This window comes from Phyllobates terribilis, unplaced genomic scaffold (genome assembly GCF_046119375.1).
Source record: "Phyllobates terribilis strain yellow unplaced genomic scaffold, ASM4611937v1 Scaffold_5__5_contigs__length_657084704, whole genome shotgun sequence".
Taxonomy (NCBI): domain Eukaryota; kingdom Metazoa; phylum Chordata; class Amphibia; order Anura; family Dendrobatidae; genus Phyllobates; species Phyllobates terribilis.
In genome coordinates, this window is record NW_027362765.1 from 105,853,492 (window position 1) to 106,141,390 (window position 287,899).

At 45.5% G+C, this 287,899-nt stretch overlaps 4 protein-coding genes across 16 annotated transcripts; 2 read left to right on the forward strand and 2 right to left on the reverse strand.

Moving 5' to 3' along the window:
- Positions 1 to 13,905: 13,905 nt before the first annotated feature.
- On the forward strand, positions 13,906 to 37,372 carry PARD6B (par-6 family cell polarity regulator beta). The gene is made up of 3 exons (XM_073682711.1): positions 13,906 to 14,102; positions 21,858 to 22,080; positions 32,034 to 37,372. The coding sequence occupies exons 1-3, from the start codon at positions 14,034 to 14,036 to the stop codon at positions 32,867 to 32,869; spliced, it is 1,128 nt and encodes a 375-aa protein (XP_073538812.1). The 5' UTR covers positions 13,906 to 14,033; the 3' UTR covers positions 32,870 to 37,372.
- A 19,136-nt stretch (positions 37,373 to 56,508) lies between these two features.
- Positions 56,509 to 107,916, forward strand: BCAS4 (breast carcinoma amplified sequence 4). Of its 10 annotated transcripts, none has more exons than XM_073682719.1 (6): positions 56,509 to 56,663; positions 58,227 to 58,340; positions 61,029 to 61,100; positions 62,810 to 62,911; positions 63,819 to 63,953; positions 66,773 to 66,925. In XM_073682719.1, exons 1-6 carry the CDS (start codon positions 56,631 to 56,633, stop codon positions 66,908 to 66,910), a joined length of 594 nt encoding a protein of 197 aa, XP_073538820.1. In that variant the 5' UTR covers positions 56,509 to 56,630; the 3' UTR covers positions 66,911 to 66,925. The 10 variants fall into 10 exon arrangements, 9 of the variants coding, with proteins under 9 accessions (XP_073538820.1, XP_073538821.1, XP_073538813.1 ...); XM_073682713.1 differs by lacking the exons at positions 56,509 to 56,663; positions 66,773 to 66,925 and adding exons at positions 104,903 to 104,976; positions 105,149 to 105,194 and having other exon boundaries at positions 57,985 to 58,340; XM_073682715.1 differs by lacking the exons at positions 56,509 to 56,663; positions 66,773 to 66,925 and adding exons at positions 104,903 to 104,976; positions 107,264 to 107,916 and having other exon boundaries at positions 57,987 to 58,340.
- Positions 107,917 to 131,142: 23,226 nt separating this feature from the next.
- On the reverse strand, positions 131,143 to 165,922 carry ADNP (activity dependent neuroprotector homeobox). Of its 4 annotated transcripts, none has more exons than XM_073682724.1 (5): positions 165,668 to 165,922; positions 160,243 to 160,373; positions 140,244 to 140,360; positions 139,621 to 139,713; positions 131,143 to 135,605 (listed from the first exon to the last, which is right to left on the reverse strand). In XM_073682724.1, the coding sequence occupies exons 3-5, from the start codon at positions 140,349 to 140,351 to the stop codon at positions 132,546 to 132,548; spliced, it is 3,261 nt and encodes a 1,086-aa protein (XP_073538825.1). In that variant the 5' UTR covers positions 140,352 to 140,360; positions 160,243 to 160,373; positions 165,668 to 165,922; the 3' UTR covers positions 131,143 to 132,545. The 4 variants fall into 4 exon arrangements, with proteins under 4 accessions (XP_073538825.1, XP_073538824.1, XP_073538827.1 ...); XM_073682723.1 differs by lacking the exon at positions 165,668 to 165,922 and adding an exon at positions 165,413 to 165,601; XM_073682726.1 differs by lacking the exon at positions 165,668 to 165,922 and adding an exon at positions 160,619 to 160,865.
- Positions 165,923 to 186,844: 20,922 nt separating this feature from the next.
- On the reverse strand, positions 186,845 to 203,629 carry DPM1 (dolichyl-phosphate mannosyltransferase subunit 1, catalytic). The gene is made up of 9 exons (XM_073682727.1): positions 203,428 to 203,629; positions 198,863 to 198,962; positions 198,712 to 198,745; positions 191,297 to 191,373; positions 189,862 to 189,887; positions 189,478 to 189,573; positions 189,316 to 189,384; positions 187,424 to 187,538; positions 186,845 to 187,076 (listed from the first exon to the last, which is right to left on the reverse strand). Exons 1-9 carry the CDS (start codon positions 203,625 to 203,627, stop codon positions 186,972 to 186,974), a joined length of 822 nt encoding a protein of 273 aa, XP_073538828.1. The 5' UTR covers positions 203,628 to 203,629; the 3' UTR covers positions 186,845 to 186,971.
- Positions 203,630 to 287,899: the final 84,270 nt, after the last annotated feature.

Consider the following 287,899-nt stretch of genomic DNA (forward strand, 5'->3'; position numbering starts at 1 on the left):
AGGACATGGGCCGCCCCAGTAGCCCGGGGCTCTCCCCGCTCCCTCTCCTGTCTGCGCTTGTCTAGACGCCTCAGCTGGGCAGGTGTCTTTTTATTGCTTTTCTTCCCTGGCCCCTCAGCTCCCCCACCCCTTCTAGTCCCCTCCCCAGCAGAATCGGCCTCACGGCTTTCTCCCACCGGGGTCTCGACTGCATTAGCGAAGGAGCGAGGACAACGGCTGAATGGGTGACCTAACTCACCACACAGGTGGCACCTAATCTTCACACAAGAGGCAGCAAGATGGCCGACACCCGCACATAACGCACATTTCTGCACAGTGCAGTTTGCACTGAAGTGTGTGGGGTCACCGCACCTGTGACAGAGCTTCGGTTGCCCCTGGTAGAAGACCAGGATACGATCCCTACCCAGGAAGGCAGATGATGGAATGTGGGCAACCGTACCACCTGAATGCTTAAGTTTTACCATAAACGTCCAGGCCCCTGACCAGATACCAAACTCGTTGCGGTTTTTTTTTGGCATCTCCACCACCTCTCCATACCGACCAAGCCACGTCATGATGTCATAACAAGAAAGCGACTCGTTACGAGTCATCACGGTCACTTTCTTGATCTGGTTTTGGCAAGACACTGCCTGAACGGCAAAGTCTCGCCAGCCGGGCTCATTTTTTGCCAACTCATAATTCGTCCAGAAGAGCTCAAGCCCCTCCGGCCGAACAAAGCTGACATCAAACTCAGGCGTGGAATAGGGATGTATCAAGGCGTAGAAGTCAATCGCCTTGAAGCCCATCCTCAGCAGGAGCTCCACAACTTTAGACCTTGGAGGACATGCATCACTGCCCCTCCACCGAAGACGGACCACATTCCTACGCACACTGTCTGGCCTGGCTGTTGGGAAGGACCACACTGTATACCCCCCTTCTTGCTCTCGGAAGGCCCCGAGGCCATGCCTCTCTATCCAGAAGGATAGATCAACCTCTCGACCCTCTACCATTAGTGATCTCTCCCCCTTCTTTAGAGCCTCCAGAAGGCGCCGTTGCAACATGCCGTCCCCAAAGCCCGGAGACTAGGAGGATGCCCTATTTGCCCCAGAGGTGACACTGGCATAACTCTGGACAGGCGTTGCCACCCCCGGGGGGGGCAACCGGACCAGTGACTACATCAGCCCCAACAGCATCACTATTACCCACCTCCATCTCACCCTCCACCAAACCAGCAACCACACCACTAGACAATAAATTGGCCTCATTCACACCCACCACCACATTCATTCCTGCTGGACCAGTAACAATGGTGGATGACATTTTGACCTCAGCATCATCAGGCACAAGGGGCTCCGTCACCCCCATAGAACTGGAGGCGACCTCACCCCTGGTCTTATGTGTGCCCTCCACATCATCAGTCGGTAATTTCTGTTTGGCATTCGGTATAATGCGCCGCTGATATTTAGCCGCTGTGAGGCGCCGCTGATCTTTAGCATCAGGATCTTCCGGACCAGCGACGCCAACACAAAATAACACTTTCGTGGGAGGACTGGAACGCTCAGCCCCAGCAGCCCCCTCGCACTGCCGCCGCTTCTCAACTAAGTGATCAACGGCAACAGCATTCAGAGGCGCCGAGGCTACCGGAGCTGCCCCCAACACCGGGCCGCTCCCCCCTCCCACTGAGGAGCGCACCACAGCATCATGGCGTGACCGAACGCCCGCCGCCGGGCCGCCCTCACTGTCCAGCCTCTCGGCTGATGCACCTTCTGCTGCGTCCCCGTTACTACAAGCAGAGACGGAGCTCTGCGCCTCACTACCATGCTGTGTAATCTCCTCGCGCCTTTGCACCGGATCCACAGCAGAATCCGGGCTGGGCTGGGCAACGGGGCTTATATAGCGAGCTGAGCCTGCCGCCAACTCAGGAGGTACAGGGAGGTAGGCATATACATAGCTTACCGCTTCCTGCAGCTTTGGCTTGATCTTCTTAGCCTTTTTCTGCCCCCCAGGTGCCTTTTCTGGTAGATCGTCACCAAGATGGAAGTTTTGGAGGCACACTGGGGACTCCAGGAGCTTTATCTCGGCCATTAGCGCCCCTCCCTGGCCGCTGCTGTCACGGTCCTCCCCAGAGCCGGCAGAACTGCGACCGGATGTCATTGTCACCTGTCCTGCAGGGAGCTCGCTGCACGTGGCCTGTGGTTGACTTTGCAGGCTGCCAGGTGGGGCATCCTGCTGGTCATCGTCACTCTCATCATCCACCTGGCTCTCAGGCTGCAGCCCCATCTGCCTTTGCTCTCTGTTATCAGCCATTTCTCTGAAGCGGTCTTCATTAATTAGTTTTCCTTGAATGGACCATTCTGCACCCTGATGACAGCTTTCCTTAGTTCCAGCACATTAATCTCACTGGTGAGCCTCTTTACCTCCGCCTGGAGTTTAGCCTTCCTCGATTTGGAGGCCCCTGCAGCTTTAGCGCTTTTGCAGCGCAGCTCCTCCCGAAGTCTCCTGACGAGCTTACTCGCATCTTCATACTCACGGAGGTGGATCATGACCCGGGAGGCATAGGTGAACACAGACTCCCCGGTATTTTGCAGCCCCCAACCTTCCTCAGTGAGGTCGGCCTCACCTCCGTGAGCACTCAGCTTTCCTCCGGAAGGAGTGCCAACATGCACACTGCTGTCAGACTTTACCTCCATGCTGGAAGCCTTGCGGCTTCTCTGGGTCTCCATAAACCCAGGGGGAGTAGGAGCCACACTGCTGCGACTCCTGGTGGAGCGTCTCACCCCCGAGTCCTCCGATGTGCAGGCCGGTTGCTGGTTTCTTCTGCCCCCCCGGCGGCCTGGTTCAAGAAGCAGAAGCCTGGGACTTGGCTCCATCGCTCATCCCAGGAAACCCACTCCCTCTCTGGGTAGGAGAGAGAGGAGATCCCCTGGTGGAGAGGTGTTGGTTCTCAGGAGAGCTGCAGCACACAGCAGGATCTGCAGCCACAACACCCGCAATCACCACAGTGAGCAACAGCTGATCAGAGCTGCACTCACTATTCTGCTGGAGGAGTCACTGTGTACATACATTACATTACTTATCCTGTACTGATCCTGAGTTACATCCTGTATTATACTCCAGAGCTGCACTCACTATTCTGCTGGTGCAGTCATTGTATACATATATTACATTACTTATCCTGTACTGATCCTGAGTTACATCCTGTATTATACTCCAGAGCTGCACTCACTATTCTGCTGGTTCAGTCACCATGTACATACATTACATTACTTATCCTGTACTGATCCTGAGTTACATCCTGTATTATACTCCAGAGCTGCACTCACTATTCTGCTGGTGCAGTCACCATGTACATACATTACATTACTTATCCTGTACTGATCCTGAGTTACATCCTGTATTATACTCCAGAGCTGCATTCACTATTCTGCTGGTGCAGTCACTGTGCACATACATTACATTACTTATCTTGTACTGATCCTGAGTTACATCCTGTATTATTCTCCAGAGCTGCACTCACTATTCTGCTGGTGGAGTCACTGTGCACATACATTATATTACTTATCCTGTACTGATCCTGAGTTACATCCTGTATTATACTCCAGAGCTGCACTCACTATTCTTCTGGTGGAGTCACTGTGTACATACATTACATTACTGATCCTGTACTGATCCTGAGTTACATCCTGTATTATTCTCCAGAGCTGCACTCACTATTCTGCTGGTGGAGTCACTGTGTATATACATTACTTATCCTGTACTGATCCTGAGTTACATCCTGTATTATACTCCAGAGCTGCACTCACTATTCTGCTGGTGGAGTCACTGTGCACATACATTACATTACTTATCCTGTACTGATCCTGAGTGCATCCTGTATTATACTCCAGAGCTGCACTCATTATTCTGCTGGTGGAGTCACTGTGTACATACATTACCTTACTTATCCTGTACTGATCCTGAGTTACATCCTGTATTATACTCCAGAGCTGCACTCACTATTCTGCTGGTGGAGTCACTGTGTACATACATTACATTACTTATCCTGTACTGATCCTGAGTGCATCCTGTATTGTTCTCCAGAGCTGCACTCATTATTCTGCTGGTGGAGTCACTGTGTACATACATTACCTTACTTATCCTGTACTGATCCTGAGTGCATCCTGTATTATCCTCCAGAGCTGCACTCACTATTCTGCTGGTGCAGTCACTGTGTACATACATTACATTACTTATCCTGTACTGATCCTGAGTGCATCCTGTATTATACTCCAGAGCTGCACTCATTATTCTGCAGGCTCCAGAGTTCTTTTTTCAGCATTCCTTCTTTGCTCAGCGTCTACACAAAGTTTTCTATGTGTTTTGGAAAATGCTGTATCTGATCTGATGGAGAAATCTAATTGTCCCCCATGTTATCTATCCACGGTATTAGGCTATGTGCCCACAATGCAGAAATGCTCCGGATTTTTCCTGAGCGTTTCTGCATCTCCCTGGCAGAAAAAACGCATGCGGATTGTACATGTGGATTGTACATGCGTCTTTCCTGCCAGGGACATGCGGAAGTGAACTGTTCTTCACATGCATTTCCGCATGCGGGTTGACAAGCGCTTTCCAAGCGATTTTAGCATCAATTGGAAAGTGCTTGACAACTTGGTCACACTATATAAATCCATGCAACCGGCATGGATTTATATAGTGTGACCGTAAAGAATGGTTAGAAATAAAAAAATAAATCTATACTTACCTTCTGATGGCCCCCGCAGTCTTGCTTCGCTCCGTCCTGGCTGCTGGCAGATCACGGTACACTGCACTGAAGGACCTGCCGTCACATGACTAAATGACGTCAGCGCAGGTCCTTCAGTCCACCGCGATCTGCCGGCAAGTAAAGACGAGCGCACCGCGGGCCATAGAAGGTAAATATAATATTTATTTTTTATTTTATTCTTTTTTTTTTACAGGTTCTATGGTACCCGGGTCCGGAGGAGAATCTCCTGTCCTACACACCCGGGTACCATCCGCACATTGAAACACTTGGATTCCACATCTACAGATCCAGTGATGCGGATGACATGCGGTCCAATGCAAGGCAATGGCGGCAATTACGCTGTGTGTCCGCAAAATTAATGGACATGCTGCGTATTTTCCGCAATAATAATCCGCAGCGGAAATTTCCGCAGCATCTGCACAGCACATGCGGATTATCATTGGGGAACATGGCATGCGTTTTTTAAGCGTTTCTGCAGCGTTTTTGCCGCTGCGGAAATGCTTAAAAAACGCATCGTGGGCACACAGCCTTACCGCCTGTCTCCGAGAACAACCAGGAGAATTGTAAGTGATACAATGTATTTGATGTATTTGCAGTTACACTCCTTATGTAGCGATGCCAGTGTATAACCTGTGTCTGTACAAACACCCTATGAAATGTAAAGTTCTGTGGAATATGTTGGTGCTATAGAAATAAAAATTATTACTATTATCTGCGATGTGGTGGAAATGCATTTAACATACAAATATTATAAACAATGTATAAGAAACACTGTAAAAAGTAAAAAAAAAAATTGTGGCAGCCTCTCCAACTAGAGCTGCTTCTGGACTGCGGGATCTTCCAAGTCCAAATTTGTCACCCACGAATGTAGGTCTCCAGCATCCATGTAAATCCTGGGTGATGGAGACCTACATTGGTGGGTGACAATTTTGGACTTGGAAGATCCCAGTAACATTGTGTCTCTGCACCTTCATGCAAACTGCAGCCAAGGGACCTGGAGTCCCACTAGTGACATCACAAGGAGATAATGATGGTCCAGCTGTCAAGGGATCGATTGATCCTTTAACCCCCCACCTTATGAAGACCACTAATTACTGCCCGTGCCATATAAGACTTTCCACCAGTTTAGGATCTGTTCCTCTACATGAATCTTATCATGGGGGATAATGGTTAATATTGAGACTAGCAGAATAAGACCAGAGATACAACTATACAAAGGCTTTCCAATGTTCATGTGATAATGCACAGTGAGGAGTGCCAGGGGCCCATCCTCACCCCAATCCCATCAATGAGGGCCTGTCCCTGTGACCGCATTGTTCCTGAATGTTTGGATTAATTGGGATAAACAGGCGGTTTTCAGGGTTTCGGATGAGTAGTCACAGTAGGGAAAAGCTTTGAAGGGCTGAGTCTATAACGAATGTGATGGACATACAATAGGTAGTAAAGGCTGAAGACCATTGTTGGTTTATTGCTTTGTCTTGTGACTAAATTTAGAAGAAGTGTTTGTGGACATTCAGGTCAGACTATAAAGAGTGAAACTTGTAAAGAAAGAGCAGGAAATAATCATTTACACTCATTGTGCGCTTGGCTCTGGTTTTCATGATTGCATTGAAAATATTGGAATATTGAGGAAAAAGCAAGAATAGTGAAGACTTATTACAATGTTCCTATCTTCTTCTTGAAGGCTCAGAAAAGTGTTGAATTGATTTTTCAGATTTTCCAGATTATTGGACTATACGTTACCAATAGAAAGAAAAATCCTCCAACTTGAGTTTTACCCTGAAACTTCCCTCCAACTCTCCTGTTACTTTCCACCACAACTTCTATAATTCTAGATTTTTTTTGAAGGCCACCTGAATTTCTGGACTACAAAAAAATATTAGATATAGCACAGACATAAATACATCTGATCCTTGCTTGCTTATCTTTGAGATCACCCTAGACATGATCGGGATGCTCGTCCTGAACTTCACCCCATAAGCATTGGCCCCAATGCTACTTATCTCTGAGAAATCAATAGGATTGGACACATGGAATCTCAGCCCGTCTGGTCCTTCTATTTCTCTGTAAGCAGTCTATGGGTATTAGGGTATGAGGCAGTTAGTTCACCTGCTTGACGTTCTAGGGTATGTTACACAGAGGTTTTTTGAAGCTGTCAAAGACATAAAGTTTTTTAGTGGAAACCGCTTCAGGCAACACTCTTTCTTTGGGGAGTTCTTGGAGGAGTTTTCTTCATTTCAAGAAGTGGTTTTGAAGTATTTTTGTAAAGTTTTTTTTCCAGCTTTTTTATTGGACAGTGCCTAATTTGGAGCAATTTTAATCAGGAGACGCTTCAAAGAAGTGACATTCACTTTTCTTTTCTCCAATCAGGCTTTTTTTTCACAACCTGCAGTGGAAGAAAAATGCTCAAAAGACTGAACATATGAACAGCAAAGTGGTTTTACAGTGGAAATGAGTAGGAAGTGTCTTTCAAACATTTTTTGCGCTATTTTTTTTCAGGGGGATTTCGGAACGGACATGATCCAAAAGAGTCATAAAAAAACCTCATACCCTTTAAAGAGACAGAAACAGGACCACACATCCAAGTGGCTGATCAAGCACCAGTGATTTTCCAAACCCCACTCCCAATACAAGCAACTAGGACATACCAGGTATCAGTCAGTCAGCTATTTGTAGAAAGTAAAGGGTGTGTACCTACGGAGTACCATACAGAGTCCACCAGGCCAAGCCCATGCATCAGTCATGCCCCTTTTTAAAAGCCGTCAACAAGACCATGCCCAGATATGAAAGTACAGGACATACAGGTGCTCAGTACGGTACACAGTGCACCAGGCCATGACCAGGTATGAAGGTACAAGATATGTAGGTGCTCAGTACTGTACATGGTCCACATAGCCATGCCCAGTCCTGTGCAAAGTCGACCAGTCCATGCCCAGGTATTAAGGTACAGGTTGTGTAGGTGGTCAGTCAACCATCTCATGCTCAGGTATGAAAGTGCAGAACGTGTAGGTGATGTAAGTGCTCAGTCTTATACACAGTCCACCAGGCCATCTCCAGGTATGAAGGTACAGGGCGTGTAGATGCTCAGGGCTATATACAGTCTACCAGGCCATGCCCAGGTATGAAGGTACAGGATGGGTAGGTGACTCAATCCTGTACAAAGCCCATCAGAGCATTCTCATGTCTGAAGTACAGGATAGGTAGGTGGCTGAGTGTGGTACATAGTCCACCAGGCCATGCCCAGATATGAAGGTACAGGATATGTAGGTGGCTCAGTCCTGTACACGGTCCACCAGGCCATCCTCACATATGAAGGTACAAGATGTGTAGGTGCTCAGTCCACCAGGCCATGCCCTGGTATGAAGGTACAGGACGTGTAGGTGGTGCAGCCCTGTACATGGTCCATCAGGCCATGCCCAGGTACGATGGTACAAGATGTATTGGTGCCCAGTCCACCAGGCCATGCCCAGGTATGAAGGTACAGGATGTGTAGGTGGTTCAGCCCTGTACACTGCCCATGAGGCCATGCCCAGATATGAAGGTACAGGATGTGTAGGTGCTCAGTCCACTAGGCCATGCCCAGGTATGAAGGTACAGAACATGTAGGTGGCTCAGTGCTGTACAAGATCCACCAGGCCATGCCCAGGTATCAGTGTGAAGTATGCACCTAAAATAGTGCAGCGATGTTATTTATGGAATGTTCTCGTACATCGCAACAGGCCTTTCCAGTTTTTATCTGCTTACTCCTCTAGAGACACCTGGTTATGTAAGTGATACCTGATGAGTCCTAGATTCCTGGCATATCGACGGCCTATGAAAGGTATGTATGTACATTATTCTGTCCATCTGAACATGTTAGAAATCAAAAGTTTCCTGCACAGGCTCATCCTTTCCTGTGTGGTGCAACGTGGAAACCTGACTACACCCCGCTGAGGAACGACAGAAATTCTGACTATTCCACTGAAGAACTTTACAGCTTATCTTGTATCAATAAAGCCGATAAGATTCGACCTCTGTGGCCAAGAGCCTCTCTATACAGAACAGAGTGTCTATGATCCGTGATGACAACATCACTGCAATTATCACAGCCATAAATTCCATCTTTACGTATCATTGCCACCCCCGCCCCAGCTGGGCACAGCCACAAGTATGGCCGCCATGCTGCTCCGCCGCTGTCATCACTGGAGAGTGCCTGAGTACATTGCACTTATCAGCTCTTACTCCTGGCACATAAAGACTGGTACTTTCCATGTAACAACAATTCTGGAACATCTTTTCTTGTAATTCCGAGTTGTGGTGTCCCTCTGTTATTCCTCCTGAACATTTATGAATACATTGTCAACAGGGTGTTTTACCTTTTACCTTGTCAAAAGGGTGTGTCCCTACACAGTCAGTCTGACACTGGCAGCACTGATTGAACAGTGTCAGAAAACAGAAGGACACAACCCCAACTAGTAACACCCAGTTGTCACTTTATTCATAAATGTGTAGTAGGAATAACAGAGGAACGACACAACACAGAGTTCCAAAAATCGGATGCCCCAGAGCTGTTATTTTATCAATATTAATGGTAAGGAGAGGTGACGGGTCCTCTTTAAAGATGATCTGTCAACAAGTTTCACAATATAAACTGTTTGCATTATTAAATAGATCTCATAGACCTGAGGAGGCTTGTGTACTTACTTTAAAAATCCAAGTATGGTAAGAATGGCTGTAAAAATCTGTTTTGAAAGTTTACTTTTCTAATGTTAAAGGGCATCTGTCACCAGGTTTTCCCAAAATAAACTATGGCCACCACCTTTATTGCCTATTTTACAGCAGTCAAGAAATCTGTAACTAAGTCCCCACCCCCCTTCTGTGTAGCCCAAAAAATACCTTTTATAATCCCCCCATACTGAGCGGTCGAGTCAGTGGGCTGGTCTTGCTCTGGCGCCCCCTCTCTTATTACAATCGCCGTCCTCCTGCCCTCCTCTATGTGGATGACGTGTCCTATGTCATCCACACAGCGCCCCCGATCTTGCTCCTGCGCAGGCGCACTTCTTTTTGTCCTGCTGAGGTCAGAGCAAAGTATTGTAATGCTACAAGTGCTTCTCACTAAATTAGAATATCACCAAAAAGTGAATTTATTTCAGTTCTTAAATACAAAAAGTGAAACTCATATATTATATAGAGTCATTACAAACAGAGTGATCTATTTCAAGTGTTTATTTCTGTTAATGTTGATGATTATGGCTTACAGCGAGGGCCGGCGTCAGCACCCGGCGCACCCGGGCAAGTGCCGGGGCCCTGAGCAGGCGGAGGGGCCCACTCACTGTCGGGGACCCCTGCGCGCTATGAGACCCGTGAGCGGCGCAGTGCCAGCGCCCGCTCCCCCCCGCTTGCTCAGGGCCCCAGCACAATACTTACCTCTCCCCGTGCCTCCGCAGCAGGTTCGGTCTCTTCCGCAGCTGCTGCACTGTGACGTCTCAGGTCAGAGGGTGCGGTGACGTCTTTACACCGCGCTCTCTCCTGAGCTGTCACAGCACAGAGCGGGAAGACGCCGGCACGGCTGAGAAGTGAGGTATTTGTTTTTTTGTTTTTTAATATATGGAGGCGTGGGGCATTATAAGGGAGGAGGGGTGACATCCTGCATGGGACATTATAAGGGAGGGGGGGGGAGGGGTGTGACATCCTGCATGGGGCTTGAAATCACTCTGTTTGTAATGACTCTATATAATATATGAGTTTCACTTTTTGTATTGAAGAACTGAAATAAATTAACTTTTTGATGATATTCTAATTTAGTGAGAAGCACCTGTATATACAGGGACTGCTCCTTATATACAGGTAGATGTCACTATATAGGAGGACTGCTCCTTATAGACAGGTAGATGTCACTACATAGAGGGCCTGCTCCTTATAGACAGGCAGGTGTCACTATATAGGAGGACTGCTCCTTATATACAGGTAGATGTCACTATATAGAGGAACTGCTCCTTATAGACAGGCAGGTGTCACTATATAGGAGGACTGCTCCTTATAGACAGGTAGATGTCACTATATAGAGGAACTGCTCCTTATAGACAGGCAGGTGTCACTATATAGGAGGACTGCTCCTTATATACAGGTAGATGTCACTATATAGAGGAACTGCTCCTTATAGACAGGCAGGTGTCACTATATAGGAGGACTGCTCCTTATATACAGGTAGGTGTCACTATATAGGACTGCTCCTTATATACAGGTAGGTGTCACTATATAGGAGGACTGCTCCTTATAGACAGGTAGGTGTCACTATATAGGAGGACTGCTCCTTATAGACAGGTAGGTGTCACTATATAGGAGGACTGCTCCTTATAGACAGGTAGATGTCACTATATAGAGGGACTGCTCATTATATACAGGTAGGTGTTACTATATAGAAGGACTGCTCCTTATATACAGGTAGATGTCACTATATAGAGGGACTGCTCCTTATATACAGGTAGGTGTCACTATATAGAAGGACTGCTCCTTATATACAGGTAGATGTCACTATATAGGAGGACTGCTCCTTAAAGACAGGCAGGTGTCACTATATAGGAGGACTGCTCCTTATAGACAGGTAGGTGTCATTATATAGGACTGCTCCTTATAGACAGGTAGATGTCACTATTTAGAGGGACTGCTCCTTATAGACAGGTAGGTGTCACTATATAGGAGGACTGCTCCTTATAGACAGGCAGGTGTCACTATATAGGAGGACTGCTCCTTATAGACAGGTAGGTGTCACTATATAGGAGGACTGCTCCTTATAGACAGGTAGATGTCACTATATAGAGGGACTGCTCATTACATACAGGTAGGTGTCACTATATAGGAGGATTGCTCCTTATATACAGGTAGATGTCACTATATAGAGGGACAGCTCCTTATAGACAGGTAGATGTCACTATATAGGAGGACTGCTTCTTATATACAGGTAGGTGTCACTATATAGGACGACTGCTACTTATAGACAGGTACAGTACAGACCAAAAGTTTGGACACACCTTCTCATTTAAAGATTTTTCTGTATTTTCATGACTTTGAAAATTGTACATTCACACTGAAGGCATCAAAACTAAGAATTAACACATGTGGAATTATATACTTAACAAAAAAGTGTGAAACAACTGAAAATATGTCTTATATTCTAGGTTCTTCAAAGTAGCCACCTTTTGCTTTGATGACTGCTTTGCACACTCTTGGCATTCTCTTGATGAGCTTCAAGAGGTAGTCACCGGAAATGGTTTTCACTTCACAGGTGTGCCCTGTCAGGTTTAATAAGTGGGATTTCTTGCCTTATAAATGGGATTGGGACCATCAGTTATGTTGTGCAGAAGTCAGGTGGATACACAGCTGATAGTCCTACTGAATAGACTGTTAGCTGTTTTTTTCTTGCCATAATACAAATTCTAAGTAAAGAAAAACGAGTGGCCATCAATACTTTAAGAAATGAAGGTCAGTCAGTCTGAAAAATTGGGCAAACTTTGAAAGTGTCCCCAAGTGCAGTTGCAAAAACCATCAAGCGCTACAAAGAAACTGGCTCACATGAGGACCGTCCCAGGAAAGGAAGACCAAGAGTCACCTCTGCTTCTGAGGATAAGTGTATCCGAGTCACCAGACTCAGAAATCGCAGGTTAACAGCAGCTCAGATTAGAGACCAGGTCAATGCCACACAGAGTTCTAGCAGCAGACACATCTCTACAACAACTGTTAAGAGGAGACTTTGTGCAGCAGGCCTTCATGGTAAAATAGCTGCTAGGAAACCACTGCTAAGGACAGGCAACAAGCAGAAGAGACTTGCTTGGGCTAAAGAACACAAGGAATGGACATTAGACCAGTGGAAATCTGTGCTTTGGTCTGATGAGTCCAAATTTGAGATCTTTGGTTACAACCATCGTGTCATTGTGCGACGAAGAAAAGGTGAACGGATGGACTCTACATGCCTGGTTCCCACCGTGAAGCATGGAGGAGGAGGTGTGATGGTGTGGGGGTGCTTTGCTGGTGACACTGTTGGGGATTTATTCAAAATTGAAGGCATACTGAACCAGCATGGCTACCACAGCATCTTGCAGCGGCATGCTATTCCATCCGGTTTGCGTTTAGTTGGACCATCATTTATTTTTCAACAGGACAATGACCCCAAGCACACCTCCAGGCTGTGTAAGGGCTATTTGACCAAGAAGGAGAGTGATGGGTTGCTACGCCAGATGACCTAGCCTCCACAATCACCAGACCTGAACCCAATCGAGATGGTTTGGGGTGAGCTGGACCGCAGAGTGAAGGCAAAAGGGCCAACAAGTGCTAAGCATCTCTGGGAACTCCTTCAAGATTGTTGGAAGACCATTTCCGGTGACTACCTCTAGAAGCTCATCAAGAGAATGCCAAGAGTGTGCAAAGCAGTCATCAAAGCAAAAGGCTACTTTGAAGAACCTAGAATATAAGACATATTTTCAGTTGTTTCACACTTTTTTGTTAAGTATATAATTCCACATGTGTTAATTCATAGTTTTGATGTCTTCAGTGTGAATGTACAATTTTCATAGTCATGAAAATACAGAAAAAAATCTTTAAATGAGAAGGTGTGTCCAAACTTTTGGTCTGTACTGTAGATGTCACTATATAGGACTGCTCCTTATAGACAGGTAGATGTCACTATTTAGAGGGCCTGCTCCTTATAGACAGGTAGATGTCACTATATAGGAGGACTGCTCCTTATAGACAGGCAGGTGTCACTATATAGGAGGACTGCTCCTTATATACAGGTAGATGTCACTATATAGGAGGACTGCTCCTTATAGACAGGCAGGTGTCACTATATAGGAGGACTGCTCCTTATATACAGGTAGATGTCACTATATAGGAGGACTGCTCCTTATAGACAGGTAGATGTCACTATATAGGAGGACTGCTCCTTATAGACAGGTAGGTGTCACTATATAGGAGGACTGCTCCTTATAGACAGGTAGGTGTCGCCCGCACAGAGCGGAGTCTAGTCTATCGCACATTTTGTCTCTCCTCCTCTTACACTTTTGCTGTCACATTTGTTGTTGTTTCCATGGTAGCCAGCCACAGTGACGTCATCACGTAACGCCGCGCTCCTTTCCAGGTGTCCTGCTCGCCGTGTAGTGGGCGTGGTCTGCGGATGGGGCAGTGGGCGGGGTATTGACGCAGACGACCGAGAGGTTGGGCGGTGACGTAGCGGCCCCAGGCTCAGTGTCACACGGGAATACCTTCCAGGCGCAAGGTGGACGACGAGGCAAGAGGAGAGAGCGCTCAGAGCGGCAACATGAACCGGAGCCACCGGTCTACGGGCACCAGCAGCAGGTCCCTGGGTACCGTGGAGGTGAAGAGCAAGGTAGGTGCCGGGGAAGCAGGAGGGGGCATGGAGGGGGAGAGAAGGGTGCGTAGTACGGACACCTGCCGCAGGGGAGGAGGCGACACCGGACTGGGACTGAGAAGGGGACACTGGGGGCACCTGCCGGGGAGGAGAAGGGGGCACGGGGGCACCTGCCGGAGGAGAGGAGGGGACACTGGGGGCACCTGCCGGAGGGGACACTGGGGGCACCTGCCGGAGGGGACACTGGGGGCACCTGCCGGAGGGGACACTGGGGGCACCTGCCGGAGGGGACACTGGGGGCACCTGCCGGAGGGGACACTGGGGGCACCTGCCGGAGCGGACACTGGGGGCACCTGCCGGAGCGGACACTGGGGGCACCTGCCGGAGGAGAGGAGGGGACACTGGGGGCACCTGCTGGAGGAGAGGAGGGGACACGGGGGGGCACCTGCTGGATAGTAGAAGTTTATAAGACAGGACACCTGACATGCGGAGGAGGGGACATGGAGGATGTGCTTCCTGGAAGAGAAGAGTGGGTATATTAGGGGGCACAAGTTGGGGAAAGAGAAGAATGCATATAGGGGACATGTGATGGGGGGTGAAGGAGGGTACGTGTAGGTGGCACTTGCTGAAATAGAGAAGGGTACATATAGGTGTCTTTAGAAGGGAAGAGGCAAAACTCAAATGGGGGCTATTTGTTGAAGATGCGCTCCCAGGTGGGCTGCAGTTGTAGTATAAGATAGGAAATTTGACTTGAGACGTCTGGAAGGTGGGGAGGGTTTATCAGTTGGGCACTGACCAGAAGGTGCATGACTGAAGCTTCTTACCAGGGATGGGGAGCTGTGAACTGTGTTTCTTATGGCGCCCTCTGGGAGTGGCAGGTAAAAGATCTTTCTAGATAGTGTGTACCTGGAGAATGAGGGATCTTGGGTGCTAGGCACCTGCCTGCAGGGGAGGAATGTTTTCTTGTGGGTGGTCATAAGTGACCCTGAGGTGCTGGTGTGGTTCCCAATGCTGGTGGTGTGCCCGTTGCCTCTCTGTGTGCCCCTGCCCATCCTCCGTGTTACATAGTGTCACTTGTTATTATTTGCTCTCTTTACATAACACTAGCTCTAGGTGTGTGATTTGTAAGAGCTAAATATAGAGTTGTCAGTAGCGGTGCTGGGTATGTGCTGTTAGAAAGTTGCCCATTGCTTACGTAATAGGGGCGAGAACTGCCATATATACATTGTCCAGATCAGCCAGGGCTCGGCCTCAGGCGTCACAGCGCTCTTCCTACTGTACACAGGTGCAGGCGTATCAGCTGATCTGTGAATACACCCCTTACTGGGCCTCTTGTGCAGTTGGAGCAGCCTCTGTTGTCCACTCTCTTCTCTGGGGGGACGAAATTAAAGGAGTTTTGCAGGATTAGAAAAACTTGACTGCTTTCTTCCTAAAACCGCACAAGCACAACTGGGAAATATATCACTATATAGTTAAAGGGTACCACTCAGGAGCCTGAGAAAGCTTCCCATCCCGAAACACGTCGGCATCCTAATAGTAGAGTTCTACAGGGTGGGCCATTTATATGGATACACCTTAATTAAATGGGAATGGTTGGTGATATCAACTTCCTGTTTGTGGCACATTAGCATATGGGAGGGGGGAAACTTTTACAGATGGATCATCTGAAGGCTACTGTCTATGCTGTGAAGATACGAGATGTGCAGCACCTGAAACAACGGATACTGGAAGCCTATGCTAGCATTTCTTCTGCGGTGTTGCTATCAGTGTGTCAAGAGTGAGAGAAGAGGGTTGCATTGACAATCCAACACAATGGGCAGCACTTTGGACACATTTTATAAGTGGTTATAAACTTGTAAAAAACTCATGAAAGAATAAAGTTACGTTAAAACCAAGCACACCATTGTTTTTCTTATGAAATTCTCAATAAGTTTGATGTGTCACATGACCCTCTTCCCATTGAAAAAAATAAAGTTGGATCCAAAATGGCCAACTTCAAGATGGCCGCCATGGTCACCACCCATCTGGAAAAGTTTTCCCCCTCCCATATACTAATGTGCTACAAACAGGAAGTTGATATCACCAACCATTCCCATTAAATTTAGGTGTATCCATATAAATGGCCCACCCTGTACTTTTGAGAGGCCATCTTTTTATACTGGAGCAACGCGGCCCACCGAACCCTGTACCTTCTACTTCTCGAATACTGAGAGAGCTTCCTGACAACTTCTGTGGAATGTGTTTTTCCTGTTCTAGAAGTAGTCCTAGGAGTCACCAGGAATCCTAGGGACTGAAACTGCAAATCTCCCTACTTATGTCAATGTGCAGCAGTGGAGGTGGCCATAAATCTGCAGGTTTGCTTTTCAGACCACTGCTGCGGAGGCTACATTTGTCGCTGGATGACAATCTGCACAGTTCTGGATTTGCCTTTCAGCAGCCTGGGAAAGCTGAGTGTTTACATTTGTAGAAGCTGTATGAAAGCCATGTTGGTTGTTACTCAGCTTTTCCGAAACCAGCTCACTGAACAATAGACAGAAGGCAGAAACATCAGAGGAGTGCAGAACGTCTTTATTTCAGCATTTGAGGGAAATAATTTCTGTTCACTGTTGCATGTAAGGGATACTTGTTGCCAGTAGTGCTGATTATCTCCGAGGTGTCCTGCAGAACCCATGCCATTTAGGCCTGATAGATTCCGACTGCAGAGGCATCCTCCAGGTAACACTCGCTGGCAGGGCAGGGGTTAGAATTGGCGTCGTGCTATGTCCCGTCCTTGTGACGTCACCAGGTCTTAATCCGGCATGGCCAAGACTTAACCGGCCCCGCCGTGATCACACTGAGGTCAGCAGGCAGTCACCTGCCCTAGATCTGCTGGCGGTCCTGCACTCTGCACCTGCTCAGGGGCCTTTAGTGCAGCAGTCGTGCATGCTGTTATTTGGTGCTTTTGCATTTTTCTATGAGACAGCTATTTATTGTTAAGCGCATCGGTTCTGCTTTATAATAGTCACGGTGAATTGCCTCTGATATTTATAGTATCTGTCCTTTAATCGTCTGCGCCTCAGACTTTTTTGATTTCTTTGTGTGTGGTCATAAGTGGGTATGTTTGGGGTTCTGGCTCATGTTGGCACTATCTTTGTTGAAGAGGGCATTCCACAGACCTCCGCTGTATGACTATACTGCTTACGTCTTTACCCAAAGGGGCAGAGATGTATCTTTCCTGCCACAGAGACCACCCAGCCTGTGGGCTTGGTGATCTCCACCACCACCATGTCCTGATGACTATACATAGGAGCAGCATGAAGACTGTCGCTGGTTGAAAGTCTCCCATGTGACCGCTTTCTACAAACCTCTTTATCTCGTGTATTTACTCGCGTCTACTAGTGATTTCTATTCATTTGTAACCTTTGATATTTCACGTTATTCTTCAGCTTGCAGATAGCGGATAACTGAGTTCCTGGAAAAATGCAGCAGATGTGTGTTTACCTCGTAAAGAGGTCAGTCCGGCTCGATAAGGTCAAACTTCCATGTCCAGAGCTGGAAACCAGTCTAGACCTCATGTTTTGCACAGCTAAGAGTTTGCTACAATGTATCAAAAAAGTTTGGAGTCCAGGCATTTTAATGCAAAGTGTATTTTCTACTGTGTAACAAACCCTGAACTTTCAGGCTATGCGCACACCTTGAGTATTTACAGCAGATTTTTCTGCAGGATATACATTACTTACAATACGTGCGTTTTTTACTTTTTTTTTTTCCCATTCATTTCCATGGGTGAAAAACACTGCAAAACGCAAAAAAAGTGACACGATGCAGATTTGAAAAACTGCTTTGATGGTTTACAGGTGGAAGGAAAAAATAAGCAGAAATCTCATGCACTTTTTTTTCCCTCGAAGCAAAAATGCAACGTGTGAACAAGCCCAGCAGTATTCAGTCAGAAGGCTTTTGGTTTCTTCTGAGTGTTTCCATTCACTGACAGGAAGCTGAGATGTCACAGTTGGGGAATAATTGAAACAAAATCTATTAGGAAGTTGCAGTAGAAGATGCCAGGTGGAATTAGCATGTAGATGCAGTGCAGCAATGTAACACTGGGCACAACGTAATGATCTGCAGCAGCCAGACCCATGGACAAGCGTTCTGGGCACTTTAGTGGCAGACTGGGCCTTGTATAGCAGGTTGTGCTGCTGCTCCTGTCTGGCAGGTGACCATGAAGAGAGCCTGTCTGGCTGCAAGCGCTATCAGATTGTCTTCTGACCCCCAAGGGCACGGAAGAGTTTGCTTTACCTTAATTAAATGAGTGTCTCTAAAGATAAACAGATTACGCTCCTTGCCTCAGCTTGTCTTCTCCTACCAGTGACAGTAAATTGTGTTAGGGCACATTTACACTGGACGAGTATCGGAAACTAGCGTTTTAGGGAACACCCGCTTCCCAATTATCAGCCTGATTTAAAAAAAAGACTGGCAATCACCTGACAACACGCTTTTTAATCGGCTAAAATTATTTTTAAGCAGGCTTAAAAATTATCGTAAATATAGTGTAAGGAGGACCTGTGCTTCTGAGAAGAATGATATTCTATGTGCACAGAACGATCTATTACAGATCGTACTGCATGCATAGGAAGTGTGGTGTGCGCGTAGCCTCGCCGGCATTCTCGTGCGCACTTGTACAGTGGGGAAAATTAATTATTTGATACACTGCTGATTTTGCAAGTTTTCCCACCTACAAAGAACGGAGAGGTCTGTAATTTTTATCGTAGGTGCACTTCACCTGTGAGAGACAATCTAAAAATAGAAAATCACATTATATGATTTTTAAATAATTAAATTGCATTTTGTTGCATGAAATAAGTATTTGATCACCTACCAACCAGCAAACATTTTGGCTCTCACAGACTTGTTATTTTTTCTTTAAAAAGCCCTCCTGCTCTGCACTCATTACCTGTATTAATTGCACCTGTTTGAACTCTTTACCCGTATAAAAGACACCTGTCCACACACTCCAACCACATCTCCACCATGGCCAAGACCAAAGAGCTGTCTAAGGTCACCAGAGACAAAATTGTAGACCTGCACAAGGCTGGAATGGGCTACAGGACAATAGGCAAGCAGCTTGGTGAGACGGCAACAACTGTTGGCACAATTATTAGAAAATGGAAGAAACACAAGATGATTGTCCATCTTCCTTGGTCTAGGACTCCATGCAAGATCTCGCATCGTGGGGTAATGATAATTCTGAGAAAGGTCAGGAATCGGCCCACAATTAAACAGGAGGACCTGGTCAATGACCTGAAGAGAGCTGGGATCACAGTCTCAAACACTACCATTAGTAATACAGTACGCCGTCATGGATTAAAATCATGCATGACAGGCAAGGTCCCCCTGCTCGCGCCAGCACATGTCCAGGTCTGTTTGAAGTTCGCAACTGACCATCTGGATGATGCAGAGGAGGCATGGAAGAAGGTCATGTGGTCAGATGAAACCAAAATAGAACTTTTTGGTATCATCTCCACTCACCGTGTTAGGAGGAAGAAGGATGAGTACAACCCCAAGAACACCGTCCCAACCGTGAAGCATGCTGGGGGAAACCTCATACTTTGGGGGTGCTTTTCTGCAAAGCAGACAGGATGACTGCACCATATTGAAGGGAGGATGGATGGCCAACAACGTCCTTCCCTCAGGAAGAGTATTGAAGATGGGTCGTGGATGGATCTTTCAGCCTGACAGTGACCCGAACACACAGCCGTAGCACCTAAGGAGTGACTCTGTAAGAAGCATTTCAAGGTCCTGGAGTGGTCTAGCCAGTCTCCAGACCTGAACCCATTAGAAAATCTTTGGACGGAGCTGAAACTCAATGTTGGCCAGCGTCAGCGTTGAAACCTGAAAGATCTGGAGAAGATCTGTATGGAGGAGTGGGCCAAAATGTGCAAACTTGGTGAACAACTACAGGAAACGTCTGACCTCGGTAATTGCAAACAAAGGTTTCTGTACCAAATATTACATTCTGTTTTTCTATTGTATCAAATACTTATTTCATGCGGTAAAATGCAAATTATTTAAAAATCATACAATGTAATTTTCTGTTTTTTATTTTTAGATTCTCACAGTTGAAGTGTACCTACGATAAAAATTATAGACCTCTCCATTCTTTGTAGGTGGGAAAACTTGCAAAATTGGCAGTGTATCAAATACTTATTTTCCCACTGTATGTGCACATCCTCGCCAGCACACAGATACACATGGGTGCTTCCTCGCCAGCTTGCACATATGCACATCTATGAGCTCACCCCTGCCAGCACACACATGATGCTTGTACCCCTGCCGGTTCGCACGTACGCCCATGTATGCACGCACATGTAAGAGCTCATCCTCGCTGACATGCATATACGTATATATATTTGTACACCCTCGTCCGCACACACATGTACGCGCAGACTCCTGAGACGTTCTCCGTTACAAGCTGCTATTTTTGCAGCTCATTATCCATTCTTAGAAATCTCTATTACATGTTTTTTCTGCTTCTTCAGGAACTTGTGAGCTCGGGTCGCTTGCTTATTAACCTCCATGTTTCGTGTTGCAGCAAATCTCTGTGCCCAAAGCTTTGCAGCCACGGCTCAGAGCCTTCTGCAAAGGGAAGATTTAGCATGACGCTGACAAATATCTTCTATCTTTTTCCCTTCTATGCTTTTCTCAAATGCCTGTGGCCCAAATATCAAAAGCCCCATTCACTTTGACCCAATTCCATGTGACCTTGCAATACTGTCGTTAATAGAAAATTACAGGGTTCACCCTTTACATAACTTGGGGCGCAGTAAATTCCTGCACCGAATTAATTCAATGTTCTCTGCCATGTTCTTTAAATAGGTCGTACATGATTCTTCTTACTAGAGCTGAAGGGGTTAATTAGAGTATGCGAGCCGCATACCTGGAGTAGTGAGTATGAGCAGATGAGGTATTTGAGTGTAATGTGCTTTTTGGTGTTTATGTGCCTGACTCAGGCGCTCGGCATTGTCCTTCCTCCAACAGGCAGAATATGTGCGCTGACCTCTTAGTCACACATAGGTGTGTCTGATCCGAGGGGAACGAGGTATCGGGACGTATGCCGCTGACGACAGACCTAGGGGCGTCTCGTACAAAACCATTCCCATAAAAATAGAAAATCTGAGTTACATACTACCAGATTGTATGCTTATCAGGAACTCTGCCGCCATAGATCCTGAAACCTCTCCGCACGTTGGCCTATAAGCCCCTCTTTTCTCACGATGAGCTCTGATTTTGCTAAATCTCCCCCATTTTTCAAATGATTTTGCGTTCAAGTCACTAGTCTGCAAAAATCTGTAGCAATTGGCAGTATAATACATGTAAACGGGATTTTCAATGGTTGCGGAAAGGAATCCGCACAAATCTGCAGCCAGCTCATTCGCGGATTTTCGTCACGGATTTCACCCCGGTCAATGCTTTTTTTTTTTTTTTTTGTAATAAAGTACTGTGATATCCGCAGTGTAATGCACAAGTAACACATGCAAGTTTAGTGTCTTCGTTTTGGACTTGTGACCATATCTGCAGTAGAAATTTTCCCCAACGTGTGAACATGGCCTTAGGTAGTAATATTTTGGTTTTAGGAAAAAATGCTTGTCTTTACTGACCCCCTAAACCTATGACAGCCCCCCATTTGCATAGCCCAATGGCGATATTGTTCTGAGTTTCCATTATTTATGCTGCGCTTATCGTCTATTAGTTGACTCACATTTGTGTTAAACATTTTATTTATTTTTCTCTCCGCAGTTTGGCGCAGAATTCAGACGTTTCGCCTTGGAAAGGTCTAAGCCTGGAAAGTTTGAAGAGTTCTATGGATTACTACAACATGTACATAAGATTCCCAATGTGGATGTGTTGGTGGGGTACGCAGACATCCACGGGGACCTGCTGCCCATTAACAACGACGACAATTACCACAAAGCAATAACTACGGCCAACCCCTTACTCCGGTTATTTCTACAGCGGAAAGGTAATGTCTTGTGCATCCGTCAGCCATGGCTTCTCTTTTTACTTTTTGGTGCCGCTTCAGCTCCCCCCCCCCCCCCCCTATATATAACTCTGAATTTAACTGGATGCTAAGTACAAAGTGCAGCTACTTGTGTGTTTTTTTTTGTTTTTTTTAACATTCAGCAACCTGTGGATCAGACACCTCAGCTAACTATGTAGCTAAGCTCCAACAATGCTGGGGGAAGACTAGTTTCTCCCGGATCAGATCACTGTGCAGTGCCCAAGAATGCAAATAACCAGAGCATAGCCCATGTATACTTTCAACAAGCCGGCAATGCTGTAAGATTTCAGCTCTGAAGCCAAAAGAATTGTAATTGCACCTCTGGAGTCAAATGTGCACCAAAATATTGAATGTGTGTGTATATGGGAATGTCCTTATCCATTTCCTATTTATGGAGTGAAGGATCGGATTCCTTGTTGTCACAGCTTCCAGGCGGATCTAATGTTGATTCCAGTGATAAGATAGTAGTATTATAAGGAAATTTTGGTTTATGACTAATTGTACCCATAGACATTAGATAAAAGCCAATCCCAGTTATTTTTGGCGGCAACATCAGCCAACCATCTAATGTGTATGGGGTCTCCTGACTGTTCCCCGACAGATAAGGATCCAGCCTGTTGGATTTCAATCACTGATCCTTTTGTTCGGTGGTGAGATAAGTCTCTGCCCGTGGTCACCTCGTAGAGGACACTGTAGCGCGCGCGGTCCCCTCGTAGAGAACTGCGGCTCGGTCAAGCTTTTCTGTATATGGGAGAGATGACTGTCAGCCATGTGATCCATCAGCATACCGCTATCTAATATGTATGGCCAGCTTCAGTGTCTCGGTGTCCTGTAGGTTGCCTCTAAGACTCGCTGTAGTTTACCTTCAGAGTCCCAGTGATCCGGGTCACATCCCATGTGATGGCGCTGCGGGCAGAACAGCAATCTGGCTTTGTGATATTTTGTGCACTGGACTGTACTGCTTTTAGTTTCTTCTCCACAGAAAATAATAACTTTGTTTTTTTAATTTCCTTGGTTTGGTAGAAAAACACCTCCCACACGTCCGTCCGTGGTGCAGAGCTCAGCTTTTCCTTGTGCTCCTTTGACGTGGAGACATTTCTTTGCTGTCTCACTCTTCTTCTGCGTCGGGGGGTTTTTGGTCCATTATCGGAGACTGAGCATATCTCCTGGATTGTTAATGATTCATTCCAGCTGTGCCAATCCACGGGAGTTACCATCCAACTTTCCTGGAGTGTTGAATTCATCGACCTAGGCATCCACCAATACTGGACCAAGAACAGGGGTCAAAATAAGAATAAAAATTGCAGCCTATCCGTTACCAGCCATCTTTCCTATTATTTGACCTAAGTAGGAAACCTTCAGGGACAATCGCTGATGACCAATATGTCCACCATGAAATCTCCCCCAGGGATCACAATGGACTCTAATAGATCTGCGATCACACCGTGGTCAGGGCATTTACAGATATTGCCATCATGTGTCTTGCATTGTTTTCTAGGTTTTTGTCCCTTTAACTGCGCACAGTTGTTTCTGGGAGCCGCTGCCGTATAATGGGCTGATTATATTAGTGTTGTAATCGGTTGCATAGCTGAGTCTCTCTCACACGACAAGTTCCAGATCCAATATGGATTCTGCCTGGGGCAATTTCTACAGATTGGCATGGCCAGGAAGAGGCTTCTTGGCTGCCTAGATTCAACCGTTAGAAGACTTAACCCTTTAATGACCTGAATGGGCCTGCTTTTTTTTTATTTTATTTTTTATACCCCACAGGGGTCTTAACAGATCTTTGGGTGTCATCATTTTCTTTTAATATACTAGTGCCCTAGTCGCAGAGGAAAACAGCCCCTGCTGTGACACTTGTCGCTGGCAGAGCTGACCTGGGCCTGCTAGGAGTTCATGTGATCGCCAGGCCCAGTAGGTGCATTAGCATTGCCATCCTTGCTGTGCGTGTAATGGTTGGCACTGTATCACTGTGCAGTCGTTGCTTCCTCTTATGTTCTACCCGTGTGAAAGTCTGCACTGTCGTTATGTTTATAAACCCTATAAGATCCTGTCCGGCTGAAGTGTAGCAGATCAATATTGTAAAAGAAATCTTGTATATAATGGTGCTCCAGGAAAAGAGAGGAATAACCCACAGCGAGGTCCCGCGGGTGCCTGGGGGAGAGCAGCGTTTGCCTTGCGTTGCCCGGTGACTCTTCTTTATGTATGGAGATGCCATAACACGGCCTTTGTGATCACCTAGCCAGCGATAGCAACAGAGTGGCCTGGAGGAGAACGTGCAGCTGTGTACTGAAGATGATCAAGACTGTTATACTCTCCTATATGATGAAGGGCCATCGCCCTGTCTGATGTCCTGACTCCTTATTACGGGAGACTGAAACGTCCTGCACAGACGTTGCGCTTCCATTCCTTATAATTTTCGAGATCTCTGCTCACTCCCAGTTTACATCCAGTGCGCTACAACTTGTCTTGACCTAGTCCTGCTCACACAGCTGATGAGCTTGGAACTTATAGAGTAGCAAAACTTTACAGTACAATCTTAAAATCTACACCCCTTCTCAAGTTATAGATGCAATTATTTTGAAGAGAACCTGTCAGTGGGTCTAAAGTGGACAGAGTTTGCTCTTATCTTATTCCCGATGCTCCTCTGAATATTCTTTGTTTTTTTTTAAAACCCGCCACACAGTTCCAGATATATGGGCTTTTTATAGTCATCGCTAGCATTTATGGCCTTTGCCCCCCAAGGGGGCGTGGCTCACTGGTTCCTCTGGGGCGTGTCTTTAGGCTCCTCTGCATTATATCCCTATGAGCCATGCCCTCTCATAAAGACCTTCAAAATTAGCGCTTAATTAAAAGGCCCACATCTCTAGGACTGTGTGGCAGATTTTAAAAAAGCAAAAAATTGAATAGTCAGGGGAACATTGGTAATAAAATAAGAGCAAAACTGGCCACTTTTGACCTGCTGACAGTTCCCCTTTAAATCACCAGTTCTCACGACATTTACACCCCGAGGTTGTAGATTTGCCGTTGGCGGCTGATGTGGATCATGGAATTTACCCTTGGTTTATTTTTGCCATCTCTAGTTGCAGATCTTGGGAGGACAGGTTTTGTACTTGGCTGCCGGGAAAATTCTCTTCATATGTCCCTGACCAAGAAATTCAAGATTATTTTTTTTTTTGTTTCTTGTTCAAAAACAAAAGGGTTTAGGAGAGTCAGTCACCTCTTAATGTCACATGATGATCGAGCTTCAGAATTGTGGCAGATATAATTAGACATGGTGACATGACGTGAAGTCTCACAGCTGTGTCCTGATGTGGGAACGTGTCACTGAAGGGAGAGCCTTTAGAATGGGCATATGAAGAGAGCTTCTCCTTGTTTTGTATAAGCCCCTGCCTGTTGCGCTGCTGTCTGATGGGTCAAGGCCCGAGTGTGGATTTCAGAGTTGTAGGATCAGCCTTTGAATAAAGGATGAGCGGCGCTCTGCAGGTGTTCCTGTCCTCCCATTCATTGCAGTAATATTATCCACGGCCACACGGTCCATGCAGGGATCAGCACAGCCACATACATAATTGTACGATGGATGTGAAAACCAAAAAGGATGCAGACATATAGGCAATATGTTTCCATCTGTCCCCGTAGACTGCACTACTGTTATGAAAAACTGATCAATTTTTTTCAGTGCTGCAGACTGCAGTTTTTTTAATCAATTAAGACGCATATGTGCACAAACAGATAATCATTGGACATGTTTCCCACTGTATTCTATGTCAATACAAACATATCCACTGAAAAAAGTTTTTTCACAGTACAAATAGATGCTTCGCGTATACCACAAAAAAAACGTGGTGTCAAACAGTCAGCGCTAATCAGTCTGACGTTGCGACACCACTCATTACTGACATCAGGTATACTCTTGATATAAAGAACAATTTAGCCAAACGTGGATCATGTGCAAAGTTGTAGTTGTGTATGTTATGTATGTGTGTATTAATATTGTGTGTGTACATATATAATGTGTATGGATATTGTTTCTGATGTATCGTGGGTAATATATTTGTATGTATGGTATTATGTACCTGTGCATAAATTTTATGTGTGTATTATGCATGGATGGATATTATATGCGAGTGTATAAAGTGCATGGAGATCGCCATAAAAGGGGTTTCCATAAAGGGGTTGTCCGGTGAAAACAAGCCCACAGGAAAACTGATAACTTGTTGATTGGTGGGGGTCTGACCGCTGGGAACCGCACTGGTCGGCACTTTTATCCCTATTAGTATGGAGCGACAGTGGACATGCTCGACCCCCGCTTCATTCATTCTCTATGGGGCTGGTGAGCTCTGTGCTCAGCCTATTCCGGCAGCCCTATAGTGAGTGTATGGAGTGGAGGTTGGGCATCTGCCATGCCACTCCATTTTGAAACTGGGATAAAAATTCCCTGTTCTGCTGATCTGTGCGGGTCCCAGCGGTCTGCCCCCCACTGGTAAACAAGTTGTTTCACCGGACAACCTCTTGAAGGTAGCGCATCCCTCTTGTTGGTTCTTCCCTTGTGTTTTTTTCACTAATGTTTCAGTTCCATTGGAGAAGGGAAAGCATTATCCTATATGTATGACCGGCTCAGGAAAAGCTGGCAGTGTAAGGTTTATGGGGAAACCCAGTCTGTTTCCCAGCGTCTGCCTTAAAGGTTTTGTATCTGTGTGTATACTGCGGCTGTAGCCACCATTAATTACATAGTCATTACTGTTGAGAAAAGACACGTGTCCATGAAGTTCACCCGAGGGATCGGAAAGGATAAGGATAAGGGGAAGGGGTGTACAACCCTAATGTACAATCCAGTCTGTCCTAAAGAGCAAGTTTTTCCCTCCAGATCCCGAGTGGTGTTCCACTGGGTGTCTATAATGTATGCTTATTCCATGTGTGTACTGTGTGTGTATTACCTATATAGTGTATGTGGGTTTGTATATATTATAGAAAGGTGTGTGTGTGTGTATACATTGTGTATATATAGTGTATGTGTATACCAGATGTATATCTCATATGGGTAAGAAACGTTCCATCAGATTAGCTTTTTTTTTTACTCTCCCTGTTATGTTAATCTTTGACATTCTTCCAACTTCTATACAAATTCTTTGTTGCCCCTGAGTCTATAATACTTTACTTGGAAATTGCTGTGAGGTATGCGGCATGGCCGGGCTCTGCTCCTCATGTACTTTCCCTCTTAATCCCAGACCCCTTGAACAGTCTGTAGAAGTGGAGGAAACAGTCTATCCTGTGTCGGGGGAAAGCTGGGTGACCACCAGCATGGCCGCCATCACTGTTCCACTACAGCTATGGCTTCCCTTTCTTGCAGGCCTGGGTGTATATATATTTAATAAGGGAGCAGACCGGCATGGCGGCTCAGTATAATAACACCCATTGTTCCTGTAGCAGATAATGGAGCGTACTAGAACTCCCAGTCTGGGACATACAGTGAAATTGATTTAATGGGGTGTAGTTGGCAGGTGCCCAGCAGGTATTAATGTTTCCTTTCATGGTAAAGGGCACATAAGGACAGGTTCAGCGCTGGCAGAGGGTGCCCCATCCCCTCTGCGGATTTCTTCTGTGCTGTGATATTGATTTTATATTTCTGTATAGAAGCTGCGGTCGTTGTTATCCCATCACCGGTGGACATTTGTCCTTGCTTTGTAACTTGACGCAGGGACACCACTTATCTAGGTCGCCTTCATTTTCCTGGCAAGCTAATGATCATGTTTGTGGGTAAATTTTCTCCTTTCTGGGATTGTTATTGAATTATCATTCACAGAACAAGATCAGTCATTGTAAGCTATATACACTTATGTAATGCTGTGCATTAGGTGGCTTTATGCTGACCCTGAACCAGCAGGGAGTGTGAACTAGTGCAGCTCCGGAGGTGACTGGGGCATCATGTAAAGCAAAATATTTCCAAGGTGAATCCATGTTATTGGGTCCAAAATTAGATTTTGAGGTGCCAGTGGTGACCCCCATGCTATCACTGTCCCATGTAGGGGATGGAGTCAGAGTAGAAGTTGATGGCTTTCTTCCCTGCCAGACATATAAGAAGGCTCCTGGTAAAGGTCTGGGGGTAGGGAGGCTGCGGAGGGTGGTCTGGGGGCTGTCAGGTTGCATCCACTGCACAGAATGTAAAACTTTAAGGAATGTCTGGTTCCTGGCACGGCCTAGCACGATGGATCACGTCACCCCTGTAGAGAAACCCTCCCTGCGCTGTGCAATGAATTCTACTCTGAGCTCGGACACATATTACCTGCCCATTTCCAGTATTCCTCCCTGTGTGATTCACATGTGCGGACCGATGGGGGTTGCTGTAGCAAATAGTCAAGAATGTGAGTAACCAACCTGAAATGAAGCATTGTGTGTATGTAATGCGTGTCCGTGCCTGATGACTCCCAGCATGCAACACCTAAGAGGTATGCACCGAATGCGGCCACAAAAAGCGGCGGTGACACATATGCAACAATTTCTATTAATAAGTTATAGGAGACCCACAAAGAAGGATGTGAAACTGGAAACGTAGAAGTCATGTATTCAGTATTGGCACCTTGTGTGACGGGCTGCAGACGGTCACCTGGTAATCTGCGTCTTATCCATCACCACAATTATTTTATACAGCTGCCGCCCCGCTCTACAGGCCAGGATCAGAGATCAGGCTGATCTGGGCTGTTAATCCTACCATAATTAACCAAAGTGTCCTATTACCCACTGCCTCCCCACAAACAGTAGGATCATGAGGTGCCAATGGTTTGCCATGGCAGCAATAAAAGTGATCATGCAATAATAGTGATCAAAATTTGGCACCCCATGATCGCACCAACGTAAATTACGTTATCACCCTGCAAAAAAAAAGCCCATTATAAAGTTGTGTTCTTTTTTATCGTGAAGTTGTACAAAAAATATTTTTATTAACTCGATATAATTGTAATGACTTGCTGATTAAAATTATCATGTTATTTTATGCCATGTGGTGAATACTGTAAAGACAGAAACCCCAAAAAACTATAGCATCATTATTTATTTTTTTCTATTGTTTTTTTTACCGTTTCTCCTTTAAAGTTAAATCACATTGTATATACCCCATTTAAAAAAAAAATTCCTACAAAAAACAAGCCCATATACAACTATGGGAGGTAAAATAAAATAACTTCTTCATTATCTCAAAATATTGTTTAAATCTGCACATTTGGTATCAATCTACACCTCGTCATCAAGGGGTGTCGCACATACTACAAGACCCATGAGCTATACTTGCAATGTTCAGGCTTCTGTAAAAAAAATCATTTCAGTTTTTGCAGATAAACTACGAGTATCCGATAGCGGAAAGTATCGGAGCGCTGCCTGGCTCAGACGGCAGGACGGGTAACTGGCAGTGAAGGTTTACAATCTTAAGGGGTAACGTCTTTACTTGTGGAGAGTGACATATCAGTGTAAGGAGACTTATAGGCCATGCAATGCTCTAGGAAATTAAATATGCAAATTGCCTCTTCAGTGAGGAAGACGATTTAGCTCTAGTGCCACCTACTGGAAGTAGCAATCTTAAAAGTCAATATCGACCCTTTAACTAGCCTTGCCACATAACTTAGGATAAAAGCCAAACCAGAATCTCAATTTGCAGACAGTGTTTCGTCACTGACGAGGGGCAACACACTGAAACGCCATGTCTGCAAATTGAGATTTTGGTTTGGCTTTTATCCCAAGTCATGTGTTAAGACTTGTTACAGGGTCGATATTGACTTTTAGGATTGCTACTTCCAACAGGAGGCACTAGAGTTCCCTTCCTTTCTGAAGAGGCAATTTGCAGGTTTACAATCACCATGTTTGGGAAGATTGGAGTGTATCCTGCCCGGGTGGGGAAGTCAGGTGACTGTATAGGGAATGCAGCTGTGCCCGTCGGTGAGGTTTGTTACTCCTGCAGAAACTTGCGACAGGGGGGGCACACAATGCCAGTGTCAGGATCGTTATTTCACTTCCTCGTGGTGATGTCACCACCCGGTCATGTAGGGTAAAGGTGAGTGGTGATTAAACCTGCACTCACCGGCTAATTATATAACTGCACGGCATGTAAATGATTTAAATGGAATTCTGACCTGGATGTGCTGCCCCACAAATACATCCCTCGGGTGTCAAAGGCGCGGCCCCGGCATACCGGTCAAGTGTGTACATAACAACCCGTTCATCCGGATTCTGTTTACCCCCGTCGCTGGTCACCATACACCGCGACTTCATCACCTGCAAAGGACTCTGGGAGCAGCTGTGTGTGTTATTCCGCTCATCACTGTAAAGCTCTTATTCTGCCTATGTATATAAATGCATTATTGTCCCCATCACCATTGTGCAAGGGTTGGCTACAAGAGCAGGGGCCGGAGGAGGCCAAACACCTGTCTGCAACTTTGTCATACTTTGCCTTTTGATTCTTCGTCATTTTCAAGTTCTCTGCTTGCTGTTGAATGGAAACTTTCTTATTTAAAGGGGTTGTCCAGAATTAGAAAAACATGCGGTAACTGCTTTCTTTCCAATACAGCGCCACACCTGGCAACAGTTTTATTTGGTATTGCATCTCAGCAACAATCACTTTTGAAGGGAATTTGTCACCACGTTTTTGTAATTTCAGAGCAGCATGATGTAGGGGCTGAGACCGTGATTCTAGAAATGTATCTAGGCTGCACACTATTTTCCATGCTGAGCCTTGTATAACTCCGCCTACACCACTTATTGGCTGCTTTCTGTGTACACTGTACATTGACAGCCAATCAGTGGTGAGGGTGGAGTTACACAGCAGGAGAGCTAGGAGGCAAGAGGCACCTAATCCTGTAGTGATAATCTCCTGCTGATAAAACACTGAACAGCAGCACACACATTGTAAGTGACACATTGCTCGAATCTGGATCTCGGCCCCTTCATGATGCTCCTCTCAGATTACATAGTAAAAACCTGCTGACAGATTCCCTTTAATTATTTGTGGTCCACTTAAAGGGATATTCCCATCCCCAAGATCCTATCCCAATATATAGTAAGTGTAACAATAATAATATTAGCAAATACCTCCAATCAGAAATGTATAGTTTTTCCGAATCTCTACCTCTCTTTCCTCATGTGCAAGCACTGCAGGACCTTAGCTATCCATGGTTGCGACCGCTAGCAACTAGCTAACTGTCACTATATCAGTGGACGTAACCATGGATACCAAAGGTCCTGCAATGCCTGCACATGAAGAAAGAGACAGTGAATCAGAAAAAAACTATACCACATTTCTAATTGGAGGCATCTGCTATTATTATACCTACTACATATTGGGATAGGAGATGGGAATACCCCTTTAAGGAAAAAGAAATGTGTGCCGAAAGGTGGACTACTCCTTTAGATCCAGCGTAAGAGCTGGAGTCCGGGACTGTTGTTGCTGTGTATAGCTGTTAGTTTCTTACACTGAGACATTGTAACATGCCTTCAGCTCTGTGCATGCCACGTTTTCAGCCTCTAAAGCAAATAATCTGTGTATAGCTCTATCCTGGAGGTTTTTCTACATATTTGGCCTCTAATTTCACCTCTGTTTGCTGAGCTGTAATGATCTCCCCAGACATCTATAATTCATAATATAGATCCTGCGGCTTTAAAGTAAAACATAAACTGTAAGAGATAACAGTCCCGATCTTCGGCTGCCTAACCAGGCCCTGTATAAAGATGGTTCCGCATATGTATAGACAGCAGGGTGTCCTGGTCCAACGCCTGATGCTCCAGAAATCCCTATAATCAGAAATGGGATATATTTAGTGCTGGATGAACAGGAATTTCCACTTCTGATTTGTGTCCTCTGTACACACGCCGCTCACAGGATATGTTCCTCTTTGGAGAGTTCTGACTTGTTCTTTTTCTTCTTCCTACAGAAGAAGCGGACTACAGCGCCTTTGGCACCGATACCTTGACCAAAAAGAAGAATGTTCTTACAACTGTTCTTCGCCCCGACATGACTAAAAAGAAGCCTCATCTGGTCATCGGGATGCCCAGCGACTTCAGGCCAGTTTCCTCCATTATCGACGTGGACATTCTCCCCGAAACCCACCGCAGAGTACGACTCTACAAACACGGAATGGAGAGACCTTTGGGCTTCTATATACGGGACGGATCCAGCGTCCGCGTGACGCCGCACGGCCTGGAGAAAGTGCCAGGTATTTTCATATCCAGGCTCGTTCCCGGAGGACTTGCCCAAAGCACTGGATTATTAGCCGTCAATGACGAGGTTCTCGAAGTTAACGGCATAGAAGTTTCTGGGAAGAGCCTGGACCAGGTCACCGATATGATGATTGCGAACAGCCACAATCTCATCATAACGGTTAGACCGGCCAACCAGCGGAATAACGTGGTACGGAACAGCAGGAACTCTGGCAGCTCTGGGCAGTCCACGGACAGCAGCACGAGCATGTACAGCAACGCCCCGCCACAGCAGATCATCCAGAACTACCATCCGGAGGAGGCGCAGAGCGATGATGAGGACATTATCATAGAGGAGGGCGGCACTTCAGTTATCCCCAGGGCAGCACCGTCCTCAGAGAGTCTGGAGTCATTAACTCAGCACAGCTCGTACCACGATTCCCCACAGAACGGATTTGTATCATCCACATATCGCACACACTTATCTGCCAGCTCCGGCAGCCTGGACCACATTGGCCATAACCACCACACGAAGATCTTGGAAGAAGATGGCACCATTATTACACTGTGAAGGCCAGCTCGGATGTAACGACTGGCACTGCCTCGTTGCACATATTATTATTATTATTATTATTATTATTTTATTTTTATTTAGTTTTTAGCCTATTGATTCGTGTGACATTCTACTTGCAAAATCATTTTTTTTATATTAAGAAAATATATTGTATAGTTTATCTCATCCGCGGTTCTCGTATCTCCATAGAACTTGCGATTCTATTTTTGTGAAATGAAGGAAAAAGAAAAACTTTTTATGTTTTTGGTTTTACATTCCCTAGGCGAACAAAAGGCTCCCCTCTCCCTATAGCGCTATGATCAAGAAGACGAGGCGTGCCTGGATCCGTGTACACGATATTCTGCATTTTTGTATTTTCATATCTTTTCCTTTCCAATTCGACCGAAAACTATTACCATTCCGTTGTATCCCAGTATCTTGACCGGCAAGGGTTGATGAGCCGAGTCTATGTACAATGATCGGACTGGTTGTTTTTCTACACTGGAATTATTAGAACTTACCAGTAATGGATAGTTATAATTAAAGATCTGGACACCTAAGGATATCGATGAGCAGACGTTGCTGCATAAAGTGCCGGAAGCGACCAGCTGGTTTTCACGCTCTCCTTATCCCTGTTGGTGTCACTCGCTCCTTATCCCAGCTGGTGTCACTTGCTCATTGTCCTCTGCCTGTCTAGCTTGTTCTTTCTGGTTTTGCATTTATCGTTACCTGTAGCTGGATTTGTTTGCACATATTCCTGGTTGGAAGGAGATCTATCATCTACACATAGAGGATGCAGCATAGGTGAGGGCAGGGTAGTGGTGGGTGAGCGAGGTGCATTCAGTGCCACCCTGATATTGAGGGAAAATCACTGATTGGTGGAGCACCTGTAAATTAATGGGTACTCTTATCAATCAGAGCTGACCATCAGCTCCTAATGTGGCCTGCAAATCAATGACCCACTGGCTCCTTATTATTGTGCCCCCCCCAGCACATCCCCTGTGTGTTAGGTGACAGGTCAGTTTTGCACAGTCTTGACTAATAATCTGGAGTAACCTGATACAATTTTACATGACATGAATGTGTTATTCCTGCTCTGACCCCACTTTCTTGCTGTAGACGCTCACCCCGGCTTCCTGTGTTGTAATATGGCCGCTGAGTGGACACTGACGCCCAGTGAAGGCTGGCACTGGATAATATGCCTCATAAAAGGACTCTGTGACTTTGGGTTACAGACCGGACTCTTCCGCTCTATTCTTATCCGCATGGCTCCTGTGCATAGTCTACAAATACTACAAATGTGTATATATTTTATAAATCTGATGCTGCTATTATAAGATGGGTTATGATTTTAAATGAGGTGTCTATGATGGGGTTAAATGTCAGCGTTATCGCCTTCGCTTACCAACCCACATCATTAAGGAAGGCTCCCAAAACTCCCCGCGGTTTAAGAGGCTACTGTTTTACTTGCTGTCACCCTCTCATATCGTGTTGTCCTGGGCTGAGAGCTGCGCGGGACGCAGCCCTCGCTTCTAACTTAAATGGGGGGGGGGGGAGGCAACGGCTCGAATAGCTGGCCTTTACGTTACAGTGGGGGGTCACCAGCAAGCAGACCATCTTGTATGAGAGACCACTGCAGAGAAGACCTGTCCGGTGGTCTGTATGTTGGGTGACTGACCCGTATATGGGGCCAAGGTCTCTGTATATGTAATTTATCAGACCCTCTACCTCTTTTTCATCCCTCCTAAACACTGGACTTCAATCCCTCTGACTTCTTGTCACTCTTATCTCAGTTCTTGGCTTTTTGAGTAGATGTTCCTGCTTGAACACCATTTTATAGTGTCTATATAGTATGAATCTTCATAGACGGTCACAAATGTTGCATTTCTGATTTAGATTAAAGCTGACCTTTCGCCTGAATGTTACTCCAGAGCTGAACTCACAATTCTGTTGATCCCATCTTCTCCCTCGCCGCCCTTTTAAACAGCTTAGCTGAGCCCCTATAATAATGCAAACAACTAGAACAATCTGTGTGTTGACACCTAATAAGCAGGAGTTGTAGGAAGTTTTTGCAGCTTCCTGAGTTCAGCTCTGGAGCACACTACAGGATATAAATCAGTCTTGTAATTATGTATTATGTAAATTAAGTCTAAATATAAAATGGTGATCAGAGTTGGAGTGGAGCTTTAGTTCTTTCCCCATGATGGAAGGAGTTAACCCTCACCCTGTCTCTATAGTTCACGACTGACACGGCCCCCGACATTCTTCTTGTTTCGGAGGCAGAGCTCATGGTGACGATCTCTCTCTTTTTTTTTTTTTTTTTAATATAAATCACAGAACATTTGCTTTGACTTTGATAAGCATATAATTTATTACTATGTATATACTCTCTGTATCTGACTGTTCATATGTACGAGAATCCTGTGTAATTATCTGATGACCGACATGAAGGAAAAGCCTGAAGCACAAGATTAGCCAGAATCCCTAGGCTATTTTATTTTACCCCTCCCTTCCCCCTCGTTTGTAGGGTAATGGACCCCAAACAGTGCACAAATGCAAGGGATGGTCAGACTGGTAGGGTGGCTATAGGTACTAGGAAAGGGAATCCCATAGCGCCATATTACTGAGGGTACAGAAGATTTCGTTTTCCATTATTTAGTCTAAAAAGGGTTTCCAGTTTTCGGAAAACCCCTATTCCCTAGATGCAGTAAAAAAACAAAGAAAAACTGTGCTTTACTCACCCTTGCCTGGTCCGACACTGCAGCTCCTGGTGTCTATTTTCTGACATCATGTCTACAGCACTGCAGCTAATCCGTCTCGTGACTTCAGCGCTGCAGACAATAAGACACCAGGAGCAGTGACGGAGACTCAGCACCAGACCTGGGGAGGGTGAGTAAACAAACTGCGCCAAGGACGGGTTTTCCAAAACCCAGAACACCCCTTTAATGGCTTTAACCCCAGAGAGCACACATCTATGCAGTGGAAGTTACCAGATGGTACTGTGGGCTTCACTTCATCCTGTCTCAGCTACAACTGTAAATGGCTAAGCAACAGGTTCCTATGAAGTTATGGGGGGGGGGGTGCTCTAACTCAGAAGACCCTCTACTGTGTAGATAAGGTCTTCAAGAGACTTTACTTTGTAGCAAGAACTGTCTAGTAAGTGCCCATCCCCCTCTCCCCGAGACCACCAAGTGTAATCTGTAATGATCCACCCCATCCTTTTGTGGGTGTAACAATGCGACACTAAGGTCCATTAAAGGGGCTCCAATTCTTACACCGGATGACACAGATGACAAGAACAATTGGGCCATTACTGAATAATTCATGGTGGAGTTCCCTTTTAAAAAGTGTTTTTTTTTTTTTTAATAAGTAGAGTAAACCCCATAGAAGCACAAATTGGGGACTATCATGAGTCTGGTGTTTCTGGGCCATGGGTCTTATGTCTTTATGGTTGATGATGTGATACTGTTATAATTCTTGTTGTTCTATAACTGGTGCAAGTGAAGTGTTTGAATGCACAGCCGATGACCCAGAGAAGTCACGGGATGTGGGGACCTTGCCGAGTATTGGGGGGTCTCACTTACTTTGTGATATTTTTGTCCACATGTAGTGCCCAGTAACTGCAGATGATTTGGTTCCTTGTACTAATTTCAGGTTATATCATCTTATACTCCAGTCACATCCAAAGCTGCATTCAAAACCTTGTTGACTTCCTGGTCAGCCGCACAAACACTGTCTCCACTGGTTCTGCGTCTGAGCTGAACATCCTCCGCTCTGCTGCATTGTGGGTGATGTAGTGGTTAGTCCAGTAGAAAAAAATCTAAATCTCCAACCGCCACACATATCTGTGCAATGCAACCAGCAGAACTACGAATTCAGCTCTGGATGTGGTTTACTTCATATGTTTATTGTCCAATTTCAGAGCTGTAAATGGGGAAGTTTCATCTGCTCTCCACAGCCGCAATCTAACAGCTCAGATTTGGGCAGTGGGCATCTGATCGCCTGTCTGTTACAAGTAATTTAGCGGGTTTGTGGCTGCAGCTCTGGTTGGGGCTAGTGTAGAGGACCACTGTGAGCTCAGGCCCAGCTGTATTTCCCGCAGTGCTTTCTAGCAACCGAATTATGATTGCAGCTCTGGAGGTGACTGGAGGCACAATGTAATTCTGGATCAGCAATACAAGTAAAGGACAAAGTGACTGAATATTGTATGTAGATTAAATGGTAAATTGCTGATTGCAGAGGGGCACGGCCACCCCTGGGGTGCGATACTCTCTGTACTGGTTATGCCCCTGCCTCGCTGAGTGTCCCATGTTAAGTTGCTCTTTGGAAAAATGTGATTTTTACACGAATTCTGAATGTTTTAACCGTCAGATGTCAGTATTTTTACTACTCTGTAAAATATGCATTTTTATCACTAAATGAAGTTTTAATTTTTCAACAATCAGATTATCAGATCATTGCTTTCGCAGTACATCATGTCTTATATTTTTACAAATGGAAAAATAAAACAATAGATTCTGACTCCTCTCGCTTTATTACTGGAAGGTCTCAGTGGACTGGATGGGGGCTGCGCTGCGCTGTTCACCCCAAACAGGAGAACACGGTGGTGGTGCAGACTGTCCTAGATCAGACTGGCTGGGTAGCGCCTGGAGTGAGTGCTTCGGGCCAGATTCATTCTTACATCTACACCTTTTTTTTCAGTGTTTTTTCATTTGTGCCTTATTTTTGTGTTAATTTGCTCCTTCTATAAGGCTGCGCTCCCACTGTGAGCTTTTGGTGAGTGTTTGATGCTACAGATTTTCTACAGCATTTCTGAACATATTAGGTTACTTGCATTTTTTTCATTGCATACGTGTACTTTTTTATTTTTTTTTTTAACATGCCTTTTATTGTGTTCTTGACACTACTTTTTTCTTTTTGGTATGTCATGTCTTTACATAAAACCACTTTGATTTTGATACTTCCTGGTATTTAGCTTTGACAAAACTGTTGATATAAATGCTTTTTTTGATATAAAGGGAATGATAAACATGCGTTTTTTTTTAACCTGTGGAATCTCTGCACCTAATGCAAGTCTATCTGCACCCGTAAGAGAAATAGAAATGTTGCAGATATGAAACACGCATCGCAGGTCAGTTTACACCGAGTAAAGGGGCAGGAGATTTCATTAAATCCCATTCACTTTGCTGGAACTGTAAGATGCTGCATTTTTTTGTGAAGCGAAACTACGCAGCTTTAAAAACTCATCATGGGAACTTAACCTTAAAGAGGTTGTCCACTATTTTAGCACTGATGACCTATTCTTAGGATAGGTCATTGATGTCTGATCGGTTGGGGTCCGGCACTCCCACCTATCAGCTGTTATCGGGGTCAGCGGCGACCGCCAGCCAGCCGTAAAAACTTGCGGAGCTGGCAGTCTTCTGTAGGGTACTACATATCCCCCTCCTATTGATTGGAATAGGATGCGGATGTGTAGTACCAAGCCTCGGCCACTACCAGAAGATGGCCAGCTCCGCAAGTGAGTACTGTTGGCATGCTGACACAGATAACAGCTGATCGGCGGAGGTGTCGGGTGTTGGACCCGACCAATCAGTCATTGATGCCCTATCTTAAGGATAGGGCATCAATGAAAAAGTAGTAAACAACCTTTTTAAAGTGTGTTTTATGTATTTGCTTTGTCACAAAGTTTTTGCTCAAGTCCTTCCCTGCAGTATCTTTATGTACGCTTACATTTTTTTTTTTTTTTTTGCATATAGTTTGCAACAGTTAGTGACATGCAACTTTTTGCATTAGTAAGTTGCAAAAAGGGTTAAAGACAAAAATAAACAGCATTTAAAAAATAAAAAAATTGTGCAAAAATCATGTACTGCGCTAACCATTTTGAAGAATTTGGAGCAGAAAGAAAAAAAAATCAATGAATACCGCAAGACAAAAAAAAAGAAGTCTGGGTGAGTGATGCAAATGATAAATTGGGTTTTTGTATTCCTCCTGATTCACCCAGAAGGATTTGCTCAGACACTGAACCAGCAGGAGTGAAATGTGACGTCCTGCAGGCTGAGACAGAAGAGCTGAGAACCTGGGGGGGGCTCTTGTCATGTCAGATTCCCCGCCGCCATCTTGAATGCCACCCACGTATGAGTATCCTGCACTGATTTTGAACTTGGCCTGTATAATAATGTTCAGTACAGTGATGAGACATACTGCCAGAGGGAATGGGCATGAGCTGGGTGTTGCTGGTGATCATGGTGGGGGGGGTCTTTGCCCCTGGGGCCTTGTCCCTGCTGCTGCTCACCATCCTCCCAAGCTCATGTCTGACCTTGAATGTAGCAGCTTAGAAATCACATGCTGGAAGTTTTGTCCTGTCTGGAGCTGCGCATTAACCGTGCAGCAGCCTGGCACCGTCCACAGGGTCTGTCCCAGGCCTTTCCTCCAGCCACTGCCTTTCTATAAGGGGTGTCTGCGCCAGGCCGTGCATGAGGCCAAGAAAGGGATTACATCGGATTATTCCTGCTTCTCACACTCAGTCTGTGTGGTTAACCCTTTAAATTGGTAACTAGCAGAAGAAGGGTTAAAGGATCGTTCAGTCCTCTATTTAGGATAGGTTTTTAGCCTCAAGTTTCCCAAAGGAGCATGCATGGATTATAAATCTCACGCTGACATGCCAGGCTTGGCCTGGCACTCTCCACAAGTAGAAACCTTACCTTTAAACCACAGTCCAGAACCTTTCATCTAACCAAACCAGATCTGCTATTTTGCACTGAGGGGCAACACCCCCCTATACATTGTCTTCAAATTTGTTTTCTGGTTTGGCTTTTATCCCATGTCATATTGCAAGGCTTGTCAAAGGGTCGATATTGACTTTTAGGATCGCTGCTTCCAATACGTGGCGCTACAGTTCTAGTCCTCTTCCTCTCCGAAGAGACAATTTGCATATTTAATTTCCCAGAGGAGCATGCATGGCGTATAAGTCTCCTCACTCTGACATACCAGGCTTGGCTTGTCACTCTCCACAAGGAGAAACGTTACCCCTTAGATCCTAGCGCTAACAGCAGGTAGAGGTCTTGAAAATGGGGAGAAATTGAAACATTGGTCTAATTAGAAATGTGCGGAACATTTCATTGTACGACAATTAAAGGATAAATCTAAAGTTTTATAAAACTTTTGAAGTGTTCTAGCCACTCGTAGTTTTCAACGGTCGGGGTCTGGGCCCGGACCACCACTAATCGCTTTAAAAGAAGGGGCAGAATTAATTTTCTGATCTTTAGAATACAGAGTCCGTACACCGCTCTTGTGCTCCAAGATCAGCTTCTACCCCTTTAAGACCACGTCCGTGAGTCATGTACATGTTCTAATGATGTTTTTCCCAGATAGACAAGTATCCATGTCCTCCATGTTTTTTTTTTTTTGTGGACTGTGTGTGTCACAGAGACAAGTCTAATAGCAAAATTATTACCCATACGAGCCTATGGAAAAATTCTCAGATGGCACACATGATCCATCACCTGTGTCCTGTCCGTTACTAACATTGTAGTAGATAGGAGAAACATTGCAAATAATTTTTTCTTTCAAAAGAAAAAATCACAGATGAAATCCCGATTCAAAACACTGATGAAAAATCAGCCCATATGAGAAAATTCACTGGCGTCTGAATAAGACCTGAGTGATCAGTGGGTGTTTCAGAATCCAGACACCCATAGAGAAAACCTACCGAAGGGTGGCCAGAACTAATCTAAAGTTTAATAAAAGTTTCCTTACCCTTTAAACTTTATATATAGAACTGTGCCCTCTGCTGTAGGAAAGTGGAAACTGCCCTGCCCTGCCTGTAACCATGTAGTCCTGACCTCTTCTATAGGGGTGCCCATTCTGTTACATAGCTGACCCTTCCCCCTTTAAAACTCGCCACGTCGGAACAGATTAATGGGTCGTTACAGTTGGAGGTAAGGGCAAAGTCTTAGCTTTAACATCTAGGATGCCAATCAGGAGGTGACAGGATCATAACCTCGTGCGAGGTGCATGGGGTCAGTCCATGGTGGCAGGCGGTCAGTAGAGGAGACACTGGGCCTCTGGCAGGTCAGCCCAAAGTGGGTTAAGCTGCTTTGCCTGGAATGTAGGGCACAGATTACTGCAGGCGAGGATTAGGACCCCCACAGTGCAGTCAGGTGGTGATTTCCTGCTTCTTGCAAAGCGGGAATAGTTCTATAGTTTGGGGGAACATGGCACATACACAGTATATACATGTCTCATCCAATATACTCAACAACGGCCCATATGTAGCAATAGCCAAAGTCCCGCCATCAGGATCACACACAGGCCAGGCCGCATACTGGGGTCCATATGTTCCGTCCAGTAGACCTATACAGGTGGTGCCGCTATACGGCTTCCATAGTTAATATTCTCACGTTCCTGTTTTTTTTCAATTCAAACTCCAATCCTACTCCTTGACCCTGAACATTCCCCAGAATACTGATAAATAGGGTCAGGCACAAAAATCCAAAGGTGTAATAGGAATGTAAATGTATACAAGATTTACAAAAGTGTGGGGGTGTGGGGGGGGGGGATGTATGACACGAGGATTTGTTTGTTTCTAGGGCCATCTTGTGGAAACATTATGTAACTGCAAGGAAAGTAGCTTATGTAAATAAGGCTCAATCCTTCTACAGTGCCCCCACCCCCAGCCCACCTCATTAATAAGTTATTTCTGAGATGAGCACTCTATGCAGAAAACTTTGTAACGTCACTTTATGGAAAATTACAAATTGGTACCAAACATTCAAAATATCATCCAAAATAGTGAAAATGAAAAAAAGTAATCAGATATCTTATACATGAAAAGCAAGTCCTGACATACATGCTCATTTAGATGTCTGATTTTCACGTATCTGTGTTTTTTCTGGATAGCACCCGCACCTGTGATAGTCTATGGGACCATTCACATATCCGATTTTTCCCTCGGACCGAGTGGTCCGTGGAAAATATCGGAGACTTGTCCAAGGGTCAATCAAAATCAGCAATGCAAGTCTGTGGGTCCGTGAAAAAATCTATCTGCATTCGGATGACATCTGAGTGCGGTCTGATTTTCACTGACTGTCAGAATGGAGAAGGTGGAAAAATTTTTTATTTCTAAATGCAGAGAACCTTCTTCGTGGTCCTGTACAATGCACAGAGTGTATGAGAGAAAACACGGAGCCGTCCTCACCAGGTATGCGCAGGAGCAGCATGTCCGGGGGCAGGTAAGGAGCAGTACAGGACATGTAATACCACCCTGTACTGTAGAGGCGCTGCTAGACAGCCAGAGATATAAGTGTTTTACCACTACTGACCTTTCATAAATCCCACGTGCCATGCATTAGCAATGTCTGACATGTTGAAAGTGGATTCATTGGACTATTATGCTCCTCAACATTGAAATTGTGACACCAAGTTGGAAAAGTCATGGAATTATGGAGATCACAGGATGGAGACATGTTACTTGTAAACAACATTTTCAGAACATCTCGATTTATTCAGTATGGAGCATGAGCGCAGAAATATATTCATTTGAAAAGGAAATGTGATATGGTGGCAGGTATAAGTATAATAATGACATAAGGGCAACAATGGCCGACAGCTTCCACTTCACATAAAACGTAATTCTTCATTAGACCGTATTAAAACGAAATCCGATTTGTCCAAGGTGCAGGTTAAAAGAAACATAGAGAGAAGCCTTCCTAGTAACTTTCATATGAGAACTCTACTACTATAGATGGATAAACTGTCACACGTAGAAGCCATGCTAGATGTAGTATCCACCAACTACATTGTAATTTGTAGGAGAAATCCTTCAATGAAATGTTAGGAGAAATTTCCCTCCCTACATGTTTCACTGTCTACACAGCTTCATCAGGGGAAGAAAAGGTGCAGAAATCCCAGCACTTATAGCCTCGGCTGCTATCATTAATTAAGGTTATTAATGGTTGTCTGAGGAATGTTCTGCCGCACTGAATGTACTTGGACAAATCATGAAGATCCGCTGCTGGCAGCTCCTGTGCAATTGCCGATCAATGACGTCCAGATGCGCTCGATGGGAGACAAGTCCGGAGACGCTGCAGACCATGGTAGCATGATTAGGACACACAGTAGCACGAGCAACACAAGGCCTGGCATTCTCATGTTCACAAACAGCTCCTGGGACACTTTAGAGAAATGGCCATAGGACTGGTTCCACAACCAAATCAATGTAATGCCGAGCTGTTAGTGTACCTGGAATGAAGACTAGAGGGTCCGGCTACCAGGGCCATATTTGGCGTTCATGCTGGCCTAGGCACTTTAAGTGGTCATGCCCAATACTGGTAAGTTACACTAAGGGGCTCTGCATACAACATCTTTTTCTGGTGGGTACGCTCTGTAAACCATCTGAGAAATCATTAAAGAAATGTTAAAAAGAATGAACACACACTGAAGTGTAAAAACAAGTTGCTGTTCATTTATATGCTCAGGTTTTTTAACTTATTTTAACCACTTCAGGTTTCCAAAGATGCCAAGTGGTTAAAGGGAATCTGGGGCTGAAATCCTGATTCCAGTGATGTATCACTTATGGGGCAGATTTCTTCAGTTTTTTCTCTGCTGCAGATCTAGCAGTTCTCTGAATGCTAAGCTCACACCACTGATTGGCAGCTTTCTGTGTACACTGTACATTGAACGAAAGTTACTAATCAGTAGTGGGGCAGGAGGACTACATGGCATGATACATCTAGTCCTGTACTGATAATCTCCTGCTGATAAAACACTAATTGTATTGAAACAACAGCATACAGTTCAGTAAGAGACACATTGCTGGAATCAGGGTCTCCGTACCTATATTATTCTGCTCTCAGATTACATGGCAGCACGGTGGCTCAGTGGTTAGCACTGCAACCTTGCAGCGCTGGGGTCCTAAGTTCAAATCCCACCAAGGACAACATCTGCAAGGAGTTTGTATGTTCTCCCCGTGTTTGCGTGGGTTTCCTCCGGGTTCTCCGGTTTCCTCCCACACTCCAAAGACATACCGGTAGGGAATCTAGATTGTGAGCCCCGATGGGGACAGCGACCATAATGTATGTAAAGTGCTGCGGAACATGTTAGCGCTATATAAAAAATAAAGATTATTATTATTATAGCAAAACAGAATCCCTCTAAAAGAAGTGACCTGACCTTTCTTCTTAGAAATCACTTAGTAGTTTATTCAATACAATTTAAATAAAAAGCCAGTGGCCAAAAGAGGTTGGAAAAAATGTTAGAAAAGAAGAAAAAAAAAAAAGCTAAAGGCCAATCGGCCCTGATGCGTCTTCCATCTGATAAATGTCTAATGTCCTCCAACCATCAGGTATTAAACTGTCGTCCGAACCCATTGATATCGGCAGGTTGGGCTGACATCAGTCTAATGTGTATGGGGACCTTTAGAGTTATAATTTTAGCTTTGAGTAGTGAATATTCTAAAATCTTGTAACCTGAGGCCACTGTAACGGCATGGACCATTGTATAAGGAATCAATCTGCAGCTTTATGATACAATTTGTGTTTCAATTTCTCAACATTTTCTGATTTATACTTTTTGTTAGTGTAAAAAAGTAATCTTGCATATACCCAAAGGTAGAAAACATATCCAGGCCTCATATTCTCAAAGGTGAGGGCTTAAATTTTGTGGCTGATTCATCAGTACTGGTGTAGAGCACGCTCGCACTACGTTAGTCGTGACGGAGTACAAGAGGCACCAAATTCAATAATGCACCACTCCAGTGTTTTTTTATTGCACCGTTGGAGTGGTGCTTTAAATGTAAGTCCCCTGGCCCCTGTCGGATACTCACCTGCCGCCTTCATCCGTTTCCAGCATAGCTCCCGTCGGTCTCCCACGAAAAGTGACTTGCTCCAGTGTTTCATGGAGCACGCCCAAGGTCACTTTTCAGGAGGCCTTGTTCTGGCTCTCATAGACTTGCATTGAGCTCTTGTGACGTAGCTTCTAATTCTAGCTATAGTCCCATCCCCTGATGATGCCACATCTGCGGTGAAACATGTTTGGGGGGACGTGCTCCAGTAAAAACTGTCCTATCTGCATTATAATGTTGACACTCCGAGGTGTCACTAAGTGATATTTTGCCGGTCGCCTCTACACTATATTAGAATCATTTAGGCAATATAGGGACAGAATGTTTCATGTTTAGTATTACCCCAGTATTTTAATTTTTAATAAAAGTTACGTTTTAGGACTTGTTAGTGAGGGTTGTTGTCGGGTTATCCTCTCCCAACTACACCAAATTTGGCAGAGCTGATTCAAACTAGCATGAAAACAGCAAAAATCACTATTTTTCAAAGCTTTTACGCCACTTTTGTGTCCAGTCTACACAATCTGGGAGCTATACAGTATGAGTTCTCTCTTAGGGCTCTTTCACACGTCCGAATATTTACGGTACTGGAAAAACCAATGCTCAGTGAGTGGTGTCCTGTCACTCGGTGAGCTCAGCGCAGCTCCAGGACCCGCACACTGGAGCGCGTCATTCTCCTCAGCATGAGCGGGCAGATGGATTACATCGTGGGTCACATAGGACAGGTGAGTATAAGGATTTTTTTATTTTATTCTTATTTTTACAGATTTTGGACACAGCGGGGGCACAATACAACTGTCAGCATTGTCCCCTGCTCATGCTGATCTCAGCGCCGGCAGGGGACAATGCTGACAGATGCCTGCAGCATCCCGCACTTGGTAACAGCTCGAACTGTACCGCTGATTCCCAGGCGCCGGTACATGTTACACGGATGACACATGGATATCATCCTTGTAAAAAACGGACACACGGTCCGTGAAAACACACTGGCTGACATGTGCACAGACCCATTCATTTGAATGGGTCTATGTGTGCCAGTATCTCCAGTACATGTGGAAACTGACATGTGAAAGAGCCCTTAGGCCTCATCAAGACGTCAGTTTTTCTCATATAACTACCTATAATAGTGAATGGGGTGTCCAATTTTTCGCGGAACGGAGATATCTCCTAAGTTAATCCGAGTTTGAAATCAAAATCTCCAATGCAAGACTATGGTCCATGAAACAATTGGACGGAACTCAGGTGCCATCTGAATGTGGTCCAGTTTTCTAAGACTATTGGATAGGAGAAGGTGAAGAAACTTATTTTTTTCACAGGCGAGAAAAGCTGATAAAAATCGAGCCAAACATTGATGAAACTCTGATGAAAATCACTGATTAAACCTGGTCTGTTTTTCTAATACATTAAAAAAGTGGGGTGTGAATGAGACTTATGTGACACCCCAGGGGTCTGGTTGCCACAGTAATAGAGATATTATGTCTGAGAGCAAGTGGGAGGTTTCTCTGGTCAGGAGCCCTAAGCATGCAACACTGCCCGCCCAGACCTGGGAGGGGAGGAATCTGCCCTTATAAACTGGGTCTGGGGCGGGATTAGGTTAGTCAGAGCCTGGAAAGGGAAAGTGACAACAGGAGCTCTGTAGGAGCAGGAGCGAGTGCCAGAGGCTGGAAGCTAGAGAGCTCGCCTTGGCTGAAGACACTAACCCGGACACGGAGTCCGAGGCTGTGGGGACATCCAGGTCCAGCAGCAGAATCCAACCGGCAGGGGATTCCATGTCCTCTGGCCTTAGAAACCCGAAGGCACGGTCACAAGCAAGGGACCAGCACCGCCATCGTGAAGCGAAGGCTAACGGAAGGCCCCAAGTCACCGGCCATACGGGTGAGCACCACATGGTATACTCAGGGACGTGGGCTACTTCTACCCGCATAGAGCAAGGTAGCCAGGAAAGAGTGCAGATAGTCGGGGAGGCCTACAACTCCACCTGGCCAGGGGAGATCCAGCTTGCTCACAGACTGACCAGGCCCCTACTGCTAACCAGTACTCCCGGAAGGGTCTGCTTTATACCATCAGTAAAGACCCTGAACTGCACCTCACGTCTCTGTGATTCCTTGCCGCACCAGCACCATTACTACTGGGACGCTCACACCATCACTCCCATCATCCACATTAGCTGCCCTGAGGCAATACTTCTCCCGTGGGGAGTTATCCCATACTCGGCTGCGCAAACAACATCAGCCTCAGCGGTCTGCAGCGCAGCGGCGGTCCCCACTGACCGCAATCCACGGGTGGCGTAGTTGGACATTTGCTATTACATTAAGACTGCCACTGGTTTGACCGCCCTGGGCACGGACCGGGTCACCGCCACGGACAACTACAACCCCCAGCGATCCGGCTCCGGGTATCCCCCTGCACAGCACAGGCCCAGGGGGCGCGTCAACTTTGGCGTAGTCAGCAGGATTTCGTGCCCGCAACCACCGGGTACTGCGTGCCTGAAAAAGAGACTTTTATACTTACCTGTGGTGAAGTTTCCCGCCGTCCGGAGCCGTTTCCCGCCATCGGACACCATCTTGGACCGTTTCCCGCCGTCTTCTGCCTTCTTCCCGCCATCCGCAGCTGCTTCCCGCCTTCGGACGCCATCTTCGGGACGCCGCGCGGGAAGAAGAGGGGCGTGGACGCCGAAAGAGCGCGAGATCCGAAGCTCCGCCCCACGCTCCGCCCCACGCTCCGACGCTGCGTAAGGTCCTGGAAGGAAGGAAGAGCGACGCTGACGTCATCGGAGCGCGACGCCAGGTCCTCAACCCCGACGATCGACTGCGGAGCCGCGGCCTATGGAAGAAGAGCATCGCAAGGTAGGTCACGGTCCACTGGGGGGAAGGAGGATGACGGACACCGAGGGGAGCTCCACCGCCACACCGGCCGCCAGCGCAACCGCTGCAGCAGTCATGCCATTCACCATGCCCTATATCCCGGGGGCAACCTGGCTACCCCAGTACTCAGGGGAGTCACATACCCTGAGTGACTTTGGGGAAAGACTTGATAGCCTCTTCCAGGTATACCCCCTCACAGAAGAGCAAAAAGTGAGCATCCTGGTGGCCCAGTTAATCGGGGCAGCCCAAAGGGAGGTAAAGTCCTGGTCACCTGGGAAGAAGAGGACTGTCAGAGAGATACTAGCCCGGCTGAAAGACACATTTGACACCCGAACCTCAGCCGAAATAAAGCTCAGATTTTACGGGTGCAAACAACGGGCACATGAAAGTATAAGAGACTATGCCCTAAACCTACAAGAGGCCCTGAGAGCCATTAAGCAGGCAGACCCTGACAGCGTGGGAAATGAAGACAAGCTGTTGACTGAACAATTTATTGAGGGTCTACTGTGCAATGCCCACCGAACCCAGTTGAGGGCAATGGCCTTACAGGACCCTGACCTGGACTTTGCACAGTTCAAGGACAGAGCCATCTGGGTGCTCCGAGAACCGGCACCAGGTGGCGCTGTGACCCACAGGTGCCCTGCTATCACTTACCACGAGGAGACGGCGCCCTTGTCTGCAGGTCCTGTGGGAGCTGATGCGCCGGCTTTGAACAATGACCCGGCAACAGACCTGCACCACCAGGTCCAAGAGCTGACTAAGAGTGTTGCCGCGCTAACCAGAACTGTGCAGTCTTTACAGGTCTCTTCTCCAGAAAAGATCCAGCTGGCATCCGGACCGGAGGACGTCCCGTGGCGCCGACTGAGGAGGACCCCACCGGCCAGAGGAAGACCCAGCGACAGATACAACGAGGACGGACGACCCATCTGCCGCCGCTGCAACCAACCCGGACATATGGCAAGGTACTGTCATTTAAACGGGCACAACCTGGGGTAGAGGGCCAACCCCCAGGCATAAGATCATCAGGCCCATCGAACTGGCGTGACAAATACGTAGGGGGACGTCCGGTCTTGCCTGTGGTACTGGATGGCATTCCTATGAGTGCCCTACTAGACACCGGGTCACAGGTCACCACCATCCCGTACGTGCTCTTCAAGCGGTACTGGAATGACTCGGACATAACCCGCTACCCAGATGACGACCTGAGCATTATCGCCAGCAATGGTCAGCCCGTGCCACAGATAGGATTTAAAGAGGTGACCATCAAGGTCGGTAAAGTTGAACTGCCGGCACAAGGACTTATCATTGTGGACATTGACCGTCGCGAGAGTCACCCAAAAATAACCCTAGGTACTAACGTAATTGAAAACTGTCTTGCAGAGGTGATTCTTATTTTGCAACAGGTTGCCAAGAACGCCAGTTCCAGCCAGCAGCGTGTCCTCCAAAAAGAGATCCGGGCACTGATGAAACGGCAACAGGTGGAACTATCTGGTGGTGAGATAGGTAGCGTGAGAATGTGTGACCCGTTCCCTATTGCCATGCCCTCGAAAAGTGAGATGATGATTTGGTGCCGGGCAGCTATTGGTCTAAGAGGTAGAGACTACCAAGCAATGGTAGAACCCGTCTACTCAGACAGTAGGCCCACCATTTTGACAGCACGGGGGGTGGTCGATGTACGCCATGGGAGGGTACCCGTCCGCATCATCAATATCGGGGACAGAGAAGTATACCTGCCCCGGTATGCCACGCTAGCCAAATTGTTCACCATCAACCAGAACTCTGTACAGGCCGTGGAACCCTTGCCTCCATCTCAACCAGAGGAAGGTAACGGCTCTAAGAAACCAATGGAGGACTGGTGTCAGCAACTGCATTTGGGTACTGACTCCACTCCCTCACACCAAAAACAGGGAGTCTATCGGGTGGTTCAAGAGTACGAGAGAGTGTTTAGTAAACACCCGCTGGACTTCGGGCGAGTAAAGGGGGTAGAACATCACATCCCCACGGGAGACCATCCTCCCATAAAGGAGAGATACCGACCCGTACCCCCTGCACACTATCAACACGCCAAGGGGATGCTAAAAGACATGAAGGAGGCTGGGGTAATTAGGGATAGCTGTAGCCCCTGGGCAGCTCCACTAGTCTTAGTGAAAAAGAAAGACAACACCATGAGAATGTGTGTAGACTACAGGAAGGTCAACCGTATCACACACAAAGATGCGTACCCGTTACCAAGGATAGAAGAGTCCTTAGCTGCATTAAAATCTGCTAACTTCTTCTCTACTTTGGATCTCACTAGCGGGTACTGGCAGGTTCCTGTAGCAGAGGCGGACCGGGAGAAGACCGCATTCACCACCCCGATGGGACTCAGCGAATTTAACTGTATGCCGTTCGGGCTCTGCAACGCACCAGGAACCTTCCAACGGTTGATGGAATGCTGTCTGGGACACCGGAACTTCGAGACGGTCCTACTATACCTGGACGACGTCATCGTCTATTCCAAGACCTGTGAGGACCATCTGGAACACCTGGCAGAAGTGTTTGAAGCCCTGGCGAACTATGGCCTAAAGGTAAAACCCTCAAAGTGTCATCTACTGAAGCCAAAGGTACAGTACCTGGGACACGTGGTGAGTGCTGACGGAGTGGCTCCCGACCCTGACAAGATCACCGTGATCAAGGACTGGCCAAGACCATCCAGCATAAAGGAAGTGCGGCAGTTCCTCGGGTTGGTAGGCTACTACCGAAGATTCATTCTCGGTTTTACCAAGAAGGCAGCTCCTATGCAGGACCTCCTGATAGACCAGTCCAGGAAGGCCAAAAACCAGAAGCCACCCTTCAAATGGGAAAAGCTGGAAGAGGAGTCCTTCCGCCGGCTGAAGATGGCCCTCACGGGGGATGAAATCCTGGCGTACCCTGATTACAGCCAGCCCTTTATCCTCTACACGGACGCAAGCAACATCGGGCTAGGAGCCGTACCGTCCCAGATCCAGCAGGGGAGAGAACGGGTAATTGCTTACACCAGCCGAAAACTGCGACCCACGGAAAGAAACCCTGAGAATTACAGCTCGTTCAAGCTCGAGTTCCTGGCAGTGGTGTGGGCAGTAACCGAACGTTTCAAGCATTACCTTGCCTCTTCCAGGTTCACCGTGTACACGGACAACAACCCGTTGACACACCTGGACACTGCAAGACTGGGTGCCCTGGAGCAGAGATGGATGGCCCGCCTGTCCAATTTTGAGTTCACGATCAAATACCGGGCAGGACGCTCCAATACCAACGCGGACGCCCTGTCCAGGATGCCAAACCTACCGGACGAAGGGGAGGATCCAGAAGAATTGGAAGAGATCGAACTCCCTGCGTTTCACCGTCATGGGATTACCCAGTATTCCCACCGTGTGAGGGGCCAGCGATCCGCTAGGTTCAACCCCTTACCCCACTACAACTGGGCGGAGACGCAAGACAGTGACCCCGCAGTCCGTCTGGTGAAGGAGATGCTGACCCAGGCTGACGCCCGCCTGGACCCAGACGCTCCGGAAGAGACCAAGCAACTGTGGACGGAAAAGAACAGACTGTTCCTCTACAAGGAGAAGTTGTGCCGCAGAATGGTCAATTCCCGGACACATGAACTGATCTGGCAGGTGGTGGTACCGAGACGGGACGCAGCTATGGTGCTGGAGGCCTACCACAATGGGGCAGGGCACTTCGGATGGAAGAAGCTGGAGTTCCTGCTGCGTGAACGGTTCTACTGGATAGGCATGAGAGGAGCCATTGAGAGGTGGTGTAGAGACTGTGGCCCGTGCAACCTAAGAAGAAGGGACCGTGCCAGCCAGAGGACTCCCCTGCAGCCCATCATCACCAGGCAGCCGCTGGAACTGGTCGCTCTGGACCATGTTAAACTGGCTCCAAGCAGAAGCGGGTATGTCTACGCCCTAACCATCGTGGATCACTACTCCCGATTCCTAGTGGTGGTCCCCGTCAAAGACTTAACAGCACAAACAGCAGCTAGAGCCTTCCAGCTGCACTTCTGCCGCCCACACGGGTACCCGGACCAAGTGCTGACGGACCAAGGACCAGCCTTCGAAGCAGAGGTCTTCCAGGAGTTCTGCAACCTGTATGGCTGCAAGAAGATAAGAACAACGCCCTATCACCCCCAAACCAATGGACTCTGCGAGAAGATGAACCAGGTGGTGATAGATCTGCTAAAAACATTGCCCCTGGAAGAAAGCAGTCTGTGGCCTGAGAAACTGCCCGATCTGGTGGACCTGTATAACCACATCCCGGTAGGTTCCACCAACTGTACCCCGGCTTACCTAATGCGAGCAAGACCTGGTAAGCTGCCTGTTGACCTGGATATGGGAGTCCTGATACCCGAGGACACCTCGCCAGAAGCAGACTGGGATACAGAACGGCAGCAGCAGTACCGGAAAGTACAGGAGAGCGTCGAGCGAAGTCTCTGCCAATCAAGAGAAAGGCAGGAGAGGACTTATAACCAACATGATCCCGCTGTTCCCCTGGTACCTGGAGAGCAGGTCTTGAAAAGAAAAAGGCGGCTCCATAAGTTGGACGACCAGTGGGAAAAGGACCCGTACACCGTACTGCCCTCAAGCCACAATAATCCAAAGGTGTACGTCATCAGCAAGGATGGAGGAGAGACCACAGCCACTGTCTCCAGAGACCATCTGAAAAAGTGCCCCGAGAAGTTGCAAAGCACGGATGAAGATCAGGAAGACCCTCAACCCGTAGAGGAAAAGGAGGAAATGATCACCACCGTACTCGGAGACTTTCCCCGGTCCTGGACACAAGCAAACAACGCTATCGTGGTGCCCGTCCTCACCTTTCTCCAGCCAGCCCCTCAAGTGCCTACAGGAGACCAGGTAGAGCTGGAAGAGCAGCCGGCCCAGGAGGCAGAAGAGTCCACACCAGCAGCCCAGGAGAATCAACCCTCTGCTAGTAGTGAGCCTGCCGTGCCCCTAGTGAGCCAAAGAGTGCGCAGACAGCTGCCCAGCTTACCCATAACACCTCCTACACCCTGTAGTGCAGGACCAGTTAGTGAGCTCCGTAGGTCCACTAGAGTCACTAGAGTTCAGATGCCCGCTCGCTGGAGAATCTAAACTAATGCACTGTGAATTTATCTGTTTAACTGTTTATGGTTTATGTTTGTTGCCTGTTATTAATTATGTTTCTCAGTTACCCTGCAGATTTTTATGGACTAACAGGTTATGGACACTGGATAACCGGAACATTCTTGTAGATAGTTGCACCTTGGTGCCTCTTGCGAAGACGGCCGCGGAAGAGAAAACCTGTCTGGTGTGGCCTACTTGCGGCCCAAAGTAGCTAGCTCCAGCCTTACAGCCACGCCCAAGGACAACGCAAGGGGTTTGCTTTGGACAGGTCCCCTACTTCGTTTAAAGCTACACCTTGGGTGATATGGACACCCGGTTGCGGACACGCCGTGACCTTTAAAGAACTAAAGCTTCTTGTAAATATGTTATTGTATTTTTGTTATACCCTGTATTTATGTTTCTTTAAAAAAATGTGTTTAGTCCCGGAGTACTAAAATTTACTAGGGGGGAATGTGACACCCCAGGGGTCTGGTTGCCATAGTAATAGAGATGTTATGTCTGAGAGCAAGTGGGAGGTTTCTCTGGTCAGGAGCCCTAAGCATGCAACACGGCCCACCCAGACCTGGGAGGGGAGGAATCTGCCCTTATAAACTGTGTCTGGGGCGGGATTAGGTTAGTCAGAGCCTGGAAAGGGAAAGTGACAACAGGAGCTCTGTAGGAGCTGGAGCGAGTGCCAGAGGCTGGAAGCTAGAGAGCTCGCCTTGGCTGAAGACACTAACCCGGACACGGAGTCCGAGGCTGTGGGGACATCCAGGTCCAGCAGCAGAATCCAACCGGCAGGGGATTCCATGTCTGGCCTTAGAAACCCGAAGGCACGGTCACAAGCAAGGGACCAGCACCGCCATCGTGAAGCGAAGGCTAGCGGAAGGCCCCAAGTCACCGGCCATACGGGTGAGCACCACACGGTATACTCAGGGACGTGGGCTACTTCTACCCGCATAGAGCAAGGTAGCCAGGAAAGAGTGCAGATAGTCGGGGAGGCCTACAACTCCACCTGGCCAGGGGAGATCCTGCTTGCTCACAGACTGACCAGGCCCCTACTGCTAACCAGTACTCCCGGGAGGGTCTGCTTTATACCATCAGTAAAGACCCTGAACGGCACCACACGTCTCTGTGATTCCTTGCCGCACCAGCACCATTACTACTGGGACGCTCACACCATCACTCCCATCATCCACATTAGCTGCCCTGAGGCAATACTTCTCCCGTGGGGAGTTATCCCATACTCGGCTGCGCAATCAACATCAGCCTCAGCGGTCTGCAGCGCAGCGGCGGTCCCCACTGACCGCAATCCACGGGTGGCGTAGTCGGACATTTGCTATTACATTAAGACTGCCACTGGTTTGACCGCCCTGGGCACGGACCGGGTCACCGCCACGGACAACTACAACCCCCAGTGATCCGGCTCCGGGTATCCCCCTGCACAGCACAGGCCCAGGGGGCGCATCACTTACTCTGGTACATCAGGGCAGAAGAGACATCAGCAATGTCTGATCTTCATTAGTTGATATTTAGTAAATTTAAATTCAAAAATTACTTTTGTCAGTTTCAATTTATTTCAGTGACCTTTGTGGGTTTTTCTTACTCTAAGGCCACGGCCCCACTATCAGTATTTGGTCAGTATTCGGTCAGTATTATTTCTCAGGAGTGGGAGCCAAAACCAGGTGAGGAACAATCAGATAAAAGATATAATAGAAACAAGTCACCAATTCTGCATTTATCACCCACTCCTGGTTTTGGCTCCCACTCCTGAGAAAAAATACTGACCGAATACTGATAGTGGGGCCGTGGCCTAATAGAAGGGAACCTACAATTTTGTCCATTTGTGTAACTGAGATCACCAACTTCTTCTCCATGCTGGTTTCATACATGAGGTCCAGTATAATGTATGGTATGGGGCAAAGACGTAGAAGAACTGTAAAACCCAATAATGGGAGTAATATGAATAAATCAAAGAAGCAAGAACTAGAGAAGTGAGTTGTGTGCCATATGCATTTTTATGCCATTGGGTTTTGTTTTTTTTTCAAAATATTTGTCCTGTGCTGCAGTGAATATTCTGAAATGTATTCATACTGAACAAATGCAATATCTGGGTGAGGGCTATATAGTTTCCTCTGTAGTCTACACTGTACCAGTCATAGCCTTGGGCCCACTGCCGGACACAGACAGTAGAGGGCCCCTGTGCAGGAACAGTATATTGGCCCTTTGCAGTCCAAGGGCCCATCATAATGCACAATTCCACCTGCTATGGTGCTGGATGTGGCCCCCTTACCTCTTGGGCCCCTGTGTGACCACACAGGTTGCACCAATGATATGGCCGCTCCTGCTTGGGCCCAATTATAATCGGCAACGAGCATTCCTAGGAACACTCATTTCTCGATTGTCACCCAGTCTGAACAATCTGCCAATCACCTGTCGAATGAGCAAAATGTTCGTTCATCAGGACTCGGGTGAAATGATTTTGAAGCTTTCTAAACATCAGCAGCGCATCGTCCTTTGCGAAGAGAACAGGTTTTGCTGAAAACAATCATATTCTATGTGCAGAGAAACAAACGTACTCACGCAGGCGCGGACTGCCTGTCTATACAGACTATCAAACGGCCATTGATTGGTTGATTGGTGATGGTTTAATGGCTGTGATTGGGCAGTCTATTTATACAGCTTTAGGTCAGGATTCAGATGGCCATATTGAAAATTGGGCCCATCACAACCACAAATTGCAGAGGTGACTGGCTCTAAGTAGAGCTCCATCTTCCGGAGCTGCCCTTCATTGCACGCATTATTCCGGTCCATAATACGGACCAAAGCTGTGCCTGCTTCAAGTTTTTCCATGTCGTAGATCATCGGTCCGTGTGGAAGACCGGCCATGTGCACTGACTATAATAGATGCGTGTGCTGTGTGTTCTCCGTGGCGCACATGGACCGATTATACGCTTATCTGATCGAGACCTCAGGCCACGTTCAGACGAGCATATGCAAAATCGTCCGTTTTTCATCCATGTAGCCTCCATTTATTTTTGAACAATTTAATAAATAATAAAGGACAAGTACAGTTTCTCATCTGAATAATTGTAATGGATCCATGATAAGCGCGTGACAAAAGGATGTGAGCTGGATTTCGCGCTCCCATTGACTTATAATGGACGAGTCTGATCGGAAATACTGATTAAAGTAGTGCATGCTGCAATTTATTACACACGGACCAATGGTAAAACCTTCCTGTGAACCAGCACATTGACTTGCATTGGTCCTCGTGTTGTCCATAGGTGACATACACCGGCACTCAATTATACGCTCGTCTGAACGATCCCTTCATGGTATATGGACAGGTAGCTTTTTTGTATTACTTATCCGTTTTGGGTGTCAGGTATATTTTGTGGGCTGACATGTGGACAGATGAGATCTTATGTTATGATGATTTATCAGTAGTGCGGACAGACCGGCTCTGCCATAAGAGACTGAGGGTCTGAAATTCATGAGACCCGGGCATCCTCACAGCCCACAGGATACTTACCATGTATCAAGGGCATGTAGTACACATGGCGGTGCCAACCATGAGGATCCCACAGGCGTGGCTGCTGATTTTGGGAAAAGTATGGCACTGCTATTATGGGGCACTGATATAAAGGCATTATTAGGGCAGTGTTGTCATAGCCCCAGACCTATGGCGGATATTTTTGCATTCTGTATAATATTACAGGGTAGTATTCTACCCAGATGATATCAGCATGTGATGTATGCTAGATAGATATTATTGATGGGAAAATTAGGTCAAGTGACCCTGAGAGACCCTGAACCCGACACAACCTCATCATGGGCACTGCAGTTCCTGGGTATGACCACAAGGTGGCGGCAGCGCTCGGCTGAGTGCAGGATGTGATGGGAGGAAGCGCTGGATGAGCAGCCGGGAATGACCGACCAGAGTCGGTGTGCGGGAGCCGGACGCCGCGGGGAGCAGCATGGAGGCCAGCGAGAGAGCCGGAGAGCTGGGGGTGAGGGAGCAGGAGAGGAGCCCTGAACTGGAACAAGAGGGACTGCACATAGGCGGCACGGTGCAGGGGGGCGCACGTCAGAAGCAGCCGGCGGGGGCATTGGTGCAGCTGTCAGGGGAGCAGCAGGCAGGGGTGAATGGGCGGCAGGATTTGGGGGTAATAACCCAGCTGGCAGGGTTGCAAATGCAGCTTGATGTGAGGCCTTTAAGGCAGGGTCATCAAAATATGGGGGTACTGAGGCAACTATCAGGGATGCAAGGGCAGCACCATGTGAGGGTATTGGGGCAACTACCAGGGAGGCAGGATGTGAGGGGATTAGTGCAGCACTCAGGGGGGCAGGATGTGGGGGGATTAATGCAGCACTCAGGGGTGCAGGATGTGGGGGGATTAATGCAGCACTCAGGGGTGCAGGATGTGGGGGTATTGGAGCTGCAGCCAGTGGTGCAGGATGTGGGGGGATTAGTGCAGCACTCAGGGGGGCAGGATGTGAGGGGATTAGTGCAGCACTCAGGGGGGCAGAATGTGAGGGGATTAGTGCAGCACTCAGGGGGGCAGGATGTGGGGGGATTAGTGCAGCACTCAGGGGGGCAGGATGTGAGGGGATTAGTGCAGCACTCAGGGGGGCAGGATGTGAGGGGATTAGTGCAGCACTCAGGGGGGCAGAATGTGGGGGGATTAGTGCAGCACTCAGGGGGGCAGAATGTGGGGGGATTAGTGCAGCACTCAGGGGGGCAGGATGTGAGGGGATTAGTGCAGCACTCAGGGGGGCAGGATGTGGGGGGATTAGTGCAGCACTCAGGGGGGCAGGATGTGGGGGGATTAGTGCTGCAGTCAGGGGGGCAGGATGTGGGGGGATTAGAGCTGCAGTTAGGGGTGCAGGATGTGGGGGGATTAGTGCAGCACTCAGAGGTGCAGGATGTGGGGGGATTAGTGCAGCAGTCAGGGGGGCAGGATGTGGGGGGATTACTGCTGCAGTTAGGGGTGCAGGATGTGGGGGGATTAGTGCAGCACTCAGGGGTGCAGGATGTGGGGGGATTAGTGCAGCACTTGGGGGTGCAGGATGTGGGGGGATTAGTGCAGCACTCAGGGGTGCAGGATATGGGGGGATTAGGGGTGCAGAATGTGGGGGTATTGGAGCTGCAGTCATGGGTGCAGGATGTGGGGGTATTGGAGCTGCAGTCAGTGGTGCAGGATGTGGGGGTATTAGTGCAGCAGTCAGGGGGGCAGGATGTGGGGGGATTAGTGCAGCAGTCAGGGTTGCAGGATGTGGGGGGATTAGTGCAGTACTCAGGGGTGCAGGATGTGGGGGGATTAGTGCAGCACTCAGGGGTGCAGGATGTGGGGGGATTAGAGCTGCAGTTAGGGGTACAGAATGTGGGGGTATTGAAGCTGCAGTCAGGGGTGCAGAATGTGGGGGGATTTGAGATGCAGTCAGGGGTGCAGGTTGTGGGGGTATTAGAGGTGCAGGATGTGGGGGTATTAGAGCTGCAGTCAGCAGGGCAGGATGTGGGGGGATTAGAGCAGCAAGAAGAACCTTCTGTGATGAGGGTCCTGAACCCACAGAATGTGGTAGAATTGGCACCTGAGCTGCTGGGAGCACCCCTCTGTCCAGACAGCAGACCTGTGACTGACAGCCACCAGTATGCCTTCCTGGTCAATGCTGACACCAGTGCAGAGGTTTGTATCTCTGTACTAATAGTAGGGTCCCCACTTGCTGCTGCTGCAGACATTCTTGTAATCGCTTCTCGGCAGCACTGAGGGTTGGGTCCTTCTCTCTTGACATAAAAATTAGCAGTTAAATATGGGAATTATAGTTATACTGTCCTAATCCTCATCCAGTTCTGTCTTTGCACATTACTATGCCACCGTGCATCTACGGTCGGTATACGTGGGCTTCCATATGGACTGTTGACCATGTGACCATAATGTGGCTACTCACTCCCATGGTGGCTCATGAATATTCATAGCTGCACACACGGTGGAGTCATCCGACTAATACCGCTGTGTTGCTGGATTTGCGGCCTGTAATCTTCTATAAATCCAGAGCTCGGACGTGTTCATTACTTGTTTTAATTCCTCACCATTTTCACAACCTGTGCTTGCTCTAAGTGAATGGACGCACTCTTATGTACAACCTTTCTACACTAGGCTGAAAACCTGTTTTTTTCACCGTTGTATCCAGTGTAGACAATCCTGGACTCCAGGCTGGTACATGTTACCTGCACTGATACATTGTAACAAACTATCAGGACAGGAGAGAGAGTTGTGCTGGTGGGAATTTGGGATTTTCCCTCTAATAAAACATTAACTTTCTCGGGTCTAATAATCTGGAGTCCTGAACCTTGTGGAGCCGCTATTATGTCACGGATAAAAAAAAAAATCCTTGATAACCTCAAGCCGAGAAAGATCAGCTCTACATAGTGAAAGATATGCAAACACCTCCTCAAATCTCAGCTTCCTGCCCCACTGAGAGTATGACATGGAGGATGTTAAAGGGGTTGTCCAGTGAAAACGAGTTAGCACCTATCCGCTGGGACCCGCACCAATCTGTAGATTGGGGAACATTTATCCCTGTAACAAAGTGGTGCAGCAGGTTGGACGTCCGACCGTTCCTTATGTACGGGCACTGCCGAAAAACCCGAGGGCAACACTCTGCAGCCCCATCGGGATAGGATGGAGCCGTGGTCGAACATGTACACTGCCGCTCTATTCTAAGGCCATGTTCACACGTTCAATATTTCGTCAGTATTTTACATCAGTATTTGTAAGCCAGAACCAGGAGTAGGTGATAAATACAGAAGTGGTGACGTGTTTCTATTATACTTTTCCTCTGATTGTTCCACTCCTGGTTTTGGCTTATAAATACTAATGTGAAATACTGACCAAATACTGAACGTGTGAACATGGCCTTATGGCGATAAAAGTTCCCTGGTCTCATGATCGGTGCGGGTCCCAGCAGTCGGACCCCCACCGATCAATATGTTATCACTTATCCTGTGAATAGTTGATAACTTGTTTTCACCAGAGGACTCCTTTAACTGGAATGATATCTAACATCCAGGGCTGTGGTGTCGGAGTTGGAGTCGGTATAAAATGGACCGTCTCCTAAAATATATAATAAATTGGGCACAGTAGTTCAATGCAGTTTGTGAGGAATATTTTTTCATAAGAATTTGGGAAAGTTATGAAATGTCCTATAAATGTCTGTCTTATTCTGATCTAAGGGTCTAGACTTTTAGCTGAGATGAATCTGTGCTACAGTAAATTTATCACTTAAACATGAGCCATGTATGACGGAGTTGGAGTCGTGGAGTTGGTGTCATGGAAATTGAGGAGTCGGAGTCGAAGGTTTGGCTTACCGACTGCACAACCCTGCTAACATCTTCGGTGTTTTTTTTCCCTGAAGCCGTGTTTTGGTCATTTCCTAAGCGCTTTTCTCTTTAGTTTTTTTGGCGTCTCGTTTTTTATTACCCTTTTTCCAGTCCTTTTTTTTTTAAACTACATTTAAAAATAAAAACATCGCTAGCATTTTTCAAGCAAAAACTCTAGAAAACGCTCAAAAAGACATCAGGGCCGTCTTCGAAATGTCTTTCAAGCCTTTCTATTGACTTATGTTGTAAATTATGGAGCATCGTCAGAGCAGATAACGCCTGAAGAACGGTTAGGTCACGTCTTTTAACCACTTGGCATCTTTGGAGACTTGAAGTGGTTAAAGTACGCTCAGAAGACTGGACATATGACAAAGCAAATCGTTTTTACATTGCAATGCTTATGTTCAGTGCTTTAGTTAACGCTTTTTCAGGTGTTTTTTGTAGTGAAATACACCTGAAAAAGTTGTGTGCACAAACCTGTAGGTTTTAAGAAGAGTTTTGCTTTAAATGGTTATTCCCCAAATAGTTGGATAGGATTATGGATAGGGGATTAGTTACTGATCATTAGGGCTCCAATCGCTAGGACCTCCTACAATCCCAAGATTGGGGCTTTGGAACACCGGGAACCAGGATCTGCACTTCCCCCATCACCTTCACTCCAGTCATTGTCTATAACACTGATGGAGAAAGTCAAGCATGGTACCTCATGGTTTATTGATAGGGGATTACTTACTGATTGTTAGGGGTCTGGTTGCTAGGACCTCCTACAAGCCCAAGATTGGGGCCTTGGAACCCCGGGAACCAGGATCTGCACTTCCCCATCACCTTCGCTCCACCTTTTCTCCACATCTATAAGACCGGTGGATAAAGTCAAGTACAGTCACAACTATGAGGCACCACATACCTCATGGTTTAAATTTTAATTTTAACCCCAAAGTAATATAACACCCCTAATATTTTGTGTGATTGTTTGATTTCCTTTCAATGGTTTCAGGCCCAGGATTTGGAACTTTCCATAGAAGAGATGCTGATTCGACTGGACGAGTTTTGCGCCATGATGGACATGGTAAGCGAGAAGATTCTTGTTTTTTCCTGTTCATCAGTCATGGAGACCCACCTTGAGGCTGGCCCCATGGAGAAGGCTTAGCGTCTCGTGTCATACACTCCCCGACCAGTAGGTGCTCTGCACACACACATACACACGGACCAAGCGGCCATCTTAAAGCTGTTCTCTCTCTCTCTGACTTGGCTCAGCTGCACCACTAGGTGGCAGAAGTGAGCAGGACTGGATTAATGCAGAGCATTTCTCATTGCGCTCCACTTAACCTGTTCATGGCTGGAGGTGCAGTGCAGATACTTAACCCATTCACGTGCAGCACTGAATGTCATGTAAGGTTTACATGTTTATATATATATATATATATATATATATATATATATATATGTATTGTATTTATTTGTCTGTTCTGCAGACATCATTTATTCTTTCATTTATATTTGCTATATGGTAAGGTAGTTATTACATGTTGTGACTTTTAGTCTTGGTTCACGTGTTGCATCTTTTTACCTTATTAAATGGTAGTTGGTGGCATGGACGCCATCCATTAGACTCTAATAACATGTCCTGATGAGAGCACATCCCAGCCTGACTTGCTCTGCTCCATCTACAATCTTTGTCCCTCTATTCTGAATATTCAATTATACTTTAGAAAAAAAAAAAAAGCAAAATCGGACCATTGATCACCCAGTTGTGTGAAACCGTCAACATGGAGGCGCAGGAAATGAAAGAAGACACCGTGGAGCCTGTTGCCCGTAGCAACTGATCAGAGATCGGCCTTAATTCTATAAACTTACATGGAGAAATGAAATCTGGATTCTGATTAGTTGCTATGGCAACGAGGTCACATTTTTCCCCCTGACACGTTAAAAGACAGAGCCATTATTTTTTTAAATTAGATAAACCACAAATTGGATTCGTGGGACCATAAAAAGTAAATGTAATTATGAACGGATGTCCATTGACTATCACATTTCCCCCACAAACTGCACGATCCCTAGACCCCAATTCTCTTCTTCCCCTTTAAGCGATGAATGAGGTTCTTGGGGATGCACACGTTCGCAGCGGCGTCCTTCATGATGGAAATGGCGGCTTCGGGAGACAGGAATGTGAGACATCAGTTCAGAGTAGCTGCCATTTTGTAGAGCCTCTCTCCAGTGTTCACTCACTCAGGAAATGGAGGACGCTCTACTGGGTGTAATTTCTTGAGTGGCCACAAGGGGAGCTCTTCCTCCACTAGTGCCGGTGACCACACCGCTCGCAGGGATAAGTGGCTTCTGACCTGATTTGAGGTTTCTGCTTGTAAAATAAAACATACAGGTCCTCTTTTTGCTATAGATCCGTCTCCATGGCGACCGCTCGCTTCCATCTTGTCCTTGCAGCCATTCGCATTACTTTGAGAGCAGCATGCAAGGCCTGTGCGATCCGATGCAGAGAAATCGCTTGTCCCTGCGACCAAGTGCAATAAATCAGAGCGCAGTTTGATCAGGCACTACAAGTCACAGCATGACTTGTTAGAACATGTTGATATTTTCCTTTTTTTTTTTTGTACAAATTTGCAGACGTCTCCATGTAATGGTGGGGAGTGGCAGGCGTTCTCATACGAGTCGTGTCACCTTAGAGGCACGGATGGGAGGGGGTGTACTTGATATTTAATATTGAGGAAGCTGTGGAGTTCCCCTTAAAGTCGTCATGGTGTTTTTATTTTCTCCTGATAGATAAGAAGTGAAACGTCCCTCATCATAGACGACCGGATTCCAGCGATTGAATGCCGTGTGGAGGAAATGAGCAAGATCTACTGTCAGGTGGAGAAGCTGGAGGTGTGGAGCATCTTATTCTCAGGGTCTTTTCTAATTAATGAGCCATTAATGATTATATCGCATGTGTTTTTGCCTAAACGACATTTTTATAGTCGGTGATGGGAGGATCAGGGCTCTAACAACCTTCCAGATATGATGTAGAGACAGGTGGTCAGCAATAATAGATGGCGTAGCTCTTGCTCTACATGGATTGCGATATTCGGACCAGCCGCGCATGGATCTCCTGACCCAGACGACACAGCCTTATAGGCATATGTGAGACTTCAGGTCAGGAGACCCACGGCCGGTCCGGAAATCGTGGTCCATACATGGACCATGGAAATTGACGTATGTAGCCCATCTAGGGTCTGTGGATCTTGTGTCTGATTGCATTTATATTAAGTAATGGTGGGACGAGAGCTGTGACAACCTGTCAGACATGATATAGAGTCTGGTTGTCAGCAGTATTAGATGAATAGTAGTGATGAGCGCAAGTGCTTGCTACTCGAGTGTCCTTAGGGTGCTCGGGTATTCACCGACTAACACGGGTGACATGTTCGAGTCCCCGCACCCGCATGTTTCACGGCTGTTAGACAGTCACAAAACATGCGGGGATTGCCTGACAAACACGGACAACCCCCACATGTTTTGTGAGTGTCTAGCAGCCTCAAAACATGGGGAAGCGAACATGTCACCCGAGCACCCACAATACTCTGTACATACCCGAGCACCCTCGGCTAACTCGAGTAACGAGCACTTGCGCTCATCACTAATGATTAGCTGTTCCTTTAGTATAAGGTGTGTAGATTCATGTCTGATCACCGTGGAATTATATCACTATTATATTATACCAGTGATGGCAATAGTAGCGTGTGAGGGCTGTGGGAAGCCCTACTTATGACCATGATTGTAACTGACCCCTTTTTAGGCATTTGTGAAGATGGTCGGACATCACGTATCTTACCTGGAGGAGGAGCTGATCCGTGCGGAGAGGGATCACTTATCCTTTCCTCACACTGTAAAGAAGATGCTGGCGGGAGATTATCTACCAACTTTCTTGCAGGTAAGTTTCCCTCATAGATATTTTAGAGGGGTCTTTCTAAATAAGTGCATGTGCGCTATGACTTTACAGAATGGTTATGGATAGTCACGGTGCATTTACAATGATAAATTATTATGACCGAGTGTTCTTAATAATGCTTGTTTCTCTATAATCTTTCAGTGTAAACAGGCTGACGATCACCCTATAAACAGAATGCGTTCATTCATCAGGTGAAATGATCTTTTGTGCAGCATAACAGATCATCGTTCTCAGCAGCACATTGTCTTGTGTAAACAGGACTCGCGCTGCCGAGAACAATGGAAGCTTTTGCGCACTGAGTGATCTATTGCAGAGGGTCTGCCTGTGTAAGGAGGATAGTAAACGCCCATCAATCTGTATAAATTTACGGATCGGAGGTCATTTAGTGCTGTCCATGTAAATAAGATTTTATTATACCTATATAAGTAAAAAAACAGCTCACCAAGGCTCTAGGCGTGTTGAAGCTCGGATTCATAGGACCAAATGTAGAGATAAACAAAGAAAAGTATATCCAGCTCTGAGAGAACGCAGCTAGCGTTCAAAACGCGTTGCTCTCTATACCACAACATGGAATTTGTATGTCATTTTTTTCTAATAAAATTTGAAACTTTTATGAAGCTGGATATACTTTTCTTTGTTTATTATACCTGTTCCATTAACAAGGACTGATGGACTATACTCAAGTCCTTCAGCGCCCATTTGTTTGCTAGTTTATAATGGCCGACAACCAGTGATGGGGACAGAACGATCATCTATATGATTGTCCTGTCCTCATACAGTATCAATTTATCGGCCGAACATCTGTTGACTATATGGGGCTGCCAATAATAATGCTTTTTATGTTGGCATAAACAATACGATCGCTTGTCAGGTCATTTTTGACATGTTTAAACCGGAGGATACAATCGTTAAAAAAGAATGCACATTTGCAGATAATCTACTGGTGTAAATGCACAATAACACTGAGAGATCCTTAGCTCAATTTATAAGATTACGAAATTAAAAGGTGACAAGGAATCAAGTGGAGCAGAACTGTGACATCAATCGGACAGGAAGTAGCTAACTTCTCCTTCTTCTTGGGTCTTAATAGCAGTGAATATTGGGGTAGCGTGGGACATAAATGCAGAAGCAGAGAAGTGAGACCTTGGGTAAATAGTATAGAGAGGGACAAATGTTTCAAGTGCTGTATTTCCCAATGTACAAGCACAGTTCTTCTGTTGTAGATGCACAGTGGTACAGTCCAATAAATGGATAACAACACCCAGCATTAGCAGCTTCTCTAGACCGCAGGGAATATATATACATGTCCCTTAGATTCATGGCGTCAGTGAGGTGGATGAATCAAAATGCATTATACAATCTGCATCTGCAATATCTCAGGATGTCAAGACTTAGTGCGCTCTAGAAATGCAGATAGATTGGTGGTGTTACAATTTTCCTGCACTGATACATTGTATCATTGTAGAGTCTAGGCTGGAAACAATTTAACAAACACACAGCTGTGAAAAGTATTAGAGTGGCACAGATTTTCTAAATATAAATAATGCACTATTTAAAGAAGTTGCGGGACCCGTCCGATCATACATTGATGCCCTATCTATCCTTAGGATAGGGCATCATTGTCAAAGTAGTAAACAACCCCTTTAATGACAGCAAGCAAAGATCTTAAAAATGGGAAGAAAATCATACAATAAAGAACAGATCCATCAAGCAGTTGTCGACAGAATTTTGCTGTAAAACCAATTGAAAACCAATTGAAATGTCGCAAAGTTTTGCAACTTTTGCCATTTTATGCCAGTGCTGGCAGCTTCGGCAACTTTTTGAAAAGTGGTCGGCGCTTTGGCATGAAAAAGCGCTCGCACCAAATTCATCATGATTTATGCCTCAAATGTGACGTAAATTAGAAAGTAGATATGTACACCAGCCCATACATTTCTGGCAGCTGAAAGATGAGCACACCTATTAATGAAATTGGCGCATCTTACTCCAGTGCTCTTTTCATTAAGACTGGCGTGCAAAACACCAGTGCGCAGTCTGTAACGCTGCAGAACTTCTCAGAATACAGTGACTGAACATAGGATTTACAAAGGACTGGCAGAACATTGTCAACCTTTCTGGCATATGCAGTATAATGACCTTTGTCTGGGAAATAACTGGTTAACAAGAATCTGGATATTTTTGGCCATGTACTAAGCTTTCAATGTCTTGAGATTAGTCCCAGACACTCCCAGGGGCCTAAAACATGCCACCGAGTATAAAAGGTGCGACACTGCTCCTGTAATAAAACCCATCATCATTATTATTTTTTTACACTCTTGTGTCAGATAAAAATAATGAAGAATAGGAATAAAAATACTCCTTGTCTGTGGGCCTTTTGCCCTGTTACTATGTGATTAGAACCACATGGCGGCCTCTTGACCACTGCAGGAAAAGGTTCACCATTACATTATACTGATATGCACTTTGATTGACAGCTCCCTTCCCCCATACAGAGCCTGGAGCATTTGACCAGATCCTGGCAAAGAGACAAAAGTCTATTGGTTTCCCCTCCCCAACCACCTCTAAAATATACTATTCTTGCTGCCATATTCCCTTCTCTGCTAACTCCACCCTGTGGAGATCCAGGGTTGTTGTCAACTCAGTCTCCTAAACCTACTAAAGACACAAATCACCCATCATGATGCTGCAGTAACGATGGCATGATGTAGGGTATCACACCACCGCCTGCGCCGATTCTCAGTTTACCTAAAATTAGGATTCTGTATTTGTATTTAATCTCATTTGGTATTTTGCCATTTCAGATCTGTAACCGCACACAGACGACACGTGACGCCTCCAGTGTTGTGTCTTCAGTGCCATCTGTACCCTCCTGTAGGGCCTGTTGTTTCCCTGAGGCACGTTTATGTGATTTGGGGATTTTTTTTTTTATTATTCTGTAGGATTTTTATGTGAATTTTTTTTTAGATGTAACTTTTTTTTTGTGCAAAATGTTCCACCACTTGTATATGACAGCGGAGAGCGTGCACCTTCTCTGGGATATGCAAGACACAAGTCCATCTAGTGCAGGAGCAGGACCCCATAGCCTTGGTGGTAGAATACAGGCTGACCCACTGCTTGGCCCGTAGCCAAGAGGTCTCTGTAAGACAGTGGCATCGCCCTGGCTTGCTTATTCCAGGGTCTGCTCTCACCTGGGGCAGATAACGTGGGGTCTACCTGAGGAATAGGGTAACCTCAGTCCTAGTGCAGCCCTAATGGTAACGGGCAGTGCAAAAGGTTCACCGACACTAATATGGCCATTGGCTTCCTCCTTATGGTGGCCCTATAAGGCATATGGTACATTGTTGCCTTTGTTGGTGATGTAACCAGCAGACAATAGAGCGGGCGTGCATGCCGGTGACGCCTCACATGGTGTCTTCATGTTTTGTGTTCCCTCCCACAGAGCAGGGTGATGTGCAGTCAGACAGCTGTTTGCTCTGTGAGGAGTGTCAGGCTAATACTCGTCATAATGTTTATTTTACTATAGAAAAATATGTGCTGTCAGAGCTGTAAACTAATCAGCTTAAAAAGTAACCGTCAATTGAATTTTTTTTATTTTGTTCGGAATCAATAGTACGCGTGAAAATAAGAAACTTTGTAATATATCTTATTAAAGAAATCCTCTTCTTTCTCCTCCTTGACTGTTCATTCATACTCAAAATTATTCTCAATTCACAGGTAAAATCTGTCTTCAGTGAATACTAGTGTTGAGCGAGCATGCTCGACACTGCTCGTTACTCGCCCGAGCATCACGCTATTCGGGATGTTCGGCGAGCACTGAGCATTTCCGGGTTACTCGGGCGGGAGCTCGGCTCTCCGTCCTGTAATGCCGCAGCCATGTTGTTTGTGGGCATTACAGTGATTGGCTGGCCGCACAGCGTCACCTCGAGTATTTAAAACCGGGCGCCGCCATCTTGGACACAGTCGCCCGGGATCAGACAGTGTAGGGTCAGTGCTGCTGAGTTAGGGAGAGATATATAGTGCGAAATAGGTAGTGTAGGGTCTCTAAAGGCTGCCAAATCAAACAAACAGTCCTTCTCAGGACTAATATCCATCCCAGATATCAGGCAGGCAGGCTGTATAGGAGACACAGTGGTTATACCAGCAAACGCTGCATTACAGTCCTGTGTGCTCCTGCTGGTCAAATTGCTAGACTTATCACCCTGGTGTCAGGGGCCAGGAAAATTTTTATTTTTTTTCATCTAAATCCTGTATTTTTTTTCCCTCAGTCAGACTGTCCAAATATGCGTCTTATTAACCTTTTGGTATCCCCCCCCCAAAAAAAAATTGAGTGTGTCTGTGACTGTTCAGACACCAATATATCTGTTTAAAAGAGTCTGGTGTAGGCCAGAAAAATAGAACTGTGGTTTTGCAGTTCCACGGGTCAAATCTCTGTATTATCCTGCTTTTGTCATTTTTTGCCGTTAAAAAAACTGTAATAGTGTCTCCCTGACTGGTCAGACCCCAATATATCTGTTTAAAAGAGTCTGGTGTAGGCCACATAACTATAACTGCGGTTTTGCAGTTCCACGGGTTAAATCTTTGTATTATCCTGCTTTTTGCATTTTTTGCTGTGAAAAAAACTGTAATAGTGTCTCCCTGACTGTTCAGACACCAAAATATCTGTTTAAAAGAGTCTGGTGTACGCCACATAACTATAACTGTGGTTTTGCAGTTCCACGGGTCAAATCTCTGTATTATCCTGCTTTTGGCATTTTTTGCCGTAAAAAAAAACTGTAATAGTGTCTCCCTGACTGTTCAGCCCCAAATATATCTATTTAAAAAAGTCTGGTATACGCCAGTAAATTAGAACTGTGGTTTTTGCAGTTCCACGGTTCAAATCTTTGTATTATCCAGCTTTTGGCCTGTTTTACGTAAAAAAAAAACAGTAATAGTGTCTCCCTGACTGTTCAGTCACAAATATATCTGTTTAAAAGATTCTGGTGTAGGCCAGACAAATAGAACTGTGGTTTTCCTCTTCCACGGTTCTAATCTCCTTTTTGTTACCCTTTTTCCATTGATAGTGCGAGTGTAAGCTATTTTACTTCATTTACAATGGGCAAGGCGCGTGGAACTGGACTTTCTGGTGATGGTGCGTGTAGAGGACGGGGCCGTGGCCAAGGTGAAAATGTGCCACAACCAACAGCCACATCTTCTCGCTCCCACTTCTTGACCGAATTACTAGGGAACCACACTACAACACCAGTATTGCGAACTGATCAGTGTGAACAGGTTATTAATTGGATAGCAGATAATACTTCTAGCTACCTGGGCACCACCCCCTCCGGTCTGTCTTCCACACAGTCAAGTTTTAGTAGCCGTGAGTCTCGACCGCATACTCCTCCTCACTCTGATGCTCCTTCCTCCCACCATGCCAAGTGTCGTCAGTGTTAGAACCCTCCTGTTTGTTTTTCTATCTTGTGGTTTGCGGTCATGTGACCATCTGCCTTTATATTCCAGCTCCGCCCTCCTGGCTGTGCTGGACTTCAGTGTTCTACTGTCTCTCTAGCCTGGTGCTTCTGTGCCTTTCTCTGTCAAGTTCGCTTGGTCCTCTGGGACATCTAGTACTTTTTGTCAGTTTGTCTTTTTTTGCTCTGCAACAACTTCTGATTAGGAGGTGGCCCATTTTTGTCCCAGTCCTTAGTTCATTTAGGGACCCCTCCCTTAAATCTATAGGTCTTCGTTCAGACTAGCCGAGGACTAAGGCGGGTCTGTTCACTAGGAACAGGCAGCCCTCTACATCGTAGGGATTCAGCTTAGTCTTACTGTAGGGACAGCTTTCCCCTATCTTTCCTTAGTACATGTTGCAGATCATAACAGTCAGACAGCAACTGATCCCACACTTGGACACTCTGAAGAGCTGTTCACTGGTCCATTTCCATATTTATGCCCCTCGCCTGTTCCGCTTGAAGTGGTGGAAGAGGAGATCCCATGTAGCGATGCCCAAATATTTGAACAGCCACATCCACAGGAAGTCGACGCTGGCAATTTGTCACAAGAGGTGGACGATGACGAGACACAATTGCCACGAAGTGAGGAGGAGGATAGTGGTGCGCAAGTGGAAGAGGAGGAGGTGGTGGATGATCTAGTAACTGACCCAACGTGGCAGGAGGACACGCAGAGCGAGGCCAGCAGCACACAGGGGGAGGAAGGCAGAGTACCCCAACAGGCAGGAAGAAGCAGTGTGGTGGCCGCACACAGAAGGCGGAAAACAGTTCCCCGTAACACCAACACGAGGTACGTTGCCAGTACAACCGGTAGGTCTTCCAGAGTCTGGAATTTTTTTAAAGACTCTGCTGATAACCCCAAAAAGGCCATTTGTACCACCTGCCATGCCAGCATCAGCAGGAGTGACAAAACTACGAGCCTGACCACCACCAGCATGATCAGGCACATGGCAGCAAAGCAGCCGACTTTGTGGGGCGAACCCCAGGGTCCACGACAAGTGTCAGCGGGTGTCACCACTGCTTCTTCCGCTGTTGTGCGTGTGATAGAACCCCCTGTTGTGCGTGCAAGGCAATCCCCTGTCCATATTGCATGCAAAGATGCCCCCTCTTCTCAGTCTTCACTTGTTATAGCAGTTTCTCAAGAAACAGCATCAACGTCCACGTCCCACCGCAGCGTTCAATTGTCCATATCCCAGAGCTTTGAATGAAAACACATATTCGCAGCCAACGCCTCACAGGCCACAGTCCTAAATTCGCACATTTCACGACTGCTTGCGTTGGAAATGCTGCCTTTTAGGCTGGTGGAGACGGAATCCTTCCGCAACCTTATGGCGGTGGCCGTCCCTCGGTACTTGGTCCCCAGCCGACACTATTTTGCCCGGTGTGCCATTCCCGCACTACACAAGCACGTGTCTCAAAACATCTGCCGTGCCCTCAACAACGCAATTACTGGGAGAGTCCACCTGACAACGGACACGTGGACAAGTGCTTGTGGTCAGGGACAGTACATCTCCCTGACGGCACACTGGGTAAACATAGTGGAAGCCGGGACCCAGTCGGACCTTGGGACAGAACACATCCTCCCCACACCGCGGATTGCGGGCCCTATGTCAGTCAGAGTTGCCTCCACAGTGTACAGCTCCTGCGCATCATCCTCCTCATGTTCAGCCTCCATCTCAGATATCACCACATCGGTTACAAGCTGGAAGCACTGAAGTACTGCCTCAGCCAAGCGGCAACAGGCTGTGCTGAAACTCATAAGCTTAGGTGATAAACCTCACACTGCTTGTGAGTTGTGGACAGCTGTGAAAGAGCAGGCAGATCTGTGGCTGAGACCGCTGAACCTACATCCAGGCATGGTCATGTGTGACAATGGCCGTAACCTGGTGGCGGCTCTGAGGCGAGGTGAGATCACACACGTACCATGCCTGGCTCATGTGCTTAACCTCGTGGTTCAGCGGTTTCTTAAATCGTATCCCGAGTTGCCAGATCTGCTCGTAAAAGTACGCCGCCTGTCAGCTCATTTTCGCAAGTCGGCTACGGCTTCCGCCGCCCTTGCTGTGTTGCAGCAGCGTTTGCAGCTTCCGGCACACCGACTGGTGTGTGATGTCCCCACACGTTGGAACTCTACCCCCTACATGTTGCAAAGGATTTGTGAGCAGAAGAGAGCAGTTGTGGAGTACTAGCTGCAACAAGGCCGTCGATATTCAGGTCAGACTCCACACATAAGACCTCAGGAGTGGACCTGGATGTCTGACATGTGTACCATCCTGACAAACTTTGAGGAGTCCACCAAGATGGTGAGTGGCGATGACGCCATCATTAGCGTCAGCATCCCACTTGTCTGTCTTTTGCAACGCTCTCAGCAGAGAATTAAAGAGGAGGCATTGCAGCCAGAGTATGATGAGATGGATCAAGAAGCCGTAGCGGGCGATTACACACAGCCCAGCTTCATCTCATCCCAACGTGCATTGGGGGACAATGAGGGAGAGGAGGAGGAAGAAGAACAGGAGCTGGTATCATGCGCTGTAGACGGTAGTGCCTGTACAACTGTCATACCGTCGGTTCAGCGTGGGTGGCCTGAGGACAGGGGGGAGGAGGATGAGGAGGAGGAGAGCATGGTCAGTCGTCATCTTGGTGAGGACACGGAAGTCTTGCCCGTTACCAGTCTGGCACGCATGGCTGACTTTGTTACACTGCCTTAACCGTGACCCTCGTGTTGTCAAAATGTTGGTGACACTTTTAGACCCCCGCTACAAGGAGAACTTGCACTCTCTTATTCCTGAGGTGGAGAGGTCTACAAAAATGGGGCAGTACCAGAAGGCCCTTGCTGCAGAACTGTTAAAAAAATTCCCATCTGAACACGCTAGCGGCAGAGGTCACAGTTCGTTGCCCAACCAAGGCGTACAGGCGAGAGAGACGCAACTCCAATCCAGCAGAGGCAGGGGAACACTGTCAACGTTCTGGGACAGTTTTCCGGGACCCGCCCAGCTTACAGTCCCTGAGGCGCGGGGTACTCTCACAAGGAGTGGAAAGTTTCAAAAGATGGTGAGGGAGTACCTTGCCGACCGTACCAGCGTCCTCTGTGATTCCTCTGTGCCTTTCAATTTTTGGGTATCCAAGCTGGACACTTGGAATGAACTCGCTCTGTACGCCTTGGAGGTCCTGGCTTGCCCTGCCGCTATCGTGTTATCGGAGCGTGTTTTTAGTGCCGCTAGCGGAATTATAACAGATAAGCGCACTCACCTGTCAACTGACAATGCTGACAAGCTGACCTTTATCAAAATGAACAAGGGCTGGATTGGGCCAGACTTCTCATCACCACCCAATGACAGCAGAGTAGCATAAAGTCAAATCCACTGTGTTATTTCGGGAGGTGTATTCCCATGCACCGCTTCACACCCACACATGGGTATACGCTTCCTCATTTTGGCTGTATTTTGCTCTTCTCCTTATCCTCAGCCTCCACCACCACTATACCACCAGGGTGACATTGGTCCGTGTTGCCAGCATTGCAAGTTCCTCCGTCCTAATTTTTGGCAGCTTTTGCTTGGAAGGCATAGGCAAAGACTATGGGAGACTCACTCCCCAATAATGGGAATAATGTTTTTAAGATGCTGTACTGCATGGCTCTTCCAAGGGGCATTTAAACTGTCTTGTTAAGCTGCTGTGACCTCCACCACTTTTCCCAGGTGCATTGATATTGTCTTTTTATTCCACTGCGACCTCCACGTCTCTTCCAAGGGGCATTACAACCGTCTTGTTAAGCTACTGCGACCTCCACCACTTTTCCCAGGGGCATTGATATTGTCTTTTTATTCCACTGCGACCTCCACGTCTCTTCCAAGGGGCATTAAAACCATCTTGTTAAGCTACTGAGACCTCCACCACTTTTCCCAGGGGCATTAAAACCGTCTTGTTAAGCTACTGCGACCTCCACCACTTTTCCCAGGGGCATTGATATTGTCTTTTTATTCCACTGCGACTTCCACGTCTCTTCCAAGGGGCATTAAAACCGTCTTGTTAAGCTACTGCAACCTCCACTTCTCTTCCAAGGGGCATTAAAACCGTCTTGTTAAGCTACTGCGACCTCCACCACTTTTCCCAGGTGCATTGATATTGTCTTTTTATTCCACTGCGACCTCCACGTCTCTTCCAAGGGGCATTAAAACCGTCTTGTTAAGCTACTGCAACCTCCACCTCTCTTCCAAGGGGCATTAAAACCGTCTTGTTAAGCTACTGCGACCTCCACCACTTTTCCTAGGGGCATTGATATTGTCTTTTTATTCCACTGCGACCTCCACGTCTCTTCCAAGGGGCATTAAAACCGTCTTGTTAAGCTACTGCGACCTCCACCACTTTTCCAAGGGGCATTGATATTGTCTTTTATTCCACTGCGACCTCCACCATTCTTCCAACGGGGATTGCATTTCCTCCTAATTTTAGTCAGCTTTTGCTTTTCAATGCATAGGCGAACACTAAGGGAGACCCACTCTCCAATAATGGGTAGAAGGTTTTTAGTATGCTGTAATCCACATCTGTTTCAAGGGGCATTGCAGTTCCTCATAATTTTTGGAAAGCCTTCCATTCACTGCTTAGGCCAACAGTGCACAGGAGACCCAGTTGCTATAAATGGAAAAAACGGTTTAGTTAAGGCCCTCTGAGCTCCATGTCACTTCAAAGGGGCATTGGAGTGCCTCGAAATTTTTGTTAGGCATTGCACTCACTTCATGCCCTATAACTGTGTAGCCGAACTGCTCCTTTTGGTACAGTAACATATCCTACAAGACATGTGTGGTTGACTGGCCTGATATTGATGTGAATGGTCCCTGTTCCTCCTGCTCTTTCTCCTTTGCCACCACCTCATCCATCATTCATCACTTGAAGCTTTGTTTTAATGGGAGTCATAGAACTGGGATAGTAGCATGAAAACATCCAGCCATCCTCGGAGGAGTTAGGATATGCGCCAAAACGCTGACTACCTCAGGCCTAGCCGCTACTACATACATGCGCTTGCATTCCAAGAAAATAAAGCAGATGCTAACTTCTATCATCATCATCATGCTCCTCACCTTGGCACTCTCAACTCCCCTGATGGAGAAGCCAGGGCCCACCGGAGGAGTCTGGTTCTTGGGTGAGCTCGTCCAATGCTGCCCTAAAGCAGGCCAGGCTAAGAAAAGTGTGGGGGAAGTTCAGCGGAGAAATAGGGGAGGCTGGGGACCGTTTATGGACACCCAGCCGCCCCCAGGCGGCTGGAGACCGAGCATGGACACCCGGCCGCCGGGCGGCTGGGGACTGAGTATGGATACCTCGCTGCTGAAGCAGCCATGAAGTAGTGGCCAGCTTCGGCCTCCTCCAAACTAAAAGGCCCCATTTCAAGTGCAAGCTAGCAGTATGGTATTGCAGCCTGGGAGTGGATGGGTGGCAGGTTGCACACTTATGCTTGCATTCCAAAAAACAAAACAGATGCTAACTTCTATCATCATCATGCTCCTCACCTTGGCACTCTCAACTCCCCTGATGGAGTGACCTGGGTGTCAGAGATGCTTCCAGGGGTCTTCCCCATGCTGTTCCCATGTCTTTTCAGCACTGTATGCATATGTCACACAGTACATGGCCAGATAAGTTTGTAAAATGTTAAAATGACATTTCCCGGTGAATGCATTTGTCATGGTTGAATGCAATACAAAAGTGCAAAAACGCATAAAAAATGCTACTTGTGAACATAGCCCAAGGTGTGGAGGAGTATTTTTGTTTTTAGTTATTTATTTTACCTTATACACAAGTCTTTACCCTGGAAAGGAAGTTCCTTAACATATTTCACAGGAAAGCACTTTCAGTTTAGTTTTTGAACATTTTATTGTGAGCCCTTAAAAGTGGCTTAATACCTCTGACCACGTTGTTGTCAGCAGTGACCTGGGGGTCAGAAATGCTTCCTGGGGCGATGCCCATGCTGTCCCCATTTCTTTTGAACACTGTCACTATCATTTTGGGCACTTTTTAGGCTTTCTACAGACTGCCAGGGGTGCCGCCGCAAAAATGCTTGGGTCTCCCATAGACTAACATTGGGCTCGTTGCTCGGGTCGAGCACCCGAGTATCACGGTGAGCTCGGCCCGAGCTTTGAGCACCCGAGCATTTTAGTGCTTGCTCAACACTAGTGAAAACTGATTTTCCCATTACTGAGATAGAAGATGACAGTTGGTGCTCATAAAGTTCTATGGAGAACTGTCCTTTCAAGGAAAACTTGCATCAGAATGTCTGTCTTTGCCTCTGGCTCCTCTCTCCATAGAATTTTAAAAGCAGCAACTGCCATCTCCCATCTCAGTAATGGGAAAGTCTGAAGACAGATTCTACCCATGAATTGAGAATGAATGATCGGTCCAGGAGGCGAAAAGAAAAAGATTTTTCTTATAAGATATATTACAAAGTTGCTTATTTTCACGTGTACTATTGATTTATGAATTCACAGCGGTTACTCCTTAATATTGAGTAGAATCAGATCCCTCTTGTGCCGCTGTAAAAGCTTTGACCCATCAAAACGTAGACTCCACGAGATTTCTGAAGGTATCCTCTATCTTGGATCAAGATGCTGGCAGCAGACAACCTTATGTTGTGAGGTGCAGCCTCTACAAATCAGACTTGTTTCTCCAGCACATCCCACAAATTATAATGTTTAGGTAGGGGGTAGATGTCAATGCCAGGAGCCAAAGTTTCCCAGCAGAATTTTACCCAAAAGCATCACACTGCCTCTATTGACTTGACAAAGCCAACTTTTATTGCTTCCCGGTCCATTTCCGATGTTCAGATGCCTGTTGTAGGTGCTTTCAGTGGTGAATATGGGTCAGCATGGGCACCTTGACTAGTTTGTGGCTACATCTCCTCATCCTCATCAACTGCATCAATGAGCCTTGGGTGCCCATGACTATATGACAGATTTAGTGGTTGCCCTTTCTTGGACTACTATTTTTAAGTACTCACCAACTGTGTTGGATTTGCCCACCGGAGGACTGGAGATTCATCTAGTGGGCCCTGGCCTCTCCTTCTGGGTCATCCATAACGGCAGACCACACAGCCGCTATGGGACTCCTGAGTCGGGCTTCCCCTGCTTCTGTCTGAATTTCATCTCCTATGGAGGCAGATACTATTGAATCGAACGGTGGAGGAGAGAACCGATGACTCCCTCCTCTGCCATTCAGCCTGTGCGTCTGACACTTGGCGCAGCAGGCGCGATGACAACACTAGATTATGCCTGCCTCGTCGAGCCTCAGACCGCATGCTGCAGATAAATAAATATATATATATATATATATATATATATATATATATATATATATATGTATATGTATGTTCATTCACTGCCTGATGTATCCCACCGTGCCATTTGTAACTAGATAATCAACGGTATTCACTTCACCCATCAGTGGTTGTAATGTTTATGGCTGATCAGTGTATATGATCTATGTAGTCAGCAGTAATGTGGCAGCTGTAATATATACTATAGTAAGAATAAATTATTAGAGCAGTGATGTCAAAACTGTAGTATACACTATACTGTGAGTGGTGATGTCATGTCATAGTGATATCATATATAACTTTTAGTAGGAAAGCAGTGATGTCATAGCTGTAGTACAGTACAGACCAAAAGTTTGGACACACCTTCTCATTTAAAGATTTTTCTGTATTTTCAGGACTATGAAAATTGTACATTCACACTGAAGGCATCAAAACTATGAATTAACACATGTGGAATTATATACTTAACAAAAAAGTGTGAAACAACTGAAAATATGTCTCATATTCTAGATTCTTCAAAGTAGCCACCTTTTGCTTTGATGACTGCTTTGCACATTCTTGGCATTCTCTTGATGAGCTTCAAGAGGTAGTCACCGGAAATGGTTTTCACTTCACAGGTGTGCCCTGTCAGGTTTAATAAGTGGAATTTCTTGCCTTATAAATGGGGTTGGGACCATCAGTTGTGTTGTGCAGAAGTCAGGTGGATACACAGCTGATAGTCCTACTGAATAGACTGTTAGAATTTGTATTATGGCAAGAAAAAAGCAGCTAAGTAAAGAAAAACGAGTGGCCATCATTACTTACAGAAATGAAGGTCAGTCAGTCTGAAAAATTGGGCAAACTTTGAAAGTGTCCCCGAGTGCAGTTGCAAAAACCGTCAAGCGCTACAAAGAAACTGGCTCACATGAGGACCGCCCCAGGAAAGGAAGACCAAGAGCCACCTCTGCTTCTGAGGATAAGTTTATCCGAGTCACCAGCCTCAGAAATCGCAGGTTAACAGCAGCTCAGATTAGAGACCAGGTCAATGCCACACAGAGTTCTAGCAGCAGACACATCTCTTCAACAACTGTTAAGAGGAGACTTTGTGCAGCAGGCCTTCATGGTAAAATAGCTGCTAGGAAACCACTGCTAAGGACAGGCAACAAGCAGAAGAGACTTGTTTGGGCTAAAGAACACAGGGAATGAACATTAGACCAGTGGAAATCTGAGCTTTGGTCTGATGAGTCCAAATTTGAGATCTTTGGTTACAACCACCGTGTCTTTGTGCGACGCAGAAAAGGTGAACGGATGGACTCTACTTGCCTGGTTCCCACCGTGAAGCATGGAGGAGGAGGTGTGATGGTGTGGGGGTGCTTTGCTGGTGACACTGTTGGGGATTTATTCAAAATTGAAGGCATACTGAACCAGCATGGCTACCACAGCATCTCGTAGCGGCATGCTATTCCATCCGGTTTGCGTTTAGTTGGACCATCATTTATTTTTCAACAGGACAATGACCCCAAACACACCTCCAGGCTGTGTAAGGGCTATTTGACCAAGAAGGAGAGTGATGGGGTGCTACGCCAGATGACCTGGCCTCCACAGTCACCAGACCTGAACTCAATCGAGATGGTTTGGGGTGAGCTGGACCGCAGAGTGAAGGCAAAAGGGCCAACAAGTGCTAAGCATCTCTGGGAACTCCTTCAAGATTGTTGGAAGACCATTTCCGGTGACTACCTCTTGAAGCTCATCAAGAGAATGCCAAGAGTGTGCAAAGCAGTCATCTAATCAAAAGGTGGCTACTTTGAAGAACCTAGAATATAAGACATATTTTCAGTTGTTTCACACTTTTTTGTTAAGTATATAATTCCACATGTGTTAATTCATAGTTTTGATGCCTTCAGTGTGAATGTACAATATTCATAGTTATGAAAATACAGAAAAATCTTTAAATGAGAAGGTGTGTCCAAACTTTTGGTCTGTACTGTATATGATATGTGAGAGCAGTGATGTCATAGCTGTAGAATATGATATAACGTGAGAGCAGTGATGTCATAGCTATAGTATATGATATAATGTGAGCGAGCAGTGATGTCATAGTTGTAGTATATGATATAATATGAGAGAGCAGTGATGTCATAGCTGTAGTATATGATATAATATGTGAGAGCAGTGATGTCATAGCTCTAGTATATGATATAATATGTGAGAGCAGTGATGTCATAGCTCTAGTATATCACATATGAGAGCAGGAATGTCATAGCTGTAGTATATGACATGAGAAAGCAGTGATGTCATAGCTGTAGTATATGATATAATATGTGATAGCAGTGATGTCATAGCTGTAGTATATGATATAATATGTGAGAGCAGTGATGTCATAGCTCTAGTATATGATATAATATGTGAGAGCAGTGATGTCATAGCTCTAGTATATCACATATGAGAGCAGGAATGTCATAGCTGTAGTATATGATATGACAGAGCAGTGATGTCATAGCTGAAGTATATGATATAATATGAGAGAGCAGTGATGTCATAGCTGTACTATATGATATATGAGAAAGCAGTGATGTCATAGCTGAAGTATATGATATATGTGAGAGCAATGATGTCATAGCTCTAGTATATCACACATGACAGAGCAGTGATGTCATAGCTGTAGTATATGATATATGAGAAAGCAGTGATGTCATAGTTGAAGTATATGATATAATATGAGAGAGCAGTGATGTCATAGCTGTAGTATATGATATATGAGAAAGCAGTGATGTCATAGCTGAAGTATATGATATAATATGAGAGAGCAGTGATGTCATAGCTGTAGTATATGATATAATATGTGAGAGCAGTGATGTCATAGCTCTAGTATATCACACATGAGAGAGCAGGGATGTCATAGCTGTAGTATATGATATGACAGCAGTGATGTCATAGTTGTATATGATATATGAGAGAGCAGTGATGTCATAGCTCTAGTATATCACATAGGAGAGAGCAGTGATGTCATAGCTGTAGTATATGACATATTATGAGAGAGCAGTGATGTCACATATCTTAGACCAGTTTTATTACAGTCGGAGTATATAACTTATAGTAGTAACGCAGTGATGTCACCATCATAGTATATAACATATTTTGGAGAAGCAGTGATGTCACAGCCAGGAGTCACTCTGGAAATGTCCACTGACAAAATGTATCTAGATTTTAAGAACTTCATGTGAAACTATTTGAGGCACAAACGGCGGCACGGAGGAAGGAATTTTATTATGCGCCTCACACTTCCTGTTCTGCAGTCGCATTGAGCAGTACAGCTACATCTTACAATGTTTCCTGTATCTATACAGAGCTGTGTGGTTCTGAGATACAATATGGATTAGATATTGTGGCTCAGCTGACAGTCACACGCCAAGCTTTGATACAGGCCTCAGCAGGCAGTATGACACGTGACAGGCTTAGCAGGCAGTACCACGCATGATAAGCTTAGATACAGCGGCTCAACAGCATTGTCCCTGGAGGAGATTGTTGTTCGTTGCTCTTGTGATACGTGTCCATCTCCACTGTGCTGCCATCCTGCCCCTCCATCCCCCCTTCATCTTGGTGCCTCTCAGGTGGTCTCTCTTCCACAGCTCTGAGTAGTGTCTTGTTTCAGTGCAGCCCCCTCCCCCTCCGTTTTCTGATGTGAACAGGGCACGTTTTACCCTCCAGGCTCCTGAGCCGCAGTCTGGCGTTGGTTGTGTGATTTCACATCATCCCCGAGCAGTAGATGTATGAATACATTGGACGAGACGTTCGCCATGTTGTAGACAGGACATTGATATCTGTTGCAGAATGAGATCATGGTTAACCCCTCAGTGGTTGCGCTGGGCTTCTAGTGGGTTCCATCATTTTCAGGACACTGGTGGTGTTATATCTGGGAACCAGCCACATTTCCTGACAATGTGAAGGGGACACATGGGCCATCTCCGTACACTCACGAGAGCTGTATCCTGGAACAAGCCCTGCACCTGAGTGCCCATTACATGACCAGGGATAGAATTGTGTCCACTGGAAAGATGCACTGGAGCCTACCATGGAATGACAGCAAGCAGAGATCTTAAAAAGTGCGGGGAATAATATTTCAATCCTTCTATTAACAAAACCTTTGATACATTGAGGTGTACAGAGTTTATCATTTGATACAAGCGTTATCTATGGTGTTACATACGACTGCTACATTACACTACTACATTACCTGTACTCTAAGTTAAAACTATATTATCTTTAGTGTTACATATGACTGAAGGTAACATCTACTACATTATCCCTACTCAGTTATCACTATGTTATCTGTAATATTACATAGGACTGCAGGTAACATCTACTACATTACACTGTTCTACATATTTTCAAAAGTTGTCAGGTTCAGTTATGAAATCAGCCATTTCTTAATGATTTTGACCTCCTGAATTGAAATCTAAGGATGAAAATGTCTAGTTGGCTCTTGTTTCTATGATATCAGAGTTTTCCTTTTGCTGCTACATATAATTAATGCAGAAAAGTTTCAGTACTTTGAAACATTATTATTTTTGCAAATATAAAGATGCAGAATATTTTGTTTTGCCAATTTTCTGCTATTTATTTAGAGGAAACTTGGCAACAATTCAAATAACTAAAACCTGTCTAAACACTGTTGCGAATTATAAAGTTACAGAAATTGCACTATAAAATTTGGTCCTCCTTCTTTGAAAACTCTTTTTTGCTTGTCTCTTGTACTCCTGCATCTGATCATCTCTTACCATTGTCCAACAGTTATCTGCAAGCATTGATGGATTCCATTTTCTTTGATATATTTTTTCCATAGCTGCAATATCTTGGTGAAATCTCTCACAGTGCTCGTTGCTCACTGCTCTACAGTTTGGTGGAACAAAAAAGTCTAGATGCGAATGTAAGAAATGAGTCTTTAAGGACATGTTACAGTCAAGATCCTTACATGTTTTGAAGAGATTTTCCACCAACTCTTGATAGTTACCTGCTCTTGAGTTTTCCAAAAATTTGTTACCACTAATGCGAATGCTACCCATGCAGCCTTTTCTTTGCCCTACAACAAACGGAGAAACTCTTCATCTTGAAGAAGCTTAAGAATCTGAGGTCCAGTAAAGACTCCTTCCTTTATCTTTGTCTCACTCAACCTTGGAAATGTATCAATGAGATACTTGAATGTTTAGCATTTTTATCTATTGCCTTTACAAAGTTCTTCATTAGGCCCAACTTGATATGCTATGGTGGTAACAAAATCTTATGTGGGTCAACAAGTGCTGAATGCAGGACATTTTTACTCTTTCCTGGCTGAAGTGAATGTTGGAGAGGTCAGTCTCTTTTATTGTAGTGATATTCTCTTGCACGACTATCCCACTCACACAGAAAGCAGCACTACTTTGTGTATCCACCTGGAGACCAAGTAAGAGGACAACCACCTTTAAGTCACCAAGAGAGGCCACAAGTGGGTCATAGTTAAGGCACCTCAACAGCTGTTTCATGTTGTCATAGGTTTCTTCCATGTAGACTGTATATGCAATACGCTGAAAAAAAGAGAATGGACAGCACCTCCAAAAATCATACATTGATCTAATGCTTCTCGGCAAAAATATATATAACTGAACATGAGGTTCTTAGTTTAACATTCTGATCAGACTGTATGAAGCCCACTGCTTCGTCACAGTGAACCTCTTAGTGGGTCCTACGTTTTATTGCCTTAATGGAGCGCCGTCGTGCGCTAACCACCGCCACAGCGACAGTACACCAGCAGGGCGGGCGGCCTGATGGCTCTCAGCACCCTTTCTGCAAGACTGAGTCCCTATGACTCCAGACCGCACCGCCTCACCAGCACAAAGCCACAGCAACAATGGACGCCCTGCTGGTGCATTGTCGCTGCAGCAGTGGTTAGCGCAAAGCCTGCTCCTTTAAGGCAATAAAAATTAGGACCCACTGAGAGGTTCGCCGTGACGTGGCAGTGGGCTTCATACAGTCTGATCAGAATGTTAAACTAAGAACCTCGTGTTCAGTTATATATATTTTTGCTGAGAGGCATTAGATCAATGTATGATTTTTTGGAGATGCGGTCCATGTTCTTTTTATGTAGACTGTATAACCAACTGGAATTGAAGGTAGCATGTTGCCATTATACAGCAAGACAGCTTTTAGGCTTGTTTGGGACGAATCGATGAAGAGCCTCCATTGCTCTGGATTATGACTAATCTTCAGAGCTTACATTAAACTGTCGCTGTTGTTGCATGCCACAAGATCCCCCTCCATGAAGAAGTATTGAACAAGATCTTTATTACGGTTACGGAACAAAGAAATCCAAATATCGCCCACTAGGAGATTCCGCTGCTGTAGCCTGGAACCTAAGAGCTCAGCCTTACTCTTGGGCAGATCCAAATCTCGAACAAGATCGTTCAGTTCACTTTGTGTTATAAGGTGTGGTTCAGTTCAGGTTGTTGATAGAAAGTCTGGGTTGTGAGAGGAAGATGCTTCATGACACCAAGCGCCCTCATCTTCCTCACTTGACTCTACTGAAAATGTTTCTGGTGTTTTTGGAACCAGCAGTTCTTCTGTATATGATACTGGGCGTATTGCAGATGGAATGTTTGGATACTGTAAAGTCCATTTCTCCCTTGAAACTCCTTTCCTAATGAAGGGCACCATACAGAAATAGCAATTGTTAGTCTTATCGGTTGGCTCTCTCTAGATCATTGGGACTGCAAAAGGCATAGATTGCCTCTTCCCATGTAACCACTGGGTAAGATGTGATGCACATCTATTGCAGCAAATCAGAGAAGTATATTGGCATCAAACAACCGACTTTATTATGTCCGTTAATGTCCAGCCATGCAAGTTATGCGGTACATCCAATGTGCTTGGGTGCTCTGCCAAAAGACATTTAGTATCAAGCATAAAAGAATAAGAAGACGGCACTCACCAATCCATTAAAAAATATTTCAGTCCTTTATTCCATAGTTCGGGACATGGACAGGGTGTTCAGGACAACCGAGGAATGCAGGAGAGAAGACAAACAGCCCAACTCTTGTCCTGATTTCTTATTCTGTAGCCAAAATACTGGTTGTAGGCTTTCCTTATCAAGTTTCACCTTTGCGAGACAAAAGTGACTTCTTTGCACATGTAGCAAAAACTATCCTCTTTGTTAATGCAACAACGAGGCATATCTGAAGAAAACATATAGAAACACTTTACTATGCTAAGAAACTAAGCTAAATCCTAAAACTGTATACCTTACACAGAGAACATTTATACAAGTAGGTGATGTAACTGTAATTAGGATGACGTCATCGGAGAGGAGTTGGCATTTTTTGATTGGTCACCCTAAGATTATAGAATACTGAAGGCCCAATAGACTAAATAGATGATGTAATAGACTAGCTACTAACTATGCAATAATGATGAAATAATAAAGACACAATGTTTTTATAAGCCGGCATAACAGGTGTCAGAAGGAATTACAACCTCCACTGGATCTTGAAAATTAGAGCCAATCAGCAAATTTAAGCATCATATTCATTTTCAGCTCCACAAAATTAATTAAGCTCAACTGTTTTAGTCTTTGAACCAATTTAGCTGTAGAACAGTTTCTGTAGTCAATTATCATTGTTTTCTGTAGTGTTACATAGGACTGCAGGTGTCTACTATATTATCTGGAAGTGGCTTTTTTCTGCACTGCTGTTACTTGGGAATGAAAATCCAAAGTCAGAAACTGTATTCAAGCAGTTATTTAATTGACACGTTTCGAAGTAGACACATTTCTTCCTCAGGGTATAACCACATAAACGTTATATCATGAGGAAGAAGTGTATGTACCTCGAAACGCATCAATTAAATAACCACTGGAATACAGTTTCTGACTTTGGATATTCATTCCCAAGTAACAGCAGCGCAGAAAAATCCACTTATTTTTTTCTACATTCTTTGTACCGGTTGGATGACCTGTGGATCTGCAGCAGCTGGTTATACATACTCCTTCATTGTTGTGTGATCACAACTCTACCAGGTTAGCATAACCTATTAATTAATTAAAATGCATTCCTGGTAAAATTCTATTGCACTTTTTTTGCTCCCCAGCTCCTGTGTGTGTGTGTGATTTTATATATATATATACATACACAGTACAGACCAAAAGTTTGGACACACCTCATTTAAAGATTTTTCATTACTATGAAAATTGTACATTCACACTGAAGGCATCAAAACTATGAATTAACACATGTGGAATTATATACTTAACAAAAAAGTGTGAAACAGCTGAAAATATGTCTTATATTCTAGGTTCTTCAAAGTAGCCACCTTTTGCTTTGATGACTGCTTTGCACACTCTTGGCATTCTCTTGATGAGCTTCAAGAGGTAGTCACCGGAAATGGTTTTCACTTCACAGGTGTGCCCTGTCAGGTTTAATAAGTGGGATTTCTTGCCTTATAAATGGGGTTGGAACCATCAGTTGTGTTGTGCAGAAGTCTGGTGGATACACAGCTGATAGTCCTACTCAATAGACTGTTCGAATTTGTATTATGGCAAGAAAAAAGCAGCTAAGTAAAGAAAAACGAGTGGCCATCATTACTTTAAGAAATGAAGGTCAGTCAGTGCAAAAAATTGGGCAAAGTTTGAAAGTGTCCCCAAGTGCAGTTGCAAAAACCATCAAGCGCTACAAAGAAACTGGCTCACATGAGGACCGCCCCAGGAAAGGAAGACCAAGAGTCACCTCTGCTTCTGAGGATAAGTTTATCCGACCAGCCTCAGAAATCGCAGGTTAACAGCAGCTCAGATTAGAGACCAGGTCAATGCCACACAGAGTTCTAGCAGCAGACACATCTCTACAACAACTGTTAAGAGGAGACTTTGTGCAGCAGGCCTTCATGGTAAAATAGCTGCTAGGAAACCACTGCTAAGGACAGACAACAAGCAGAAGAGACTTGTTTGGGCTAAAGAACACAAGGAATGGACATTAGACCAGTGGAAATCTGTTCTTTGGTCTGATGAGTCCAAATTTGAGATCTTTGGTTACAACCACCGTGTCTTTGTGCAACTCAGAAAAGTTGAACAGATGGACTCTACATGCCTGGTTCCCACTGTGAAGCATGGAGGAGGAGGTGTGATGGTGCTTTGCTGGTGACACTGTTGGGGATTTATTCAAAATTGAAGGCATACTGAACCAGAATGGCTACCACAGCATCTTGCAGCAGCATGCTATTCCATCCGGTTTGCGTTTAGTTGGACCATCATTTATTTTTCAACAGGACAATGACCCCAAACACACCTCCAGGCTGTGTAAGGGCTATTTGACCAAGAAGGAGAGTGATGGGGTGCTACTCCAGATGACCTGGCCTCCACAGTCACCAGACCGCAACCCAATCAAGATGGTTTGGGGTGAACTGGACCGCAGAGTATAAGGCAAAAGGGCCAACAAGTGCTAAGCATCTCTGGGAACTCCTTCAAGATTGTTGGAAGACCATTTCCGGTGACTACCTCTTGAAGCTCATCAAGATAATGCCAAGAGTGTGCAAAGCAGTCATCAAAGCAAAAGATGGCTACTTTGAAGAACCTAGAATATAAGACATATTTTCAGTTGTTTCACACTTTTTTGTTAAGTATATAATTCCACATGTGTTAATTCATAGTTTTGATGCCTTCACTGTGAATGTACAATTTTCATAGTCATGAAAATACAGAAAAATCTTTAAATGAGAAGGTGTGTCCAAACTTTTGGTCTGTACTGTATATCTATATATTGTTATTGTGATTTATATGGTGTAACATGGGACTGTTACATTACACTACTACACTACCTGTACTATGTTATCACAATGTTATGTGTAGTGTTACATAGGACTGTAGGTAACTATCTGAGTACAGATCATGTGGATGTTATCACTATGTAATCTATGATGTTACATAGGACTGCAGATAACATCTGCAGTATCTGCCCTCGGAAAGTTATCACTGTGTTTTCTGTGGAATTACATAGGACTGCAGGTAACATCTCTGATATCATCTATACTCACACTTTTGACTTCAACACTGGAGTTACAGAGGACTGCAGGTAACAATTACTACATTATCTGTACTCCGAGTTAGCACTGTGTTATTTATAGTGTTACATAGGACCCGGGCTGTGGAGTCTGAGTTGTGGAGTCGGAGTCGGTGTCCATTTTGGTGGAGTTGGTATAAAATAGACAGACTCCGACTCCTTAAAATATATAATAAGTTGGGTACAGCAGTTCAATGCAGTTTGTGAGGAATATTTTTTCATAAGAATTTGGGAAAGTTATGAAATGTCCTATAAATGTCTGTCCTATTCCTGATCTAAGGGTCTAGACTTTTAGCTGAGATGAATCTGTGCTACAGTAAATTTATCACTTAAACATGAGCCATGTATGAGGGAGTCAGTGTCATGGAAATTGTGGAGTCGGAAGCTTGGCTTACCGACTCCACAGCCCTGCATAGTACTGCAGGTAACATCTACTACATTATCTGTACTCCGAGTTAGCATTGTGTTATTTGTAGAGTTACATAGGACTGCAGGTAACATCTACTACATTATCTGTACTCCGAGTTAGCATTGTGTTATTTGTAGAGTTACATAGGACTGCAGGTAACATCTACTACATTATCTGTACTCCGAGTTAGCATTGTGTTATTTGTAGAGTTACATAGGACTGCAGGTAACATCTACTACATTATCTGTACTCCGAGTTAGCATTGTGTTATTTGTAGAGTTACATAGGACTGCAGGTAACATCTACTACATTATCTGTCCTCTACACTGTTATCTGTGGTGTTGCATAGGACTGCGGGTATCATTTACTATATTATCTGTACACCTAGTCTTGGCTTTGCTATCACTGGTGTCACATAGGACTGTAGGTAACATTTACATTATCCGAACTCCCAGTTAGCACTGTGTTATCGGTTATTTCTTCTAATGAGCGTAAGATGGAGTGAAAAGATTGTGAGCTCCTAAGACCGGAGATGATTGGAGTGATACATAGGCCTCATTTAACAAAACTGTCTAAAAGAAAAATCTCTCTGTTGCCCATAACAACCAATCAGAGTTCAGCTTTAATATTTTAAACCGCTTATGTAAAATGAAAGCTGCGCTGTGATTGGTTGCTATGACAGACGTTTTTTCTTTTAGCCAGTTATGGTAAATCTGCTCCATTGTTCCTTTATCGGTGCAGGAATATGACAGCGCTCTGTTAGCCATGGTGCATGGGCGATAGTAGGCCGTGGGTGATACTCGGACATTGTATATTGAGTGTACTCTGCATGGTTGGCAGCTCTCGCCATCGACACTGCCATGTCCCTTCTCGTCACCTATGCACGCTGTGTCATGTCAGTCTGTTGCTATGGAAACACATGTAGCCCCCTTCCTGCTGACTTCAGACCTGCGTCCCAGATTTGTGTTCACAGACCGGAGCTGGGGCTGCCACAGAGCGGGGGACACTGAGCCCGCCATTTATATAAATAAATAAAAACCCCAAAGGATGGGAGAATGGGGAACGTTTACACATGTGGGTTGTGTCAGCTCCAACCAATTATAGATACACAGTAGAATCCAATAAGAGGCGATTTCTTATGGCCCTGAAGGTTTGCACTTAAAAGTCTTAAATTTTACAAAAATATAAGGCTGCCCACCTAACCCTTCACTGCAGATTAAGGCCTTGCACTGTAAAGTTGCTTGAGGTTGGATTGGCACAGGCTTTGTGTTACACGGCAGATGATGGGAATGTTCCCAGCTGTCAGATTGTCGTCCTTTTACATTGTAGAGGGCAAGCTGTGCCACCTGCAAACCCCGGAGCAGGAAGGGGAGACCGGATAATGCAGAGCTCTTCAGCAGCTGACATGACCTTGGTTAACAAACTGGAGCGCACTAAGCTGTCTGCAAACCGTAGAGCGGGCAATGCCAAGGAACGGGGATACTTCTTTTATACCAAACATAATGGGTGCCCACTCCACCCAAAGACATGGATGACTGCACGAGCGTGGCATCGTTATGTCATAGCGATGACATCACATCTGTTTAATTGAGACAACGGCCGAGCCTGGATATACTGTAATTGTAACACCATTATCTGCGAGTAGTATTTCATCTTCAGCCTCTGTACATATAGAATAATGTTTTCGTTCGCTGAGAACAAGCAAAGATCTTAAAAGCGCTAATTGAAGCTTAAAAGTATGTCAAATAGAAATCTTAATCAAAATAGATATTTAGTGTGACCGCAGTTTGCCTTCAGAGCAGCATCAGTTCTTTTCAGTACACTTGTACACAGTTTTTGAAGGAACTCGGCAGGGAGGTTGTTCCAAACATCTTGAAGAGCTAACCACCGATCTTCTTGTGCAAATCCTTCTGTCTCTTCGTATAATCCCAGTCAGACTCGCTGATGTTGAGATCAGGGATCTGTGAGGACCGTATCATCAATTCCAGTACTCATTGTTCTTCTTTACCCTGTAGTTAGTTCTTAATGACATTGGCTCTATATTTGGGGTCATTGTCCCGCTGCAGGGTAAATTTTGAGCCAATTACTGTAGACTTCTCCCTGATCATACTGTATGATGGATAAGCATCTTCCTGTATTTCTCAGCACAAAATTAATCTTGACCAAATTTCCAACTCCATTTGCTGAAATGCAGCCCAAAACTTATAAGGACCCTTCACCATGCTTCACTGCTGCCTGCAGTGCCGGTCTACAGGCCTTCAGCTAGCAAACTGCCTTCTCTTACAGCCAAATATTTCACATTTTGACTCATCACTCCAAGGCACCTGCTGCCATTTTTCTGCAACCCAGTTAGTGTGTTTTCGTCCATAGTTCAGTCACTAGGCCTTGTTTCCATCTAGAAGATGTGGTTTTGTCGCTTCAGTTCTTCCATGAAAAATTCTGGTCGGACTTCTCCAAACAAAAGATGTGTGTAGCTGAGTTCCACTGGTTGATGCCAGTTCTGAGCTGATAGCTTTGCTGGACATCTTCCGATTCTGAAGAGAAGTCAACATGAAGTGTCTTTCATCTGCTGCACTAAGTTTCCTTGACCAACCACTGCACCAGCAGCCCTTAATTTCTTGGTGTTCTCAAAGGGGATAAATACAGGCAGATACTTAACCCTTTTGCAATCCCATTAGTGAGACATCTGGCTCCAGATTTATTCAACAGCAGGACAATGACCCCAAGCATGTGGCCTTATTCAGACATCCGTAGATATTCTATCCTAGGTTTTGACAGGTACCCACTAAAGTCAATGGTGCTTTTCATATATCCCATGTTTTTGTTGACCCTGTGGCTACAAAAATAATCACGGAGACATGTCCTTGTCAAGGATCAAAATCAGAATTACAAGTCTATGGGTGCATGAAAATCATGGACAGCACACGGAGGTCATCTGTGTGCAATTTTGTGTGATGTCTGTGAATAACATTGCAAAAGATAGTAGAAGCTTTGTAACGTATTTATTTTTTCAGATATGAAAATTACTGATAAACCGCTGATGGTACAAATTGAAACACTGACCAAACTCGGACTGTTTTCTTTTGCGTACGTGAAAAATGAAGGATGTCTAAATGAAAGCTAAGAACTATCTTAAATGTAAAGAAGAATAAAAAGTGTCTTGGAAGTGATGATATGGTCCCCATCAAGCCTTGATCTCAACATCATTGAAGAGTCAGAAGGATTTGCACAAGGCTACATCCACAGATCAGGGGTTAGCTCTCTAAGATGTTTGGAACAACAGAGTTTTTTACAAAGCCGTTTGCAAGCGTATCTAAAAGAATTGATGCTTTTGGAAGGCAAAAGATGGTCACACCATATATTGATTTGATTTAGATTTCTCTTTTGATTATTCACTTTGATAAAAAATAAACCATTAACGCTTCTATTTCTGAAAGCATTCTTACATTGCAGCATTTTTTCCACACCTGCCTTAAACTTTTGCTTAGTACTGTGTGTGAGTGTATATATACCTATATATTCAATGTGTGTGTTTTGCAGTGTTTGTAGGCCATCAGATGGCTAAACTAGTGTGTGCCAGGCTCCTCTGCCCTGCAGCTCTACAGCGAGAGCCTGGACTGCAGGGAATTGATGGCACGTGAGCCGCCTCTGCACCGCTGAATAACAGAGAGCTCACTGAGCGTAGGGGCCACCACATCTGCTTCCTGTTTTATGCCCTTTGAGGAATTAACAATTTTATATGAGACAGGTGCACTAACAGAACTGCAGACTTCTGGCGGCCCTGCCACCGTCATCTACAATTGGGTGACCCTCATCTCCACATTGGGTACACCAGTCTTAACTAAAAAAAAACAAAAAAAACAGCTTGGACAGGATTCCAATCCTATATACGTAATTGGGTGGGTGGGGGTGACTATGGTTCAGGTGCGATGACAGGTGGCCACCAGGCAGACTTGGCGACACTGATTCCAGAATATGACCGAATGTAAAATTCTTTTAAAATATTATTTTATCCAGCCAAAAAAATCTAAGTAGATTCTTCACTGCGCAGTCATCTGGAAAATGTGAGTTCAGTCAGCAATTAGTCCTTGCACTCAGCCGACTGCACTCTGTTTCTCTGCTTGCAGCAGCTCAGTGTGTGCGTTTCCCATCTGCACAGTACAGACACCCCACATGTTCTCCGCAGCCTGCAAGAGTCACTGTTAATGCAGTAGCTCAATATCTGCCTCCCCTCCCCCACCATTCCCTGCACTGCAAGCACCATGGGTTTTTTTTCTCCTTTTTACTCACAGCCATCTTGGCTGGAGGTTCTGTTCTGGGGCTGGCTCATGCTCCGGCAGCTATGCTGTCTATGGGTTTAGTGCAAACTCCATATATTATTTATAGGATTTGAAGGAAGGTCCATTGATAGAGAGACATGTTTTTGTTGCCTTTTTTCCTTTTGTTCTTGGTTATCCATTTTGAACTCATGCCACTTTGCCAATGTTCTTGTCTATTGAGAAATTGTAGTATAATGTTGTTGTTCCCATCCAGTACTCCCCCCTCCTTTACAAAAATTGCAACGGTTGTCTATGGAAGTGTAGTTGATTCAAATCAGGGGTAAGGTTAGGCACTGGTGGGCACATACACTCGGAAGGAATATGCATGCCAGTGTCAAGTTGGGATGGATGTCTAGGCATCTGTCCACTATGGAGACCCTTTTGAGAAAAAAACAAAAAAACATACGGAGTGGTATATGTTGTTGTTTTTTTTTTTTTTTTGCAGTGGCCCTTTGTAATAGTAAAGCACATTCTGCTTCTCTTTCCTATACCGTTAAGTTATCGGTATGCATGCACAGAGGATGTCAAAACAACACACATTTGTTGAATGAGTGCATATGGAAATGGAAACGTTACAATGCATTTAAGAACCACAGCAACTCATCCAAAAAGTGGTGTGGTTGTCGAGTGCTTAGGTGCATCGTTCATAAAAGTCGCCAAAGCTCTGCTGACTTGATAACTGCAGCACCCTAAATCTCTTCTGGCATTAACAGCATAAAAACTGCTGCTTGGCATGGGTTTACATGCCCGAGCAGTTCAATCAAGCCTTATATCACTAAGCACAACGTTTAGTGTCAGATGGAGTGGAGTAATGCACGCCGACTCTAGAGAAGTAAAAACCTGTTCTGTGGATTGACGGATCACACTTCTCTATCTGGCGTCAGTTGGATGAGTCTGTGTTTTATGAATGACAGAAGAACGTTGCCTGCCTGACTGCATTGTCTCAGCTGTAAAGTTTGGTGGTGGAGGATTAACACTATGGGGTTGTTTTTCAGGGGTTGGCCTAGACTCCTTGGATCCAGAGTAAGGAAAACATAATGCTTCATCAGACTAAGAAAGTTTGGACAACTGTATGTTTCCAATTTTTTGGGCTCTGTTTGGGGAAGACCCTTTTCTGTTCCCCGTGCCACAATGCAAGGTCCATAAAGGTATGGTTGATTGAGTTTTGTCTGTAAGAACGAAAACTGAAGCCCTGACCTCTCAACCCCATTGAATGGCTTTGGGATGACAGAGATTTTGAGTGAGGCCCTCTACTCCAACATCAATGTCTGACGTCACACATGTTCTTCTGGATGAATGGGCAAAAATTCCCACAGACCCTTCCAAAATCAACTAAAATGTATTGTGGAGCAGAGAGCCACAATAACTATGTATGTCACTGGCCTTATAAACGGCCAGCAGCAGCATTATTTGGGGGGCTATGTATCTGCCATACCCAAATTCTTGGAATACATTAACAGTAATGCTTTTAATCTTAGGTTTACGTTTACCTATCATGCTACACAAATTTCATTTTTAGATTTCCAATTATTTGGAGAACTGGGTAAAATCATTACAACTTCAACATATATCAAACCCATCACTGGTAACGCCATTTTGCATGCCCGCAGCAGCCATCCTCAACATACAATTCGTTCCATTCCGGTAGGAGAATTTAGCAGGATCAAAAGAAACTGCAGTAATCTTGAAAAATTGAATCAGGAATTAAGGGATTCTGGTAATAGGTTAACCAAAAGAGGTTATCCCCCATGGACCCTAAATAGGGGGGTCAAATATTGTTCGGGCCAAAAATAGACAAGACCTCATTTCTAAAAACACTCTTAAACCAAAAAGTTCATGTACAAAACCAGTCTTTTCAATTAGATATAGCTCCTCAATTTAATCGCATTAAATCTATAGTTTAAAAATTTCTACCAATCTTGCAGCTTGACCCGATATTGTCTTCCATCTTGGAATCAAGATGTGAGATTGTAGCAAAGAGGGGGACAACTATCGGGAATATTGTTTCACTTAGTTATTTTTCCTCTATAACTAAATCTGAAACCTGGTTACCATGTAGGGGTTTCTATAAATGTGGGGGTAACAGGTGTGGAACTTGTTTACATGCCTTAGTGACAAAGGATTTCTCTAATTATGATGATTGATGCAGATATGCCATCAAGAATTATATTAACTGTAATAGAAATTTGGTTTATGTTATCAGATGTTCCAGTTGTGATTTAATGCATGTTGGTTGTAAAACACGTAATCTTAAAGTCCGTATTTCGGAACATATCACTGACATCATCAGTAGTAATACATCTAATCGCACTATTTCATATGCATCACATTTTATCACTTACCATAATAAGCAAACTAATTTTTTCCAAGTCTTTGGTATAGAGAGAGTCAGGAAACCGGAGAGGGGAGGAGACCATAGGAGACGCCTGCGTACCAGAGAAGCGTTCTGGATGTTTCATCTCGGCACTTGTGCTCCCAATGACCTCAACATTCAGAAAGAGGTTTTATTCCATCATCATTAACGCATGTTCTGTTGGTCTGTTATGTTTTTCCATTGTTACATTTTTGTCATTCTGTTTTTGTTATTTTTAGGTTATTTGTAAAGATTGATTGTTTTTATACATGTGTTCATGGATATGTATTTCTACATCGGTGAGTTCAATCACAAAAGCCATTGTATACATACTGAACCGTCACAGATTTTCTTTCTAGCTGTGGCAATCACATGTAACTAATCATGAATGCATATAACCTTTACCCATTCACAACAGGGTAGCTTTGACAAAGGACGCAGGAATCGCGTCCGAAACGCGTCAAACTATTGTATCCTCTCTCCTATTGTGGATATATGTCATTTTTAAGATTATCTGAATAAATTCCAAGTTTTTATCAGGAGCTGGAAAATCAACCCTTTTTTCTCTGCAATTTCCACGTCCCGGTTAGGACGTTTCCATGCTCCTTCTTACAAATGTGCTGCAAAGAACAGATGAGCTGGCGTCTCCTACCCAAGTTTTGAGCAGCAGATGATGTCACAGATGACGTAATGACATAGTTGAATTGCACAACCTGCTACCTAGATAAGGAGACGCTTGTCGTGGGAGTGGTGGCAGATGAGTAGAATCCTGTTTGTTTGTTTTTTTCATTTACCAAGTTACCATGTCCCCCTCTTGCTAGAGAAGGGGGGACATAATATATGGTAGACAGAATAGGAGACATTATAATGTATGGGGGCCATGGAGGGCTCATTGTACAGTATATGGGCCACAATGGGGGACAGTATATTTTTTGGGGGCCACAGAGGAGTATATTATAGATCAGTGTATGAGTTTTTGGATGCGTGGACACCATGTCTTTTTTTCTACGGTTTCAATATTTACAGTGTTGTCCCTTATTTTTCAATACCTCTGCCCTTCGCCCTGGCAGCTAATTATCAGCTTCTGGACCAAATCCTTACTAATGACCACCCATTCTTGTCTAATCAGTGCTTAGAGTTTATAATAAATTTCTGTGTCTTCTTTGTCCACTCGCTTTTTGAGGATTATCCACAGTTCTCAATGGGATTGAGATCTGGGGAGTTTCCTGGTCATGGGCCTAAAATTTTAATGTTTTGTTCTCCGAGCCACTTATTATTTTTGCCTTATGACATGGTCTCCATCATGCTGGAAAAAGTATTATTCATCACCAAATTGCTCGTGGATGGCTGGGAGAAGTTGCTCTTGGACCAAGGCAGTGTTCTTAGGCAAAATTGTGAGTGACCCCCCTCCATGGATGAAAGGCCCCCACACATGAATGGTCTCAGGATTCTTTTTTGTTGGCATGACACAGGACTAATGGTAGCGCTCACCTTTTCTTCTCTAGACAACCATTTTCCCAGATGTCCCAAATAGTCTGAAGGAGGCTTCATCAGAGAAGATAACTTTGCAAGAAGTACTGTGATTGGATGGAAGAGGACTGTGGTAAAGTTATTTTCTTTGATGCCTCCTTCTCCCCCATCCCCAGCAACGCAAATTGTTTGGGCCATCTAGAAAAATGATTGTCTGGAGAAGAAAAGGTGTGCGGTGTGTGGGGGCTTTTCATTAATGGAGGGGGCCCACTCACAATTTTTCCTAAGAACACAGCCAGGAATGAACACAGCCAGGGACAATGAATGGGATCTATACATCCTCCAAGAGCAACTTCTCCCAACCATGCACGAAGAGTAATTTAGTGATGAACAATAATGTTTCCAGCATGAGGGTGACCGTATCTCAGGGCTAAAGTGGTAAGTGGCTTGGCCAACAAATCTTTTAAATTTTGGGTCTATAGCCCCCCGTCACACTAAGCGAGATCGCTGCTGAGTCACAAGTTTTGTGACTCAACAGCGACCTCAGCAGCGATCTCGCTACGTTTGACACTTAGCAGCGACCAGACCCCTGCTGTGAGATCGCTGGTAGTGTTGAAATGGCCTGGACCATTTTTTGATCGTTGAGGCCCCACTGGGTAGCATGCATCGGTGTGTTTGACACCTTACCAACGACCTCGTTGGCGACTCAGAACTGAGAAGTCGTCCCTCATCGATGTCTCAATTGTCAGAGTAGCTGCTATGTGACAGGGTCCCAACGACCGCCGAAATCGTTATATAGGTCGCTACGGGTCGCCGTATCGTTGCTGCGTCGTTGGGAAGATCTGACTGTTTGACATCTCACCAGCGACCACATAGCGACGCAGCAGCGATCCGTGACAGGTCGTATCATTGTCGGGATCGCTGTAGCGTCGCTAAGTGTGATGGTACCTTAAGGCAAGAAAATTCCACAGATCTCAATCTCATTGAAAATCTGAGGTCAACCTTCAAAAAGCAAGAGGACAAACAAAAACACAAATTGTTATAAACACAGAGATATAAACTGCTCTTTTCGATTTTGTAAGCGGGCGTAAAATGTTTGTGCAAATAAGGTTAAAGTAGATGCAATTCATAAATCTGTCTGAGAGTTGCACACAAATTTGCAAACTCAATCCACTACATGGAAAGTCATCACTGGAGAGGTGTAAATATAAAGATGCTCCAAATTTACGCTAGCTCTTCCCCAGCTAGGCAGCATAAAGATGCCTTGTCATGGCATTTATTACTAAGGGGTCAGGAAATTCACCCAAACACCATAGAAAAATTATTCAGATCTTGTCTGCTTCCTGAAGGACAAGCAATCATCTGATCATGGTCAGATCTCAGTGTTTGCGATGACTCTCGTTTTTTTGTGCAGCAGGAGTGAAAGAAGTGGAGAATTTGGCAGAATTATTATGTGACAGATGGAGCACGAAAGCAACTGGAGTGATGGGCAGCAGTGCCTGCAGCATATGCCTTTGTATATATTTCAGTGTAGCGGTTGCTCAGATGATCAGAGTGATCGGGGAGGAGCAGGTCACCATGTGACTAATAGATATCCAATATTTTCGGCTCTGCAGACGTGCATCAATAACAGCGTACAACAGCGTACAGTAGAGCAGCTGCACAGACGCTGTTGTTATGCACCAATTTATATTATCAATAGAGATGATATAGATGTACACTTACTGGACGAGGGTCCTACAAAATCATGTACAGAGTGGTTATTTACTAGGCTAAATCAGTGAGTAGTGAGCAGCCTTTTCTTTCCGCCTTAGTCAAAAATTGAGTCGGAATGCAAAGGTTGCACTAATTACGTGACACTCCTTGACAGATGTTGATGCCTGCTGTCTAGCGGGGGGACACAGTTGCAAAAGTGGAGAAATTACGCTTCTTAGGGAGTAGAGTATTTTTTTTTATAATTGCATCCCTTGGGCCAAACGAGTTTTTCTTAAAATCCAGTGGAAAACCCCTTTAATGAATAAGAGAGCAGAATTTCTCTGTAGGCAGATGACTGGTATTCGTGTTCAAAAAACTATCATGCCGTTCTTGATGAGGGGGCGTGCTGGTGTCAGACTCTCCTGATTCATGAAGAGCAGCATGCCTCTTTATGAATCAGAAGCATCTGACGAGTGGAGTGCACCAGTGTACCTGCGTGTGCTACGCCAGAAATCTCACTCCAGTCCGGTACTGGAGTGAGATTTCTGGCAAAGAGAACATCACAGTTCGTCATAAAATAGATGGGCTGTGGTATCATGGCGCGGTCCAGCCTCAGCCTTACCCATTTTGGTGAAAGCCGGGAAAAACTGTCGTGAATGCCTCAAAATTCATAAAATTTAGGCGCAACTTCGAATTGCACCGAAATTTTGCGACTTTTCAAAGCTTTTATGCTAGAATCCTGGTGTGAAGATTTGGGCCCTTTGTCTCCATAGCAAAATCAAACAAAAGAGCCGGAACATAAGTTGGTATATGAACAATGTGTAGGAGCACGTTCACACTGTGACTGTTTCACAGACAAAACTCAAGAAAAAACTAAGTATATACCAAGTAGTAAGTAAATGGTAATAGTATATGTAAATGAGATAGGGTACTTAGTTAACAACATTTTGATCAAAATAGTGTAAATCCATCCCATCGCGACAAGGTGTACCCAATCGGGACGGTCCTATCTCTAGTAATGGTCCCAGTTGGGTACACCTTGTAGCGGCATTCCCTATGTTATTTACATGTACTATTACTATTTACTTACTACTATATGCTCATTTTGTTTTTTCCTGTTCGTTTTGTCTGTGAAATGTCCACAGTATGAACATGCTCCTACACATTGCACGTATATCAACTTACAGTGGGTACAGAAAGTATTCAGACCCCTTTAAATTTTTCACTCTGTTTCATTGCAGCCATTTGGTAAATTCTAAAAAGTTCATTTTTTTTCTCATTAAAGTACACTCTGCACCCCATCTTGACTGAAAAAAAACAGAAATGTAGAATTTTTTTCAGATTTATTAAAAAAGAAAAACTGAAATATCACATGGTCATAAGTATTCAGAACCTTTGCTCAGACACATATTTAAGTCACATGCTGTCCATTTCCTTGTGATCTTCCTTGAGATGGTTCTACTCCTTCATTGGAGTCCAGCTGTGTTTAATTAAACTGATAGGACTTGATTTGGAAAGGCACACACCTGTCTATATAAGACCTCACAGCTCACAGTGCATGTCAGACCAAATGAGAATCATGAGCTCAAAGGAACTGCCCAAGGAGCTCAGAGACAGAATTGTGGCAATGCACAGATCTGGCCAAGGTCATAAAATAATTTCTGCATTACTCAAGGTTCCTAAGAGTACAGTGGCCTCCATAATCCTTAAATGGAAGAAGTTTGGGACCAACAGAAGTCTTCCTAGATCTGGCCGTCCAGCCAAACTGAGCAATCGTGGGAGAAGAGCCTTGGTGAGAGAGGTAAAGAAGAACCCCAAGATCACTGTGGCTGAGCTCCAGAGATGCAGTAGGGAGGTGGGAGAAAGTTCCATAAAGTCAACTATCACTGCAGCCCTCCACCAGTCGGGCCTTTATGGCAGAGTGGCCTGACAGAAGACTCTCCTCAGTGCAAGACATATGAAAGTCTGCATACAGTTTGCTCAAAAACACATGAAGGACTCCCAGACTATGAGAAATAAAATTCTCTGGTCTGATGAGACGAAGATAGAACTTTTTGGTGATAATTCTAAGTGGTATGTGTGGTTTTTACTTTTTTTTAAATCAAAATAGTGTTAAAAAAGTTAGTGGGAGTGCTTCTTAATGCATTAAATATGTGTGTACATGCATGTAATGTAGTGTGAGTGTATTAATATACTCGCCTACCGCTGCTTTCACTGGTATCCAGCAACAAGCTTCTCTGTGATGTCACCACCCTGCAGACTGGCCAAATCACGCTGTGCTCTGCGTGACCCGGAAGTCTATTTTACAATGAAAGCCTATGGAGTGTCAGAACGAGGCTGCATAGGCTTTCACTGTAAAATAGACTTCCGGCCCATGCATAGAGTGTAGAACGAGCCGGCTAGTCAAAACTGCAGTAACGTCACAGGCCGAGAAGAAATGCGCTGGACACTGGAGAAAGTGGCAGCAGGTGAGTATATTAATACACTCACACTACATTACATGCATGTACACACATTTAATGCATATAGTGGGAGTGCTTCTTTAACTAAGTACCCTGTTATTGACATGTACTACTACTATTTACTTATTACACGGCATATGATCATGTTGTTGTTTTTTTTTTGTCGGTCTCCACAGGCAAAATTCTCTGTAAAAAAAAATGTAATGTACACAGGTACTATGGATTCAATGAAAGATCTGATATACAGAGCCAACGCAGGAGATTTGCTTGAATTAAAGGCGCTCAGTGCATCATGGTGCAGCAAAACATTTAACAACACCTTCACACCTGCTTGTTTTCCCTCTATCTCCACCCCGCTTTTCTTTGATTGACAGCTCTGGCTTGATAGAGCCAGAGATTAGGGATGAGCAGACCCGTGAATCTTCAGGTTCGTCCGAACTTTAGTCCCAAGTTCAGGTACCAAAACTCTTCCCGAACCCCATAGAAATCAATGGGGACCCAAACTTTGGAGCTGGAAAATTTCTCTCTCCCCTACCCGAACTGTAAAACAGACTTCCAGTAAAAGTCCATGTTCAGAGTTCAGCACCGGACAATTGGTGTCAGGTACGAACCCCTAAATTAACAGTTTGGGTTCGCTCATCTCTACCGGAGATAGATGGAAACCAAGCAGGTGGGATGGTGTATATAAATGATTGACCCCGCCGTGAAGTACTGAGCGCCTGTACTTGGATTGAACAATAATTCTGTGCTGACAGTTCCTTTAACATCCGGCTGCTTGATCTTTGAAAATCCATATAGGAGTTTTTGTTTTTTTGTAGCTATTTCTTAGCATAATTAGAAAGTTGCAGAACTTTTTAATGTAATGGTAGTATTTTAATTCCTCACTATGTTCAAGATCTCAGTTGCTACAATTGTTTCCAGTTCTATCAATTATTTGAGCTAAAATAAATTTAGCAGCTCAATTCTCTCCTGTTCTAGTTTTGTTAAAATGTATCAGTCTGGGGACCTGACATATTCATCACCACTGCAATTACAGAGGTTTTATACATACTGTGGAGGTGATTTAATAAGACTGGCATTTTTCTTACTATAGTTGTGAAGAAAAGTCTACTGCAGTAACAGTCACCAAAATGATTAAGGCGGAGTTCACACAATGCGATTTTAATGCGTTTCCGCTGCGTTTTTGCCGCTGCAGAAACTCATTAAAACCGCTTGGTAAATAGGTCTGCCATGTAGAGCAATGATAATCCGCATGTACTGTCCACATGATGTGGAAATTTCCGCTGCGGATTATCTTTGCAGCACAAACCGCAGCACAACCAATTTAGGCGTGCTTTCGCGGCGCAATCGTACCCATTGACTTGCATTGAATCGCAGCAAACCCGCATGTATAATATTTATATCTATACATTCGGATTTGCTGCTTTTCAATGTAAATCAATAGGCACAAAATCTCTCCGGAATCGCGCCGCGGCTGGTACCCGGGTCTCGAGAGGAGGCTGCTACTCCTCTCATCCGACCGCTGCTCTGGCTGATAACAGCGAGAGCAGCGTGGATGGGAGAAGCAGCAGCCTGCTTCTCCCAGCGCCAGTAAAAAAAAAAGGATAAAAAAATGAAAATAAAAGAAAAAATTCTTATACTCACCTGTCCGGCAGCCCCCGTTGTCCTCCTCTGCGATGTTGTCCCGTCGGGAACTCGCTGTACACTACTGGGCGCGGGCTCGTGCCCCGCAGTGTACTTACAGGACCTGTGATGATGTCACTGATCACCTGATGGTCATGCGACCATCAGGTGATCGCTGACTTCACCGATCGGCTGATGGTCGCGTGACCATCAGGTGATCAGTGCCGGCAGCAATCAGCTGATGGTCACGTGACCATCAGCTGATTGCTGAAGCCGGTAATCAGCTGATCCGTCTCATGACTGATCAGCTGATGCTTAGCGTGGGGATATTCACAAGAATGTTCCCACGCTCTCTAGCTCACTGGGGCTCATCAGCTGATCTTCAGCTGATGAACCCGTGACCCCCTGCAGCACTGTATACTGACATGGGGTGATTTTACTCCCCTGTCAGTATACACTGCTGTATTCTACAGCAGTGACATGAGTGATGGCTGATGTCACTGCTGTAGAAGTGACACAGATCATCATGGGACACTCGCCGCTGATCGTGGACTGCGTCGTTGGCGGCGGACAGGTGAGGAATATTGTTTGTTTTTTTCAGTATATCGAGGGCTTCATGGAGGCGTGTAATAAAAAAAATTGTAGAACAGTGTTTGTTTTATTTAATTAAAATATTTTATTCTGACCGTGACTTTTATTGAAAAAGCAGCAACCATTTAACCATGCGGTTAGTAATGGGGGCGTCTTATAGACGTCCTCCATTACTAACCTGGGCTTCACGTCAGCCGCCAATACAAGGCTGACGTGAACGCCAACCCCATTACCCCCTGCCACCGCTACAGGGCAGTATGGGAGAGCGAGGCCAAACGGCAGATTTGGCTCATCTTATGGATGCACCTTTTCTGGGACTGCTGAGGCATGATATTAATAGGCACGGAGGGGGCTAGTATTTATGGCCCCTTCCATGGCTATTAATATCAGCCCGCAGCTGTCTAGTTTAGCCTTTGCTGGCTAGATTTTATAGAGGGACCCAACGTCAATTTTTTTCTGGGGTCCCCCTGTAATCTAGCCAGTAAAGGCTAAACAAACAGCTGTGGGCTGATATTAATATATATGGAACATTGTTGGTTAATGGCCCCTTCCGTGGCTACTAATATCAGCCCCCAGCGGTCAACTTTCCCTCTGCTGGTTATAAAAATGACGCAGGAGCCGATGCCATTTTTTTTTCTAATTTTAGGCTCTGTGCCCATAATTCAGACGTTGCAACGCTTTGGGCCCAAATTTTTTCTGCATCCAATACGCTGCATTCTATTGAACGCAGGTAAATCCACATGTGTTCACTGAACCATGCGTATTTACTGCATTCAATACTTACTTTCTAGTGGTTACATTTCTGTTGTGGAGACTAGCGACTGCAACAGAAATTGACATGCCGCGGTCCTGAAAGACGCGCTGCATGTCAGTGTCCACGGGTGATTCGCAGCCTCTCATGCACATATAGCGGACATGGGATTTCTAGAGATCCCATCCACTATGCTGTAACATCTGGATGCTGCGGGTTTGACGCTGTATATACACGCAGCGTCAAACCTACAGTGGCTCCTGATCCAAACTCACCCGCAGCGTATCACTTTCTGTAGTGGACACACCTGTCTCCTCTGCAGATTTTGACCGATTGCAGTGTCATATGCGGTGGATTCACATATACAAAAGTGCGGTATTAGAACACCGCATATTGGATGCAACATAAATATGTTGTGTCCAAAGCACTGCTGAGTGCTGATCGGGGGATGCAGTGGCTAACGAACCAGCTGTGAGATGTTATTTAATGGCCAGGAAAAGGCTTGCCTAGTGGCACCTTCCCAGGCTAAAAAAAAACAGCTCACAGCAGTCGCATAAATTGCATGAATAGAATTGCTAATGAAGACTGAGGGAATGGGACTAACTGACACCTAGCTCTTTTGTTTGGTGATGTCAAAGTATCAATCAGACCTTTTCATGACCAAACAAAGTAAAGAAACACACAGACACAGTGTTAACACTTTATTTGAAATACAACAGACCCATTCTTTAATAATTTAAATGAGCCAATATACTCATCCCACTTCTTATGGTAATTCAAGGGCTTTAGCAATGTCCCATCAACTTTATTTAGCTCCAAAAATCATTCATTGATGCCCAAAAAACACTTAAAAAAACGCATATAAAAATGCGTCAAAAACGCATGTAAATCGGCATGCGTTTTTTTCTGCCAGGGAGATGCAAAAACGCTCAGGAAATTTATGCTTCAATTCCTGAATATGTGCACATACCCTAATGCTACATTCCCACGATGAGTTCCTATGAGCACCTATTATGTCAATTAGGTTACATGCATTTTTTGACATTGCGGTTTTTGTCTCTTTGGTATTTGATTTTTTTTTTAAATAAAGCTCTCTGTTTTTGATACTTCCTGGTATTTAGCTTTGATAAAACTTTATTGCTACAGTAACACGTGGATTACATGTGTTTTTTACCTGCGGATTTTCCACATCTAATGCAATTCCATGGGGAAAATCTGCACAAAACTCAGCATACCCACAAGAGAAATTGACATGTTGATGTCAAACGCACTGCAGGTCTGTTTACACCACGTGTAAAAAAAAAAAAAAAAAAAAAAAAAAAAAAAGAGATTTCTATAAATCCCCTCCACTCTGCTGGAACTGTAAGATGCTGCGTTTTTTACGCAGCGCCAAAAACTCATTGTGGGAACTTAACCTAAGAATGACTTTATATAACCTTTTGGGTTGCCTGTGTACCACAATCTGAAATCTGCGCCAGCTATGAGTTTAGAGTAGACTTCATCTATAATTTCCGCCACTTTCTGAATAAAATTATCATAAGTTTGTAGAGCTGTCGCCGCTCCTTCTAACACAGCCCACTTATTAGAGACGAGTATAGTAAATTGTCTCCACGTATATCCATTGCATTCTGTTACATAATAAGCAATGTTCCTTTTCTGCTTCCCGTCCGTTTAATACAATCTTATTTATATTCGAAGGCTGGAAATCTGTGCCCACCTATTGCTTCTAACAGCTGTGTGTTTGCTACATTTGTATCCAGCATAGTTAACACTGATACATTGTAACAAACTATTTGTCCCTCTGCTTACATACAGTGCTGCTCACCATTATTGGCACCCTTTAATTTTTTTAATAGACTGTATAATATCTTCAGAAATAAATGGAAATGTACCATAGGTATATCCTAGGATTTTTTAATTAGTGGTCCAAAGTAATACAACAATAAAACATTGTATTTCAGCTTCCATGTTGCAATTTCAAAGAAGAAACAGAATAAACAGCATGTGCAGTAATAAAGGCACACCTAATTAATACTTGGTTGCACACCCTTTGGCATTGCTAACAGCCTCCAAACGTTTCTTGCAGCCATCTATAAGCTTCTTGCACTTCTCAGCTGGAATTTTCTTCCACTTCCTTTGCAGTTTGTACAAGCTCTTGAATGTTTGCAGGGTTCTTTTTCCCAAAGGCAGATTTCAGCTCACCTCAAAGATTTTCAGTGGTATTGAGCTCAGGACTCATTGCTGCCCATTTTAAAACAGTCTATTTTTTTCTTTTTCAACCATTCCTGTGTACTTTTGAATGTGTGCTGTGGGTCTTGCTGGAAGACCAATGATCTTCTACTCAAACCAATATTTCTTACACTGGGTAGGACATTTCGCTCAAAAATTTCTTGATAATTCTCTGATTTCATGATTCCTGTGATAAGCTCAAGGCCTCCAGTACCAGACACAGCAAAGCAACCCAACAGCATTATGGATCCTCCACCATGCTTAACTGTTGGTAAGGTGTTCTTTTCCTTATAAGCTTCATTGCGCTGTCTGTAAACAAATTTGCTTTGCATTACCAAAAAGCTCTTTTTGTTTCATCTCACAACATTTTCCCATAAGGATTGTGGTTTGTCAATGTACTCTTTGGCACAGATCAGTCTATCCTTTTTATGCCTTTTCTTCAGCAATGGTTTCTTCCTTGGCCTTCGCCCATAAAGCTCTGCTTGGTTTAGTGTGCGGCGTATAATACTTGTTGAAACCACAACCCCAGACTGTTCTAGGTTGGCCTTCAGGTCTTTGGATGTTTGACGTGGTGTTTTTTCCAACATTCGTACCAACCTTTGAAGACATCTCTTGTCAATTTACCGCTTTCCCCCGCGTCCAGGTAGGTTCTTGACGGTTCCATGCTTGGCTAACTTCTTAATAACATTGCACACTGTTGAAACTGGGATACCAAGGTCTTTGGAGATGGCCTTATAACCTTTGGAAGTCTTGTGTTTGCTAATAATAGCAGTTCTGATGTCCTCAGACAGCTCCTTTGTCTTCACCATTGTGACAAATGAACAGGGCCTACTATGTGGCTTTTTAAAATACTGAAGTGCTCATTCATGTCACATGGGCACCGACAATCACAAGTGAATCTCTTTTGTGATTTACCACAGGCGAGTCAAAATGTGTTTCCATACTAAATTAATGTAAAGGGTGCCAATACCAGTGTCACAGCAAGCTTTAGGTTTTTCTATTTTTTCCTCCCATTGTTTTTGGTTTTAAATTATTGTTTATCATTTGTTCTTTTGTATTTAACACGAGTGCTCTATACAAAAGAACTTTCACTTGATTTTTTTCAGGAGATATTCCACATTATGTACTTAAACTTAATGAGTGCCAATAATGATGAGCAGGACTGTATAAGAAACATTGGAATTGGAATACCAAGAAGGAAAAATCATAGAATTATGAAAATCACAGGATGGATAGACATGTTACTGATCTGCAAATGGTGAAAATTGATAACATCTTCAAAACATCTTGATTTATTCAGTATTGAGTATGAGCACCACGTGCCGAAATACACTCCTTGGACAAAGCCATAAAGAGGCCTTAAAAAAAGGTTGGGAAACAAGCTCACCTCTTCGGTCCTAGGCGTGCAGGAGCAGGGAAACTGTGTGATCACACGTGTTACCAGAAAATTAGAAAAAATTCCAGCTCCTAAAATTGTATTTAAAAATATTAAAAACATGAACACACAGTGCAGAGCAACGCGTTTTGAACGCACGCAGGCGTTCTTTATCAGAGCTCACAAAGAACTGTAAAAGTATCTCTGGAACTATTTTTCAACTTAACACCAGATCGCATGTTGCCCGTGCTACTGTGAGCAGCCTAACCGTGGAATGATGGCTTGCAGCACCTCTGGACTTGTTTCTCATAGAGCGCATCTGGGACGTCATTGATCGGCAATTGCACAAGAGCTACGAGCAGCGGATCTTGATTATTTGCCCGAGTGCATTCAATGTAGCAGAACATTCCTCAGACAACCATTAATAACCTCACTGATAGCAGACAAGGCTGTAAGTGCCGGGATCTCTGCATGTGGCGCTCATACTCCAGACATTTTTTCACCATTTGCATATCAGCATCACGTCTCTCCATCCTTTGATTTCCATTGCTCAATGAGTTTTCCTCTTGGTGTTACAATTTCAATGTTGAGGAGCGTATTTAGCATACAGAGAATTGTCTAGACTTGATGCAATTGTGACAATTTCTAGTCTTAAGTTTCAGATCAAGACCAATTGTGAGTCTTTGAATATAAACACAATAAAGTCAGTCATTGACCGCAAGCAGAGATTTTGAAAATTGTTAGGAACTGAAACACTAGGGCCCATCATCGTGACCAGCGATCTTTATGCCGGTCTTGATGGAGGGGAAGGGTGTAGCAAGGTGCAAAGTGGCTTGCGCCTCTGTGTGCACCTTATTACCAATCTTTCTCCAGTCCCTGTTAGAGTAAGATTTGTGGTGTACGTCTTGCCCCCTTCCCGCCCCAATGGCCACCTACTTTGTCAGAGCTAAACTAAAATGGCATGAGAACACCAAAAGTCGCAAAATTTTAGCGCAGCCTTGAGTTTTGAAAGCATTTTCTGTTGTAGAAGCTTTGATGAGTCAAATTTATGTTGGAAAACTTTCACTTTTCGGTTTTCCCACATAAGTGTTGAAATTTGCAGAGTGAGGATATTGGGACAAATGTAAAAATGACAGATATAATAATTGAAAATGTTGCATTGATTTTTTTTTCTCTTCTGCAGAAAAATTCCAAACCACAAAGTACCTATGAGTTACCAGCACTATACAGGACCGAGGATTACTTTTCTGCAAGTTGCAAATATAAGAGAACCCTGGACTGACTCCTAGAAGATGCAATCAGTCCCTGGTGGAGTGCACCACGGACTATAGGTATTAGGCTGGTGCTCCGCCGTGGTCAGACATGGAGCTGCACACTTGGATGCAGTTGTGCACTTAGTGCTCAGACATTTATTTTGCCTGCAAAATGTTGATTAAAGTGATTTACAGAAATAAAATCTCAAGTTTTATTTTTTTGTAAAATAATCTGCCTAATTCACATTTGGTTCAGGAATTGCTGTGTGGTGCAATCCTCATTGTTCAGCAGCATTTAGGATGTTGCAAGTTTCTAGTTCCCAGAAAGGACATTTTGGGAGCGCATAAAGCATTAACTCAAAACGAAGCAATAACAGCAAGTGACATCTCCGATACCAGGGTGAAGCTAAACCCATCAGGCTACGTTCCCATGCTGAGCTTTTGATGTTGCAGATTTTCTGCACCTATCAGGTAAATTAGGTTACTTGGATTTTTACATGTGTTTTAATCGCTTTTTTGACGCTATGGTTTTTGTTTCGTGTTGGTATGTCATGTTTTAAATAAAGCTGATTTTTTCTTCATACTTCCTGGTATTTGGCTTCGACAAAGCTTTATTGAATGTGGTTTTAATGCATTTCCGCTGTGGCAATGAACACGCATGTGCATCACATCTAATATAAGATTATGGGAAAAATCTGCACAGAAAACTTAGCGTACTCTCAAGATAAATTGATATGTTGAGGATTTGAGACACGCATTGCAGGTCAGATTACGCAGTGTGCAGGAGATCTCTATAAATCCCATCCACTTTGCTGGAACTGTAAGAGGCGGCGTGTTTGATGCAGCAAAAATATTCAGCGTCAAAAACTCATCGTGGGCACACAGGGTTAAATGGAGCGAGATGGTGGAAAAGGATTGTTTTTGCTTTTACGGTGTTCAGTATGTGGTAAGAATGATCTCACTATAGGATTCTCTAGATTACTGTGATAGCAAAATTCTTATTTTTTTTAACCACTAAGATATATGTAAAAAAAAAAAGCATAAATTTTACCATTTTCTCAGACCTGTAACTATATTGGGGTATATATGGTGTGTTTAGCGCATTAAATTGCATTTTTGGGGGAGATTTTTTAGTCCCCTAAGGGATTGATACTGAGATTGTTTGATTGCTCATACTGTAGACTTCTATATTGGCTGGACTTCATAGGTTTACTAAGATGGTAGCCATGTGGGCCTTCAACTGGACCACTTCTGCTTTGGTAACCCGTAGACTCCCTACAATCTCCATTTCATTGCTGCTGACAGTGATTGACAGCAACATTTAAATGGTTAAACTGCAGTGACCGAAGCTTCCTCCAATGCTAGCTGTGTAACAAAATCAGTGTCTGCTCCGTATGGAGCTGGCCCAGCTAGTGATCCCATGCCAAATACCCCACACTTGACCCATCGTAATATATATCACAGAATGAGACTAGTTACCAGTGTAAGACATGTAATGACTGACATGTAGGTAATAATAATCTTTTTATTTATATAGCGCCAACATATTCCGCAGCGCTTTACAATTCAGACAATTTACATACATTATCGGCACTGTCCCCATTGGGGCTCACAATCTACATTCCCCATCAGTATGTCTTTGGAGTGTGGGAGGAAACCGGAGAACCCGGAGAAAACCCACGCAAACATGGGGAGAACATACAAACTCCTTGATGATGTTGTCTTTGGAGGAATTTGAACCCAGGACCCCAGCGCTGCAAGGCTGCAGTGCTAACCACTGAGCCACCGTGCTGCCCTGATGTAGATCAGGGGAACACACTGGTAACGTCCCTTTTCATTTAAAATTAGCTCTCAGAGAGATCTATGTCCAGCCCATAGATCTTAATAGCTCATTTACATAATAATATGATACCTTAGTATCCTAAATCCAGCTTCCTATGATCTACATGCGTATATAAACAGACTTACACTCACTCTCTGAATTCCTTCTCCCTCTTACAGACATAAGCTCCTTACATGATACAGATGTTGCTGCCGCTTAATATAACACCACAACAGCTGCAGCCCTCAATTCGGTCGCCCCCCTCACACACTCCAAAGCTCGCACAATCAACAGGCAACCCTGGCACACCAGCCTGACTGAAGAACTGAGTCGGACCTCCAGGGTTGCTGAGCGGAGATGGAAAAAGTCCCACTCCAATGAGCTCTTCTTCGCATTCAAACAGTCCCTCACTACTTTCAAGTCCACACTCACAGCAGCAAAACAAACCTACTTCTCATCTCTCATATCCTCCCTGTCACACAACCCTAAACAGCTATCCAACAATTTCAATTCTCTCCTCCGTCCCCCAGCGCCTCCTCCCTCTTCTCTCATATAAGCCGAGGACTTTGCCTCATTCTTCAAGCAGAAAATTGACACCATCAGATAAAGCTTTTGCCTAAAGTCCCCACAGCCCCTTCTCATATTTACTCAATCCTCCTCCAAAACCAGCTTCTCCGCCATTACGGAAGATCAACTTTCCTCCTTACTCTCCAAGTCACACCTCACCACCTGTGAACTTGACTATCCTATCCCATCCCACCTCATCCCTAACCTTACTACAGTCTTCATCCCAACCCTAACCCACCTCTTCAACCTGTCAATAACAACTGGTGTCTTCCCCGCATGCTTCAAACATGCCTCGATCACACCCATCCTCAAAAAACCCTCCCTTGACCCATCCTCTCTGACTAGCTATCACCCCATATCACTTCTCTCCTATGCCTCAAGACTACTCAAACAACACGTCCATTTTGAACTGTCCTCCCACCTCTCCTCCTGCTCTCTCTTTGACCACTTACAATCTGGCTTCCGACCGCACCATTCTACTGAAACAGCCCTGACTAAAGTCACCAACGACCTACTAACCGCCAAATCCAAGCGACACTATTCTGTCCTTCTCCTCCTGGATCTGTCATCTGCCTTCAACACAGAGGACCATTCCCTCTTACTACAGATTCTCTCATCTCTTGGCATCAAAGAATTGGCCCTATCTTGGATCTCCTCATACTTAACAGACAGGACCTTCAGTGTTTCTCACTCTCACACACACAACATCCCCTCATCTCGCCCCCTATCTGTCGGTGTCCCCCAAGGTTCAGTCCTAGGACCTCCTGTGCTTCTCAATCTACACCCCCGGCCTGGGACAGCTCATAGATTCCCATGGCTTTCAGTATCATCACTATGCTGACGACACACAGATTTATCTCTCTGGACCTGATATCACCTCCTTACTAACTAGAATCCCACAATGCCTGTCCGCTATCTCATCCTTCTTCTCGGCTAGATTTATAAAACATGAAGAAAACTGAATTCATCATCTTTCCCCCATCTCACTCAGTCCCCGCATCTGACCTATCCATCAAAATCAATGGCTGTCCACTTTCCCCAGTCCCACAAGCTCGCTGCCTTGGGGTAACCCTGGACTCTAATCTCTCCTTCAAACCACATATCCAAACCCTTTCCACTTCCTGCTGACTGCAACTCAAAAACATCTCCCGGATCTGCACATTCCTTAACCATGAATCTGCAAAAATACTAGTGCACGCCCTCATCATCTCCCGCCTCGACTACTGCAACCTCCTGCTCTGTGGCCTCCCCTCTAACACTCTTGCACCCCTCCAATCTATCCTAAACTCTGCTGCCCGACTAATCCACCTGTCCCCTCGCTATTCCCCGGCCTCTCCTCTCTGTCAAACGCTTCACTGGCTCCCCATTGCCCAGACTCCAGTTCAAAACCCTAACCTTGGCATACAAAGCCATCCACAACTTGTCTCCTCCATACATCTGTGACCTAGTCTCCCAGTACATATCTACACGCAACCTACGATTCTCATAAGATCTCCTCTACTCCCCTCTTATCTCCTCTTCCCACAATCGCATACAAGATTTCTCCCGTGCATCCCCTCTACTCTGGAACTCTGTACCCCAAAGCATCAGACTCTCGCCTACCGTGGAAACTTTCAAAAGGAACCTGAAGACTCACCTCTTCCGACAAGCCTACAACCTGCAGTAACCCTCGCTCCACCATACCACTGCACGACCAGCTCTACCCTCACCTACTGTATCCTCACCCATCCCTTGTAGACTGAGCCTTCGCATGCAGGGTCCTCTCTCCTCCTGTACCAGTTTGCCGTTGCGTTTTTGTTCAAGATTTTTGTAATTGTTTCTGCTATGTATACCCCCCTTTTCACATGTAAAGCGCCATGGAATAAATGGTGCTATAATAATAAATAATAATAATTAGGCGGGTTGGTCCTACTGACAGATTTCCTTTAATTAGATGTAGATCCACATTAAAATTTCCATATCTTAGCATCTGAATTGATGCCACAAGTCTGAATGCAGGTTTAACGACCCAAATCAATATCATTATAGATTCCTATTTGGTTGCACGTGAAGAGAGGTGCTAAATATACAGTATAATTGCTGCAACCCTTAGACTGCGTATCTAAAAGTCCCATGTGAGAAAGGAGTGGTAGCGTGCATGCTCGACCTCTGTAATCACTCATATGGGACTGAGCGAGTTCTGTCAGTCCCATGGGAAGTAAATTAAGTTGTAGTGCACAGGCTCTACCCCTGCTTCATTCATTCTTATCCGGATCACGTAGAAGTGAATGGAGCAGGGGTTACTTATTTGCTTTAGGGCTCTAGAGCCTATTTCCATTCTGAGGATCAGTGGGTTTCCCAGTTTTGTGAATAGGTGATAAAAAGGTGGTGTTCCACCAAATATATTTCTCAATAAATAATGGAGCCAATTCATCAAAGGTTTTACGCAAGAAAACTTTTGTAAAGGCCTTGAAAAGTTGCCAAAAGGTTGAATCAGCTTTGCCGAAAGGGGTGGAGCTGGGGAGGAGCCAGGGCGCGACTGGGCTGTGCCACGACCATGCACTGCGCTAGTCTCGACGAATCGGTTCCAATGTGTTTAGTATATACAGTAGTGATCAAAATAATAGCAGGGTGTTCAAAAACATGAGTTAAGCACAAAATCTTTATACTAGTTTTTATTTCCATGCATTGGGAACATTGTACATTGTTTTCTAATTCAAAATATGAAGAGAAATGTATATCATTTTTATCTACCGTATTTTTCAGACTATAAGATTGGGTTCCATCATATAGTCTGAATAAGTACGGCATCTTACCTGGGGGGCGGTGAAGCGGGGGTCACAAGAGGCAGGGTCCTTCAGGAAGCTGGTGCTCTAGCAGCAGGGAGTTGCGGTGTGGTGGAGCAGGATCGCAGAGCCCTCCGTTCCCTCCCTCCGGAACCCGGTGGCTGCAGCAGAAGAGGTGAGATGGCTGGGGCCGCTGTCTGGCTGGGGGCTTGGCAGAGCGGCGTGCGAGGCTTTCCGGTGCTGCGGCCATCTTCCTGAAGCTGTTATCTACAAGAAAATGGCCACCTGAACTCTGCCCATGCTCCGGCTCGGGCGGCCATTTTCCTGTAGATCACAGCTTCAGGAAGATGGCCTCGGCCACCGGAAAGCCGCTCTACCTCACCGCCGACAGCCAGACACTGGTCCACAGCACCTCACCTCTTCTGCTGCTGCTGCTGGGTTCCTGAAGGAGGGAACGGGGGGCCCTGTGATCCCTCTCCACCACCACCGCAACTATCCGGTAAGCTCTACGTTCAGACCATAAGATGCACCCCCCCATTTTACTGTCAAATTTGAGGGGCAAAAAGTGAGTCTTATGGTCCGAAAAATACTGTACTTCACAGAAAATAACAAAAAATTAACATTGGGCTGTTCTAAAAATTAGCGGTGCCTGCATTTGTCTTTACAAACTCACAATATATACTCTTTTTTTTTGAGGATTTAGCATTCTTGTGAATCACTAACCTAATATTTAGCTGTATACCCACATTTTTTTTTGAACTTCTTCACATCTATGCTGCATAGAGTCAACCAACTTCTGGCACCTGTCAACTGTTATTCCAGCCCAGGATGCTTTGACTATATCCCACAATTTTTTGCCATTTGTTGGCTTTGCCTCAGAAACGGCATTTTTGATGTCACCCCACAAGTGTTCTATCTGATTAAGGTCCGGGGATTGGGCTGGCCACTCCATAACCACAATTTTGTTGGACTGGAATGAAGATTTTGCTCGTTTACTGGTGTGTTTACGGTGGTTGTCTTGTTGAAACATCCATTTCAAGGGCATCTCCTCTTCAGCGTAAGGCAACATGACCTCTTCAAGTATTTTAATATATGCAAACTGGGCAATGATCCCTGGTATGCGGTAAATAAGTTTGGCACCATAGTAAGAGAAACATGCCCATATCATGATGCTTGCACCACCATGCTTCACTGTCTTCAGAGTGTAATGTGGCTTGAATGCAGAGTTTGGGGGTTATCTGACAAACTGTCTGCGGCCCTTGGACCCAAAAAGAACAATTTTACTTTCATCAGTCCACAAAATGTTTCTCCTTTTCTCTTAGGCCAGTTCATGTGTTCTTTGGCAAATTGTATCCGCTTCAGTATATGTCTTTTTTTTTTTTTTTTTTTTTTTTTTTAAACAGTGGGACTTTGCGGGGACTTCTTGCTAAGAGATTAGCTTCACACAGGCATGTTCTAACTGTCACAGTACTCACAGGTAAGTTGAGACTGTCTTTGATCATCCTGGAGCTGATCATTGGCTGAGCCTTTGCCATTCTGGCTATTCTTCGATCCATTCGAATGGTAGTCTTCAGTTTTCTTCCACGTCTCTCTGGTTTAGCTTTCCATTTTAAAGCATTGGAGATCATTTTAGCTGAACGGCCTATCATTGTCTGTACTTCTTTAAGTTTTACCCTCTCCAATCAACTTTTTAATCAAAGTACGCTGTTGTTCTGAACAATGTATCGAACGACCCATATTTCTCAGGCTTTCAAGGAGAAATGCATGTACAACATGTGCTGGCTTCACCCTTAAATAAGGGCCACCGGATTCACAACGGTTTCTTCACAGAATGATTGACCTCACTAATTGAACTCCACACTGCTATGATTTTAAAGACACCCCCTTTCAATTATTCAAATACACAGACTCAAAAACATGCAGATCATGAATGCTGAGTCTGTTAGTTTTCTTAGAATCTACTGCACCAACTGGTAAATTGTTTGACATGTGGTAATAAAATTTATACCAAAAACAGTGATTAATCTGCTCATATTGGACTGCTATTATTTTGAACACTACAGTATATGCTGTAGCTATTTTTTTTTCCCCCAAGGGCACCCATATTGGAAACAGACATCTTTCCCGTAAAGAAGGCGCAGCCGATTGTGTGCACTTTACAGCAGGTGCATCAAGGGAAATGTCAATAGACTGAGAACTCGTTCTCATTAGGCAATATACTGTGTTAAACCACTACAAAGGCCTATATGTTTGACAGTCATTTAAATAGCCTGTTTAGACAGGCCAACCGTGCTCACAATGCACAGTGACCGTTCTGTAATAAGATCATGCAGTGCACATAGGCCGTCATTGCCGTCAACGGTGTACAACGGTGTGTACACAAGACGATGCCAACAGCGATGAACGAGCGTGATCTGCAGCCTGGTTATACTGCACGATTGTCAGTACGTGAGCCTTCGTTGGTTCCCCATAATTGTGCAGTGTAAATGCACCCTAAGGCCATGTTCATATTCTGCCTTTTCATGCAAATTAAAAGCTGCTTTTTACAGTACCAGCAAAAGCTGTAAGATTTCAGAAATCTCATGGCCACGCTTATTTTTTTCTTTTGTGACTTATTTTAAGAACTGCAGTGATTTTAAAATCTGCAGCGTGTCAATTCTTTCAGCGTTTTTGGACCTATAGAAAGCAATGAGAAAAAATGCAAACTTTGGCTGCAAACGTAGGCATTAGACCTACCGGTAATAGGTTTTCCAGGAGTCCCTCATGACAGCACCCTCAGGAGGACGTCCTTCATATCTGGTCCGATCTTCCTGTATCTTCCTTAACACTAGTGGAATTAAGGGTAGAGGAGGAAATGCGCAATCCAGGTCCATGTCCCATTTCTGGGACAGAGCATCTACTCCGGTTGGGTTGAGGGAGAAATTTTTTTTGTTTTTGCGTTTTTCCGAGTGGCGAATAGATCGACTTGAGGGGAACCCCATCTGAGTTCTATGAGACAGAACTCCTCCCAATTCAGCTCCCATTCTCTGTTTGTTGTATGATTTTCTGACTAAGGAAGTTGGCCACCGAGTTCTGAGACCCTTTCAGATGTATCGCTGTTATTGAGAGTACTGTTTTTTCGGCCCACTGAAAGATTTTGTTTGATAACGCTTGCAGTTGGTGATGTCTTGGCCCCCCTGATGTTTGAGGAAAGCCACGGTTGTCATATTGTCTGACAGGATTCTGACATGTTGATGTTTCAGATCCGTCTGACATGTTTTCAAGGTTTTCCAGACCGCTAGGAGTTCTTTTAGGTTCGATGATCCAGGAAGGTATTGTGCGTGCCAGGTACCTTGTAGGTACTGATCTTCCACATGTGCTCCCCAGCCTCTTCTGCTTGCGTAGGTGGTAAGGGTGATGAAGGGGGTCAACTTCCACATAACTCCCTTTTCCAGGTTGGTTCTTGAAGTCCACCACTTCAGAGATTTCTTTGCTGTTCCTGACAAGGTTATCTTCTTGTCCAGACCCTCCATCTTCTTGTTCCAGGATCCTAGGATCTCTGATGTTGAAGAGGCCTTGAATGAAATTGGCTCCACCGAACCGCAATTATGACCCAGAATCTTCATGCATTCTCTGATTGCCACCTTTGATTTCTTTCCAAAAGCGATGATTCTGTCTCTGAGATCTGTTTGTTTTTGTTCCGGAAGTAAAGACATCTGTCGTTCTGAGTCCAGAAGAATCCCTAGAAAGATCTTTCTTCTTTCCGGTAACAAATCTGATTTTTCCCAGTTTATAATCCATCCTAGATTCTTTAGAACTAAAGTGGTTGAGGATAAACTGGCTCTTAATTGCTGAGGAGAGTCTGCGATTAGTAGGAAATCATCCAGGTACTGGACAATTAGAATTCCTTGTTCTCTCAAAAATGCCATAACCTCGGCTACTAGTTTGGTGAAAATGCGTGGGGCCGAGGAGAGACCAAACGGGAGGCATCTGAACTGATAATGCTGTATGTTCTGCCCGTCTTTCAATGCGAATCTTAGATATTTCTGGCTGTGAGGGTGAATGGGTACATGATAGAATGCCTCTTTGAGGTCTAATGTGCACATCACCATGTTCTCTCTGATCAGGAGAATTGTGGATCTTATGGATTCCATTTTGAATTTTTTGTACACCACCAACCTGTTTAATGACTTTAGGTTTATAATCGTGCGGTAGTCGCCTCCTGGCTTTTTTTTTTTAATCGAGAACAGGTTTGAATAGTATCCCGAAAACTATTCGGCCACTGGCACCGGTATTACCACGCCTGCAAGTAACAGCTTTCCGAAATCTGTCTGTAATCTTTGCTGGACTAGTGGAGACTGAGTAGTAGTTAGATGGAATCTATCTTGTACCCATCTGCAATTAACTGGAGTATCCATGGATTGCTGGATACCCCCGACCATGCTCCCAGAAAATGTTGGGTGTCTCCCTCCTACTCTCATGGCGTCATTGTCTACGCGAGCTATTTCCCGTACTAGAAACGGTATTTCTGTTCTTACCCCCTTTTTGGTAGCTCCATCTACCCGATATTCCCTTTCCAGTGTATTCTGGTCTCTGTTGGGGAAGTGGTCTCCGAAGAGGATGTTATTTTCCTGGGTTTTTCCTCTGGAAATCCTTTTTCGTCCGAGGACTTTTCTAGCATATCATCTAGAACTGGGCCGAACACTCGGAGGCCAGAAAAGGTGATGGAGCACAACTTGTTTTTGGAGTGGTTATCTCCAGACCAGGTTTTTAGCCATACTGCTCGTCTGGCTGCAGTAGATAATGCGTCATTTCTTGCAGGAAACCTAATTGATTCGGCTGAGGCGTCGGCCATAAACTCTGTTGCTATTCTTAGCAGAGGGATGGAGTCTCTGATCTCCTCTCTGGAAGTTTTGTTCCTCAGATGGTCTTCCAACTGTTCCAACCAAATGATCATGGATCTTGCTACCGAGGTTGCTGCGATGTTTGTTTTGATTACAGCAGTTGCCAAAGTTTTTTAAGGAGGTTGTCTGCCTTCCTGTCCATAGGGTTTTTTAAGCATGATGAATCCTCAAAGGGAATCAAGGTCTTCTTTGCTACCCTAGCTATTGGAATATCAATTTTTGGAGTTTCCTCCAACAGCTTGATTTCCTCTGGCTCAAAAGGCAAATGGGACCTGAAACTTCTGGGAATTACAAATTTTTTCTCTACCTCCTTCCATTCCTCTGAAATCATGGCTTTAATGTGAATATTGACAGGGAATACTCTGTTCATACGGGTTCTCAATCCTCCGAACATTTCATCTTGTACTGAGGAGGGCTGGAGGGTGTCTTCCACTTTCATAGTGACTGCCAATAAAAGTGATTCAGTGTTTTCCCAAGAAAAGAGATTTTTTCCTTTCTTCTGGGGGAACTGAAATAGATCCCTCCCTTTCATCCAGTTCAGGATCGGAGTAAACTGATCGTTCTTCCTCCTCCTCTGAGCTAGATTCTATCTCCCACCGGGGTATTTTGCCTAGGGCCAGGTTGGGAAGTTTGTGTGGGGATTATATCTGCAACTGAACTTTGGACCTCCTCTCTTATTATGGATCTTATGTCCGACATAAAGGAGGAATGTTCATCCCTGACCACTTGGGAAATACAGTCGGTGCATAATTGCTTTCCATATTTGTCAGGTAGCTTCAGGTTACAGATGGCGCATCTTTTCCCTTTTTTCTTCGGGGCTGATGACGTCGTGAATTTTTTAGAACCCTCCTTGTCCTACAACAAGGGATCATATAGTAATATCTTACCGAGGACAGATGGTAGCAGGTAAACTTAGACCAGGAAACTCCCGTTAAAACTCACATGCACCGGTGGGTTCTGCTGGCATATCAGGGCGACCAGTGGTTAATCCTTCCATGGCTAGTGACCAAGACACAATGATACCTTAGATCCAGCCCCACAGTTAAATAGCCTTTGTCTCTCCTGTCTTCCATCTGCTTCGTCAAAATTAGGCGTTTCCCCTTTAATTGCAGGTCTGGCGCCTTTTTTTTTTCAAATGAAGACCTGAACCACAAGTGCGTTCCAGCGTGGAACGCATGCCGGTTACTAGAGGCATGCATTTCATTGCCCCTGTAACCGGAAAAGCCGCTCACTCTTCTCCCCTGCACACATAGGATCGCGTGCAGGGCTGCAGCGACATGGACCCAGAGCCCCCTGTGCAGGGGGGAGCCACCTGCTCAACCGGCTAGACTGAGGGACCCCTTGTCTGGCGGGTTGTCGGCCTCCAGACCACAGCAGAAGGAAGGGGAGGAGTGCGAGGACCCCATACCGATCCTCCTGCGTCCGGCCTCAGGAGCTCCTGCTTACTGGAGGTGAGTTCTTCTTCGTCCTGTCTCCGATCGGGACAGGAAAAACACTGTAGGTATGGGTGGAGGGGGGGGCGGGCTTTTAAACTCTTCTGTGTTTCCTGTCCCTATCAGAGATATGAAGGACGTCCTCCTGAGGGTGCTGTCAGGAGTGATGTCCTGGAAACAGTTGTTTTGAATGCAGCATTTTTGCTGCCAACAGAGGAGGTTTAGACTGCAAAAAAAAAAAAAAAATGCAGCAAAAAATTGGGTGTTTGAACATAGCCTAATACATTACTAGGAAAGATATGGCATAGAGCCCCCTCCCCCTGATCAGGCAAAGGCTGGGGAATGGCATAGAGATACTTATGCTACAGGAATAAAAATAAGAGCTGTCATTAAATTAAACACATCCTCTAATAAATGATATGACTGATGTGTCACAAAAAAATTTAGGGAGAGGGTCCACTCCTAGCACAGTTATGCCACAATTTTGGGGGGAAAAAAAGTGGAAAAAAAATTTTTGTTAATCTGTTAAACCTTTTTTAAAAACCTGTATATTGAAGCAGATCCACTAAAAAATACAAATCAAATCCTGCTTCAGCTCCTCCTATTGATTTATCAGGACATTCACATTGCTCTTTCCCCATAAAAACCTCGCGGAGGAAAATACAGTTTTTTGTGAAATCTGCTCCAAACTTTACCCTGTCGTATAGAAAAAAAGCTGCAAAAAAAAAAAAAAGGGAAATTAAAACTTCTAAAATAAACATCAGGTCTGAAAACCTAAATTACAAAACCAAATTTCTGATATTTCTTACAATATTTTTTCCCCTAAAAAAAAAAAAGCTGTGAACCCCACATCTACTAGATCTGCGGTGGATTTACCCAGGTGACACCTGGCTGGATTGGTTAATAAGTACCGGTGTGTCTGCTGATGTAAGTTGCTGGATGTAGCGTGCACATTGCTCCGTGTCATCACTTTTACAGTCATTACATCAACTACTTTCTATTAAAAACGTGTCCAGACCTGCTCACTGCTTCACATGCAGCGAGAACCGTGGCCCTGTGATTGGTCGCATCACATCGTGTGACCAGTCTGCTTCCCATTACCCCACTCTAAAGGTTGCCACATGAAAATTCTGTTGCCATGGAAACCTGCCATTTACTTGTGCGGACAGTGCAAGTCATAAAGAACTACTTATAGAGCCATAATAATAAAAAAAAGTATACAAACTACAGTATATGGAAAATGCATTGGTACACTCCTGTTATTGAATTCAGGTTTACCATTCAGTTTCGTTGCCCCGGTGTATAACATCTTGCCCCCCACCATGGCACTTGCCTTTACTAACATGGGACAGAAAGGCTGGTGGTGCAGAGCTCCCTGATACCAGCGCGGTCCTGTAATAGGAGTCACCGGTGTAACAAGTCCGTTCATGACATTTCATAGTCCTAAATCTACCATCACCTGTGTGTGATATTGAGAAGTGGAAGGAACTGCAGCAACTCATCCACAAAGTGGAGACCCCGTAACGTTACACAGTGGGATCATAGAGTTGCCGAGGAGCAGAAAAGTCACCAAAGTTCTGCTAACTCCATAACTGCAGAGTCCAAATGTAGTAACATCAGCCCAAACTGCGCCCCTGGTGGGAGCTTCATGGCCGAGCAGCTGAATGCGGCCTTACATCACCAAGCACAATGACGAGTGTCGGATGGAGTGGTGTAATGCAGCCACCACTGGACTTTGGAGCAGCGGAGACTGAGTTCTGTGCAGTGACAGATCTCACTTCTCTATCTGATGGATGAGGCTGGGTTTGGTGAATAACAGGAGATTGTTACCTGCCTGACTGCACTGTGCCCACTGTATAGTTTGGTAGAGGGGGTGTTTTTTTTTTGTTTGTTTTTTTTTTAACTTTGAGGGAGCAGTTTGGGGTAGGATCTTTCCTGTTCCCCAGATCATAAAGCAAGGTCCATAAAGGTAGGGTTGGGGAGAATTGGTGAGAAATAACATGATCGGTCACTGCACAGAGCTCAGACCTCAACCCCATCCAACAAATTTGATAATTACTACAATAGAGATTGTGAGTCTGGCCTTTCTTCCAATATCCGTGTCTGACCTTACAAGTACTCTTCTGGATGAATGGCCAAAAATCCAACAGACCTCTCCAAAATCTTTACACCAACTCAATGAACTAGATAGGTCACTGAAGAAAACGAGCAAAAATATATTGTTCTCCTTTATTGAAATTAAGCAATAAGACATAAAATAGGTGTAAAAGGAGCTTCACCGAGGGAACATGTACACTGCTCAAAATAATAAAGGGAACACTTAAAGAACACAATGTAACTCCAAGTCAATAACACTCCTGTGAAATCTACCTGTCCAGTTATGAAGCAACACTGATTGTGAATCAATTTCTCCTGCTGTTGTGCAAATGGAAAAGACAACTGGTAGAACTTATTGGCAATTAGCAAGACACCCCCTATAAAGGAGTGGCTCTGCAGGTGGTGACCACAGACCATTTCTCTGTTCTCATCCTTTTTGGCTGTTGTTTTGGTCACTTTTTCATTTTGCCATTGCTCTCACCCCTAGAGGTACAGTAGCATGAGGCGGTGTCTACAGTACAACCCACAGAAGTTGCTCAGGTAGTGCAGTTCATCCAGGATGGCACATCAGGGTGAGCTGTGGCAAGAAGCAGGGCCGGCTCCAGGTTTTTCTGGGCCCCGGGCGAAAGAGTCTCAGTGGGCCCCTTTAACACATACCACGATTCATGATGCAGAGATACGGCGGAGAAATATAGATATAGTACAATGCAAAGATTTCACTTCTTACATTACATGAGTGATATCTATTGTAAATTCCACAATAGCTCAGAAACCGGTGAATCGCTCCGCACAGAATACTGGCCCCCATATAAGGCTACATACGGAATACTGGCCCCCATATAACGCTTAATACGGAATACTGGCCCCCATATAAGGCCCCATACGGAATACTGGCCCCCATAAGGAATACAGGCCCCCATATAAGGCCCCATAAGGAATACTGGCCCCCATATAAGGCTCAATGCGGAATACTGACCCCCATATAAGGCTCCATGCGGAATACTGGCCCCCATATAAGGCTCCATGCGGAATACTGGCCCCCATATAAGGCTCCATACGGAATACTGGCCCCCATATAAGGCTCCATACGGAATACTGGCCCCCATATAAGGCCCCATACGGAATACTGGCCCCCATATAAGGCCCCATACGGAATACTGGCCTCCATATAAGGCTCCATACGGAATACTGGCCCCCATATAAGGCTCCATACAGGATACTGGCCCCCATATAACGCTCCATACAGGATACTGGTCCCCTTATAAAACTCCATACAGGATACTGGCCCCCATATAACGCTCCATACAGGATACCGGTGCCCTTATAACGCTCCATACAGGATACTGGCCCCCATATAATGCTGCATGCAGGCTGTTACCCCCCACATAATGCCCCACACAGGCTGTCCCCCCCTTATAATGCTCCATGCAGGCTGTTACCCCCCACATAATGCCCCATACAGCCCCCCCCCCCTTTTAATGCTCCATGCAGGCTGTTACCCCCCACATAATGCCCCATACAGGCTGCCCCCCCCCTTATAATGCTCCATACAGACTGTTCCCCCCCACATAATGCACTATGCAGGCTGCCCCCACCCCCTTTATAATGCCCCATGCAGGCTGTTCCCCACCTTATAATGCCCCATGCAGGATGTCCCCCCCCCCCATATTATGCCCCATGAAGGATGCCACCCCCCCCTCTTTATAATGCCCCATGCAGGATGCCACCCCCCCCTCTCTTTATAATGCCCCATGCAGGATGTCACCCCTCCCCCTCTCTTTATAATGCTCCATGGAGGATGCCACCCCCCCTTCTCTTTATACTGCCCCATGCCTCCATACATTAAAAAAAAAGAAAAATCAAATACTCACCTCCCTTCTCCTCACCTGCTACCTGCTGCCTGCTGCTCGGGTCTGGACTCCAGCGTTGTCGGCGTCTTCCCGCTCAGCGCTCCCTGTGACGGCTCAGGGGAGGGCGCGGTGTAAAGACGTCACCGCGCCCTCTGACCTGAGACGTCACAGGGAGCGCAGAGCAGGAAGTCAGCTGATCTGCGGAGGCACGGGGAGAGGTAAGTATCCGCCTGCCGGGGCCCTGAGCAAGCGGCGGAGAAGGGCGGGCGCTGACACCGCTCTCCTCCGCCCATAGCCCAGCGGGGTGCGCGACCGCCAGTGGGCCCCTCTACCTGCTCAGGGCCCCGGCATTTGCCCGGGTGCGCCGGGTGCTGACGCCGGGCCTAGCAAGAAGGGTAGCTGTGTCTGTCAGCACAGTGTCCAGAGCATGGAGCAGATACCAGGAGACGTGGAGGGGGCCATAGGAGGGCAAGAACCCAGCAGCAGGACCATTACCTCCTCCTTTGTGCCAGGAGGAACAGGAGGAGCACTACCAGAGCCCAGCAAAATGACCTCCAGCAGGCCACAAATGTGCATGTGTCTGCACAAACAGTTAGAAACCGACTCCATGAGGGTGGTATGAGGCCCGACGTCCACAGATGGGGGTTGTGCTCACAGCCCAACACCGTGCAGGACGCTTGGCATTTGCAACAGAACACCAGGATTGGCAAAGTCGCCACTGGCGCCCTGTGCTTTTCACAGATGAAAGCAGGTTCACACTGAGCACATGTGACAGACGTGAAAGAGTCTGGAGACGCCGTGGAGAGCGATCTGCTGCCTGCAACATCCTTCAGCATGACCGGTTTGGCAGTGGGCCAGTAATGGTGTGGGGTGGCATTTCTTTGGAGGGCCGCACAGCCCTCCTTGTGTTCGCCAGAGGTAGCCTGACTGCCATTAGGTACCGAGATGAGAACCTCAGACCCCTTGTGAGACCATATGCTGGTGCGGTTGGCCCTGGGTTCCTCCTAATGCAGGACAATGCCAGACCTCATGTGGCTGGAGTGTGTCAGCAGTTCCTGCAAGATGAAGGCATTGAAGCTATGGACTGGCCCGCCCGTTCCCCAGACCTGAATCCGATTGAGCACATCTGGGACATCATGTCTCACTCCATCCACCAATGTCACGTTGCACCACAGACTATCCAGGAGTTGGTGGATGCTTTAGTCCAGGTCTGGGAGGAGATCCCACAGGAGACCATCCGCAACCTCATCAGGAGCATGCCCAGGCGTTGTAGGGAGGTTATACAGGCACGTGGAGGCCACACACAATACTGAGACTCATTTTGACTTGTTTTAAAGACATTACATCAAAGTTGGATCAGCCTGTAGTGTGTTTTTCCACTTTACTTTTGGGGGGGGGGGGTGACTCCAAATCCAGGCCTCCATTGGTTAATAAATTTGATTTCCATTGATGATTTTTGTGTGATTTTGTTGTCAGCACATTCAACTTTGTACAGAACAAAGGATTCAATGAGAATATTTCATTCATTCAGATCTAGGATGTGTTATTTGAGTGTTCCCTTTATTTTTTTGAGCAGTGTATGATGGTCCAAGGGCAGAGACAGACTGCCATAAAACTTGTGCGAAGATCGCATTGCAGTGAACGGACTGGCAGCCACCTCTCCTGACTTGAGAGTGACAGCATGATGGATTTCTGTGCAACTGTCAAGCTCAGGCCAGGAGAGGTTCAGGCTAGTACGAGGTTTATGATGCCATCCTTGCATGAAAAATACGGCCGTCCACTATAAGAATCCACATGAAAGGAATTTTCCAGGTCTGATTTTAAGGCCCCCCCCCCCCCCCCCCCAATACATTTCAATGGAGTTCGGGTTCATGTTCAAGTTAGGGTAAAGTTCTGGTACCCGAATAGAACTTTGTACAACTTCCATGGGTCTGCTCATCCATAACTATAATACCTTAACTACTGTAGTGAATACGTCTCTTCCCATTAGGCCATCATACATGTACCCTCTGAGGCTCCTTTTACACCTATTTTATGTCTTATTGTTTAATCTAAATAAAGGAGAACTATTTTTGGACATTTGTGCTCGCTTTCTTCATTGAGTTAGAGTAATGAATTGTCAAGCACTGTCCATAACTGCTTTTCTTTATGATAGGACGGATATATGTTGATTAACCTCCAAAATCTTATAGAAATTCTTGCCAGTAGAGCGCGAGCTGTTCTAGCCGTAAAAAGACCGACTCCATGTTAATTCCTATGGATTTAGAATGAGACATCTTAACATCTGTTGTTGGATTAATGTATATGCTTCTCAATGCTTTTGTTCATATAGCATAAATCTATTAAATAGCCCATTCCATGGCACTTGGTGCTTTATTCTGTGGCGCAGATCGTAAGCGTCGTGGGCAGCATATTGTATAGATGTATTACAATGTGAGAATTCTGAAAGCACAGAAACTCCCAAGGGGAAGTTATAGGGGAAGGTAAGTTTCAACATCTGATTTTGTTCCTGCGCAAGGTGTCAATGCATATACGTGCAGCAGAACTGAGCGTGCATGTATAGTGGGTGTTGGAGCTGATAGTTATTAAACGTGTGTAGGCACCTTTAGTGTAATAGGAATACATCAGGAAATTACACAATGTAATTAACCAAAAAGCATTGCCAGGCTGAGAAAGTAAAACATAATCCGAAATGTTACCAAGAAAACCAAACAAAACGCATACAAAGTATACATAAAACACAGACTTGTGGTAATTTATAGACAAAGCCCACATGAGCAATAGCAAACTCTTACATAGGGCTGCTTGGAGCTGTAGATGGCTGGTGACCTGTATAGGAGATAAATTATTATTCTAAAACCAGATTGTCAGCAGCTCTGATAAGTCAGTTTCTCTCATCAGTGTGCACTGTTCTCTACTGAAATTTATGAGTGGCTTCACATACACACCTTACCCCCATCCTGCAGAAGAGATGGTTACTGGTTAGTATAGAAGAATTGGCCAAAAATCATCACATCTGAATCTTTTTTGCAGGAGCAGAACCTCATAATATAGCTCAGATCCTACAAGCAATTAATTGAATAGAAATCTCAGCCTCTTGGCCAGTTTCACACGTCAGACATTCATGATGCAAGTACCGACTTAAATGTCCAGATTGGCTCCAGATCCAAACTTTGCCCTATGGGTAGATATGATGATGAGTTTGGGACAGGAGACCAGCAGCCAATGTTCTGGGACCATGAATTCAAGTCTTCTTACGCCATGAACCACTTCTGCAGCACCCGTGTCATGTATAAGAAAATATCCCCTTCACAGAGGGATCCTGTAGTGTCATATACTGCATGTACCTTTAATCAGCGCAGCGCCTCATGCTCCTAGATGACTTATAATATTCTCCTGTATAGAAGGATGCAGCAGATAACACTGACCTCTGCTGAGCATCCTCACTAATACAGGCTGATAACTGTTCTTTCTACAGTTTTTCTGTAAGGCATAGGCACATTAAAGCTGCAGGCCACGGGACACCACCATACTGCAAATGCTAACGAGACAAGACAGATAAAGAGAAGAAAAAAAAAGTAACTGTCCCAAAAAGTACATACAGGAAGAATATTTTTGCTGCAAAAAATGCAGCATTTTTTGATCCCAAAATAAATTAGATTTCTGAAATCTTATTTTTTCCTTGTAGATTTGAAGCAGTTTCATGTCTGCGGCATGTCAATTTGTTCAGTGTTTTTTCACTCACGCAGGGCTCGTTCACACAAGCAAATTGTCAGTCCAAGTATCGTCCGTGAATAAAATGGACATCATTCGGACCAATGTTATTCAATGAGCATTTTTTTCACTGACCGAATCTGCGCATGAAAAAAAAAAAAAATTGCATCGTGCACAAATTTCTTCAGTAAGGCTGAGTTCACACGATGCGTATTTCATGCGTTTCCGCGGCGTTTTTGCAGTTGCGGAAACGCATGAAAAACGCATGGTAGAAGGGAAGCAATGTTCCCCAATGGAAATCCGCATGTGCTGTGCCCATGATGCGGATTTTTCCGCAGCGTTAACGCTGCGGTCAAAAATCCGCAGCATGTCAATTAATTTTGTCGGAAACGCGGCGATTTCGCCACCATTGACTTGCATTAGAACGCGCCAATTCCGCAAGACAGCATTTGTACTTGCGTTATTGGCGCGTTCTAATATGCGGATGGTACCCGGGTGTGGAGGAGAGGAGAGTCTCATCCACACCCAGGTACCATTAAAAAAGCTGTAAAAAAAGAATAAAATAAAAAATAAATGTATTCTTACCTTCTGTCGGCCCACGCTGCGCTCCCGCTTGGTTCCCGGCACTTGCAGTGAGTTGTAGGACCTGCGGTGACGTCAGAGTCATGTGACGGGTCACGTGACGCTGACGTCGGCAGGTCTTTCAATTCAAAGTTGCCGGCAGCCGGGAACTTTGTAAAGCAGGACAGCGAGGGCCATCGGAGGTAAGTATATACACTCTCTCGGGTCACACTATATAAATCCATGCTGTTTGCATGGATTTATATAGTGTGACCTAGTTGTCAAGCACTTTCCAGGTGATGTTAAAATCGCCTGGAAAGCGCTTGTCAATCTGCATGCGGAAACGCATGTCAATCTGCATCCGGATCCGCATGTATTCTGCAGGAAAAACGCATGCACAATCTGCATGCGTTTTTTCTGCCAGGGAGATGCAGAAATGATGCAGAAATTTTCTGCTTCATTTCTGCATCGTGTGCACATACCCTTAAGCAGGCGAGACTCTTCCATTAAAGTTTATAGGTGTTAGAAAAAAACAAAACAGGCGCTGTAAGGAACAGTAGGACATCTGATTATTAGATACATTGCAATTCTGTAACATCGGAAACTGTAAATGGTCCTGTGAATAATAGCTGCTGCTGTAAAAATAAAACAAAAACACTGTACACGGATAAGTGAGGAAAAAAAAAAGTCACTTTCCTGGACGAAACGCTGAACGTTTTTTTAATATCCTCATGAATGGGGGGAACACATCAAAAACATGTTTTTAAAGCAGTATTTTTCCTGCCAAGAGACAAATTTTTGATTCAGAAATGTCTGCAGCAAATTCTAAACATGTGCACATACCCCAATAGTAGATTCATTCAGAGCAGAATAAATCTTTGGTCTTCGAACAGCACTGCTGAGGAGTTTTACCAGAAACCTCATACCAAAATTGCTATAGAGTGGGCCATTTGAGGGCCTTAAGGAACATTAATGGCAGCAACGACACATAGTAAATATGAAATTGGTTCATTACTTCTTGTCACCAACTAGCACTATGTGGGTCTAACTCCTACTACCTTCAGAGCTTGTATTTCTATACTTTGGAGGCTGGTTTTAGGTTCATCACTAGAAGATGTAATCAGTTCCAGTAAGGTGGACGCCTGCCCTTATTACATGACAGTATCATACTTATGTATTGAACCAGCAGGACTTGCCCTAGGACTTCCATCTAAATCAGAGGGATCAAATAGCTGCAATATCTTCAATGATAAATGGCTGCAAATGGAAGGGGGGGACAAATGTGTTGAGTGGAAGTATCAGAAGTTAAGATACCACACAACAAATCTGAAAAGAAAGTTTCACTGTCTTCAACATGAGTAACTATAGAAACAGGAAGGACTAGTTTCCATGGTTACAGATGTTGTCGATGCAAGTCTTGGGGTATGTTCCCACAGTCTATTCCAAAATTTGCACCGTAAAGCCAAGCACACGCGTTTTGTGCACCATCCATCTCTACTTGTTTTCCCATCGATCTTTGTACTTCTCTTGCTCTGGTAAAGCCATAGCTGTTAGGAGGAGGCAGCGAGATAAGATGCCAAAACTAGTAGGTGGGAAGGCGGACTGAACTGTTTGGCCGAGCCAAGGGTGCACGGAGCGGCTGTGCTTCATTTCAACAGTCATTTTGTGCTGACAGACAGAAATCCAAAGTACATAGTTCATTGATAGGGGAAAGATTTTTCTGCTGTGGGTTTGAAATCCACATTGTGGGAAAGGAAGGACGAAGAGCAACATGTTATTTATTGAATCTGCAGCACATCAAAAAGCAAACGCAATGTAGCCTCAGATGTAAGATATCTTATATACAGCGGGTGAATTAAGTATTGAACACATCACCAATTTTCTAAGTAAATATATTTCTAAAAGGCACTATGGACATGAAATTCTCATCAGATGTCGTTAAACCATCCACACAGGCAAAGAAATCAAAACATAAAATTAAAGTTGTGTTATAATGAAAAAAAAAACACTGAACACATGAAGAGTTTGATGGAAAGTCTTAACACCAGCTGAAATCCGTAATTAGAAAGAAATCCTGCCACTTATTTTTCACCATCAGCTGGTTCAAATGATGGCCTCATTACCAAGGTGCCACACAAGAAACATCTCATGATGGTTGTGAATATTGTAGATATAATCCCATGTCAATCAGTGTATCCTGTTTGGCAGGGGATTATGATGGTCTACTGTGTACAGCTGTAACCAGACACTGCTTCAGCTAAGAAGAAGGGAAGGGGCAGAGAGACAGTGAGTGACAAATGACTCACAGCAGCTCTCAGCTGTGGAGCTGCTACAGGAAGACCCCCTGTGGACCCAAGCCATGCGGCATTCCCCTTGTGTCAGACAATAATTCCACGCACACAAATTAGCCACTGCAGCCACCAGGGCTGTGGAGTCGGAATCGGTATAAAAATGGACCGACTTCAACTCCTAAAATATATAATAAGTTGGGTACAGTAGTTCAAGGCTGTTTGTGGGGAATATTTTTTCATAAGAATTTGGGAAAGTTATGAAATGTCCTATAAATGTCTGTCCTATTCCTGATCTAAGGGTCTAGACTTTTAGCTGAGATGAATCTGTGCTACAGTAAATTTGTCACTTAAACATGAGCCATGTATGAGGGAGTCGGTGTCATGGAAATTGAGGAGTCGGAGGTTTGGCTTATCGACTCCACAGCCCTGGCAGCCAGTGTTATACCAGAAAAGTCTAAACCCAAGGGTCATTTTAAGGGAGAAGCTTGTAGATTGCAAGATTATTGTGAAACCAGCGCTCCCGCCACTAATCATCCGATGAAAGATCAAAAATGCTCCTTCCTGATGTGAAATTCTCTTTTTTTTTTCCCAGCACAAAAGATAATTGTTCTCCACAGCACATTGCCATTGTTCTCATTGGTTACCCGATCAGCTTATGCAGACTCAGCATTTTCAGACCGTTCAGTGCACATCAGAGTGCAGTCTACCTGTTTAAGTAGGTAATTAAAACGACCAATCAAACAAGTTGCTTATCGAAGGTCATTAGGTGTACACACCTTTAGGGTATGTTCACCTATATTTTTTTTTGTGGTGCGTATCACATGTTACTTGTCTACAGTACATGTTTAATACAGATGCGTTTTTTGGTGAATAAAACCAGCAAAACCTGTTTGTGGGTTTTTTTTTGCAATCTTCTTGCTTTCTATGGGTGAAAATCTGCTGAAAGAATTGACAGGCTGCAGATTTTAAAACGTTGCAGTTCTCAAATTCAGTCAGGGAAGAAAGAAAAAAAAAAAAAAAGCCAGGCGCGTGCATGGGAGATTTCCAAAATCTCATTGCTTTAGCAGGAACGTAAAAAAAAAAAAAAAAAAAAAAAAAGCTTCCTTTTCCGCCTGAAAAAAATTTCACAAAAAAAAAAATAAATAAAAAATACGTGAGAACATAGCCTTGGTAATTTGCAAGCCTGCAATTGTTTATTGGCACTGTGAAACACTTGCCACGTATAAAAGGCTCATAATCACCACCAATGCAACCTATGGATCAGCAGCCATAAATGCAATATTGTTACATTAAAGGCAACCTGTCGTGACAACAAAAAAAAAATTGCAGTTAACCTGCAGATATGGGGTTAATCTGATGGGAGGAAATGAACTGTATTCCTCCCGGTAGCCTCCGGCTTTCAGTCAGAGAGGCGTGACTGCAGTCAACTGCTCAGTACACAGTGAGCTGTGGCTGTAAGTACTCCCTGGCACTGACTGACAGCCAGCTTAGCACTGATGCACTGCACAGACCGCAGTCAGTCTGTGCCAGGGCATGGTTATAGCCCCACTCACTATATACTGAGTGGTGACTGAAGCCACGTCTCCGGCACCTTTATAACTGGAAGCTGCCAGGAGGAATAAAGTTAATTTCCTCCCGGTAGCAGTGCCTTCAGTGAGGCAGCCGCACGGCTTTCGAATGCCATTAACCCCATATCTGCAGATAAATAGTATTTTTGGACAACACACACCCCTTGAACGTAATATATAAATATACATTTACAGAAATGAACGTAAAAATGGTACTCACTTTAGTACATATTGACAGAACCGAGCCGAAGATTGACATTAAGCACAATACAGCTTTTTATTTAGATGCTTAAATGAATACAAAGGGAAAGAAAGATCACAAAATACTACTACAACAGTGTGCCAAATAGTAGATGGAATAAATGAACATCACTAGGTGGGCAACTAAATATACTAATAACGAAAATACGGCATTGTGTTTTCTGGTTTGATACTTTAAAAACACAATACATATTATACAGACCTCTACCTTTAGAAAGGTATCGGAATATGTTGACTAGCAAACATTGTGTTTTTGTTTTTTTATTCTTTCTTTGCAATGGAGCTCCCTAGTTTAAAGCGTGCCTACCACTTAAAAGACAGGGCAAGTGGCCATTCTGAGAAAAGATCCATCACCCAGCCTATACCATCATTGGGGCCCATTTATCATCACTGTGACATTGCCTGCCAAGAAAAAAGGCTAGGCTTCAATCCTTTCCCAAATGTTCACTGTGCCGAATGGTCGCCACAGCAGGACGCTAGCACCGTGGACGCTTTATTACAAAGTTACCTCTCTTCCAGGATATTAGGTTTTCCATCAGCTCAATTTTTCAGGGTTTGGGGGGCAGCAAACAAAGTATTGATTACAATAGTCCAGATATATTTTATATGACCGTCTCATCTTCAGATTGTACAGATTATGTGCAAAAACCCAAGTTCTTCAAAAATTCTTAAGTGTTTTTTTTCATATTTTTCCTTTTTTTTGTTTAACTATAGCAGTTTCAAGCCTTTTGCTAAGTAAACTAAATACAGCATTAATTACACAGCAGGCCATCACTAAATTAAGAAAAAAAAAATCTATATAGTGGGTACACAAGAACAATTTGATAAGTCACTTTGAAGAAGTCTAAAATACTGTACAAATATACATTTTGCCTATTCAGAATGAATACATGACGAGGGTAGTGAGGGGGGGGGGGGAGAAAAAAAAAAATTAGTATCCCAAAAATCTATACACAGTGAGCCAGAAAATTCTGAATAACCTGCAGAGGGAGTCCTGTAGTTCAGAGGATGGAAACCTAGCGCTCTGTGAGGTTTGCTGGGTTCCTCTGCATCAAGTCCTTTTTTTTTTTTTTTTTTAAAGTTTTATCTTTTTTTGTAAGAGAAAAAAAAAAATAGAAAAATAACACGAACTAATAATGATGAACATCATGAGAAACTCAAAGGAAAAAAATGCGGATAAAACACATCTGTGCATTTTGTATCATCCAATGTTGCGCGTCACATCGGTATGTGCCAAATGCAGGACAGAAAGAGCCATCGAAACCTAAGGGTGGATTACCCAGCGTCCGACGTCGTCACCGTGCAGTAACAGTTTGCTGGCGTAGCTTATCAGTCCTGCTGTAATGAAAATATCAGCTACGAGGCTGTACACACAAGTGGTATCTAAAAAAAAGTTTCACCTATACTTGTGGGCTACTGAGTCCTACTCCTTGTAGACTGTTGTGCATTTTATCTGTAACAGTCACATTAAAGTGATCATCTTTTCGGTCGTTTGTGCTAGTCTGCCATTCCATTGGTTTCTCCGACAGGTTTTCCTCTTTCACGGGCATATTAGGTAACAGAGACTTCTCTTTAGACCAGAATTCATCAGCTTTGTCATGAGAGTTTGTTTTGCACTTGACTTCCTCCTCATCACTCTCGACTAAGTGATCTTTTTCAATCTCTTGGCCGTTTTCAGCGTCTTTACTATGGTTGGAATCGTTGTTCGGAATTCCCTGCTTCACTTCCGGATTGCTGTCCTCAAAGTCCAACTCTAGCTTTGACTTTAGAGGCTCCGTCTCTGGGATTGTGATCTCTTTCTTCGGCACAGGGGAATCTTCTGCCTCTCCGTCATTGTCAGAGCTGTCCAAAACAATTGCATTAGAGTGGTCGTTCGCCTTTGATGGAGTGTCAACATTTTGGTTTTCTAGCGCTTTGACAGGTTGCTCTGAAAGACTTGTGCCGAGTTCCGAATTTGTGGACTTGACATCCTTCTCGGGAGTTTGCTCAATGACACTTTCGCTCGATTCCTCTGCTGCATTTTCAGAGGCATCGGACGAGCTGGACTCGTTCAGTTTCTTCTTCTCCATTGTTTTACTCGCATTAGGAATAGACTGACTTTCATCGATGTTCTCAAACTTCCATTCATCACCAAAGTCCATCTCGTGTTTTACTTTATTCAGCTCCCTCATGTTGAAGCCCAGTAAAACGTTGAGCGTGTATCTTTCACAATCTCTGGTGCACTTTTTTCTTTTGTTACTGAAATGGGAAGCTATATCATTCTTCCATAACCACAAACTGGCTGCCAACTTTTCAATTTCTCGTCTGCCCGCATAAGGCTGCATGTTGAAGTATTTTGTAAGGAATGTCTTTCTGGCTTCATAGGAGTCATCTTCATGGCCCCTGGGGTCCAGAGCCAAGACCACTGGCTCTTCAGGCTTATCATCTAAAATAATAGGGGCGTCAGGGTCGTCGTCAGGTCTTCTCCTTTTGGCAAGAGATAAATCGATAAAGTCATTGGAACGTTTCATTGGCATTGGTTGAGATGGGTTGATTTTAATGATACCACCAGTCTTCTCTTGCCCGTTCTGGGTTTTGCCTACCCCTCTACAATGTACGAGGTGCAGAGTAATAGTTGAAGCCGTCATGTTACTAGTGTACACGCCTAGACAATGGATACATTTGTATGTGAGCTTTTTCTCAACAGGATGGACGGTCTGGATGACTTGATGTCTTTCCCTTAAATGATGGGCAAGGGCATCAGAAATGGGACCTTTCAAGATGGAAAAGCAGAGTGGACAAAGCGTTTTGCCTACATCTTTCTTGTACGGCACAGCAGTCTGTGGTACGTTTTTGACGGGTGGTTCCACCTTCTCTACCGTCTTTGCTTGCGTTTTTGGAGTAGGAGGGGGGACAGCTGGTTGGTTCTGCGCGTGGTAAGCTACAGATTCGGCCGGGGCATCCCGCAGGTTGTACGTCGTGACCAGTAAGTGGATATTGGTGTGGCTTCCTTGCTGTAATGTCAGGTCGAATGTCAAAGTGGAATCAGTTTTTGGTGCCATTTCTTCGTCTGCATGAACCATTCTCATGTGGGCTGCCATTTTCTCAACATCGTTGAAAGTTGATCGACAGTAAGGACAGGAGAGGCCATGGATTAACATGTGGTTTAGCAACGTGTCAGTTGGCAAGTATCTGTTACAGTATAGACATTTGCTCGTGAAGTTATGTATTTTCATTATGTAGTTTGCCACTGCTGGGACCTTTTCAGCTTTGTGCTCCTTTTCAAAGTGAATGCTGTACACATTTTCTGGAAATAACTCGTTGCAAATTGTACATATCTTCCATTTTTGGGTAGAGGAAGAGGAGTTGGCAGCTGCTGCTGCAGCGGCCGCCGCGGCAGCAGCGGAAGGTTTTGCACCAGGCTGAATCAGGCCACGAGATGGAATATGGGTTGGAGTCATGGAAGCTGGTTTCAGATGGCTGCCTGAAAGGCTGGAGTTTCCAGACTGAAGAGAGTATCTTAAAGGAGCCTGCGATCTTTGCTCATTACTAAGAGAGTAAGATCTCACGTTACCACCTGGAAGCATCTGCTTCATTGACTGGGATTGCTGAGGGATAGAAACGGGGGCATTACCACCCATTCCTAATCTCATCTGTGGCCCAACAGGGTAACCTGAAGACAATCCTTTCACCCCATAGTTATTCTGCTGCATGTGGACGTTGGACATCATGTTAGAATTCATTGAAGGCTTTGGTATAGCAAGTCTGTTCACCATTTGTTGAGAAGGAAGAGTTCGGACATTTCCTGGGGACATTGGACCCATTCTAGGTGGAATGCCCATGGGTTTTTTATCTTGTGGCTTTGGAGCTATCAGCATCAATGGCTTGGATCTAGGAACGACCACATTTGTATGTCCTATCATTGCTGTCACTTGGTACCCAATTCGCTCATGGTCTTCAATTACATGCTGAACTAAGGTTTCATATGTCTTCGGCATAAACAGGCATCGCTTGCAATGAATGCTGCTGTCATTGCTTGGGCTTGCCCCTATAGGCACGGCGCCATTCAACGATTTGTCACCACCTTTTGCAACGTATGGTGCTGCGACGTGCTGGAAGTGTTCCCTGTAGATGTGTTTTCTCACCACTTCATAGAGAGGATCTCTGTAAGTGCACTTTTTACAATAATAAACAGCTTGCTCCACGCTGTCAGCCTGCTTAGGTTTAAGGCTGTCGAACTTGCCTTTATCTTTAAAAGCACTGAGGACTGGGCTGGGCTGGGGGTTGTTTGGTGCGTGGAACACCTTAATGTGCATTTCCAAAGTCTTTCTGTCTCCATTGTAGGTACAGTATGGACAGTTCAGAAGGATCCGGTTCTCAAAGTCTTCGTTGTGGACGTTTCGAAAGTGGCTTTTGTAAGCAGAAAAGAACTTTGATGAGAATGGACACTGGCTGCAGCAGAACTGTTTAGTTCTGTAGTCCTGTAAGAAAGAGAAAAGTATTCAGCAATAGCTCACAATTACATCTATCTCTCTCTCTCTATACACAGGTAAATGTAACTGTTGGTTTTAATAAAAACAGCTTGTAGTATAGAAAGAAAAAAAAAAGCTATATACTTTATTATACATCTTAAGTTTATAAGGCTGACAAAACAAAAAAATTGAGACAGCAGCTCACTTGGTAAGGAGTCATTTCTGGAAAAACAGACACCGCTCACGGCTTCTGATAAGGTAATTGTCAATTAAAGTAGAGCACTCTTCCAATTCCTGACCACTCCTTTATAGGAATATGCAGCCTTACAATATTTATGACCTATCCGTTGGATAGGATAGCTCATCAATATCAGATTGGCGAGGGTCTGGCGCGCTCACCGATCAGCTGTTTTTAGCCCTGACTGAACAGAGGAGGAACAGTACAGAGCCATACACTGTGTATAGTGTGTCTAATGCTGAGAACTTCAGCTCGATTCCTATTCAATATCATAAATCTGGATAAACCCTTTGAAGGGACTTATCAGGACAGAGTAACCGTTCAAACCAAGTACAGGAGCTCAGAGCACCATGGCGGGGTCAATCATCTATATACACCTTCCCACCTATCTCCATCCCCAATCCCCTATTCTTTGATTGACAGCTCTGGCTTCATAGAGCCAGAGAAGGGTGAGGATAGATGGAAACCAAGCAGGTGGGAAGGTATACTTTACCCCTTTGGGACAAATGACATCCATTTACATCATATGTTGTGTCCTTGCCTTTCCTAGCAGATGATGGCTGATTTAATCAGCCATCATGTGTCTTTAAAAGCCACTGGTGGAGCAGAGCTCCGCCTGCGGATGTTAACCAGTTAATCTCAGCGGCATTTAACACGCGCCAGCAGGGGGTGGGGTGGGTTGTGGCGTGGAAGAGACATCATTCTATGCACTCATCTGCGCACCTGTGAAGTGATTGCAATTGAGACCACCGTGCTAGTCATGACGATTTTCCTGTAAAATGCCAGCCCATGGCCAGAGTTCATAAGAGGTAGTGATTTTCACTATACATTGCAGTGTGCACTCCTATGTATAGTACAAGCGATCAAACTGTCGCAGCTTCAAGTCCCCTAAGGGGACTATTAAATACAATAAAATAAAAAAAATAAAATTAAATCTGAAAATATAAAAACACAAGTTCAAAACACCCTTTTTGCTCCATTAAAAATACACATTTTTAGTATCGCTGCATTTGTAAAAGTCTGATCTATCAAAATATAAAGTAAATGAATTTGACTCGTGAACAGTGTAATGAGAAAAAAAAGCAAATTGCCAGAATTACATTAGCTTTTTTTTGCTGCAGCAACAAGAAGTGATCAAAACATCGTATCTATCCCAAAATGGTATCTATAAACACATCACTTCAGGGCGCAAAAAATAATCCCTCACAGCTCCATATCGCAAAAATTAAAAGCGTTACGGGTATCGTAAAATGGCGACAAAAAAAAAAAAAAATGTTATACAAATTAGATTTTTTTTCTCTTACTACTTCTAAAAAAACCAAAAACAACAGCTGTTTGGTATCTGTGCAACTGTACTGATCTGAAGAATCATATTGCTGGGTCAGCTATACCGCATAGTAAATTAAAAGTTTCTTTTTTGCAATTTCAACTCACTTGGAATTTTTTTCCTCGCTTTCCAGTGCATCACATGATAAAATAAATGGTGTCATTCAAAAGAACAACTTGTCTCACAAAAAACAAGCCCTCATATGGTTATGTGGACAGAAAAACAAACAAACAAAAAAGTTATGGCTCTTGGAAGAGGAGAAAAAAACGAAAAAATGAAAAATGATGGCAGTGGGTGTTAAACAATGGGCCACACCATGATGCACTGAGTGCCTGTACTTGGATTTAAACAATCATTCTGTGCTGACAGTTCCTTTAAAGGGAACCTGTCATCTCTAGATATAATGGTAATCTGCAAACAACATCTGGCTGCCTTACTGGAGCAGTAGCTACAGGAGAAAAGTGAAGTTATATTCTCCCTGCTGCCGCTCGCTTCCAGTCATCCGTGTGGGAACAGTCACCACTCAATACACAAACACGATGTAAATTGCTTCCCTGCCCGCTGATTGAAAAGCCAGCTCTGCAGCGTGTGCGCAGCGCAGGCTGTCAGTCAATGTGCAGGGGAGTGGTTAGTTCTTATAACTGCTCTCTGTACCTCCTTGATGACTGAAGTGAGTGGATGCTAGGAGAATATAAAGACTGATCCAGCTGTAAGGCATTTTAAATGCAGATAGTGTTTCTGAAGGTGACAGGTTCCCTTTAAGCAAGAGGTCATAGAACAGATTGTAAAGGATATAATGGGGAAAAGCAGATTAAAACAAATTACACTTGTTTCAACGCAGTGCAACCATTATGGATTGGAGCAGACAGACGGTTGCATTTCTATAGAAGAGATGTAAAATACGGAGCTCTTTCTACAGATACTGATCTTAGGTATGCATCATAGGGGTTTTCAGAAGTTAGTTGTTGGCGATGCAATTTTCATAGAAGTGCAGCTCTTTGTGCACTATTGTTCTACAGGAGTACAGGAGGTTAGTTCCAGAGTAACTAGCACCCATCTCAAGCCAACTATTTTGCTGGGTGTTCCACATACCCCCGTTTGATTACATCATGTGCTTAAGTGTCCTTTTCATGACCATCTCAATACTTAATTTAGCAACATAAGTGACTTATTGTACTTATTTTATTATTTTAGGATTAGGAGAAAAAAAAAAAAACAACCCACAAGCCCAGATTCATCAAGACAAGCATTGTGCACGCCACCCAATTCATTAAGAGGCACGCGCTCCACCGCCTGAAATGTTAAATGAGTAATTTACAAATTTTGGCGGCACAATTTGATGAATTCACTATGGCCTAAAACTGCAAAAAGCTGGAAAATTTTGCCCAGCCACGAGTTGTGCAAAAATTGTGTGATACCTGACGGAGTTTTAAACCAGAAAACTGGCAAAAAATCCTTGCTGAATCTGTGGCTTAAGAGTTAGGCTATGTGCCCACGATGCAGAAATGCTCCGGATTTTTCCTGAGCGTTTCTGCATTTCCCTGGCAGAAAAAAATGGATGTGGATTGTACATGCGGATTGTACATGTGGATTTTACATGCGTTTTTCCTGCCAGGGACATGCGGAAGTGAAGCGTTCTTCACATGCATTTCCACATGCGGGTTGACAAGCGCTTTCCAAGCGATTTTAGCAACACTTGGAAAGTGCTTGACAACTTGGTCACAGTATATAAGTCCATGTGACCAAGTTAATAGTTGAAAAAAAGATTAAAAATAGTAAAAAATAAAAACATTACACTTACCTTCTGATGGCCCCCGGTCTTTTCTCCGCTGCGTCCGGTCTCTTTTTTACAGGTACTATGGTACCCGGGTCTGGATGAGAGTCTCCTCTTCTCCAGACCCGGGTACCATCCGCACATTGAATCGCTTAATATTTGCATGTGCACATGTAGTCATGCGGATATTAAGCGATTCAATTTAAGTCAATGGTGGTGAAAACGCCGCGCTTATGCAAAATAATTGATAGTGCTGCGGATTTTACCTCAATAATAATCCGAAGCGGAAATTTCCGTAGCATGCGGATCATCATTGGGGAACATGGCAGACCTTCTACCAAGCGTTTCTGCAGTGGAATTGCCACTGTGGAAACGCTTAAAAAACGCATAGTGGGCACACAGCCTAATATTTTTCATTTTAGTATGGACTTTCACCACAAATGGTGAGGTCCAGGTGCACAGCACATTACACAGGAGCCAAGGTGCACTACACAAGCCATATGCCTGCATCAGCTGTGCTTTACAAGGACAGGTTTTAGATTATGGATATAAAAGAATACTAGCTTCTCACTGACCACAAGCTGAATGATAAATGGACACTGTTTTCAAAAAACGTTATCATACAATATAGATAAAGATTCTATTAATGCACTGGGGTGCCATTATTTTATTTTTCTACAAGTACCTGATTTTTAGTGAATGAAGGGTCCCACAATCCTACATCATCCCATGACGTGTTCTTCACGTAGAAGTCATTGGGTTCAAATTGCTTAAACTCCTGCAAGACAAAAATGGTGCATAAGATATATATTTAAAGTGGAAAAAACACATACAAATCCAGATTCAGTAACTGCAGTTACAATAAAGCCCTTGATAGAATAATTGTATATTTTGGTGCAACTTGCACTTACAACTATTTAATGGGCCGACACATTGTGGCAAGCTAAATTTCTTTTTTGACAAGTCATACACTACAATGTGATTTTTTTTTTTAGCATTAAAAGTATCAATTATTTCTACAATACTAGTTGACAGAGTGAGTGCAATGCAGAAGATTTACTGTAGCACTTATAGGGCAGATTCTGACCGCTCCTAAGGCCACATGGACAAGTAATTTCCATCAGTACTTATAAGAGAACACCAGGAATGGAGCAAACAAAACAAGCATGATTGATCCCACTCCTGGTTTTGGCTCTCAACCACTGAGTAAAATACAAGCAAGTGAATGTGGCCTTTCTGCAAGCGAGGGTCCATACAGATAATTGTGGGGCTAAGAAAGCCAATAGGTCCATACAACATAACACTCACGTCTACATGGTCTTTGCAGTACTCCAGGCCAATATCACCCAAGATCTTCTTCACCGTCTTCCTGGCTTTTCGCAAACTGCCCAGATTATTTACCGGAAGTTGGAACATTATTACTGCCTGGAGGAATACAAAAGATGAGCTACATTTAATAAAATAAATGCATAAAATACAGGAAAAAAACAAACAAACCATACAGCAGTGTAAGGATGGCCAACGTCCCCAGTAGTAAAATCTACCAGAATATGTACACAAAACTTAGATTTCAATTGAGAACCTACTCAAAACGTTTAACATTGGGGGTGGGGTATGCCGGCTCCTAATATGACCGATATCCATTCTGAATTGTACGAGAAACACAAATCACTACAATTACACTACATTGAATTTTTAATTTAAAGGCGTTTTCAAGTTTCAGAAAACACTTGGGCCCTTGGGTGTAGCTTATTTTATATAAAACAGTACTTAAAAGGGAATATGTCAGCAGGTTTCTGCTACGTTATCTGAGAGCAGCATGATGTAGGGGCAGAGACCCTGATCCAAGCGATGTGTCACTTACAGGGCTGCTGATTCTGTTACAATCACAGTTTCTCTGCTGCAGATCTAAAAATGCTGAGCTCTGTATAACCCGCCCACACCACTAATTGGCAGTTGTGTACACTGTGCAGTGACAGAAAGCTGCTAATCAGGGAGGGTGGGGTTACACAGAGCAGCTGACCAGGAGGCACAAGACACCTAGTCTTGTAGTCATAATGTCCTGCTGATAAAACACTGATTTAATTGAAACTGCAACAAAGTCCAGTAAGTGACCTTGCTGGAATCAGGGTCTTAGTCCCTACATCATGCTCTCAGATTATATACCCAAAACGTGATGAGAGTCTATTCATTTAGATTTTTTTTTAATCAACTATATTTTTAAAAATAAAGTTTGTAATATGTCTTTTTAGAGAAATTCACTTCTTTCACCTCCTGGACTGATCGATCATCCTCAAAATTCTCAATTCATGGGTAAAATCTGTCTTCAGTGAACGTAGACTTTCCCATTACTGAGATAGGAGATGACAGTTGGTGCTCAACGTTCTATGGGGAACTAACATTTCAGGAGAACTTGCAGCAGAACGGCCTCTAGCTCCTCAGTCATCCTCCCCTCTGCATAGAACTTTAAAAGCACCATCTGTCATCTCTCAGTAATGAAAAAATGTATTAGTCAGCTCAGAAAATGCTACACATTTACAAAAAAAAACCCAAAACAATACACAAAATTACTAACCAAAAAGGTACACAACTCAATAAAAGGTGAGCCTCCAGATAACACCAGAAGAATTACTATTAAAAACATTGGGTGGTGGTGTAGCAGTTCAAGGTGCGAGGGCTCCAGATGCCCCCCACCCAGGTTTTAGTGTATGAAGGGGACCATGGGTGTCGCATGTAAGAGCGAAGCAGTATTGTAAGTGGCAGGTGACGGTACGGAGTGCAGGTTTTGGATTGTGGCTCTGAAGCTTCAAGCTGCACCTTTGTTTCCAAGCATAACCACATACACTACAGCACTGCCGAGGCATGTAACCGTATCAGCATGCCAACAGCATCTGCTCACAGAAGCCAAAACTGCAAGCAGCCGTCAGATTGTGTATATCTGTCACTATACCATAGGTCAATGATGTTACATAAACTACAGGATACTGTTACTGGCTGTAAAAATCCAAGAGTATCCTAGAGGGCGAGGGATACAGGAAGGCAAAATAAATAAGGATTGAGGTGGATTAACATCCCTGTGTATTAATGTTTTATTGAAACTAAACAATACTTTGGACATAACCATTTCCTTAAACTACATGATGCAGTTTCTTCCTATTAGTAATTATGGTAGGACCCAAACGGAGTAATAACAAAGCAGTATCAAAGTCCACATATGCGTTAGTTCAGTTAAAGATGGGAGAACTACCTGCCTAGAGACAGGCCTGAAAAACAGCAGTGAAAAGGAAGCATAGATCACAAGCTATAATTCTCAAATAACAAGTTCCCCGAATTGTGCAGGCAGCCCAAAAGTCCACATCAGCTGAGACACAGTATATAGTGGTGGTATGGATCTCCACATGAACCAGTGGCCACCAGCAACAAACAATCCACCATAAGACGCCCCAGGCAAATGTGTTGAGAACAAAATACAAACTTTTTGCAAATTCCTGAGCACCACTGACTTCCTAACTAAGCAAGAATAAAATGAATCCAAAGTCAGCTCTACCAAAAGCAGAGGTATAGGAGTTACCGTCTAACTAGCGATGGAAAACACCAAGTCAAGCGGCCATGGTGCCTAAAAAAATTGTTGCTTTTAAGGATGTTCCAAACAGACTCACGGGGCACATCTATCAAGATAAATGCTCCAGAGTTCTTGTGAAATTGCCTTCAAAAGAAAAAAAATAAATTATTGGCACTATCCCCATTGGGGCTCGCAATCTAGATTCCCATCAATAGGGGGAAACCGCACGATCTCATGGAAAAGACAGGCGTAGTGCATTAAAAAAGGGGAGTGACATAGTATGTGACTGTAAAAAAAAGTTAGCCAACTAATAGGTGGCGAAAACTTACAGTAGACAATTTTAAGATTTGCCCAAAAACCGTTCAATGTCCAGCAGCACATCCAGACAAAAACGTTATATAAACTAAGATTAAGAACTTCACAGTTGAAAAAGCTTAGGCCCGTCTCCTTGCTTTTTATTTCAATGTGAAATATAGGATTATTTTAAACCTTTTTTTGTCTTCATGTGCTGAGGAACATTTGAGATATTTATTTTTTTAGGTCCTTAACTCTTGACATGGAGGTTTTTCCCATGCACAGTCTACAATTTGAAGTCTGATGTGGTTAACCTTGGTGAGTAAGTAGAGATAAAAATTCTCTAATTTTTATTCTTAAAATGAGCCACATTTATCCTAGGTTTTCATATGGTTTGATAAAATCGGGCATATTTTAACCGAAGTTGCACGGTCAAAGAAATAGACAGTACTGATTGGAGGAGTCTACAGATAAAGGGTAACTGTACTTTTACAAAACTTCTAACATGTCATACAGAGGTCAGATATTGAGCTGTAAGGGTCCAGAAGCCGAGACCTCCACCAATCACGAAAAAGAAGGAGAGGCACACAGCTCAGCACTGATCTCCTGACACTGTAGACGGACTCTACAGACTTTCCTATGGAGTGGCCCCCTTTAGTTCCATCATTTAAGTGATGGGTGTCGGTCTCAGCTCTTGTTTTTAAAACGTGTTGAAAAGATTTGATTGGTTGTGGTACAAGTCAAACGTTTTTCACACTTCAGTCATTTGGCTGTAAGGTCAAAGTTACATGGTGGTTTTGCACATGGGCGGACAAGTCTTCAACCATAGCAATGTGGAGTCACACAATGTGTGCAACTCCCTGTAACGGATACAAAAGGCCACTCCTAACCTGAAAGACTGCAGCAAATCAGTGCAGTCACACACCCTACAAAACTAAAGGCTGAACCATGACAGTCACATTGATGGTTATTGAGGGCATGGAGAGTAAAACTCAAGTCAAGTGCCTTCGGCCACCATAGCACGACAAAGCCATGTAATCCTGGCCTAGGTCTGAGACCTAATGGCTGCCATGCGGTAAGAATTGGGTACATCAGTCTGAAGCAGGCCTAGATATGTAGAGCTGGCCTAAGATATTAAGAGCCAGGAAACCTGCAATCATGCCACAGTCAGTGACAACTGTGTAGACAACACCCCAAACACATCTGATTGCTCACACCAAAACGGCTTCTGTATTTTGGAAATTACACGGCGGTAGCTGAAGGGTATGTGCTCACGATGCAGAAATTTCCTGAGCATTTCTGCATCTCCTTGGCAGAAAAAACACATGCGGATTTTACATGCGTTTTTTCAAGCGGTTTTCCAAGCGATTTTGAGCATCACTCGGAAAAGGGCTTGACAAGTTGGTAACACAATATAAATCCATGCAACTTATGAGATTTCTGCTTCAAATCAAACATCTAGTGTAAATAAGAAGAATTCAGAAGAAAAATAAAATCTTCTTATACTCACCACTCCAGTGGCGATCCTCTCTCTTCGGCGGCCCACACTGTACTGGCAGGACCTGGGGTGACGTCATTTAGTCAGCTGATGGCCACGTGATCATCAGCTGACTAAATGACGTCACCGCGGGTCCTGCCAGTACACTGTGGGCCGCCGAAGAGAGAGGATCGCCGCCGGGAGGAGACAGAGGATCGCCGCCGGGAGAGGCGAGGATGAATATTTTTTACTTTATAAAATTCTTCTTTAACCTGTAGGTATGATGGTAGCCGGGTCAGATGAGAGTCTCCTCTTCCCAACCCAGGTACCATTCGCGCATTGAACCGAATAATATCTGTTATGCGGTTCAATGCAAGTCAATGGGCACGATTTCGCCGCGAAATCGAACTCAAATTGGTTGTGCCCCGGATTTTTCCGCAATGATAATCTGCAGCATGTGCACAGCACATGCGGATTATCATTGGGAAACATGGCAGACATCTTACACGATTTTAATGCGTTTCTGCGGTGGAAATGCTGCCGCGGAAATGCATTAAATCTGCATCGTGGGTACACAGCCCAAGTCATACGTTTATAAAAGACAAGAGAAGAGACTGACTCCTGAATTGTGATTTCTTATATGATGTGCTGCTAGATGTACCACATGTGAAAAGGGAATGAGCAAGAAGAGCAATCGTTAATCAGTGGCGACGCAGAATAATAAAGAAAAGGAAGCGATGCAGAGAAACTTCACAAATTGGGACATCATCTTGGCTTGATGGTAACTTTTTGTATGTTTTTATGTTGATCTTAGGTGAATTCAGAATGAGCTGTCATGTGTATGTACAAGAGGGGAAAACATTATTACTGGCTATTATTTAAGACCAGTATCATGCAATTTTTTTTTAATCCAGCTCAATTTCTAGTTTATTATCAGTCTCTGAGCTAGTGGGTGGAGATTACCTGCTGTTTCCCACACCTACGAGGGATTCCTGCCCTGTGTCCAAGTAGCCAATGTTAAAAAGCCAGCAGCTGCATGGAGGATATCATCAAGTAGTGATGTTTGCTCTCAGCAGGATTTCCACAAGACTGAATTTTCAGGATCATGCAGGAAGCTCTGTAGACCTACAAAGGGGTATTATCCTGTTGAGCAGTTCCATCATCTTCTATGCTAGCCATAGAGCTTATAGACAAAAACTTTGCAGAGCAAAGGGAGAAGCTTCTACTGCAGCCAGTAGTGTTATACAGCAGTGAAGAGGGAGACATGACGATCCTTTAAAGAGCACCTGTCAGCAGGATTTTGCTCAGTGAACTACATACACTGTCAAGGTAGAAGACATTACACTGTTTAAAATGATACCTTGGTTGATGAAATTCGTCCTGTGGTTCTTGTTTAAACTTTACTTTCAGTTTGGAGTTAATGATATGCCCGTGCTTCAGGGCGGTCTGTGGGGTGGGCTCTATCTGGTGCTCTGCTTACATATTCATCTGTATGCTATTATGACAGCTCACTGATCCTTCACTGACCTGCCTCCTATTTTACATAATGCATGGCTACGTAAAAAAGGAGGCAGGTCAGTGAAGGCACAGTGAGCTGTCATAATAGCATACAGATGAATATGTAAGCAGAGCACCAGATAGAGGGCCCCCCACAGGCCGCCCCGAAGCACGGGCATATCATTAACTCCAAACTGAAAGTAAAGTTTAAACAAGAACCACAGGACGAATTTCATCAACCAAGGTATCATTTTAATCAGTGTAATGTCGCCCACCTGACAGTGTATGTAGTTTAGTGAGCACAATCCTGCTGACAGGTGCGCTTTAAAGACATAGAAAATTGCTTAATATATATTATCCCAGTTTGAATTAACCAGTGCTAGGAAACAAAAACAGGATCAAGTAGGAAGATATTAAAAAGAGAGGAACTGCTGAAATATTTTCAGTTTAATTTTCAGTGTTCAGGCCAACAGTGTGGCCACCAAACTGCTTTGTGTGAAAACAGCTTTAGTTCCAGTAGTCTGTATGCAACCTGCAGTATAAAGCCTCAATCTCTGACAGTATAGCTCAGAAGGGGGCTGACAATTTACTTGTGTTGAGCACAGGGCAAAAATGAAGCTGCCAAGACCAGAGACTATTTTTTGGGACCCTGGAAATAAAAGTAAAGTCTTAAGCGTTATAGACTCTATAGGAACTCCTAAGAATGAAACTCAATTAATAGTATTATTTTTTTGTCTAATAAAAGTATGTATACATGTTTTTAGGCATGGCCATAACCAGAATGAAGTGCTTGTTAATTTTTTTTTTCTTACACACACTGCTGGGTGCAATAAAGGGAGTCCATGCTCATTGCACCCTTGGCTAAGCAGTTCAGTGGGTCTTCCCACCGACTAGTTTTCCCATCCATCTCTGCCCTGCGCTGGCTCCTATAGGGTAAGGGCTGGCAATAAAGGAAGAGAAGGCACAGAGGTGAAAAACAAGCAGGTGGAAAGGTGCACTGAACTGCTGGGCTATGCAACACTTCTGATGACTACAATAGAGTAACACTGCAGAAAGAGAACTTTACATTCTGAACAGTTGCATACTGTAACCATAGAAACCATTTCACTTCCCAGTGTCAAAAACTAGACAGATTCTGATAGTGATTCCTGAACATCCATCCAAAGTCAGGCAGTGGTCCTGTACACCAGGACAAAACAGTAAAGTGTTAGTATTGTCTAATGGCATAAACTAGTCTAGGCAACCCTAGGTTGTGCCCAGTTCATCACAGATAGGCAAGATGTGCCATAGATTTGGTGCCTTTTGATAGAAGTGAGACACTTTTGCTTAGGTAAAGTCTTGTCATTTACTCACAGGGCGGCATGGTGGCTCAGTGGTTAGCACTGTAGACTTGTAGCACTGAGGTCAAATCCACCCCCTGCCCCACCAAGGGAAGCATTTGTATGAAGCGTGAGTGTTTCCTCCAGGTCTTTGGATTATTCCCACACTTCTAATCACGTTGATGAACAAAGGCACAATGCCATATTTTAACAATTATCTTAAATTATAACAGATTTTTACAGATTGACAAAATCGTGCCCCCACCCCACCAAAGAAAGGACACTTTTCCCTAGAGTTTCCCATTATAATTATTCCAAAGGGAGACGTTCAGGCTCCCTAATGAGCAAGAGTGTGACATTTGTTGCTAAGCAGGCCCCAACACATAAGAGCTGCCGCCTGGCAAATACCACAGCCTATAGGTGCCACCGCCAGATAATCGCACTCAAGCCAACAGGTGGTTTCCGTTCATCGGTAGCTCTGCTCCTGGAACCAGATGGTCACCAGGTGCCGGCGGTAAAGCGTGATAGCAGTGCCTGGAAAGCACCTATGTGCTGAACATCAGGCGGACAACATTCATAAAATAAAAATGACCAGCCCCCACAATTAAAGTATTATGGAGAGCGTACACTAATTTTTTAAGAAACTACTGTTATCTGGTGACAGGCAGGGCTGTGGACTCTATGAGTCGGAGTCCATTTTTGTAGAGTCGGAGTAAAATGGACCGACTCCCAACATATATAATTGGGTACAGTAGTTCAATGCAGTTTGTGGGGAATATTTTTTTCAGAAGAATTTGTGAAATTAAATGTCCTATTCCTGATCTAAGGGTCTAGACTTTTAGCTGAGATGAATCTGTGCTAGAGTAAACTTATCACTTAAACATGAGCCATGTATGAGGGAGTTGGAGTCGGTGTCATGGAAATTGAGGAGTCGGAGTTGGAGGTTTGGCTTACCGACTCCACAGCCCTGGTGACAGAAAGGAACAAAGATGACCACTTAGCAGCAACATGTAGGATAGAGATTGGCCATCACCTGGCACTCATGGATTTCCGCAATGAAATGGTCCAGCCAAACCTGCATTTATCATACAGAAGCCTGAATGTGATCATCAGGGACCAACAACCCTAGTGATCCAGAGAAAAGGATCTAGTCTCTCGCAAGAAGATGCTGCACATGCCTGGGCATGTTCCATTGTAATGATGTGGGCGAGAGCACATACCCCTTTATTAGAAGCTTCTCTGCACCTATAAGTAATGTTATGGCTGTATAGGCGTCAAATTATATTTTTCTATAGTAATCAGTTATGCCAGTTATGATAATCTGGTGTACAAGCCATATGCAAATCAGGCTGAAAATGCTCTGGGGGCGTGTCAATGCACTTGGAAGACGCTGTGCACACACCCCCAGTGCACTTGCTGTCTGATATGCATATGGCTTTTATATCTCATGAGTAGCAGATTGGTCACTGCAAAAATAAGTATCAATTTTACTGGGGGAAAAGTGCCAACACAATATACTTCCAAAAATGTGCAGACAGGTTCATCTGAAACACATCACATACTAAAAGGAAATCTGTCACTAGGCTCTGCGTCAAGAACTGCAGCAACTCACGTTCTTGCAACTACTTGGTCTGCAGCGCTAGAGTCCTCTGCATCCATGAGCAACACAATTCTGGGAGAAACTGTCAATTGTGGAAGAGTGCAGTGAGCCGCACACAGCTCATGAATACATGGATTTCAGCACTGTAAGGCTGTGTGCCCACGATGCGTTTTTTAAGCGTTTCCGCAGCGGCAAAAACGCTGCAGAAAAGCATGGTAGAAGGCCTGCCATGTTCCCCAATGATAATCCGCATGTGCTGTGCACATTCTGCGTAAATTTCAGCTGCGGATTATCATTGCGGAAAAAAACGCAGCACTACCAAATTATTTTGCGGAAGTGCTGCGTTTTCGCCACCATTGACTTGCATTAGATCGCATGGATTACGCATCACTGTATATGTAGATGCGCATTCCATGCGTTCTAAATGTGTGGATGGTACCCAGGTCTAGAGGAGAGGAGACTCTCCTCCAGACCCGGGTACCATAGAAAACCGTAAAAAAAGTATAAAATAAAAAAATAAAATATATACTTACCTTCTGGCGGCCCACGCTGCGCTCCTCCTTGCATGCCGGCAAATCGCGATGTACTGAAGGACCTGCGCTGACGTCATAGTCATGTGACGGGTCACGCGACGCCGACGTCGGCAGGTCCTTCAGTGCAGTGTACTGCTGCCGGCAACCAGGACGGAGGGAAAGCAGGACACCGGGGGCCATCAGAGGGTAAGTATATATTTGTTTTTTTATTTTTTGACATTCTCTCGGGTCACACTATATAAATCCATGCGGTTTGCATGGATTTATATAGTGTGACCAAGTTGACAAGCACTTTCCAAGTGATGCTAAAATCGCTTGGAAAGCGCTTGTCAACCCGCATGCGGAATTGCAAGTGAAGAACGCTTCACATCCGCATGTCCCTGGCAGAAAAACGCATGTAAAATCCACATGTAAAATCCACATGCGTTATTTTCTGCCAGGGAGATGCAGAAACGCTCAGGAAAAAATCCTGAGCATTTCTGCATTGTGGGCACATAGCCTAAGAAGTAATCAGGGACTTAAAAACAGTGGCAAAAAAGAATTGCACAAAAAAAATTGCAGCACTGAAATCAGGGTCTCTTCACTGCTCAGGTAGAGCAGCATAACCTTGGCCTCCAAGTTGTGATAACATTAGAAATAGAAGCATCTTTAAGTAACTTTTTAAAAAGTTTAACAGTCATTTGAATTTTTATTTCTTAAATCAATAGTACACATTAAAATCTAGATAGGAGGAGGGAGGAGCTCTGTCTAGCTCCTCCTGACTCCATGGGAAATGGCTGCAAATATGGATACAATTCTCTCCGTAATGTAACAATCTGTCTTCACTGAATACAGATTTTACCTCAGAATTGAGAATTTTGATAATAACTGATAATTTCTGGCAGCGAAAGAAGCAGATTTATCTGATACGATATATTACAAAGTTACTTCTTTTTTATTATAAATTTTTATTTCATAAATAAATAGAAGTACTGGGGAACTGCCAGCTGGGATCCCCACCGATCCGGTCTGTAAGGGGGTGGGACGTCAAGCACCTCCAATCTATTAATTCCTTATGGGACTAAGAGGCAGGTCAGAACTCCTGCAGTCCCATAAAGAATAAATGGATTGGAGGTGCTCGACATCCCACTACATTCAGACAGGATCAGGGAGGGGATCCCAGTAACGGGCTCCAGCACCTAGGGAATAACATCTAAACTTGGTATATAAAAAAAAAAACACCTTTAAAAAGAGGACATGTCAGAGTCAAAAGTGCCCAGTTTTTGCTCTTATGTTATTCCTGCCGCTCCTTTGATTATTCCTTTCTTTTTAATCTGTCATATGGTTCCTAGAAATATGAAGTTGTTTTTTTTATTTGTTGCAAACTGTTATGATCTTTACAAGAGAGCATGGCTCTCAATTTTCTGGTGATGTCTCTTCAGGCTGCTCTGCATTATTACCCTGTGAGCACCGCCCCCTTGTATAGACTATTAAAGAAGGCCAACATCTCAGGAACCGTATGGCGAATAATAAAAACAAACAAACAAAAAAAAAAAAACAACCACACACATTACGCAGGGGACAGGAAATAAAAGAATAAGATCTATCCACTTTCGACCAGGTACTTAGGAAACAGTTAATTAGGTCTTTGTCAACTAATCCGCTAGCAGCATGATAGAGCCCGAGACCATACCAGCCATGTGTCACTTACTTTGCTTGTTGCTGTAGTTTTGATCATATCAATTTTAAATCAGCAGGAAATCAGAGGACTACTGAACATGCTGCCATGTAGTCCTCCATATCTATGAGCTCTGTACAACCCCACCCCCACCACTGATTGGCAGCTTTTTGTGCAAACTGCATAGGCAGAAAGCTACCAATCAGTGGTGTGGGCGGGGTTATACAGAGCTTAACATTCAGAAAACTGGTAGATCTGCAGCAGAGAAAACGGATTTTTATCAAACCGCAGCAGTCCAGTAAGTGACACATTACTGAAATAGGAGTCTCTGCCCCTACATCATTATGCTGTCAGATGGGGTAGCAAAAACTTGGCTACAGATTATCTTTAATCATTTCTTGAAAATCTGGACTATAAAAGAAGCAAGGCCTAAGATGAACAATTTCTACTGAAGCCTACTGCGCCGTATAAAGCTACATTCCCACGATCAGGAAGTAACAGCGCTTTGGACGTAGCGTATATTCAATCACGCAGTTAAATCCGCATGTGTTCATGAACCATGCGGATTTAACGCATCCTATCCATTCTATTGGGGAAATTTCTGTCAAAATTGACATGCTCCGGCTCCTAAAGCCGAGCCGCCGGTGAGTTTACGCGGCAGCAAATATCTCATGCCCACGGTGCTTCTTTCTATGAATCCCATCCACTGTGCTTCTACTGTACAACGCAGCGATTTGGATACAGCGCAGGTGAGCTGCGTCCAAACCGCTGCCTCTACGGATTGTGGGCACGTACCTCAAGAGCAGTGACATCAGGCACAAACGTAGAGGTTTCTTGAATTATGCAAGAAAGTTGTGCTCATCGAGGAGTTTCCTGCACTTCCCCGTCACTTATCCTATTGCCATAGCTGATAATATAGGGCTCACTTCTCCACACCAACTGGTCATGCTAAAATATAACAAGGCTAATCTTATCCATTTCCAGGCATCTGTCTCTGAAAGATTCCGCACGCACACGTTATAAAAAAAAAAAAAAAAAAAAAAAAAAAAAAAAAAAGCTGGATTTGGTCGATGTTCATTTGATGTCTATGGGGGCCTTAACGACAAGTCTCATAACCAGGCGTTAATCACATTGGCATTGTTGGGTTCATAAAAGGAGGCCACGAAGCTCTGCCAAAACAGATCAGTCACACAAAAGGTAATATTGGAGCCCCAAAGACTTATGATAGGGGTCAGGTCAGCTAATGTAGTTTCAGTCAAAAAGATCCGTCAGCAGTATTACAGGTTTTATGCACAAAATCTGGCATCTGTGCACACATCTTGGCAAATATATGTGATGTCATCGCGCCACATATCTCCCAAGTGGCACCCAAAACAATAACACAGTACAGAGATGCATAGGATATCACCACAAGCTGTAAGTCTTTTGACCAACAATTGAAATAGAAATATAAGCAGACACCCAACACCACAGAAAAGGGAATCGAGGACCAATGTTTCCCCCTGGTAGAAGCACGAGTATCCTAATATCTGTGGGCAATTCTCGCTTGGTATTCTCCCTTGAGACCCCAACTGTAGTAAGTGCACAAAAAATTAAAACCAGAATTTCCACGGCAAAAATTGGCAAAGGCAACGACAGCTGCACATTTCGTTGCAGAAATGGATATGCCACACTTAGCATTGTAAACCTGTTGTAAAAATCTACAAATAAATTAGATTCAATGTGCCGGTCAATAAGTATAAAAGGGGTGGTCAAGAAAAGTGTACGAGTATTGTGTGTTATGGAACAAAGGTGTATGGGAACACCAAGAATCACGGAAATGGCTCACAAAATACAGCGACAGACTCAAGAGTGATGTCGAGACAATGGGGTTTAAAATGGACACAAAAGCCCAGGAGACGTCGTCGTCGTCATCATCCAGGGCTCCATCAATCTGATAGACGAACTAGTCACTATTTATACAAGGAAACCACACAAATACCATCTAGTCACAATGATTGTGTGATACCCACTGACCACCGAGATCTCCTTGCATATGAAGCCCGATCTTTTACATCGGACCATTTCTAGAATAGGACCATTACAATATACACAGACTGAACCTTTGTGAAAGCTCAATTCATGTGAATGGTGCTCTTAGAAATCCATGCGATTGCTACCAAAACATAATAGGTGGACACTCAGCCACATACATTTCTGGGGTCTGTGAATATACCCCTGTGGCACGGCTCAGGAATTTTTCCAAATGGAAATCTGACCACATTCCCAGCACACAGCTATTGGTGTTAATGATCCTTTGCTTAAAATGTTTCCAGTAAGAGAAGTCTCTGGGCAGTGCCGAAGGAGTTTAACCACTTGACAGCCTTGGCATTCTTGAAATCCGCCATGACCCAACTTCACAAATGTCATCTTATCACATGTCTATAAGTGGTTTCCAATGAATTTCTGCTTTTCACTTGAATGGAAACATGGCACCTAAAAGCACATGTATATAATCATACTGAACACCTATTTTACCTGCAATATTGGTCTTAAACGGTTATTCCCAATTTCATAGATCATTATTGTTGGACACGGCTTGTAAAAACAAGCATACTTACATATTTCTACTGATCTTATAGGCGCTGCTTTAAACTAATGGGACCGTTGAAGTGCGCCATTACCTCCTAATCCTGGCCAGCTGCAGCGCAGTGCTTACAAAGCAGCAGTGGTCGATCTCCCGGGCAACGAGCTGTAAACAAAAGAAGTTACTATCTCTAGAGCGACGGCAAACTTTAATAGAGTATTGCAAAAGTGCTTGTCTCTGCAAGCAGTATCCAGCAATATCCCCATCTATGAAGATGGGAATAACTAATACCTTACCGACATATGATGTGCTGGTACAACCAAGCACAAACTTTTGAAAAAAAAAGTGTGATTAGAGCCAGCCTTCGGCTGCAGTGGTCACATGTCTGTCCAGGAATTAGTAAAGAATGGTTTTTCTTTTTTAAAGGGAATAATCTCTTAAAAAAAAAAAAAAAAGGCGATGTAACCAGATAAGAAGTGGGCCAAGTTTTGCTGTTATTTTACTACCGCTGCTCCCCTGAATATTTTTTTTCCCTTATGTGTTTCAACAAGACAAGAAAATAAAAAAAAATAAAAAAATCAGTGCTTTATTCACCCTTCCAGAGTTCATGGCCGAGTCTCTGCCGCTGTTCCTGGCGTCTGTTATTGGATGCGGTACTGACATCAAGTCACTAACGCTGCAGCCAACCAGTGAGCTCAGCACTGCAGATAACAGACACCTGCAGACAATCAGCAGTGGACCCAGGGAGGGGCAAGTATAGAACAGGTTTTTTTTTTTATATATATATTTTTATTTTAAACAAACTGCAGCTGGAGAAGGGCTTTCCAAAAGCAGAAAAACACTGAGGTTATGTATACTGACTTTTTTAGAAGAAGTTTTAATGTAAAGGCTAAGAGGAAACTCTAAATACCCTTAAAAATCTTTCAAAAACGTGTGCGTTTCTGTTCCAAAAACTCTGAAAAGACTGCAAGATTGCACCCAACCTATGTAGACTAACACCTTTATAACCAGGGCGGTGGAGCCAGAGGCCATTTTGGTGGAGCCAGAGGCCTAAATTGGACCAACTCCTAAAATATATAATAAATTGGTACAGTAGTATAATGCAGCACGTGCTATACATTTTTCTATAAGAACTTGGGAAAGTTATAAAATGTCTGTTCTATTCCTGATCTAAGGATCTCGGCTTTTAGATGAGATGAATCTGTGCGGCACTTTATGTACACGCTCAGTAGTGACCAGGGCTGTGGAGTCAGAGTCGAGGAAATTGAGGAGTCGGAGGTTTGGCTTACTGACTACACAGCCCTGATTACAATGCTATAAAAGTGAGTTTTTGAAGCCAGAATTCTACTCTAACTATTAAATATGTCAGAAACTAGAGCCAATCTGGCAAAACAAAAGTCATTTTCTTAATCAGCACCATAAACTTAATATAAAACAATTCAGACATCATTGGCACCAAAATCACTCTATACCAGTGTAATCTGTCCTAATAAGAGCCGCACCTCCGCTATGGGGGGAATTTATTAATGGTTGCAAGGTCCCAAATTATGGTGCACACCTCATTTGGCAATAAATGGTCTTTTACAGTCTCTGCCATTCCAACCAATCTTTGGAAAAGTAGTTGATGAAAGAAAGCACCGAAACACAAGTACGGATGAGCGCCACACTGCAGGACTGCATCATGATCAGGTATGATTACACCATTCTCCATTAACTTGATGGATAAATAGAGTATATACAAACACTGGTGACGGGCTGTGCAATATATTCATGAACACTATTTGTTCTCCCCAACAGGCTTAGGGTTTGTGCAATTATATACAGCATACTGTTCTATGCAACACTTACTATACAGAGGTGATTTAAATGTTTGATCATCACTGATTTTCTACTAGGCTAAGGGATGGTGCAATTATTTTACATCATATTATGAGCATATATATTACATTACTTGTCATATATGCAATGATCACTTACTAAATATCTGCTCATTTACTCTAGCCTAAATACATGCCATATAATCCTTTCAATACTTTAGCTCTTTATGCCCCAATTGATTTACAATCATGCATTTTGGTCATATGTTATCAACCACCGTTAAAGTCAGGGCTGTGGAGTCAGTAAGCCAAACCTTCAACTCCGACTCCTCAATTTCCATGACTCCGACTCCCTCATACATGGCTCATGTTTAAGTGATACATTTATTGTAGCACAGATTAATCTCAGCTAAAAGTCTAGACCCTTAGATCAGGAATAGGACAGACATTTATAGGACATTTCATAACTTTCCCAAATTCTTATGAAAAATATTCCTCACAAACTGCATTGAACTACTGTACCCAATTTATTATAGATTTTAGGAGTCGGTCCATTTTATACCGACTTCAACTCCACAGCCCTGGTTAATGTTTAATTGATTTGTTTGTCCTGTCATCATTACCTTGTTTTTGATCCCTATTTGGGTCTTGTCAGTTAATTCATTTTGTGTGTGCGCTCCTTTCTTTTAATGACAAGTGGGTATTTTATTTATAACCATCTATGTTTAGACCACTCATTTGGGCTAATCAGTTTTTGGTTTTGTTGGTTCTTTTCCGATTGGTCTCCATGATCTGTCCAGCAAAAATACATCTGTCACTATGTGGGTGATCCCCCTGAGGAACTATTATTAGTGTCTGATGTATATTATTTGCTCATCCTTTACATCATTTTTTTAACCAAAAGAGAAACAGATCTAACAAAGGGAAGCAAAAGACTCCACTAAACCCAGTTTTTAAGAATAAAAACGCAAGTATAGAACTACGCTCCAAATTAGGTTATTCACTAAACTGATGAAGTGGATTTAAGTAACCCCCAGACGAGGGTATATGGCAGAGTATATATGGCTGAAGCTCCTTTGTTCTGGAAATCAGAGTAGACTCCAGTGTACACTACCACATGAAAGTACTTCCTGCCTAGTAACTAAAGGTGGAAATCCCCTGTAAATCTTTCTAGATCAAAGTGTGAACAGTGTCCAGTATGTGCCATTTAAAGGAATGTGTGTGAACAATTTGCACTGGTGCATAAACAAAGTTCACACCACTGCCCTCTTTACAAGGAAGCAGCCCATATACAGGAGTGGCCAAAAGTTTAGACAAGTTTTGATTTTCAAAATTTGACAGTTGTGTTATTAGCTATTTGTCATATATTTGTGTAGTTTCTGAAGAACAATTATCAGCATGTCATAAGTTTTTAAACATCTGACAGATTCATCAAGTTTTTGTAAAGACTCAATATTTACAGTGTTGTCCCTTATTTTTCAAGACTTCTGCCCTTCGCTCTGGCAGCTGGATATCGGCTTCTAGGCCAAATCCTGACTGATGGCCGTCCATTCTTAGCTCATCAGTGCTTGAAGTTGATCACAATTTCTGTGGTTTTCTTTGTCCTCCCACTTTTTGAAGATGGACCACAGGAACTCAGCGGGAATGAGATCTGGGGAGTTTCCTGGACATAGGCTCAAAATGTCAATGCTTTGTTCAGTGAGCCACTTAGTTATCACTTTTGTCTTGGGACATGGTCTCCATCTACTAGAAAAAAAGCATTGCTCACCAAATTGCTCCTGGATGGTTGAGAGAGGTTGCTCTTCGAGATGTTTAGTGCCCATTCTTTACTCCTGGCAGAGATCTTAGGGAAAAAAAAATGAGAGCCCACTTCTCTTGAATGAAAAGCCTCCACATATGAGTGGTTTCAGGATACTTTACTGTTGACATGACACAGGACTCATGATAGCGCTCATCTTTTCTTCTCTTGACAATCACTGTTCCAGATGTCCCAAACAGTCTCAAGGGGCTTCGGAGAAAAAACATCCTCCAAGGGCAACTTGTTCCAATGATCCAGATGCAATTTCATGAACAATACTTTTCCAGCATGATGGACACCATGCCACAATAAAGAAAAGTGATAACCAAGTGGCTCGCTGAACAAAACATTGAAGTTTTGGGTCCATGGCCAGGAAACTCCCCAGAACTCAATCCAATTGAGAACCTGTTGTCAATCCCCAAAAATCAGGTGGCCAAACAAGACACAGAAATTGTGATAAACTCCAAGCACTGATGAGACAAGAGTGGGCGGCCATTAGTCAGGATTTGGCCCAGAAGCCGATATCCAGCTGTCAAGGCAAAGGGCAGAAGTCTCGAAAAATAAGGGACACGATAAATATTGAGTCTTTCCATAAACTTGATGTAAAATATATATATATATATATATATATATATATATATATATATATATATATATATATATATATATATATATATATATATATATATATATATATACACACACACATACACGTTTGGTACTGCTGTACTCATACTGACCTAGAGAAAAATGTTTCCAGCTGATTTTTACCATACACACAAAAAAAAAAAAAAAAAAAAAAAAAAAACACTACACAATGGCGGGATTGCATATTTTTCATAATTTCATTGAACTTTGAATTTTCCCCCCACATTTTTCAGTTCATTATATGGTAAAATGAATAGTGTCATCCAAAACTACATGACCTCGTACATCTATGTTCATGGAAAAATAAAGCTGTGGCTTCTGGAAGAAGAGGGGGAAAAAAAAAGAAAAAAAAAGAATTGCCTGGGAGAGAAGGAGTCAATAAGCCTTGAAGGGGAGACACCCATCTGCACAAATTTCCCACCTCTCATCCCCAATATGCCATGATAATGTGGACTACTACAATAGCAGCCTATATGACATCACTGATTGGCAGAGGCTTGTCATCGCGATGACGCCATTTTATTGCTACGACATCATGGGGGATGGTAAACACCGAGTGATTGGTGGGAGAAAGGAGGAAAATTTAAAGGGAAGAATTTTACAAAGATGTGGTCTTCTTATTTTAGGCACATATGAGGCTTATTAATAGAGAATTCTTCCAAAATCCACTGCTGTCTCACCAGGAATAATTTGGTAAAACTCAGCAGATGACATTTTATTTACAGCAGGGACCATATTCATGGGATAGATCAATCCAAAAAAATGTAGACTTTAAAATGTGAACCACCTAAAAAATATAGGCTAATATCTAAAGGCCTCTCATACAGTCATATGTATGGGGGCCTCCCGACTCATGATGTCAGGAAACAGAATTTTTAAAGGCCGATCCTTTTGTTCTCCCGAGATAACCGGCTAGGAAAGTCAGCCAGCGGCTCTGAGAACACAAACGCTTGGCCAAGCGTTCCTGTATATGGGGCAGTCGAGAGAGATCGCTGTCAGCTGAGTGATTGTTTGACCACCAGCTAACGTGTATGGAGGGCTAGAGTTGGTGCAGATCGAGTTGAACAACAGTAATCTGCGGCCGCAGGACAGGAGACGTGAAAACTATTTCTAACCTTCCGGCATCCGCGGCTCTTTTGATTAGCCGACTTGGTGCGACGTAACATACGTCATACTTAGTGATGAGCGCAAGTGCTCGTTACTCGAGTGACATGTTCGAGTCCCCGTGGCTGCATGTTTTGCGCCTGTTAGATAGCCACAAAACATGTGGGAATGGCCCGTGTTCGTGGCTATCAACTTCAGGGACGTGAACATGTCACTCGAGCAGCTACAATACTCGGTGCATACCCGAGCACCCTCGAATAACGAGCACTTGTGCTCATCAATGGTCATACTAAAAAGATGAAATTGCACCAGGCTGGCTGATCAAAAGAGAAGCAAATGCTGTCAGGTCGAGGTGGTGCTCAAGCCTCCCATCCAGCTGCCACAGATCACTGATGATGCCAAGGGACTGGGTCCTGCAAATCGAATTGCACAAACTAATAGGGGCCTTTGGAGCCTGGGGCTCCTGGGCCCAGGAATATGTCAGGGCTGCCCTAAACAAAGGACAAGCATGTATTCATTTTTCAAGAGTGGGTTGCTCTCACATCAGTCATGAGCCTCCAATCTGTCACTTTTGGCAAAAAAAATAAATGAAATATTGTGCTACATATACTTTTTTTTCTTCAGAAAAACTACAAACCCGCTAGTAGGGTCGGTCGGGTAACATTGATATTTTTGTGTATCGGGCTTCATGGTGTTGTGCTTTCCATGAGTAGAAACGGAGGCTTCGTTCTGCAAAAGGGTTTGTCCAACAAGCGCCAAACATGGCGGTTGCATCTGATCTGCGTATTTACCTTTATAATAATTCATGAAAGTTTAAAAATATTAAGCCTAAGTACACGTTATGTTTTCTCAATCTAAGAGCCCTGTATATTTAGTAACTGAAGTAAGCATATTATTCATGAAACAAACATGACGAAAGTGCTCATCAAAAAAAAATTTAAATCACAATAATAAAATGAAAATCCACGGGAAAAATAGCAATAAAATTAGAGATTTAATCAAAATGCCAAAATTGAACATCGGACAAATCACTGGGAAATAAGACGTCAGATATGAAAGAATCCAAAGGGGCAGTCCATATACAACATGAGAATATTGGGTAAAAGACATCTGAGAACCCCCTCCTCCCCCGAACAAAAGGCCAACAGATCAGACACTAATGTTCATGACACCTGACATCCATAGAAGAGCAGCAGGAAGACCACCACAGGCCCCACAATGCACAGACTCCATGTGACCACAACAAAGCAGTTGTACTGAGGCCTCTCCTATAATGCTGCGATTCCAGAGAAATGAGTTGTTCAGGACACAGCTGAGAACGACAAGTCTGAGCCCCACCATATCCCCCCACCCCAGAGCATTCTCTGCCCCACGCTGCTACGGTATATGGTGCTGCTATTTCAAGACATGATGAAGCTGAAAGCAAAGAACAAACCTTTTGCTTCTCAAAAAATTAGATCAAGAAGGTAGCGCAAGACTGGAGCCAGAGCCACAGATGTCGGGGGTCTTCACACAGCACAAGCGGGGGCAGGTCACATCCATGCATCCAGTGTGCAGCGAGGCCTCCTGGAAGAGAAGTACAGACAGGGGTCAGTGACAGCCCACACCGGGGCAGCTGTGGGGAAGCCGGCTGCTCCCCTCACCGAGCTCTAGTGGGAGCATCAGCTGGTGGAGTGGCACTAGTACAGCACTATGGCCGGCACAGACAGGCCGCCTGCCTCCCTCCTCTCCGCAGTCTCTGCTGCCTTGTAGGAGGCGCTGTGCTGCAGTTCCTGCTTCAGCCTCCCCTCCCCCACACTCCGGAGCCTTACCCAGCGCACAGAATGCGCCCCCTACAGGCTTGTGCGCGCCTCTGCTGCGGTGCATGTTGGGTGGAGGCGCAGACTGTTATTTTCCCTGCGCGACCTCCCGTGCTGCCTGAGAGCCCGGCGGGAGCGGCGGAGCCCGGGCAGCGGTGACAGCGGCAGAGGAGCCGGGCAGCGGAGGAGCCCGCACCGCGCAGACGGCGGCGGAGAGCGGACACATGGCCCGGCACCGAGCGCGCCTTTTTACAGCAGACTGGGCCCGCCCCCGGCATTAACCCTTTCCCGGCCCGCAGCCGCATTGCTTCCAGGTGTAACTAGTTCAGCGCCAGTTACACATCACACGTGTGCGACAATTTACATGACAACAACGTGACATGACGACAGCGACCAAGGCCATCACCCGGCAGGCCAGGGTGCATCAGCATATAGGAGGGATCCCACCAAACACCCAATACAGGAGGGGTGGGCTGTAGTGCACCCCCCATACAGAAAGATGGATAAATCACCCCCTATACTATTCAGGCATGGTGTGATGTAGTGTCAGCCCCCCTCCCCTATACAGGAGCAGTGTCATATAGTGTCCGCCTCCCCCGCTCCCCTATACAGGAGCAGTGTCATATAGTGTCCGCCTCCCCCGCTCCCCTATACAGGAGCGGTGTCATATAGTGTCCGCCTCCCCCCCTCCCCTATACAGGAGCGGTGTCATATAGTGTCCGCCTCCCCCCTCCCCTATACAGGAGCGGTGTCATAGTGTCCGCCTCCCCTATACAGGAGCGGTGTCATATAGTGTCCGCCTCCCCCCTATAGAGGAGCGGTGTCATATAGTGTCCGCCCCCCCCCTCCCCTATACAGGAGCGGTGTCATATAGTGTCCGCCCCCCCCCTCCCCTATACAGGAGCGGTGTCATATAGTGTCCGCCTCCCCCCTCCCCTATACAGGAGCGGTGTCATATAGTGTCCGCCTCCCCCCCTCCCCTATACAGGAGCGGTGTCATATAGTGTCCGCCTCCCCCCTCCCCTATACAGGAGCAGTGTCATATAGTGTCCGCCTCCCCCCCTCCCCTATACAGGAGCGGTGTCATATGGTGTCCGCCTCCCCCCCTCCCCTATACAGGAGCAGTGTCATATAGTGTCCGCCTCCCCTATACAGGAGCAGTGTCATATAGTGTCCGCCTCCCCTATACAGGAGCAGTGTCATATAGTGTCCGCCTCCCCCCCTCCCCTATACAGGAGCAGTGTCATATAGTGTCCGCCTCCCCCCCTCCCCTATACAGGAGCGGTGTCATATAGTGTCCGCCTCCCCCCCTCCCCTATACAGGAGCGGTGTCATATAGTGTCCGCCTCCCCCCCTCCCCTATACAGGAGCGGTGTCATATAGTGTCCGCCTCCCCCCTCCCCTATACAGGAGCGGTGTCATAGTGTCCGCCTCCCCTATACAGGAGCGGTGTCATATAGTGTCCGCCTCCCCCCTATAGAGGAGCGGTGTCATGTAATGTCCCATCCCCCCTATACAGGGGCAGTGTCATGTAGTGTCCCATCCCCCTTATAGAGGGGCGGTGTAATGTAGTGTCCCATCCCCTCTATAGAGGGGCGGTGTCATGTGTCCCATCCCCTCTATAGAGGGGCAGTGTCATGTAGTGTCCCATCCCCTCTATAGAGGGGCGGTGTCATGTAGTGTCCCATCCCCTCTATAGAGGGGCGGTGTCATGTAGTGTCCCATCCCCTCTATAGAGGGGCGGTGTCATGTAGTGTCCCATCCCCTCTATAGAGGGGCGGTGTCATGTAGTGTCCCATCCCCTCTATAGAGGGGCGGTGTCATGTAGTGTCCCATCCCCTCTATAGAGGGGCGGTGTCATGTAGTGTCCCATCCCCTCTATAGAGGGGCGGTGTCATGTAGTATCCCATCCCCTCTATAGAGGGGCGGTGTCATGTAGTATCCCATCCCCTCTATAGAGGGGCGGTGTCATGTAGTGTCCCATCCCCTCTATAGAGGGGCGGTGTCATGTAGTGTCCCATCCCCTCTATAGAGGGGCGGTGTCATGTAGTGTCCCATCCCCTCTATAGAGGGGCGGTGTCATGTAGTGTCCCATCCCCTCTATAGAGGGGCGGTGTCATGTAGTGTCCCATCCCCTCTATAGAGGGGCGGTGTCATGTAGTGTCCCATCCCCTCTATAGAGGGGCGGTGTCATGTAGTGTCCCATCCCCTCTATAGAGGGGCGGTGTCATGTAGTGTCCCATCCCCTCTATAGAGGGGCGGTGTCATGTAGTGTCCCATCCCCTCTATAGAGGGGCGGTGTCATGTAGTGTCCCATCCCCTCTATAGAGGGGCGGTGTCATGTAGTGTCCCATCCCCTCTATAGAGGGGCGGTGTCATGTAGTGTCCCATCCCCTCTATAGAGGGGCGGTGTCATGTAGTGTCCCATCCCCTCTATAGAGGGGCGGTGTCATGTAGTGTCCCATCCCCTCTATAGAGGGGCGGTGTCATGTAGTGTCCCATCCCCTCTATAGAGGGGCGGTGTCATGTAGTGTCCCATCCCCTCTATAGAGGGGCGGTGTCATGTAGTGTCCCATCCCCTCTATAGAGGGGCGGTGTCATGTAGTGTCCCATCCCCTCTATAGAGGGGCGGTGTCATGTAGTGTCCCATCCCCTCTATAGAGGGGCGGTGTCATGTAGTGTCCCATCCCCTCTATAGAGGGGCGGTGTCATGTAGTGTCCCATCCCCTCTATAGAGGGGCGGTGTCATGTAGTGTCCCATCCCCTCTATAGAGGGGCGGTGTCATGTAGTGTCCCATCCCCTCTATAGAGGGGCGGTGTCATGTAGTGTCCCATCCCCTCTATAGAGGGGCGGTGTCATGTAGTGTCCCATCCCCTCTATAGAGGGGCGGTGTCATGTAGTGTCCCATCCCCTCTATAGAGGGGCGGTGTCATGTAGTGTCCCATCCCCTCTATAGAGGGGCGGTGTCATGTAGTGTCCCATCCCCTCTATAGAGGGGCGGTGTCATGTAGTGTCCCATCCCCTCTATAGAGGGGCGGTGTCATGTAGTGTCCCATCCCCTCTATAGAGGAGAGGTGTCATGTAGTGTCCCATCCCCCCTATAGAGGAGAGGTGTCATGTAGTGTCCCATCCCCCCCTATAGAGGAGAGGTGTCATGTAGTGTCCCATCCCCCCCTATAGAGGAGAGGTGTCATGTAGTGTCCCATCCCCCCCTATAGAGGAGAGGTGTCATGTAGTGTCCCATCCCCCCCTATAGAGGAGAGGTGTCATGTAGTGTCCCATCCCCCCCTATACAGGGGCGGTGTCATGTAGTGTCCCATCCCCCCCTATACAGGGGCAGTGTCATGTAGTGTCCCATCCCCCCCTATACAGGGGCGGTGTCATGTAGTGTCCCATCCCCCCTATAGAGGAGCGGTGTCATGTAGTGTCCCATCCCCCCTATAGAGGAGCGGTGTCATGTAGTGTCCCATCCCCCCTATAGAGGAGCGGTGTCATGTAGTGTTCCATCCCCCCTATACAGGGGCGGTGTCATGTAGTGTCCCATCCCCCCTATACAGGGGCGGTGTCATGTAGTGTCCCATCCCCCCCTATACAGGGGCGGTGTCATGTAGTGTCCCATCCCCCCCTATACAGGGGCGGTGTCATGTAGTGTCCCATCCCCCCCTATACAGGGGCGGTGTCATGTAGTGTCCCATCCCCCCCTATACAGGGGCGGTGTCATGTAGTGTCCCATACCCCCCTATACAGGGGCGGTGTCATGTAGTGTCCCATACCCCCCTATACAGGGGCGGTGTCATGTAGAGTCTCACTCCCCCTATACAGGGGCGGTGTCATGTAGTGTCCCACCCCCCTATACAGGGGCGGTGTGATGCAGTGTCACCCCACAATAAGGGGCAGCACGGTTGCTCAGTGGTTAGCATTGTTGCTTTGCAGTGCTGGGGTCCTGGGTACACATCCCACCAAGGACAACGTGTGCAATGAGTTTGTATGTTCACCCCATGTTTGCGTGGGTTTCCTCCCACACTCCAAAGATATACTGATAGGGTATTTAGATTGTGAGCCCCAATGGGGACAGAGTCCATAATGTCTGTAAAGTGCTGTGGAACTAATGGCGCTAGGTGACGTAGCGTCCCGCACGCCGGAGCGGATCTGACGTAGCGTCCCGCACGCCGGAGCGGATCTGACGTAGCGTCCCGCACGCCGGAGCGGATCTGACGTAGAGTCCTCGCACGCCGGAGCGGATCTGACGTAGAGTCCTCGCACGCCGGAGCGGATCTGACGTAGCGTCCCGCACGCCGGAGCGGATCTGACGTAGAGTCCCGCACGCCGGAGCGGATCTGACGTAGAGTCCCGCACGCCGGAGCGGATCTGACGTAGAGTCCCGCACGCCGGAGCGGATCTGACGTAGAGTCCCGCACGCCGGAGCGGATCTGACGTAGAGTCCCGCACGCCGGAGCGGATCTGACGTAGAGTCCCGCACGCCGGAGCGGATCTGACGTAGAGTCCCGCACTCTGGGACCGATTTGACATGAGATGTCCGGTGCCTCCATACATACACAGTGCACTTCTCATACTGGGCATGGTGCGTAATTATATATATATATATATATATATATATATATATATATACACACTCCGTGCACAACCCCTGTATGCGAGGACACACAGCAGCTCTCTGTGCACAGGGTACATATATAATGGGTGTATACGGGCATATCCCCCTCTGTATGCCGGCACCCATACACGCTGGTTCCGGGGCTCCTGCTCCCGGGGCGCCGCTCCCCTCCTCCCGGGCCCTCACCTACCTCCGGTTGTCGGCTGTCTAGCTCCCCCTCACCGGCCGGCAAAGAGAGGGCGGCAGGCCCCGGCGGGAGATGAGGAGGAGGATGAGGCGGGAGCCGGCGGCCGGGGTCCTCCTCCAGACAATACACCGCGGCTCCGATCCTGCCCTGGCCAAAATGGCGTCCGAGAAAGATCGGATGTGGCGTCAGCGGCTCATTAGCATGTGGGGGGACTCATTGTCCGGGCGGGGGGCGAGGAGAGCCCGGGAAAAGACAAACCTTTCCGGCCCGGCGGGAGCTCCCGGGTGGCGGCTCCGTCTGTGGAGTTGAGGGTTGCGGGAAGCTCTTTGTCCTGGAGACGAGAGTGAGAGGACGGCGCTGGCAGCTGCACACAGCCTCCAGTAGGGGGCGCCTCTCTCTGACGGAAGGATACGAGGAGACGGTGTGAAATCACGGCGGGGATGTTCAGTGCTGTGTTTTTCCCTCTTCTCTATAGCATATCCTTCCGCGGCCGGGGCTACATGCTGGAGTTAGTCACATGGTGCTGGGTGCTCAGTGCTGCAGCCATGCGGTCAGGGTGGGGATGGCAGGCTCAGGGCCCTCACTTCCTGCTCTGTGCAGCATGCTTCTCACACAATGGCCAGCAGCAGGACTGCCTGGGGCCCTGACTCCTGCTCCCATGCTGCCCTGGGGGCCCCATATTGGCCAGGGGCCATTGAAAGTCCACAACCACCACCAATGATATGGTTGGGTTTTTTCCAACCAGATACAGTTTGGCCAATGGTTAGGCCTACAAACCCAATATGACAAAGGAAAAGTTGGAGAACCATTGGTTCTCTGATGATATTGGTGTAGCTGCTGCAGCTCTTCTTGGGATCCTAGAGACCAGTCGTCATACTGGTTTTGACTGTGTTTGCCTTCAGTCTACGTACCAAGCACCAGAGACACATTGTGTTGGCCACCACTATGGCGTCTGCAGAAGAGTTTGGCCATGACATAGTATCTACCCAGCGTTACCCAAAAACCATAAGTAAAATATGGCAGCTTTCTACCAGAAAGAGTCCATGTCCATCAGGGCAACTGTAATACCTGACATGGCCATTGATATTCCTGGTGCCGCAGCTCTTCTATAGATAGGTAGACCCCGGCCACCATACTTATTGGTTGCATGGTGAGAGCAGCCTTTTATTAGCGCATGAGGTCATGTAAGGAGCCATTGAGTCTTGACTTGCGTCCATTCTCTTAGCAGCAGCCGGGGTCTTCCTCTACCAGCGCCGATCACAATGTGACCCACGCTCCCATCCATCTCACAGGAAATATTCCCAACCTAAGAGATTGTATTTATTCAGCTTCTCTCGCATGAATTAAACATTATAAATTACTATGAACTTCAATGAAAAGTTCCCACAGCGAATGTGGACACCCCATGTGGGTAATGGACGGTCTTCGTACTTGGGACCCTTTCTCTATGACTTAGCTGGGATCAGGGAGTGGTAATGGGAGCTTTTTAAAACTTGATCTGAGCAGTATGTGTAACAATTACTTGTGGCATTATGTATATGACCACTGGCATCATATGTATGGCGCTAGTTACAGTGGGTACGGAAAGTATTCAGACCCCTTTACATTTTTCATTCTTTGTTTCATTGCAGCCATTTGGTAAATTCTAAAAAGTTCATTTTTTTTCTCATTAAAGTACACTCTGCACCCCATCTTGACTGAAAAAAATAGAAATGTAGACATTTTTGCAAATTTATTATAAAAGAAAAACTGAAATATCACATGGTCATAGTATTCAGACCCTTTTCTCAGTTTGAGTAGAAGCACCCTTTTGAGCTAATACAGCCATGAGTCTTCTTGGGAATGATGCAACAAGTTTTTCACACCTGGATTTGGGGATCCTCTGCCATTCTTCCTTGCAGATCCTCTACAATTCTGTCAGGTTGGATGGTGAACGTTGGTGGACAACCATTTTCAGTTCTCACCAGAGATGCTCAATTGGGTTTAGATCAGGGCTCTAGCTGGGCCAGTCAAGAATGGTCACATAGTTGTTCTGAAGCCACTCCTTTGTTATTTTAGCTGTGTGCTTAGGGTCATTGTCTTGTTGCAAGGTGAACCTTCGGCCAAATCTGAGGTCCAGAGCACTCTGGAAGAGGTTTTCATCCAGGATATCTCTGTACTTGGCCGCATTCATGTTTCCTTTAATTTCAACCAGTCGTCCTGTCCCTGCAGCTGAAAAACACCCCCATAGCATGATGCTTCCACCACCATGTTTCACTGTTGGGATTGTAATGGACAGGTGATGAGCAGTGCCTGGTTTTCTTCACACATACCTCTTAGAATTATCAGCAAAAAGTTCTATCTTCGTCTCATCAGACCAGAGAATCTTATTTCTCATAGTCTGGGAGTCCTTCATGTGTTTTTGAGCAAACTCTATGCGGGCTTTCAGATGTCTTGCACCGAGGAGAGGCTTCCGTCGGGCCACTCTGCTATAAAGGCCCGACTGGTGGAGGGCTGCAGTGATAGTTGACTTTGTGGAACTTTCTCCCATCTCCCAACTGCATCTTTGGAGCTCAATCACAGTGATCTTGGGGTTCTTCTTTACCTCTCTCACCAATTCTCTTCTCCCACAATTGCTCAGTTTGGCTGGAAGGCCAGGTCTAGGAAGACTTCTGGTGGTCCCAAACGTCTTCCATTTAAGGATTATGGAGGCCACTGTGCTCTTAGGAACCTTGAGTAATGCAGAACTTCTTTTGTTACCTTGGCCAGATTTGTGCCTTGCCACAATTCTGTCTCTGAGCTCCTTGGGCAGTTCCTTTGAGCTCATGATTCTCATTTGGTCTGACATGCACTGTGAGCTGTGAGGTCTTATATAGACAGGTATGTGCCTTTCCAAATCAAGTCCTATCAGGTTAATTAAACACAGCTGGACTCCAATGAACGAGTAGAACCATCTCAAGGAGGATCACAAGGACAACATGTGACTTAAATATGAGTGTCTTAGCAAAGGGTCTGAATACTTATGACCATGTGATATTTTAGTTTTTCTTTTTTAATAAATTTGCAAAAATTTCTACATTTCTGGGTTTTTTTTCAGTCAAGATAGGGTGCAGAGTGGACTTTAATGAGAAAAAAAATTAACTTTTTAGAATTTACCAAATGGAATGAAACAAAGAGTGAAAAATTTAAAGGGGTCTGAATACTTTCCGTACCCACTGTATACCCGCAATGTATGATGCTAGTTATACCAGCAATGCATGGCGCTAGTTATTCCAGTAATGTAAAATTGTCAGTCACCTACTGACAAAAAGAATTTCATTAGGGGTAAAATTGAGCAAAATTTACCCTTTGTTTTTTGAATATTTTTACAACATTGGGTTTAAGTCAGCATGCCCAATGTTCATACAGCAGAAAATTCTCCTATATCCATGTATCAGTTTTCTGTATTTTGTATATTAATAAATGTCCCACCTCCCTTTCAATAGCTGGCTGAAAGAGCCTGTAGGGTGGCAAAATATGACATACCAAATGCACCGGTTGTGTGCTAATGTGTTATAGGTTGGCGAAAGACCTGGTGATCTACCTCATGAAACTTTCACCATGAAACTCTTTGAATCAGAAACAATATGCTTCAAATATGGTGCTCGACTAGGGACTCCAGGCTAGAACTGACATAATCAGGACATGGTTGACGCAAGAGGGGGAAATTCAAATGGTGGCCCAATTACTCAAGTAGTCCTGTAGAAAAGGGCTACTTGAGCTAAAAAGAATAATGTACCATCAGAACGTGAGGGCGATGAAAATTGGAAAGTTGGACATTATCAAGAGGGAAATGGAAAGAGCGAATGTGGACCTAGTGGAAGTCAGTGAACGGCACTGGATTGGATCTGGGTATATCAGCTCAGATGACTACACCATTTAATACTCCGACAACGGGACAGAAATACATTGTCACCAACAAAATGATTGAAAGGTGCGTACAGACCCCTCAGTACATTAGTTATGTGGTCATGTCCATCCGCATCAGAGGGAAACCTGAATGTGACCATCATCCAAGTCTATGCACCAACAGCAGGTGCTTCAGAACAGAACATTGAGTACTTCTATGCCCAGGTCCAAAGTACACTCAACAGGACCTCAAGAAAAGGACATTATCTACATTATGGGTGACTTCAATGACAAAGTTGGAGAAGAAGAGGATGCATGAGTGATCGTCAGATATGGCCTAGTGAAGAGGAATGAAACTGGATACCACCTTGTGCAGGTATGTCATGAGTACAAGCTTAGAATCACCAACACCTCCTTCACCCAGCCGAGGTGGTGCTTCTATGCCTAGACATCTCCAAATGGACAGCATCGCAACCAGATTGACTACATTCTCTGCCAGCAAAAACGGAAGGGATCAATTTTCTCTGCAGAAACACTACCAAGCGCAGATTATGGGTCTAATCACCAACTCCTAGTAGCCAAATCAGGGTTAGACTAAGCAAGATCAAGCATGTAGCCATTCAGAGGAAGATTGATGTCATTAAGATCCCAGTATGCAATCAAAGTGAGTAACAGGTTCAACCTGCTTAGGCAAGAAGGAGGAGGCCCAGAAAAATTGTGAGCAGAGACCGAAGGAATCAGTACTGAAACTGCACAAGAGCATGTGCCATACAAAAATCCAATACGTGTTAGGAATTGGTTAACTGCAACCACCCTCCAGATCGTTAGTAAGAGGAGAGAGGCCAATGCTAAAGGTAGGTTGAATGAGGCAACTCAATGCTGACTTCCAAAGAGAAAAGGTCTATAATAGGGGCCACAAAAGGGAATTATTTGCCATAATAGCATAAGGGAAGAGGCAGCCTTTCTTGGCACCCAAAACAACCAACCAAGAACGTGAAGGGAATTAAATTAGCGAACAGCAGGACATCAAGCAGAGATGTAAGGAATACACAGAGAAACTATATGCTAGTGCCAGCAATGACCATCATGAAGGTCTAAAAGGAACCAGAACCAGACCTATTGGAAAGTGAATGGGATTGGGCACTGAGGCAGCTGCCAAACAACAAAGCACCTGACATTGATGTTATCACTGCTCAAACTAGACCAGTGAGCTGCACTGACAGCACTATGCCAGAAGATCTGGAGGACCTACACATAGTCATGGGTCTGGAAAGATCAGTTTTCAACCCACTGACAAAGAAACTCAATGCCAGGGACTGTGCCAACTATAGAACAATCATCTTGATCATCCCCCATACCAGCAAGGTGTTTCTCAAATTCATTCAGAAGCGCTTGGGCAACATCAGATATAGAGAACTTCTTGAGACCCAAGCTGATCCCGTGAGGACCCATAATCATATTGCTAACCTGAAATGCATCATAGAAAAGACGAGGGAGTACCATAAGAAGCCCTACCTATGATTCATTGATTATACCAAGGCTTTTGACTGTGTTGAGCATGATAATCCTAGGAAAGCACTGAATGAAGCAGGAGTTTCGGCGCACCTGATTAAGTTAATCAAGTCACTTATTGATCATCTAGACTCTACAGTGCAAACCAGATATGAACATACAGAATGGTTCAAGATCAATAAGGGCACAAAACAACGATGCACCCTCTCTCCTTTTCTCTATTGTGAAGTAATCACGAGGAAGCTGGATTTGGATGATTTAAGTGTTTTGGTGAAAGTAGGCAGAAGAACCATCAGCAATCTACGTAAGATGCAGATGATACAATCCTGCTGGAACAAAATGAGAAGAACCTGAAGAAGCGGATCCTGAAGTTGAAAGAAGAAAGCAAAAAGTTGGGATTTTACCTGAATCGTTATTACCACCAATGTGAAATCCATATAAAGATCAACAATGAAGAAATAGAAGTGGTCAACTGCTTGATTTTTTGCGGTTCCCTCATTAATCACAGTAGCAGTACAACAGCAAACATCAAGCGTCAATTAGCACTGGGGCATGCAGCCATGGTGAGCATGGACCAAATATGGAAGTGCAAGGATGTCTCAAGCACTGTCAAATAAAGACTGACCATCACTATTGTGTTCCCAATTGTGACATATGGCTCTGAGGAATGGACACTTATGAAAGAAGACAAAAGAACAATTGATGCCTTTGAGTTGTGATGTTGGAGAAGACTTCTTCAAATTCCATGGATAGCTAAGATATCACCGACGAATATGTTCTTGATCATGTAAACACAGAATTGTCCATGGAAGGCACGATTACCCATCAGAAACTGACCAATTTTGGAAAATTCACTAGAAAGGGAGATGCTACTCAGAACCTGTCAGTGGTAAAAGGAAACGGGAGAATTAAGTCCTCTTAGCTGAACACCGTCAAGAATGACACTGGATGGAATCAAATAAACTTTCTCTTCTGTTTCTATCATATCTCATAGCACAACAATAAGTTTTAGAATTATCCCACTAATTCATGTTTTGTATCACATTTTGATGCTTTCTTTTGCAGTCATTGAATATGGACCTGCTACTTTCAGTAAATGAATTCACTGAAAGCAAGAAAAAAGTGTGAAAACCAATATGCACACCAAATATAAGAGAAAGTACTGAACTTTTTATGTAGCTGTTAAGTTTTATTTTCTGAATCGGAAAAAAACAAAAACTTTAATAATGTAAAGTACGGGTGACGAACTTATTTACTGCACATCCCGTGAAAGCGAGGAGGTGACTACAAAGGTCTCTTGGTAGGAGTGATATTTAACGTTTGCCATGACTTAAATATCAACGGTATGGAAAATGATACAAGGTTTTTTAACCTATTATGGAAACAGTCTTTGACTCGAGATATAGGAAAATATGATATTTTCTCTGTTATTCTCAGCTGAGATCTCTGTGAGCATCATTTAAATCAGCCGTACGTCTACTAAAATTTCTGTTTGCTCCTGAATTTTCATGTTCTTTATAGTCAGAGCAATTTTTTCATTTCCTTCTGTTATCTGGCACTGGAATTAGTAATTTTAGGAAACCATTTAGAAATTAAGAATATGACATCTGATCTGCAGGAGAAGCTGAGCAGAGATCTATGGTTTTGTAGGCAAAAATGCAGAATAACTTGTATTTTATTTGTTTAAATATCTGTTATTTCTATGATTAGGAGTCAAGTGGTTGGGCTTAATCAGTGAATACCAGTCCTCCCTGTGCACACATAGGCTGATATTAATACCCAAGTTCCTCCCAGTGGACTTAGAAGCATAGAAAGAGCAGGGATGCTACTGAAGCTTTCCCACAAAACTATATAATCCATCTGCTCAACTTCTCCTGCTTTATAATATGCTGACCACAGACAGACCTGCATGTGCAATGTCACAGGCTTACAGGACAATTTAAAATCAAAAGAGAGCACGATGGTGTTATGTATGTTGTGTTTTTCAGTAGAGTTATAAACTCAAAAATCAAATAAAATACATATTAAAAAATGTTGGCGTCCTACATATATATAATAATTTTTATGACATTTTTAGAATCAGTCTTTTTGATATATTTCCAGAAACTAATATTAAAATAATACCGGCTAAGTCCTGCTTGAAAAAAAGAAAACTGTTTTATACACCTCAAGTCAGAATTAGTCTTACTTTCTAACTTAATGCACTGAATATAAACTTTGTTGTCTTTTGTAACTTCAGTTAATGAATAAATCACTTTGAAAAGACAAGCCAAAATGTTGATTTACTCATTAAATTGACGGATAGAAATTACCTAATATACAGTACAGACCAAAAGTTTAGACACACCTTCTCATTTAAAGATTTTTCTGTATTTTCATGACTATGAAAATTGTACATTCACACTGAAGGCATCAAAACTATGAATTACCACATGTGGAGTTATATACTTAACAAAAAAGTGTGAAACAACTGAAAATATGTCTTATATTCTAGGTTCTTCAAAGTAACCACCTTTTGCTTTGATGACTGCTTTGCACACTCTTGGCATTCTCTTGATGAGCTTCAAGAGGTAGTCACCGGAAATGGTCTTCACTTCACAGGTGTGCCCTGTCAGGTTTAATAAGTGGGATTTCTTGCCTTATAAATGGGGTTGGGACCATCAGTTGTGTTGTGCAGAAATCTGGTGGATACACAGCTGATAGTCCTACTGAATAGACTGTTAGCTGCTTTTTTCTTGCCATAATACAAATTCTAAGTAAAGAAAAACGAGTGGCCATCATTACTTTAAGAAATGAAGGTCAGTCAGTCTGGAAAATTGGGAAAACTTTGAAAGTGTCCCCAAGTGCAGTTGCAAAAACCATCAAGCGCTACAAAGAAACTGGCTCACATGAGGACCGCCCCAGGAAAAGAAGACCAAGAGTCACCTCTGCTTCTGAGGATAAGTTTATCCGAGTCACCAGCCTCAGAAATCCCAGGTTAACAGCAGCTCAGATTAGAGACCAGGTCAATGCCACACATAGTTCTAGCAGCAGACACATCTCTTCAACAACTGTTAAAAGGAGACTTTGTGCAGCAGGCCTTAATGGTAAAATAGCTGCTAGGAAACCACTGCTAAGGACAGGCAACAAGCAGAAGAGACTTGTTTGGGCTAAAGAACACAAGGAATGGACATTAGACCAGTGGAAATCTGTGCTTTGGTCTGATGAGTCCAAATTTGAGATCTTTGGTTCCAACCACCGTGTCTTTGTGCGACACAGAAAAGGTGAACGGATGGACTCTACATGCCTGGTTCCCACCGTGAAGCATGGAGGAGGAGGTGTGATGGTGTGGGGTTGCTTTGCTGGTGACACTGTTGGAGATTTATTCAAAATTGAAGGCATACTGAACCAGCATGGCTACCACAGCATCTTACAGCGGCATGCTATTCCATCCGGTTTGCGTTTAGTTGGACCATCATTTATTTTTCATCAGGACAATGACCCCAAACACACCTCCAGGCTGTGTAAGGGCTATTTGACCAAGAGGGAGAGTGATGGGGTGCTACGCCAGATGACCTGGCCTCCACAGTCACCAGACCTGAATCCAATCGAGATGGTTTGGGGTGAGCTGGACCGCAGAGTGAAGGCAAAAGGGCCAACAAGTGCTAAGCATCTCTGGGAACTCATTCAAGATTGTTGGAAGACCATTTCCGGTGACTACCTCTTGAAGCTCATCAAGAGAATGCCAAGAGTGTGCAAAGCAGTCATCAAAGCAAAAGGTGGCTACTTTGAAGAACCTAGAATATAAGACATATTTTCAGTTGTTTCACATTTTTTTGTTAAGTATATAATTCCACATGTGTTAATTCATAGTTTTGATGCCTTCAGTGTGAATGTACAATTTTCATAGTCATGAAAATACAGAAAAATCTTTAAATGAGAAGGTGTGTCCAAACTTTTGGTCTCTACTGTACTTAATGCAAACAAAACAGTATGTTCCTGTTTTAAGTGTTGCAGGCCCCTGGTCCAGACCCCCTGGGACAGGGATTATGTCTGCGGGGCAGAAATGGCTTCAAGGATGCCCCTGACGGACTAGGACCCTCTGCACTGGCAGATAGGCCCCCTGCGGAGTAGATCCATTCGGCTGTATTCTGTGACTGACAGTCTTCCCTGGTGTGCATGCATAGTTAGCTGTCAATCATAAGTAGGACCGCCTGCTGGACTCCTGAGTAGGACCGCCCACTGGACTCATAAGCATACAAATATCAAGTTTTACTGAAACTTTTCCAACAAACCTATATATCATTCTGCTCAGCATCTCCTTCTCTATACCATACTGTCCCAGGATCGGACTGCACAAACAATGTGACAAGTTCCCTTTAAGGAAATTAATCTTCTGGTCACTCAGTAACTCCCCTGCATAGAAGTAATTCCAGACATTTCCCTTGTTTTGCTTCCTCTTCTCTTTATGTCTGTATTACTTAGGCCACTTTCACTGCAATATTTTGCCACAATCAGGAGTGGGTCCAGATCATAGAAGAGGTGCAAATCGGCAGCCACTGAAGATGTGGGTGGCGGGCACAGAAGTGTGGCAGTGGCCACTGAAGATGTGGGTGGCAGGCACAGAAGGGTGGCAGTGGCCACTGAAGATGTAGGTGGTGGGCACAGAAGAAGTGTGGTGGTGGCCATTGAAGCCGCGGTCACTTTTCATCACCCCCGAAACAGTACTTCATCAGGGGACCGCAGTGATATAAGCTACAGGGAAGTGACTGCAGGGCTGCCTCTGATGACGTCCTGTTTCAAGGGGATGGGTTGAGGCATTATAAAGGGCATTGTAAGTATTGGACCACCCCTTTAAATGCGTAGATTATGGGACTATTCACACCTGCATAAATAAGGTTCCTCTTTAAATCAATTATGGATTTATCATGGCCTGGTATTTCGAAACTGGATCATCACTAGGGAAGTGACATCACAACTTGACCCCAGCTTCCATTTTCAGACACTCGCACCTCAGTAGAATGCACGCCAGCACCGAGGCGCCAGTCTCATTGGAGCAGTCACCGGAGTCGGGTCCTGCTTCTCCACACTGACCGGTCGACCTTTCTTCTGCCCTGAAGAACCTCTGAATTGCAGAAGGGAAAAACTTTGGGAATATAATATATCAGATAAGTATATGGGGACTGACAATATTACATTTTTATGTTTGGGCTTTTCTGCAGAAACTTCTTTTTATCTTGGCCTTATGGTTGTGGGTCATCTACAATGGGGATCAGGGTATAATAGTCATTATCTAGGGGCAGCACACGAGAAGTGGAGGCACCATAAATGTATATGCATTGTGGGGTGCCAACCCCTGAGGTCAGTAAGGGACAATTTTAGGGATAGTTTACGCTCCTGCTTCCTGTGCTAGATATCTACAGTGGTGTGAAAAGGTGTTTGCCCCCTTTCTTATTTCTTATTTTTTTGCATGTTTGTCACACTTAAATGTTTCAGATCACGAAACAAATTTAAATATTAGACAAAGATAAGACAAGTAAACACAAAATGCAGTTTTTAAATTAAGGTTTTTATTATTACGGGAAAAAGAAATCCAAACCTACAGGGCCCTGTGTGAAAAAGTGATTGCCCCTCCCCCCTTAAAACAAATTAACTGTGATTTATCACGTCTTTGGGAAGCTGAGTCAAATTACCCTAGCCACACACAGGCCTGATTACTGCCACACCTGTTTTCAATCAAGAAATCACTTAAATAGTACCTGCCTGACAAAGTGACGTAGACCAAAATATCCTCAAAAGCTAGACATCATGCTATGATCCCAAGAAATTCAGGAACAAATGAGAAACAAAGTAATTGAGCTCTATCAGTCTGGAAAAGGTTATAAAGCCATTTCTAAAGCTTTGGGACTCCAGCGAACCACAGTGAGAGACATTATCCACAAATGGCGAAAACATGGAACAGTGGTGAACCTTCCCAGGAGTGGCCGGCTGAACAAAATTACCCCAAGAGCGCAGCGAAGACTCATCCAAGAGGTCACAAAAGACCCCACAACAACATACAAAGAACTGCAGGCCTCACTTGGCTCAGTTAAGGTCAGTGTTCATGACTCAACCATAAGGAAGAGACCGGGCAAAAATGGCATGCGTGGCAGAGTTCCAAGACAAAAAACACTGCTGAGCAAAACAAACATAAAGGCTCATCTCAGTTTTGCCAGAAAATATCTTGATGATCGCCAAGACTTTTGGGAGAATACTCTGTGAACTGATGAGACGAAAGTTGAACATTTTGAAAGGTGTATGTCCCATTACATCTGCCATAGAAGTAGCAGCATTTCAGAAAAGAAACATCATACCAACAGTAAAATATGGTGATGGTAGCGTGATGGTCTGTTGATGCTTCATGACCTTGAAGACTTGCTGTGGTAAATGGAATGATGAATTCTGCTGTCTACCAAAAAATGCTGAAGGAGAATGTTCGGCCATCTGTTCGTGACCTCAATCTGAAGCCCACTTGGGGTATGCAGGAGGACAATGATCCAAAACACACCAGCAAGTCCACCTCTGAGTGGCTTAAGAAAAACAAAATTAAGACTTTGGAGTGGCCTAGTCAAAGTCCTGACCTTAATCTGATTGAGATGCTGTGGCATGACCTTAAAAAAGCGGTTCATGCTCGGAAACCGTCCAATGTGGCTGAATTACAACAACTTTGCAAAGATGAGTGGGCCGAAATTCCTCCAGAGCGTTGTTAAAGACTCATTACCAGTTATCGCAAACTCTTGATTGCAGTTGTTGTTGCTAAGGGTGGCCCAACCAGTTATTAGGTTTAAGGAGCAATCACTTTTTCACACAGGGCCCAGTAGGTTTGGATTTCTTTTTCCCTTAATAATAAAGACCTTCATTTAAAAACTTTATTTTGTGTTTACTTTGTCTAATATTTAAATTTGTTTTGTGATCTGAAACATTTAAGTGTGACAAACAAGCAAAAGAATAAGAAATCAGGAAGGGGGAAAACAGTTTTTCACACCACTGTATTTCTGCTATATTGTACTTTTTACCGCCGGAGTTGAGCTTTGTAGCCTCTCTGTACATATACATAATTGGCTGCCAAACTTTCTTTGCCCACAATTTGTTCATTGTATCTATTGATACTCAGTAATTCTGCCCCCCTTAAATACCTATGTGCTTAGATTATTGATACCTATCACTTCAACCCCATACAGGGATTTATATCACACAATTTAATACACAAAGCAGTGTTTTTGGATAAGTGGTGATAGTTTTTAAGTATAAAACTTGTATTTTAGAGGGATTTTTTTTCCACAAATTATTGTACATATATGTTAGACCCTTTCTAACATATAGGGTCTCTATATAAATTTATATTGCCACATTTTTCATGTCTATTTTAGTTGACAATTCTTGCTTATGAGCCAGGTAGACGAGGGATTTCCGTTTGACACAGCATCTCCTGGAAACCATGCAGATTTCTGCCATATTTTATAGATGATATGTTCGACTAATGCTGTAAAAAATATTGTTAATGGGTTTGCTTCATCTTGTTCCTTTAGGAGCGAACTGCTCCTCTGCTGCCCGGCTTCCTGCTTGCCAGGGGGCGCTGCGTTCCATAACATTGACAGTTTAGACCCACAGCATGGCTCCCTCTCCCAGGCTGCGAGCAGTGGCAGGTTTGCCTCTGCAGCATAGAAGTGCAGGGACACTGAGCCGGGTCAAATCCAGCGCTTGCAGGCTCGAAACCATAGAGCATTCAACCGTGTGCTCCCGTGTGCCTAGAAAATCGGGCACCTTAAGACTGGCATGGCCGGCTTTAGCCCTTTTTGAAAACACAATTAGAACCCAACAAATATAATGCGAGATCAAATGACTTGGCATTCTTACTGGTTCCATCAGGGGAGCAGAATATTCATATAAACCTACAGATATTCTGCTAGAGTTGGATTTTGTACTATGATTGCAGGAAAGACTAGAAATCTGCCACCATCAGGGGATGTTTGGAGCTTCCCGACAGATGGAAACCCACAAGTAAAGGCCCATTCACACTTGTTGATCGCGGGTGTTAAATATGGACATTTCATGACTTGTTTAGACAAGCCAACCAGAATCCTATGTTATCTGCACAGAGAATATCATCGTGATCGGCGGCACATCTATGTACAGTAGGACAATGTGCTGCCATTAATGATTTTAATGTCGGCATGAACTATCCAATCACCTGCCGAACTGGCGTCTTAGCATAATTACCAGAGATAACTGCAGAACCAGCGTTCTAATGAATGCTTGTTCGTGAGTATTGGCTCGTCTAAGTGGACCTTAAAGGCAATGTGCCATCAGAAAATGACATTGTTTAAATCAAGTTTTTCTGTAAGGGCATGTGCACACAGCGTCTTATAGATGCTGGCGTACCAGTATAATTTTTAAAGGCGCTTTAGGAAAATGCCAGCCGTGTTTTTCCTGAAGTGATGTCCATGCCACGGACCTGATATATAGATATATATATATATATATATATATATATATATACACTGCTCAAAAAAATAAAGGGAACACTCAAATAACACATCCTAGATCTGAATGAATGAAATATTCTCATTGAATACTTTGTTCTGTACAAAGTTGAATGTGCCGACAACAAAACCACACAAAAATCATCAATGGAAATCAAATTTATTAACCAATGGAGGCCTGGATTTGAAGTCACCCCCAAAATTAAAGTGGAAAAACACACTACAGGCTGATCCAACTTTGATGTAATGTCCTTAAAACAAGTCAAAATGAGGCTCAGTATTGTGTGTGGCCTCCACGTGCCTGTATGACCTCCCTACAACGCCTGGGCATGCTCCTGATGAGGTTGCGGATGGTCTCCTGTGGGATCTCCTCCCAGACCTGAACTAAAGCATCCGCCAACTCCTGGACAGTCTGTGGTGCAACGTGACGTTGGTGGATGGAGCGAGACATGATGTCCCAGATGTGTTCAATCGGATTCAGGTCTGAGGAACGGGCGGGCCAATCCATAGCTTCAATGCCTTCATCTTGCAGGAACTGCTGACACACTCCAGCCACATGAGGTCTGGCATTGTCCTGCATTAGGAGGAACCCAGGGCCAACAGCACCAGCATATGGTCTCACAAGGGGTCTGAGGATCTCATCTCGGTACCTAATGGCAGTCAGGCTACCTCTGGCGAGCACATGGAGGGCTGTGCGGCCCTCCAAAGAAATGCCACCCAACACCATTACTGGCCCACTGCCAAACCAGTCATGCTGAAGGATGTTGCAGGCAGCAGATTGCTATCCACGGCGTCTCCAGACTCTTTCACGTCTGTCACATGTGCTCAGTGTGAACCTTTCATCTGTGAAGAGCACAGGGCGCCAGCGGCGACTTTGCCAATCCTGGTGTTCTGTGGCAAATGCCAAGCGTCCTGCACAGTGTTGGGCTGTGAGCACAACCCCCATCTGTGGACGTTGGGCCCTCATGCCACCCTCATGGAGTCGGTTTCTAACCGTTTGTGCCGACACATGCACATTTGTGGCCTGCTGGAGGTCATTTTGCAGGTCTCTGGCAGTGCTCCTCTTTGCACAAAGGCAGAGGTAGGGGTCCTGCTGCTGGGTTGTTGCCCTCCTACGGCCCCCTCCACATCTCCTGCTGTACTGGCCTCTCTCTTGGTAGCGCCTCCAGCCTCTGGACACTACGCTGACAAACACAGTAAACCTTCTTGCCACAGCTCGCATTGATGTGCCATCCTGGATGAGTTGCACTGCCTCAGCAACTTCTGTGGGTTGTAGAGTCCGTCTCATGCTACCACGAGTGTGAAAGCACAACCAACATTCAAAAGTGACCAAAACATCAGCCAGAAAGCATTGGTACTGAGATGTGGTCTGTGGTCCCCAGCTGCAGAACCACTCCTTTATTGAGGGTGTCTTGATAATTGCCAATAATTTCCATCTATTGTCTATTCCATTTGCACAACAGCATGTGAAATTGATTGTCAATCAGTGTTGCTTCCTAAGTGGACAGTTTGATTTCACAGAAGTTTGATTTACTTGGAGTTATATTGTTGTTTAAGTGTTCCCTTTATTTTTTTTTGAGCAGTGTATATATATATATATACACTGCTCAAAAATATAAAGGGATCACTCAAATAACACATTCTATATATGAATGAATGAAATATTCTCATTGAATACTTTGTTCTGTACAAAGTTGAATGTGCCGACAACAAAATCACACAAAAATCATCAATGGAAATCAAATTTATTAACCAATGCAGGCCTGGATTTGGAGTCACCCCCAAAATTAAAGTGGCAAAACACACTACAGGCTGATACAACTTTGATGTAATGTCCTTAAAACAAGTCAAAATGAGGCTCAGTATTGTGTGTGGCCTCCACGAGCCTGTATGACCTCCCTCTAACGCCTGGGCATGCTCCTGATGAGGTTGCGGATGGTCTCCTGTGGGATCTCCTCACAGACCTGGACTAAAGCATCCGCCAACTCCTGGACAGTCTGTGGTGCAACGTGACATTGGTGGATGGAGTGAGACATGATGTCCCAGATGTGCTCAATCGGATTCAGGTCTGGGGAACGGGCGGGCCAGTCCATAGCTTCAATGCCTTCATCTTCCAGGAACTGCTGACACACTCCAGCCACATGAGGTTTGGCATTGTCCTGCATTAGGAGGAACTCAGGGCCAACCGCACCAGCATATGGTCTCACAAGGGGGCTGAGGATCTCATCTCGGTACCTAATGGCAGTCAGGCTACCTCTGGCAAGCACATGGAGGGCTCTGCGGCCCTCCAAAGAAATGCCACCCCACACCATTACTGACCTACTGCCCTGCCAAACCGGTTATGCTGAAGGATGCTGCAGGCAGCAGATCGCTCTCCACGGTGTCTCCAGACTCAGTGTGAACCTGCTGTTATCCGTGAAGAACACAGGGTGCCAATGGCGACTTTGCCAATCTTGGTTTTCTGTGGCAAATGCCAAGCGTCTTGCAGTGTTGGGCTGTGAGCACAACCACCATCTGTGGACGTCAGGCCCTCATACCACCCTCATGCAGTCGGTTTCTAACCGTTTGTGAAGACACATGCACATTTGTGGCCGGCTGGAGGTAATTTTGCAGGGCTCTGCCAGTGCTCCTCCTTGCACAAAGGCGGAGGTAGCGGTCCCGCTGTTGGTTTGTTGCCCTCCTATGGCCCCCTCCACGTATCCTGGTAGCGCCTCCAGCCTCTGGACACTACACTGACAGACACAGCAAACCTTCTTGCCACAGCTCGCAATGATGTGCCATCCTGGATGAGCTGCAATACCTGAGCAACTTCTGTGGGTTGTAGAGTCCGTCTCATGCTACCACGAGTGTGAAAGCACAACCAACATTCAAAAGTGACCAAAACATCAGCCAGAAAGCACTGGTACTGAGATGTGGTCCCCACCTGCAGAACCACTCCTTTATTGAGGGTGTCTTGATAATTGCCAGTAATTTCCATCTATTGTTTATTCCATTTGCACAACAGCATGTGAAATTGATTGTCAATCAGTGTTGCTTCCTAAGTGGACAGTTTGATTTCACAGAAGTTTGATGTACTTGGAGTTATATTCTGTTGTTTAAATGTACCCTTTATTCTTTTGAGCAGTGTATATGTATATATGAGATATCATGTACAGTACAGACCAAAAGTTTGGACACACCTCATTTAAAGATTTTTCTGTATTTTCATGACTATGAAAATTGTACATTCACACTAAAGGCATCAAAACTATGAATTAACACATGTGGAATTATATACTTAACAAAAAAGTGTGAAACAACTGAAAATGTCTTATATTCTAGTTTCTTCAAAGTAGCCATCTTTTGCTTTGATGACTGCTTTGCACACTCTTGGCATTCTCTTGATGAGCTTCCAGAGGTAGTCACCGGAAATGTTTTTTACTTCACAGGTGTGCCCTGTCAGGTTTAATAAGTGGGATTTCTTGCCTTATAAATGGGGTTGGGACTATCAGTTGTGTTGTGCAGAAGTCTGGTGGATACACAGCTGATAGTCCTACTAAATAGACTGTTAGAATTTGTATTATGGCAAGAAAAAAGCAGCTAAGTAAAGAAAAACGAGTGGCCATCATTACTTTAAGAAATGAAGGTCAGTCAGTGCAAAAAATTGGGAAAACTTTGAAAGTGTCCCCAAGTGCAGCTGCAAAAACCATCAAGCACTACAAAGAAACTGGCTCGCATGAGGACCACCCCAGGAAAGGAAGACCAAGAGTCACCTCTGCTTCTGAGGATAAGTTTATCCGAGTCACCAGCCTCAGAAATCCCAGGTTAACAGCAGCTCAGATTAGACCAGGTCAATGCCACACAGAGTTCTAGCAGCAGACATCTCTTCAACAACTGTTAAGAGGAGACTTTGTGCAGCAGGCCTTCATGGTAAAATAGCTGCTAGGAAACCACTGCTAAGGACAGGCAACAAGCAGAAGAGACTTGTTTGAGCTAAAGAACACAAGGAATGAACATTAGACCAGTGGAAATCTGTGCTTTGGTCTGATGAGTCCAAATTTGAGATCTTTGGTTCCAACCACCGTGTCTTTGTGCGATGCCTAAAAGGTGAACGGATGGACTCTACATGCCTGGTTCCCACCGTGAAGCATGGAGGAGGAGGTGTGATGGTGTGGGGTTGCTTTGCTGGTGACACTGTTGGGGATTTATTCAAAATTGAAGGCATACTGAACAAGCATGGCTACCACAGCATCTTGCAGCAGCATGCTATTCCATCCGGTTTGCGTTTAGTTGGACCATCATTTATTTTTCAACAGGACAATGACCAAACACACCTCCAGGCTGTGTAAGGGCTATTTGACCAAGAAGGAGAGTGATGGGGTGCTATGCCAGATGACCTGGCCTCCACAGTCACCAGACCTAAACCCAATCGAGATGGTTTGGGGTGAGCTGGACCGCAGAGTGAAGGCAAAAGGGCCAACAAGTGCTAAGCATCTCTGGGAACTCCTTCAAGATTGTTGGAAGACCATTTCCGGTGACTACCTCTTGAAGCTCATCAAGAGAATGCCAAGAGTGTGCAAAGCAGTCATCAAAGCAAAAGGTGGCTACTTGGAAGAACCTAGAATATAAGACATATTTTCAGTTGTTTCACACTTTTTTGTTAAGTATATAATTCCACATGTGTTAATTCATAGTTTTGATGCCTTCAGTGTGAATGTACAATTTTCATAGTCATGAAAAGACAGAAAAATCTTTAAATGAGGTGTGTCCAAACTTTTGGTCTGTACTGTATATTTATAAAAAGCTGCCAAAAGAATGAAATCAGTCACATGCTTTAGTGGAATCACGGTTTTCGAAGCCTGAAACAGTTAAAAAAAAAAGACAGAACTTATGCACAGCAAGTGGTTTTAACATTGCTGTGCATATATTCATTATTTATTGAGTAACTTTTAGGCGAGTTCCAGGCAGAATTCACTTGAAAAAAACACTTGTATTTAAGTGTATTTTTATTTTTTTTTAAATTTTGACAGTTTTTTTTTTCCATATCACAATCTGTATTAAAAAAAAAAAAAAAAAAAGTGAGTAATCAATTTTCACAATGCCAACTGGGCTTATTTTGGACTAAGTTCCTACTATTTCAGGAAATCCACAGGTACAATGGCAGCAATAGACTGATTCAATCTCTGGGCTTGATTCATTATTGTATTTGCGCTTTTTGTTTGTTTAGTTTTTGGTGTTTTCGTATGTTTTTTTTCTTACCACTTTACTTTTCTTTTAATTTGTGCCTTTTGTAAAGTTTATTTTATGTGTTCATCTATATTTTCAGCTTCGTTATTGTGAGTGGAGATTTCGGGTTTCTAGATTTTTTTGGCTAATTCATTTATTGTGACCTTGTAGTCAGAAAATGTTTGCAAAATTATACTCCAGTCCCCGCCATGATTTGATGTGCATTAAATATTTGCAATAATAATCGTCTTACATTTTCAGAGAACATGGCACGTTTTGCAATAAAAAGCAGGAAAAAAAGTTAAGACAAAAATAATGAGTATTTTTGGTTTTACGTAACTCTTGAACCGCGTGAGCCATTTTGAAGAATTTAGCACCAAAACCGTCAAAGAATAACACAAGACAAAAATAGAGAAGCGAGTTTAAAAAAAAAAAATGCAAGTGATAAACTGTGCCCTCTAACTTTTTGTCAGGTGTGAAATTTGCAAGATTACTAATTCTGTTATTTTTTATTGATACAGATTGTGAACACAACAACAACAAAAAAAAAAATATCAAAAAGTTTTTAAAATACAAGTAACACTAATGACAATTCCCCTTTAACTCTCTTCATTCATCATGAGCCAATTAGAACACTGGTGACTGTTCACGTGGCTGTGCAGCTTTTGGACCCCCTGAAGAACTAGGTAAGGAGGAGACTGCTAACCTCTACACTCTCTACAGCTGGGCTCATGTGCGTCTATTGATAAAAAAGTGCCGCGTTTCTCACTGAAGTGAATGGACATTATGCTGTAGCTGCATCAATATAAACTAGACCCAGAATCGTACTCAAATCTTACAATTCTCATATGCTTATTAAGTCCATGTGCCCTAATATAAATGGTTGGTGGGTCCCCAGCAGTGTAGATACCTGAGTGGTGTAGTCCAAGCACAGTCCATGAATGTATGACACTGGCCTTACGTGCAGTTTCCAAAGTAGGACTTCTTCTGAAATGCATGCATCTGCTCAATAACAACCTACAGGCACAATGTTCTGCAGCACACCCTCTCTGTGCACTGTGCAGAAGATTACAAGTCTCATGTCTGTAACACGAACAGGCTTCTCTCTGATTCACTTTTGTCTGCAAGCCTCTGAATGTAGTGAAGGCAAAACTTACCCAGGGACTGAGAAAAGTAGAACATGTCCCACTTTCAGCTTCGCTGCCTGTCATCTATTTTGTTAAATGCCCCAGTGTGCAGCGAAGACGCTGCTGGCTAGATATGTCTTTGCTTTATTATACATGGGGGACACAGTGGGTTTTCTGCCTCTTCTGATCAACAATGTGATTTGCTCCGTTTCATTTTTACACTTTGGCACGAGCAAAAATAATTTATAATTTCAGACTGGAGAATCAGGTGGGGGTGTGTGTGTGTATATATATAATTTTACACATATAGGTAGGCTGTTTACTAAGCATTTGGCGAGCTTCTTAAACACCCTATTCTCATGATCAGTGGGACCCCAGTAACCAAAGTAGGTTCAGTCGAGCATATAATTGATCTGTGTGTGCTATGGACCATACACAGTCATATAAGGCAGTAATGGGGACTGTATGTATTACTTTGCATTACTGTGGTCTTAAAAAAGTAGCAATCAATGTAAAAGTTGGCTCCAGCAGCCATCTGCAATGCAGACAAGCACAAGAGACTGCACACTGAGCCACCATAGGATGTTGGGACAGGCCAATTTTTACCATACCCATCTAAACCTGGCATATGAGGAATTTTACGTAGACTGGCCACATTACTCGCTATACAATAAAAAAAAGTTTTCAAAACTTTTCATTTCAATTTCCCTTGTTTGCAGAAAAGAAGTATGGTATATCGAGCCCTGAGAAGACAGTTTGTTTGTTTTTTCGTGCCCACCAGCCTGTACAAACAGAGATGTGTTGCTGCCATAGTATTTTGCTTTTGTTATACATTGTTCCATGACCATTAGGATCAAAGTGTGCTACACAGTTTCTAAAGTGGTCATCAAAATGACATCTATTCCTCCGCTCCCATTCACATGCATGCTCGGCTCAGGTGAGTGCGCATGTACCAGCTTGCTTTGATGACCTTAATCTAATACATAGATTAGCATTAAAGAGCTTGTCCAGCATCCATCACTTGGCACTAATGATGATATTGCATCTACTGATACCTGCCTGGGCATTTGCATGATCGGTAATGGTGAGGAACTCAGACATCAGGTTTATAAGAACGTATCAGTATACTTTACAGGAATACAGAAAACTCGATCCTGTGGAAGGTTCACCCAAGAATTTCATATCATGGTGGCTCATATATTATTAGCCAAAAACAAGAGCGATAAGAAAAAAAAAATATTACATTTATTTCCCCCCTGTCTCTTCTGCAAGGATAGAACTACTATCAGCTCAGAATAAAAGTTTTGGGTAAATATGAACTCTGCTAAACATGTTGCACGATGTCCGGACTCATGTGGTGGCAAACAAAGTTAACAACCCCTTTGCAAATGAGATGACTTCATTGCCCCCGAGCTTGGACTCTCCGTAGACACGATCCACAAATGAGATCGGCACCTGGAAGAAAAAACAAAACAAAACGGAAATGATAGGGATTTTCAGGCCAAGTATTAACTGCGTCAGTGCAAAACTTCACTGCTCCAGACCGATAATGAAGGTTACAGATGTTCTTGTACATGTTCTAGCTTTTTCTTTTATTTGCAAATAGTACATGTAACATACCTGATAATTTGTAATCATTCACCTCAAAGTTTCACCTATGAACTCTTCCGTGCCATTATTATTGCACCCAATCCATTACATGGCACAGCACTGGGAAGACAGACACCTGCATCAAGCTGCATAGAACCTATCTCCAGTCCTTCTACTCATTACAAATCCACGATATTAGGGTGACATTTTACCTCTCCGATTGTGTAATTAAACTGCCGCGCTCGTACGATCATCTCCATCTGGAACACGTAACCCTTGGAGACACAGTGTTCCACCAGCTTCTGCAGAACCTCTTTCTTATAAAGCCTATATAACACAGTGCAAACAAAACTATATGTGAAGAATACGTGAACAGAAAACTCAAACGAATGTAAATAAAATACAAGAAACAGCGGTATAAAGATGCCAGACAAGAGAGGGTGTGGGAAAAAAAGTTCTCCGAATAGAATCCCAATTCTCCTCACCGCTGAGAGTTTGCCACAGTTGTATTCAGTATAGACAACTCTCTAAACTGATTAGTCCGCATATGGGACTAACTGCATACAGCAGTAATAAACCATCAGATATGAGAAGGATTAGGTCTGTACAGGTGTTTAGCATTTACTGATTGCACTTAAATTCTTCACAACTTTCAAGATTTGTGCTAAGTGATTAATCAGCATGATTAATTGTCGTTGATGATCATTATGTTTATGCTACCAAAACAATTAGTGCTGAAAAAAAAATTTGGAGGCAGCCACATAGCAATGGTAGCCGGGTCATTTCCATACATCACTTGCTTTGTGGAGGGCCACAAAACACGTCCTCAAGGCTGGCAATTTGGGTTGCTAAACACATTACAGTGCCAAAATTGATTGTGTGGCTGTGTTGATCGTGACAAGCATGGCGCATCATTATGCAGTGATGCATATGCAGTCTTCAGCTCGATCTCGAGCCATGGTGACTTGATGGATGAACGATCTGTAAGAGGATTGATCTTGTACAATCCTACATAGGTCCACCTGGGTTTTTGTCCGCAGTTATCTTGATCGTATTCAGCCAACAGGTTGCTCTTCTTCCTCTATGCCTTGTTTCTGCTATTCTTCCAACCACAAGGTCCTTCTCCAGTGATTACGTTCTTCGTATGATGTGTTCAAAGTAGGCCAGTCGTAGCTAGGTGATTGTTGCTTCCAGTGACATGTCTGGCTTGATTTGTTCCAAAATTAATTTGTTTGTTCTTCTTGCCATCCATGGTATTGATGACATCTTTCTCCAGCACCACATTTCAAAGGCATGTATTCTTCTTCTGTCTTGTTTCTTTATTGTCCAGGTTTCACATGCATTATTACTACAGAACACACCAGACTGTGTACGAGCCGTGTCTTCATCGCCAGTGAAATGTTCCTCGATTTAAAGACCTTCTCTAGACTTCATTGTTGATTTGCCCATAGCTATTCTCCTATTGACCTCCGGTGTCATCGCTGCAGCTTGAGTGTTCATCGATCTGAGTACTGTATGTTGAAGCCCTTTACAACTTCCAGTTTGTCACGGTCCATCTCAAATGTGTCTCAGTCATACCTGGTAGTAGTTAAGATCTTTGTCTTCCTTGAATTGAGTAAGAGTCTCATGCTCGAGCTTTCCATCTTGACACTCCGTAGTAAGTCCTTCATTCCAGCACCACTGGTTGCCATCAACGTTGTATAGTCTGAGTATTTAAAATTGTCGATGATACATCCAGCAATTTTGATTCCTTCTTTTTCGGCAAGTCCAGCCTTCCTGAAAATAGCTTCTGCATATAACTTGGAGAAATGGGGACAGGATGCAGCCTTGTCTGACGCCTCGCTCTACTTTGAACCATGCCATGTCACCATGATACAGCAGCTGCAAAGTATGATTTTTGGTTGAGCAAAATGTTTTATGGCCAAAGACTGGCCACAGCCTAATGTTCGATTGGGGTAGATATTGGTAGCACAGTAGGTGATCTAGCTGCAGGGAAACCTCAAACATACCTTGAGAACTGCATGTCCAAATGTTGGTTCTGTATTTAGGAGGATTATGGATTCCGTTTATTTATTAATGATAAAAGAAGGCAGGTTTCACTTACCTAAAACTCCCCGTCAAGTCGGAGGCTCCTGGACGCAGCAAAACCTGGGATAGGAAGTTTGCCCCTCGACTGTTAGGGTTAATTAAGAAGATTCCATGAGATGACTACTTATCAAAATGTTAACGATTGAAGCACTGGAGGCAAACCCTAGCTTCTGCTGACCTGATTAGCTTCCTCTTTAAGTCCCAGCCATAAACGCCTCCATTTCCAATGTATCGAGTCCCAGACACAATGTCGAGATTGCCTTCCTTCTGTTTACTGCAAAAATACAGTGAAGTTAGCAGTCCACTGTCATGTTCTTGAGTGCTGCTGGCAGGTAATGGACAGGTCATTGACCCCCCCCGCCCCACCCCCCTAGATTAGCACACTACCCCTGAAACACTCTATTGATTGATTTTCACTGAATAACTGTCAGTCTATGATCCTCCACAATATCATCGCTGCTCCTGAAATACTGTGCTGCTGGAGTTTCCTAAATACACCAGCCGCCCAACAACTTTGCTGAAATTATCTCTGCTGTAAGACATAACGCAATTTTGTACTCACTTGATGAATTCTGGGATAAATTTAGGCTGAAGGAAGAAAAAAAATATATGTATATGATTCAACAGTAAATAATCAGCAAAGAACTTGTCAAACAATTTATGGTCTGTCTATAGCGATTATTTACGCTGCACACAGAACAAAAAAAAATAAAAATTAATTTACAGTTTTGCTAAAAGGCGGTCTGAATAACGCGTGATTCAGCATAATATATGTTGGGTCATCATAATTTTGTCTTTTTGAAGTGGCACAGCAAATACGGCCAGGTCAAAACAGATCACTTATAGAATTTATAGTGCAAATGTTTAGTAACACTTTATTTGTTTGGGATCCGGGTCCTGAGACACTCAAAACACCCAAGAATTGTGCAGCTCAGGAGACAAACGCAATCAGTGTGGGTGGCAAGTCCCAGATCCTCACCGACCTGCATGCAATTAAAAGGCACAAACAAAACATTTTTTAGTGCAAGTGTTTAGATATTCTAACATGAGCTAGGACTCCTTTTAGACGGTGCAGTGGTCATGTAACCTTTACTGGCATTTCATTACTACCCTGGATTAAGACCCACAGCATTACAACATTCTTAATTTTCCATATATGGAGCGGCGTGAAAGTTTTTTTTTTTTTTTTTTTTAAATTGAATGGCGACCTGACTGTCTTATTGATACCAATTTGGGGTGCATACGACATTTTCATTGATTTTTATAGTATTTCTCCGGGAGCTGCAATTCTGGAATTTTGACCCCCCCACCCCCATCCTCTTCTGTCGCAGGAGTTGATGGGTGTCAGAGATTGACAGAAGTTTAAATGGTAAATAGCAGCGAACAGAGCTCAGCTCTGGCCGCTGCTTTTAGAGACACCTGCTGGCTATGTACGTAGCTCCTGAGCATCCCTGCAATGATGTTCACGTATGACAATTTGCGTTACCATGTTGAAGATTAAAATTTCATTTAGAATACCCTTCTCATAGCCATCAGGCACAGGGTTAAAATACACCAATATTATAAACTATTGGTATCTTTTAATCTGACATGTGAAAAGATAATCTCTTTTCACATGTCAGACATTCTGGTCAGTGGGGTTATTGGTGCCAAAACCCCGATCAGTAAAAGAAGAGGTAGAAACACCAGGCAGATAGAAAGTCTATAGATCCATACATTGAACACACTGCACTTTAACGCTTTGTTTTAAAGATTAGTAGGGGGGTGTCAACAATTAAAACTTGTGATGTCACTATGACGTCTATTTTTAAAGAGTTACGTCATTGTGTCCCCCCCAATTATGGCCAAACAATCACTATGGTCCCTTCATTTTAGAGACTGGTTGGGTGCGAACAGTCAGATCCTGATCGATTGTACACCCCAGCGATATACCATGAATGTATAGTGAAAAAAAAAAAAACACTTTCACCAACTTGCACCCTGTGAATAATACATACATGGTGTGACAGGTCAGCATCCATGATGATGATGAAATTTCCTGAGGCGTGCTGCATGCCATGAATGTATGCCGTTCCTAGGTGAGGAAGTCAAAAGGATCAAGATATAATAATTTAATACATTTTGGGGGGGGGAGGGGGGGTGGTCACATTGTATTACATAAGGAGGTTGCATCAGTAATAAATAAAGATATGGAGATGGTTTCTACACAGTGATTTTGGAGTAATTTCCATCATATAGGTGATAAAGCTGTATTTCTTTTGGTGCACAGAGACACAGCAAAGTCATCCATTCATACATAAGATTATTTATTACCTGTGCCCTATAATAATGTATGGAGTGCAGATTCTCCGCTGTCGGCTCCTGTCTCCCACCCCTGGGCTGGATACTGATACATGCATCACAAAGCACAAGAAGGAAGATCTACAGAGAACAGTAATGCCACTGAGATACTGGCAAACTGCATGTTGTATCTTGCTATACTGGAAATTCGCAAAGCACGACATCTGTCTGTATCTGCCCAGTTCTGTACATGACCATATGCTGGAGAGAAAAATGTTTAAGGCCTCATTCAGATGTCAGTGAGTTTTCTTGTGTGAAGGAGGGGGGAGGGGGGAATGAAAATCTTCTACATATTGCAATGTTAAAAATGGAGAGCACACTGATACCATAGACTTGTGCGGGTAATTTTAATCCGTGACACAGATCACAAATGGACATGTCTCTTGAGGTTATTTTTCAAGATCCATGATTCGTCAAAAGAATTATGGACATGTTGGTAAAATCAACCTCACCCCCCCCCCCCACCCTAAAACTACATATATAGTTATACCGATCTTTGAAATTTAAACCCATGAACACATTTATATATTTTATCTGTTGTTGCATCTCTGAAAAATTAGCATTTTATTCACATGCAAAGAAGGGAAGAAGTGCTATGTGCAGGACAGCTCACTTAGAAAGCCTTTGTCCATCAAGTTTGTTTCCCACCCAGCACCAGCTTCTTTAGCTTCATTTATAGCGGTCTGATTTCCTTGCCTGGCACCTGATGTTCCACATACTGAGGTGTAAAGCAAGGCAATGAGCCTGGTGCTCTTTAGACTATGTAGAAATTCCTCACTATTTTCAAGATCTCTGTTTGCTGTCAGTGATTGGAGACATTCAAGCTTACATCAAGTGTCACTGTGAACCTCAACTCCAGTTCTCAAGTACCACCGACAGGCCAAGTTTTGAGGATCCCCTTAGCAATGCACTGGTGATATAATAATCACCAGTGCAAGGTGGAAAATAAGGAAAAGAAATCCTGAAAACTTGACATGTTCTGTGTAAGGATCACTCATTTTCTGGCAGCGCTTCAGGTATACACAGGCACTGTGTTCTTGTCAAACAAAGGGGAGGTTTATTAAACGTCATAAACCTTCACAGTGTTCAAACGAAAGTAACTAACACAGTCCCTTCTCTGGGGAGGCAAATTAAGCACATGGTCTCTCACCTCAGCAGCCACAAAGGCATTGCTCATCTCTGTTAGATCAGCAACCAGATTGGCTGCCTCTCCAACACCACACACCAAAATAAAAAAAAAACCCTCTCAGTAACCTGCCGTTACTGGAGCCTTCATTTCAGGACATACATCATAGAGGTCAGCCACCTTGGTGATACATACATTCCATCTAAGATTCTACCACCTGCCTTCCTACAGGTAGTAGTTGAGGACTACATAGTTTTACATAGTCTTCCTTCAACCTTAAAAACTGAGTCCATCTAGTTCAACCCATAGCCTAACATGTTGATCCAGAGGAAGGCAAAAAAAACCCATGTGGCAAACACTAAGCTCCACATTGGGGAAAAAAAGATTCCTTTCCGACTCCATACGACAATCAGACTAGTTCCCTGGATCAACGCCCTATCAAGGAATCTAGTATTTATAACCTGTAATATTATACTTTTCAAGAAAGGCATCCATGCCCTTCTTAAATTTTAACAGTGAATCACTCATTACAACATCATGCGTCAGAGAGTTCCATAGTCTCACTGCTCTTACAGTAAAGAATCCCCGTCTATGATTATGATTAAACCTTCTTTCCTCCAGACATACAAGATGCCCCCTTGTCCCCTTCTCAGGCATCAGAGTAAAAAGGTCTTTGTACTGTCCCCTCATATACTTGTACATAGTAATAAGATCACCCCTAAGCCTTCTTTTTTCCACAGTAAATAACCCCAAGTGTAATAACCTGTCTTGGTATTGCAGACCCCCCAGTCCTCTAATAACCTTGGTCGCTCTTCTCTGCACCCTCTCTAGTTCAGCTATGTCTTTCTTATACACCGGAGACCAGAACTGTACACAGTATTCTAAATGTGGTTGCACTAATGACTTGTATAGAGGTAAAATTATGTTCTCCTCATGAGCATCTATGCCTCTTTTAATGCATCCCATTATTTTATTTGCCTTTGTAGCAGCAGCCTGACACTGGCCACTAAACGTGAGCTTGTCGTCCACCAATACACCCAGGTCTTTTTCAGTGACAGTTTTGCCCAGTGTTTTACAATTAAGCATATAATTATACATTTTATTTTGTCTGCCCAAGTGCATTACCTTACATTTATCCCCATTAAAGCTAATTTGCCATTTATCAGCCCAAGCTTCTAGTTTACATAGATCCTCCTGTAATATAAAATTGTCCTCCTATGTGTTGATTACCCTGCAGAGTTTAGTGTCATCTGCAAATATTGAAATATTACTCTGTATGCCCCCTACAAGGTCATTAATAAATATGTTAAAAAGAAGGGGGCCCAATACTGACCCCTGTGGTACCCCACTGTTAACCGAGACCCAGTCTGAGTGTTTTCCATTAATAATCACCCTTTGTTTCCTATCACTGAGCCAATTCTTAACCCACATACATATATTTTTCCCCTATTCCCCATTGTTCTCATTTTATGTATCAACCTTTTGTGTGGAACCGTATCAAAAGCTTTTGAAAAGTCCATATACACAACATCCACTGCATTTCCTTGGTCCAGTCCAGAACGTGCCTCCTCATAAAAGCTGATCAGATTAGTTTGACAGGAACGGTCCCTCGTAAACCCATGTTGATATTGGGTCATGAGGTTATTCTTCTTCAGATACTCTAGTATAGCATCTCTTAGGAAACCTTCCAGGATTTTACCCACAGTAGAGGTTAAGCTTACCGGCCTATAATTTCCAAGTTCAGTTTTTGTCCCCTTTTTGAATATTGGCACCACATTTGCTATACGCCAGTCCTGTGGTACAGACCCTGTTATTATGGAATCTTTATTAAAGATTAAAAATAATGGTCTATCTATGACGTTACTTAATTCCTGCAGTACTCACGGGTGTATCCCACCTGGGCCCGGGGATTTGTCAACTTTAGTGATTTTTAGACGCCGCTGTACTTGCTGCTGGGTTAAGCAAGTGACATTTAATGGAGAACTTTCGTTATCACTAATCAAGTTTTCTGTCATGCGATTTTCTTGCGTAAATACGGTTGAAAAAAAAAAAATCATTTAGCATATTGGCTTTTTCCTCACCCTCATCCACCATTTCACCCAGACTATTTTTAAAGGGGGCCAACACTATCATTTTTTAGTTTTTTACTATTTATGTAGTTAAATAATATTTTGGGGTTATTTTTACTTTCTCTGGCAATGATTCTCTCTGCCTCAATCTTTGATGCCTTGATTTGTTTTTTACATAATTTATTTAATTTTCTATATTTATTTAATGCCTCATCACTACCTACTTGCTTTAGTTCTCTAAATGCTTTCTTTTTGTCACTTATTGCACCCCTTACAGCTCTATTTAGCCATAGTGGTTTCCTCCTATTTCTAGCATGTTTATTCCCAAAGGGTATATATTGTGCACAGGTCCTATTCAGGATGTTAATAAATGTCTCCCATTTGCTTTGTGTAGCTTTATGTCTCAGGATATCGTCCTAGTTTATTGAACATAGATCATCTCTTAACCGTTGGAAGTTTGCCTTCCTGAAGTTTAGTGTCCTTGTAACCCCTCTACTACACATCTTATTAAAGGTTAAATGAAAACGTATTATTTTGTGATCACTATTACCAAAGTGACCCCCAACTCGTATATTTGATATGCGGTCTGGCCTATTGGTTAATATTAGGTCTAGCAGTGCCCCCCTTCTTGTTGGGTCCTGAACCAGTTGTGAAAGGTAATTGTCTCTCATAGTTGTCAAAAACCTATTACCTTTGCTTGAACTACATGTTTCTGTCCCCCAATGTATTTCAGGGTAGTTGAAGTCTCCCATAATAATGACTTCTCCTTGAGTCGCTGCTTCATCTATTTGCTTTACGAGGATATTGTCCGCTGCTTCCATTATTTTTGGAGACTTATAACAAACCCCTATCAGTAATTTATTATTTTTTCCCCCTCCCCTTATCTCCACCCACAGGGACTCTACATTTTCATTAGATTCACATATATCCTCTCGCAAGACAGGTTTTAAGGATGATTTTACATATAAACACCCCCCCCCCCCCCCTCGCTTGTTTGTACGGTCATTTCTGAACAGACTATAGTCCTGTAAATTAACTGCCCAGTCATGGGTCTCGTCCAGCCACGTCTCAGATATCCCTACCATGTCAATTATTTTCCAACAAAATTAATTCTAATTCCTCCATTTTGTTGGTGAGGCTTCTGGCATTAGTGTACATGCATTTTATGTATCTCTATTCCTTATTACTTTATTGACTGTTCTAACCCCACCCCCAATTTCTTTATTTGTACCCAGGTCACTATCTGCACTATCTTCCCCACCTATAAAATGAATACCCTCCCCCCCAATCCCTAGTTTAAACACTCTTCCAACCTTCTAGCCATTTTCTCCCCCAGCACAGCTGCACCCTCCCCATTAAGGTGCAGCCGGTCCCTAGCGTAGTCTGTAGCCAACTGAGAAGTCAGCCCAGTTCTCCAGGAACCCAAATCCCTCCTTCCTACACCAGTTCTTGAGCCACTTATTTATCTCCCTAATCTCCCGTTGCCTCTCTAGCGTGGCACGTAGTACCGGTAGTATTTCAGAGAATACCACCTTGGAGGTCCTTGCTTTCAGCTTGCAGCCTAATTCCCTGAAATCATCTTTAAGGACCTTCCACCTACCTCTAACTTTGTCATTTGTGCCAATGTGCACCATGACCGCTGGGTCCTCACCAGCCCCTCCCAGTAATCTGTCAACCCGATCAGCGATGACTCGAGCGCCAGGTAGGCAGCACACTGTTCGACGATCCCTGTCTTTGTGACAGATTGCCCTATCTGTTCCCCTAATAATTGAGTCCCCCACTACCAGCACCTGCCCTACTCTCCTATTTCCCTCTTTACTGGAGCCGACACTCCTCCGGCTTTCAGGGGACATGCCTTGCTGCAGTAGTGCTAGCCCTGTACCGTCACTCCCCTCATCTGCCAACTTTGCAAACTTATTGGGGTGTGCCAGATCAGGACTAGCCTCCCTGGCACTCTTCCCTCTACCACCCCTTCTAACTGTCACCCAACTAGCGACCTCACTGTCCTGCAGCTCCCGACTACCACCCTCCCCCACATCTACCCCAGTGAGCAGCAGACTCCTTTCCATGTTGTCAATGGATCTCTGCAGAGACTGAAAACTTCTACTTGTAACCACAGATATGTACGTCAGGAAGAGTAAATCTGCTTCTGAAAAGAAGTAGTATTACCGTAGTATTCCTTCAGAGGCAGCAAGCAAAAATCCAAGCAAAGGGAAGAGGCTGCATTTTTATAGTTCAATGATAAAAAGGGGTTTTATGGGATTAAATAAAATGATGAGAAATCGAGCTTTGAGCCACACCCAAACTGACCCAGAAGTGTACTGGGGTCTTATTCATGCACGCCCAATACACTTCTAGCACTAACTTTCATTTGGCTTCAAAGTTTTGGATTACTACACGACTATCATTTTATTGTTGTCCTAGGACCTACACAGCCATACTTCTACTTTCAGTAGGAAAATAGTTCTGACATATTCCCTTTAAGGGCAATTTTGTAAAATCTCAGAAAACCCCTTTAATCTCTATGTAAAATAAAACTGTTTATCAAACTACAGTCTTATAGTCCAAATGTAGTTTACCAGGGTGAGGGAGACGGCCGCAGCGGTGTCACAGGAGGCAGGGTTGAGGCAGCAGGAAGGTGTGGGGTGATGCTGCGAGCCCTGGGCTGCGGAGAGCCAGTGCCCTGGCGGTGCGTGGCAGGAGCCACTGATCTCCCAGCAGTCCGCTTCAGAAAAATGGCTCCAGTGTCGCATGTGCAGATTGAGATCTCGGTTCAATGAAGAGCCGAGATCTCAATCTGTGCATGCGCCGACTTTGGCACCATTTTTCTTAATCCCACCGAAGGGAGATCAATGGCTCTTGCCTCGCACTGCTGGGACACCCCCCTGCAACCACCCCCCCCCCCCCCCCCTTCTCCCAACCCAGGGACCGCAGCATGGCCCCATTACTGCTGCTGGCAGCTTCCTGCAGCAGCAACCCTGCCTCCTGTGACCCCACACCACCGACCCCACTCCCTCCGGTAAGCTAAATTCAGACTAGTCGACGGATCCCCATGTTCATATTAAAAATTCTGTTTTTTCCTACTCTAAATTTGGGGTGAGTCTTATGGTCCGAAAAATACGGTAACCTGATCCTGTGAGGAAAGTCTTAAAGATCTGTCATTTGTTAAAAAAAGAAATAAATAAATATCTGCGTTAAATTCCTTGTATACAATCCCCAAGTTCCTTTGATTCTGCCGCTTTTCTCCTTTTTGTGCTGCTTTGCTCTATTGCAGAAATACTCACATTTGCCGATTTTGCAGCGCAGTATATGAAATCTTTGCTTGCAGACTAACTGGGCGTTTCTTCTTCTTTGAGGGTGTGCACTTTCTTCTTTCCCAGATGCTGCAAATGACAGCTCAGCAGCTAATCTAGAAGTCTAGCAGTCTCAGTCTTCTGAGCTGTGATAAGCAGCATCATAGAGGGAGGGGTTAAAGAGCGCACACCCCAGAGAAGACTCTGGAGAAAATCCCAGTTGGACTACAAGCAGAGATTCCACATACTGCGCTCCAAAAGCAAAAAAAAAAAAAGTGAATCTCTCTGCAATGGAACAACGCAGTGCAAAACAAAAAGTCAGTGGAGCGCAGTGATATTTAACTCATTTTTATTTTTTAGCAAGTGACCGGTCCTCTTTAAAAAGACATATGTAATATTGTTCTGGCGCATACTAATACAACTCTTCCCGTAAAATTACCCATCAAACCAAATACATATAAAGTCTTGGAGTGAATGTTTCTTTGCAGCTGTAACAATAACTTATATAAAATAATAATAATAATAATAATTATAATAAATGCGCCAGTATAAAGAAAAAGCAATATACAGTGTATTATAATTACCTAACCCCAGCTTCTTTTCTCTTGGCCGGAGCAGCTAAAATAGAAAAAAAAAAAAAAAAAAAAAAAATCATAAGAATTAGACCGTCAATATTAAAGTCCTTGGGAGCCCATTTAAATCATTTTGTCCCCCTGTCCATAAGAATCTACTCACAATCTTTTCTGATCTGTAGATTTTCTGCAGTTGCTGAGCCACTTCTAATGTACCATCTGGGCTTCCGTCATCAATTATGATGATTTCATAATTATATCCGCTGAAGAGGGAGAGAAATTAATGGTGACTCTTCATCCGACCGACACGGTGCTAGTGAAACTGCTAATCAAGGGCTGCGCAGTGAATTTGGTTGCATCAACTGATACAACTGTGTGAGATTGTCGCTATTTGCATGCATCGTCCCTAAGAATATACATTTTTGGATTTTTGGCAACGGCCAAGTTTCGGTCATGCTCTTCAGAAGTTTTTTGGCAGCAAGAAAAAAGAAAGTCATGGTTATCGCCAGCACATCGCCTGGTGTAAACAGGGAATGTGCTGCCGACAGCACGACAATGCTCCTATTAGCGATCATCCTGGCCCCATCATTGCTGGCAAGCCTCTGTAAACAGGCCACAAGATGTGCTCACAAGGATTCAATTCATCCTGCTGCTGCTGTACATAGAACGTCTCACCCTGCCAATGGCCAACATCTGTCACTGCCCCGCAGGAAGAAACATCAAGCTGAGGGAATTTGCCATTTCTCTAAGGCTGCGTGCACACGATGCGTTTCTCATGCGTTTATGCTGCGGAATTTCCGCAGCGGAAACGCATCAAAAACGCATGGTAATTCGCACCCCATGGTCCCCAATGGCATTCCGCAATGTCAATGCACATGCTGCGGATTTTTCCGCAGCGCTCATAAATCCACAGCATGTTCATTAATTTTGCGGACGCGCCGCCATTGACTTGCATTGAGACGCATAGAATCCGTGTCTGTACATTTGTACAAGCGGCTTCTATGCGTCTCTATGTGCAGATGGTACCCAGTTCTGGAGGAGAGAAGACTCTCATCCAGACCTGGGTACCATTGTACTGGTAAAAAAAAGAATAAAATAAAAAATAAAGTTTATATTCACCTGTCCGGCGTCTTCTCTCTGCATGCCGGCAGCGCTGAAGGACCTTCGGTGACGTCACAGTCATGTGACCGCAGGCCCTTCACCGCTGTGTCTCGCGATATGCCGGCAGCCGGGAACCAGACAGGAACGAGCACTGCAGCACACGCCGGGGCATCGAGGGTGAGTATAGCTTTATTTTAAGCATTGTTTTACGGTCACACTGTATAAATCCATGCTGTTTGCTTGGATTTATATAGTGTGACCGAGTTGTCAAGCACTTTCCAAGTGATGCTATCGCCTGGAAAGCGCTTGTCAATCTGCATGAGGAAACGCACGTGAATCCGCATGTATTCTGCAGGAAAAACGCATGCACAATCTGAATGCGTTTTTTCTGCCAGGGAGATGCAGAAATGCTGCAGAAATTTTCTGCTTCATTTCTGCATCGTGGGCACATAGCCCAATACCGGTTTTCTGGTTGCAAATTACGGCATATTTACATTATAATGTGGGACTATTTTTTTTTCTGCCACTCATTACACTTTTCTAACACTTTAGTAAAGGAGGCGGCACCACACCACCTGACGAATTTACTACAATTTATGCCAAAGAGTGGAGTCAATTATAGTACAAGTCTGAGGTTGCATTAATTTCATTTTTCAGCTGCACACACAGGAGGAGATGCACCTAATTTATTAGGAGATATGCGCCTTTTAATGAATTAGGCGCATCTTATTCCAGTTTCCTTTTTATTAAAGCACCACTGCAGCGTTTTGTTTCCTTTATTTCACTCCTGGAGTGGTGCTGAAAATCTAAGACCCCTGCTCCCTGTCTGATACTCGCCTTCTGGAGTTTTCATCGCCGCTCCGGTCTGTCTCCTGCAGTTTGTGACCTGCTGGCTGATCCAGTGTTTCATAGACCGAGTCGGAGGTCACTAATCAATGTAAGTCTTTGAGACACTAGTTCTGGCTCTCAGACTTGCACTGATAGCTTGTGACGTAGCTTCTGACTTCCGGCCAGTCAGAAGCTGCGCTCACAAGATTGTGCCGAGGGATCGGAGAGAAGCCGATAAAGTGAAGACAATGGATGGTGAGTATATAACCAGGGGCAGGGGACTTACATTTAATGCACCACTCCAGCGGTGAAAAAAAATGCTAGTTAAAGAAGATTTCCAGTGAAAACAAGTCACCTAACCGCATGATAGGGGATACCTTACCGATGAGGGGATTGGACTGATGAGAACCCTTTAATCTCCACAGTATAGGTGATAACTTGTTGATCAATGGATATCCTAGTGCTGGGACCTGCACCGATCAGTAGAAGGGGGAACTTTTACCCCAGTTACAAAATGGAGCTCCAGGTCAATGTCTGACCACCGTTCCATTCATTCTCTATGGGGCTGCCAGAAAAAGTCGGGGAATGAATGGAGCGGCAGATCTTGAGCACTGCTGCTCCATTCTAACAGGTAATAAGTTCCCCGTTCTGTAGATCGGTGCAGGTCCCAGCGCTAGGATATCCACTGATCAACAAGTTATCACCTATACTGTGGAGAATAAAGGGTTCTCCAGTGAAAACAAGTTAATAAATTACCCCAAGTAGAACACATTTATCGGATGACTAGTAACTCCTCCCTGATCACCTTGACTGACAGGTCCACACACACACACGTTCTGAAAAGCAGGGAGGGAAGAAGTCATCGGGGGTTTTTACTAGTCAACTGCGATCCAAGATCCCTGGCCGGCTTTTAAGTTTCCGCCTAAAACGCCGCAGAGTTACAGAGAAAAACCTACACGGCAGCAATACAATACTGCAGCCAGAGACCGATTCAAGCTGAAGCTGTCGGAAACGCAGGCAATCAGATGACAGCCTCCCTTTATTGATAAATTTGGTGTAATTTCCACCAGTGCAGCTTTTTAAGCATGGCAGTGCATTGCCCAATGTTATATATGAGCTGGAGACCAAATCTGTTAAATAGATAGATAGATAGTTAGTTTGGATATACCTTCTCATTTAAAGATTTTTTTTGTATTTTCATGACTATGAAAATTGTACATTCACACTGAAGGCATCAAAACTATGAATTAACACATGTGGAATTATATACTTAACAAAACAGTGTGAAACAACTGAAAATATGTCTTATATTCTAGGTTCTTCAAAGTAGCCACCTTTTGCTTTGATGACTGCTTTGCACATTCTTGGCATTCTCTTCATGAGCTTCAAGAGGTAGTCACCGGATATGGTTTTTACTTCACAGGTGTGCCCTGTCAGGTTTAATAAGTGGGATTTCTTGCCTTATAAATGGGGTTTGGACCATCAGTTGTGTTGTGCAGAAGTCTGGTGGATACACAGCTGATAGTCCTACTAAATAGACTGTTAGAATTTGTATTATGGCAAGAAAAAAGCATCTAAGTAAAGAAAAACGAGTGGCCATCATTACTTTAAGAAATGAAGGTCAGTCAGTGCAAAAAATTGGGAAAACTTTGAAAGTGTCCCCAAGTGCAGCTGCAAAAACCATCAAGCACTACAAAGAAACTGGCTCGCATGAGGACCGCCCCAGGAAAGGAAGACCAAGAGTCACCTCTGCTTCTGAGGATACACTGTTGGGGATTTATTCAAAATTGAAGGCATACTGAGCTAGCATGGCTACCACAGCATCTTGCAGCGGCATGCTATTCCATCCGGTTTGCGTTTAGTTGGACCATCATTTATTTTTCAACAGGACAATGACCCCAAACACACCTCCAGGCTGTGTAAGGGCTATTTGACCAAGGAGGAGAGTGATGGGGTGCTATGCCAGATGACCTGGCCTCCACAGTCACCAGACCTGAACCCAATCGAGATGGTTTGGGGTGAGCTGGACCGCAGAGTGAAGGCAAAAGGGCCAACAAGTGCTAAGCATCTCTGGGAACTCCTTCAAGATTGTTGGAAGACCATTTCCGGTGACTACCTCTAGAAGCTCATCAAGAGAATGCCAAGAGTGTGCAAAGCAGTCATCAAAGCAAAAGGTGGCTACTTGGAAGAACCTAGAATATAAGACATTTTCAGTTGTTTCACACTTTTTTGTTAAGTATATAATTCCACATGTGTTAATTCATAGTTTTGATGCCTTCAATGTGAATGTACAATTTTCATAGTCATGAAAATACAGAAAAATCTTTAAATGAGAAGGTGTGTCCAAACTTTTGGTCTGTACTGTAAAATATAATATATATATATATATATATATATATATATATATATATATATATATATATATATATATATATATATATATATACACACATACACATACACACACAGCTATTATATAGAAATTCAATAATTATTATGTCGCACTTCACAGCAAAAAAAAATAAAAGTGGTATAATAAAGGTTGTTGAGCATTGATAAATTTGTCACAGGCATTTATAACTAACAAAAATGTTGCCAAATTAGCAAACATTTTTGGCACAAACACTATAAGTTATGATAAATGCTCCTTACTGCCTAAAACTACATTTCCCAGCATGCTTTAGTATGACAAAAGACTTTGTACGGAGCCCCATACGGGACAAAACACTGACATGCAAAACAAGCTCTAATGCCTCTGTGGAATGAACGGTTAATATCACGGGGCACTGCGGACGGTACCTCTCTCCAAAGTATTTGACCAGCAACCACACGATAAGCGGTAGATTCTCCCTCTCGTTATACGTAGGCAGCAGCACCGAATACTTATCCCGTCCTCCGCCATCTCTCCGGGTTTTACCCCGTTGAGCAGCAGCAGACATGACGACTGGAGACCAGGATATGACAAGGCAACTAACCCCACCTCCCCCGGTGATAAGCATACAACCAATCAAAACGCACACTTAATAGGCGGCAAATGTTGCAGTAGCCAATCAGGATAGATATGTAAAAATGCATAACTATTCAACCATTGGCTCTGCTGACGATGGGCGTGGCTAACAGGGGGCATTCGTCTGTGCTTGGTAAATTTTATCAACTCTCCTCAGGCGCTTGAGGAGAGCGCTTCCAACGGAGAATATGTCTGGTCGCATTCTCATGTAGTGCTTTGAGAGGCTGATTTCTGGATTTTTTATACTTTCTTCATCACGTATGTTTCTTATCAATTCGGTTGTTTATTTTTTTGTGTGTTAATTTCAGTATTTTTCTGCAAAAACGCAAATAAAACATAATTGTAGGCTCCAGATATGAAATATATTCTGTAATATGGCGCTTTCTAGAATGTTCCGCCAACTTTATCTTGAATAAATATGCTATTTAGCAAAATTTTGAAATGGGAGCTTGGTGCACAGTGGTCCTCATGTATTTTTCCAAAACGTGTTGAAGAAAAAGTTCCTATGGCTCTTTACAATGTATAGGACTATAAGTCCCAGAAACGTGCAGCTTGGTATGGTGTGTGCAGACATTGTGGCATCTATATGGAGGGTCCAGAGGCCCCATCAGCCAGTGCTGTACAGACACCTCTGCATGGTGGTGACTTTGTGCAACATTAGGATTTCTAGTTACTTTTGTCGTTGCTGCAAAACACAATCTCATCTGTAGTGCTGATTTTTTCAGCGAGACAATCTAATGGAGACAAGCAAGAGGGCTGTGTAGCGCTGGCTTATTCCACAGGGTCCCATTGCTGTGATAAAAATGGTCGAGGAGCAGAAATGCAGGGACGAGGAGGCGCAGAAACAGAGAAGGGAGTGGCGAGGAGGAGCAGAAATGGAGAATTGAGGGGTCGAGGAGGAGCAGAAACGAAGGGACGAGGAGCAGAAACGCTAGGGAGTGGCGAGGAGGAGCAGAAATGGAGAATTGAGGGGCGAGGAGGAGCAGAAACGGAGGGACGAGGAGCAGAAACGCTAGGGCGAAGAGGGACGAGGAGGAGCAAAAACATAGAATGGAAGGGCAAGGAAAAGGAGGCCAGCCTGATGTGGAGGAAGTTGACGGAGGAGGAGGTTGAGGAGGAGCAGAAACGGAGGACAAGGAGGAGGTTGACGGACAGGCGAGGAGCAGAAATGGGCAAGGAGGAGCAGAAATGGAGGGACGAGGAGGGTGATGGACGAGCAAGAAAGAGCCGAAACAGGATGGAGGGGCGAGGAGCAGAAATGGAGGATGGAGGGGCGAGGAGGAGAAGAAACGGAGGGCGGAGGTTGACAGATGGGCGACGAGCAGAAACGCTAGGGCGAAGAGGGACGAGGAGGAGCAAAAACGAAGAATGGAAGGGCGAGGAAAAGGAGGCCAGCGGGATGTGAAGGAAGTTGATGGAGGGCGAGGAGGAGGTTGAGGAGGAGCGGAAACGGAGGACAAGGAGGAGGTTGACGGACAGGCGAGGAGCAGAAATGGGCAAGGAGGAGCAGAAATGGAGGGACGAGGAGGGTGATGGACGAGCAAGAAAGAGCAGAAACAGGATGGAGGGGCGAGGAGCAGAAATTGAGGACGGAGGGGCGAGGAGGAGAAGAAACGGAGGGCGGAGGTTGACAGATGGGCGACGAGGAGCAGAAACGGAGGGGTAAGGAGGAGCAGAAACGGAGGGGTGAGAAGGGGCAGAAACGGAAGGGTGTGAAGAAGCAGAAACGAAGGGGCGAGGAGTAGCACAAATAGAGGGGGTGAGGTTGAACAGAAGTGGAGAATTTGAAAAAGTGAAGGAGAAATGAAGGATGGGAGTTAAAGTGGAGGAGAGATGGGAGACCGGCGAATGGTAGAAAAAATGTGGGATAGTGGGGCAAGGTGGAGCAGAAGCAGAGTAGAGAAGGGGCAGAGATGGAGGACGGAGTGACAGGTTGCAGGAGGGATGAGGTGGCGCAAAAACGGAGCATGTAGTACAGAAGCAGAGCAGAAATGAAGGATGTTGGGGCAAGGCAGAGCAGAGATGGAGGACAAAGGTAAGATGGAACAGAAACGTGGAATGGAGGGGCAAAATGGAGCAGAGATGTATGCTGGAGGGACGAGGTGAAGCATAAACAATGTTTGAGTGAGGTAGAGAAGAATCTGGAGGACAGAGTGGAGAGTTAGCGCAAAAATATAGGATGGTTAGAGGTGGAGCAGAAACAGGATGAAGTGAAGGTCAAGGTGGAGTAGAAATGAAGTACAGGGGTGAGGTGGAGCAGAGATGAAGAACAGAGGGGCGAGTTGGAGCAGAGATGGAGGACTGACGGTCGAGATGGAGCCTGAATGAAGGACAGAAAGGCAAGGTGGAACAGCGCTGAAGCAGAGTGGGGCAAGGTGGAGCAGAGATGGAGGACTGAAGGGCGAGATGGAACCTGAATGAAGGACAGAAAGGCAAGGTGGAACAGAGCTGAAGTTGAGTGGGGCAAGGTGGAGCAGAGATGGAGGACAGAAGTGTGAGGTGGAGCAGAGCTGAACAGTGTGGCAAGATGGAGGATGGAAAGGTGAGGTGGAGCGGAGATGAAGAACAGTGGGGCGAAATGGAGGACAGAAGGCCAATGTGAAGCAGAGATGAAGAACAAAGGGGCAAGATGGAGGACAGAAGAGCTATTGTAGCATCGGCGTCTCTGCCCCCTGGCAGGCAGAGACGCCGTCCCTCTCACCGCCACGCTCCCTGCCCGGCGTTCTCCAGCGCCCCTCTTCCTGCTGCTGCCGGCGCACACAGCTTCCCGGGCACGGTGCTTAGGGCGCGCGCGCGCTCCCTCTTATAGGAGCTGCGTGCGCCGCCCTAAGGAGTCCCCGGCCAATTGCCGGAGGTCCTCCCATATATAAGGCACCTCCTCCAAAATGAAGGTGCCCAAGCAATAGTTGTTGCACAGTGTACTTACCTCTGCTTCAGCCCTCAGGTCCTGCTGTTAGCCTGACTACTAGTCCTGCCCGCCAGCCTGACTTCCAGTCCAGTCCGCCAGTCTGTCTATGGGCTTTGCCCGCCTGCTTACCTGGAAGCACCTGCCCGCTACGTACCGTGCCTACCTAGAGGCAGCTGCTTGTTACCTGCCGTGCCTACCTGGAGGCTCCTGCCCGTCACTTGCCGTGACCACCTGATAGCCTACCTAGAGGCTCCTGCCTGTCACTTGCCGTGACCACCTGTCAGCCTACCTGGAGGCTCCTGTCCGTCACTTGCTGTGACCACCTGACAGCCTACCTAGAGGCTCCTGCCTGTCACCTGCCGTGACCACCTGACAGCCTACCTAGAGGCTCCCGCCTGTCACCTGCCGTGTCTGCCAGTCCATCCACCCGGATCACTCGTCAGCCTGCCTGCTGTGCCCATCTGCAATACCGGTCAGTCCCTGCCATCTGTACCGTGGGAGTCACCTGCTCCCTTACAAGGTCGTCCCCAGAGTAACACCTAGTCCCTCTGCTCGGACCCTCCCTGGTCACGGAGTCGATTGAGCCGCCGTACGACCTAGGTCGCTCCGAGTTGATACCTAGTTACGCCCCTCTGGGTCCCTCCTTGCACCGCAGCACAGAGGTTCCAACACCCGGATCCGTAACAGCTATGTGGAGCAGAAATTAAGTACAGGATCAAGGTGGAGTAGAGATAAAAAACAGAGGGGTGAGGTGGAGCAGAGATGAAGGACAAAGGTGTAAGATGAAGCAGAGATGGAGGACAGACGGACGAGGCGCAGCAGAGATGGAGGACAGTGATGGTGATGGTTTGTAGAGGCCTGAAGAGAAGATTTCCTGAAGAGATTGGGATGCCTTTTGCCACTCACTACTTTGCCTCTGGTAATTTTTAATGATGCAGCACCAGATGTAAGAGAAAGCAGTAGAAGCAGCACTCCAGCAGCTCTGGATGTCTCTGTCTTGTATGGAGCCCTGAACCTGTGTCGGTTCGACATAATCAGAGCAGGAGAGAGTATTTTCATTCACTGACTGCAGGCAGAGATGTTGAAAATATTGAGACATGGAAACAAAAGGTCTATTAGAAAACTGCCAAATTTCTCCTTGTACAATTATTTACATAAATGATTAGCATGCATGAAACTGGACCCTGCGTGCCCTACATTATAAGCAGCAGCCGCTATTAACCCCTTTGCTGGCTTTCTTTTCTAGATCAGCTCAACATCCCGCATAGTAATAGTCGAGTCAGTGAGTGAAGTCTGCTGGAGAAATATGTGTAATATTGTGATCTCCACCAGGTTAGTGGCATCTACGAGCGTCTCCTCATCTATTTAGAGGATTGATTCAGTATTAGATAGTGATCGTGGTAGTATAGGAGATCAAATTGTATAAATTAGATTTTTCCAGTGCACCTAAGGGTTTGAGCAATGCACAGAAACACTATGGCCCTGATTCATCAAGACTGGCATTTTGCACACCAGTCTTGGTCAAGTGTGCAAAGGAGTGAGATGTGCCAAATTTATTCTGAGATCTCCATCACTTAATGAATTTAGTGTATCTTTCAGCCGGTGTGTACCAGCATAAGAGATGTAGTCCACTCAGGGACTCTGGTGCATTTCTAAGTATAATTGGTGCAAATCGATTCATAGCACCCGGTCGACATCGTTGTGGCGTGACTCCTATATGATGTCGGGCCAGGCCGGCTAATCAAAAGAAGAGCCGTGGATGCCATCAAGGTTGGAGGAGGTTCTCAGAGCTCCCGTTCAGCAGCCACAGATTATTGCCTGGCCGATTGACCTGACCCTGCTGATTTATTTTCACCAACTCTATTTCTCACATAATGTACAGTACAGACCAAAAGTTTGGACACACCTTCTTATTTAAAGATTTTTCTGTATTTTCATGACTGTGAAACTTGTACATTCACACTGAAGGCATCAAAACTATGAATTAACACATGTGGAATTATATACTTAACAAAAAAGTGTGAAACAACTGAAAATATGTCTTATATTCTAGGTTCTTCAAAGTAGCCACCTTTTGCTTTGATGACTGCTTTGCACACTCTTGGCATTCTCTTGATGAGCTTCAAGAGGTAGTCACCGGAAATGGTCTTCTAACAATCTTGAAGAGTTCCCAGAGATGCTTAGCACTTGTTGGCCCTTTTGCCTTCACTCTGCGGTCCAGCTCACCCCAAACCATCTCGATTGGGTTCAGGTCTGGTGACTGTGGAGGCCAGGTCATGTGGCATAGCACCCCATCACTCTCCTTCTTGGTAAAATAGCCCTTACACAGCCTGGAGGTGTGTTTGGGGTCATTGTCCTGTTGAAAAATAAGTGATGGTCCAACTAAACGCAAACCGGATGGAATAGCATGCCTCTGCAAGATGCTGTGGTAGCCATTCTGGTTCAGTATGCCTTCAATTTTGAATAAATCCCCAACAGTGTCACCAGCAAAGCACCCCCACACCATCACACCTCCTCCTCCATGCTTCACGGTGAGAACCAGGCATGTAGAGTCCATCCGTTCACCTTTTCTGCGTCGCACAAAGACGAGGTGGTTGGAACCAAAGATCTCAAATTTGGACTCATCAGACCAAAGCACAGATTTCCACTGGTCTTATGTCCATTCCTTGTGTTCTTTAGCCCAAACAAGTCTCTTCTGCTTGTTACCTGTCCTTAGCAGTGGTTTCCTAGCAGCTATTTTACCATGAAGGCCTGCTGCTCAAAGTCTCATCTTTACAGTTGTTGAAGAGATGTGTCTGCTGCTAGAACTCTGTGTGGCATTGACCTGGTCTCTAATCTGAGCTGCTGTTAATCTGCGATTTCTGAGGCTGGTGACTCGGATAAACTTATCCTCAGAAGCAGAATTGACTCTTGGTCTTCCTTTCCTGGGGCGGTCCTCATGTAAGCCAGTTTCTTTGTAGCGTTTGATGGTTTTTGCAACTGCACTTGGGGACACTTTCAAAGTTTTCCCAATTTTTCGCACTGACTGACCTTCATTTCTTAAAGTAATGATGGCCACTCGTTTTTCTTTACTTAGCTGCTTTTTTCTTGCCATAATACAAATTCTAACAGTCTATTCAGTAGGACTATCAGCTGTGTATCCACCAGACTTCTGCACAACACAACTGATGGTCCCAACCCCATTTATAAGGCAAGAAATCCCACTTATTAAACCTGACAGGGCACACCTGTGAAGTGAAAACTATTTCCGGTGACTACCTCTTGAAACTCATCAAGAGAATGCCAAGAGTGTGCAAAGCAGTCATCAAAGCAAAAGGTGGCTACTTTGAAGAACCTAGAATATAAGACATATTTTCAGTTGTTTCACACTTTTTTGTTAAGTATATAATTCCACATGTGTTAATTCATAGTTTTGATGCCTTCAGTGTGAATGTACAATTTTCATAGTCATGAAAATAAAGAAAAATCTTTAAATGAGAAGGTGTGTCCAAACTTTTGGTCTATACTGTATGCCACTTTTGTCTCCAGACTAAGCTCCACCCACTTGGAAAAAGGTGGAGCTGGACTGGACTAGTTTTAAAAACGTCAATGTTTTTGCACAAGGTCATAGTTTTGCAACATATCAAACTGTTTTATGGCAGAATTCTGTCAGATGGATCAGGCCCTATATGCTGCCCTCCAGACTCTAATCTCCTGACAGAGCAGCTTGATCCATGGGTCGTCAGCAAATTCATCATCTTCAAAACCTGCTGTAAAATGTAGAAGCCCAATTTTTGATTAAATTGATCTTTTCGTTGAAAAACTTCATACAAAAAGAAAAAGTAAACTTAATAAAAAATTTCTATTTTATAAGCAGTTATGGGGGTAACACATTGTAACAATTACAGAAGACTTTGTAGTACAGAGAAATGAAACAGTTTACAACATACATTAGGGAAAACCTCTGACATATATGATACACATATTATCTATAATACAGTTAGGTCCATATATATTTGGACAGAGACAACATTTTTCTAATTTTGGTTCTAGACATTACCACAATGAATTTTAAACAAAACAATTCAGATGTAGTTGAAGTTCAGACTTTCAGCTTTCATTTGAGGGCATCCACATTAAAATTGGATGAAGGGTTTAGGAGTTTCAGCTCCTTAACATGTGCCACCCTGTTTTTAAAGGGACCAAAAGTAATTGGACAGATTAAATAATTGTAAATAAAATGTTCATTTCTAGTACTTGTTTGAAAACCCTTTGTTGGCAATGACTGCCTGAAGTCTTGAACTCATGGACATCACCAGACGCTGTGTTTCCTCCTTTTTGATGCTCTGCCAGGCCTTCACTGCGGTGGTTTTCAGTTGCTGTTTGTTTGTGGGCCTTTCTGTCTGAAGTTTAGTCTTTAACAAGTGAAATGCAAGCTCAATTGGGTTGAGATCAGGTGACTGACTTGGCCATTCAAGAATATTCCACTTCTTTGCTTTAATAAACTCCTGGGTTGCTTTGGCTTTATGTTTTGGGTCATTGTCCATCTGTAGTATGAAACGACGACCAATCAGTTTGGCTGCATTTGGCTGGATCTGAGCACACAGTATGGCTCTGAATACATCAGAATTCATTCGGCTGCTTCTGTCCTGTGTCACATCATCAATAAACACTAGTGACCCAGTGCCACTGGCAGTCATGCATACCCAAGCCATCACACTGCCTCCGCCGTGTTTTACAGATGATGTGGTATGCTTTGGATCATGAGCTGTACCACGCCTTCGCCATACTTTTCTCTTTCCATCATTCTGGTAGAGGTTGATCTTGGTTTCATCAGTCCAAAGAATCTTCTTCCAGAACTGTGCTGGCTTTTTTAGATGTTTTTTTAGCAAAGTCCAGTCTAGCCTTTTTATTCTTGATGCTTATGAGTGGCTTGCACCGTGCAGTGAATTTACTTTCATGCAGTCTTCTCTTTATGGTAGATTTGGATATTGATACGCCTACCTCCTGGAGAGTGTTGTTCACTTGGTTGGCTGTTGTGAAGGGGTTTCTCTTCACCATGGAGATTATTCTGCGATCATCCACCACTGTTGTCTTCCGTGGGCGCCCTGGTCTTTTTGCATTGATGAGTTTACCAGTGCTTTCTTTCTTTCTCAGGATGTACCAAACTGTAGATTTTGCCACTCCTAATATTGTAGCAATTTCTCGGATGGGTTTTTTCTGTTTTTGCAGCTTAAGGATGGCTTGTTTCACCTGCATGGAGAGCTCCTTTGACCGCATGTTTACTTCACAGCAAAACCTTCCAAATGCAAGCACCACACTCCAGGCCTTTTATCTGCTTAATTGAGAATGACATAACGAAGGGATTGCCCACACCTGCCCATGAAATAGCCTTGGAGTCATTTGTCCAATTACTTTTGGTCCCTTTAAAAACAGGGCGGCACATGTTAAGGAGCTGAAACTCCTAACCGCTTCATCCAATTTTAATGTGGATACCCTCAAATGAAAGCTGAAAGTCTGAATTTCAACTGCATCTGAATTGTTTTGTTTAAAATTCATTGTGGTAATGTTTAGAACCAAAATTAGAAAAATGTTGTCTCTGTTCAAATATATATGGACCTAACTGTATATAGACCATAAAGTATAGAAGCTACAGTACATGTATAAAAAACATCCCTCTTACAGAATAATGAATTTCACAAAATTCTATAAGTATTCAATGTTTGGCTGGGACACACTGCAGCATTTCTTTGCGAGGCATTCATATAGTCACAGAGTTAAAGGGGTTGTCCAGTTTTGTGATGAAAGTCTGCAGTTACTCTATGTGACTGCAGACTTCTAAATCCACATAGCACGCGACCCACATGCTGTCAAGATTCTCGGGTGTTGACAACAAGACGGGCTGTCATGTGACCACCAGTATGCAATATTTATACTTCTGGCCACATTCTGACTAGACGTGAACAACCTTGCTCAATTCACTTGTATTGTGCTAGGCAGTGCATGTCTAGTCGGAATGTGGCTGGAATGAATGCTCACTCTTGCCACTGGGACAGGAGAATCCTGACAGTCAACACTGTGCATGCTGTGAGAATTCAGAAATCTTCAGTCACATAGTGTGACTGCAGACTTCAACTTCAAGCCTGGACAACCCCTTTAAATGATAACTCAGTGGAGCTCCTCCGGTTGGCTATACATACTAAATAACTGTTCGGTTGACATCTATCTCTCTCAAACAACTCTTCTGGCAGTGGCTTATCTCCAGGAAGAGAGAAAAAACTAGCTACTGAAATGCAACAGGCCAGATCCTTGCCTTTCCTGACATTATCTGTCGGGTGAAAAGTCAGGAGGCCCCAATACACATTAGATGGTTGGCTGAAATCGACAAATTCAGACGATTTCTGTCTAATCTGTATGATGGTTGGTATTGAGTTCAGTACCGGGAGCTGTATTAGTCTCTATTAGTGATGGTTATAGCTAACTGGAATTTTAGAATATTACTATGGCTGTGTAAAGGGTGGCAGGGAACATGAAGATCTGGTTCAGAAATTAGGACCCCCCATAAACAGGAATTAAATGAATCACAGATTTGTAGAGCTATTAAGACTAAAAAGAACCTGTCACTACTGTCCAATCTGCAGGCATCATGCTACAGAGCATGAGGAGCTGAGCAGATTGTTATTTCGTTTTGTGAGAAAAGATTCAGTATAACTTGTGCTTTCATCATTTAATCCTCTGCTCTTTCAGGGATTTTCGGTCCAGTGGTCGGTCCTGTCAGTGACTGACAGCTAGCTCTGTATGTACACTATACATAGAAAGCTGTTAGTCACTGATAGGACCGCCCACTGGATCAAAAACCCCAGAAAGAGCAGAAGAGGATTGCCCACTGGACCGAAATCCCAGAAAGAGCAGAAGAATAAATTATTAAATTACAGATATACAGTGCAGAAAATACAGTTGAAACCAAAAGTTTATATACACTATATAAAAAGACACATATGCATGTTTTTCTGAATATCTGACATGAAATCAGAATAAACCTTTCCCGTTTTAGGTGAATTAGGATTACCATAATTATTAATATTTGACAAATGCCAGAATAATGAGAGAGAGAATGTTTTAAGGAATTTTTACTACTTACTGCAAAGTCAAAAGTTTACAAAAACTTCATTAGTATTTTGGTACCATTGCCCTTAAACTGAATGACTAGGGTCATATGTTTGGCCTTACTCTCTGTCTAACAACACAACTAACCAAAAAATGACACAATATATTACACCAGGTAATTCATTACTCTTCAATGTAAAACTCTCTCAAAAACAATGAAAAACCACTCAATTATTTTAAAAATTATTCATTTAATAAATTTACATAAAAAATACACATATAAATCAAAAAACATAATTACAGGAAAGCAGACTCAGGGATATATAGTAAATACCCAATAGTTCATTTGTTGTGAGGCATAGATCAATGTAGGGAAAAATACAAATTGCAAATCCAGACTATGTGTTAAAGTGCATAGTGCAAACAAATACAATATAATAGCAACCCAGAAATAAATAAATCAGATCACATTGGATATATATATATATATATATATATATATATATCCAATGTGATTTGATTTATTTATTTCTATTTCTATGTTTCTATTGTGGCAGTAAAGAGCACCTGATCCGTTCCTGCCCGGAGAGGCCGGGAAACTTCAGTGTCTAGGACCGCTCGGAGAGGTCGTCCTAGGCAAAAGTAAGCCCTCTCCATCCCTGACTTTGTCTGTCTCTATCGCCTGGGGAGAGAACCGTCTCTTTGAAATTGCTCATCTGGATTCTGGAGCTGCTGGAAACCTCATTTCCCAGTCCCTGGTAGAGAGATACCGAATTCCCACCAAAACTCTGGCTGAACCATTGTTCGTCGCCTCCGTGGATGGAAGACTCCTTCTGGTGACCATCCTGCTCGTCATTGAGCCCCTAACCCTGCAGGTGGGAATGCTGCACTCGGAGAAAATCTCCTTCCATGTGCTGTCCGGACTCTCTCACTCCCTATTGCTAGGTCTACCCTGGCTCCAGACACATGACCCCGTGCTGAACTGGCAATCCGGTGAAGTACTCCAGTGGGGGCAGGACTGCCATAGGACCTGCCTGATTCCGGTTCGCCCGACTCGTCCACCACCTACCCCAGCTAATTTACCCGGTCTACCGGCTCCTTACTGGTCCTACGCGGATGTCTTCGGTAAAAAGGAAGCAGAGACACTGCCACCTCATAGGCCATATGATTGCCCGATCGACCTGGTACCTGGCGCCACTCCACCCCGTGGGCATATTTACCCGTTGTCGGCGGCCGAAACCCGGGCCATGTCTGAGTACATTGAGGAGAATCTGGCTAGGGGATTCATCCGGAAATCTACCTCCCCGGCTGGAGCCGGATTCTTCTTTGTCAAGAAGAAGGATGGTTCGCAACGCCCCTGTATTGATTATAGAGGACTCAATCAGATCACGGTAAAGAACAAATATCCCCTGCCGCTCATCTCCGAGTTGTTTGATCGCCTTAAGGGCGCCAGGATCTTTTCCAAGCTGGATCTACGTGGAGCGTATAACCTGGTCCGAATCCGTCAAGGAGATGAGTGGAAGACGGCATTCAATACCTGGGACGGTCACTATGAATACCGTGTGATGCCCTTCGATCTCTGCGATGCTCCCGCTGTCTTCCAAGAATTGGTCAATGACATCTTACGTGATCTTCTTTACTCCTGCGTGGTGGTATACTTGGACAATATCTTGGTCTTCTCTCCGGATCTTCCCACACACCGGAGGGATGTTCGTCAGGTCCTGCTTAGGCTCAGGCAGAACCACCTCTATGCAAAATACTCTTCGAGCAGACCTCTCTTCCATTCCTGGGCTACGTTATCTCCCAGACAGGCTTACGAATGGATCCCGAGAAACTCTCTGCTGTCCTAAAGTGGCCCCGTCCGGAGGGGTTGAAGGCGATTCAGCGGTTCCTGGGCTTCGCCAACTACTATCGCCTCTTTATCCCGCACTTCTCTTGCCGGACTGCTCCCATATCTGCGCTCACCCGTAAGGGAGCAAATCCTAAGGTATGGTCGCCCGAAGCTGAGGAGGCCTTCCTCTCCTTAAAGCAAGCCTTCTCCTCTGCCCCGGTACTGCACCGTCCGGACTGCAACAAACAATTCTACCTGGAGGTTGATGCTTCCTCCTCCGGAGCCAGAGCGGTGCTCACCCAAAAGTCTTCATCCGGGAGAATGGTAACCTGCGGCTTCTTCTCCAAACTCTTCTCCTCGTCTGAGCGCAACTACTCCATTGGAGACCGAGAATTGTTAGCGGTTAAATTGGCACTGGAGGAATGGCGCTACCTTCTTCAGGGGCCCGGTGATCATCTATACAGATCACAAAAATCTGGCATATCTCCAAAATGCCCAAAGACTCAATCCGCGTCAGGCCCTGACGCCTGCTTTGACTTCGTCCTACATTTCCGCCCGGCGGACAAGAATGTCAAAGCCGACGCCTTGTCCCGATCCTTCCTGTCCTCCGATCAAGAGGAGGAGCCTATGCACATCATCGACCCCTCCAAGGTGATGAAGGTGGCCCACTTGGATCTGACTCGTCTTCCACCCGGTAAGACGTTTGTAGCAGTACCGGATCATGAGAAGGTTCTTCGCTGGGGTCATTCATCTAAACTAGCCGGCCATGCTGGCCAAAAGAAGACCTTCCTGCTCATCACCCGGCATTACTGGTGGCCTACCCTGCGCAAGGATGTGGTTGACTTCGTCTCAGCCAGTTCGTCCAAGTTCCCAGACATCTACCAGCCGGTCATCTCCTGCCTCTTCCCATACCTGATGCCCCGTGGCAACACATTGCTATGGACTTTATTACAGATCTCCCTGTCTCTGCCGGTTGTACAGTCATTTGGGTGGTCGTAGACCGCTTTTCTAAAATGGCTCACTTCATCCCTCTGCCTGGTCTCCCGTCTGCATCAGTGCTAGCTAAGGACTTCTTCCTTCACATCTTCCGTCTCCATGGCCTACCCCTCCACATCGTGTCGGATCGAGGGGTTCAGTTCACCTCACGTTTCTGGCGAGCTACGTGTAAACTGCTGGATGTCACCCTGGATTTTTCCTCCGCTTATCATCCACAGTCCAATGGTCAAGTGGAGCGGATCAACCAGATCCTTACCAGCTACCTCCGGCTAAAAAATGCTTTAAGGGTGCTCAATTAAACACATAGAAGGGAGTAACTTCAATATAAATACCATATAGCTAGGCCCCACCACCTCCAACACCTCCAAGGAGAAAGCCATCCTGCGAAACGGCGTTGGAGGTGGTGGGGCTGTAACATCGGCGTCTCTGCCCCTTGCCAGGCAGAGACGCCGTCCCTCTCACCTCCCCGCTCCCCGCGCGGCGTCCTCCTGCGCTCCTCTTCCTGCTGCTGCCGGCGTGCGCAGCTTCCCAGGCACTGCACTTAGGGCGCGCGCGCGCTCCCTCTCTCTTAAAGGGGCCGCGCGTGCCGTCCTAAGGAGTCCCCGGCCAATAGCCGAGGGTCCTCCCATATATAAGGCACCTCCTCCAAAATGGAGGTGCCCGAGCAAAAGTTGATGCACAGCATACTTACCCTTACTTAGCCCTCAGGTCCAGTTGCCAGCCTGACTACTGTTCCAGTCCACCAGTCTGACTACTCTCCAGCCCGACAGTCTGCCTTCCGTTATACCCGCCAGTCTGTCTATGGGCAAGTCCGCCTGCTTACCAGGAAGCACCTGCCAGTTACCTGCCTGCTACCTGCCGTGCCTGCTAGCCCGCTCACCTGGGAGCACTCGCCTGTTACCTGCCTGTTACCTGATAGCCTACCTGGAGGCTCCTGCTGTCACTTGCCGTGACCACCCGCCTGCTAACCTAGAGACTTCAGCCTGCTCGGCCGTCACTTGCCGTAGCCTACCTGGAGGCTCCTGCTGTCACTTGCTGTGACCACCTGTCTGTTACCTAGAGACTTCAACCTGCTCTGCTGTCACGTGCCGTGACCACCTGTCAACTATCCAGAGACTTCTGCCTGCCTGTTGTGTCCATCCGCTATACCGGTCAGTCCCAGTCTGCTGACCCGTGGGAGCCACCGGCTCTCTTACAAGGTCGTCCCCAGAGTAGCACCTGGTCCCTCTGCTCGGTCCCTCCCTGGTCACGGAGTCGTTAGCCGCCAACCTTCCCCTTGTGCAGTCTAAGTTGTTAAGGTTGCGTACCAGTCCTTGATGCACTCTGGTGCAAAACCCTGCCTGCTTCACTCTGGTGCAAAACCCTGACTGCTGCTCTCTGGTTCAAAACCCTGTCTGCTGCACTCTGGTGCAAAACCCTGCGAGCTGCACTCTGGTGCTAAACCCTGCCTGCTGCACTCTGGTGCTAAACCCTGCCTGCTGCACTCTGGTGCTAAACCCTGCCTGCTGCACTCTGGTGCAAAACCCTGCCTGCTTCACTCTGGTGCAAAGCCCTGCCTGCTGCACTCTGGTGCAAAACCCTACCTGCTGCAAAACCCTGCCTGCTGCACTCTGGTGAAAAACCCTGCCTGCTCCACACTGGTGGAAAACCCTGCCTGCTGCACTCTGGTGCAAAACCCTACCTGCTGCACTCTGGTGCAAAACCCTGCCTGCTGCACTCTGGTGAAAAACCCTGCCTGCTGCACACTGGTGGAAAACCCTGCCTGCTGCACTCTGATGCAAACTCTGCCTGCTGTACTCTGTTGCAAACTCTGCCTGCTGTACTCTGTTGAAAACTCTGCCTGCTGCACTCTGATGCAAGCTCTGCCTGCTGCACTCTGCTGCAAGCTCTGCCTGCTGCACTCTGATTTAAACTCTGCCTGCTGCACTCTGATGCAAACTCTGCCTGCTGCACTCCGGTACAAACCCAGCCTGCTGCACCATCCAGTCTGTCTTACTGGGTCCAGCTGCTGCGCGTCCGTTGGTCTGTCCTGGAGTGGCACCTGGCGTTCATCGAGAGCCAAGTCTAACCTCACCATCAGAGGCTCTAATGAACAGTCCGGTGCTCGCTTAGTCACGCCCCTCCAGGCTCTCTGCGGTCCGTGGCACAGTGGTTCCACAAACCACGTCCGTGACACTTTGCTTCAGTCATGGACCCCGCTGGACCCTGGATCCCGCCTGATCAGACCATGTACCAAGAGCTCTGCCGACAGAAAGGAGCGCAGGAAAAGTTGTCGATGCAGTTGCAGTCCCTGACTACCAAGTTGGAGGCCTTAAACATCTCTCCAGAGTCCACTCATGTTCAAGCAGCCGTGTCTTCTCCAGAAACTACGCAGACTGTTTGCTTAGTTCAAGGGTCAGGCCCCGACTAGCAGCTCCACCACGCTTTGAAGGCAATCTGAAGCTCTGCTGCGGGTTCATCAATCAGTGCCGGCTACATTTTGAACTTCTTCCTCACCACTTCCCGACGGACCGAACAAAGGTAGCATTCCTTATGTCGCACCTTTGAGACGAGGCTCTGGCTTGGTTGAACCCATTATGGAAGAGAGAGGACCCGATCATCTCCAATCTATTGGTATTCTTGGAGGCTTTTCGCAAAGTATTCGATGAATCACCTCTTCAGCTTCCGCTCTTCTCCGTTTACGTCAGTCCAATTCATCTGTAAGACAACATGCGGTACGCTTCCGCACTCTGGTGTCCGAATACGGATGGAATAACAAAGCTTTGGTGGCGACATTCTGAGAGGGGCTTTACGGAAACATTAAGGATGAGCTAGCCGGTCGACACCTACCAACTACCTTCGATGACCTGATCCCCCTCGCCATCCGTATAGGCCTTCGTTCCGAGAGCGTGCCCGTGAGGTGGCACGTGATAGAGGATCGCGGCGCCTGGCTCTGTCCATTCAAAGGCCGCTTGCTCCTTTGCCCTCCGCTGTCGAGGTCTCATCTGAACCCATGCAGGTCGACCGCTTTGCCCTCGCCAGTCAGGGACAGAGGGATCGCTGCGGTAAAGTCCAGTGCCTGTTTTGTGGAGACATGGGTCATTCCATTCCAGCCTGTCCGGTGAAGTCGGAGAAACTCCAGCGTCTAGGGTCGTAGGAGAAGCCTCCCTAGACGGAAAAGACATATCTCTACCCCTGACCCTTATTGTGGCTGTGACAATCGGTGAGTCCCAGTTTATTGAGACAGCATATTTGGATTCCGGGGCAGCAGGAAATTTTATCCTCCAGGCAGTAGTGGATCGCTTCCAAATCCCCGTTCATCCTCTCCAAAACCCTCTGGCAATAACATCTGTGGATGGGAGAACTCTTCGGTAGACGGTTCGTCTGGCTACAGAGCCACTTGAGGTCCATATTGGGATGCTTCATACTGAGAAGATAGTCTTCAATGTTCTTTCCCACATGTCTCACACCTTTCTCTTAGGCCTACCATGGCTACGACAGCACGAACCCGTGTTGGACTGGAGGACTGGAGAGGTGCTCTGTTGGGTACATTCCTGCCATGAGAATTGTCTGGCTCCAGTACATCCGGCTAAGGCCCCGTCTTCTCCAGCATTGCTGCCCGGTTTGCCGTCTGCCTATTGTTCCTTTGCCGATGTATTAGACAAAAAGGAAGCAGAGACTTTGCCGCCTCACAGGCCGTAAGACTGCCCTATCGACTTGATTCCCGGATCTACACGCCCTAGAGGCTGAATTTACCCTCTGTCCCCAGCTGAGACTCAAGCTATGTCGGACTACATTCAGGAGAATTTGGCCAGGGGGTTCATTCAGAAGTTCTCCTCTCCTGCTGGGGCTGGGTTTTTCTTCTTTAAAAAGAAAGACTGATCACTGCGACCATGTATAGACTATCGGGGCCTCAACCAGATCACGGTGAAAAATAAATACCCTAGCCCACTGATTCCTGAGTTGTTTGACCAATTAAGGGGTGCCAGGATTTTCAGCAAATTACATTTAAGAGGCGTCTACAATCTAATCCGTATTCGCCGGGGAGACGAGTGGAAGACTGCCTTCAACACCAGGGACCGACATTATGAATACCGAGTGATGCCCTTCGGTCTCAGTAATGCTCCGGCAGTTTTTCAAGAGTTTGTCAATGATATCTTCCGGGACCTGCTTTATTCCTGTGTTGTTGTGTATCTGGACGATATTTTGTTTTTTTCCCCGCATCTGACCTCCCACAGACGAGCAGTTTGGCAAGTTCTTCAGCGTCTTAGGGAGAATAGACTCTACACCAAGTATGAGAAATGCGTTTTTGAACAGTCCGCCCTTCCCTTCTTGGGTTACATTATCTCAGATAACGGACTCAGGATGGATCCTGAGAAAGTCTCTTCCATCCTTAAATGGCCGCTACCCGTTGGAGTCAAAGCAATACAGAGATTCTTTGGCTTTGCTAACTATTATCGAAAATTGATTCCTCACTTCTCCACTCTGACTGCTCCTATCTCTGCCATGACCCGAAAAGGAGCCGATCCAAAGAACTGGTCCTCTGAGGCTGAGGAAGCCTTCTGCTCTCTTAAACGGTCCTTCTCCACCGCTCCCATTCTGCATCGTCCGGATTTGGACAAACGGTTATTTCTAGAGGTGGACGCATCCTTGTTAGGGGCTGGAGCTTTGCTCATTCAGAAATCTTCCTCGGGTCGCCGAGTGTCCTGTGGTTTCTTCTCTAAGGCCTTCTTCACTCCAGAGCATAACTACTCCATCAGTGACGGGGAGCTACTTGCCATTAAGGTGGCTTTGGAAGAGTGACGATACCTGCTGGAGGGCACAGTCTATCCAGTGGTCATCTACACGGACCATAAGAACCTGGCGTATCTCCATTCCGCCCAGAGAGTTAATCCACTCCAGGCCAGGTGGTCTTTGTTTTTGCCCGCTTTAACTTTTTGTTACATTTTGTAACGGGTCTGGGAGGTGGAACCTCAGAGCAACTGTACAAAGGGGCAGTTCTTGTAAGGAAGCGGGTGGCTCCCAGGGAAGGCGGGCAGGTAGTCACGGCAAGTGACGGGGACAGTCTCTTGACAGGCGGATGGTCACGGCAAGTGACAGCAGGGTAAGAGTCTCTAGACAGGCAGGTGGTCACGGCAAGTGACAGCAGGATAAGAGTCTCTAGACAGGCAGGTGGTCACGGCAAGTGACAGCAGGGAAAGAGTCTCTAGATAGGCTAGCAGCCAGGTAGCAGGTGAGCGCTCCCAGGTGAGCGGGCAAGAGTCTCTGGACAGGCAGGTGGTCATGGCAAGTGACGGCAGAGCCTCCAGGTAGGCTAGCAGGCAGGTAGCAGGTGAGCGCTCCCAGGTGAGCGGGCGGGCAGATCCATAGACAGACTGACAGGTGTTGGAAGGCAGACTGTCGGACCGCAGGAATGCAAGCAGATAGACAGTAATCAGGTAGGTATCAAGCAGAGATCTGGCAGGTAACTGGCAGGTATCTGGTAACGGGACCTGAGGGCTGAAGCAGAGTTTTTGCCCGCTTTAACTTTTTGTTACATTTTGTAACGGGTCTGGGAGGTGGAACCTCAGAGCAACTATACAAAGGGGCAGTTCTTGTAAGGAAGCGGGTGGCTCCCAGGGAAGGCGGGCAGGTAGTCACGGCAAGTGACGGGGACAGTCTCTTGACAGGCGGATGGTCACGGCAAGTGACAGCAGGGTAAGAGTCTCTAGACAGGCAGGTGGTCACGGCAAGTGACAGCAGGATAAGAGTCTCTAGACAGGCAGGTGGTCACGGCAAGTGACAGCAGGGAAAGAGTCTCTAGATAGGCTAGCAGGCAGGTAGCAGGTGAGCGCTCCCAGGTGAGCAGGCCAGAGTCTCTGGACAGGCAGGTGGTCACGGCAAGTGACGGCAGAGCCTCCAGGTAGGCTAGCAGGCAGGTAGCAGGTGAGCGCTCCCAGGTGAGCGGGCAAGAGTCTCTGGACAGGCAGGTGGTCACGGCAAGTGACGGCAGAGCCTCCAGGTAGGCTAGCAGGCAGGTAGCAGGTGAGCGCTCCCAGGTGAGCGGGCAAGAGTCTCTGGACAGGCAGGTGGTCACGGCAAGTGACGGCAGAGCCTCCAGGTAGGCTAGCAGGCAGGTAGCAGGTGAGCGCTCCCAGGTGAGCGGGCGGGCAGATCCATAGACAGACTGACAGGTGTTGGAAGGCAGACTGTCGGACCGCAGGAATGCAAGCAGATAGACAGGAATCAGGTAGGTATCAAGCAGAGATCTGGCAGGTAACTGGCAGGTATCTGGTAACGGGACCTAAGGGCTGAAGCAGAGTGAAGGCTTTGCAACAACATTGCTCGGGCACCTCCATTTTGGAGGAGGTGCCTTATATATGGTGAGGTCCTCCGGCCATTGGCCGGGGACTCCTTAGGACGGCGCGCGCGGCCCCTTTAAGAGAGGGGGAGCGCGCGTGCGCGCGCGCCCTAAGCACAGAGGCCGGGAAGCAGCGCGCGCTGCCAGCAGAGCGGGAGGAAGCCACCGGGCACGGAGCGGAGAGGTGAGGGGAACGGCGTCCCTGCCTAGCAGGAGGCAGGGACGCCGACGCTACACATTTCAGGTCCAGAATGTCAGAGCTGATGCCCTCTCTCACTCATTTCTGTTCCCGGACCAAGAGGAGGATTCTCAATTTATCATTGAACCGTCCAAGATGGTTACTGTCGCTCCAGTCAGCCTGTCGCAAATTCCCCCAGGAAAAACCCTTGTGTCTGAATCCGAGAAGGAGTGAGTTTTGTCATGGGGCCGCTCATCCAAGTTGGCTGGTCACGCGGGACAAAGGAAGACGCTACAATTGATTTCTCGCCACTACTGGTGGCCATCTATGAGGAGGGAGATCTATGCTTACATGGTTGCCTGTCCGATTTGTGCACGCAATAAAGTCCCCAGACGACTTCCTACCTGTTGCCTTCTGCAGTTACCCGTGCGATCTGATCCATGGCAGCACATAGCAATGGACTTCATACAGATTTGCCAGTATCCGAGGGTTGCACCGTCATCTGGGTAGTCGTGGATTGCTTCACCAGAATGGCGCGTTTTACCCCATTGTCTGCTCTTCCGTCTGCTCCTGAACTGGCTGTCTGCTTCATCAAACATATTTTCCGCCTGCACGGATTTCCTCATCACATTGTGTCCAATCGAGGTTCGCAGTTCACTTCCAGATTCTGGCGAGTTCTCTGTAAACATCTGGATATCGTCTTCGACTTCTATCACCCTCAGTCCAATGGGCAAGTGGAGCATGTCAACCAGGTCCTGGGCAATTACCTGCGACACTTCGTCAATGCCCACCACAATGATTGGGTGAAATTACTTCCCTGGGCTGAGTTCTCGTACAACAATCACGTTGGTGAAGTCTCCTTTCTACATTGTATTTGGTCGGCAACCCGACGTTCCCCTCCCGGTGATGGTTCCTTCTGATTCTCCTGTGGCACATGTCGTCTCCAAGGATTTTGTAAAGTTGTGGGAGGACACCAAAGCCACTCTAGAAGCATCCTCTGGCTGAATGAAGAGACATGCAGAAGAAAGGCGCCTTGAGTCTCCGTGCTTCCTTGGTAACAAGGTATGGCTCTCGGCCAGGTATGTCCGGCTGAAGGCTCCCTCTTACAAGTTGCGTCCTCATTTTTTCGGTCCTTTCAAAGTGCTGAAGAGGATCAACGAGGTCTCCTATAAAATGAAGTTGCCTCCTTCATTACGGATTCCGAATTCTTTCCACCTATCTCTGCTGAAGTTGGTCATCCTGAGCCTCTTCTTCAAGGATCCTAGTACCACATCTGCGCCATCCGCCTTGGATGATGTTTTTGAGGTGGAGAACATCTTGGCCATGAAGAAGGTGAGAGGCAAGACTTTCTTCCTTATTGATTGTAGGGGATTTGGTCCAGAAGAGAGGTCCTAGGAGCCTAAGGAGAACATTCATACTCCGATTCTACTCCGAAACTTCCTCGATGGCCTGAAGAGTAGGGGGCGTAGAGGGGGGTACTGTTAGCACCACGCTGGATCACTGCCCTGACAGGCAGGGTCTCCGGTGTGTCACTTCACTCACCCGTGCTGCCGTCGATGCTTCCCTTCCCCGTGTTCTGCCTGCTATCTAGGGCACGCTCCCGCCCTCTGAAAGAGCCAGCACATGCACTTGCTATTAAGTCCCCAGCCAATGGCTGTGGGACATTACATATATATTGCTTCCTCCCAACTGGGGAGGTGCCTGAGCAACCTTCCTGTTCTGCAGTCTAAGTTGTTAAGGTTGTGTACCAGTCCTTGCTGCACTCTGATGCAAAACCCTGCCTGCTGCACTCTGGTGCAAAACCCTGCCTGCTGCACTCTGGTGCAAAACCCTGCCTGCTGCACTCTGGTGCAAAACCCTTTCTGCTGCACTCTGGTGTAAAACCCTGCCTGCTGCACTCTGGTGCAAACTCTGCCTGCTGCACTCTGATGCAAACTCTGCCTGCTGAACTCTGATGCAAACTCTGCCTTCTGCACTTCGGTACAAACCCAGCCTGCTGCACCATCCAGTCTGTCTTACTGGGTCCAGCTGCTATTTGTCCGTTGGTCTGTCCTGGAGTGGCACCTGGCGTTCATCGGGTGCCAAGTCTAACCTCACCATCAGAGGCTCTAGTGAATAGTCCGGTGCTCGCTTAGTCACGCCCCTCCAGGCTCTCCGCGGTCTGTGGCACAGTGGTTCCACAAACCACGTCCGTGACAACAGCGAGTGAAAACACAAATGTTATTATCTCAGTAAATTAGAATACTTTATAACAACAGCTTGAGAAATGTTTTTAAAATGCAAAATGTTGGCCTAATGAAATGTATGTTCAGTAAATGCATTCAATACTTGGTCGAGGCTCTTTTTTGCATCAATTACTGCATCAATGCGGCGTGGCATGGAGGTGATCAGCCTGTGGCACTGCTGAGGTGTTATGGAAGCCCAGGTTGCTTTGATAGCAGCCTTCAGCTCGTCTACATTGTTGGGTCTGGCTTCCTCTTGACAGTACCCCATAGATTCTCTATGGGGTTAAGGTCAGGCTAGTTTGCTGGCCAATCAAGCACAGTGATACTGTTGTTTTTAAACCAGGTATTGGTACTTTTGGCAGTGTGGACAGGTGCCAAGTCCTGCTGGAGAATGAAATTTCCATCTCCAAAAAGCTTGTCGGCAGAGGGAAGCATGAAGTGCTCTAAAATTTCCTGGTAGACAGCTGCGCTGACTTTGGTCTTGATAAAACACAGTGGACTTTCACCAGCAGATGGCATGGCTCCCCAAACCATCACTGATTGTGGAAACTTCACACTAGACCTCAAGCAGCTTGAATTGTGTGCCTCTACACTCTTCCTCCAGACTCTGGGACCTTGATTTCCAAGTGAAAAGCAAAATTTACTTTCACTAGAAAACAACACCTTGGACCACTAATCAACAATCCAGGTCTTTTTCTTCTTGGCCCAGGTAAGATGTGGTCATGAGTGGCTTGACACAAGGAATGTGACACTTGTAGCCCATGTCCTGGATACGTCTGTGTGTGGTGGCTCTTGAAGTAATGACTCCAGCAGCAGTCCACTCCTTGTGAATCTCCCCCTTTTCTTAACAATCCTTTCAAGGCTGCGATTATCCCAGTTGCTTGTGCACCTTTTTCTACAACACTTTTTCCTTCTACTCAACTTTCCATTAATATGCTTGGATACAGCACTTTGTGAACAGCCAGCTTCTTTAGCAATGACCTTTTGTGACTTACCCTCCTTGTGGAGTGTGTCATTGTCAGCCTTCTGGACATCTGTCAAGTCAGCAGTCTTTCCCATGATTGTGGAGCCTACTGAAACAGACTAAGGGACCTTTTTAAATGCTTAGGAAACCTTTGCAGGTGTTTTTTGTTAATTATTCTAATTTACTGAGATAATGACTGTTGTGTTTTCATTGGCTGTAAGCCATAATCATCAACATTAACAGAAACAGTTGAAAGAGATCACTCTGTTTGTAATGACTCTATATAATATATTAGTTTCACTTTTTGTATTGAAGAACTGAAATAAATTGACTTTTTAGTGATATTCTAATTTAGCGAGAAGCAATTGTATATGTATAATCCTTGTGTATATAGTATATTGTCTAGCGTGCCCTTAAGGTGATTAAATATATAATTTAACTTTCGGCTGCTATTTTATCTTGATCCACGAATCCACACGTCTGTTTCTCTGTTTGCCTTTCCATGCTAATGGGGCTGGTTTCTGGCCCGCTATAATCCTGTTAATGGACCGGGCTTATATTGATCAGGAACTGGTGGCAGTTCTACCGGGCTGACAAGGGTCTGTTTGACTGGGGCTCGTGAAAGGGGCCGCTTAGCCTATTAGGAGTGTGAGCAAGTGTGATGCCACATCAGTGACTGAGTGGGCCACCTCTTCTCACTCCCTGTGCCTTTCTGGGCCCTTGTGGACAGGGTGTGTCTGTGTAAAACTGTGCCAAGCTGATCTTACGTGTTCCTGAGGGGTGCAGAACATCACGTTGGTACAAGTGGTGAGATCTTACCATGTGATCCTGTTGACAGAATACTGATATCAGGCGGGGTGACGAGGTGCGGATCCGTCACAGGTGGGAAAACTTGAAAAATCGGCAGTGTATCAAATACTTATTTTCCCCAATGTATCCACACAAAACAAATCCGCAGCAAACCCTCCTCGCCTGTAATTTTGCCCTTTTTTGCTGCGTATTTTATCCCTTGTATAAATTCACCCTTATTATGCAGGAAAAAATATATCTTTGTACCATGTTAGGCAATAGATAGGAAAATATTAAGATTTGAGAGTCCTCAGTGGTTGATTACTTTTAATGGCTAACTGAAATGATGGTAACAAATTGCAAGCTTTCGACACTACTAGAGTCTCTTCCTCAGGCTAGAATAACACAAAATCTGAGGAGTCACATATTTAGGACACAGGAATAATGCAATAGATGAGACAAGTGACGTGAAGCAGAACTATTATTATTGGAGAGGGATAAACAGTTGTGGCCGTAAATATTGGAACAGTTCATAGATAAGCAGTGTGAAAGTTTTATTGTCCTGTGATTGAGGTCTGGTCCATGATTATGATGCCCCCACATGGTCTGAGGAGCACATTCCTTAGTTGATATAGAAAGACATAAATCCATGTGATACATTCATTCCTCCACTGAGTGTGTCAAAGGTTGTCATAAGTTTGTACTCCCAGACTCTTCTGTCTCTTTGAGATTTGATACTAAGGTCTAAGGGGCAATGTTTCTCCTTGTGGAGAGTGACATACCAGCTCTGGCATGCCAAGGTAAGGAGGCTTATTTGCCGTGCGATGCCCCTCAGAGAAATTTAATATGCAAATTGCCTCTTCAGAGATGAAGAGGACTTGAACTCTATAGTGTCACCTATTGGAAGCTGCAATCCTACAAGTCACAATCGACCCTTTATTGAGTCTTGCAATATGACTTAGGATAATAGCCAAATCAGAATCTGAATTTGCTGACACAGTGGTGTTTGTCTAAATTTGTTTCAATCCATAGGATTTGAACATATCCGATTGTATCTGATGGCTCGGCTGTAGTCAATACAGTTTTTTTTGTGTTTTGGATGAAAACTGTCCCTTTTATGGTATGTTGGACGTCGATTGGCTTCTGGTACAGGGATGTCTCTATTTCATTGTTCTGTAGCTTAATGATGGGGTCCAAAAAGTAAATTTCAGTACACGAGAAGTTGAGTGTTAAACTGATGGTGGGATGAAATTGATTAAAGTGTTCATGGAACTTCTTTAGCTGTTGATCAGACTCCGTTCAGATGATTAAAATATTGTCAATGTCCCATCAGGCCTTTGGCCTACTACCGTTACATTGACGGGGGTCAACTAGGGCGTTCTGTATGTAGGGGAGACAGGGCAAAAACTTAGAACAAGGATGACTTCTCATCGCCACACAATAAAAGAAAAAAGAATAGATCTACCTGTGGCCAAACATTTTTTTATCCCTGGTTACAGCACCATGGACATGAAATTACTAGTATTAAAAGGTAACTTCAAATCTCAAAAAGACAGAAGATTCTGGGAGTACAAACTTATGACAATGTTTGACACACAGTGCAAGAATGAATGTGTCACATGGATTTATGTCTTTCTATATCAACTAAGGAATGTGCTCCTCAGACCATGTGGGGGCATCACAATCATGGAGCAGACTTCAAACACAGGACAATAAAACTTTCACACGCCTTATCTATGAACTGTTCCAATATTTACAGCCACAACTGTTTATCCCTCTTAGATAATGATAGTTCTGCTTCACGTCACTTGTCTCATCTATTGCATTATTCCTGTGTTCTGTTATGCATAAATATGTGACTCCTCAGATTTTGTGTTATTCCAACCTGATGAAGAGACCCTAGTAATCTTGAAAGCTTACAATTTGTTACCATCTTTTCAGTTAGCCATTAAAAGGTATCAACCATTGAGATCTCTCAACCTTTATTATGGTGACTCAGGAGCAGAGCAGCTGCACCCCCTGATAAAAGAAAAAAAAAAAAAAGGCAAAAAAACCCCCACTTATTTTCATCTTTATGTAAATGGAAAAAGTTTACTCTTCTGATAATTTTCATTACCAGAAGTGTAAAAAAAAAAAAAAGAACTGTTTTTCCTTTAAGAGACACTTCAGATAATGTAATAAAAAATGCATCAGTCTATATTATTCGTGTAAATGTTCAAGTTAAACTGTGAGACAATCTCATTACTTGCTTAATAAGTGAAGACTTCATCAATATTCAGATCATTTACTGCAGTTTCCCATAACTAAGAGCTCCAGAAAGGATCATTCCTCAGTGCCGGTCTGTCTCCTCGTCTGGCTAAGTCCACACAGTGTCTGTCCACTGGTCATTAGAAACATTTCCCCTTGTACAATAAAGTGGTGTCCGGACTCAGACTTGACCTGAGGAGTGAGATATTTCCTATAATTTATGCAAACTCTGCAAGAAAACTTGTACATTTATCATCTGGGATTTAAAAAGATAAAACTTTTCTAACTTTTACACTTAGAGTAGACAGTCTGAAGATGCACCAAAATTATAACCGTTGCTTATGCTGGATGATGAATTGCTGTTTTCCTGTCACTGCAGCTCCCTCAAAAATGTAATTACACTAAGCAAATAAAATATAGTTTATACTCAAAACATGCATTTAGCCCAAAAAGTTCTTCTTAGGTCTCATCTGACCAGAGCACCTTTTTCCACATGCAAGCTGTGTCCCCTGCATATGGCATATGGAAGAAGGTGGTCTTGTCAGATGAGACCAAAGTAGAACTTTTTGGGCTAAATGCGAAACACTATGTGTCGCGGAAAGCTAACACGGCACATCACCGTGAAAACACCATCCCCTCCATCAAATATGGTGGTGGCAGCATCAGTGAAGCTGTTCAGAGTTTATGGGAAGATGGATGGAGCTAAATACAATTATGGAGGAAAACCTGTTAGAAGCTGCAAAAGACTTGAGACTGGGGCGTAGGTTCACTTTCCAGGAGGACAACAACTCTAAACATACTACCATAGCTACAATGGATGGTTTAGGTCAAAGCATGTTCAGGTGTGTGAATGGCCCAGTCACAGTCCAGATCTAAATCCCATTGAGAATCTGTGGCAAGAAAAGTGCTGTTCACAGACACTCTCCATCCAATCTCACTGAGCAAGAGTGAGTGTGCAAATAAGAATGGGCACAAATGTCACATCTAGATGTGCAAAGCTGATAGATAAATATCCCTAAAGCCTGGCAGCAGCAATTGCAATGAAAGGTGGTCCTAAAAAGTATTGACTTATGGGGGCTGAATACAAATACACGCCACAATTTTCAGATTTATATTTTTAAAATGTTTAGAAAACCATGTATCATTTCATTTACACTTCACAGATACTTGCTACTTTGTGTTGGTATATCATCACAAAAAATTCCAATGAAATATCTTTAAGTTTGTGGGTGTAACATGAAAAAATGTGGAAAAGTTCACAGGGTATAAATACTTTGTCAAGACATTGTATATATTGGGTATCGCCCTAATGGTAATGACCTGAAGAATTATGCCACATCATGTTTACCACACAGTAACCGGTGTTTAAAGAAACAAACAAAAGTAATGGCTTAATTGTGATTTTTTTTTCCGCCATTTCACTGCATTTGGAATTTTTTTCCCTATTTTCAGTACATTATATGGTGAAATGAATAGTATCATATATGTAGATACAAAAATAAAAAAAAAGTAATGACTCTTTAAGGACAGGAAACAATAGGAAACAATGAAAGCATAAAAATTTACCTTGTCAGGGAAAGGATTAAATACACCATTTTTAGCTTTGACAAAACTTTATAGTATTAATAACAATTGTTATTTTTATAGCGCCAACATATTCGGCAGCACTTTACATTTCAGAAGTGACTTGTAAAGACAAAAAAGTCTTAACAGAATAACACACAATTCACCAGATACCAAGAGGGGTGAGGGTCCTACTCGCAAGCTTAGAATCTATGACTTTATTGATGCAGTCATGCATTTTTTTACCTGCGAATTTTCCACATCTAATGCAAGTCTATGGGGAAAATCCGCACATAAAACTCAGCGTACCCACAAAAGAAATTGACATGTTGCGGATTTGTAACTCGGACTGCAGGTCAGTTTACGCTGAGTAAAAAAAACACAGTGGGCATCAGATTTCTATAAATCCCATCCACTGTGCTGGAACTGTAAGACGCTACGTTTTTTTGCTAAAATACGCAGCATCAAACACTAAGGCTGCGTGCCCACTATGCGTCTTTCCAGCGTTTTTGCCGCGGAATTTCCACAGCGAAAACGCTTAAAAAACGCTTGGTAATACGTGCCCCATAGTCCCCAATGATAATCCGCTGCAGATTATCATTGCGGAAAAATCCGCAGCATGTCCATTAATTTTGCGGACACACAGCGTAATTGCCGCCATTGTATCGCTTAATATCCGCATGACTACATGATATTAAGCAATTCAAGGTACGGATGGTACCAGGGTCTGGAGAAGAGGAGACTCTCCTCCAGACCCGGGTACCATAGTTCCTGTTAAAAATAGAATTTAAAATAAAAAATATACATTATACTCACCTTCCGATGTCCCCCAGTCTCCTCTATGGCGCGTCCTGGCTCCCCGATAGCTCTCGATGGTGTAAAAGGACCTTCCATGACATCATTTAGTCATGTGACACGTCACGCGACCGCTGACGTCGGCGATCGCGTGACCTGTCATATGATTAAATGACGTCATGGAAGGTCCTTTTATACCACCGCGATCTGTACAAAGGACCGAACGCACCGGACAGAAGACCGCGGGCCATCAGAAGGTGATTATAATGTTTTTTTTTTTACCATTTTTATTCTTTTTTAAACTATTAACTTGGTCACACTATATAAATTCATGCCGGTTCCACCCCTCAGTGTGTCTGGGATGCAGTTACTGACTTTGCTGACTTTGACAATTCGGCCACCCAATCTGGTACAGGGGCGTGCTGAAGCTGTCAGTGTGTTGATTGACAGCTCGGCTGTCCAGTCTGGGATTGGGAGGCACTGGCTATGTCCAGGTGTTCATTATTCCAAGTGACTGCCAGGCTACTTAACTGGGCTGTTTCTCCCAGACCTCTGCCAAACGTACATTCAGCTTGTGTGAGGTTTGTTTCTCTGTGCCTAGTGTTCTGTGTATTGATCTTCTGTTGCCTGACCTTGAACCTTGTTCTGACTATCCTTCTGTTTAACCCCTTCTGCTCTGATCCACTATTCTCCTGGTATCCTGACCTACGTAACGTTATCTGACTATACCCTTGTCTCTTCCGTCTGTTTATGACGTCCCCTCCTGGCTTTTGACTTTGGACTCTTTGACTATCCCCACTCACAGCTTGCTCATGAGAAGTGACTCAGCGTCACATTACGTCTGGCCCATACGTTTTTTGTTTTTCGCCAGTATGAAGACTGTTCACACGCTCTGTGACCAGGTGGCGAATCTGAAACAGATGACTCAGACTCTGGCTAAGGAATGCCAGAGTCTTGAGTCATCACAATATCAGTTGCAGGGGCTGCTAACTAATTTAATGAAGACCTACCATAGCCCTTCACTGACAGCAGTGGCTGTGACGTCAGTACCCTCTGATGTACAGTAGGTATCTCCCGAACCTGTAATAGCCCTTCCTGATAAATTTTCTGGGGAAAAAGACAAGTTTAGGGTCTTCAGGGGAGCTGTAGGTTATTTTTTAACCTGCGCCCCCGATCGTCAGGGGAGGAGTTCCAGCGGGTGGGAATAATCATGTCCCTACTGCGAGGGGGACCTCAGACCTGTGCATTTTCCTTGTTCCCATAAGCCCCAGAACGGTTTTCTGTTGATGCCTTCTTTGACAGTTTAGGACTGATATACGACGAACCCGACAGGATCCAGGTCGCATGAATCTGGCACAAGGGGGTCGCACAGCTGAGGACTACTGTACTGACTTCCAGCAGTGGTCCACTGCAGATCTGTGGAACCATGCAGTTCTCAGATGCCAGTTCCACAAAGGCCTTTCTGAAACCCTTAAGGACGCCCTGGTCATTCATGATGTCCCTTGTTCTCTGTCAGAGGCCATGACCCAGGCCATACGAATGGACCGTAGAATCCGTGAGAGACGTGATGAACAGCAGGCTGCCCGTTATATTTCTCCAGAGCAGGTCCATTTACCGGAGGCGAAGCCATTGGAGATTAGAGTTGCCAGTCTTCACGGTGTGGAGAAAAGACGTAGACAAGATCTCGGACTCTGTCTGTACTGTGGTCTCTCTGGACATTTTCTCAAGAATTTCCCAACTCGCCCTCAGGCTACCAAACCATCAGGAGAACGTCTGAGTCTGGGTGACACCTGAGGAGGTCACCCAGACTCCCAGGTACCTTTTTCTTCCTCTACTAAAGTACTGATTAATACTGTGTTATCCTTCAAGAACCAGGTGTTATCAACATTGGCGTTCATTGACTGTGGGTCTGCTGTTAACTTTATTGATTCAGGACTGGTTCTGAAGTTAGGGTTAGGGATAGTTAGTTTAGAAAGATCCATTCAAATCTTCGCCCTTGACAAGACACCATTATCCTGGAATTTGGTCAAGAAGGTAACAGTGGAGTTCACGCTTCAAGTAGGACCTGTGTAGTGCCCCGAGGGTTCGGCCGCTACAGGGGTATTGCACCTCTGCCAGAGGTGTGATATTCCACTCCCGGGTAAGGATGGAGTATGGACCAGGGCTCAGTTAGCTGCATGCATCACACTCACCCCATTTCCGAGGGACAGCTCAACGGTACTTCCATTAGACAGAAATGCAGGTACGACAGACCATGTCCCTGGCTGGAGTGGGGAGGGGGGAGGAATACCCAGTGATGTAGGAGCAGATAGGGGTTGGTTCCGGAGCATAGATAGGAGCCCATTGGTTGCTGGTCACCTGGGCTCATGTTTCTAGAGGGAGGTATAAAAGGTAGGCACCATCTTAGTTCTGAGTCAGTTCAAACAGGAGGAGAAGAGAGAGAAGGAGTTCGGCCAGAGAGGGCTGACAGGGAGCTGTGGCTCAGTCTGGGCCCAGCTCCATGAGGCAGGCCTGGGGAGAGGGCCAGGAACAGAAAGGAACAAGAACAGAAAGGAACAGAAACAGAAAGGAACAGCAAAGAAAGAGAGGAAGAAACAGAAGGGCTCAGGAACAAGAAGGTAGAAGGGACCCTAAGAACCCACGAGAATACAGGGTGAAGGGTCAGGCAGATTAAGGGTACCGGATCCCAAGTTGGTGGAGGAGAAACTACCCTCAGCCAAAGACCGGAGGTCATGATCATTTATTGGTGCAACACCTCATCAAACCTGCTAGGAAGGCACCATATAGGACAGCGGGGAACGGGGCCCACGTTTACCCGCGCAGGTCCGCGGCAGCTGGACAAAAGTGGGTCACTGGTGAGGCAGGCCAGAGGAAGGATTGAAGGGGGTCTTGCGCCATGCTCCTGAACTGCCTGGGGGTTGACCGAGCCCCTCACCTGGTGGACACTGCACGGCTTGGGTGGTCACTGCTAGCGCAGAAGTGACCCGGAGCACCTGAACTGTGAGTAAAAGACATTGGACTGCAGTACGTTGTCTGTGTACTCTTTCGCTCCTCCAGCACTAACGGCACTGGGACTCTCTGCACCATCACCCCCACCATCCACTACACTGCCCTGGGGCTGCACTCTTCCCGTGGGGAGTTACACTACCTCAGCGGCCTACACCATCAGCCTCAGCGGTCTGCCTTGCAGCGGTGGTTCATAATAGCCGCAATCCACGGGTGGCGTAGTCGGACGTTAACAACTGCACATAGCAGACTACCACTGGCCTGACCACCCTGAGCCACGGAACCGGGTTGCCACTACTACCCCCATCGTTCCCCTATTGCCCGGATCCGAGTGCCCCACGGCCCAGGGGGCGAGTCAGCTGTGGCGTAGTCGGCAGGATCGTTACCAACCCGCCGCAAACGGGTATTGCGTGCCTGAAAAGAGACTGTTTCACTGTGTTAAAGATGGCGCCCGCCCCTGAAGAACGAGCGCCATAATGTGCGCGCCAAAAGACCACAGGAAGCCACCTCCCATCGTGGGCCAGGTCCCAGAATGGCGCCAAAGAAGGAGCCCACCCCCAACAGCCATGAGTGCGGCTGTAGAGATGTCCGTCAAGGTGTCACGGGTGTGTCGCCACGAAGATCGTCACGATTACACAGCCTGACTTCTCGCAGCTGACTTTTTGGTGCTTTGTGTTTTTCGGCAGTGAGGGAGTTAATTCTCTCTCTCTCTGTGCTAGACGAGGTCCAGCCTCGCCCAGCTGCAATCAGTGCTGCTGTAGTGAGACTCCTTCAAATGCCTGCTGGTCTGTTTGGGAAGTGTCGGTGAAAGCATTTCATGCAGACTAACAGAGCGGATCGTGGTATTTGGAGTTTCAGAGATAAGTGTATTTGGAGTGTTTTTTCCCTTCCTCGCTTTATCATTTATCTCCTTTCCCGTTGGTGTTCCCTCTGTTGTAGTTGTGTAGTTTTTGTATGCAAGGTGGTTTTGGTTTTTCCCTTGTACTGTCTCGTTCGTCTAAGTACTGTGTGTGGGCATATTATTACTTGTCCCCTTTTGTTGTGATCGGGGTCCTTCTCAGGACTAGATTACTTAGGTGCAGGGATCCTCAGGAGGTAGGGGTTACGCTGGCGGCCTGGACCTCTGTACCTTTAACAGTACCTCCAGGTTGAGGGATTAGTCAGGGCCCCAGCTTAGGGTCAGCTTAGGCCCCCTACCTCCAGTATACAGAGACAGCGTGACATTTTCACCGACCACTTAGTTTTTCTCCAGCTACCATGGATCCAGTAGCCGGTCTAGCTCGGCAGTTGCAGAGTTTGTCCATGGAGCTGGCGGACGTTAGGTCCAAGGTTTTGTATCCTCAGGAGCAAGCCGGACCAGAACCTAAAGTAGCTCTCCCTGACAGGTTCACTGGGGGGCGGGACAAGTTTTTTGTTTTCCGGGAGGCATGCAAGTTGTACTTTCGGCTGCGGCCTCGGTCATCGGGGAGTGAAGAACAAAGGGTGGGAATTGTCATCTCGCTCCTACAAGGGGACCCACAATCTTGGGCGTTCTCTCTTCCCCCGGGCTCCCCGGCTCTCCAGTCAGTGGATAGGTTTTTCGCTGCTCTGGGACTCGTATATGATGACCCAGATCGGATCTCCCTTGCTGAGTCTAAGTTACGTAGGATCCAGCAGGGAGATCGTCCGGCGGAGGAATTCTGTTCGGAGTTCCGTAGGTGGGCCACGGACACCCAGTGGAATGACCCGGCTCTTAGGAGCCAGTTTTGTCAAGGTTTATCCGACAAATTACAGGATGTGTTGGCACAGTATGACTCTCCCGCGTCACTGGAAGCCGCTATGGCCCTTGCTATTCGCGTTGACAGACGGCTTCGGGAGAGGTGCGGGATAACTCTACCCCCTGTGATGACTCCACCTCCTACAAGGTCCCCTCATATGGTGGTTCCCCTGGTCAGTCCAGAGGAGCCTATGCAATTAGGAGGGACATCATTTCGGGGGAGGGGACCGGTGGTGCGCTATAAGACAGGAAGGTGTTTCTTCTGCGGGAGAAAGGGACATTTTATTGGGGGGTGTCCATCCCGTCCCTTGCAGAGTGAAGAGTCGTCGGAAAACTGTTGATCCCAGGTTGTGTGGTGGACGGCAATCTGGGAGTAGGTATTTCGTCCCTAGGTTCATCTCAGTTTCTCGTACCGGCGGAGGTGGTGGTGGGTACGAGAACTGAGAGGATATCTGTTCTTCTGGATAGTGGGGCCGGGGCTAATCTGGTTGATGCTCGGTTTGCCCGGGTTCAAGGTATGCGATTGAGTGAGTTGGCTAAACCCATCCCCATATTCTCGATCGATGCCAGGCCTCTCGGTCAGGGAAGTTTTTTGCAAGCTGTGCATGACGTAAAACTTCAAGTGGGGGCGATACATAAAGAACTGTTGTCTTGCTACGTGTTGGAGGGTCTTCCCACTCCTATAGTGTTGGGCCTTCCTTGGTTAACTAAGCATAACCCGGTTATTAATTGGCAAACCAGAGAGATAAGCCAATGGAGTAAATTCTGTAATAAAAACTGCATGAACACGGTCATCGGTGCGGTTACTCCTTGGGTCTTACCTCCATTTCTGGCGGACTTTGAGGATGTATTCTCGGAGAAAGGGTGTCAGGAACTACCTCCTCATCGCGAGTATGACTGTTCTGTAAAACTGCTCCCTGAGGCCAAGTTACCTAAAGCTAGGTTGTATAACCTTTCTGGTCCTGAGAGGCAGGCCATGAAGGATTATATTTCAGAAAGTCTGGCTAAGGGGCATATTAGACCTTCATCTTCACCGGTGGCTGCGGGGTTCTTCTTTGTTAAGAAGAAAGATGGAGGCCTACGCCCTTGCCTGGATTTCCGTGAACTTAATCGGATTACGGTCCGAGATCCGTATCCGCTCCCACTTATTCCCGATCTCTTTAATCAGATCGTGGGCGCCAAATGGTTCTCTAAGTTGGATCTCAGGGGGGTGTACAATCTGATTAGGATGAAGGAGGGGGATGAGTGGAAGACGGCGTTTAACGCTCCGGAGGGGCATTATGAGAACCTTGTCATGCCATTCGGTCTGACTAATGCCCCGGCGGTGTTCCAACACTTTGTTAATGACATTTTTCGCCGCCTGGTGGGACAGTTTGTTGTCATATATCTGGATGATATCTTAATTTACTCGCCGGATCTGGTGTCTCATCAGGAGCACGTTAGGCAGGTGTTACAGATCTTGCGGGATAATAAACTGTATGCCAAATGGGAAAAGTGTGTGTTCGCCGTACAGGAACTCCAGTTTTTAGGCTTCCTGGTTTCAGCGTCCGGTTTTCGTATGGACCCTGGGAAAGTGCGGGCAGTTCTTGAGTGGGATCGGCCAGAGAATCTTAAGGCACTACAACGTTTCCTGGGGTTTGCTAATTATTACCGGAAGTTCATTCGTAATTTCTCGTCCATGGTTAAGCCTCTCACAGACATGACTAAAAAGGGGACGGATTTTTCTAGGTGGTCTGACAAGGCTTGTCAAGCATTCTCCTCCTTGAAAAAATGTTTTGCCTCGGCACCCATACTCATTCAACCTGATGCGTCACAGCCATTCATTGTAGAGGTAGACGCTTCCGAGGTAGGGGTGGGAGCAGTATTGTCACAAGGTTCGTCCCCTGGTAAGTGGCATCCGTGCGCCTTTTTCTCTAAAAAATTGTCGTCCGCTGAGAGGAATTACGATGTCGGCAATAGGGAACTCTTGGCCATTAAGTTAGCTTTTGAGGAGTGGCGCCATTTTTTGGAGGGGGCAGTCCATCCGGTCACCGTCATCACCGATCACAAGAACCTGCTATATCTGGAGTCCGCGAAACGTCTGAATCCCAGACAAGCTAGGTGGTCATTGTTTTTTACCAGGTTTAATTTTGTCGTTACATATCGTCCTGGGTCAAAAAATGTAAAGGCGGATGCCTTATCTCGTAGTTTCCCTGCGGCCGGGAATACGGACGACCCGATTCCTATCCTTCAGGAGGGGGTGGTGGTTTCGGCAGTATGCTCTGAGCTGGAGGAGGAGGTATTGGAGGCTCAGGGGGACGCCCCTGTTGGACCTCCGGGGAGACTGTTTGTTCCAGATCAGTTGCGACAAAAGGTGATCGAGGCACACCATAACTCAGTTTTTGCAGGACACCCGGGGAGTAGAGCAACTGTGGATCTCCTCTCGCGTCGGTTTTGGTGGCCTAACTTACATAAGGAGGTGGTAACTTTTGTCGCGTCCTGTGGGGTTTGTGCGCGCTCTAAGACCTCACATACCCGTCCGTCTGGGGCCCTCTTACCTTTGAAGATCCCGGAGCGTCCTTGGACTCATCTGTCTATGGACTTTATTACGGACCTCCCTCCGTCTTCGGGTAAAACGGTCATACTCGTTGTAGTGGACAGGTTCAGCAAGATGGCACATTTTATCGCTCTTCCGGCTCTCCCTAATGCTAAAACTCTTGCGCAGGTGTTCATTTGGGAGATTGTGAGGCTTCACGGGGTACCTTCTGAGGTGGTGTCTGATCGGGGGTCTCAGTTTGTGTCCAAGTTCTGGAAGGCGTTTTGTGCACGGCGGGGGATGCATTTGTCGTTCTCATCGGCTTTTCATCCTCAGACCAATGGTCAGACGGAACGTATGAACCAGAGCTTGGAGACATATCTCCGGTGTTTTGTGTCAGAGAACCAGGAGGACTGGGCTTCTTTCTTACCTCTGGCAGAGTTTGCTCTTAATAATAGGCGGAGCGAGTCCACTGGTAAGTCCCCGTTTTTTGGGGCATATGGTTTTCACCCCCAGTTTTGTACTTTCAGTAGGGGGGGCTCTTCGGGGGTTCCTGAGGAGGAACGATTTTCCTCATCACTCGCTTCAGTATGGAGAGGGGTGCTGAAGAATCTGAATACTATGGGGAACCGATACAAACGTATGGCTGATAGGAGGAGAGTGTCTGGTCCGGACCTAAGTGTGAACGATCGGGTATGGTTGTCTACCAGGAATATAAAACTTAAGGTTCCCTCCTGGAAACTGGGTCCCAGGTTCATCGGGCCGTACAGAATCAGTTCTATTATTAATCCGGTGGCATTCCGTCTTGACCTCCCCCCTACGTTTAAAATTCACAACGTGTTCCACAGATCGTTGCTTAAGAGGTATGTGGCGCCGGTGGTACCGTCACCTTTACCTCCCCCTCCAGTGGTGGTCAAGGGTAACTTGGAGTTCCAGGTATCGAGGGTCATCGATTCACGCTTTAATCGCCGGTCCCTTCAGTACCTGGTTCATTGGAAAGGGTATGGTCCTGAGGAGAGGATGTGGGTTCCTGCGTCGGATATTAACGCAGACCGATTAGTTCGGGCCTTCCACACGACTCACCCGGATAAACCTGGCCCTGAGGGTCCGGAGGCCCCTCGTAGAAGGGGGGGTACTGTCACGGGTGTGTCGCCACGAAGATCGTCACGATTACACAGCCTGACTTCTCGCAGCTGACTTTTTGGTGCTTTGTGTTTTTCGGCAGTGAGGGAGTTAATTCTCTCTCTCTCTGTGCTAGACGAGGTCCAGCCTCGCCCAGCTGCAATCAATGCTGCTGTAGTGAGACTCCTTCAAATGCCTGCTGGTCTGTTTGGGAAGTGTCGGTGAAAGCATTTCATGCAGACTAACAGAGCGGATCGTGGTATTTGGAGTTTCAGAGATAAGTGTATTTGGAGTGTTTTTTCCCTTCCTCGCTTTATCATTTATCTCCTTTCCCGTTGGTGTTCCCTCTGTTGTAGTTGTGTAGTTTTTGTATGCAAGGTGGTTTTGGTTTTTCCCTTGTACTGTCTCGTTAGTCTAAGTACTGTGTGTGGGCATATTATTACTTGTCCCCTTTTGTTGTGATCGGGGTCCTTCTCAGGACTAGATTACTTAGGTGCAGGGATCCTCAGGAGGTAGGGGTTACGCTGGCGGCCTGGACCTCTGTACCTTTAACAGTACCTCCAGGTTGAGGGATTAGTCAGGGCCCCAGCTTAGGGTCAGCTTAGGCCCCCTACCTCCAGTATACAGAGACAGCGTGACACAAGGTGGGGGGGCTGCCCCTGAGAGTGATTGTCACCAGATTGCCCCAGGACCACCCCCAACAGGGGCGGAGAGAGAAGAAGACTGCGGGGCAGGGTGTGGTTTGGATCAGTCTCACCAGTCCGCACCCGGAGATAGAGACAGGATCCAGCGCCCTGGCGCATGGCCTGCTGCAGGCCGAATCCCCATGCAGCTTCACGGAGCTGCTAGCACACCTCCCCAAGGAAGACCCCGAGTATGTGCGGGCTGCGCTGGAGGAGCTGGACCGGAGAATGGTCCGAGCGCGGCGGGACGTGATTGCCGGGTGGAAGGAAGAGATGGCCTGGCGGGCCGTGATCCAGCAGCAGGAGGCGCCACCGGCACCCAGCAGCACGCCTGCCTCCGAGGGCGGTGAAAACAGAATGGAAGCCGAGGACGACGCTGCAGAAGAGGCACGTAAGGCGGACGCCCCTGCCCCGGGTCCTGACACCGTAGCCTTACCTCTGGATCCCGTCGCGGAGCCAGAAGTCCCGGGAGCTGCTGCAGCTTCCAAGCGCCCGCCGGAAACACCTAGGCCGCAAGCTACGAGCACAGTCGCTGAACCACGCCCCCCGTCGTGTCCTCTGACCCCGGGCACAGTAAGAAGTGGCCCGCTCCAGGCCCGGTCGCAAGGCCTGATCTCCCCAGGCGCTTCCCAACCGCGTGCGCCCCCGGTCTCGAAGCCACCACCCTTCGGCACGGACCTGTATGCTCAATTGGCAGGTCCGGAGGAGGAGCGGGCACGGCGCCGGAAGAGGGAGCAGCTGCAGGCCCGAAGCGCGGAGGAGAAGACGCGCACCCGCCGGAACCCCCATGCAGCATGCGATCCTAAAACACCTGGGACCGTGGTGAAGTTCCACCAGAAGAAAGGGTGGGGGTTCATTCGGGACTCTGCCACCGCCACAGACATCCATGTTGACAGGAGGGACGTGGAGGGTCACCTGCCAGAGGGCCATCCAGAACGTGATCTGTTTCCAGGAGACTTGGTGTCCTACACCCGACACCGAGGCCTAAAGGGATGGTATGCCCTTCATGTCCAGAGGATAAGGGAGGAACAGCACTACTCAGATCCAGAGTACCAAGAGGGTCCAGACGGGCCTGAAGACGACCAGGAGGAGCAAGGCGCATCAGGAGGACACCGTTACCAGTAAACGGTAGACTGTGACTGTACATAGTTACCCATCAGGGTACAGAGAACTGTTTTGGGACTGTTTCCAGATTAAAGTGTGGTCCCCGTTGGGACTGATATAGAACTGTTAGAAGTTGCCCCCATTCCTTACCTGGCTAAGGACTGAGAACAGTCATCCCCCTTCCCAAACTGGCCGAGGACTGAGAGCGGCCACCCTGTACATAGTTGCACCTCTTAAGGCGCCCCCTACTGGTTTTATAGAAAAACTGCATGCCTACCTCAAGGGAAGTTGATGCACCTTTAAGCAAAAGTGAATACCTGGTTGCCAGTTACACAGCGGCCAGAGTTCAAGAATGTGTTTTGAAAATGTTTTTCTTGCAAATGTTTTATGTAGAAAAAGTTTTATCTGCTGCTAAATAATAATGTGAAAGTTTTCTATAATGTTTATATGACAAAAGAGTTCCGGAGGCATTAGCAAAGTGTTTTATTATAGTGTAACAAGTGAGAAAAGTGTTTTTCCCATAAAGGGAATTGAACTGTGTCGTCCGTTTTCCAAATGTGAAAAGTTTTGCATGTCCTGTTTTGCTCTTTTTTTGCTCTTTTCCAGCCCGAGGACGTGCTGTGGTTTACCGGGGGGGAATGTAGCGCCCCGAGGGTTCGGCCGCTACAGGGGTATTGCACCTCTGCCAGAGGTGTGATATTCCACTCCCGGGTAAGGATGGAGTATGGACCAGGGCTCAGTTAGCTGCATGCATCACACTCACCCCATTTCCGAGGGACAGCTCAACGGTACTCCCATTAGACAGAAATGCAGGTACGACAGACCATGTCCCTGGCTGGAGTGGGGAGGGGGGAGGAATACCCAGTGATGTAGGAGCAGATAGGGGTTAGTTCCTGAGCATAGATAGGAGCCCATTGGTTGCTGGTCACCTGGGCTCATGTTTCTAGAGGGAGGTATAAAAGGTGGGCACCATCTTAGTTCTGAGTCAGTTCAAGCAGGAGGAGAAGAGAGAGAAGGAGTTCGGCCAGAGAGGGCTGACAGGGAGCTGTGGCTCAGTCTGGGCCCAGCTCCATGAGGCAGGCCTGGGGAGAGGGCCAGGAACAGAAAGGAACAAGAACAGAAAGGAACAGAAACAGAAAGGAACAGCAAAGAAAGAGAGGAAGAAACAGAAGGGCTCAGGAACAAGAAGGTAGAAGGGACCCTAAGAACCCACGAGAATACATGGTGAAGGGTCAGGCAGATTAAGGGTACCGGATCCCAAGTTGGTGGAGGAGAAACTACCCTCAGCCAAAGACCGGAGGTCGTGATCATTTATTGGTGCGACACCTCATCAAACCTGCTAGGAAGGCACCATATAGGACAGCGGGGAACGGGGCCCACGTTTACCCGCGCAGGTCCGCGGTAGCTGGACAAAAGTGGGTCACTGGTGAGGCAGGCCAGAAAAAGGATTGAAGGGGGTCCTGCGCCATGCTCCTGAACTGCCTGGGGGTTGACCGAGCCCCTCACCTGGTGGACACTGCACGGCTTGGGTGGTCATTGCTTGCGCAGAAGTGACCCGGAGCACCTGAACTGTGAGTAAAAGACATTGGACTGCAGTACGTTGTCTGTGTACTCTTTCGCTCCTCCAGCACTAACGGCACTGGGACTCTCTGCACCATCACCCCCACCATCCACTACACTGCCCTGGGGCAGCACTCTTCCCGTGGGGATTTACACTACTTCAGCTGCCTACACCATCAGCCTCAGCGGTCTGCCTTGCAGCGGCGGTTCATAATAGCCGCAATCCACGGGTGGCGTAGTCGGACGTTAACAACAGCACATAGCAGACTACCACTGGCCTGACCACCCTGAGCCACGGAACTGGGTTGCCACTACTACCCTCATCGTTCCCTTATTGCCCGGATCCGAGTGCCCCACGGCCCAGGGGGCGAGTCACCTGTCCACGCTCCAATTGTTGCAAGATATGTCTAAAAACTGTACAAATATGCTCCGCTAGTCTGAAGGGTCTGCCGGAGTACCTGAAGGACTTCGGATATATGATCTCGGAAAAAGAGGAGGAGATACTACCTCCCCATTGTCCTTATAATTGTGCTATTGATCTTATTTCTAGTGCCTAATTGCCTAAAGCTCGCCTTTACAATTTGTCTGGGCCTGAACGGGTCGCCATGAAAGATTATGTTAACAAAAGTTTACAGAAGGGTCATATCCGTCCTTCCTCCTCTCCGGATTTTTCTTCGTACTTTCTGATTTCCGAGAACTAAATAAAATCACGGTTAAAAATACTTACCCACTTCCACTCATTCCCGACCTATATAATCAGCTTCTGGGGGCCAGGGTGTTCTCTAAACTTGATCTTAGAGGGGCTTACAATTTGATACGCATCCAAGAGGGTGATGAGTGGAAACCGGCGTTTTAAACGTTTGAGGGTCTGTTCGAAAACCTTGTCATGCCATTTTTGTTATCCAATGCACCTTCTGTGTTTCAAAATGTTATGAATGATATTTTCTCTGATTGCATTGGAAGATATGATGTGATTTACCTGGATGATATTCTAATTTTCTCTCCAGATTTGGATTCTCACCAGGAACATGTCCGGGTTGTGTTACAAAGATTTAGGGAGAACTCCTTGTTTGCTAAATTAGAGAAATGTGTTTTTTCTGTTCAGGAAATTTCATTCTTGGGGTTCATCTTGTCAGCAGAAGGGGTTAAGATGGACCCTGGGAAGGTACAGGCCATAATTGACTGGGTTCAGCCTCGTGATCTTAAGGCTTTGCTGGGATTCGCCAACTATTATAGGAAATTTATCAAGGTGTTTTCTCAGATTGCTAAACCTCTTACTGACCTTACACGTAAGGCCATGTCCCCACGAAGCATTTTTGTAGCGTTTTTGCGTCGTTTTTACGGCTGCGAAAACGCTTGTAAAACAGTCTGCCATGCAAAGCAAGGTGAATTCAGATGTGCTGTGCACATGATGCGCTAATTTGCGTGCCGAACTCGCATTGCGTTGCAAAACGCAGCATGACCATTTCTACCGCGATTACGCTGCAAATTCGCGGCCATTGAGGAACATTGAAATGCAGCAAACCCGCAGGTATATGTGAATTTGCTGCGTTTCTATTAAAGTCAATGGCCGCGAATTTGCAGCGTAATCGCAGTGTGTGTGGTACCCGGGATGAAGAGGAGACTACAACTCCTCTTCATCCCGGCTACCACGCGGTGAAAACCTGTATATTCACCTCTCCGGCGGCCCCCGCTCTGCTCCCGCCCACGTCCTCTCTCCTTGGCGTCCCGCAGTGTACTGTCAGGACCTGCTGTGACGTCATTTAGTCACCTGATGGTCACGTGATCAGGTGATGGTCGCGTGACCATCAGCTGACTAAATGACGTCACCGCAGGTCCTGACAGTACACTGCGGGACGCCGAAGAGAGAGGATCGGAGGATCGCCGCCGGGAGGAGACTGGAGGAGACCGGAGAGGTGAGTATACAAGTTTTTTTTTATTTTTAACGTTTTAATTCTTTTTTTTTTTTTACTATAGATGCTGCATTTAAAGCATCAGTTGTTCACACATTATAAATCCATGCCGGTTGCATGGATTTATATTGTGTGACCAACTTGTCAAGCACTTTTCCAAGTGATGCTCAAAATCGCTTGGAAAACTGCTTGAAAAAACGCATGCGAAAACGCATGTAAAAACGCTGAAAAAACACTTCTCTCTGGCAGAAAAAACGCATGTAAATCTGCATGCGTTTTTTTCTGCCAGAGAGAGGCAAAAACACTCTGCATCAAATCTGCTACGTGGGCACATAGCCTAAGGGGGCAAATCTCAAGGTGTGGTCGCCAGGTGCTATCATGGCTTTCGAAAAATTAAAAGTGTTTAGTGTCTGCCCTCATTCTGATCCAACCTGATCTCCAAGAACTATTCATTGTAGAGGTGGATGCTTCGGAGGTCGGAGTAGGGGCGGTTTTGTCACAGGGGCCCAAAACTCTGACTAATTTGCGTCCATGTGGTTTTTTGTCTAAAAAATTTTTGCCGGCGGAAAGAAATTATGATGTTGGGAATCGTGAATTACTTGCTATAAAATTAGCCTTTGAGGAATGGAGGCATTTTTTGGAGGGGGCTGTTCATCCAGTTACTGTGGTCACTGATAACAAGAATCTAGATTAAATTCAATCAGCTAAAAGGTTAACTCCTAGACAGGCCAGATGGTCCTTGTTTTTCTCAAGGTTTAATTTTTCAATTACATTCAGGCCGGGGTCTAAGAATGTGAAAGCTGACGCATTATCTCATAGTCTCGATTCAGTTTCTCCTCCATCCTCCATTAAGGCCCCGTCACACTTAGCGACGCTGCAACGATCCCGACAACGATACGACCTGTCAGGGATCGTTGCTGCGTCGCTATGTGGTTGCTGGTGAGCTGTCAAACAGGCAGGCTCACCAACGATCAGGGGAGCAGCGACATCGTGGAAAGAATCTTTCCACGATGTCCTGCTCCTGGTTACCAGCCTGCTGAAGCAGGAGCAGGCTGGTAACCATGGTAAACATCGGGTTACTAGGGGCACACGCGCACCTAGTAACCCGTTGTTTATCATGGTTACCACTCTGCTACAGTGAGTGGGAGGTTACCGCTCACTTTAGCAGGCTCGTAACCATGATAAACATCGGGTTGCTAGGGGCACACGCGCACCTAGTAACCCGTTGTTTATCATTGTTACCACTCTGCTACAGTGAGCGGGAGGTTACCGCTCACTTTAGCAGGCTCGTAATCATGATAAACAACGGGTTACTAGGTGCGCGTGTGCCCCTAGTAACCCGATGTTTATCATGGTTACCAGCCTGATCGCTGCTCCCGCTGGTCACACACAGCGATGTGTGCTGACCAGCGGGAGGGCAACGACCAAAAAATGGTCCAGGACACGTTGCAGCGATCAGCGACCTCACAGCAGGGGCCTGATCGCTGCAAAGTGGCACACATAGCTACATAGCTGGTGAGGTCGCTGTTGCGTCACCAAAACCGTGACACAGCAGCGATCTCGCTAGCGATCTCGCTATGTGAGACGGGGGCTTTACTCCTCAGGGTATTGTTGTTTCTATGGTAACCTCAGAATTGGAGGAGAAGACCCGTAAAACCCAGTCTTTGGCTCCTCCTGCTACTCCTGGATCTAAATTATTTGTGCCTGTGTACCTAAGATTGAGTGTGATACAGAAATTTCATAATTCCGTCTTGAGTGGTCTTGGGGTTACTGCTACATGGTAAACCATTGCTAGACATTTTTGGTGGCCGACCATGCATAATGATATCAAAAATGTTGTATCTGTTTGTGAAGTCTACGCCCATTCTAAAGTCAGTCATAGCCAGGCGGCTTGGGAATTGGCTCCTTTGCCAATTCCAGAGAGACCATGGACTCATTTCATCACGGATTTGCCTCTGTCTGGTGGGAAAACTGCTATCTGGGTGGTAGTTGACCAATTCAGCAAACAAGCCCATTTTGTTCCTTTGTCAGGATGCAGAAACACTCTCCACGTTGTTTATTTCTCATATCGTAAGTGTAACGGGTCTGGGAGGCGGAACCTCTGAGCTACTATACAAGGGGGCGGTCCTTGTAAGGGAGCGGGTGGCGACCAGGGAAGACGGGCAGGCAGTCACAGCAGGTGACCGGGACAGTTTCTGAGTGAACGGGCTGGAGGTCACGGCAAGTGACCGGGGCAGTCTCTGGATGAACGGGCAGGAGGTCACGGCAAGTGACCGGGGCAGTCTCTGGGTAAAGGGTAGGTACGACCTGTGATGGCAGAGCCTCCCGGTAGGCTAGCAGGCAGATGGTTGATGTGTGCTCCCAGGTGAGCAAGCGAGAGTCTCTGGAAAGGTAGGTGGTCACAGCACGTGACGGCGGAGCCTCCAGGTAGGCTAGCAGGCAGGTAACAGGTGTGCGCTCCCAGGTGAGCGGGCAGGAGTCTCTGGAATGGCAGGTGGTCACAGCACGTGACGGCGGAGCCTCCAGGTAGGCTAGCAGGCAGGTAGCTGATGTGCGCTCCCAGGTGAGCGGGCAAGCTGGTCCATAGACAGACTGACAGGAGTTGGAGGGCAGACCGTCGGACCTCAGGCTAGCAGGCAGGTAGCAGAGGAGCGCTCCCAGGTGAGCGGGCAAGCTGGTCCTTAGACAGACTGACAGGAGTCGGTAGGCAGACCGTCGGACCTCAGGCTAGCAGGCAGGTAGCAGAGGAGCGCTCCCAGGTGAGCGGGCAAGCTGGTCCTTAGACAGACTGACAGGAGTCGGTAGGCAGACCGTCGGACCTCAGGCTAGCAGGCAGGTAAGTAGAATATCAGGCAGGAATCAGACAGCAAACTGGCAGGAATTTGGCAGGTAACTGGCAACGGGACCTGAGGGCTGAAGCAGAGTAGTGAACAGTGCAACAACATTGCTCGGGCACCTCCATTTTGGAGGAGGTGCCTTATATATGGTGAAGTCCTCCGGCCATTGGCCGGGGACTCCTTAGGACGGCGCGCGCGGCCCCTTTAAGAGGGAGGGAGCGCGCGCACGCGCGCGCCCTAAGCACAGTGGCCGGGAAGGAGCGCACGCTGCCAGCAGAGCGGGAGGAGGACGCCGGGCTAGGAGCAGAGAGGTGAGGGGAACAGCGTCCCTGCCTAGCAGAGGGCAGGGACGCCGGCGCTACAGTACCCCCCCCTTTAGGCCCCCCCTTTTTTAGGCCAGACAGAAATTTAGCTAGGATGAGAGGGGCATGGATGTTCTCCCGGGGCTCCCACGTTCTCTCCTCAGGACCAAACCCCTTCCAGTCTACTAGAAAAAAGGTCTTTCCTCTTACCCTTTTGGTGGCAAGAATGTTCTCTACCTCAAACTCGTCCTCAGCAGAAACCGGAGCAGGAGGCGTACCTGTAGACTTGGAAAAAGAGTTAAGTACCACAGGTTTGAGGAGAGATACATGGAAGGAGTTAGGGATCCGTAAGTTGGCCGGGAGTTTCAATTTATAGGCCACCGGGTTGATCTGACTGATGACCTCCAGAGGACCGATGAACCGAGGCCCTAACTTGTAAGAAGGTATCTTGAGTCGGACATATTTAGATGAGAGCCAGACTTTATCTCCAGGACGAAATTGTGGAGGATCCAGGCGTTTTTTGTCAGCGTGTCTTTTCATCCGTTCGGACGACTGAAGGAGTGCGGATCGGGTACTCTCCCAAATGGAGGAAAATTTGCTAACGAGAGATTCCGCAGCCGGGTTGTCCACATAGGTGGAGACAGGAAAAGGAATCCGAGGATGCTGACCGAAGACTACAAAAAACGGGGATTTGGAGGAGGATTCGCTCTCGTGATTGTTGTAAGAGAACTCGGCCCATGGTAGGAGATCCACCCAGTCTGAATGATGGGCATTAACGAAGTGCTGGAGGTAACTGGTCAGGTTCTGATTGATCCGCTCCACTTGACCATTGGACTGTGGGTGGTAAGCGGAAGAGAAGTCCAGGGTGACGTCTAGCAGTTTACAAGTGGCTCTCCAGAAGCGTGAGGTGAATTGTACCCCACGATCCGACACGATGTGGAGGGGCAGGCCATGAAGACGAAAGATGTGACGAATAAAGTCTTTAGCTAGCTCGGGTGCAGACGGGAGGCCTGGCAGGGGAACGAAATGAGCCATCTTGGAGAAGCGGTCAGCGACCACCCAAATGACCGTACAACCGGCAGAGACTGGGAGGTCAGTTATAAAGTCCATTGCTATATGCTGCCAGGGGGCAGCAGGTACAGAAAGCGGAAGGAGGCGACCGGCTGGCAGATGTCTCGGAACCTTGTTGCGGGCGCAGGACACACAGGCAGAAACAAAGTCTATTACGTCCTTGTGCAGGGTAGGCCACCAGTAGTGCCGGGTAATAAGCTGGAGGGTCTTTTTCTGACCGGCGTGGCCAGCCAGTTTAGACGAGTGACCCCAGTGAAGGATCTTCTCCCGATCAGGTACAGATACGAACGTCTTTCCGGGAGGGAGACGATTTAGACTCACGGGAGCCACCTGCATTACTCTGGCGGGATCGATGATGTGTTTCGGATCTTCCTCGAGATCAGACACCAGAAAGGATCGAGACAAGGCGTCCGCCTTGACGTTTTTGTCAGCCGGGCGAAAATGAAGAACAAAATCAAAGCGAGCAAAAAACAAGGACCACCGGGCTTGGCGCGGGTTAAGTCTCTGGGCATGCTGGAGGTAAGCCAAGTTCTTGTGGTCAGTGTAAATTATTACCGGGTGAAGAGCCCCCTCGAGCAGGTAACGCCACTCCTCCAATGCCAGTTTGATGGCCAATAACTCTCGGTCTCCTATGGAATAATTGAGCTCTGAGGAGGAGAAGAGTTTAGAGAAGAAGCCGCAAGTTACCATCCTCCCGGAAGATGATTTTTGAGTAAGTACCGCTCCGGCTCCAGAGGAGGAGGCGTCAACTTCCAGGAAGAACTGCTTGTTGCCGTCCGGGCGATGCAGCACCGGGGCGGAAGAGAAGGCCTGTTTTAAGGAAAGAAAGGCCTCCTCTGCTTCGGGCGGCCACTCTTTGGGATTAGTACCCTTACGGGTGAGCGCGGAAATTGGGGCAGTCCGGGAAGAGAAGTGTGGTATGAAGAGGCGGTAGTAGTTGGCGAAGCCCAGGAATCGCTGAATGGCCTTCAACCCCTCCGGTCGAGGCCATTTCTCGATGGCAGACAGTTTCTCTGGATCCATTCGTAGGCCGGTCTGAGAAATAATGTTGCCCAAAAACGGAAGCGAGGTCTGCTCAAAGAGGCACTTCTCGTATTTAGCGAAGAGGTGATTCTGCCTGAGCCTGAGCAGGACCTGACGAACGTCCCTCCGGTGAGTCTGGAGATCCGGAGAGAAGACCAAGATGTCGTCCAGGTACACCACTACGCAGGAGTAGAGAAGGTCCCGGAAGATGTCATTGACCAACTCTTGAAAGACGGCAGGAGCGTTACAGAGACCAAAGGGCATTACCAGATATTCATAGTGGCCGTCCCGGGTGTTGAATGCCGTCTTCCATTCATCCCCCTGACGGATACGAACCAGGTTGTACGCCCCACGGAGGTCCAGTTTGGTGAAGATTCTAGCCCCCCTCAGACGATCAAATAACTCCGGAATGAGCGGAAGGGGGTACTTATTCTTCACCGTGATCTGGTTAAGGCCTCTATAGTCTATACAGGGACGGAGAGAGCCGTCCTTCTTTTTGACGAAAAAGATGCCTGCTCCCGCCGGGGAGGTAGATTTCCGGATGAATCCCCTGGCCAGATTCTCCTCAATATATTCGGACATCGACCGGGTCTCAGCAGCGGATAACGGATAAATACGCCCACGGGGAGGAGTAGTACCAGGTAACAGGTCGATAGGGCAGTCGTATGGTCTATGAGGGGGTAGTGTCTCTGCCTCCTTTTTATTAAAGACATCAGCATAAGACCAATAAGGAATCGGAAGTCCAGGTAGATTAGCTGGGGTAGGAGAAGGACGGACGGGATGGACGGGAACCAGACAGGTCTTATGGCAGTCCTGTCCCCAGCGAAGGACTTCTCCGGTCTGCCAGTCGAGCACGGGTGCATGTCTCTGGAGCCAAGGTAGGCCTAGCAAGAGGGCGTGAGAGAGTCCAGGCAGAACATGAAAGGAGATACTCTCAGAATGCAGCATTCCCACCTGCAGAGTAATGGATTCGGTGATGAGTTGGATGGGGCGTGGTAAGAGACCCCCATCCACGGCAGCAACAGACAAGGGTACAGCCAGAGGTTTGGTGGGGATGCGGTATTTCTCTACCAGGGACTGTGAAATAAGATTCCCGGCTGCTCCAGAGTCAAGTTGGGCTAGTTCGAAATAACGGTTCTCCCCGCAGACGATTGAGACTGACAACAGCAGAGATGGAGAGGATTTATTCTTGTCTAGGTCGACCTCTCTGAGCGAACCTAGACACAGGCGTTTCCCGACCTCTCCGGGCAGGCACGGATCCGGTGCTCCTTACTGCCACAGTAGAAGCAGCTCCCCTCGGCACGGCGTAAGTCCTGACGGGTTTTGACCATCTTGGTCTGGTCGACCTGCATAGGCTCAGGAGAGTGTACCTGGGAAGAGACGGAGGGAGTGACGGGTCTCTGAAAAGTAGGAGCTAGACGTGGAAACCTCCTCTCACGGGTGACCTCTTTGGCACGCTCCTGGAACCGTAGGTCAATCCGGGTGGCAAGAGTTATTAGGTCATTGAGAGTGGTAGGAATGTCTCGACCGGCAAGTTCATCTTTAATACGGCCGGACAGACCCTCCCAGAAGACAGATACCAGAGCGTCGTTATCCCAGGCCAGCTCCGAGGCAAGGGTACGGAACCGTATGGCATATTGGCCCACGGTGAGACTTCCCTGACGGAGGCGTAGCAGAGATGATGCGGATGAGGTCTTCCGTCCAGGTTCGTCGAAGACTTTCCGGAAAGCCGTGAGAAAGGCAGGCAAGTCGGACACCAGGGGGTCTCCTCTCTCCCATAGAGGATTTAGCCAGGCCAGGGCCTCCCCGGTGAGATGGGACATGATGAAGGCAATTTTGGCCCGGTCGGAGTTAAACTGGTGGGACAGGAGTTCAAAGTGCAGGGTGCACTGATTTATAAAGCCCCGAGCCTGAGCGGAGTCGCCTCCGAAGCGAGGAGGTGCAGAAAGCCGGGGTCCGGGGTAGGATACCATAGTATTGGTGGGCAGCGGAGCTGCCGGATTGCGAGTCATGGCTCTGGCGGTGGTTGCTGGTGGAGCAGTCAGAGTGTCCAGGCGAGTATTGACATTCCGCAGGTGACCCAGGATGGACTCCTGTTGGGACCTCTGACGGGACAGTTCATGACACAGGTCCGAGAGTGAGGGAGCTTGGGTGCCACCGGGTTCCATGGCCCGAGCAAACTGTAACGGGTCTGGGAGGCGGAACCTCTGAGCTACTATACAAGGGGGTGGTCCTTGTAAGGGAGCGGGTGGCGACCAGGGAAGACGGGCAGGCAGTCACAGCAGGTGACCGGGACAGTCTCTGAGTGAACGGGCTGGAGGTCACGGCAAGTGACCGGGGCAGTCTCTGGATGAACGGGCAGGAGGTCACGGCAAGTGACCGGGGCAGTCTCTGGGTAAAGGGTAGGTACGACCTGTGATGGCAGAGCCTCCCGGTAGGCTAGCAGGCAGATGGTTGATGTGTGCTCCCAGGTGAGCAAGCGAGAGTCTCTGGAAAGGTAGGTGGTCACAGCACATGACGGCGGAGCCTCCAGGTAGGCTAGCAGGCAGGTAACAGGTGTGCGCTCCCAGGTGAGCGGGCAGGAGTCTCTGGAATGGCAGGTGGTCACAGCACGTGACGGCGGAGCCTCCAGGTAGGCTAGCAGGCAGGTAGCTGATGTGCGCTCCCAGGTGAACGGGCAAGCTGGTCCATAGACAGACTGACAGGAGTTGGAGGGCAGACCGTCGGACCTCAGGCTAGCAGGCAGGTAGCAGAGGAGCGCTCCCAGGTGAGCGGGCAAGCTGGTCCTTAGACAGACTGACAGGAGTCGGTAGGCAGACCGTCGGACCTCAGGCTAGCAGGCAGGTAGCAGAGGAGCGCTCCCAGGTGAGCGGGCAAGCTGGTCCTTAGACAGACTGACAGGAGTCGGTAGGCAGACCGTCGGACCTCAGGCTAGCAGGCAGGTAAGTAGAATATCAGGCAGGAATCAGACAGCAAACTGGCAGGAATCTGGCAGGTAACTGGCAACGGGACCTGAGGGCTGAAGCAGAGTAGTGAACAGTGCAACAACATTGCTCGGGCACCTCCATTTTGGAGGAGGTGCCTTATATATGGTGAAGTCCTCCGGCCATTGGCCGGGGACTCCTTAGGACGGCGCGCGCGGCCCCTTTAAGAGGGAGGGAGCGTGCGCGCGCCCTAAGCACAGTGGCCGGGAAGGAGCGCACGCTGCCAGCAGAGCGGGAGGAGGACGCCGGGCTAGGAGCAGAGAGGTGAGGGGAACAGCGTCCCTGCCTAGCAGAGGGCAGGGACGCCGGCGCTACAGTAAGGTTACATGGAATCCCTCTTAACATTGTGTCGTATAGGGGAGTACAGTTTGTCTCTAAATTTTGGAGAGCTTTTTGTAGTAAACTCGGGATTGACTTGTCATTTCCATCTGCTTACCACCCTGTGACCAACGGTCAGATTGAGAGGACAATTCAATCTTTGGAACAAAATTTAAGGTGCTTTGTGGCGGCTCAGCAGGAAGACTGGTCTTAGTTTTTACCTATTGCTGAGTTTGCATTTAACAGTCGAGTGAATCAGTCTACTTGAACCTCACCGTTTTTCGGTAATTATGGTTTTCATCCCAACTTTGGTGAATTTTCTAGGATTAGGTCTGAATGTCCTGGGGTGGAAGTTGCCGTACAAAGACTTAGGGATGTCTGGAAGGAGGTTCAAAAGAATATTGGAACTGCTCAGATTCGCCAAAAACAGAAGGCCGATAGAAGACGTTCAGTGGGTCCTGTTTTTAAGATCGGGGATAAAGTTTTGTTGTCATCCAGGAACATTAAACTTAAAGTGCCATTGGCAAAGTTGGTTCCAAAGTTTATTGGTCCATATGAGATTCTAGAGGTGGTCAATCCAGTGGCATTCAGATTAAAGCTTCACCCATCCCTTCGCATCCCTAACGTCTTCGATAAATCCCTATTAAAGGAGTTTGTCCCTTTGGTATTGTCTCCCTCATCCCCGCCTCCTCCAGTTGCAGTCGACGGTGGCTTAGAGTATGAGGTTCAGAGGGTTGTGGATTCTTGCAGGGTTCATAATTCCCTTCAATACCTCATCCACTGGATGGGATACGGACCAGAGGAGAGGTCCTGGGTCCCTGCTCGAGATGTGAAGGCTGATCGGTTAGTTTGGCTTCACAGGAAACTTTAGATGGAAGGCCCTAGGGGTCCGGCGGCCCCCCTTAGAAGAGGGGGTACTGTCACGGTTCCACCCCTCAGTGTGTCTGGGATGCAGTTACTGACAACTCAGCCATCCAATCTGGTGCAGGGGCATGCAGGAGCTGTCAGTGTGTTGATTGACAGCTCGGCTGTCCAGTCTGGGATTGGGAGGCGCTGGCTATGTCCAGGTGTTCATTATTCCAGGTGACTGCCAGCAGGGTTGTAGAGTTGGAGTCGTGGAGTTGAAGTCGTGGAGTCGGATTCAGAGCCTATTTTTGTGGAGTCGGAGTCGGTATAAAATGGACCACCTCCGACTCCTAAAATATATAATAAACTGGGTACAGTAATTCAATGCAGTTTGTGGGGAATATTTTTTCATAAGAATTTTGGAAAGTTATGAAATGTCCCATAAATGTCTTTCCTATTCCTGATCTAAGGATCTAGACTTTTAGTTGAAATGAATCTGTGCTACAGTAAATTTATCACTTAAACATGAGCCATGTATGAGAGAGTCGGAGTCGGCGTTGGAGTCTTAAATTGAGGAGTCGGAGTCGCAGGTTTGGCTTACCGACTCCACAGTCCTGACTGCCAGGCTACTTAACTGGGCTGTTTCTTCCAGACCTCTGCCAGATGTACATTCAGCTTGTGTGAGGTTTGCTTCTCTGTGCCTAGTGTTCTGTGTATTGATCTTCTGTTGCCTGAACTTGGACCTTGTTCCGGCCATTTGTCTGTTTAACCCCTTCTGCTCTGATCCGCTATCCTCCTGGTATCCTGACCTACGGAACATTATCTGACTATGCTCTTGTCTCTTCCCTCTGTTTATGACGTACCCTCCTGGCTTTTGACTTTGGAGATTTATGGCTGACACAGAGCACAGATGGGTTCATGCAGATAAAGGCTTAATGAGGAAGGCAGCAAACAGGTATTTGAAGCTGGTGGTGCCTCTGGAGTCCCACAAACCCAAAGGTGTAGGATCCTCCAGAGGCTTGCACTTCTGCATAAACCTACTATTCAACCACCTCTGCTCACAAGCAGAAGCGGTTGTAGTGGTCCCAGACAAATATAAAGACTGATTTTAAAATCGCCTTGTTTACTGATGAGTGCCGTGCGAATTTGGTTGGTCCAGATGGATGGAGTAGTGGATCGTTGGTGAATGGTCACCATCCCAACAAGGCTGCGATGTTAGAAAGGGTCGGAATCACGGAGAGAGATGGTTGTCCCCTTTTGGGTCCCTGAATATGTGAAAATGACCTTGGCAAAGTATATGGATGTAAGAATTGTGAAGGTGTCCTATGTTATATGTAACTTGTCCTGTTAAGATGTTTTTGATTGAAAACGCTTTTGATTCCAGTAAATGTGACCTCTTAATCCTGCAAATTCAACAAATGACCATTTTCAGTTCTTTACAACCTATAAAATGTTTGGAAACTCTGTTGTGCAGAATAATTTGGAACAGTGCATTTTGTGATTTTTTTTTTAGTTTTGAGAAAAATACTGGTATTATTGGGAGGTTTGTCCAATAAAATGTGATTGATCCTCTTACATTTGATGATGTGAACATTATGCTGACTCATTTGCTTCAACCATTTAGAAAAATGTGAGAAAAATAGCATATGCATAGTAATTTGGAACACCGTTTAGTCTCTGTGTTGCATTACTAGAACTGACCAGTGGATGGCAGCACAGATTGGCTTGTTAGTAGGAATAAAATAATACATTTACTGTAATACATATCGATGTAAATACTTGTATGCCCAAAAATCACAAAAGTATTCTAAGAGTGATACCTTTATTGGCTAACCAGAAAAATATATATATATGCAAGCTTTCAGAGCACAGAGCACTGTAGTACAAAAAGTGACACATGTTGTTTTTTTTATACTGTGAGAAAGACATTGAACACTGGGAGGCAGCACAGGATGGAATACAACTGTGATTACACTGAAAATGATCACCAGGAGGTAGCACAAACTGAAATATTCCTATCATTAAATATGTTCCATAGTACTGATAGTGAACACTGGGTGGCAGCACTGGAACAATTAACTGTACTGTAGTACCGACAGAACTGGAAATAATACTGAACAGAATACCAAAGATCAACACTGGGTGGCAGCATGGGGAGAATGTAACTGTGGTGTGCAGCTGAAAATGAACATTAGGCAGCTCCACAGAATGCAATATTGCCAGAACTGAGCATAGTACTGTAATACTAAAAGTTAGCACCAGATGGCAGCATAGGATGGCATATTGATGAAACAGATATATACTGTATTACTGGAATAATATAAGGAGAATTAAAAATTAGTGCATTGCAATAAAACATAAAATAATAAGTCAATTTCCCAGGTAGCGTGAAAGCTGCATTTTTCCACTATTTTTTTTTTTTTTTCAGAAAATCCACTGCGTTTCACAGTTCAAACAAAGTGGATGTGATTTCATGAAAATTCATTCGTGCCTGCTGTGCCTTCAGCCCCTTTCCTCCACATTCAATTTTTGTACTTTTGCATTTTCATTTTTTTCCTCTCCTCTTTCAACTAGCCATAACTTTTTTAGTTTTGCAGTGACATAGTCGTGTGATGGCTTTTTTTTCTTTTGCGGTACGGGTTGTTGTTTTGAATAACATTGTTCATTTTATGATATAGAATAAAGGAAAATTGCCAAAAAATTAAAAGTGCGATTAAATTATGAAATACCCTTGCAATTCCAGCATTTTTTTGTGGGAGGAGGGGTTATTTTTATGGCATTAATGGTGCAGTAAAATGACCTGTAATCATGATTCTCCAGGACAGCACAATTATGGAGATCAACAATTCAATGAAAGAAAAAAGAACAGAGCACTAACCGGTCCAAAATTCTGGAGATACCTAATGTATATTTTATTTACTATTTTATTGTCTTAACAAATTCAGAATTTTGTAAAAAAATTTTTTTTCAAAATCCGCATCTTTTTTCATATTACCATCTATGGAGCTGTGTGGGGGCTTGTTTTTTCTGTGTGGTGAGCTGATGTTTTTATGTATACAATTTTGGGGTACATACTATGCTTTGATTGCTTCTTATTGCATTTTTTTGTGTTATTGCAGCAACCAAAAACTTAGTGATGTTATGACTTTTTTGTCCTATTTACAACACTTACTGATCGTCTTCATTAATTTTATATTTCGATAGCTCGACTCTTCTGGACGCAATGATACCAATAGTAAATAATAATAATCTTTTTATCTATATAGTGGCAACATATTTTGCAGCGCTTTACATTTCAGACAATTTACCGACATTATCAGCACTGTCCCCATTGGGGCTCACAATCTGCATTCCCTATCAGTCTGTCTTTGGGAGTGTGGGAGGAAACTGGAGAACCTGGAGGAAACCCACACAAACACGGGGAGAACATACAAACTCCTTGCAGATGTTGTTCTTGGTGGGATTTAAACCCAGGACCCCAGCGCTGCAAGGGTGCAGTGCTAACCACTGAGCCACCGTGCTACCCTACCAATATTTTTTTTTAGCTTTTATATTTCTTTATTAGCTGGGGAAAAGGGGGGTGATTTGAATTTTTTTATTTTTTTTTTTATACTTTTTGTTAATCCCCTTAGGGGACTTGAACGTGCAACCATTTGATCGCTTGTACTACAGTATATACAACAATTCATGGGGGTCTTCAGTCGGCACCCAGCTTTCTTAGCAATCCATCGGCTCCCTGATATCGAGTCATGGGGGCAGAGGCGTTGAATGCCCGAATTACAGCAATTAAATGCCGCTGTCAATGATTGACAGCGGCATTGAAGATGTTAACAGCAGCGATCAGTGCTGTTACAGGCAGATATTAGGTAGCATCTACCACAGGGAAGGAATCTACTTCTGAGCCCGCTCCAAAGTCCCTGACACACTGCATGACGTGACAGTATGTGAAGGGGTTAAAGCTGATGCTGTGCTGTGCAGTTTTTTTGGTGTTCTTTTTCTCCATAAACTGCCGGAAGCCTGAATAAAAATGCATGACAGATTGCAATTGCTTTTCTAAGTGCAAAATTGGAGTATTTCTGCAGTCAAAATAAAAGCATTATAAAAAATGCTGTCAAATCTGCACTAAAAATAAAAAAAGGACAATGCATAAATAAGCTACAAAAAACACAATGAACAGAGTAGATTGCTATTGTTATTTTGGTGCAAACACCTGTGGAACAAACACAGCATTTGTTCCACATTTGTGTTTTGGCTGCATCAAAATCACTGCATCTTACAGTTCCAGCAAAGTGGATGGGATTTATAGAAATTTCCAGCCCACTGTGCTTCTTTTTTACGCAGCATAAACTGAACTGCAGTGCGTGTTTCAAATCCACAGCATGTCAATTTCTCTTACAGGTACACTGAGTTTTCTGTGCAGATTTTCCCCATAGAATTGCAATAGATGCGGAAAATCTACAGGTAAAAAGCATACATGCGTTTTTAGTGCATTTCCACACCAGAATCACATAAAAAACGCATGTAATCTGCACATGACTGTATAAATAAAGTTTTGTCAAAGCCAAATACTAGGAAATATAAAAAACAAAGCAGCTTTATTGAAAACATGACATACCAACAAGAGATAAAAAACGTAGTGTCAAAAATACAATAAAACACATAAAAAACGCACACAAAAACACAATAAAAAATGCCATTCACCTAACTTACTTAATAGGTGCAGAAAATCTGCAACATCAAAAGCGCATCGTGGGAATGTAGCCTAAGGCCTCAGCCCCACTGTCAGTATTTGGTCAGTATTCGGTCAATATTTTTTCTCAGGAGTGGAGCGAGAGCCAAAACCAGATGAGGAACTATCAGAGAAAAGGTGTAATAGAAACAAGTCACCAATTCTGTATTTATCAACCACTCCTGGTGTTGTCTCCCAATCCTGAGAAAAAATACTGACCGAATACTGACCAAATACTGATAGTGGGGCCCTGGCCTAAGAGTATATGCATATAGTGCAGGAAGTACATAGGGGACTGGTGGATGTATGGTATAGCTTTCTAATCATGTTTTCTCCATATTGTATCATCACATTGAAATATATATGAACTTGTATTTCTAGAATCTACTGTACATGCCCATGTATTTTGTTTAGTTACACTTAAAGGGTTAGTCTCAAGTTCTTATATGGTTAAATTGACAAAGTGCTTGTAAAAACAAGCAACTTTGCTATTTACTCCTTATTAAAACTTCTCTATATTCTTAAGAACTATTCTATAGTGTGCTGCTCAATGCCTAGGTTACCGACCACCCTTTGGTCTCAGAGTGGCTGGTTACCCAGGTAAGGCGCGCACACCACCAACAGGCTCTATGCACTCTGAAGATGGCCAGATCGCTGGATCCAACTGACGCGCCCCTCTGGGGCCGTGGGGTACTCAGTAGCCGGACTGGTCGGTTCCTTTTTTGGGGGTAGTCACGGCAGCAGTGAGCCGGTCCGTGGCCCAGGGCGGTCAATAAAGAACAGTCAAATGGGGAAATAAAGTTTTGGGGAATAAAGATTTGTGACGCCACCCGTGGTATGCGGCTATAGATGGCCGCCACTGCCGTTCAGATCCTCTGGGGCTGTTGGTGATGCAGCAGAGATGGTCCTCCGGGGTAGTGATCCAGCCAACTCTCAGATAATTTGGGTGCACTTGACCGGGACCCCTTTCTTATGTACCTTTCCAGGTCATCTCTCTCTCGCCCTCCTGCCCTGCACCTCACACACAGTGTCCTGAGCCAGTGGCCGCGGGCCTTGTTGGGCGACGTCCTGTCTGTCCCCTTTTGTCCTATAAGGCCACCTTTTCAGCGAATGTGTGTGGTTGTTGGCTACGGCACTTGAAGATACAGTTACCTCCGGTTTGCTAGCTGTGTCTTGTAGTCCTCCACTAGTCTGGGTCCGGTCCCCTACTGCGGCCTGATCCCTTCACGGTCAGTGTGAACTCAGGCGCACGGGTGGACTCCGCACTTCCCGTGCCCCTAGGATCCTCTCTCTCTCTGGAGCCCTCCTCACTGCTCCGATCTTCTCTCCTCACTCTCCTACTGGGTCTCTCTGACTGGGCCCCTCTCCTCCACGGTCCTCACTTACTGAACTCCTGCTCCTAGGACCCTGGACCTAAGACTGGACCCTTCTAGATGTTTCTACCACCCTTTTATACTGTTCTGTCTGTGCTCCCCTAAACTACTTCCTCCACCCACCTCCTCTACTTAGTTCCACCCTCCAGACAGGCACCAGACCTGTGCTCTTCCTTAGGAGCTATCTGGACCTTCCCTCAGGAGTGGTGTAGTGTTGGATGTGAGTGTTTGGTCTCGAGTAGTGCTCCCTCCTTACCTGAGAGTGAGATACCACACCTCTGGCTGAGATGCAGTACCTCTGTCGCAACTGGACCCGCAGGGGTGCCACACAACCAGCCTCGGTGCCCGAGCACTTCTCCCTTGCTGCAAAGGAAAAGCAACCTCTGCTAGCAGCCTGAGAGAGGGCACAGTTCTGACCAGCTTCTTGGCTATGAAAATCATACTACATTTCTGGCTTGATCTATGCGGGTTCCTGGCACAGATGGTAGAACTCAAGGATGCAATGTCTCCTGCCTGCTCCACAGGCTTCTGTAACAATGATGCCATTAAATAATTACATGTGATTATTTACACCCCAGTGCTGGAACCAGTAGCAGTCGATGCAGCTATGGTGAACATGGTTATAGCCCCCCTCAGGTTTCCTGTAGGATGTGTAATCAATTCTCTTTCCTGTTTACGTCTTTTAAATAATTCTTACTTTCTTGTCTCAGGTTACATGGGTTTGTGTCTGTGGAGGAGTTCTCACCCATGAGAAAGCAATGCTTCAGGAGAGTCTTCTGACTCATTGTATAACATTAGCGACTTTTCCATCTCTTTTTTTTTTCAAGATATTCATTGATTTTATATGGTATGACTCTTAGATTAATGGACCTGTAATTGTGACATTGGTCTTTATATTGCTTTCTGCTCTTGACCTTTGTCTTTTCTTGGTGTAGGATCCTGTTTCTTTTAAGGCATGAGTTGAGAAACTGCAGGATATTTACGTATTTTGTAATGTAGCTGCAGAGGATCTTAAAGGGAATTTGTCAGTAAGGTTGTCCCTCCTAAGCTGTCTATATGGGCATGTAGGTCATAAGAAGCTGAATAAAATTATACCTTGATATCTGCATACTGATGTCTTATTCCAGAGAAATCCATGTTTTTCTTATATGTAAATGAACTATGGCGAGGATGCTGCCTGGAAGAAAACTCTGCCTCCAGAGCTTATTTTACATGAAGGAGGAGTTACCAGTGTGATGTGTAATGGTGACTCTCTGCTCTCCTGATCTCACTGCAGAGGTGTGTGTGATTATACCTGACACATCAGCAGATTGCTCTCAGCTTCAGCTTTCATTTCACAGGCAGAATGGGTTGTCATATTGTTACAATACAGCAGAGCTCAGAAAGCTGCAAAAATATGTTTGCAAGAACACAAGGTTCACTTCTGTTCTGTGTTAGTTACATGTCTCACACTGGTAACTACTCCTTTTATTTATGTAACACCTGCACATGGAACTGTCAGAGCAGCTACCGGTATACTGGAACTTACAGACACTAAGAAGAGCTTTGCAGCTGCTGTTAAACAGGGACCTACAGACATTAACCGTTTTCCCCTGAGCTGCAGTGGACTACAGTTCCCAGGGACCCTTGTTTCAGTCAGATGACACAGCCTGGAAGGATAGAAGGAGAGAGAGTGGATTGGATGAGGAGGGACTTGGGGGAGGGAGCTGGGCAGGAAGTGAAAGTGAAAGTTCAGAGGAGAAGGAGCGTGGCAGCTTGCTGTGAGAGACGGATCGGTGTGGATCTGCATTCCTCTACGCTGCCGAGTGTGGCGGCCCCCTCTGAGATACCCGTGCTGCTGGAGAGAGCGCGGTCCTGTCACCCTCTGAAGCAAGTTACATCAAGGACTCGGAAAGTTCTGCCGGCACTCCCACCGTATAAAGGCCTGAATCCTGCCGCCCCCAGCTGGTGTCCAGAGAACCATCCGACCGTTTGAGACACACAGTGAGTGCCCTTCTGAGACTTGTGGTTCTACCAGCGCTATTTACAGTGAGTATGACTAGCCCAGGGGGGATGGGGATGACTCGGTACCCGGGCCTTTAGCCTGGCCTTTAGGGATGTCGCGGTGGTCGGCTCCCGGGCCCGTACCCTGGGCCGCTCCTTTAAAAAGGGTTGGCGCTTTGTTAAGTTTATAAAAGAGTTTGTGACGCCACTTGTGGCTTCTCGTGATGATCACCAGCGCTGCTTAGTCCACTGAGGCTGGTGATAAGGCAGCTGGATGGTATAGCTCCCCACAGGTGGAGCTAGGCCTCAGGGCAGTGTATGAACAGGGAAAGCAGGACGAAGGACCCGCCGGGTCAGAGCAAGAACAGGGACAGACACGATAGTCACTTCACAAGGTCGAGTACTTTGTTGGTTTTGAGGGACCTGTCCTAAACCCTCTACGTAGGCCCTGGGGTGGCTGCAGGGCATGAAGATCCCGAGTTGGACCTCCACAAGAGCCACTCCAGACAGGTTTTGCTTCTGAGGTCACCTAAAGGGCACTCCAGGGAGCGCAATTATATACAATAAAAGTTTTTGGGCTGCACACAGTCCTCAGCCACGAAGTTCATTATGTAGGCATAAAGAATTAATAGGAAAAAGCACAAATTGATTAGCATGCATGAAAATAGACAATTAATTCAGTAGATTTCAAGTTAATATAATTCAATTTAATACCCCAAGGGTAACTATCTACACTTTCAGCAATTTTGATCATCTACTGTGTGTACCTAGCAGGAGGTTTACCTCTTGTGCTGCGTACTGATCTGCGTAGTGCTGTGGTTGGTGGAGTGTCAGTGTCTGTATCCTCAATTACTCTATCAGTTCTACGTGTAAGCATGTTGTAAAACTGCCTTAACTTCTCTCTTGGACTGGCAAGTCTACCATTGGCTGGGCCCTCTTGCTCTGCTCCTGCCGGGGATCCTTCATCCGGGGATACTTCTTGAGCTGGCTCTTCCGCAGCACTTACAGGTACAACTTGCTGTAGAGGGTTTTCTAGCTGTTCATAGAATTGGAGTACTGGAATGATTACTGCATCTCCTATCTGAGGCCAATCAGCTGGGAAGTCTCCTAGGTCAGTGTGTATCACCGCTTCTTCAGTTTCTTCCTGGATTGTGAGAGGCACTTTTTCTTGGGGTTTCAGTAAATCTGGACACAACTTTAAGTGGTCCCTGGACACTGTAGCAGATGTTTTTCCTCCATCACGACTGATTATGCATGTCTTTTTGTTGTCAAATCTTGACGGTAACACAGTGTAGGGTTCTTTTTCCCACTGGTCATCAAGTTTGTGGTTACGTCTTTTCCTTTTTAGTACTGTTTCACCAAGTGTGAAAGGTTCTGCTGGAGCGTTTTTGGAGCATTTCCTGCTTTTCTCTCACCCGAGTAAGACTGTCCTTGACACAAGCTTGTACCCTTCTGTACTTCTTGTCTGGTCTTGTCCCAGTCCTCAGTGGTCATATCAGCTTCAGGTTCAACAACACCAAGCTCCAAATCCATGGGCAGCTTTCCTGGCCTTGCCCGCATGAGATATGCCGGAGTGCAATTGGTGGAACTGACTGGTATATGATTGTACAGATCCACTAGGTCTGGTAGTAGGTCTGGCCACTGGTTTCTCTCCTCAAGTGGTATGGTCTTTAGCAGGTCGATGATGATGTTGTTCATCTTTTCGCAGAGACCGTTTGTTTGTGGGTGGTAAGGCGTAGTTCTTATCTTTTTACACCCGTAGAGATGGCAGAACTCCTTGAACAACTCAGCCTCAAAGGCCGGGCCCTGGTCCGTCAGCACCTGCTCAGGGTAGCCATGGGGTCTGCAGAAATACGCTTGGAAAGTTTTTGCTGCTGTCTCTGCCATCAGGTCTTTGACGGGGGCGACCACCAGAAAACGTGAGTAGTGATCTACCATGGTCAGAGCATAGGAGTACCCTGACCTGCTGGGGGAGAGCTTGACATGGTCCAGGGCCACGATCTCCAGAGGTCGAGTCGTCTTGATGGGTTGTAGGGGTGCCTTCTGGCTGCTGAAGTCCTTTCTTCTTAGGCCGCAGGGTCCACAGTCCCGGCACCACTTTTCAATGGAGCTGCGCATTCCTACCCAGTAGAATCGACATTTCAGCAGGGTCTCTAGCTTTTTCCAGCCAAAGTGCCCCGCCTGATCGTGGTAAGCTTCCAATACCATCTGGATGTCTGTCTTAGGGACTACTATCTGCCATACCATCTCATGAGTTTTTGGATTGACGTACCTCCGGCACAGCTTCTCACGGTAAATAAACAGCCGGCTTCTCTCGTTCCACAGCTGCTTTGCTTGCAGAGACGCATCTTTCTCCAGGGAGGCACCTTCTTGGGTTATCAGCTGTTTGATGCAGCTGACAACCGGGTCGCTGTCCTGGGTCTCTTTCCAGCTGTGGTGAGGCAGGGGGTTTAACATCTTTCCACGCTGCTTCCTGGAGGCTCGTTGCTCATGGATCATCCCACTCCGGTGAAAGGCAGGTAGCTCTATCTCTTCCAGGTCATCCACTTCTTCTTCTGTGTCTGACTGGTGAGGCATCCTAGACAGGGCATCGGCGTTGGCGTTCTTGCGGCCCGCCCGGTATTTGATTGTAAATTGGTAGTTTGACAGCCGAGCCATCCATCGTTGTTCCAGAGCCCCCAACTTAGCTGTTTCAAGATGGGTCAAGGGGTTGTTATCAGTAAAGGCAGTGAACTTGCTGGAAGCCAGATAGTGCTTGAACCGTTCAGTAATGGCCCAGACCAAGGCCAGGAACTCCAACTTGAAGCTGCTATAGTTCTCTGGGTTCCCCTCAGTCGGACGGAGCTTCCTGCTTGTGTATGCGATGACTTTCTCTTGCCCATTCTGCTTCTGACTTAAGACAGCGCCCAGGCCTTCGTTGCTGGCATCCGTATACAGCAGGAACGGTTGGCTGTAGTCAGGGTAGACTAAGATCTCATCACCTGTCAGGATCTCCTTCATCTCCTGAAACGACTCTGCTTGCTCCTTACCCCAGTGGAATGGAGGGTTTTTGCCTTTGGGGGACTGCCCTACCAGGAGGTCTTGCAGAGGAGCTGCTTTCTTTGTGTAGTCCTTTACGAACCTCCGGTAGTATCCTACTAGTCCCAAGAACTGACGCACCTCCTTGAGGTTCTTCGGCTCCGGACACTTCTGGATGGCTGTGACTTTCTCCGGGTCTGGTGCTACCCCTTCCGGACCGGACTGACAATGTGTCCCAGGTACTGTACCTTCTTCTTGAGCAGATGGCACTTTGAGGGTTTCAACTTCATCCCGTACCGGGACAGTGACTCAAATACCTCTGCCAGGTGTTTCAAGTGGTCCTCGTACGTTCTGGAGTACACAATTACGTCATCCAGGTAAAGTAACACAGTCTCGAAGTTGCGGTGTCCCAGGCAGCACTCTATCAATCTCTGGAACGTTCCGGGGGCATTGCAGAGTCCAAACGGCATGCTGTTGAACTCGCAGAGTCCCATCGGGGTGGTGAAGGCCATCTTCTCCCGATCCTCCTCAGCCACAGCTACTTGCCAGTATCCACTAGTGAGGTCAAGGGTGGAAAAGTAATTTGCAGACTTCAAGGCAGCTAGGGACTCCTCTATGCGTGGTAAAGGTTATGCAGCTTTATGTGTAATGTGATTTACTTGACGGTAATCTACACACATTCTCATGCTCCCTTCCTTTTTCCTAACCAGCACTAGGGGAGCCGCCCAGGGACTACAATTATCCCTTATCACTCCCGCCTTCCTCATGTCATGCAACATTTCTTTTGCCTTCTGGTAGTGAGCTGGGGGTATAGGCCTATAACGTTCTTTGATTGGGGAATGGTTGCCTGTGGGGATATGATGTTGAACCCCCTTAACCCTCCCAAAATCTAGTGGATGTTTACTGAACACCTGCGAGTACTCTTGAACCACCCGGTGTACACCCTGTTTTTGATGGGCAGGAGTGGTGTCTGTCCCAACATGGAGCTGTTGACACCAATCCTCCACCTGGGTTGCAGGGTCATTATCCTCTACTTCATCTGGTGAGGCTAAGGACTCCGCCTCATGGATGCAGTTATTATTGACAGCATGTAATTTGGCAACAGTGGCATAACGTGGCAGTCTGACCTCATCTTCCCCTAAGTTGAGAAGACAGACGGGCACCCTCCCATTACGTACATCTACCACTCCCCTGGCGGTTAAGAGCGTGGGTCTATGCTCAGAGCAAAGGGGTTCTACTACCGCCTGGTAGCTCTGTCCTCTAAGACCTATGGCAGCTTTACACCAGATGAGCATTTCACTCATTGGGGGGATGACAATGGGTATGGGGTCTGTTACCCTCACGTTACCGATTTCACCGTCTGTTAGCCTTACTTGCTGTTGATACATCAGGACTCGGATCTCCTTCTGTAGCGCCCTCCTCTGTCCTGGTTTGGCAGTGTCAGCTATCTGTTGGAGTAAGAACACAACCTCTCCCAAACAGTTACCAACAATGTTAGTGCCAAGTACCATGTGCGGATTAGTGTCATCAGGATTGGTCTCTACTACACTTAGTCCCTGGTCCTTCAGCTCCACTCTCCCCACCTTTACAGTCACATTCTTAACCCTGAGTAGGTTAAGGGGAAGTCCATTTGAGGCATATACAGTCAAATTTGGAGCTGGCGGACGTAGGTCGTCCATGGACCAGAACCTCTTGTAGAGAACGTCAGGCATGATGGTTACCTGAGATCCTGTGTCCAGCAGGGCATGCGTCGGGATCCCGTCCAGTACAATGGACAGGAAAGGTCTTCCTCCGACGAACCTGTTGTACCAGTCTGATGGGCCTGGTGAGTCTACTCCTGGGTGTCGGCCCTCGGACCCAGGGTTTTCTCGCTTAAAGGACACTTCTGGGCGAGGTGTCCGGCCTTGCGGCAGCGGTAGCAGGTCGGGTCCCTCGGTGGACGACGCTGGTCACTGGTCCTCGGCGAGGGCGGTGTTAGCCTCCTCCTCCTGCGCATCCAGGGGACATCCTCAGGGCTATCGGCTAGCAGGATCTTCCCTCCTTCCTCGGGCTCCGTCCGCAGCTGCAGAGCACTCAGCACGGTGGTCAGAGTTTTGCTCAACTGACGCACCTCAGAGCGCAGACTGTCCAGTTCTTTAGGGGACGTTGCTGGGACTTTAACTTCAGCAGCCACTGGGGATAAGGTGGGTGTAGCAGGCATTTGAGTAGCCCCACCCTGGTAATGTTGGATGGCATTTGTTTCCAGGGGCTGCAGTCCTTTTATAGCCATATCCTTAAGATTGTCAAAGGTGGCATCCGGATGATCCAGGGACCACCAACGCACAGTTCTGCTCTCCTCTGGAGACTTCAGTCCCCGGACAAACTGTTCCTTCAGCATTTTGTTCTCATTCTCAACGCTGGTTGGACTAACCTGGTTCAGAGCCCGCAGGGCCCCTTGGAGACGCCAGGCGTAGTCCCGAACATTGTCCTCCGGTTGTTGGGAGCAGCTGTAGAACCTCATCCGGAGGTCCGCCTCAGTAAGGTCCTCAAATACAGTCTGTAGTTTTTGGAATATTGCGGACACTGACTCCTGGTCTGTGGCTGACCATGTTTCCACTTCCCATTCCGCAGCACCGGTCAGTTGTCCTAATACAACGGCAGCTCTTTGTTTGCCGGTCATAGAGTACATGTCTAAGATACCACATATCTTCCGTTTGAATCCAGACAGGGTATCTGGTTTGCCGTTGTAATGGGGGAGCCACTTTGCTCCAGGGATGTACGGTAAAGGCAAAGGAATGACGGGTGTTACAGGCGCTGCTGGTGGAGCGGCGGCTTCGGCCTGCTCATCATCGGGCTCGGGTTGAACTTCAGGGACGTTGACCGGCAGGTCGGCGTTCTGCTGCTCGTCGGACATCTTAGCGCCCCCCTAGTTAACCGTGGCCTACCTTCTGGTTTTTCTTCCGGTAGGCCGCAGCTCCGCAGGTGACGGTTATCTTCAGGACCTTGCATCGCTTGCGTCCTACGTCAGAGCGTTCAACGACACTCTGTACAGGACCTGGCGGTTCCTGATTTGACGCTGAGGCGTGGGGCGTGTCCGGGACTTCGCGCTCTTTTGCAGGTACGCCCCTTATTTTCCCGCGGTTACGCCCTTCTTCTCGCTCAGCGGCCCAACAATGGCGGCAACCTTCACCACAACTTTACGTACACAGTTCAGAATAAAGGCGCACAGTACCCGGTGGCAATGGGCAAAACACGGCGTCGTTGCAGCGGGCACGCAATCCTGTTCGTGACGCCAAGAAGGAGATGACTAGCCCAGGGGGGATGGGGATGACTCGGTACCCAGGGCCTTTAGCCTGGCCTTTAGGGATGTCGCGGTGGTCGGCTCCCGGGCCCGTACCCTGGGCCGCTCCTTTAAAAAGGGTTGGCGCTTTGTTAAGTTTATAAAAGAGTTCGTGACCCCACCTGTGGCTTCTGCTGATCACCAGCGCTGCGCAGTCCACTGAGGCTGGTGATAAGGCAGCTGGATGGTATAGCTCCCCACAGGTGGAGCTAGGCCTCAGGGCAGTGTATGAACAGGGAAAGCAGGACGAAGAGACCCCGCCGGGTCAGAGCAAGAACAGGGACAGACACGATAGTCACTTCAGTACCTTTTACTGATGGAAATTCAGGCACTCCCCAGAGCACTGTAGGGTGAAGGGTGTATGTCCGGATCCTCCCCAATGAGCGGGTTTTGGGCCTCCTGTTTCTTGATTCTGCGTAGTAAGTTTCTGACCTGCCTGGAGCTAGGCCTAACTTTGTCTCTGTCCTGCGCTGGCTGACCTTGTGGTAGGGCCTTCTGTTGGATTACACGCTCCCGACTTACGGGGCCTATGTGTCTCCTGGCTCTGATACGTATCAGCACTTTAGCGATCCTGGGACTTGTAGTTCTCCAGGGATTCTGGTTTATCTTACTGGGTCATGGAGATCCCGGTAAGCTTCGGACCCGGTGTCCGGTAACTGCTTCTTCGGGGTGAGCTAGTTAAGCTCCTCTGCCCCCTATGAACTAACTCTCTCTACTCGCCTTTGGCCTACTCAGGCCCACAATAGGCTACTCACACTAATGGCAGCTTGCCGCGCTTCACCGATCTTATAGCGCCGGCACACCTAAAGCTCACCTCTCTGAGCTACAACTGAGTCTCGACTGTACTCCACCGCAGACTAACCTCTCAACAGGTTTGCTCTCTGTCGACTCCAGTCTAGACTAACTGAGCTCGACTCTGCATTCAGGTTTGTACTTGCTGAACTCTTCAGAGGAACTGAGCTGCCTGGCTCCACCTTCCCTATTTATCTATCCCTAATGGGCTCCCTCTGGTGGTCTGAGGTGGAAGGTGGAGATGTGTGAATGGTTATGGGGGCCTCTTGTGGAGGAATCCTTCAATACACCCTTCTAGGATTTGTGATACCAAGCACAGCTGGGCTTCACAAGTACACTACAACCCAGACTATTGACATTAATATTCATCTAAGTGCACCAACAGTTCTAATTTGCGCGCCAACATCCGCAGCAACTGGGCCCCAACGTTTGGACTGAGTGAATACAAAAAAAGGGGAAACCTGCTACGTTATATTTGCAGGGTCGGAGTAGAAGTAGATTGTGATGTATATATGACTTTTATAGAGCACCGTTACTTGTATTGTATGTTATTCCTTTACACCCACCTCAATTCTGCTGCATAGTAATAAACCTGTTAAACGATTTTACTCCTGTTCCCTGTGTGTGTACTGAGCTGTGGCAGGGGCTTCCCGAATCAGCCCCTGGCAGAAGATAACCGTCCTTCTGCAGTCCCAGAGAGAGAGCTGCAATTAAGATTCGGGTGGAGGCACTGCACCCTAGAGAGGTGAGACCCCCCATAACACCCAGTGTACCGTGGTAGCCCTAAAGGGGTGTTACATTTAAAATAAGCTCTGGAGACGAATTCTCATGCAGATCAGTGTCCTCTCCATAGCCTGGAAGAGCGCATTTACATATAACAAAAACATGGATAGCTCTGGAATAAAACATCAGATCGCAGATTCAAGGTGTCATTTTATTCAGCTTCCTATGATCTACATGACCACATAGACAGTTAGGAGAGTTGATCTTACTGACAAATTCCCTTTAAGATCCTCTACAGCTCCATTACACAATAAGTAACTTGTCTTTTGTTGTGGATTTCACTTTTTGCATTGCATCACTGGCTGTCATTGAATTGACTGATTTGCCTGCTCTCAGCTTCAGTCGTCACTTAAAGAGCTTTAATCTGGGGCAACCCCTGCTGCAAAATCTAATGCTTCCTTCCTTTCAAGGATCCTAGTTAAGAGCTCCACATCTAAACACAAATTTCCCATAACACAATAGATTTTCCAATTGAAAAGTAATTAGACCAGCAGTGTAAAGAGGTCTTCTACTGATGGAAAAATGTTACAGTTCGAGCAGGATGTGCCTGTAAACTTTTTGCATTGTATGGTGGGATTTTTTCTTGCACAGACTTGATGCACTTCACAGGCTGGAAATATAGGCTGTGAAAACCTTTAGCATGTAAGATTAGCTTGGCATACTAACTCATCCTTGCTGAGCAGAAATTTAGCATTAGCCACCACAACTGTCCCTGATCCTGCGGGCTGCACAGAAAGGCACCTCTATATGCTTTACAGCATAGATTTTTTTTCTGTGGATTTCCTATATTCTCCGCAAGGTGGCAGCCATCTTCTATATAACTTAATCTGCAGTTTGTAGCTTTTATTGATGATGAGTCTAAAACCATGTTTTGTACTGATGTAAAATGCAGAATAATAGCTGAGTGACTGGGAAGAAAAATGTACCGCATTCTCGCACTATAAGATGTACCTTATAAGACGCACCTTCGGTTTAGACACAGAAAATATGAAAACATGTTTCTTACTAATTAAAACTTCCCTGGCAGGATAAAGAAATGGAGGGGTCAATACTAGCAATTTTAAAGGGAATCTGGGGACAGTGACCCTGATTCCAGTGATGTGTCACTTGCTGGAGTGCTTGCTGTCATTTTGATACAATCACTGTTTTCTCTGCTGCAGATCTAGCAGAGCTCAGAATACTGAGCACTGTATAACCCCGCCCTCACCACTGAGTAACAGCTTTCTGACAATATGCATTGTATACAGAAAGCGGCCAATCATTGATTTGGGTGGGGTTACACAGAGCAGGCCACACTAGTCATGTAGGGATAATCTCCTGCTGATAAAAACTCTGATTTTATTGACGCAAAGCACAGCCTAGTACGTGACACATGGCTGGAATCAGGCTCTATTCCCGAACATCATGCTGCTCTCAGATTCATAGCAAAAACCTGCTGACAGATTCCCTTTAATGCACTAGGGTAGAATAGGGATGTAGTAGTTCTCCTGTTAGTGTGTCTCTGCAGCATGTGTATTATACACAGCATGCACATTATGTACACTTTCCGCAGTGCACACATATACAAAACATTGTTGCATGCACACACAGCTCTGCTACATACATACACACAAAGTTTTGCTACACACACAGCTCTGTTACATCAACACACACACCTATGCTGCAGCCTGTACACTGTGTATACACTACCATTTGAAGTTCCTTTCAGACATGTGACGGCTGTAAGTTACTGCCCTGTTGAATATTGTTGTTTTTGTATTCTTCATTGTTGTTTTTGTATTCCTCTCAACCATGCAAGGAAAATAAACAGCTGTTTTAATATACTATGTGGTGAGTGCCAATCTACTTTGTAATATGTTACATTTGAACTTGCTGATATTCTGTGAATACCACCTCTGTCCTAATGTGTTTATCCTGCCTTTGGAAGTAGTACTGATCTTGTTTTCTAGTATATGACCCGGAAGGTCCTTCCGCCAGTCAGGAGCTGCACATCACTAAATCTGCACAAATGATGCAGGTGCTGAGTGGCTGAAGCTAGTAGCTTCCACTCCTGCCCTGCACCGATCCAACTAATCATAGTTAGGCCGGAGGAGAGAAAACTGTACCACTGCATAGTTCTCTCAGTAATCAGTAAGGACGCTGTATCAGCATTCTCCTCGATTGTAGATGCTTCCGGAATATAAGGCTACGTTCCCATGATAAGTATTTGGTGAGTTTTGATGTCTTAGAATTTCTGCACATATTATATAAATTTGGTTTCTTATGTTTGTTTCATTCTGTTTTTGATTGTGTTTTTTACATGCGTTTTTATCGCTGCAGCTTTTCTCACTTGTTGGTCTCTCATGTTTTAAATAAAGCTGCTTTGTTTTTGACACTTTCTGGTATTTGGCTTTTACAAAACGTCATTGATGCAGTCATGTGTGAATTTACATGCGTTTTTATGTATTTATCTGAGTGAAACACGAACATACAGTATAAGAGAGGCTCCCAATAAACCAAAGATGGAGCAGATCAACAGATTTAATAATTAAAAGCTTCAGGTGACTGTGACCCTTAAATAGAGTTAATGCTCTTTACTGTACTGCAGTTCCCATTGGTGATCATAAATTGTGAAGCCTGTCCTGCCTTGCCACCATATGTTTTAGATGAGTCAACTTCTGCCACTTTCTGCCCTGCCTATATGCCACTTTTGGGGGTACACCGATCACTTTGCAGAAAACTACTTTACTCATCTGTAGTACCTCATGGCTTCTGACCTTTTATTTTTCCATGGATCCTGGCCTTTCTTCTCAAAGTGCATGTTACCTGTTGCATGATTTCTGTGCCATTGTCCAGAGAACTGCAGTAGACCCTGAACATATTAGCACAAGCTAGTGAAAGAAATACACTTGTCTGAGTACAGACAAAAACACGACAAAGGTGCATTGAGAAAACACATGTCTAAAACACAAGACACACTGCAGATCCATTTTTATTATTGTAGTCTATGAATGGAAAACCCTATTCCAATAACTTTCTTTCACGATGTGTACGAAGTACTAAAACCAGAATACGACTCACTGAAAAAATTTCACCAATTCAAGTTTATTCTTCGTTTTCAATGCTTAAGGTTTTAAAATGTTTGATGGAAATGAGTGTGACTAAAACAAGTTAAAATTGTGCTAACTTTACTAACATAAACTACTCTGTGTTCCAAATTATTATGCAAATAATATTTTCTCAGATTTTCCCAAATTACCTATATGAATTGCAGTCATTGTAATTTTCCAGTCAAATAACTATTAGAGTGCAATTGAAAGGTTTTTGTACAAACTGCCTATGATAACAGTATATTTTTAAAAAATATAACACTCAAACTGCACTCAAAATGCATGTTCCAAATTATTATGCACAGCAGAGTTTTCAACCTTTTCATTTTAATAAAGAACAAAAAAATGGTCATTTTTGAAATTATAAGCATTAGCAGGTTATTACAAACTGAAATCAAACAGTTTTCAACTCAAAACTTTATTCTAGGTGATGTTACATTTGCACATAGGACCCCTTGTTCGAAAGGAGCTTCTGAACTCTCTCATTCATTGAATTTGTCAGGTTTTGGATGGTTTCTGCTTCAATTGTTTTGCATGAGGACAGAATACCCTCCCAGAGCTGTTGCTTAGATGTGAACTGCCTCCCGCCATCATAGACACTCCTTTTGATGATGCTCCAGAGGTTCTCAATGGGGTTGAGGTCAGGGGAGCATGGGGGCCACACCATAAGTTTGTCCCCTTTTATGCCCACAGCAGCCAGAGATGCAGATGTGTTATGTGCAGCATGAGACGGGGCATTATCCCTCACTATACTATGACCAGTCGCCATAACCACACCCTGACACTTAATTTATTTTCCTGATTTACAAAACACCATCATATTTAACCGCGCTGTACAGACATCATAATAACTGTCCCCATCAGGGCTAACAATCTACATTCCTAGAGTGGTGCGGGGAGAAGCCGGCTGTGGCGGCGCTGGACTATTGTCTCCAATGCCTATGGTCCCCAGCTCTTTAACCCCTTCATGACCGGAGCATTTTCCGTTTTTGCGTTTTCATTTTTTGCTCCCCTTGTTCCCGGAGCCATAACTTTTTTATTTTTCTGTTAATATGGCCATGTGAGAGCTTATTTTTTGCGGGACGAGTTGCACTTTTGAACGACATCACTGGTTTTACCATATCATCTACTGGAAAACGGGAAAAAAATTCCAAGTGCGGTGAAATTGCAAAAAGTGCAACTCCACAGTTGTTTTTTGTTTTTGTTTTTTACCACCACTGAATGCTAAAACTGACCCGCCTTATTATTCTCCAGGTCATTAAAAGTTTGTAGACAACAAACATGTATAGATTCTTTTTTATTTAAGTGGTGAAAAAAAATCCAAAGTTTGCTAAAAAAAAAAATGGCACCATATTCTTGAGACCTGTAGCTTCTCCATTTTTCGGGATCTGGGGCTAGTTGAGGACTTATTTTTTGCGCACGAAGCTGACATTTTTATTGATACCATTTTGGGGTAGTTCCGATGTTTTGATCGCCCGTTATTGCATTTTATTTCAATGTTGCCGCCACTAAAGAAACGTAATTCTGGAGTTTAGAATTTTTTTCTCGTTACGCCGTTTACCGATCGGATTAATTCTTTTTTTCTATTGATAGATCGGGCGTTTCTGAACGCGGCGATACCAAATATGTGAATGTGTGGTATTTTTTTATTGTTTCTATTTTGAATAGGGCGAAAGGGGGGTGATTTAAACTTTTATATTATTTTATTTTTGAAATGGGAGGCTAGAAGCAGCACTTAACCGATCGCCTCTTTTACACACAGGCGATGAGCAGATCGCCTGTGTGTAGCAGATTTGCTCACTTGCTTTGAGCGCCGACCACAGGGCGGCGCTCATAGCAATCTGGCAGTGACAACCACAGGGGTCTCTTGCAGACCCCGGGTTGTCATGCCAACCCATCGGTGACCCGTGATCATGTGACGGGGTCACCGATGGGCGGGGTAAGTGACGTGCATCCGGTTTTCACGTGTTAAATGCCGCTGTCAGAGATTGACAGTTAACTAGTTAACAGCCGCTGGTGGATCACGATTCCACCCGCGGCTGTTGCGGGCTCATGTCAGCTGTATAGATCAGCTGTCATGTGCCCGGTTTAGTGCGGACTCTGTGCCGGAGCCCTCGCTGAACAGGGGGTGATGATGTGGTACATACTATTACGTACAACGTCATAAAGGGGTTAAACAACATCTTCTTTGAAACGTAATCATGCTGCTGGGCTCTGATTCATGCTGCCTGTGGTTTGTGCAGCATGAATTGACTGACAGGTTCCAGAGGTGAGAATTATTTTCTCTAGTATGAATATTTATAAAGTTTATGTAAGTGGGTGGGGAGTCAAAGATACGGTTCATGAACGTTCCACCTCACTTGTGACCAAATGTTGCCATCTACTGAGCTGGCTGAGTAAGGTGGAACCAGACGGAAGATGGAGGAAGCGTTCCTGGGGGAATGAATTTGAAGAGAGCGCCAGGTCATGTGGTATCCGTGGCGCAGTTATCAAATATAAAAGGACGGAGCAACAAGGCGGGAAAGCAGTTGGCACTAACCAGTGAGAGAGGAAGGACGTGTGAGCAGTGGAATGCAGAGGCAGAACGACCGAGGTGTGGCCAGGGACCAAGCCTAGCGGGACATCGTAGGTCAAGCACGGAAGTCCAGAATACCCTGGTCAAGACCCGAAGCAGACTGCGCAGGTCAAGACCTGAAGCCAAGTATTCACCAGTTTAAACCTGACATCTGGACGTCAGAGGTCAAGCACCGAAGGTCGATCTCTGATCATCTTATGGGGCCGGACGTCTGTCGTGGCGACCAGAAAACACACATGAACCGTTACTCCCAGTGTAGATGCACAATACTGGGTGTGGGCCGAGGCCGAGCTGCGGAAGGGACCACGGCCGGTCAGTGCGAGGAGCCCATGTAGAGTATTAACCCCTTTACCCCCTAGGGTGGTTTGCACGTTAATGACCAGGCCAATTTTTACAATTCTGACCACAGTCACTTTATGAGATAATTACTCTGAAACGCTTCAATGGATCCCACTGATTCTGAGATTATTTTTTCGGGACATATTGTACTTCATGATAGTGGTAAAATTTCTTCTATATCATTTGCGTTTATTTGTGAAAAAATTGGAAATTTGGCGAAAACTTTGAAAATTTCACAATTTTAAAAACTTGACTTTTTAAATCAGAAAGATATGTTACACAAAATAGTTAATAAATAACATTTCCCACATGTCTACTTTACATCAGCTCAAATTTGGAACCAAAATTTTTTTTTACTAGTACGCTACAAGGGTTAAAAGTTGATCAGCGATTTCTCATTTTTCCAATAAAATTTACAAAACCATTTTTTTTAGGGACCACATCACATTTGAAGTGACTTTGAGGGGCCTTTATGACAGAAAATACCCAAAAGTGACACCATTCTAAAAATTGCACCCCTCGAGGTGCTCATAACCACATTCAAGAAGTTTATTAACCCTTCACAGGAATTTTTGGAATGTGGAAGAAAAAAATGAACATTTAACTTTTTTCACAAAAATGATACTTTAGACCCCAATTTTTTATTTTTGCAGGGTAACTGGAAAAAATGGACCCCCAAATTTGTTGTGCAATTTACCCCGAGCATGCACATACCCCATACATGTCACGCTGTCTCTGTATACTGGAGGTAGGGGGCCTAAGCTGACCGTAAGCTGGGGCCCTGACTAATCCCTCAACCTGGAGGTACTGTTAAAGGTACAGAGGTCCAGGCCGCCAGCGTAACCCCTACCTCCTGAGGATCCCTGCACCTAAGTAATCTAGTCCTGAGAAGGACCCCGATCACAACAAAAGAGGACAAGTAATATTATGCCCACACACAGTACTTAGACGAACGAGACAGTACAAGGGAAAAACCAAAACCACCTTGCATACAAAAACTACACAACTACAACAGAGGGAACACCAACGGGAAAGGAGATAAATGATAAAGCGAGGAAGGGAAAAAACACTCCAAATACACTTATCTCCGAAACTCCAAATACCACGATCCGCTCTGTAAGTCTGTATGAAATGCTTTCACCGACACTTCCCAAACAGACCAGCAGGCATTTGAAGGAGACTCACTACAGCAGCATTGATTGCAGCTGGGCGAGGCTGGACCTCGTCTAGCACAGAGAGAGAGAGAATTAACTCCCTCACTGCCGAAAACACAAAGCACCAAAAAGTCAGCTGCGAGAAGTCAGGCTGTGTAATCGTGACGATCTTCGTGGCGACACACCCGTGACAGTACCCCCCCTTCTACGAGGGGCCTCCGGACCCTCAGGGCCAGGTTTATCCGGGTGGGTCGTGTGGAAGGCCCGAACTAATCGGTCTGCGTTAATATCCGACGCAGGAACCCACATCCTCTCCTCAGGACCATACCCTTTCCAATGAACCAGGTACTGAAGGGACCGGCGATTAAAACGTGAATCGATGACCCTTGATACCTGGAACTCCAAGTTACCATTGACCACCACTGGAGGGGGAGGTAAAGGTGACGGTACCACCGGCGCCACATACCTCTTAAGCAACGATCTGTGGAACACGTTGTGAATTTTAAACGTAGGGGGGAGGTCAAGACGGAATGCCACCGGATTAATAATAGAACTGATTCTGTACGGCCCGATGAACCTGGGACCCAGTTTCCAGGAGGGAACCTTAAGTTTAATATTCCTGGTAGACAACCATACCCAATCGTTCACACTTAGGTCCGGACCAGACACTCTCCTCCTATCAGCCATACGTTTGTATCGGTTCCCCATAGTATTCAGATTCTTCAGCACCCCTCTCCATACTGAAGGGAGTGATGAGGAAAATCGTTCCTCCTCAGGAACCCCCGAAGAGCCCCCCCTACTGAAAGTACAAAACTGGGGGTGAAAACCATATGCCCCAAAAAACGGGGACTTACCAGTGGACTCTCTCCGCCTATTATTAAGAGCAAACTCTGCCAGAGGTAAGAAAGAAGCCCAGTCCTCCTGGTTCTCTGACACAAAACACCGGTGATATGTCTCCAAGCTCTGGTTCATACGTTCCGTCTGACCATTGGTCTGAGGGTGAAAAGCCGATGAGAATGACAAATGCATCCCCCGCCGTGCACAAAACGCCTTCCAGAACTTGGACACAAACTGAGACCCCCGATCAGACACCACATCGGAGGGTACCCCGTGAAGCCTCACAATCTCCCCAATGAACACCTGCGCAAGAGTTTTAGCATTAGGGAGAGCCGGAAGAGCGATAAAATGTGCCATCTTGCTGAACCTGTCCACTACAACGAGTATGACCGTTTTACCCGAAGACGGAGGGAGGTCCGTAATAAAGTCCATAGACAGATGAGTCCAAGGACGCTCCGGGATCTTCAAAGGTAAGAGGGCCCCAGACGGACGGGTATGTGAGGTCTTAGAGCGCGCACAAACCCCACAGGACGCGACAAAAGTTACCACCTCCTTATGTAAGTTAGGCCACCAAAACCGACGCGAGAGGAGATCCACAGTTGCTTTACTCCCCGGGTGTCCTGCCAAAACTGAGTTATGGTGTGCCTCGATCACCTTTTGTCGCAACTGATCTGGAACAAACAGTCTCCCGGAGGTCCAACAGGGGCGTCCCCCTGAGCCTCCAATACCTCCTCCTCCAGCTCAGAGCATACTGCCGAAACCACCACCCCCTCCTGAAGGATAGGAATCGGGTCGTCCGTATTCCCGGCCCCAGGGAAACTGCGAGATAAGGCATCCGCCTTTACATTTTTTGACCCAGGACGATATGTAACGACAAAATTAAACCTGGTAAAAAACAATGACCACCTAGCTTGTCTGGGATTCAGACGTTTCGCGGACTCCAGATATAGCAGGTTCTTGTGATCGGTGATGACGGTGACCGGATGGACTGCCCCCTCCAAAAAATGGCGCCACTCCTCAAAAGCTAACTTAATGGCCAAGAGTTCCCTATTGCCGACATCGTAATTCCTCTCAGCGGACGACAATTTTTTAGAGAAAAAGGCGCACGGATGCCACTTACCAGGGGACGAACCTTGTGACAATACTGCTCCCACCCCTACCTCGGAAGCGTCTACCTCTACAATGAATGGCTGTGACGCATCAGGTTGAATGAGTATGGGTGCCGAGGCAAAACATTTTTTCAAGCAGGAGAATGCTTGACAAGCCTTGTCAGACCACCTAGAAAAATCCGTCCCCTTTTTAGTCATGTCAGTGAGAGGCTTAACCATGGACGAGAAATTACGAATGAACTTCCGGTAATAATTAGCAAACCCCAGGAAACGTTGTAGTGCCTTAAGATTCTCTGGCCGATCCCACTCAAGAACTGCCCGCACTTTCCCAGGGTCCATACGAAAACCGGACGCTGAAACCAGGAAGCCTAAAAACTGGAGTTCCTGTACGGCAAACACACACTTTTCCCATTTGGCATACAGTTTATTATCCCGCAAGATCTGTAACACCTGCCTAACGTGCTCCTGATGAGACACCAGATCCGGCGAGTAAATTAAGATATCATCCAGATATATGACAACAAACTGTCCCACCAGGCGGCGAGAAATGTCATTAACAAAGTGTTGGAACACCGCCGGGGCATTAGTCAGACCGAATGGCATGACAAGGTTCTCATAATGCCCCTCCGGAGTGTTAAACGCCATCTTCCACTCATCCCCCTCCTTCATCCTAATCAGATTGTACGCCCCCCTGAGATCCAACTTAGAGAACCATTTGGCGCCCACGATCTGATTAAAGAGATCGGGAATAAGTGGGAGTGGATACGGATCTCGGACCGTAATCCGATTAAGTTCACGGAAATCCAGGCAAGGGCGTAGGCCTCCATCTTTCTTCTTAACAAAGAAGAACCCCGCAGCCACCGGTGAAGATGAAGGTCTAATATGCCCCTTAGCCAGACTTTCTGAAATATAATCCTTCATGGCCTGCCTCTCAGGACCAGAAAGGTTATACAACCTAGCTTTAGGTAACTTGGCCTCAGGGAGCAGTTTTACAGAACAGTCATACTCGCGATGAGGAGGTAGTTCCTGACACCCTTTCTCCGAGAATACATCCTCAAAGTCCGCCAGAAATGGAGGTAAGACCCAAGGAGTAACCGCACCGATGACCGTGTTCATGCAGTTTTTATTACAGAATTTACTCCATTGGCTTATCTCTCTGGTTTGCCAATTAATAACCGGGTTATGCTTAGTTAACCAAGGAAGGCCCAACACTATAGGAGTGGGAAGACCCTCCAACACGTAGCAAGACAACAGTTCTTTATGTATCGCCCCCACTTGAAGTTTTACGTCAAGCACAGCTTGCAAAAAACTTTCCTGACCGAGAGGCCTGGCATCGATCGAGAATATGGGGATGGGTTTAGCCAACTCACTCAATCGCATACCTTGAACCCGGGCAAACCGAGCATCAACCAGATTAGCCCCGGCCCCACTATCCAGAAGAACAGATATCCTCTCAGTTCTCGTACCCACCACCACCTCCGCCGGTACGAGAAACTGAGACGAACCTAGGGACGAAATACCTACTCCCAGATTGCCGTCCACCACACAACCTGGGATCAACAGTTTTCCGACGACTCTTCACTCTGCAAGGGACGGGATGGACACCCCCCAATAAAATGTCCCTTTCTCCCGCAGAAGAAACACCTTCCTGTCTTATGGCGCACCACCGGTCCCCTCCCCCGAAATGATGTCCCTCCTAATTGCATAGGCTCCTCTGGACTGACCAGGGGAACCACCATATGAGGGGACCTTGTAGGAGGTGGAGTCATCACAGGGGGGTCGAGTTATCCCGCACCTCTCCCGAAGCCGTCTGTCAACGCGAATAGCCAGGGCCATAGCGGCTTCCAGTGACGCGGGAGAGTCATACTGTGCCAACACATCCTGTAATTTGTCGGATAAACCTTGACAAAACTGGCTCCTAAGAGCCGGGTCATTCCACTGGGTGTCCGTGGCCCACCTACGGAACTCCGAACAGAATTCCTCCGCCGGACGATCTCCCTGCTGGATCCTACGTAACTTAGACTCAGCAAGGGAGATCCGATCTGGGTCATCATATACGAGTCCCAGAGCAGCGAAAAACCTATCCACTGACTGGAGAGCCGGGGAGCCCGGGGGAAGAGAGAACGCCCAAGATTGTGGGTCCCCTTGTAGGAGCGAGATGACAATTCCCACCCTTTGTTCTTCACTCCCCGATGACCGAGGCCGCAGCCGAAAGTACAATTTGCATGCCTCCCGGAAAACAAAAAACTTGTCCCGCCCCCCAGTGAACCTGTCAGAGAGAGCTACTTTAGGTTCTGGTCCGGCTTGCTCCTGAGGATGCAGAACCTTGGACCTAACGTCCGCCAGCTCCATGGACAAACTCTGCAACTGCCGAGCTAGACCGGCTACTGGATCCATGGTAGCTGGAGAAAAACTAAGTGGGTCGGTGAAAATGTCACGCTGTCTCTGTATACTGGAGGTAGGGGGCCTAAGCTGACCGTAAGCTGGGGCCCTGACTAATCCCTCAACCTGGAGGTACTGTTAAAGGTACAGAGGTCCAGGCCGCCAGCGTAACCCCTACCTCCTGAGGATCCCTGCACCTAAGTAATCTAGTCCTGAGAAGGACCCCGATCACAACAAAAGAGGACAAGTAATATTATGCCCACACACAGTACTTAGACGAACGAGACAGTACAAGGGAAAAACCAAAACCACCTTGCATACAAAAACTACACAACTACAACAGAGGGAACACCAACGGGAAAGGAGATAAATGATAAAGCGAGGAAGGGAAAAAACACTCCAAATACACTTATCTCCGAAACTCCAAATACCACGATCCGCTCTGTAAGTCTGTATGAAATGCTTTCACCGACACTTCCCAAACAGACCAGCAGGCATTTGAAGGAGACTCAGTACAGCAGCATTGATTGCAGCTGGGCGAGGCTGGACCTCGTCTAGCACAGAGAGAGAGAGAATTAACTCCCTCACTGCCGAAAACACAAAGCACCAAAAAGTCAGCTGCGAGAAGTCAGGCTGTGTAATCGTGACGATCTTCGTGGCGACACACCTGTGACAATACATGGGGGAAAACCACTGTTTGGGCGCAAGGCAGGGTTCGGAAGGGGAGGAGAACCATTTGACTTTTTGAATGTAAAATTTGCTTGAGTAATTAGCGGATGTGCCCCTGATGTGCCTAAACAGTAGAAAACCCCCACAAGTGACACCATTTTGGAAACTAGACCCCTCAAGGATTTTATCAAAGGGTATAGTGTTAGTGTACATGTTGAACCCAGAGACAGAATTTGATAACATTAGGTCATCATATTGAATAAGTTGTCATTAGTCTTGAGCGCATGTGCTTGCTACTTGAGTTTGCATCAGTTACTCGGGTATACACCATGTATCACGGGTGCTCGAGTGATATGCTCAAGTCCCTGTTCACAGTTGTTAGACACCCAAAAAAAAACATGCGGGGATCGCTTGTGCATGGCAAGCGATCCCAGCAACATTTTTTTGGTCGCGAAGCATATGGGGCAGAGACTCGAGCATGTCACTCGAACACCCACTATACTCAGTGCATACACGAGCACCCAATGCAAACTCAAATAGCGAGCACTTGCGCTCAACACTAGTGGCCATATCGTCATCATTTTTTTTTTCTTTGCTTTTGAAAAAATCCCAACCCTAACCCCAACCCTAATACAACCCCAACCCCAACCCTAACCCTAACCCTAACCCTAGAGTTTATTTTTTAACACCGTTCCTTGTGTGGTATAAGTCATTAGACGACTTTATTCTTCGGGTCGGTGCGATTTCAGCAATACCAGATTCATATCGGGTTTTTATGATTGACAGCTGTCACACGCTAAAAGACGCTTTTTTTGCAAAGACTAGTTTTTGCATCGACATATTTTGAGAGCTATAATTTTTCCATATTTTGGCCGACAGAGTCATGTGACGGCTTGTTTTTTTGCGGGACAAGATGACGTTTTTATTTGTACCATTTTCAGGCACGTGACATTTTTTGATCGCTTTCTATTCTGATTTTTGGGAGGCAGAATAAACAAAAACCAGCAATTGATTGTTTTTTTCTATGCTGTTCCACGTGTGGTAAAATTAATAAGGTAGCTTTATTCTTCGGGTCAGTACAATTACAGCGTTACCGCATTTATATAGTTCTTTTTATGTTTTGGCGCTTTTACACAATAAAAACTATTTTCTAGAAAAAATAATTTTTTTGTATCGCTTTATTCTGAGAGCTATAACGTTTTTATTTTTCGGATGATGGAGCTGTATGGCGGCTTGTTTTTTGCGGGACAAGATGACGTTTTCAGTCATACCATTTTTATTTATATTCGTCTTTTTGATCGCGTGTTATTCCATTTTTTATTTGGCAGTATGATGATATAGCTTTGTTTTTTGCTTTGTTTTTTTTTTTTTTCCCCGTATTCACTAAAGGGGTTAACTAGTTGGACAGTTTTATAGGTCAGGTCGTTCCGGACGCGGCGATACCAAATATGTGTACTTTTATTGGTTTATTTTTTTTTTTTCATAATGAATAAATATTATGGGTTCAATATATTTTTACTTTTTGGGGATTATTTTTTTAATTTTTTTAAAATATTTTTACAATTTTTTTTTTTTACATTTCTACTGCGCATGACCAAAGTAAAGTCCTGCCTCCTGGTGACCCGGATGTTGTCATGACGACATCAGGTCGTCATGACAACATCCGGAAGCAGCCACAGACACTGCCGGACGCCGGCAGGAGAGGTGAGTATAGCGATCACCTCCCCCCTTGCCACCGCAATACTGTGATCGACTTCGATTGCAGCATTGCGGGGGTTAATGTGTTGGGCGCGGTGCGGGACCGCTCCCTGCACATAGCACCGGGTGTCAGCTGTGACAATCAGCTAACACCCGGCGGTGATCGCCCCGCACCGCTTGTGTGCGGGCGCGATCGCAGCGCGCATAATAGTACGTAGCTGGCCCTATAGGCCCAGGGAGCAGCTACGTACTATTACTGACAAGGTCGGAAAGGGGTTAAGAGACTGGCTTCTAAAGACTTGCGGCTTAGTGGGAAATACCGGTGACCCCCGTTAGTGGCAATATAATAATCGAAAATGTTTGAAGCACTTAAGGACTTATTGTAGCGAAAGGCCTATCGTTGTGTGTTCCGCACATGAAAGTTAAAGCAGAAAAACCTTAAAGCGCCGTTCATACTGCGAGATAGTTAGATAGAATAAAGGACAAGATATTGAACTTTTAAACTGTTATTATCGCCATTACTGCTAATACTGTGTGACTTGATACCCTGTACCCAAACAACTGACTGTTTCCATAATTGACACCGTCATTTCTGTGTTATGAAAATAAATAGCTTAGTTGGTTACTCCTGCCTCATCTCTATCTACATGTTGCATCCCAGTAACTTGTTCACATTTATGGCATAGAGTTGCTCTGGAGAGATTAGATCAGAGCAGCCTGTCTGGACCCAGGCCGCCAGACCAAGAGCAGAGAGCGCTAACACAACTTCCCAGTTCACTTCACATGAACAACATGTTTTCTATTGTAAATCCCCCTTAGAAATGAACCACGAAATATATCCCACTATGCGCCGCTCCATCTGTCTGATCGGTGCAAGCAGCGAGCTGTGCTGCAGTAGATTAATTCAGCGATCACAGCAAGGATGGCAAACCTGCTTGTCTTTATAATACAAAGCTTTTCTCAATCTGGCAAACAAACCTTCCTACTTATTGTTACAACTGTCATATAAACTCCTCTCCACATGATAACCAGTAACAGAACATCTGTGCTTTCTAATGACTCATTCTCCCCCTAATCCTCCATATGGAAGACTGCGTGCAACAAAGTGCTCCTCTCACCCGGGAAAGAAGTGAACTCTGCAGAAAACCAGGGAAAAACACACACACACACACACACAGAGGACAGACACGTTATATCACAACTTTATTCATTACAGGTGACCACTTCTCTGTTTACAGATATGTACAAATAACATCTTATAAATAATATAATTTATGACAAAAATATGATTTCATACACAGAAGTTGTTATGCTTTGCCGCAAAAAAATATGCTATATTAAAGCTATTGACTGTTTCTGGTTTCTGAGCATTTGTGGCTTTTTAGCAAACTTGTATATCACATGCTGAAAGTGCACAGCGTCATTTCAAGTTTTGTAACTTTACAATTAATTTACTTTATCTTTCTTGTACATATTCTCTCCTCTTAGTTCCTTCTACTGATTATCCCTGACAGGGGCGGACACAGCCAGGAGAGGGCCCATGTGCATAAACAGTATACGGCCCCTTTGCGGTCCCATAATGTGTCTGTGACAGTAACTGCTTGCTGCTTTAGAGGTGAAAGTGGCCCTCTTGCGTCTTTTTGGCCCTTTTGTGGCAGCAAAGGTTGCACCAATGATATGTCCGCCCTTGGTCCCGGGAAACAGACAGCGACTTTGCGCTTCCTTGCTGTTAGACTTGTGACATAGCAGTGTCAGATCTGCCTGTGTAACCAGCATCTGGAATCTCTGGTTATAGCATAGTGCATTTTACTTTAAATGCAACTGAAGTATAAGACACAATGCAGTTCAAGATTAATACAAGACAAGTAAAAGATGTAAATTGTTTTCTGTATGGCTTTTTTTTCTCAAAGAAGATGGGGTTAATCTAGATTGCCATTTTAATGACAGATACATTATGACATGACACATTATTATCCCTTACAGATGTAATAAGTATGATCAGGGAGTCTTATCCTTATATGTTAACATGCTACAAGCAAAGTATGACCTGATGTTTCCAGACATATGAATCCTTAGCTTCAGGGTTCAGCGTGTAGGGTTTCCTTAGACCTTGTCACGATACTGCCTATAGGTGTGTCTTGAAGCAGTGTGTGACAGTTCAGTTGTCCAATCTAGGACAGGGGTGTGCTGAGCTGTCAGTATGGTAATAGACAGCTCAGCTGTCCAATTGGAGGCTGGGGCGTGCTGAGCTGTCAGTATGTTGAGTAACAGTTCAGCCGTCCAATCTGGACCTGGACCTGTCAGGGTTTCCTCCATATGTCTGCTATTCGAGTGATTGCCTGGCTATTTAGCTGGCTCTCTGCCTCCAACTAGTGCCAGTAGCTTTGCTCAAATAGTGTGCGCTTGCTCTGTTCTCTGTGTTCCTGTATTTGATCTTTGCTGCCCGACTTTGGACCTTGCCTTGACTATCTGTTTGCCTTGCCCTTTTGTCTTGATCCGCTACCTTCCCGTAATTCTGACCTCGGACTGTGACCTGACTACGCCTTTGCCTTATCTCTTGGTTTACGATGAGCCATCTTGGTATCTGACCCCGGACTTCTTGACCACCCAGCTTCACGGCTTGTCCGCAAGTAGTGACTAGCGTCACATACCTTAAGAACCTAGAGAATAGTCACTCAAAATGTCATTTACTACCATCACTGAAATATATAAAAAATAAATAATAAAAGGAAACATCACCATTTGTAAGAAACCCCTTCCAGTTACTGATTCCCTTTGAATCACCAAAATTCCCCAAATCACCGGCAGCATGAATCAGATGCTGGCTGTGTTATTGCAGCCATGTATGTTTTACTCTTGAAATGCTGCGGCATTTCAGATAAAATGTGTATTGAAAAGCCAGCCAAGGACTATGCTTCTCGGATGACTATTCCAAGATGGGTCCCTGATAGCTACTCCTTTCTTTCGCTCCACTAAACTGATAGGTCTCTACCTATACACACACCTAGAGAAAGAGGAGAGCTGCCTTCGAGTAGTCATCCCACATGCCTAGTCCCTGGACGGCTTTTCTAAGTACAGTACAGACCAAAAGTTTGGACACACCTCATTTAAAGATTTTTCCGTATTTTCATGACTATGAAAATTGTACATTCACACTGAAGGCATCAAAACTATGAATTAACACATGTAGTCACCGGAAATGGTCTTCCAACAATCTTGAAGGAGTTCCCAGAGATGCTTAGCACTTGTTGGCCCTTTTGCCTTCACTCTGCGGTCCAGCTCACCCCAAACCATCTCGATTGGGTTCAGGTCTGGTGACAGTGGAGGCCTCATCACACAGATTTCCACTGGTCTAATGTCCATTCCTTGTGTTCTTTAGCCCAAACAAGTCTCTTCTGCTTGTTGCCTGTCCTTAGCAGTGGTTTCCTAGCAGCTATTTTACCATGAAGGCCTGCTGCACAAAGTCTCCTCTTA

What these genes read in the sequence shown, in the direction of transcription:
- BCAS4 (XM_073682712.1), top strand. Translation starts at nt 58,089, where the DNA reads ATGCAGTCAGGGGTGCAGGTTGTGGGGGTATTAGAGGTGCAGGATGTG. An exon ending in ATGCTGACACCAGTGCAGAG is followed by an intron (nt 58,341 to 61,028) that starts GTTTGTATCTCT and finishes CAATGGTTTCAG; the next exon opens with GCCCAGGATTTGGAACTTTC. An exon ending in TTTGCGCCATGATGGACATG is followed by an intron (nt 61,101 to 62,809) that starts GTAAGCGAGAAG and finishes TTCTCCTGATAG; the next exon opens with ATAAGAAGTGAAACGTCCCT.
- DPM1 (XM_073682727.1), bottom strand. Translation starts at nt 203,627, where the DNA reads ATGCTTATCACCGGGGGAGGTGGGGTTAGTTGCCTTGTCATATCCTGG. An exon ending in AGAAAAGAAGCTGGGGTTAG is followed by an intron (nt 191,374 to 198,711) that starts GTAATTATAATA and finishes TTCCTCACCTAG; the next exon opens with GAACGGCATACATTCATGGC. An exon ending in GACTTGACGGGGAGTTTTAG is followed by an intron (nt 187,539 to 189,315) that starts GTAAGTGAAACC and finishes TGTGTTATATAG; the next exon opens with GCTTTATAAGAAAGAGGTTC.
- ADNP (XM_073682724.1), bottom strand. Translation starts at nt 140,351, where the DNA reads ATGTTCCAACTTCCGGTAAATAATCTGGGCAGTTTGCGAAAAGCCAGG. An exon ending in ACTGCAAAGACCATGTAGAC is followed by an intron (nt 139,714 to 140,243) that starts GTGAGTGTTATG and finishes TTTGTCTTGCAG; the next exon opens with GAGTTTAAGCAATTTGAACC. An exon ending in CTTCATTCACTAAAAATCAG is followed by an intron (nt 135,606 to 139,620) that starts GTACTTGTAGAA and finishes TCTTTCTTACAG; the next exon opens with GACTACAGAACTAAACAGTT.
- PARD6B (XM_073682711.1), top strand. Translation starts at nt 14,034, where the DNA reads ATGAACCGGAGCCACCGGTCTACGGGCACCAGCAGCAGGTCCCTGGGT. An exon ending in CCGTGGAGGTGAAGAGCAAG is followed by an intron (nt 14,103 to 21,857) that starts GTAGGTGCCGGG and finishes TTCTCTCCGCAG; the next exon opens with TTTGGCGCAGAATTCAGACG. An exon ending in GTTATTTCTACAGCGGAAAG is followed by an intron (nt 22,081 to 32,033) that starts GTAATGTCTTGT and finishes TTCTTCCTACAG; the next exon opens with AAGAAGCGGACTACAGCGCC.